Raw genomic sequence first — 288,358 nt, forward strand, 5'->3', positions numbered from 1 at the left:
GGCTGCTGCTGCAAGTCACAGCTGGGCAAGTAACCATCTGTTAATGAGTAATCCTTGGTATTGGCATTGATCTGGCCCATATTTTGCAATGCAATGCCATCTCCTGAGTGGGCTTACTTGGAGCTCCTTGTTGTTGCTATACTGTGCTTTTAATTAGCTCCTGAAGAGAAAGAGGAGGGAAACATCCAGATGATAAATCAGCACTAGTTACAAAGAGCATTGGATCAGCTTCTCTGGAGCTGCCCTTCAGTGCTTGCTGATTACACCAGGGACCATCTCCAAGGGTCAGGCACTCTGTAAACTCTTCTCTCCTGCTGCTTTAGGGAGAGTCTCTCTCTAGGGCATTCCCTTCTACCCACAAATACATTAATGATTAACAGCGATAACAGCTCTGCTTACTTAAAAAAACTAAAATACCCTAAAGTCAAGTAAATCACAGTCCCTTGTGAAAGCTTATTCCTGATTCACCCTCCTGCTTCAGCCCAGCCCAGCCCTGGAAGTTTTCCTCTGCCAGGCAAAACCTTCATGAGAGGAGAGCAGAGATGAGAGTCTGTGCTCCTCTTGCTGTTGTCTTGGCCCTGAGTCTGAGCAGTGGCTGTGCAAGGATGGTGAGTGATTCTTCTCCTTCAGAGAGGTGCTGCAGCTCTGTGATGCCTGGCAGGACCTTGCCTGGGGGTTGGATGAGTGAAGCCACTGAACAGACCCAGGGAAAGAGAGATTCAGAGGGAAAACAAAAGGATTATCCAGATGAAGGCTGACAGCAGTGCTCACTGAGGGGGGACTGAGGGGTAGCTGTGCTGTACCTTTCTCTGTTTAAAGCAATTGCTTATATCCATGCCTTGCTATGGAGGAGGAATGGGAGGGGAGGAAGTACCACAGAAATGGAAATGCTTTAAAAATGTGTCTCAGAAATGTGTTGACACCAGCAGGTACTTGCAGTAGTGTGGAGGGAGAGTGCTGCTCTGCCAGGCATTGCTGCTGTCTGCCAGCTGAACAGGCCAGCTCAGGTGGCTATCTGCTTCTTTTCAGTATTCTCCTTGTTTCCATGCCAAACCCTCAGTGTTTTTGCATCATGTATCTTGTGTCTTTTTTTGGGGGTATGTCTGCCAAGCACATCAAGCACTCTGCTGAGCAGGCTGTGATGGTTTGAGTTTGCTAGTTTCTTAAACCCCATCACAGCCTGGCATCTACCATGGACTAGCAGGACAGTTAGTCCCCTGCTGCCTTTGGTCAGCATTGTGGCCTTAAGATCAGCCTTATTTCTCTAGCTGGGTTACAACTAGCTCAGATACACTTAGATGATATTATAATCCTAACTATTCCAGAGACTTACTAAAGTATGTCCTCAGATATCACATGTGGGAGCAGAGAGGAATGCTCATGTTCTAGGTAAAGATCATCCCTGGCTGCAGCCCTTGCTTGGTGGTGGCAGAGTCTGTTTAGAGAGTAAAAACTGTTCTTTCCTCAGAACTGTTCAAGCCCTCTCTATATATTTTAGCAATAGCTTTTTCTTAACCCCCACTTTTTATCTTCCCTGTCCATTTCTATATTCATGATGTGCGTTTCTTTGACTGCTTTGTGATTTTTTTTTTTTTTTTTTTTTTTTTTGCTACAGTTCAATCGACAACACCTTTGGTGGCAGCAGTATTTTATGTGTATTATCCTTTTTTTATTATTTCCTGTGGCTTAAAATCAGCTCAGCCTAGTGCTCTTTGCCTTGCTGATTGGCAAACCCAAATACAGTTAGAAGCTGCTTTTGTAACTAATGCCCTTGGGGACACAGCTAAGTAGCAGGAAAAGGCAAAAGTTGGGATATTATTTGTAACTGTGAACTGGCCCCAGAATGCATGTGTGCTTCCCACTGAGAGAAATAGGAGATGTGTCCCTTGGCAGCAGAAAGATAAAGTGGAGCAGAGATTTGGCCTTTGTTGTGTTGTGCTGGGTTTTTCTGGTTTAGCTGGCACTTTCAAGAGTTAACATGTTATCTACCCTCTTTCACCAGACTGTGCCCCACCAAAAATCACAAGCAAATAAGATTTTTCTCAGAATCATTGGCAGAAACACAATTTCAGGGCACCCTGGAAAGTAGCTTTTTACCTGTAGTAAGGTTCCTAGAGTGAATTTGTGTCTCCAATCCACATTCTCTTTTTCTCTTTATAGCACCACAAATCTGGGGCAGGAAGAGGCTCAAATCATGGGTTCACTGGCCCACAAGGTACTGAGTCAAATCCAACAGAAATGCTCTGCCTGTCTGTGTCCTTGCTGTGCAAGTCAGTAGGAAACCTGTGTTTGTTTCAACATGAATAAGGATTATAGAATGGTTATGCCAATATTAATCTCTGTTTAAAGGGGAATTTGAGATTAGTTCAGGAATCTCAGGTAATTTTCCTTCAGGTGCAGATTAATGGGAAGGTGCTGATGGGATTTAGTTTGCCTGAGCTGGCACAGCTTTGTATTATTTCACAAGGTTACTGGAGATGTGAAACAACCTTTAATCAGATCTTCAGCTGCCCTGTAACTTTCAAGCACATGTACTTTTTGTATGCACAGGTTTTGTATGCACAGTTTCTACCCTGGCCCTCTGTCTCTGTGGGAGAAGGGTTTGAGTTGCATGCAGCTTTCTGGGTTGCATTAGTTCTGGTGGCAACAATGATCAGACATGCTGGCTGTGAGAGAGTGTTGCGGTTTCCATTTTTAAAGCTTTTATCATCCTGTGCTTTTATTGTTAAATGTTAAATTTGTTGAGCCATTAATAGTGGCTCTATAGGTTGTAACAGCCTTTGGGATGCAATGTATCTTCTGAATGGGGAGATATTTTCACAGCTCTCCTGCCTGCTTATGCTGGGAGGTATCAGACAAAGTTGATATTGAAATATTTGCCTAATTAGTTCAGAGAATGGAAACTGGGATTGACAAGGGGATGGCAGAGGGGATGGCAGTGGCTGTTTCACACTGATAGAGGAGGAGGCAGTTAGGGCTGATGGAGTGACATAATTCCAGCTGGTGAAGAAGGGGTTGGACCACAGGGATAGGTTGGACCACAGGGATAGGTTATTTTTTCTGTAATGCCAATAAGTGACCTCAGCAGCTCTTTGAGATGTCTGGGCTCATGAGAGTTAGCAGATATTGTGAGGGTGTGCAGGAGCCCCAGCCATCATGGGAGGGGTAAGCCCAGGACAAGGAGCAGAGGTACATTGTGTGTGAGAAATGGAAATGTGCTGTGCTGCCACTGTGATTGAGTGCCCCATTGCTCTCTTACAGCAGTGGTTGGCTTCCCATTCAGACCTTGGGATTTCTTTTAAGATTACTCTTAGTTTAATGGTTAAATAAGCTCTGACAGTTTTTCATTGTCTTTTTTGTCTTCAGCCTCTCTCATTCTCAAGACTCATCTTGCAGGATTTTTTCTAATAGACTCCCACTAGCCTTCCTTAAACTCCCACCATCCTTCCTTAGACTGCCATCACTGATATGGCAGATATAAAACTTGCCCTTTTTACACTTGTCCCATCAGTTTCTCCCCACTTGTAAGGAATTTGCTTATCCCAAAGGGAAGGTGTTATAATCAACATTCTCTCTCTACCCCCAAGCTTTAAAACTTTCTTCCTCCTGACTGTTTCTATTTCAGTTTGTACTGTCTGGTTCCTTAATTATTTTGAAGAGATATTACAATGTGATATAGAGCCTGAAAGGATACAACTTCAGAAATTATTTTAATATGCAATTACAATACTACATAATTAGAAATGATAATTGCAATTAATGAATATAATTGGCATTTGCTGTACCAGAAATGGCAGTATATTCTGAACTGAAATGATCGGAGATTTTTGTTCCACTGCAGAGTCCATTAATCTTTGTTGATTCAGTCATTATTTAGCATTTTAAACTTCTTCTTATGCACTAGACATTGCAGAGACACAAAGTCCAGAGTACAGCTGAAAAACTTGCAGATATCTATCTTCATAATTTCATATAATAGTATGTACTATAATTTGTGGGTTGGTTTTCAGCTGCATTATGAGTATTTTATATTTGTATTTCAGTGGTAACAGAGGATGGGCATGTATGCAAATTTCCTTTCCGGTTTGGTGGAAGGCTTTATCACAGGTGTTTATCAAATTCATTTTCCAGAAAGAAATGGTAAGTTGACATTGCTCATAAATGAAAACAGCATTCAAATGAAATGTCATCCTTTTAGTGCTTTAATCTTGCTTTTGGAATAATTAGCATGAGCTGATGTTGTGCCCAAGGAGACTGGTGCAGTTCTGCTGCTGGCACTCAGGCCCTGGGGTCAGACATGTCCAGGGGAAGGGAGCCCTGGCTCTGGGTTTCCACAGCCACAGGAGGCTCAGGAACTGCAGAAATTCAGGAACTGAAGAAATGTTTCCTTGCTGCCCTTCCCATTGGAACTGCAATTTGCATGAGTGACAGCTTGTACAGAAAAAGCAGGGATGATGGAATGACCTGGCAGAAACTGCTGAGGGAGGAGAGACACAGACACCTGCAAGAGAGGACACTTGGTGAAGGGATTTGTGCAGGCTGAGACTGCAGCAGAGACCATCTGATTTCTGGGGAAAGCTGTTTTCTCCCCACCCCCATGTCTCTAATTTCTATCCAGATTGGCACCAGAACCCTTTGGACAGTGCAGTACTAAGAAGAGAGGTATTACTCCTGTTTGTTGGTTAATGATTTATTCCACTAGTGTGTTTGAGGCCAGATCTCCTTCTTTTGGGCAAAGGTTACTCTTTTACTTTTGCAGAAGTTTTTAGAAGTATTTGTGATCGTTTTTGGGGTAGGGGAAGTCAGGTGGGATCTCTACTGAATTAAAGCCCTGAATAAAAATCATAAACTTTGCAGACAAACTCATATGATAGGCATAGATTAACTGGAGTCAAAGGCAGCAATGCAGAGAATATATGGGTACCAATAATGTGAAAATTATGCCCAGATGAGCCATGTGAAAGGCAAACACTTGCCTATTTTCAGAGCAGAGATAATATTTTACAGTTTATTTTACTTGCCCAGGCAGGCCAGAACTCTCATTTTTTATGCTGGACTGTCTAATTTTTTCATTATCTGTTGGTGTCTTTCTGATGACAACATCTGTTTCAAGTGTAAGTGCTGGTCTAATGTAAACAAAATAACACAAACCTGCTCACACAAATGGACACCAAGCTTCAGGCAAGGAAACCACTTCAAAATTTCCTCAATATCCACCAATACAGCCCAGCCATTAAAAGCCCCCAGGAAACAAGAATTTCAGACTATCTTAACTAAAGAAAGGGAGTTGGAATAATTTACCAGTTTGACTCCTATCTTTGATGAACTGTAGCCACAAAGAGTTTGACCTCAGTACCCACTTAATTTCATGCAATGCTTAAGAGGGATCCTGTTAATACATGACACTGTGTATTTGTTTTTAGCCAGAGAAATGGAAAAACCTGGGAATGGATGGGGTCCAAGGCTGAGCACACTTTAGAGTTGACCTTGAACCACTTGCTCCTTCGCTTCCGACTTTTTAAAAGCCATTTACAAGCAGGGAGACAAAGAGGAGGACAGCTGGAGTTATTTGAATTTGACAGACCATTTCACCCTATGGGTGACCTTCTGACCACTGTTTACTCATCACTCATAAGCTAAAAGCAACTTAATGTGTGACTTCAGGCACAGAGATGCCGGGAAAAGAGCCCTGAAGAGCAGTTGGGAAACCTGCTCTGTGCATTTTTTGTGTGACTTGGCAGGAACCCAGGCTGGGCTTACACTGAATATCTGATCCCAGGGCCTGGCAGGCAGCAGGAGAGGGCAAGGCTTGTGCCCTGCCTGCTCCTGCAAGCTGCTGGTAAGGGGTGATGGGAGGCTGGGTCCAAACTGCTGCTGAATTCCAGGAAACCCAACCAGGAGAGCACTGACTCACTTCAGTCCATGCCCTCCGTCCTCAAGTCATACTTTGGGTCAGGACTACAGGGAGGACTTCACAGTGCAGACTCAAATTTGCTTTAGATTTATGTTTTCTAAAACTATATATGACACAGATACTGTATTTTAACATAAATATGTTCCTAGCCTTAGAAAGCTGTCCCTACTTTGAGAGCAACAAACAAGTTGTATCTTTATAAATAATTATTGAAAATACAGGAAAGAAGACAAAATGATTGCACTATTTAAATAACAGACTACCTTTAGCAGCATCCTGTATTTCTTTCCACCTTAATTATAATGTGTTTTCACAGATAAATTTCCTTTTAGTGGCCTATTACCAAGTCTTACATTATATCTTGCTAAAGATGCAGTGTAAATTTTCCTTTTGTGCTGAGGAGAAAAAATAAAATCTGGAATTGCTACTGAATTTCATTGGTACCTCCAGAAAGACAGAGCAGTGTAGGGAGAGACAAAATGTGAGTGCAGTGAACACTCATGGGAGCAAAAGGAAGGAGGTGGTTGGAAGTGGACCAAGCTGTGGCTGCAGGAAGCTGCCAGCCCCTGTGCCTGTGTCCCAGGCTGGCATGGGCTCCTCAGGCTCTGCTCAAGGGGAATGGCAGGAGCAGACCTTGCCTGAGATTTTGGCTATAAAGTGGAAGGTGTTGACTCATACCCTGCAGGAGCCTTATCCTGTGCTTGGGTTCTGGATGTGCAAGGGTGAGCTTAGGTCTGTGTAGGAAGGACATGATTTTACCATCTTCCCTGGAAACAAGAAGATGGCTTTTGATATGCTGGCCACAGACTGGGAACAGTGCAGAGGGCAGCTTTTTGGCCAGCTGGATTACGAGGTGGGGAGTTTATGACAGTCCTGGAAAGGAGAAGCACCTGTGGGCTGAGCTGGGAGATGTTAAGCATCAGGTTCTGAATTTCCCTGCAGCTGGAAGTGGTTGGTCTGGTGTTGTCAGGCAAAGTCTGGCCATGTCTCATGGTCAGGACAACATCGAAAAAGTTCTCAGGTAATCTCTAAGTCTCAAACATAGTGAGAACACCAGGTGTGATGGCAAAGCTCTTTCCTTACACCTGTGTCTCTGGCCTGGGGCTTTGTTTGTTCTCCAAAACATCCTATTGTTACAGCTGCCTATGCCCCTGGTGGGAAAACAGCCTGCTTTCCATTTATCATGGCAGTTGGGCCTCACCTGTGACACACTCTTTTATTTTTCATTCTCATGTTATTTACCATGTTTGGATTTAAGATGTTATTTAAATCAATCCCGTGGACTTTTATGTTAGTTCAATTAGTTAGTTAGTTCAGTATCTCTGTCTTCATATCTTCACTTTCATGTTAACAATTTTATATAACAAGCTGATGCAAAAATATTTGCTATCCCATCAATTTTGAGTGTGGGCACATTTGCTAATAGCATAATGAAGTAATAAGGTCATTGGGTTGGTTTTGCTGCTGGAGGTAACATTCCACAGGACTGAAATGTCACCATATTTTTGGTAAGACTCCAATCAGGCAAACATTTTTAAAAGAAAAGGAGGGAGACAAGTGAAATAGCTTTGAGGATGAGCTGAGATTCTCACAGGGTGAGATCTATGGTAAAAGACATTAAAGGATTGTGTCACTGGGCAAAAGCTTGGCACCAAGGAGGCAGCTTGGCAGCACAAGGGGACACCAGCCCTGTTGTATTCACTGCAAGGCAATAGGGAAGGACTGGCTGTGGAGAGCATAGAGAGGGAGGACCACTGGTTTGTGGAGACCTGGTAGAAGAAACCTCTGTCAGGGTCCCTGATAATAAAAAAATCCACTTTTAAGATGAAAAAAGTTGAGATTCCTATTTGCTTAGAACTTGGCTGCTGCTGGACAGTGACACAAGCAGGGCTGAGGACACTTTAAACTCATTCCTCATCTTCCTTCTCATGCATACTAGACCACCCTTTAAAGAAAGCACAATCCACTTCCCACCAAAGGATCTTTGAGGAATTTCCATCAACTCCCAGCAGTTGCATCAGCCTTAATTCCTGTGAGTGAACAGCCTCTCTAAGTATGTGCCATGTTAATGTGGACCAGACTGCCAAGGACCTCTCTTAGTGCATCTTATATAATTGAGGTCACAAAACTTAATATATATGGCCTATTCAGATTCTCCATAGGGATTATGCATTTTAAATACCACATAGCATTTAATTAAGAAGGAAAATAGGACAGTTAAAATGTAGACATGAGCCACAATAAAATTTCAGTCTTTGAAATTTCAGTCTTTTCAAATTTCAGAATTTGATCACAGAAGGAATGATAAAACCATGCATAATGAAAACAGATCATCAGGCACACTGAATTAACTCCAGTGTCTTCTCATGTCATGGAGCTGGCATCAATTATTCTGCATTATAACTGGCTAGGGAGGATGTTTTAGTGGATGGTGCACTGGGACAGGACATGGACCTCCAAGGTTCAGCCTCAGTTCAGCTCACTGTGTGTCCTTGGGGAAGCCTCCAATGTACTCCTGCAGAAGAGGAACAGCAGCTCAGTGCTCCTGGGAGTGCTCTGAGCCTGACAAAACACACTGAGATAACAGACCACCAGGGAGGGTGTGCAGGACTCAGTCCTCTGCTCTGAAAAAAGGAGAGGTTTTATCTGTGCCTTTGGAAATCACCACAATGAGTTATTTCCTCATTTCATCTTGCAAGTTCCAGAATAAGAAAGTTTTAAAGGAACTGAGTCTGAAAGCAGTGAAATATGTTAGTCACTGAAAGGGAAAAGTCCCTTTGTGGACATTCTCCTGCTTCCACAGATTATTACAGTAACTGTCAGGCATCAAAAATGGGCTGGGTCCTGTTCTGCTTGTTTTGTAATAAGTAAAGAAGAAATAATTTATTTGCTTTGGTTTTGTTTTTTATTTCTGTCTTTCATTTTCTAATCCCAGAAAGAGAAAGAATAGAATGTTGGGTTTTTCTGAAGCATTCATTGAAATCCCAGGTCATGCGTTTTCATCTTATTTTCAATCTGTTTTTAATTTGAGAGAAGAGGAGCAGAACAACTTTAACCAAAGAAAGCATATTTTTCCTCTGCTCTTAAGAGAATTTGAATGAAACTGATGCTAATTAAAAAGAAAAAAAAAAAAAACAAGCATGAATTTCCAGTTTTAGTGCAAACATCCAGCTTGTTAAAGATCCACTAAGCTGCACCTTTGGTTTTTCCAGGTGTTCAACAACACATAACTTTGACCGGGACAGGAGATGGGGACACTGTAAACTGCAGCCCAGAGATCACTCAGGTAAGGAAAGCCACTGCTGACTTGTTCCACATCCCTGGCTCCTACTTTGCTACCCACAGCAAGGAGGGACAGTGCAGCTTTCATTTGTGTATTTATTTTGAAGCAAGCCTTCACATCAGCTGTTTCCATAATCCCTCTGTGACTCTGCACAACCATAGCATTAATCTCTGAATATCACACAGTCTTTAATTCACTCTCTCTTGACTCACTCGAAGCCATGGAGAGAAATTATGGTAATGCCAGCATGGAAATCCAAACTCCTGCTGGAGCCAAACACAAAGGTGATCATCTTCTCCTCCCTCATGGCTTGGATGTGCCCTTTAGCTTTCCCCTCATTTACACAGCTGCATCTTCTGTCTGTTTGCCCAGTTCATTTTTTAGAAGGCACAGAAACATTTGACACCCTGTAAAACACACAGGCATCACTTCCAGCTTTCCTTTCTTGAGATCTCATGGCAAAGAGCAGATCTCAAACCCAGACTTCCTTGAGCTTTGGGCTGTGTCAGAGCAGACAAGAGGCCAGACATGTTCATTGCAGGAATCCTGAGGGATAATGAAAGGATTACTTAGCTGAGCAGCTCTGTGGCTTCATGTGGTCACCACAGTGCTACAATTACCTCATTGTGAAAGTCTGTCTGAAAGGGGAACTCAAGGTCTGGGGAAAGTCACCTTAATATATAAAAGTCACTTTAATTGACACACTGGGTGAAAGTTCACCTGGGAATATGCATCAGCAGTCCCTCAGTCACTGGCTTTTGCTTATCTCTGTATCCCTGGCTCCATGCTTCATGAGCTTCATGCTGGGGAATTCCATTTTATAAGGAATATATATAAATTCTCATTTCATACAGCCACAGACCAGCTTGAAAAACCAGGCATTGCACTGGTTGAACTTGATGCCCCTGAGGCCTTTTTTGGATCTGTGTCTGAATGTGATCATGTTCCTCTTTTTGCCATCTCACTCTTTTCAAATGAGACACATCTTATTTAGTCTGCAGGATATGACCAAAGCCTTAGATATTCACTTCCCTCTTTCAAAGGAAGGGCTTTTTTCACCAGCCCCTTGCAGGGAGCTCTCCACAGTGTCAGGAGTGTTATTGCCAAGCTGATTGCAATCTGCCAGGGCACTTAAAAACCCAAGTTAGCTGCATCACACTGACAGTCTAAAATGAAGCAGTGCACAGCATCACCTTTTTAAATGCAGCTACTTTAAATTATTTTCCAGCCTGGCTTTAAACAGATTAACAGTAGATCAGAGGCCAGTGACCTAGCCCCAAAACAAGCAGCAATGTGTGCAACTTTGTAATGCAAGTGTGCCAGACATGAACATAGACTCTATGGGCAGCTCAGGCTTACAAGAGTCAGGTTATGAGGGCTGAATTTATTCATCAGTGGCTTCCCAGAGCTTAAAATGTTGGCAGCTGTGACCTGTGACTGCTTTAATCCTCCAGCGAAACACTCACTGTGATGGTGACAGCTCAATGACTCAAGGGGACTCTTCCAGGAGCTGAAAGAGCTGTCCAAGCCTAGTGTTACACATCTGGGGGTGCCTTGTGCCATATCTGTCCCCCTGTCTGCCCATCACCACTATCCTGACAGACATCTGGCTGCCTGCAGGCCTTTCTGGGCTTCCTGGCTCATTATTGCCTGTTACCCACAACAGTGTTGGATAGGGTGGGGTGGAACAAGAAAGCTGCCCTGTCTGCCTGCCAGGGTATCTCTAACACCAGTGAGGGCTTTTCCTGGCTACTGGTTTTCCTCCAGAAAAAAAAAAAAAAAAGGAAAAGAAAAAAAAAAAAAAAAGAAAAAAAAAAAAAAAAAAAAAAAAAAAAATTAAAAAAAAAAGAAGAAAGGAAGAAAAAAGGAAAAAGAGAGTTATACATGTGAGAGAGGAAAGGAAAGAGAAAAAGGATAGGGTAGCTGGGAGAGATCATTGCTGGCTGTTGCAAAATAAAATATAACCCCTTTATTTCTAGAAGCATTTAGAATTTGAAAAAATTAAATAAAAGGGTTTTGTCTGTTATTTTATTTTTAAATGTAAGTCAGCTTTATTTTTAAGCAGCAAGCACTGAATTTGTACTTGGGAAATGTTTCACAGATCATTAACCATAGCTTAAAGAGAACAGGCTTATGACAAGGGTGAAAGGAAAAGCAATATAATGGATGAAGGGAATTTGAAGCAAAAGAAGGAAAGTTTGCCTGCTGTGGATGAAATAAGTAATCAAACTGGACAGTGCTGATCTTTAAATGTGGGCCAGCTGGGCTGTGCATTCACAGCTCACATATATGTACAAATATCCATAAATGTGAAATGCCCCTTGAGGTGGGACTTCAGATTTTGGGCAGTCTCATAGGACTACTTCCCTGAATGTCTAGAAATCTTGGACAAATGGCCAAAACCCCAGAGAGAGCCAACCATGGGGGAGAAATTTGCCAGACAGTATTTTTAAGCTCTCTCTGGACTGATGGACAGAAGGAGTGGAGTAGTTTGGGCTGGGCAGGCAGGAGGCTGAGGCATCATCCCAGGAGGAGCTCTGAGGAAGGTGGGTGGCAATAACAGAAAGTTTTTGATGGGAAATGTGGGCAGAAAGGTGAGACAAGGCTGCTGCTCAATGAGCAGAGGCTCAGAGAGGTGAAGCTGAAGTCAAGATGAGAGCTAGCAGGCATGGAGTGTTTTACCCATGAGGGGGCTTTAGACACTGCTTTAGGCTTGGCACTGCCCAGTTAGTGGATAGTGAATAGTGGGCAGGATTCCCCACTGGGAATTGAGACTGTCCATCTGCTGATGAACAGAAGTTGTTCCTGGACTCCAGGAAAGATGTGGAGCAGCACAGAACATGCCTGGAAGGTCAGACTGGAGTGGTGGGTGGAATGCAGCTAGGGACAGATTGAGAAAGAAATGAATGAGTGGAAGTGCTTTTTGCAGATTTAACAAGTACAAAAAATTTCATGAGCACTTGTTAAAGCAGAAGATGGCATGGAGATCAAGTCATGGTTTGGATCTAGTGGGAATAGGAAATACATGATTTTCCTTTGAGGAAACATCGTGGCACTAGAAGTTTCATAACTATCAACAGCAGGAAGAGTAGGAATGTCACTGACTTTACTTGCTTTCCCTTGATGTTATCCTGGATTGAAACTACTGGTGAATACACCCAGACCTGCTATCTGATAGGAATTACATCACTGTCTTCTGAAGTAAATATTTTGATCCCTGCAGGGGAGCCTCAGATTTACAATGCTGTAGCAACCTTCAGGCTGCACCCTTTGTGCTTCACTTCAGCCCTGTTTGTGTGCCTGTGCCTCTACATGTCCCATCCCATGCTCAGGACACACTGCCTGGCTGAAGAAGCACCTGGACTGAGTAACCCTGGAGATGACCCAGCAGAGCTTGAGTAGCATTAAAAGGAAGATTTGAATGCAACAAGCTACTGAGCCAGCTCTGGAGCAGATGTAAGCATGCTGTTGGTTAACTTCAGGGAGATACATCCCTCAGCACTGCCTGAAATCTGCAACACTCCTGACCAGCAAGGCTCTTACTACTTCTACATTTCACATTCCCAAGTAAAGCTTCTATTGCAGGAGCTGTCCTGTCACCTACTTCCTCTCTCACCACATTTTCCCATCATTCTGAAAATTCCCTAGTAAATGGAGATATGCTAGGCTGGTCCAGTTTTCATCTTTCTTGGCATGATTTACTTGGATGTGCTTTATTATTTGCTTTATTATTTTCCCCTGATCCACCTGTCCATTAGCTTCAGACATAACCCAAAATCCCACTGCAAGTTCTTCTGTCGAGGGCTGTCCTTTGTGCAGTTTGAAGGAGATGCATGATCCCATGGATGTTGCAAAGGCTGCAGGGCAGGAAGCCAGGCAGGGGCAGCTCTGCAGCCTTCCTCCCTCCCCAGTGAAAAGGCACAGCTCCATCTTGTGGGCACCTGTCCCATCTTCTTCCTCACCACAGTGTCAGCTCTGCTGACTTCAGGTGTGCCTGGACCTACCTCCTTCACACAACTTAGTCTGGGTGGGTGAAGGTTCAGCTCAGTGATTTACCATATGTTTTTTAAAAGCTGGATAAATATGCTTCCAGGTGTTTTACAGCTGGAAACAAACCCACTGTCAATTGGTTGGACAAACTTTGTTTTACATTAATAGGTGGTATTAAACCCCCTGAGCATAGACCCAAAATGGCACATGGAGCCAAAAGGACAAAGAATGACTTATACCACACTTATTAACAACTCCTTATGTGCCTCTCTAGACTACTGTGCAGACAACCCCTGCCAAAATGGAGGGACCTGTTCTGTCACTCACAACCATAGGATGTACCACTGTACCTGTCCTGAGGAGTTCACAGGAGAGGACTGTCAGCTCAGTAAGTATCTTCTACCATGAGTGTTACAACATGAAATATGAATAGTAAGTAGAGCTCATTAAAGTTTGCTCAATGAAAAGGTAGTGCTGTTGTGATGGGACAGACCACTGCAGCATGAATGTTTGTGTGGGAGGATTTCCAAATGGTTGTGACAGACAATCCATTCCTGACAGGACAACTGAAAATAGCTTGACTGTACAATTATAAATCCAAGTATGTTCTGACCATGGGAAACACAAAAAGCCTCTTTCCCTTCCTTTGCTGTTTTAAAGATTCAAATAACCCTTACATGTTTGGAAATTACTAATATCTAGTAGGCAATACACAGAGACATGAAAAAGCAGCACAATTTCATGTGATGCCTTATCCCTTCTGTACATGCACATACTGGGTACTGTGATGCTCTCCTGCTCACAGGGCTTCAGGAGAAAACCATCTCTGTCCTGAGGTTCCTGGAGATTCCTGGAGCTGCTGCTCTACTAGCTCAGTGCCTCCACACCATGGAGGCTTGAGAAGCACTGTCAACAAACATGCATCTGCTCAACAGGAAAAAGGGGATGAACAGGGAATGATAACAGAGATTGTGGTGCTATTTCTTGCAAGAAATAACATCTGAAAGCTTCTCTTGTTTGTTTCAGAGAAATGTTTTGACAACAGCCTCTATGAATTCTTTGATGTGGGTGTGAGCTGGTCAAGAGTCCAACAAGGAGCAGTGGAGCAGTGCCTGTGTGTGAACAGCCAGATCGAGTGTAGGCGTGTGGAACACAAAAGTAAGGCACTATTTGTACCACAGCTGTAGCTCTGCATGGAATGGGATAAAGGACAGTGAGGGTATCAAAGCCTGAGTGGTGTTACACACCCAATGCAGTTCATATTCCCTCTCTAAAAGACAATATTTTACCTTTCCTTTCTGAGAGTGTGGTTATACTGACCCAGGAAATTCCTTCAGTGTGTTTATCCTTATTTGAGGAAGCAAATGTATGCATTAGCATGAGTTTTAGGGATACACCTCAGTGTTTTCTTCAAGAGACATGTAAGAATATACAACAGGTTATATAGTAGAAGTGGTAAATTTTTTTCTCCAAAACTATGACCTACTTCACAGGCACCCTCTACACACCAATAATCATTTCATATTGCTGCTTTGCCTCTGTGTTTCTTTCCAAGCCCATCCCACTCTTAAACTGCCAGCATGTAAATTTTATCCACCTCCAAGATCCCATAAAGTCTGCCTTGGCCTCAGAGTCTCCATGATTTTTGGCCCATTTCTGGCAGGGGTGATGCTTACATTATAAAGCCTCCTCCTTGCTTAGGGGCTGCCAGGAACCCAACACCCTGGCCAGCCAGCACAGGACATATCCTGTGCCCACTTTGGGTTGTCACCCATCTGAAGAAGCCAGCACAGCATTTTTGATTTGGAGGAGAGATGTTGGGAGGCAAACCATGTGCCTCACCTCTATCTGTGCTCTAGTATGGCTGTTCCATTGCTCAGTCTGGCTAACTTTGACCCTGCCCACAAGTAAGATACAGTACAAATAAGTTACATAAAAGCCCTTTGAAATATGTAAGTGCTCTTATTCCCACCTTATGTAACTGGAAAATAAAGTATGGAGAGTCAGTGGCTTTCTAGGACATTTTGATTCCATGTGAGAGTTGGGAAATTTGATAGGACTTAATACCTCCCAATCACAGATCTTGAATATTTAACTGAGCTAGATATGTTATTATAGATACATAATTAGATATGTTGTATCTATATATATGTTATATCTATATAGATAGAATAGATATGTTATTACAAATTCTAATAGAGCTCAGTGGCAGGCCTGGAATTGGCAGAACCCTCAGTAGAGAAAGAAGTATTAATGCCATCACCACTAGTAATAATAATCACCACCCCCATTTTACCTATTGTTCACTGATAGTATCTTTCAATAACTGACATTATCCAATAGCAGTGAAAACAATGAGCCAGACCTTAGTGGGCAGAAATCAGTTGAGTTTCCTTTTCTTTCATGTATCACAAGTGTAGGTCTGAGACAAGCAAAAAAGAAAAACTTCCCCCAAATGCATATTCATAGAGGAGATGCATTAGAGTAAGTTAAAATGGACTGATTCTCTTGAATAATTTGTACCTTTGGTTTGATCTTTGGTTGTGTTTTCTTGTAGGTTGTGTTCATGATCCTTGCATGAACGGTGGAGAGTGCAAGATGGTTACCTCCACTGGGAAAACAGTATGTGATTGCAAAGAAAATTTTGCAGGGAAGTATTGCAATATTGGTAAGTATAACAACCTACAGGCAGACAGAATTAGGAGTTTTCATCTGGATGTAAGGCTGGGGGTTTGGCTCTGTTGTGTTCTGCATTTGAGGACATTTTTTCTTAACAACTGAAGAGTCACACAGAACAAGGTTTTAATGTATTTCTCCAGTGTAAAACATAACAAACACGTCACCACTGGGAATCTGGTTCTAAAAATATTTTTTTCATGCCCTTTACTTTATAGAAGATCAAACATAGAAATTTTAATCAAATTACACATGTCTATGAAATAAGTGTATGCTCCCATTCTGCAGAATTAGTCACAGAGTTGTACTCTAGAGCTACTGCCTCCCTACAAATCCACATATCCCCCCATAAAACAGGATTTAGCTCTGACAAAATCTAGCAGCTATTCTTTGGTGCAATAAATGACTATGGGACAAAGAAAATGCTCACCCTTTGGGTTACCTTACACTTTAAGGTAACAGCACATTTAGCCCAGTACAGGTTACATAAACCTTCTTCCTTTCTCCAGTGGGTCAGAGCAGACAAATCTGCTTTTTGGTATCTATGTGTTAGTCCTGTTTTGCATTTAAATGCTACATAATTTTGATACAACTTTCCTTCAGGAGACTTAACGTTTATCCCAGCAGGGGTTAAATCTGCTTGCAAAGCTTGCTTGGATGCTATATCTGCAAGTGATGCCAGTGGCTGCTTTTTAAATTAATGTGCATTTTAGGCATAAATTTTAGGAGACCTTCAGTCCCACCATGCTGTGACCCCATCAATTCACTGGCTGTGTCTTTCTGAGCCATGAATCCTGTGGCTCATTAAAACTGAGGATGTGACTCCCAGTAGCTCTGCTGGGCACTTTCTTAACCTGAATGGGCAGTGGGGTAAAAACACCTGTTAATGGACAGTGCATGGGCTGGTCCTGAATGTTCACTCACCAGGCACCTGATGAACCATGCAAAATGTGTTTGTGACCCTTTAAAGTCCTTCATAAGGGTTGCTATTTCAGCTCAGTTCTTTAGTTGCCCTGGGGAGATTGTCCCAGGCTTTGGGAATGCTGCTGCAGGGATCTGGGTGAGGGGCCGCACAGCACACGTGTGACCTGGACCTGGGGCAGGGCTGCATTCTGCTCTTTGTCACATTAAACTGCTTTTCCAATTCCTGTTTTGTTATCAGCTTCCCCTGCCTCAAGCAGCAATGGTGCACAGAGACATCCACCCAGCAGGGCCTGACCATAAATATCATAAATATCAGTGTTAAAGCTGTCATACCAGTTCCTACCTGACTAGCTTAGAACAAGAAATAAGCAGGTACTCTTTGATTACTTGAAAATAATAAATCAAACATTTGGTTTGCTAAACAAGTGGCTTTGGATGCTTACAATCCATCTGTGTTCAGTTGCCTAACACCCCTACACAGAACAGGAACTGAAGGATTGTGTTTATGTGTCATGGCCCTGCAGAGAGTCTTAAAAAAGAAAAAACTTTTTGTTAAGATTTAGTCACTCTAAATTAATGCAAATAAATGAGTCTTCAGGTCTATAGATTTGGTAGTATCACCATAGTAGGGAAATGGTATTCTGGTGAAAGTGCTACAGGCTTGTATTCTCTCAGCACTCAGAAATTACTTTAAATATTTTTTTATTAATTTTTTTCTTTGATCCTTCATTTTGATGCAGTGACAGAAATGGCTTTTTTCTTTGGTTCTTTTTTACTTTACAGTTTCCCTTGTCTAACAGGACACACTTGTGAAGTTACCCTTTAGGTGGAATAGCTGGTGGCTGTAATGCTTGATTCAGAAGAAGTGTTACAGTATTTCCTCTCCACAGTGTACTTTATTCTGAATTATCAGATAAAGAGGCAACCTTAAAGCCAAGGTGTGATGCAAAAATGTCTTCTTATATTTTGTTGGTTTTTAAGCAAAAATCAATCAATTTAATAAACAGGAAGCAAAGACTCTTGTTGGGCTGTAATGTGTTTGAGGTATCTCTGATGTCCTCTGCCCTTGATTTACACAAAGAATAACCAGCCTTCATATGTGCCTAATGGAAAACCAGTGAATTTATCTTAACACATTAAACTCAACAAGTACCAATAAATGAAGTACCATCCTTCATCCATCAGATCACAAGCCTAAATACTATTGTGATTCAAGCACTGACACAGTAGACTGAGGACCAAAACCAACAGGAAAGTACTGAGACAGTTCTCTTGGTTGTGGACTTACTCAGCAGCTGCTTGGACTGTCATATGGGTCAGACCTTTACCTGTTTTCCATGAATTTGTCTAAACTCTTTAGTACTCCTTTATGCTTTTCCCTTTCACAGCATTCCATGTCAAGAAGTTCCAGAATTTAAATAGATGTGATGAAAAGAAGTATTTTCTATTGTTAGCAAAGAAAAAATCTACTGCCTGGTAATTTTATTCTTCCCCTTTGAACAGTGAGTAACAAATCATAACTTTTGTGATTTTAAAGATACCTATTTATCTGTTCATTACTTTTTGGACTACAGTGTCCCTGTCAGTACTCAAAACTCATCTTTGATCTTAAAATTCTCATGCAAGGAATCATTATGCATGTGTGTGTGTGTATATATATTTCTAGCCCATTATCATAAATGACCATATAACTACTGGAAAATTATGAGCTGACTTCAAGAAAAAAAAGAGGTGATGAAAGTAACAGAGGAGATATCCATAACAAAGGAGAATGATATACAAAAGACAGTTTCTAATATAGATTTCTATTCTTTGTGCTAATACATTATTTTCTTCTTAAAGAGGAAATTTTCAGTACTAAAGAAAGAACTGCCATTTAAACAGTGTTCTGAGACAGTTTATGTGCATAGGATTTCAGTGAAGTTTAATTTTGAAGGAAATTAGATACATCACCAACAAATCTTGCCCCAAACAGATGCAGTTTAAAAGTGTTCAAGGACCCGTGTTTAATTAAGTTAAATTTGCAATAACTGCACTTAAATATGCACCTATATTCAGAAATAAGGATTTTGAGCTGCATTCTTTGGAAACAGCTCTTGCTGAGACAGCTCTGAATCCAGGCTCGAAGGGATGATTCAGAATCAATTGTCCAACCATGAATAGCAATGGTTGTCTCATTGAAAGTTACCAAATCCAACCACTTTAGCACTGGTAAATGTGGGCAAGAAGTGAAACCTTAGAAAGAGTGGAATATTTTATGTCTAGCCCAAGTTGGCATCGGGAACAGAGAACAAATTTATTTGGTAGATAATCAACTTGAGAAATATCTAGCTTCACTGGACACTAAAACTGATGATAAACAGTTATAAATATGTAATTGTAAAATTACTTTGACATTTTATGTTTCTTTGAACAGATAGGAGCCTTGGTGGAGATGTTGGATGAATAAAAAGTGATACACAGCTAAAGACAGAGAAGGAGTTATCTGTTCATTATAATATGCATTTATGGAGAAGTTAGAGGGGGTTAAAGGTAAAGGGAGGAGATGTAGGGTTTTTTTTTTCAGGGGGATAGTGCCTTTAAGTTTCTGTAGTTGAAACCCCACCATTGCATTCACACTTTTTGCTTTACTTGGTAATATGTGAATGGAAATGAATATATATTTTACCATACTTCCATGTAAAATCACTTTCTTTTTCTTGCCACTGCTTTGTTATCATTGGTTGAATGTCAGTTGTTAGTCAATTTGGGGTACTTATTGGTATTATAAATTTATTTTTTATTTATTCTTTCTTTATATTCTGATATATTAGTGGGGTATCTCTATTCAGTTTACTTAGTCAGCAAGTCTTTTCCTGAAGCATTTGCTCACTGTGCTTGTGGGTTGCACTAGGTTTGATCATACTGGGAGTACTGCACAAAGGATTATACATTTCGAGTTTTCTTTGGATTAAGTTTTAGGTAGCCATAATGATTTTGATAATATTTTGGTCATGACAAAATGTGAAGTTGGTGAAGGTATTTTGGAAAACTGCTTTGTAGTGTTTGGGGTATTTTCCTCATTAGGCTATGGATAATGGAATTAGAGGGGTACCATAGCTTTAAAGAAAACATGAGTTGGAATGCTAATTGTGGAAGGCTTCTGGTTATGTAAGGAGATGTGGTGTATGCCACAAGTAGGTTGAGAATTTTCAAAAAAGGAAGATGATCAAATAGCTGAATATATAATAACACACTGGAGAAAAAAAAAACTTCTTGGCCACATCTTTGGGGTTAAACTGGGGGAGTTTGAGGTAACAGAATTAGCAAAAATGACAGCAAACCCACCTATTTTGTGGTTCTTTTACTGAAATAGTGTGTTGGCAGTTTTCTACTAAAAAAGCTACTTTAGTAAAGGAAATTCAGCTCTGGAGGCAGGAAGGAAAGTTTTAAATATATTTTTTTTTCTCAAGAAGATAGAAGATAATAAAAGTTCAGTTTCTGGTTTATATTTACCCTGTACTAGAATGCTTTTGGATTAGTGTTTAATTTTTTGCTTTCTAGAAATGCAGGGGGAAATAGGGTGAAATATAATAATAAAGTCAGTTGGCTGACAATGATAAATGGGTGTTTAACCAGTCAGTCCATCCCTCACTGAACTTGGACAAATAGGTCTGGAAGTGAGACTTGAAAAGGATTTTTAAGTGGGGTTGAGAAGATGGTTTTTGCTTGCATATATGAAGCACTGGGCTTAGTAATCAAACTAGGCTGAAAAAGAATAAAGTCATAATTTCTCCATAGTTGTGGAAAAATAGATGGAACAGATGATAAAAAAAGCAGCATTATGTATTAATATGGCTTGGAGAGGTGATTATGTTATTGGCACTGGACAAGATTTATAGGTCACCATGGAATTTGAATGAGGGGAAGGCATGGGTTAATAATGCAAGGATAATGAAGAGAAAGCCTAGAGCACCACTGCAGAAATAGTAATGGTGGGTTGGATTTATATCAGATTTTGAATTATTAACAGGATAAAAACTATGCCCAGCAGGCTGTTGCCTGCAATGGCCAATGGTAGGTTTTGGAAGATGAAGAGATGGGTGATCATGGCATTGCCCACTGACCCCCACCTGTGATTCATGGCACTGAGACAGTGCCCCTCTAGGGCATGGTGAACAGGAGACCAGACACAGCTGTGGCTTTGCAGAACAACCATTCTGAGGTAGGAGATGTGAGCAATGATAGACAGGCTCTTCTTCTCTCCCAGCCTTCTTTATAATTTTAGGGCTATAATAAAGCTTTTGGCTAATATAGAGGAAAACAGAAATGAAGAAGGAAGAAATGTTAGCATGGAGGTTATGGATTGCTAATCTGTGTTTGACACCTTGGCAAATGTGGGCTAAAGAGGAGAGCTAATGAGCTGTGCTGGTACCAGCATGGCACACAGCAAGGACTGCCTCTGTAAGGATTGAGAGATAAGGCAGAGAACAAAGAGGAGGAAAAAAATTCTCAGGTCAGAGATAGGAGTAGGTTCAAGATCCACAGAGGAATTCCTTATTTTTACATAGACATACATTTTCCAGATGCTGGTGGGCACTAAGCTTTCTGTGTTTTGCTCTGTATTCCAAGAGTGTTGCCTTTTTAGATGACAAGTCTTTGTTGTGATCCTAGTATAAAATAATATGATTAATATTAGAAGCTGCTAATATGAAGCAGCTGTTTAGTCCTTACTCTTGTGAGAGTGCCTGACTTGGCTGCAGTGTTACTGGGCGCTGGTTAATTGAAAGCCATTAGGGTGTTTCTAATCCTATTTTTGATTTCTTTGAGATATGACAGTGGTTTCAGTCCATTATGTTTTATGGAGGGGTCATCTCTTGAAGAGCAAGGGGACTGGCATCTCTTAATCCTTGCAATCTGTTGTCCTGTGTAATTGTCATTTAGGAAGGTGGTTGAAGAGAAGATGTGGGAGATGTGTTGCAGCTCATCCTTGGATTACTGTATTGCCTTTTTCTCCCATCTCCTGCTTTCTGCTCTCAGCCCACTCTGGATGCTCTGGGGGCTCAAGAGACCCCCACCTCTCATTACAGTCTCTCTGCAGAGCAGCTGCTCACCTGCCATCATTCACTGCTACACAGTCTGTTTCTTTTCCTGCCCAGGGAGTTGTTTTGGCTCATACTCTAAGCACATCAGGCCCTACAGGTATATCCAAAAGAATGAAATCTTTCACTATAAATCAGGCACTCAGATATTCTTGAAAATCCTGTGTGGCAGTCTGTGCAACTGTCAAAGTAGTATAGAGCTGATATTGGCTTCTTGTTGCCAGAATTTCTTTCCCCTAGTTCTTGACAGCCTATTTCCTAAATACATTGCTCCTATTAGCTTTATATACCTACCTACTGGATTGCACTTATGACTCTGTAAATCATAATTATTGTACTAGAATTGAAGGTAATAAATAGAAAAATGAAATGGAAAAAGAGCCAGTCCTTCCTCTTATCTAGGATATTACTTTCCTTAGCTATAAGAAAATACTGCAGAGTTTATAGATTTCTGGTTTTAAACTTTTATATTAAAGAATTCAACTTATTCAGAAGGTGTAGCTTTGCACATTAGTTTTTATAACAGAAATAAATCTCTTTAATTTTACCTCAAATGATCTAAGCATTGGCAAGTGTTAAGTATGAAATTGGCAACTTTGAAGAAGAAACGTATTAAAAAATAAGTCTAGTTTCAGTAAATGCAGTGTGCCATCCTCATGTCAGGATGCAACTTAAAGAGACTTTTTTGTGCATGCAATTCACTTTTTTCCCACAGACTTAAATCCATCCTTGTTTTACATAGTAATTTTCTGTTAGATTTATTGATTACAAAAAGATGCCAATTTTTCCACCTTTCTGCCTAGCTTTTAGCTCAGACAGATCATTTGTGTCATATTCAGGCTGCAGTTTCCGTGGGGATTCATTTCAGTGTTGGGTGCTGTCAGTCCTAAGAGGTTTTACTGCTATTCAATAAACCAAAAAGTGGCAAAATTATTTGAATCAATTTTTGAATCAATTATTGGTTATATATATGTGCCATCTGCTGCTCATGACCCCAGACAGAAATATTGAAGTCTAGGTAAATATTATAACAGCATGATTGAATTCTATTGAAATATGGATACATAGGTCCCCTTATATTTCACTTGTGGTATGTGTTCATTAATTTTTAAACTCTGAAAGCCACAGTGGGTGCTGTTAGTCCTCACATTCACAGACAGGCAGGAAAATGTGCAGGAATTTGTTTCAAGCCAGGAACAGTCCAGTCCTAGTGCTGCTGCCATGCAATCCTTTGCCCCATGTCATCAAACTTCACATTCTCATAATTGAAAAGTGAAAAAAATGACAACTGATTTCTTCAGTGGAGCCTGGTGCCCACTCAGGCACCTTCCTAGACATTTACAGAGATTTTCAGTGGCATAAGGACACACTGGAAGATCAGTCAAATCTTCCTTTGGAAGCAGTACTAGTTCATGTGGATATCTTTCAAAGTTCTCTTCATGGTGTTTGTTTCATTTAGCACAGAAATATTTGCCTCATTTCTTTCAGAACAGCTGGCAGGGTGTGTGTGTCTGTGTGTGTTGTGTTTCAGTGCATAATTTGATGAAATGAGGTGCCTGTAAGAGCAATCTCCATGAATACTAGAGACTCCTTTCTCTCACACGTTTTTTGCCAGCTCAGAGTAGTGCAGCAGGGGAAGTGCAGCTGCCTGAAATCAAAGATTTTCACTCCTTTCATCTCTGAGAGCATCCCACAGCTACCCAGGAAAGGAGATCAGGGAATTCTGAATGAAGAAAAGACAAACCCTTCTGCAGGCATCCAGTGAGTCTGAACTCATGCAGAAAATAAATTTGGCTTATACCCTTGTAAAGGATGGCTTGAAAAGCATCCTGTAATGCTGAGGCCATGTAAGCAAGGCATTTATGCAGAGTCATAAAATGTAATTGTTCATTGCTGTTCATCTCGAGGAAACAGCAAGAAGCTGAGTCAGGAAGGGTTTAAGTTGGATATGTGCTTTCCCTCTTTTCCCCTCTCTGTTCCTACCATCAGTTTATATAGAGCAATACAGAAAATTAACCTAATATTGTATTTTATAAAATCATTACATGTTGGTTAGGGATAAATCAAAGAATTGCTGAATGAGTTACTTTAAACCATTCTGTCCCAGAATGAGATCCATTGGTAGAAAAACATATTTTTATAGATAGAATGAAACAGCTTCTGTGTATGTGGAAGAAGAATCCATTCAAAGCTCAAAAATATCAGGAAAATTGATGGTGAGGTGTTTTGGAGAAAAGAAAATGTGAAAGATTCATTGTTTTTTGCAGAGAGACTTTCAAAAGAAACTCCCAAAAATGTTCTGGTATGTAACTACAGGACTTGAAAGAAGATTAGGAGAAAAAATTTCACAAAAAATTTGTGAAATTTAACTTCCTGCTTTCAGGAAGTTAGCAGTTAGAACTGGTTAGATAACTGCTTTTTCAGGCTGCTGTTATTTTAAAGACTCAAAACTGTTTTATTGGAAAAGGCAAAGATTTGTTGTGACTTGCTTAAAAAATATAAAATCTTAACACATGTGGAATGTTTTACATGAGCTATTGAAATACCTTGGATTAAAAAAAAATACATCAAGAAATATTTTCTAATTTTAAATTCAAATAATATTTTTTTCTGGAAGAAGTGAACAGGGGTAATAATGGCATAGGACTGCAGAGTAAGTTGAATCTGCATTTGCATCAAAACTTTCATAATCTGAAAGTTTAGGTAATTTCTACTCTTAGCAGTGATTGGAAGTAGTACAGGGAAGTAAATCAACAAAAAACCACATACTACATCCTCCATGACTTTCTTCCACATAAGAAAATAAATAAGTTTCAGAGTTATGAGACGTTGTGGAAGCTGTGTGGATTTGGGACTGAGAAATTCCCAGACAGAGCAATCCATTAAGCACTGCTGAAAGCAGACCACCTACACACTGTTTCTGACAAAGAGGGAAAAAGAGTTTTTCAGTGCTGTAACAGTTCAAAAAAAGAGAATTAGAGGCAAAAGATCTATATGACTGCAATAATTGCAGATATATTTTTTTAAACTGTTTTTCCTGAATTGTAGGGGATGAAATGTATAAAGCTTTGCAGATACTTCTCATGGCCTTAGTGGGTACCATGGGGCTGCTGCCAACCAGTCAGATAAAGATTTTTGGACTGGAGCACAGACCAATGGAAAGCTATTAATGAAACAACTGATTCACCTCAGAAGCCTCTCCACAAGACAGCAGATTAACTCAAGTTATGCCTGTGTCCAAAATACTCCATATAAGACTAACAAGAAACAAAAAACTTCTTGAGAGATATTGCTGTTCCCCTCAACAAGTGCAAGATGTAATCTAAACTTCTTAGCTACAGAAGGAGAACGTGAAGGATGATTTAGAAAGTAGCCAAATTCTTCCAGTTAAAATATGCTGGCAGCTTTAGCAATGACTGGCAGACCTGAGGAAACAGAGATACGTTGGATTTTAAGGCTGACAAGAATAAGCACAACTTGTAAACACCATCTGCAAGATGTCCAAACCATTGGTATTGCAGAATATGGCCCTGAGACTGTACTGAAATACAATCTCTTGTTTCATTCTCATAAAAGTAGTCACTCTATATTGTTTCTGAATACAATAAATACAGTACAAGTGAACACAGCACCTGGCATATATGAAAAAAAATTAGCATACAGCATGATTGTGGTATTTTCATGACACTGTTTCAGGCCAACAAAGCAGTATAACTTGCAATTTGCTCAGTAAATAAATGGCAGGTTTGCCAAGACATGGTTACTCTTGCTAACAAAATAAATGACAGACAAACTATTTTCTGGGAGGCTCTAGATTATGGTTGTTAAAATATGAATTTGATTTAATGTTATATTCATAGTCATTGAATAAAGAGATTTTGATTAAAGTTGAGGGTGGGGGAAAATGGGGTCTCAGCATGTCAGAAGTGTCTGCCAGGCCAAGCTAGAAAGTGAGTTTAGGTAAGTGTTTGTATGCTAACTAATGTTCTTCCACCAAACTTCTTGACCTTCATCTCCCAAATTTATGCCATATGTTTGCTTGTGGTTTTGGGGTCTGTCACTACACTGATGACTTGGCAGGGTAATTAACAGCAGCAGTTCAGAACTGTGGTTCACTATTTCAGTCCTGGTTGCATGCCCTGGTTCATGTGTCACCTTATTCTGTCAAAATAAAGAGATCTTTGGCAATAGCTGTCTGCACTGCGTGGTGTGATGGATTATCCTCAGAGGGTGTTTTTTAACAGTTGGTCAATGATGTTATATCTTTCAGTATGTCTATAAGTTTAGAAGAAGATTCCACCAGTCTTTTGACATGTCAAGGACATGTCACGTTGACATGGCTGGGTCAAGAAACCCTCTGAGGCTTGGTCACAATTAATCCTCTTTGTGCATTAGATGGTTTTGTGTTTCCTTTGGGATACTCTTAGCTGTGTTTTGAGGTGTAGGCTTTCTGCTCAGTGTAGCTATTCGTATATAAATGCATCCCCATATGTTTTTCAGCCATAATGCTGGTATGTGCTGTTGATAGATCTTGGCAGCTGAGTATATAGGTCACAGAATATGTGTCAGACCTATCTGAAGAAATAGCCCATATGCAGGTGACAAAGACGTGGGTTTCAATTAAGAAAATTCAACCTCCTAGTTAGAATTTTGCAAAATTGATGTGTCTGCAACATGTAGCTACGTATTTGTAATATACATGAGTACAATATATATATGTATATATATGTGGGTACGTATGAGGCCATTAAAAGAAGTGTTTTCAAAAATCAGGCCTTTGAAACACTTGCAGGGTAGGATTATTTTCAGATATTTTCAATATTTTCATTATCTCTGTTTGAGCTGGTTGCCTTAAGCACCCTATATTTTCAATGGAGATTCAGTCAATATGAGCAGGAGTGGATGGGTTCCACCTCATCTTAAAAAAGTTACCTCAGACAGGCTGGATCAATTTGGTACTAGAAATCTCTGTTTCTCTTAATTAACTAAAAAGGGAGCCTCCAGAGATGAGCTCAGTTGTGTCTAAAATTAGAGCAGAGGAATCCCAGCCATATTGCTGACTTTGCTGCAGATTGCTGACTGAAATCTTCCATACACAGTACAAATTTTAGGTCTAATTTTCTGCCATTCTGTCTCTTGCTCCTGTGTAAAATGAGGTCAACTCACTATGATTTAAGCAGAGGTTTTAACTTCTCGTGTTCCTTTTTTCTTTATAAAAAAGCCCTTGTTTGGTGCATTCAGGTCCTGTGCAAGGTGAAAGGCACAGGGTTGGTTCCTCTGGCTCTCATTTGGGACCTCAGCTGTGCAGTGAGTATTTAACCTGCCACCAGCCTTGATTCCTGACCAGTCTCTTCCTCTGCCAGTCCCAAGCCAAAGGTGCTACATTGGCAATGGCACAGATTACAGAGGTACAGCCAAGACAACCATTTCTGGACACAGCTGCTTGCCCTGGAATTCAGACCTGCTTTACCAAGAGCTTCATGTTGACAGCATTGGGAAAGCAGTGCAGCTTGGCCTGGGGCCATTCTCTTACTGCAGGTGAGGAAACTTCTTGTTTGTCCTGTATTTGCACATCAATAGATGCATGTGTTGTGGAAATAAGAAGGGCCAGGGATCTCAAAGCAGATTTTACCCCTGTCTCAGAAAAACTAGACTGACTTTAGTAATCACTCAGCTTGACAAGAGTGAAAAAAAGGTCTGATAGATGATAGGCTCAATCAATAGCTGGGTCTGCTGGAAGAAGCTCAGACACAAAATAATTTTGGAAATTCCAGGTCCTTTTTTTACCTTGGGTAATGTTTTTTTTTTCAAATGAGACCATCATGCAAAACCTTTTGAATAGTTCATTAATGCTTATCCAAAAGGAAAAATCAAAGGAGTAGCTAAATTGAAATGGCTAAATTTAATTTCTTATTCTTTGCTTGTGAAAGACATACCATAAAGAAATATTTTCAAAAGAGAAAAGTTACTTGAAAATGAAAAATCAAAGCACTATATTTAAATGAGGTTGAAATGGGATGTCAAATTTATTTTTTGGGTTTCTTACAAAGGAAAACTATTGCCAAAGAAGATTTCCTAGCATTTCAATTTTGATTGCACCATATAGTGATAAACTACATTTCTGAAGTTTTCTATTAAGTTATAATGAAAATACTTTGTGCTATGTAGGTTTGTTTAGCCTTCTCCTCAGTCACCCTATGTTTGCCCTGTTTCTGAGGTCTCCATGAACTCAGTGGACATCCACAAATAAAGGAAATGCTTCTATTTAGAGAGAAAATGTCTCATCATGGAGATGAGCAAATGCTAAACCTGCCAAAATGTAGATGATTCTCTATAAATTACTGGTTGATGCCTAAGATTTTCTTTGTTTGCTTGATTGCTTATTTGTGTGTGTGCTTTTTTTTTTTTTTTTTTTTTAATAGAACTTAGACAGTAGCTCAGGAAAATCAGAATGTAGTAATTTGTTTGGTAATAAAAAGCATGCACAAAGGCTGACAGTAGCTTTTCTGTATCTAACACAAACTAACAATAAACAATTCCTACCCCCTCCTTTAAACCCTTGATTTCCAGGGCTTGGTCCTCATGCAAACACTTCAGTATTTGATTTAAGGTGTACCAGTACAGTGTGGCAATTTATCTGGCACATAGTTTGTGCTTTGATAAAACTGGAGCCCTTTGATTTACATCATTTATGCCCAACATTCACTTTCAGATTTGAAATGCAGAGAACAAAATGGTGTAGGAGCTGATGTGTTCGTGTTCTGTAGAGCTGAGAAAAAAAGCTTTTCACTCTTTTGTCAGCTTGTTACAATTTCTGGGGATATCTCTGCTGTACTATATAATCCTGCAGATATCTTCTTCTTCCAATAGTCTAATTTAGAAACATTGTTGGCGGAAGATGACTCAATCTGTGTTGCTTCTTCAGTTCTGAGAATTTGAAAGTGCTCTAATCTTTCTCTGAAGAGCAGTCAGATTGAAAAAGAAAAAAAATAATCGAAGAACCTTACAATAACAGATAGTGCTTGTGATAAATCCAACTGAAATTGGAATTACTGCTTATCTGGAGCTCTGAATTACCTTGTCTATTTTTCTTGGTCTAATAAAGATCTTCCTGGGTCTTCAAAGTCTCCCTATATTCTTGGAGGTGTAAACTGGGAAGATTTCTGGTTACTTACAATGCACTGATAAAGACAGGCTGTACCATAGACAAACCCTAATGGAATCATCCCAAAATCTGTTTAACACCAAAGTAACAAAAGGCTAAACAATTTCCATGGGTCCTTTTTTTTTTTAAACCTTTTTGAGGAATACAATATTTTCTTGAAATAGTCTTTCATTTCCTTAGACTCTCCAGGGAATATGAACCTGAGATTTGCAAATTTATTTTTGCTAGCTATTCTTGTTATGGATTTTCTATTACTCTACCTGTATTGGAATCTCCTCACCTAAAAAAATAACCTAAAACAGGAATCTCTGCCATGGGATTTAGATCTGAAAATAGCTGAGCTGATACCTGTGAAAGCACTTCAGTGGGCTGTAGTTAAAGGCTGTGAACCTGCTCATGCATCCAAATACTTGTAGGCAAGTTTTACAGGTGTTCAGTCACATCTGTATTTCAGATCCTAGAGAACCTTAGTCTTGGTTAGTTTTAAGATGAAGAATTGCATGGAAAAGCTGCTCATCTTTGTAGGTGAGCACTTTGTCAGCACTTTGTCAGATGGCTGAAAATCTGAGAGTCCTGTCAGTCCTCTGCATGGTGCAAGAGGAAAAAGCAGAAAAACTTTGGAAAGCTTGGAACAACACTGTGGTTAATGTATGCAATTGCCTCTTCCCCTGAATTAATTAGAAATCCAGATGGTGATGATAAGCCCTGGTGTTACATCATGAAGGAAAACAGTTTGTCTTGGGCGTATTGCGACATTCCAACTTGTGGTATGTAAAGGCTTTCTTAAAATCCATGTTATGAATGAATGTATGAATGAATGTTTATAGATACTACAAGGTTTCACTGTATAATTTTGAATGCTCTGCTGTTCCCAGGAGTATTGAATATTTTACTGTTTCCAGTAAACAATGGGCTTCTTTTACATTTTTTTTGGAGTTGTGATGCAATCTGTGATTCTTGTCCTGAAATAGCAGCAGTGTCATTCCACTGTTTTGGTCACAATCATGCCAATATCCCCAGATTTTCTGCTGTAATGTGCAAGGTGCCAGAAATGACTGATGCTTTGGTAAAAATTGTCATCACCCTGGGAGTTACAGGTCCAGAAAAGGGGGTGGGCCTCTGTGAGCAATGAGAGCTCTACATCCTGAAGATGTATGAGACATGGTGTTTAATACCAAAAACATAAAGATTCTGGTGATCTGATGCCATATCCCTTTTTATCTCAGCAAGCAGGGAAAGGAGGCCACTAGTTCCAGACAAAGTAGATAATTCTGCAACTACCAAAAGACCCTGTGGAAGAAGACATAAAAAAAGAAGTTTTGTGAGACCTAGGATTGTTGGGGGATCTTCATCTCTGCCTGGATCTCACCCCTGGACAGCAGCTATATATATTGGAGACAGTTTCTGTGGTGGAAGCCTGGTTCAGACCTGCTGGGTTGTGTCAGCAGCACACTGCTTTGCTAACAGGTAAACTCACCCCTTACTGTGACAGCGGGTCCTCACAACAAACCTAAACTGAAAGAAGAAAGAAGATGAGATTATAAAAGACCATTGTGCCAAAAGGAATTTCTGGCAATTTGAATACTCCTCATGACCTAAAAAATGGCTTGGACTACTATAATCTCATATACCCTTATCTTGCTCCTTAAGGAGTCTCAAAGAATCTAGACCCCCTGACTAAAGGAATAAAATAGGGTGAAGCTGCACATAGTGTGGGGCACCAACTGTGTAGGAACCTGCAGGGGAATAGTAGTATCAATCTTCTTGGTTACCTCTCTGAATGTTTATGCCTGTTTTGAGATATAGCAGGGATGACTATGCTCACTGCTGTGTTTTGTTCAGAAAGGCTGAGACAGCCAAGCAATGATTTATTGGAGACAGTAAATTACTGTTGGTTGACACAAATAGAGTGGGCTGAGCTTTACAAAAAGCCACATGCAAGAACTATACTGTCAAACTTCTGAAGGGTTTCTTGAGGGATTTTTTTTTCTCTCGTGGGACACTGGAGAAAATATTGATTTTAGGATGCTCTTGCTTCATTCTAAATACTTAATTTTCTACACATATTCAACACTTTCCCTGATTTCATTGTGATCACATTGAAGGGAAAAATATTACATCATTTGATACCCATTGTTCCTTTGCATAGTAAAGAAGCCAAGAGAAACAGAAAACCTTTTGCCAGAATATAGACACTGATATCTCGTAGAGCTAATAATACCACTGTGAATGCAGTACTGAAGCATTTGGAGCTCAAGCCACAATGCATTTGTTTTTCAAATGTTGTGAAATAGCTACTAACTTTGGCAGCTGTTCAGGACATTTCCACCCACTTCCAGCTGGTCGTTTGGTATGTACAGATTTTCCATAATTACTGCATTGTAATTTGCACTCTTCTGTTTGTTTAGTACCTCTGGTAGTCACAATTCCAACTGTTTTCCACTAGGAGACAATAGATACCTGTGCAGCTCAATTATTTTTTTTTTTCTTTTCTGCAACACCTCGTTTTATTTCTTTTCCTGAATGAACCATCTGTAAGTCACAGTAAAACCATTCAGAGCTTCTAAATACTGCTCCAGAAAGAGAACTTCCACTGTTCTACAGGCCCAAAATTTGATTTTCAAGGAGGTTGATTTATTATTGCAAAAATACTGAGAAAATCATGGCTTTACATGTTAATTGAAGAACATTCTCTTGTCTTCTTGTATTCCAGAATATACTTTACCCTTTCCTTTGTTAACCTTAAGCAGAGTTATAGCAGGGTTGCTGCTGTCTCTCTGCATTGCAATTGCCCAGAATCTCTTTCCTCATTGTTGTGTACTCAGTACTGGGGAAGGTTCTGTGGTGTTTTCTTACCCAATGGGCAGAGAAATGAAACCAGGGAAACTGCAGTGATGCAGAACACTCTGCACCTGTGCATGATGTGTGACACCAGATATTTTCTTCTCCTGCCATGGATAACAAAACATAGGATTGCTCCAGTGTTGAAGACACTTGCTGACTAAATTAATTGCAGACTTATGAAAATTGAATTGATTTTATAACAAGAGTGAAATGTGAATTCTGTTGCTTTCAAAGCTAGAGAATATATTGCCTTTCCTAAACACTTGCTGACTAAATTAATTGTAGACTTATGCAAATTGAATTGGTTTTAGAACAAGAGTGAAATGTGAATTCTGTTGCTCTCAAAGCTAGAGAATATATTGCCTTTCCTAAACACCTCCTGATTATTCCCAAATGTCCCTTACTTTCCAGTTAGTGTACTCATTAGTTTTCTTTCCTAGGACACTGGATATCAGAGGATGGTGGTCTTCTTAAAGTAAAAAACTGGTGGTTGGAAATAAGAACTGGTGATATCTTTCAGTAGAAGCTTACCAGATGTTCCTGAATTGTCAATATGCCACCACCTTTAAATCTTGGCCCATGCCTGTAATTTTTTTCAGGAGACTAGTTTTCTGGAGAAATGAGATATCCACCACTGACTCATCTTTTGATCCTTCACTTCTTTCTGAGAGTTTTGTAATCCTTGGCAAAGTCGAGTTTAAGTTGAGTCAGTTAAATTTCTAGAAGAGGTGTTTCCACTCCCCCAAAGATGCTTGTTAGCCAAACAGCAGCTGGGCAGCAGTGCCTGTGCTGGCCTTTTCCCTCCTTCAAGAAACAGCAGCCTTAAATTAGGCTAATCAGGACCCACAGGGTCTCACTGTAACATTTCCCTTGCCCTCTGTAGGCAGGAATCCTGGGAAACAGATAAAGGCATTATGAGAGGGTAAACAATGGACACGGTGGGAGGCTGAGGTTATAATAGTTCATAGGATATCCAGCCACTAGAAAATCAGCTGCATTTGTCCTGCTAATCACAGAACTGCCTGTCTCTCTTTTTGTATTACAGTCCACTAAAATCCACTATTAAAGTAGTTCTGGGTCAACAAATATTTAATAAAACGACTGATGTAACACAGACATTTGAAATAGAGAAATACATCTTGCATCCTCAGTATTCCGTGTTCAATCCTATTGATCATGATATTGGTGAGTATTTTTGTTCAGACAGTTTTATTTTCCATTTACTTGGCCTAGTTTCAAGTTTAGATGGTCCGTTAAAAAATGCCTTTAGTGTGGAAAAAATCATAGATACTAGGAGAGGCTTTTGAATGCAGAGGTTCTTAATTCTACCAGAGTTATAACAGCATCTGAAAGCTAGACAAATTCAGATGAAAAATAAATTGCAAATTTTAAATAATTATGATAATTAGCCTTTGGAGCAATTTACCAAGATGTGTGGCAGATTCATCATCACTTCAAGTCTTTGTGAGATTAGGCATTTTTTCAACTGAACCAGAAACTGTAGGCTTGATGCAGGAATTGCTTGGTAAAATTCTATTGTCTGTATTGTATAAAGGATCTGACTAGATGAATGTAATAACCCCATCTGCTCTGAAAATCTGTGGTACTAAGAACCATTTTTTACACCGAGATAGATTTAAAAATCATCTGTCTTATCAGTCAGAAGTTAAATGCCCTTCTGATTGACCTTATAATGTTAGTCAGAATCACAATGGAGCAGTAACTTATTTCTTATTTTCTGATCTGTTCTTGGAAAAGTTTTCACGTCACCCCAGGGCATCAAGCTGTGTGAGCACTTTGTCTGTGAGACTATTTAATAGCCTGACACTGGGAATATTTCAGGTCAGGCATGTACTGCCTTTTTTTGCTCCCAAATGGTGAGTATTTTCTACTCTATAGCAAAGAGCATTCAAGTTCTGTGTTGGTGGGAGCTCTGTCACAAGGAGACAAACTAGATTTGAGACATTACTCTGTTCTGAAATATTCTGGTGAAAACCACCCATGACACTTAGAGATCTCATAGCTTATTTTAATTACTCTGAAATTAGGGAGGGATGCCTCACCAGTTTGCTATGTCCAAATATAGGGAGAGCTGAATATGGGGTGCCTAAGACAAGCCCAATTGCAAAAATAAATGAGAAGGCAGAAAGTGTCTTTCAGTGGGAAGATGCAGGTGTTTGTTCTGTCCAGTGAACAGAAATCAGTGATTTCTACTGATGCCACAGAAGAGTTATGCCCTGCTGAAAAGACTTTTCTACAGGAAACAACTATCATATGAGTGTTTGCTAGGAAATTTGAGGGATTCGGGAGCAGGCAGAGTTAGTGGGGAAGAGGAGCAAGGTGAGGAAGAGCAAGCTGCTGAGTGTGGGAGCAAGGTTTGTGTGGGCTTCTCAGGCTGTGAGACACTGCTCCTATGTTCCACTGAGGCCAAAAACTGTAACTAGTAGAGAAATAAGTGAGGTCCCTTGCTTTCCACACAGCTGTGCTCACTAAACTTTGAGCTTCCCAAAGGGCTGATGAGAAGGTTTAATAGGTGTGTCCACATTACCTCAGCTCTGTTCTCTTTGAGTGGTGTGGTCAAACATGCTGCCCTTATTCCACCCAGTACAAAGCCCCAACAAAAGCAATTTTCTACAGGGGAACTAATTTTTCAAATCTTCCAGTATCAATCTCATGATGCTATGAGATTTATACTGCTTGTATTTACATTGCTTCCAGCCCCATGACTGGTTAGCAAAGATTGTGTAGGTTATGTAATACTTTGTAGCTTCAAGAAGCTTAGTTTTGAAATGTCAGGAGGTTTTATTCCTTAATTTAAAGATCTTGAATTTTGCTGAACTCAGTGATAACAGGACACAAAAATCATCAGCACTTGGAGTAATTAATTTTTAATGGAATTTGAATTAGGCCAGTGGCCAGGCTTTCAGAAGCAGTGAGTATTTGCACATCCCACTTATTTCAGCTGAAAGTTGGGGATATGTCACTGTTATTTAACTATAAGGTGGGAGGAGACACATGTATTTTCTATCTTCCTCCTTCTCTACAAAGGCAGTGAAGCAAAATCTACTCAGTGAGCATAGCATAAAATAAATATTCCCACAAGGGGAGTAGCTGAATGTTTCAGCCTTCAATTTGCTGTGAAATCAGGTGCTGTTGAGATGAGTCTGTCTGTCTTTGATTGAAATATCTTAATTAAGAGAGGCTTAGGGGATAATTAAATTTGTATCTGAGACCCATTACTGCCAATCCCATTAAAGAAAGGGAACAGTCACTTTCTTCCTCCTGTGTTTTCTGTTCTGCAGCTTTGATTAAGCTGAAGAAGAATGGCCAACGTTGTGCTGTCAAATCCCAGTTTGTTCAGCCCATCTGCCTGCCTGAAAGTAACACTGCTTTCTCTGGCCAGGTGAAATGTCAGATTTCTGGATGGGGACACAAGCATGAGAGTGAGTAAAATGAGAGCTGATCTCTGTAGAAAAAAAAATAATTATGGAAATAAAAACATAACGCTCAGGATTATGTCATACAACTGAGAGTTTGGTAAAATGTTTTGCAAGGGACTTGTGGTGGGATTCTTTTCATCTATCTTTGGAATTTACAACATTTACATCTGAAATAGTCATCCTGAACTTCCTTTTCAGGCATTGGAATTTGGAGTGTTGTTCCCTTGACCAAAAGTTTGCACCAATTTCAGGATGGAATGAGCTATGAGCTAGCTAGATCTCAGTGGACTGGGAGGGGAGAAAGTAGCTCATTGGAGTGCCAACACCTGAAATTTTAGTAAAGTAAATCCTTACCCTGATTCCTCCAGATAGATATTTTTAACTCCACCATCAAGAAACTTTGAAAATGTCAATAGAAGGCAGACAGACTTTGGGCTAAGAAATGCTTACACCCAGCTTGAGAAAGATGGAAAAAATCACCCCATCCTTTCCAGGGAGGAATTTCAGGATTAGGAGGCTGGACCATGCTGCTTCAATGCTGAGATAGCAAAAACCTGTGTAGGTAGATGAGAAGGATTGAGGAGCTGGCTACTACATTTTGGTAAAAGATATAGTATGAGCAAATATCCCAGTCCACATGTGTAATCTAAAAGAAGTAATGGAGCCTTTGAAAAATGGATTATTTATTATCACATCTGGAAAGAAGTGAGAACAGGAGTCCTGGGGTATTGTTCCTGAGTCTCTAGAAAATGAGAGAAGCCAAAGTGGATTAATGGCTGGAGATTGCAATACTGTTATTTTAGGGAGTCTGACTGGAGGGTCAGAAATTGATCACTATAAGAATTAATTTATTTTATAGATATCCATAACATGAATATTACTGAGAGGCATTAAATATGTTTATTATGTGTTAAATGTGTTGTATTGTGCCTTGTGTTTTCCTGTTATGCTCTTGACATTCTATAAAAATTACTTACTTTTCCTCTCTGGGAATTTTTTTAAGATATATCTGGTTATTCAGATGTCCTGCAAGAAACACTAGTTCCACTTATTCCAGAGGAGAAGTGCAGAAGTCCTGAAATTTATGGAAAAGAACTCACAGAAAACATGTTCTGTGCTGGCTACTTCGATAGCAAATCTGATGCTTGTCAGGTAATGCTGGGTGTGGCCTCTAGACAGGTGTTGGAAATGTATTTTGGTCAGAAAAGTTGCAATTCTTACATTTGATTTCACAGTGGTCCTAAAGAAAAGAAATGTTCCTAAAGAAAATAACCTTATGTGGCTGCTTCCACCTTCATTTTTAATCATGTTCAATGTCAATTAAGCTCTACAGAAGGGTTCCAGGGTATTATACTCCTCCTACCTTCTCATAAGGCAGTGGCTGTGCACTGGAGGGTGTGCTGCTCTAGCTGCAGGTAGTGGCCATGGATTTCTGCCCAGCTGGCAGGGATGTGTTGGTGGGAAAACCAGCATGAACCTGTGTGGGGACAAATCCCAGAGCTGCTGCCTCTTGCCTGAGGGAAAATAAGGACACCTGGGTAGGAGGTGAGGAGCAGTGGCGAGGCTTGGAGGAGGGATCTGAGGTTTCTGCAGTGGATGTCACTGAATGGTGTAGAATGTCAGTCAGTTGGAAACTGTGTTATGTAACTCAGTCTTTCATGGAATGACCTCGTGCTCTTACTGCTTTCAGTTATGTCACACCTCGGCTCTGAATAAGGATGCAGAATTGTTGTGGTGATAGCTGAGACTTCTTAAAATGAAGGATCAGATTATTCCTTACATAAAACTTCAGATTTCATCTACAGTTCATTTTGAGGGAGGAGAGTTTTGCTCTATTAACATAAATTTGTGAAAAGGCAGCACATAGCTATTAGCTGGAAATACATGGAGGAAAGAATAACATGTATAATGTGTGCTGGAAGGCCCATAGAGGTCAAAAAAATATCCAAAGAAAGGTGTCAGGAGTGAAATGGCAGCAGCCAGCAGTGGCTCAGGGTTCACACGAGCCAGAGAAGGGGAAACTACCCTGCCTGCCCAGCATTATAGCTGATTCCCTCTCCCTGTCCTGGAACTCAGGAATGAGGAGGAGAAAAGAAAGTGGAGGGAAGGAGAAAGGAAAAGTGCACAAAGAAAAGTGATCTGGAGAGAATTTAGAGTCACAGATGTCGCTGAAGAACAGTGCTTGTGACATGAAATCATTATTAGTGAATCAATAATTCATTTTTCCCTATTGTCAGATTTGTAGTGGGGTCTGAGGAGAAATAATGTAGACCTCTTATTGTAACAACAGATGTAGCTGATCTCTGGGTTTTCTTAATGCACACTTAGGATATGAAACTGTAAACCATCTGTTATAAAAATATTCCAAGACCAAGAAACTTCAAACAATGTGTTTTCCTTGATTATTTTTAAAAGATTTTCCTGGAAACTTTTTTTTTTTTTTCATTTAATCAGTGCACTGATGCCAAAATTGCAATCAGTTAGACTAATTGTGAAAAATACACAAACAAGCAAGACTTCATCTGATGTCCCTTAGTTAATAGAGAAATCTTCAGTATGAAGGCAACACAATTTTCCTATGTATTTTGCTCTCAAGGAATTTTCTTTTGAGATAGGAAAAATGTATTTCTTCTTGGTCTCAAATAACTAGAGTGATGGCTGCTTTCACCAGTACCATTTACTAAGTCACATTTTTAATTCCTAACATTTAAAGTTCTCTAGAAAGTCAATCTAAGAGTAACAACAACAACAACAACAACAATAATAATAATAATAATAATAATAATAATAATAATAATAATAATAATAATAATAATAATAATAATGATAATAACCCCTTTTCTGAATGTTTTCAAGATTTAAAATAAGTAGAAATGTTCAAAATTAACCCCTGCTGTAGTATAGTTCGGGCTGCTTTTCAGTTTATGATTTAATGACAAGGTAAGTACTCAGAAGCAAATTCAAACACATGCAAAACCCCATATGCCACATAAAATTACAGCATCCCACAGTCATAAAGTGTGGCTGTATGCAAATCTTTCTTTGAAAACTCTCACATTCTCTGAAAGCTGCAATAAACTGCATTGAAAAACTCTCCAAATGCAGTCATGTAACCCCTCCATGCAGTGCTGATATGACAGTGCCAATTCTCAAAGGCTTGTTGATTTCCATTGAAAACTATCTAAATTAACCCTGCTTTTCAGTAGGTGTCTGAATGTAAACATTTCATATTTTTAAAAAATCTGATGTTTTGATACTTTTGTTTAATGGGTAATTTTAAAAAATCCATCATTATATTTGAGTGTGACTAAAACCTCTTTTTTTTTAATTTTTTTTTTTTTTAATTTTTTTTTAGTTAAAATCTCATGTGCCAAGATTCCTATTTCACGATTTCCCCAAACTGATCTCCTGACTGCTTTCTATCAAATTAGATAACCTTTGGTTACTTTTAATGCAGGGAGATTCTGGTGGACCTCTGGCTTGTGAGGAAGATGACATCTCTTACCTCTATGGAATTATCAGCTGGGGAGATGGCTGTGGCAGAGTCAACAAACCTGGAGTATACACAAAAGTGACAAACTATGTAAAGTGGATTAATGAGAAAATAGCCCCCCGAAAAACTAGTTGAACAGTTAAGTAAAGTAACTTCTAAAGCAGGACTCAGGAGTCTTTTGGTTTGATTAAAGTGGCATAAATATTTTATTATAAGCTGGTATGAAAACTGTCATGGTAATTCTTAGCAGTTCCAGGCCAGAGCACCAAAAGCAGGCCTGCTCCATCTGATGTCAGCAGCCTTGATCTAACAATGTGGGGCTGTGGATTGCTCAACATGACTGCCTTTATTTGTCCTAATAAAAAATCCCAAGCATATCCCAAAAATCTACAACTCTCTGTTTAGTGGGTTACAAAAAAACTGATTTGATGTGTTTTGCAGTTTCTGGTGGAGCTGTCATCCCCAAAACCAACCTGCAACAATATTGTCCTTGTGTTCCCAGATGAAATAAAAAAAAAAAAAATAAACAGGAGAATCAAATTTAAATTCCCTCTCCCAGAGAAATGATCTCTTGAAGCTCAGGGCAAGAGACACCAAGAGAACAATAGCTAACTGCAACAACAGTTCTGGGGAAAGAAACCAGAGGGTTTAGGTTTTGTTTCAACCAAACACGTAAGCATATTTTTATATAAACAAATTCCTCTGTTCCACTGACGTAAAATCAGGAACGTGCCTCAGAGCTCTGCTGAATCTGGTGTGCAATTTTCCAGCAAGGTTAAGCAACACCTCCTGAGAGCCCAAAGTCTTTCACTGAAAAATGTTGGAAGTTGGAGCAGCTGATTTAGGTTGATGTAGCCAGGACCTTTTGCAGACTGTGATCTGATCCTTGCCCTGAGGATAGCAATGGAAATACTTCACCTTGATGATAAATCCCTAAACGTTTCTTTGACAGTGTTTTGAAGATGTCTTAGGTTTTGTACTAACAAGTTGTTCAACTATTTAGATAATTCAGAAAGGAGGTTTCTTGTAACAGATTTTTCAACTGGATGGCTGGGGTGCAGCTTGACATTTTCCTTAGGGATATGGTGATACCATAAACCATAGGCTTTATTGTCATGGACTATGGAATTCTTATGGGAACAATCAAAGCAATTATTAAAACATAAAGCTGTTTAGAGGCAGTAGACTCAGCTGTATTAGCAAAAACAGGTAAAAATGATTCAACAGAAAAAGTCTGACAGAGAATGGAGAATTAGTTTTTTTTCCTGTTACAGGGATCCTTTAGCCATGTCAGATGTGTACATTTAAGTGTTAATGTGAAATGTATTTCTCCCCTGGCAGTGAACATTTATGAACTCTCTTAAGTTTTTCAGGAAAAGTTGTTTTTTAAAGTAATAGAATTTTAAAGTGGTGCCTAGATATTCAGATGTGTGTTTTGTTTTACAGTACTTGCAGTGTCCTCATGGGTGTTTTAGTAGTGGTGAATGTTAACTGCAGTTAAAAGAGATTTTTAAAGGAAAAATAACCAAAACCTGCATCTGTGTAAGCACAAACATACAACAATGCTAATCTAGATAAATGATGCAAACTGTTCAATAAAAAACATTTACCCTCTGTTTCTTGAAATTAGTCTGTTATGTATAAAGTTATAGTAAGACCTTTGAAGTCCTCTGTAGATTGTTCAGGTTGAGAACTGGTAGAAAGATGAAATAACACTTTGTGCTGGAAGGCATCTGAAAATCTCTTTGTCAGGCTCAATTTCAGCTGGTGGTGCTCCCAGTTTAACACATTTCCAGTAGGCAGATGTAAGCACCTGGATGTGTTTTTCAGCTATTGATACTGTGAATCCAAATATTAAAGCCTTTAGTTTGTTTTTCTGAGGTACTAAATATCACCCTGAAAAACTGATATCCACCTCTGGGATCTTGATTTCAACCCAAGCTGAAGAGTCTACAGCTCTGCCTCCCTGGCCATTTGCAGAATGAGTCTGCTTAATGCCCTCAAATGAATGTGACAGCAGAACTAACTGTACCTGCTGCTGAGACAGGTACTGCATCAAGGAACTATTTGCTTTTCTTTGGAAGGGATTCATCAGGAACAGGTTTCCACTCAAAGATGAAGCCATTCTGAATGTCTGTGTCTGTACTGTGACTTCAGTTTCACATTGAAATGAATATCTATCCTGCAGTTTTGTTCTCTTGGTCTTCTCTTGCAGTAAAGAAAGTGGCTGTTTGATAGGAAAGGTGTTAGACTGGTGGTTCTGACAATTTGTGTAGAGTTTTTTTTAGCTGTAGTGTTTTCAAGATCTATGCTGCTTGTATCAATACGCAGCAACACTAGTACAAACAATAACACATTTTAAAAATATATATTGAGTGGTCTGTCTTCTGCCCTCAAAGGTCTAAATGACAAATCTCCAGCTCATACTAAATTTAAATACTTTGAATGCATTAAAAACAATTTGTGGCTTTCAAAGCAGCCTGTTTATCCACTGTGACTGCATTGACTTGATGGATATAAATGAAAATCATTTGAGCATCAGCAGTGAGGTGAGTAGCACTGCATTACAAGCACAGAGTAGGGGTGGCAAGATGTCCAGGTAATATGGGATGTCCTGACCTCTCACATCTGACATCAGTCACACTCCTATGGGCCACTCCAGCACCTGCCTCCTGCCTTTCTGTTGAGCATTACCCCATGGAAACTAATTCTCCATAATTTTCACCCCCTTTAAGTGATTATTGCTTTGGTTAAAATGAAAACCAAAGTCAAATGTACTAGTGAAATTTTATCTGATATTTTTCCCAATGCTATATTGAAAATGAATTGGAATGCAAAGCCGGTTGAACAAACACTTCCCTAATTCATTATGAAACACACTTAAAGGATGGTTTTATTAAATTGTATGTTATTCCATGCAAACTGACTGATTTAAAAGGAAGAAATAAATGAAAACATCTAAAAACCCCCCTTCTATTATGCTGCTGAAAGAAAAATGTATTGTAGTGCTGTTTAAAAAAAGCTGAAGAACTAATTACCATCAAATAAGATGCAGCACGAGTATTTTTGGAATAATGGACTCTAATTAGTCCACTGCTCGTGGAAATAAATCCGAGGACATCATTAACACATCTTATTCTATTAATTGTAAGCTGTTTCGGGTTTGGTGTAAGGGTTGTTATCTCGTGACAGTTGCATTGCAAAGAGGAAAAAAAAAAAAGTGAGAAGATTATTTTTATCTGGGGTAGTTGGCAGTGTCTTCTGGGAGACAAGGAGAGCTGTAATTACACTTTGGAAAAGTGGCAATGGGGCATTATAAGCAAGGTGCGGGACGGGGGCGTTTCGGCCGGCCAGAGGCGGGCCCCGTTCCGCAGCGAATCCGCTGCGGGCTTTGCGGCCGCCCGGGCGCGGGGCAGCCCCTGCGGTCAGCGGCAAAGTCCGGAGCCGGATCGCTGCGGGGGTCGCGCCCGGAGCGGGTCCGCGGCGCTGCAGGTGGCTCGGCCCGTGCGTCGCGCTCTGAAAACCTGTGGAAAAAATAATAATTAAAAAAAAAATAAATCAAAGACCCCCAACCAGAAATAAAACACGTGAATCACAGAGCCGGTCCGCAAACCCCCTTTCCCCTGCGCAGGCCGGGGGCCGGGCAGTGCCGCGCTGGCCGCCCGCCCGCCCGCGCGGGGCCCTCACGGAGCTATTTTGGAAGTGACCCCTCGGGCGGCCGGAGCGCGGGGCGGGCGCAGCGAGCCGGCGCAGCTGTCCGGAATCATGACTGAAGATGACGGATTCCGTGGTGGTGGAGGGTCACGTCAAGTTGAGAGACGGAAAAAAGGTCCCCGCTCCCGGCGCCCCTTCGGCCCGCGGGGGTCCCCGACCGCCGCCCCCTGCCCGGCGGGGACAGAGCCCGCTCTCCCCTGCCCGGCCCCGGCTAACCCTGTCCCTTTGCTCTCGTTGCAGTGGAAGAGCAGGTGGCTGGTGCTGCGCAAGCCCTCGCCGGTGGCAGGTAAGAGGGCCCGGCGGTGGGGACGGGCCCGGTGCTCGCCCGGCTCCCGCAGAGCGCCCGCGGAGCCTGGGCCGGCCTCGGGCGGGCGGCTGCGCTCGCTGAACACAACGGGAAAAGTCACTTTCCGAGGCACAGCCATTGCATTTACTGCCCGTTCAACATGCACTTTTTTTTTCCCCCCCTAATTTTTTCATGGGGGAGGGTGGGTGGTAACTTATTTCTTCAGGGTGATTGCTGGTGTGGAAAAGAAAAAAAAAAAGCTGACATTGTAAGCTCCGTAGTTATTTTTGATCAGTGTTTTGACAGAAAATATCACTTCGATTTAAAAATAAAATGACATTTTGAATTAAGGAAGGAAAAAAAAAATAGGATCGTTTCCATGCTTCTGAGGGGGAAATTGAAAACGTTACACAGAGCTGATGTTTTAATGCTGCAGAGGGAAAAGTAAGCTTCAGGTTTCCCCATCTGTTCCCAGCAGGGAAAACATTTGGGCCCAAAGGTACATCTTTCCAGGGCTAAATGTTGCCTACACTTATAAAATGTGAATCTGCATTATAGCAGCATTTCTTGGCTCTTGCTAGAAAGACCGAAGGCTTCTTAGTAATTCTTTGTTACCCGAGTTGCTACAGTAATATTTTAGTGTTTTAAATACCTGTATCTCATCTAGATATGTGAAACCTCCCTTTCGGGCATCTGTTGGTTGTAGAGCGAGTGAATATGGGCCTGAGTTTCTAACGTGAGCAAGCCAGCTTTGAAGGGGGTAGATGACTGACAGTGTAGTTTATTCCTCAAAAATGCTGTTTTTACTCTAGCTAAATTAGCCAGGTTTACTAAAAAAGCCCTTGGTGATTTGCTTTTCTTGGTGTGTACACCATCACCATTCTTCAGACACACAACTGTATTGCAGAATGTTTAAATACTGCGGTTGCAGCTGTTTTTGCTAACAGGTGCACGAAGACAATTGGGGATCCATGCAAAGCCCTGCATTAGTTAGCAGACAGTTCAGTCTTTCAGTCATTTTTCATCTCTGTGGATGGAGATTTTGTCAGTCCCTTGCCCAGCTGAGAGCTGCAGGGCACCTCAGTGTGCCTGGGAGCATCACCCCCAGTATTTATAAAATTTGTCTCTTGTGGTTTGTAGTTCAGCTTGAGCTGTGGATGTTGCAGCTTTGATATTGACATTAATTTCATCTACATCTGAGTGCTGTGTAATAGGAAAGGAATGTGGGGAAAAGTGGGCTGCTTTTGTAATAAATGCAAAAGGTGGAAGAGGTCACTCCCCTTTTCTTCGGGTTTGCTTGTGAAATGCTTGCTTTCCCTATGGGGCTGTGGCACTTGAACTGATTTCTTCCATTGCATAGTTGCTGTGTAATAAACACCTCTAGGAAGGGGTCAATAACAACTGGTGACATAAGCAAACACTAGAAAAGAAATAAAAGAAGGTGTGGCACATAATGATTTTTAGCAATGGCTGCTGTGTAGTATTTACTGGGAAACCTGAGCTGACAGGAACAATCTCACAGTGCAGTTTGCTTGCCATTTAGTGGTTGGGTAATCTGTGAGCTACTGTAAGAATTTCATTTGTGGTTCAGTATGTTCTAATGAAAATACAGACAACAATAGCCTCTCGGTCTTTAGAGTCTGTAATGTGAACAGCTATCCTAGCATAGTTCCTATTGCTCAGAATTAATGAGTCAGGCCCCACCAGATTCAGGAGAGGATCTGAAATGCCATTGGACTTTGAATAAATAGGGAAGATTTATTACTGGCCTCCTTATTTCTGAGCCTGCAGATTACCCTTGAAACACACCTGCAGTGTTTGCATCCTGAAAACAAGGATTATACCTGGGGGTGGGTTGGGAAAAGAAATTGGAGTTTTACACTGACTTGATAGAGCTGATCCTGCAGTTGTCTATAGCTCCTTTGTATTGCAGCAGAGTGCTGAGAAGTTTGTTATGGGCTGTGCTCTGCATCATCATCTCTGACAGTTTTGCTCCTTTTAGACTGTTTGCTCATGCTGGTGTACAAGGATAAATCTGAACGAGCAAAAGGGCATAAGGAGAGGAGCAGCATGACCTTAGAAGACATCTGTGGCTTGGATCCTGGGCTCTCCTATGAGGGCCTGAATCACACACTCGCTATCATCTGTCTCTCCCAAGTTGTGATGCTGGGATTTGACAACAAGGAAACAATGTACGCGTGGGATGTACGAATACGCTACAGTCTGGGGGAAGGTAACCTTTGTCTTCTCGCCCTTTTATTTTTCCCCCTCCCCCACAGGGTAAAAAGCCAAGAGAAGTGAAGCTAAAATGCAGATAAAACAGTACAGTTCAGGACAAGATTGCCACTCATTTGAGAGTGGAGAAACTGTTTTCCCCCTTAGATGTTAAAGCAGGTGTCCCTTACAATAGGTTTTGACTGCAGTACCACCCAGTACTGATGGATAGCTATGACAGATCTTAACTTGGAGTTTTGATTTTGACACTGATGGCATGTAGCTTTGAAATAAAGTGATCAAACTTATATTTCTGGTCCTACAACTGACTCAGGGATTCTGGCAAAAGGACTCAGAGGGAGCCTGAATTAAGAGATGCAAAGTCCTGAGTAGAACTTTGCCAGTTCGTGCCCAGTTTGCTGAGCAGCCTACTGGATGTTGCATTGGTAATTCTCATTGCTGCTAGTGAGCTATTTCAGAAAGAGACTTTTTGCAACAGAGTCATCAGACACTTTTTTTCCAGCTAGCATCACCTTTCTCCGTACTCTTATTTTCTTGGTTAGCAGCTCTAAAGTGCACCATGGTGAACAAAGAGTGATGATGTTGGTAATCCATAGTATCTGTCTTATGTTTGTTTAGTCATAACTAGGAAAGGAGGGTAGGTGTGTGGGAGACACACATTAGCAATCTTTATCATTTGTTACATATGCTCTGCCATCTGTTGGGTTTGTGGGCTTGTTCCTTTGCAGTACATATGTAGAAAGATGATCTGGGAATTTTACAGTAAAAATATGCAGAACGATCAGAAGTGAGATGTATGGATGTACCTCTCAGGACTATCAAACATGAAGCCTTGCATAACATGAAGGGTTAGAGGGGTTGCTGAACAATACAAGCATGAATAGCTGGAGTGGTTGATGCACTTTGATGATACAGCTCTCAAGTCTTCCAGTGCTACTTTTTCTTTTTAAACTAGGTTTGGGATCTACATATAGCATAGACTTATCCTAAAAGCTGAGGGAGTATTTGAATATGACAGATCAGGTCTGTTTTTTATGATCTTGCACTGATGTAGTGCTGGAGTAATCTCAATCTGGGTGTGAGGGTTATAGCTGGCATTGGAGGACATGCAAAAGCAGAGGAGAGTTTTTTTTCAAGGAAAGCTGTAAATGAGGTAGAAATAGAGCCTACTGGTTTATGGCATGTGCAGGCTTGGAGTAGAGATGAAGTGGGAGACATTGTGTGTGTGAAAGTGAATGAATGCAAAAGTAAAAAACAAGTGTAATTGTATTACACTTTATTTTATTACACTTTAATTTTAATAATTTGTATAAAGTTAATTGCAAGAAAGCTTAGGAGCAAGAGAATAAACCAAAGCATTGATTTTTATTTTTTTTCTTCAGAATTTTATCTTTCAGTGTATTTGTGATTAGGAGAACAAAGTCAAAATGAGTCTAGTTTGAGTAAACAGAAATAGAAAAGAGAGAAGATATAGATGAAGAAAGGATGGTGACTGGTGTTTTTTCTTAAAGTGTAGTAAGGGTGCCTTTGTGTGCCTTGAAAATAAGGTGGCTGGATGATAAAAATAGGTTAGGGAAGATGACCTCAGAGTCTGGGAAGCAAAAAAAAAAAAGTGAAAGGAGCTGACACTGTTCTTGAATGAGGACCACAGAATGGAGGCGTTCACACTGGAGTTCCCTGTGTTTTCTCTCAGTTTTTAGTAGATGAGATGGATGTGATTCCTGGAATGTGCTTGGGCTCACAACTCATTTTGAGAAGTTAGCATACTGCAGGTCAGTGAAATAACTGTGCATAGCTGTGAAAAGGAAAAGATGGGCTGGAGACAGTGATGGATTTAAGTAGTGCCTTTTTTTTGGGGATGTACTCACCTCTGTCTTCACAAATCTTTTATAGAGTAGGGAAAGTCAATATCTGGGGAGAATTTTGAAAGAAAAATTCTAATTTACCAAGAAAGTAGTGTATAGAAAAAATTTCATTTTCAAATATGCTTTTCATTTTACTTTTGATTTGTTCAGATTTTGACAGTGGTCTAGAATTTGGGCTGGAGCTCTGTTTTTAGCAGCTGTTGTAACTGATTGTGTGAAGAGTGGGTTTCATTCCACAGTTATGAAGCAGAAGGAATCCTGATGCTGCTTCTCCCATGGTTTAATTGCCAGCAAAATACTGGGCAGAGGCAACTGAGCAGAGGAGTGCAAGTGACATTAAAGATTCCTTTCTGAGCGTTATTGGTCACAATGGTTTTGCTGTCTTTTTCAGAGCTTACGTTTAAGCAGGTTGCGTAACAACTGTGTGCCCAAAAGGGGACATGATGTGACTATTGATTTGCTCCCTAGCAGTGCCACTGGCAGAGCTGTAAGCAGAGCTGTGGTTAGATCTATCTCTGTCTCCTTGCACATTTCACTGGAATGACTTTGTGGCTAATTCTGCTGGAGCCTTAGGGAACTTAGCAAATGCATGTCATAGATGAGGAGTTGGCTTACAGCTCAGATCGTGACTAAGAATACAGCAAGTGGTTAGATGAGAAGCAGGACTCAGACCCAGATGAAATTCATGGTGCTTGAAGAAGCATGGGCAAGAAACAGAGAAGAGTGGATGTAAGAACTGAGAGTACCTGGAAGTTACCCTGTAGATTTCATAGGCAGAGAGCTTTTGATGCATAACCTAAAACTAAATCTATGTGCCTCTTGATAAAACACCACCTAAAACATCCTCCTGGAAATAGGAGAGTCTTGATGCTTCTCTCAACCAAGACAAGCATTTTTAAAAATTTTATTTTATTTTGGTGTGGGTTTTTTGTTTTTGTTAGTTGGTTTTGGGTTTTTTTGTGTATCTAATCACAATATGAAAGAAACTAGAGCAATAGTGGAGGTCCAAATAATTGTGTGAGAATTATATGCTTGCTCACTTAAATTGCTCCCTTTGAAACACTGAGAGTTGAGCCCTTGCAGTGGTCCCAATAATTTATTATTCAGAATGCAGTAGCCCTGGAAGAGAAAATGGGAGAGCACCTAGAACAACTACTTTAGCTAAGGATATTGCAATAAAGATGATACTGGAATTGGGATTTTAACCTGGATTTTGTAAATGTGAATGAGATAGGCGTTTCTTTTTCTTTCTTCACCCTTTCAAAATTCAGGATATAAAATGTGAAAAATTAACTGACATCCAAAAGTTTTTGTTACTTATAAATCACTTAGTTTCTTAGTTATTTTAAATGTCTTGGCATCTACCATCACCAACTCATGAAAGAGTTGCAAAGGTGGTAAAATCCTTCTTTTTCTGTTAGGGAGGAAGTGAAGCAGTTTATTAAAGGGTGCAGATGAGTCAGTGATAGAGAGAGAGATTTGTTTAGTTCTTTGAGCACTATTTTTTTTTTTTTTTTGTGCATGCATATGAGAAAGGAAAGACAGGTTAGAGGAGGAGACAGAAAGCAACCCATGTAATGATGCAAGGGTGGAAGAGGTAAGTGAAGTTTGGGCTGGATGATTGACTAATGTGAGACGGGGATTAGCCTGGAAGATTTAGCATAAATTAATGTAACATTGCAACTTTAATAATTTTTAGCATTAGGCCAAGATATGGTGGAATTTTTCCAATCCTAAACTGGCATAATAAGGAGTAATGGTTTTATAGGTACTTATATGTGGCTGTCTAGGCTCCACGTAGATCTTTATGCCAGAGTCTCATGGTGTGGGCAGGGTTTGGCCAAGTACCACAGCTGAACAGAAGAACTTACATAACACTTGTATATTCTGTAGTAATTTTCTTTCCTTATTTAATAGTTCATAGATTTCAAGTCTTTGTAGCCCCTGGCACAAAACTAGAGAGTGGGCCTGCTACCCTGCATTTCTGCAATGACATCCTTGTCCTTGTGAAAGACCTTCCTCCCAGTGTCATGGGGCAGTGGAAGCTCTCGGATCTGCGTCGCTACGGAGCCGTCCCAAACGGATTCATCTTCGAAGGGGGTACCAGGTGCGGCTTCTGTAAGTACAATTGGAGCCTGTCTTCTAAATGCTGCTTGATGCCTTTTGCAGAAATGTAAATGCACTCTCATTCCAAGTGGAGACTGCAGAACCAGCTGTGCTATTTTATCAAACAGGCAGTTTCTTATCAGAGGGTCTGTTCTGAGTAAATTTCTGCAGGCTTCAGCTCTGCTGTTCAGGAGACATGTGACTGTGTGCAGTCCTGGCTGAAAATTGCCTTGTGGCTCTCCAGAAGATGTTTAGTCAAAAGCTGCTATTGAACACAAAGTAAAAATAAGGTAATCAAATTTTCTGGCTTGTGTTGTGCAAGAGATAAGGTAAAGTGGCTTAATGTTCAGATTATTAAATTATGATTAGTTATTTTGTTGTTTGCTGAGGGTAAGGTGATGTGGAGCTTTGAGGTTACAGGCAGAATCAATGTTTTCACTGTATAAATGCTAATTTCTAAATCACACAGAGGACCTTTTGCTCATAAAATTTAGAACAACTCTTGTCCCTTCCCTGTTAGCAGTTTTGTAATCATGGGATGGAGCCATGTGATTTATGGGGTCAAAATAAAAGCAAGCAAGCTGAAGCTAGTTTCTATAGCCTAGTAGCTAAGCTATGCCTTTATATGGAGGTAAATCTCTTGTTCCATTGGCCAATTTAGGAATTCTCAAATTCTCGCTTCAGATAAAATGTCTGCAAGATCTGAAAAGGATAGTTGATTAATGCACAGATATAATACCATAACATTAAGTTTGTATTAATAAGGTTTTGATTTCATAAGCAGAGCTTGAAGCCATGCTGAATTGATGATACGAGAGTGCAGGTGGGTGTGCAGATTGCCAGTTTGGATGTGAAGTTTTTCAACTTGCATACTTTTTTCAATAAACAAACTGAAAAATTAGAAGATTTCAAAATTGATCCAAATATATTAGTCCTAGGACTTGCATACTGTTGCTCTGCATGTAAATTCTGGTTGCTGTATTCTGTGAAGTGGAAACCCAAGTTCCTGACCTCTCTCTGACCATATAGGAGGGTGTGGCCAGGTAGGGATTGGTCTCTTCTCCCAGGCAACAAGGGACATGATGAGAGGAAGTGGCCTCAGGCTGTGCCAGAGGAGGTTTAGGTTGGGCTTTGAGATGAATTTCTACACAGGAAGGGTTGTCAAGCATTAAAATGAGATGCCTGGGAAGGTGGTGAAATCAGCATCCCTGAAGGTGTTTAAGAAATGACTGGACATGGCACTTAGATGACAAAGTGGTGCCCAGTCAAAGGTTGGACTCAATCATGTCTGGATCTTTTCCAACCTTGATGATTCTGTGAAATGAGGAACTGTAGGTGATGGAACCTGAATTATCCATGGCAGTTTTTCCTTTTTTTTATTTCTCCTTTTAGCTTACACTAGTTTCTGGTAAGAAACAGGAGGTCATCAGCTCTCCCATGTGCATGGTTTTAAAAAGATGGAATTATTACTTTTTAAAGAACAGATTAGAAAAGTGCTTTGGAAAGGGTCCACTACCTTGTGGTTTGTTCTTAAGAAATATGTGTGTTGATAGCTGTGACCTGTCAGTTACCATCAAAGGATATTTTTGCCTTTCCCCTGCATGTGTACATTCAAAGAGAAGAACAGAATAGTCAATTTGGTGCAGAATAGCCTGCCACAGTTGGAAACTCTACGAATTCATGCTGATCTTGTTAAAGGAGTTGTTGCCCTTAACTAAGCAGTCAAACATATCCACAAGCATAACAACATTTAAATATATGTTTAGTCTAAACACTTGATTTAATATTGCCACTATAAGAAAAGGCTTTTTGAAAATAGAACCTAAAGAAAAATATAACTGGTTATTCTTGATGGAAGTGTGTTGGTAAGGAGAAAGACCATCTTTCTGCAGAGGTCTTTTACCTCAGTCCTCTGGCATTCTTGAGGCAAACAAATACTGTTCAAGAAAAAAATTGGTATGTTATTACAGAAGTTGTTTTAATTCCTAAACAAAAGCACTCTCCATTACCCTATGATGTAAGTGTAATGTAATATTATGCACTCTATTATTAATATTACTTTCCTACAGGTTAAACCATATCTTTGCTCACATTTGTACTGTGAAGCTCTGAATGCAGAGGATTAGTGAATTGAAGGTTTAAATATCACTGTAATCAATACCTAATTAAAAGGAACCAAAAATCTTGTGGTTCAATTGCCTCTCCTCTCCCTAATAAAACACATAAAGCCCCAAACAGAAGCAGAGCTTTTTGAGTTTATCTGTGGTAGAACTGAGGTCTGAATGAATATTAATTTGTTTTAGCTTTATATTTCTCGTTTCCTCACAGAAGTTTTTATAAATATAAAATACTTCATTATGTTCCATTACTAAGTACAGGATTATTTAAACTCCAGAGGCTTTGGTAGAGGGAAAGCATCTGAGAAAATGCTGAGATTTCAAGAATTAAATCTAGGTGCATTTTTGAACATGGTTCACACAAGTTTATTCATAAATAGGAAGAAGAGCATTTACATTCTGAACTCCTATTGCCTTAACATCACAATTGTACTGCTAGAGATTAAACATTTTTCTTTCTACTTCTAAAAGGTGCAAATAAGTTATTTTCTGGGCCAAAATTTTGTTCTCTCTGTAGCTGAAACTTAGTCATATACCATTTGAAAAAAATTCAGGTGTCTTGGCCTAGCTGTCAATTGAGAGGTTTACATGGAGGAGCAGGTTGGAAAAAAGGAGCCTGTCATTTTCCCAAGTTCCCAGTTCAATTAGTGTGCACCAGTTAAAATTACCAGTTGCCAGGAAAATCTTCACTTGGAGATCAGTGTGAAAAAATTCAAGTAGGGTAATAAAAGGGCACATTAACACTGTGAGAATTCAGGCTCTCCAATGTTCAAGTGCTTCAGGATTAGCTGCCAGAGCCTGGTTTAGAGCTGCCTCATATTTTCTGACAGCATCTCCTTGAAGAAAGGGACTTGTAAGACCCTTAGTGCCTTTTGAAAGAACAAATGCCAATTGCAGGATAAGCAGGAATATTTCTGTGATTGATTTGGTGTTTTGATAAAATTTGGTACTTTCTTCCTTCTTTCCTTTCTTGTTTCCCCTTCTGCATTTTTTCGAAATTTAGAAGTAGTAGGGGTGGTTAAACTGGTGCAAGATCTGGAATTTTTTGAAGAATCTTGGGTTGCATAGATTAAAATTTGTGTTTGTGTGGAGATATTCTGTGCTAAATCCTACTTAGGCCTACTGCAGACAACCAAAATTATCTCTATTTACCTATTTTTAGTTGTCATGGCCATATCTGATTTGGCAACAATAGGAATACTCTCTGCCATTTTCCCCAGAGAGAAGAGCAGTGTGAGACACCCTCTAAAGGGAGCTGCTCAAGGCCAGGGTTGGGATGTACAAGCTGATTGCCATGGAGTGAGCTGCTATGGTTCCTACCTGTCCTGCTGCTAAAAAGGCTTCAGGCTCTAGTGTTGTCTGACATCTGTTAGGAGTAGTAATTAATGGGAAAGAACTGACTCTTCCTCCCTGCTTTCACACACACTAAAGAGATTGAAGTACTTTTTGGCTATTGTCCATTTTAAAAGTGTGTTTGCCCATGGGTTTGCTTTTTTAATATGATGAGTTAAAATCAACATTAACAAGATTAAGAAGTACATGGAAGTTTTATGAAATTGGCAACTTGTCCTGAATGTTTGAGGGACTGTACAGTGCTTTATTGCTGACTGTCACAGAGGGCTGGCTGAGTGTTTCAGTCTTGTGCAAGTGGTTGGAAGGTGCTTTTCACCAAGTCTCGTAGCCCATGGAGAGAGCTGAGTGAGCCCTTCAGTCTGGTGAACAGCTGCATGGTATTACAGTGATGCATACCACACATTCTTTGGCTTCTAAATGCCTGTGCCCCAAACCTGCTCCAACACATGACTGAGATCTGTAATTTCCAATAGTGAATTTCTCAGTTTTCTCAAGAAAGTAGAAAAGACATGTAATCACTTGCTTTTATGTATCCTTTAGTTAAGCCCTACCTACTCATCCATCTCACTTATGTTTTTTGGAAGGACCCCCAGACTTCTTCCTCCCTTTGCCATCTAGTTCTACCTACCAAAGCTAGAAAGAAAATGTTTCCTGTGAGAGTCAGACAGCAATTAAGGTGCTCATATGAATAATAGAATCCACAAAGAAATTATTGTATTTTTATGTTTGATTTGTATGCACATGGACATACACTCGTTGCACTGGTTATATAAAGGTCATTGTATTTGGTTTTAGGATTTCCAAATGGCTGGCAGTTATTTGCAGAAAAAGTCCTTTGAGTTAAGCAGACAGCTCATGTGCACACATTTGCTTTCTTTGTTTCCATTAAAATCAAAGGCTTGTAGAGCCTCTTAAGAGTTTAATTAACTCTTGAAAAAGGTTAGAGAAGAGCAAAGTGGTCCAGATGTACTCTTTATGTGCAGAAATATTTGAGGAATCATTCTTTTTTTTTAATTTTTTTTTCTTCCCTGAGTGGTGACAGGAGGTGTAGGATTCTCCTGAATTATCAAGCCACATTGTATATCATTGTGCTTTAGAACCTGAATGCCCTCTGCTATGTTGTGTCTATATCCTGCCTTGCTTGCTTATGGTGCATGGAATGCAAAGGTCATGTTCCAGTAGACTCTCTGTGCTCTGCTCAGGACAAAAAAGTCAGCTCAAAGAAAAAGCTGAATTTCAAATAATTCCTGAATACATTGCACTCAGAATTTTTTTATCCTAATACAATGTTCTCTGACTTTGGCATCTCCTGGGGAGGAGAAATGGGGCAAGATAACATGTGAGTCACCAGCAGAAACCTTCATATCTGTCAGGCTGTGTGATTAGTGTTGCAGTCTCCTAGATGGCCTCTGATCCTGAAGCCAGGGTGTGTTCAAGTTTCTTTGGCTGAAGAATTCTTGATAGGTAAGATCTGAAGAGATGTAAATGTGGTGGAGTGACAAATCAAGTTATGAAGATGCCTCTAACAATGTTGTCTTGACTAGATTTAGGCAGAACTGGCAGAGACCTAGATGTGACATAAATTGAGAATGACAAAAGAGTGTCCACCAGAATATGTTTTTCCTAGAGAGGTTAGTTTATAGCTTGCTGGTTATACCTAATTTGCTCAAATAGGTATTGTGGTTTGTGGTCCACTCTCTATTATCCTTTTTGTTTGAATCCCACAGCCCTTTGTCAAGTTGTCAAAAGTCTATCTATTGCTAAAGTGAAATGTGAGTATCCTGTTGGATATGACAGGGTATATGGTTGGAAAGTGATGGGGATGCAGTAATTCTGGTCAAGATCATCTCTGCTTCTTTGAGTAAAATTGGAAAAAATTCATATGCAACTCAGAATTGGGTAGAGACACACAGAAGTCAAGCACATGTCCAGATTAAGGGCCTGAGTCACAAGGAAAGTAATGTGCAAAATCTTGCTGCAGGTCTAAGATTTGATAGTGAAGTTTTCCAGTATGCTTGGCTCTGGTGAAGTGGCAGCACTTCTTCAAGGTCTATATACTAATTTAATTTCCCATTTGTCTGGTATTGAAGTTTTATTTCCCTGAAATTGCTCATTACTGGGGTGGCCTTTTGTCTGGTGTTTTAAGATAATATTTTTTTTTTTCTCTGATGCGATTTATATTTGGACTGACCATTTATAAAATGTTCTGTGGAGCCCTTCTAGTCTTTCATGTTCATATAGCCATGTGTCATGGAGCTCATAACTTGTTTGTTTATTTAGTGATTCTCATTCTAACTTTGCTTGGGGCTATTCTTAATGAATGGAAAGCAAATATCAGAACAGAGTAAAGGGTAAAGATCTGATGACAACCTGTGGAGTTGTGTTACATTCTGTTAATAACAGATGCATAGGACTTAGTCTAGGAAAAATTCATACTATAATCCTGCAATATAACCAAATTCTAATTTTTGGTGTATAAAAAGCTCCTCTTGCTTAAAACTGGTTAAAAGTAGAATTAACTTGGTTCATTCTTTTGAAGATGCTTTAAGTATCCCTGATACTTCCTGCATAGTTAAGTTTGATCTACATGATTTTATGGGTAAATAAGAATAAAAGACCTGGACAGCTGTTGGGAAGGTGTCTGTTTTGACATTCAGAGGGGATTGGAACTAGATGATCCTTAAGGTCCCTTCCAACCCAAGCTGTTCTGTGATTCTAGGATACTGTTCTAACTGCCTGAATGTCCTAAAACTGTCATAAATTATTAGACAGCTATTCAATGAATTCACATAGAAAGAATTTATATGTATGTTTGTGGTATAGAGTGTGTGTGGACCTGAATTTTTTATTTCTTTTCCCAAGAGAATATCTTGTTGACTTCTTTTCATGGCTTGCACTTAAAACTCTTTTGATTGCTACATTATAGATAGCTGCAGTTAAATATATTTCTAGTGTTTCCAGGTGAAAACCATGCATATTTATGTTGTGCTTTCTTGCAGGGGCTGGTGTTTTTTTCCTCTCTTGTGCTGAAGGGGAGCAGATCAGCTTCCTGTTCGACTGCATCGTCCGCGGCATCTCCCCGACCAAAGGCCCTTTTGGTTTGCGTCCAGTGCTCCCAGGTTAATGCAGGAAGTATAGAGTAACCAAGTGAAGTAGGAACTTGTCATGTCTCACACCGAACAGCTCACAGACACTGAGGGAGTGCAGAGTGCAAAGTGGTTTTCATTCTGAAATGTCAGCATCCAGATTTATAAGCTGGATGTACCCAGTTTCCCCCTGCTGCTCTGGCTCATTCATATTTCTGGTCATATTGCTAACTCCAGCCCTCTCTTATTTAACAGTACTAAAAGATGGCAATTTGAATTGAAATGAACCCTAACTTTTAGTTTTAAACTTGCACATTTAACTTGGATCCATATCTGCATTGCTATTTTGGGAGTTTAATGGAAAACTAACATCTGGAGCATTTTGAGCATATCCAAACCACAATGTTCTAAGTCTTGTCAGCCTTAGAAAACTTTGTCAGGCCTCCACATAACATTTAAGTTTTTCAACTTGAGCTTTTTTCCTGATGTGTGAGGATTAAATTCCTTTTTCTATTTCTTGGTAAATGTTGCATGTACTGCAGTGTTCAAAGAGGAATTTGGATGGCATCATAATAAAGCCTATTGCCTTTTGATTTCAGCAGATGAAATACAGTGTTGAGTCAGAATGACTCTGTCAAACAGAAAAAAGTGTAGAAATGAGATGACAGAAAATTGTCAGTGATTTGGTTGTGGAATACAGTAGGAATAGGTTGCAAGAGTGGTGAAGGATGAGCTGGGATTTGTGGAGTACTTAGAGTTTCTGTGTAAGTGTAAGGCAGTTAATAAGTGTTCAGTGGGGTTTTATTGCTGTTATAAGATTAGAGATAATTGCAGGAAGGAAATGTGATGGAAAAGATTAGATCTTTAGATTGTTACATCATTAGAATATATGAAGCCTGTGAAAATAAATTATTAAAAAAATTGGTTATTACTTAAAAATCAGTAAATGCCATAAACACAAGGCTCAGTTCATGTTGTCTTTCTCATGTTTATAAGGCAGAAATAAATTAAATAATCAAGCAGAATAGCAGACAAAAAAGTATTTTTTGTTTGCATTCAATTCACTAGAGTGGTTAAAAAAAAGAAGCAAACAGAAAAACCCCAACAACAGAAACACAAAAATCAGTGTTTATACTTAAAGTTTTGCTATTGAACACATTTTTCTGTCTATCTATAACTATGTGTGTGTGTATATGTGTATATATATATATGTATATATATATATATGTATGTATATATATATACACACACCCCTAAATCTTTCATGTATCAAAAATTTCTGTCCAGAAAAATTAAGCCTACAAACAACTGTTCTATTTCCCTTTTCTAAAAAAAAAAATAAAAAAATTAAATTTTAATTTTAGCATAATCTTCGAAGATTTGTTTTTCAGAAGCATGTGGGAGTAAATCTGCTTTCACATGTTAGTTATCCCTTCTGGTGTTTGTGCCTCATAGCACAATCTCTTCCCTCCTTCAGGAGCTCTGGCCTCACCAAGGTACATGAAGGGATGTGGAAAGTCCTGGGGAGTATTTGGTGGTTTTTGTAAGAGAAGATCTTTTTCCTGAGGTCTTTTCATTTCTCTTCTGTGCTTGATGTACTTGCCATTAAAATCTCATCCACTTGATTTCATCTTGTTTGCCTGGACAGGAGAAGTGTTTTGTCAAGAATTGTGCTCATGTAATTGCAGATTCCTCTGCCTTTATTTATTCAAGCTACCTTGAGCCCTCTAACTTCCATTCTTGTGTATCTTACCTTGTCTCTTCCAGTTTGTTGTCCCTTCCCATGTACATGTTCCTTGGGAAAAAAAATCTCCTTTATTTATTGTCCCATGCAGAAGCTTGTACAGATGTTTAAGGCACACACACATGTACAGTTCTAGTGATTAATCCATAAACTAATTTTCCCTATCAAGTATGTTGTTACACAGAATGTACAGTATTGCTTGAAAAGGTCAAGTCTGCCAGCTGTACACCATGTGTCAAGTATTGAAATTCACTCAACCTTTGAAAGCATCAGCTTGTAAACAGATTAATTATCTGTACATTTCAGGTAGCTAGATCAAAACTTCCAGACTGAGGATTCTACCACGAAACCTCTTGTCTAATTCATATTTACTGCAGTGCAGAATGCTACACAGTCTCAATTGTACTTTATGTATGGAATATTCTGCTTTTGTGCAATTTAAAAGCTTTTAGAGAAACTTTCTCTTCACAGCTTGCTACTTGAATTTGGCATCTTGTTTTTGCCTGTACCTTTCCAACTTAAACATGAAATATCCTTCAAGCACTGTGGTATTTTCAAGCAAGGAAAAGACAAAGGACAGATGTACAGAGGAAGAATGTAATGTGGTACAAACAGTTAGTGACAGTGTTGGACACCAATGCCCACAGCACAGATATAATCTATAGATGTTATGCAGCCAATGCAGTCTGTCTTTGTAGAAAAGATGAATGAATGAATGAACCATTTGATTCATGTACAAATAGCTCAACAATATGGTTAAAAGGGGTGCTGAAATATTTATGCATATATTTTAGAATGAAATTAATAGGAGATGGTAAAGAGTGGTTTGAAGAGGACTGAAAAATTACCAGTTTTCTTACTTGCCATAGTGATTCTTAAAGAAATGTAAAATAGCCAGTATCCAAATGGAATTAGTAAAATGGATATGAAAGGAATGCTTGCTCAAGGACAATATTCACATCTTCTCTTCAGGATTGTAATTTTAAAAACTATACCTTATTTCCTTAAAATCTTGATGTTCTTATCACATGCATATATGATTGCTGTACATATTTTATGATGCCATCTATAAAATATTCAATGAAAATGCAGTGCAGTGGGACTCATGAACTTGATTTACCCTTGCAAGGTATCACAATCTGGTCTAATCTCTCAGTAGACCAGCTCTGAGCAGTAGATCAGGCCAGAGAACTCTGAGATCCCTTCCAACCTGAATTATTCTGTGATGTTTTGGAAACGAATCAAATTACTATTCTCACAATAAAAAAATAGTTTCATTATGTGTACATCCAAATTAAATTGGAAAAGGAAAAGAACATTATGGTTACTTGTTGTACTTCTTTTGGGAGTCCATTAATTTTTCAAAATTGTACCAAAATAGTCTTTTTGATTTCTCTATTAGCGGATTGGAGGTTTTGATTTGTTGAAAGCTGCATTATCAGGTCTCATAGAACTCCCCCAAAGACATAGAAGACAGGCATGTGAAGGTCATTAGGTAGAGGTATCTAGATAATTTTAGGAAGTGTAACATTTTAAGTGAAGGACTCATTTGAATGATGGCTTTGGATGGCTTGTTTTCCCCAGCTACTAGCTGGAAGAGAACTGCTGGAACTGGCTACTAGCAAGATCTCTTTTTTTTTTTCCCCTTGCAGAGATATTTAGAAAACAGTCCAGAGCATTTTACATTCTGTCTTGACAAAAGTCTAGATATGGACTTAGTAATGAACCACTGATTGCATGGTTTGTAATCTATACTGAATTGCATGCTTATTATTTGAGAAATTATCAAGTGTGTGTTGAACTCCTTTTTTACACTGGAAAGATTTGGGTTGAATGCCAAACCTGAACACAACAAAGGCCCAAGAGCTCATCAGTGATATCTTTGGTCAGTGGGCAGACCAGTACTGTCTGTATCTGATTATGTGACAGTCTAGTCCTGCAGTCTGGAAAGACCCCAGGTGTAATGCTGATAGTCTGGATGCTCTCTTTTAATTTTGGAAGCTTTTTCAGGCTGCTTTGTGACTGACTGGAGAGTGTACAGTGCTGCTGAGGATCCATCTGATGCTCTTTCTTTTTGTTGAAGCTTGATACATCTTTGGCCATTGCCAGACAGCTCTGTGGCTGCCTTCTGCAGTATCTGTACCAAGTGGATCCTCCTCAAAGTTTTAGGACATCTTTTCATTCCTCCAGACATCTTACAAGGTGTGGAGATGTTAGCAAGAAGGTGAGGGTGCAGGCCTGATTTACAAATGTGCCTAGAATTACACAGGAAGAAAGTAAAGAGAGATTTTCAGCCTTACTCAATTTAACAAAGTGATTAACCGATGGTGCATTTTAAAGGTGCATATAATCAATTAGGTAGCTGCTGACTGAACTGGATACAATACATTTTTTCCTGACAGGTGCTTATTGAACAACTCTGGAGCTTTGAATTACTGTGACACTTTAGTCCTATGTTACCAAAGTATTCAAAATCTCCCACGATGAGCAGCTGATGTGGCTTTAATGAATACCCACCAACGTAATGTAAAAATAAAATCTCCAGCAGAGGCATTTTTAGTCCAGCTAAATTGGATGTAATCCTTCCCCTTTGCCCAAAAGCAGTGTTTAAGGAGATTTCAATGACTGCCTCACCTAAGAGGTTATTTTCCTCATAGCAAGGGATCTATGTTTGATTGGAAAATGATAAAAATTTTCTTCTGAGAGAATCACAGGACAGGATACATTTGTTAAGTGTTTGGGAAATGAAGGTACTAATTGTTCTTGGAGCTGCTCTCGGATGTTATGTGGGCAGAAGCTGTTGGAACTTCCTTGGACAGCTGCCTTCTGTCCCCTGAGTTACTGATGTGGTAAATTGTCACACAGTTATTTAGAGGTTGTGTGTTGGGCATGCAAAAGGCAGAGGATGATGCCAACAAACCAAACTTGGTAGCATTGTGGCCTAAGAAATTATTAAGAATAGGGTTATTACAACAGGACTCGTAGGAGGTCATATGTTAGGCACTTCAGAAGTGGCTGCCAGTGACTTCAGTCCATAGTTTGATCCTGGAGGAAAACTTCTTGATTAGAACCAAAAATACTGATACAAGAATCTGTTACTTCTGGGGAATAGTATTCATAGTATAGTATTCATAGAAGTCTGCTATAGTATTCATAGTATAGTATTCATAGAAGTCTGACTTATTAGCAGAGAGATTAAAGGTGAAACAAAGACTTGGGTAAGGCTGATAGATAATTACCTAAAACTTAGATTCTATATGTGTTTGTCAGGTTTTGAAGTTACTTCTCTAACTATTTCCTAGAACTTGCTGAGGAAGGCTCTGCTCAATCTTGCACAAAAACTGAGAGGTCAGAGCACATAACTATTTTATAGACACATTTTATCCATAAGCAATCCTTAATGGGAAGGTTAACCAAAAAATTACCAGTTCTGTTGGACAGACAGTGTGCCTAGAGATTTATGGTCTTGGGTGAAACCTGGTGTGTTCTGTAGCTGTGCAGTTGACAGGGAATTTGGCTTCTGGAAGCATTTGAACATGTGAAGTGCAGACTTTCTGACTTCCCTCCTATCTCATCTTGTATTTTGTTATAAGCCAATTTGACAAGATCAGTTGTTTGACCAGTTTTTTATAATTTTTAAAAAATTACATATTTTGCTGTCTGTAAGAGGGACATAATTTATTAATAATGTTCTGAAAATCTGCATTTGTCAAATAGTCATATTCTGAGGAAAGTGAAAGGACCTTTCCTACTGACAGTTCCTTAGTGTGGGAAGGGTTAGTGTCTGTTTTCATCTTGGTTTGACCAATTGCTGATCTGTTATGACAACTTTATGTTCAAAGTGTTTGTAGAACATTTTTCTTGGACCTTTTTTGGACATAAGGCATTTAACTAGATATAGCAGAGTAACTGGAGCAGAGGGCATTAAAAATAGGCAGCAGTTTGTAACGCTGTATGCTACTGAGCAGATCCTTGCATGGACCTGTCTGGGTTGCACCATAGGTGCTGGTGGCCAAATGTTGTGTCTTCCTTTGGCAGAGGGCCAAATGGAAGCACTGGGGCTTGCTTTGAGTAAGCAGTTGCACAGGTTTGAACTAGTCAATGCCCAATGTAAGCTGTCTTGCAGTGTGAATAGGAATGGACACCTAACAAAATAATCCACATCAGGCAGTCCTGTTTTCTGTTCTAAGTTTAAAGTGTATCAAACACTGAGCTGGGAGGCACAGAGGTCACAGACCCTGTTTGTTATGGGCAGTGTTGCCTTGTCCATGTTAGAAGACCCTTGGCTTCCAGTGTATGTTGTTACAGATGGATTGTGTATGTCTTGGTTTTTTTGCTCTTCTTACCCAGATTGCAGACTGCCAAAGATGGAAACCTCCTCGACATGGGAAAAAAGTTAGAAAGTTCATCACTGTCATTTCTGTTCCTTCCTAGGACAGGTCAGAAATAGAATATGGTTAGGGAGGAGAGATAGGGCAGTTTGTTTCTCAGGGCAGTTGATAGTGTAGGGAGCTCCCATGGAGCTTCAGCTGACCTGACAGTACTCCTTCCCCTGATTGTGAGCTTGCTTTGACTGCTGTGTTGGCAAAATCAGAACCAAGTCTTTTAAAACTAAAAGACCTGGGGTGAAAATGAAACTTTTCTTTTGTCTTTCAAACTGGTTTTTGTCTTACTAACTCAATCACAACAATGTGTAGCCTTTTTCATCCTTTTTTTTCCCTCCCTTTTATTAAAAGATTCAGTGTTTTTGTGGTATGCTTCTTCTGGACAGTTGATCAGATATACAAGAGCAGCAGTTGTGAGGAAGCTAATCTGTTTTCACTGTCATTAATTATTTTCCCTGTGTATTAATAAGAATTACTGAAGTTTCTGATGATGATGAAGTTTATATCCTCTGCAGCTGCTGAACCTGACACACCCATCAGTGCTATTTGAAGGAATCCATAAGGTTTCTCTTTGGATAATGGATATGATTACTTCCAACATCTGGTTTTGTTGTTGTGCCTGCTGGAAACTAACCTGTTTACTGATGAGACTTTTCCACATTCTGTTTAACTTTTGGTCTTTCTGCTTTTTTTTTTTTTTTTGGAATATAATGAGCCACCTTCAGAGAAATAACCTCAGCTGAAATGGCAAACTCCCTAAAATGTATGGGGAAAATCCATAACAGTACATTTCAGAAGTGGGTCCTCTAGACTTGCTGGATGCTAATTATTTCTGTAGCTATTGATTTTGGTGCTGGGCTCTTCAGTGTTTTGTCCCTCCTGGTAACTATTACAGACATTGGGTATAATCTCTGAAAATCTTTAACACTTTTAATTTTTACTTACTATGTAGCACATGTCCAGTATGTACATGAAGTCAGATTGTCCCATACATTTTTCCAATCAGCATTTCAAGCATAAAAATATCTTTTTTCCTTTCCTTACTTTTTATTTATTTTCTATGTTGCCACCTTTATTTATTTCTTTATCTTCTCTTTCCTTTTTAAGATCCAAGTACAAACCCAGCCTATTCAGAGGAAAGATTGGCTCATGAAGCTTTGCAGTTAGAAAAGCGCTTGAGCTTGCTGTCCCATACGAGTCGCCAGGGTAGTGGAGGTAAGAAATACCTTTAATGAAATAAAAATACATTATGTTCCTTCCTGCCCAGGTTTTAAAAGCTATATGGCCTGTGTTATAACATATGGAGCTTACAAGAAAAATAATAGAGAAATGGTCAAGACATTAGATTTGTTATTTTTTTTGTGAGGCAGTTCTTTAACTGTCTGAAGTCCTTTGATGTAGATTGGAGGTTTTCAATTCAGCAGCCCGAGTTTTGAATCAAACACTATTAACCCAGGAGGACCATTTAGGATGATGAGTCCTACAGAATTTTTGCATGTAAAACTTTAAAAACTGTCTGCATCAAATCTGATATCTACTCAAGTACTTTAGTCAGTGCAGCCTGTGTAGATGGACTCACTTGTAGTGTTCACACATCATGATTAAAGCAGATTTTTGCAGTAAAACATAGGACTCCTGTGCTTTCCTCTGCTATCTGTACATGCTTTTCTGGGGTTGTTGGTGCATCAAAGTAGATTTAGTGTCTAGCACTGGGTTTGTAAATGGGCCTGTGCCCTGAACTGCTATTTGACCAATTTAATAGCTGAAGTTAGATCATCCAAACATGTGCTTTGCTCTTGATTCTAAAGCCTACAAGACTAAAAAATGTCCTTGTGAAGATCCTCAGGAGCTTACTTATGTGCTTTTATACATATCCATGGCTGCTTTGGCCTAGACACTGCTGGGTAATGTGGTTTGTGACTGAATTGCAGTGAGGCCTCCTGAGGTTTTTCTTAATTAGCACATAAATACTAGACTTAACTGAATGGATAGAAAACAAATGAGACTTGATAGATAAGCATGCCTGGTTTTTTGGGTTTTTTTCCATTCAGTCCCTCTGGTCAGTAATCATTGCCCAACCTCATAAACAGCTACTGCCTTTGTTTTCACATTGGTTTTATTAAGAAACCAAAAAATAACATTGTGGACTCTGTGTATGCAAGGAAGTGGTTTTGTATTTGTTTGTGTGATGTTTGAGTTTTCTCCTTGTGCCCTTTCATGCCAATGTTTACCTTTTTTTAATTCATATTCTGTCTTTGATGGCAGTAATTAGCTTTTAAAATGCCTTCTTGCAACTATAATTGAGGAAAACAATTTGCAGTATAGGTATAAATGAATGACAAGATATTTTTGTATATGGATATGTAAAAATCTTTATTAACAGTAGTATTCTTATTTTTATTTGTACAGTGATGTATGGTTTTATTTTGATACAGCAACCCCATTGACTGTATGAAAGTAAAATATGCTTGAAAAGGGGAGAACTTGGTGCACAAACTTAAAAAATTTAGCCTTGAATGCATTATGTTTCACAGTGTGGTAGGGTTCTGGCAAGGTAACTTACCATTGTATTTCATTTTTCCCGTGGGGTTATGAGTTATTGCATGAATTCTGGCTTTCTGACAGCAGTTCCACTTACAAAAAGCAGATGGAATCTCAGGGCAAGTATGTCCTATTTGTACATACTTGCCATGCTTGAGTCTGTTGGTTGTGTTTTAAGCATAGGTTGATGTGTTTCCTTCTTTCCTAGGAGATGATAGGAGTATTTCAAGCTCATCTTCAGATACCAGCCACTCAGATGTCAGTGTTGGGAGCAGGTTGACAGTGTGGCCTGAGCAATCTTCAGCCAGCACCTCTCAGGAGAGCCATGGCCTGGCAGCTGCAAAGGGCATTCACCTGGCAGAAGACAAGACCCTTCCAGAAGGGGCACGTGGCACCACTAAACCCCCTCCGAAGCCCCTCCGATCCAGACAGCTGCAGGAAATAGGTCGTCAGAGTTCTTCTGACAGTGGCATAGCTACTGGCAGTCACTCTTCCTACTCTGGGAGCTTCTCTTCCTATGCTGGCAGCTTAGACATTTGCCACGGTGATGAGTTTGGATCCTTGCTGAGCTTGCCATTGAACTTTCCTTCAGATCAGAGTCTATGTACTTGTCCTCACAGTGAGTCCCAGAGAGGTGTGGGATCAGAGTATCAGGTTCCCAGCTCTCTCAGACACGTTTATGATATACCCAGGAGTGTGTTACAGGCAGCTTCTAAAGAAGTGCAGCTGAAGAGTGCAGATTCCATGCTACCCAAGGACCAGGCTATGCCTGCTCAAGGTGCCAGTGACCCAAAACTGCTACTACCACACTTGGAGGCACAGAGGGGACCTGAGCACAGCCAGCACAGAGGGAGGCCTTCATCCTTACTCACAGAAAGCAGCAAGGACTCAAGTGATGAGACATATCTGGATTTTGTTTCAAGGTGGTCAGACACCAAACCACAAGGACAGGTGTCAGACTCCAAAAGTAGCGAGCTGTCACCACCTGGTGGGGCCTCAGCTGACCCCTGTGACACATGTAGCCCCCACCTTGGGATGACAAGAGCTCTTTTTTCATCTTGTCCAATCTGTGGTGGACTAAAGGTAAATACCTAACACTGAGCGGATGCTAACGAACCTTAGTTAATATAGCATGATTAATTTCAAGTTATATAAGTTGTAGGTCGTAAGTAATATTGTTTCCTTTATACTCTGAGCAGGTAATAACTTTTACTGTTGTTTGTACTGAAATGGAGAGGCTTAGCACATGGTTTCCTGAAAATCTGTGCATAGTCAAGAAAACACTGAACAATATAGACCACATTGATTACTTTTAAATTGGCCAGTTTTGACTTTGAGTACACGTAAGTGACAGAGAAGCTTTTCAGGCACTGGATTTGTCATATAATGGCAAGCAAGCATGAAAGACACTGACCTGTCTTGCTGCTGGTATTTACAAAGAAAGGAGGAAAGTCGAATAATATGTGTTGGTCATAAGGAGATTTGAGTGCATACTTTTATTTTATTGATATTTTTCTTTTCTTCGTCACTGTAGTTTGAACATTAGACCCATTTCTCACTGGAGACATGATGGTCAAGTCAGCATGCAGTCCAGTACTGTGGCAAATGACAGGTGCTTTAGAGCAGGTACACAAAAACTCACTAGCAGTCTACAAACAGGGCAGTTTATTTGCAGGAAAATTTATTTTTGATCACCAGTCACATAAAGATTTAATACCTAAACTAGAGAGATTTGCTTGTCTTTCCAAACATATTTGCCAGTATCTGTTACTAAGACTTTGATATTATAAATTATTTTTGGATCTGCTGCATTCTTGTCATTTTATGGCAGTAGGCTTTATACATTAATTATACATTGCAGGAAAATGTATCTGATTTTATCTGTGCTGGAAAAGAAGTTTTTTCTTTTTCTTTTTTTTTTTTTTCTTTTTGTGAATGTGCTTGCTAAACTAAAAGGTGGTAAAACTGCTTGTATTAGTGAGCTGTTGAAAGGCTGGGAAGGTTAGAGGGAGTGCTTAATTTAGGGAATGTGTGAAGCAAGGATTCAGCAAGAGAGACTTCTGCATGAGGAATTAAACACTGACATTGAAGTGTGTGCATTTAATTAAATGTGAGATTACATAAACCACTGCTATGAAAAGGGCTTGTATGCAGAGTAGGTGATGAAAGAAAAATTAAAAGACTCTAAATTTGAGGGATTGTTTACTTCTCATGAGATGTTTCATGCATTTGCATCGAGTGCCTTCACATATTTGCAAACTGGAAAGCTCTGACTGTCTGGGACACTTGCACAGCCTGGTCCCAGCACCTTGGATGTTACTGTGTCCTGTGCCTGCTGCACTTGGCAGGTAGGGAGGCACCTGTGGGACAAGTTTTCTAAGGCTGTGGTCAGTGGGATCAGTGACCTCCCAAGGCCATCCTTGCCAGCCACCTGCACCTCACAAGCCCAGTTCTGGAAGCATGGCTGCAGGCAGTGCAGTGCACAACCATGTGTCTGCTGCTGGCTTCCTGTGGATGCTCCCTGTAGTTAGGGAGAATTTGGGAAAAGTGACCAAGACTGATTTCTGAAAGGGCTCTGCTTTGGGTTTAGAAAGCTCAAAGGTGGCTTTGTTATAGGCAGGGAGGAAAGAAATATTTCAGGTACAATTAGCTCACATGGTCTAAATGTTTCTGGGTGATCTGTATTAGTTTAGATGTTAATTTATCTGATCTTACCCTGAGTATCTGTGGAAGATGGGAAGCTGAAAGTGAGTATTCCATTGGATGTCTTCACAATCAGTAAAAGCTAAATTGAGTCACCACAATTGTCTGTTGACTCCAATGGCATAAATACCCACATCTTTTATTGCAAAGTGCTGTCAGGGTTAGCAGTGTTTCTAGCTGCCCTAATAAGATAAATTGGCAAGAATTTCAGATATTGTCTGTATTTTAAAAAAATTCAGATAAACACTGGTGCAACCTTTGTACTAACTTTTGTTTTAGCATGAGATATGTACCTCTGCTATTTTTTCCTTAAGAACCCATTTATAAGCAGTCACGAAAGAAGTCTCATTAAATTGAATGATTCATGGGTTTGTTTCCTTTACTTTTGAAAGGAAAAAATAACCCTTTGATGCACTCTCTTGAACTGTCAATGGTGAGTTATTTTAGCAGTATTTAATGGACACTGGAGTTTCTCCTGATAAGTACAGTGAAAGCACAAATCCATAGGCTGTAACTAAAAAATAATTATTACTCCTACTTTGAACAGAATATATTTAAGTTAGGGCTGAGAGCAGCTGATTTATGGATTGATGAAAATACCAGGTTTTCATGTTTATCAAAATTTGTGTTCAAAAAGCTTTAATAGGCCGGTGTTTGGAGTTCCTTTGCAATTTTGAGTTAAGCTGTTCATTAAATTGTGTTAATGGCTTTTAAATGCCTACTATTTAAAATGACCTGAGTAGAGGAAGGTCTGCAGCAGTAATTAAGGCTATAAGCATTTCTTTGTTTTGTGCTCTGTATATAAACTTTGGCAAATGGAGGTTAGGTTAGGGCATGTTGTGTGCGCATGTTGAGTTCAGCATGGGAAGAGTTGGAGAGAGGTTGCAGGATGAAGATGTGGAGGGCATGATGGGGGTCCTGATGGGACTGACTTGTTAAGAACCACCTGCTTCTCTAATGACAAGGATGAGGATGAAAACAGGGAGAACAAACCCTGGGAAAGTGCCAAGGCTCAAACACAAAACAGGGCGAGGAAGCTTTTCTGTCACTCTGCATGAAAACTAGAACCAGCATGAAAAGAGTTACTAAATATTGCTTCTATGATTTGTATATTGTATTTCTTATTAGACACTGGGACTAAGAAGCAAGCATGCAGGGTGATGTGCTTTCTGTTGTATGTAATTGTGCTGTGCTCAAGATGTCCTTTACAGATTTCCAAGGTGTGCCTTTGCTATGTAATTTGACCTAGTTGATTTCAGTGCTGTAGATGATTGCAGAGGTGAATTCATTGTCTATTGTAAGTATAATTTAAGCTCAGAATTGATTGTTACAATTTCTGAGTAAGCTGTAGAGATTTATTATTAGACTTATTACGTTTTTAACTACTTAACTAATACTAATTTGATGAATAAAATTTTCTTGTATGCTTGTTGCTCTGTAACTTCCTTTGATGCTATAGTTTGAGAAATGTCAACTTTTTTATAGGGTGTTCCTTTTTTTTTTTTTTTTACACCACCATTGTTTGTAAATTTTCTTAGAAGTCTGAAAAATAAAATTATTTTCCAACTGGTTTTGTCCTTTTCCATCTGACAAGTTACGGGTTTTGTTTTGCTTTGCTTTTTGTCCTCTGACCTTCTTCTTCTTGCAAGTTGAATTAATATGGAGTGTTTATGGCTGTCTCTTCATGCTGCTTAGTATTATACTCAAATCACAGTTGACAGCTCCAAATGTGCCTATTAGTAGGAATTACATTTATATATGTCTAGTTCATGCTAAACTCATATTTATGTCAGTGGGAGTTCTTATTTATGTAGAAATATAGTCATGAGTATTGCTTTTGTAGCTAACTGGCCATGATAGAGGGGAAAAGAAGTTGTCACTTTGTGTGTGGCTGTTGTCATCAGTCTCCATTGGTATTCAGCCACCTATTTAAGTTGATGATTTTAATAAAATACCGAGGCCTCACTGGGGACAGCATGGTCACAAATTAGGAGCTGATCTACCCAAATTATCTGTGAGATGCTTGTATAATTCCTGCTACCACAGTGACTCTATGCCTCAAACTTTGAATCTCCCAGCATATCTGTAGTAAGTGGAAATACAGAAATGATGAGGTCTTGATGGATAAAAGAAGTTTTGTCAGGCAGAAGGATCCACAGCACTGAGGGGCTGAGATCCCTTCCCTGCACAATGCAGGGAGGGCTGCCACCTGCCTTGGGGCATGTGTTTCTCAGGTTAAGTGAGGAGTTGGTTTGGCTAGATGGTAGGGTATTTAACTCTTTTATACTGTTCTGTAGAAACAGCTTTATTCTGCATGACAACTCCACAGGAAGAAAGGTGTATGCCTTCCTGTCATCTTTGAGCAGGCTCTTTCCTGCTGTGTCTGATTGTGCAGCACCACATCCCCCTTTCAGAGCTGGTTCACACCTGCAGCCTTGGGTGAGTGCAGAGTCTCTGTGTTCTAGAGACACTGTGAATATCTGTGTATCCCTTGTGCATTGTAGACCAGGGAGAGAGACTTAGCCTAGGAAGAAGCACAGCTGGTGTGACTTCAGGCAGAAAAGGGGCTTGAGCTCTAGAGCATCCTACACTGAGGTCTCTTGTGTCTTGCCTGGACTAATTTCACCAGGGTCAGGAGCAGCCTGTCACTGGGTTGGGAATATAGCCTTAGTCTTCCAAATTCTGCACAAACCCCTTAACTTTAGAGTTAGCTGGTGTTTCTCCTTTCATTGTAGATGCTGCTTTTGAAAGTGGTGAGAGAGAAGGCCTGCAAGGTGTTAACTTGCATAGTGAAATCTGAGAAATGACAGCTGCATGACTACATGGTCATATCTGTGCAACTGAGAATGTTTTAATTTTTTTTGGCTTTTAATCAAGTACTTTCCTAATGTAGTACTAAAACAGTTACTAAAGAAATCACAATGTACTGTTATCTACAACCTTAATTTAGCTTTTTTTTTTTTTTCTTTTTTTGTTGGGAGTCATTACCTCTCCCCAGGAGACTGAAAACCTTATGTGTTTATCTTGTACTGTGTTTATTTCCATGCTTTCTCTGAGAGTGTAGGAACATGATTATTTGTAATTGCACATCTTTTACATCTCTTTTCAAAGATTTTTTTACAGTATTGATGTGTGGTGCTGTAACATTTTATGCTTCCTCCCACCTTTAAAAAAGCTACAAGCTGTCTAAATTCTCAGCTGAGAAGGATGCATTTTTCATCTTCTACAGCATTGTTTCTGCTTGTGTTTCTGCCCTAATCTCAGAGCTCTGGGCCATTGGGCAGCACACTGTTAGAACTGTAACAGGAACAGTTTGCACCTCAGAGGAACCTGGAAGTCAGTTGTTATTATTGACCTGAATGATGTGTTTGTGAGGTTTCTGTATCTGGGTCTTGCTGACTTTTTGCATGAATTAGAAAACTTGCTTTTGTGCTCTTTTCTTTCAAGATTAAATTCCAATTGTTTTTCTGTGAGTCCTGACTGTGATACATGAACCAGCAGTGATGTGCTGATGTGATCTTCCAGCACATGTCACCACTGAATGAGGTGTCTGCACTGGACAATGATTTGGCCATCTGGCATTTTACTTAAATTACCATTATTGTAAAATACTCTGAAGGCTCTGAAATTTTTACAATAAAGTAATGTTACTCTTCAGATTTTCAGAGATTCAAAAACATCTTAAAGCCCACCAGTTGTCCCACAGCATCTTTCTGAAATAGAAGAAACCCATGATCATTTTTGCTCTTGACAATGAAATGCAGTGATTTTAGTAGCTGGTTATGCTGACAAAATCAGCCAGTGCAGATCAAAGATGAGCAAAAGTATGTTCTCCAGTTGAAGCTGACAGAGAAAAGGGACAGAAAACAGGTGGATATAGTGTCAGGCTTAGAGCTACATTTGTTTTGTTTTCCTCTTTGTAGTTTTGACCAGGAGCCTAAGTCTATTGCAGAGATATCTCCAGCCTCTTGATCTCATCCAGGTCTACGTATGCACTGTGTAGAGATATTGCTTAATGTCAGCTTGCAGGAAAGGAAGAATTTTTTTTCCTCCCAGTTCCCCAGTTAACTTGTACAGTATGGCAATGCTTCTTGGCAGCAGGTTTCACTCCCAAGTGCTCAAGAAGAGACCCAGCTTCCTTTTCCATTGCTGTTGCTGGTAAGAGCTCTTCTAAGTGATCTGACTCTTCCAAAGGTGTGCATGGAGGAGGTCAAGGGGTAAGAATTTGGATTTGAGTTGTCACAGTACACCACATGAGACATGCCAGCCCTACCAGGGCAGTGCAGATCTGACTTGCTTTCAGCACTGTAGGAGGTTACCTTTTATTTAAAAACTGTACTCAAGGTACTCTCCATCTATCATGAAAGAATCCTCACAGCTTTGGTGCAAAGAATAAGGGTTTTAATCTAAATTTGGAAGAATAAGTGTTGGCAGTTCTAGGGATCTGGCACTAAGGGGAGCAGACAGCCTGTGGTCTGTAATGGGAAAAGAGACGCCTGCCACAGGAACACTGGTAAGTGAAATGGCAACAAGGGCAGGAGAAGAGAGCATCTTTCCTTGCAAGAGGGAATGCAGACAATGTAACTGAATTAATTCTTCTGTACCAGACACAAGTGTTGCTGGGTTGCTGGATTGCTTTTCTGTCAGAGAGCTTTGGAGATACTGACAAACCACAGTATTGATCTTCTATCCCCATCACAATGAATGAACGGGAAAATTGGCTTCCTCCCCTAAATAAAATCAAGCTGGATAATAGCTTTTATTAATACTAATACCAATGCCTACTTCTTCCTCTGTTGGGAGCAGTAGGTTTTCTGAAGAGAAGAAAGAAATGCTTTGAAGGAGGAATCTTTGACAATAAAAGCTGGAAAAATTATTCCCTTTGGAATGTAGGGTTTGTGGGGTTTCTGGTTTTGATCCAGCTGTAAAGGAGACTCTTCAGATTGCTTGGAAAATGGCCAAAATGAGAAAATTTAAGACTTTTTTTCCCCCTCATTCTTCCTCCACCCCTTAAATAGAAATCCATTTATTTCTGGAAAAATTCAAAAATTCCACAGTATCCTGCAAAGTGTTAGCACACAATTTCTATCTTGATTTTCTAAAAAGAAAAAAAATTCACCTTCAGAGGAAGGAAGTATAAAAAGATGTAAGGAAAGCATGGAGCTGAACTCAGGGGAAGAGAATAACTTCAGTAGCAGCCCTGGATTAAGATTCTTAAGTTTGATTCCCATATGGTTTATTTCCTTCTGGAAGATCATAAACAAAGTTACTTTCAAAAATCCTCAATTCCTCGACTTGGATTTCTGAAAAATGTTTGTAGTGTCTGCCAACGTTCTATTTTTAAGGTTTTACATTAAAAAGACTATGTAGGAAATATTTTGTTTTGATTAACAGTCAGTGATATCAAAGTAATTGCATGGCTCAGAAGGAATTGGTGAGTGTCAGTAGGATAGCAATCATTTAGATGGGATGTCTGGAGGGCTGACAGCAGCTCACTGTGAGTAGATGAGAGGACTGAAAATAGATGCTCTGTAGGGGTGTGACCTTTCCAACCAACCTTTTTTGACAGAGCCACTTAAAACTGGAAGTATGCAAATTAGAAGGGTGAAATGTGTTCCAATAACATTAGAGAAACCGTGCTTAATCTTCTTGTCCACAACTCACAACAAGACAGAGGAATGGAATTAGTTTTGATAATTCAGGATTCCCAATATACCTATTACTTCAAGATATCCATGGAAATATTTTCAGTCTGGCCGATAATATGTCAGCATGAATTGTAATTATTTGTAATCAGATTATATTTGAAGGTATTAGTTGTGATGTGCTGTAGGTAAATCCTTACTGTTTTTCGTTCAACCCTATTCCAAGTTGCATTACTTTAGTAATAAAGAACAAATAATTTTTCCAGCTATTATATTTGTGAAATGTAATAATATGGTAACAACATCTTCAAATGAGTAATGCAATTTTGGCATTTGTAAGCATGAAAATATGTGGCAACAAATCTGCTGAATAGAAAATGGTTTATTACCTGCTCCACTGAACCTGCTCCATAGTTTCATTATACTGAAACCAATTTGAGGAATGGATCACTAAAATATATTTATATGTTCAGAACCTGAATGAATGCTTCCCATAGGCAAAGGAGGTAGTAAATGTGATACAAAAATTCTTAATGGTTTTCAGGATGAACTGTTTTTAAAGTTCCTTGGGATTTTATGTATTGCTTTATTATACAGAATTCTGAATGCTCTGCTGAAATGCCAGAGAACTTGTCTAGAGGAGAGAGAATTTTTTAGAAGCCCATAAGGAAGATAAGACTGTCAAATTTACCTCTCCTGAAGTTGTACAGTTCTGACTAAATTGTGCCTCTGAGTTCAACAGAAGTCTTGCATAGACTTCAGCTCCTTTCCTCTGACACTCCTCAAAGCAAGGCCACTGAAATCAGTTAAAATGTTCACTTCATTAGAGATTGGGGCTGCATGCAAGTTAAAATAAGTAAGATGGATCTTTGATATTTAAAACAGGCAGATTTCAAACCCTGTCCCATAGTAGAAGAGTGGAATTGTCTGTTCTCAGGGAATACAGAAACAATCCATACTGAAATCTGGTGTTCTTGCTCTGCCTGGCTCAGTGTGGAATGCATTTGTCAAACCTGGCCACCATGCTATAAAGCTGCTTGTCTGTAGTAGACAGGCTCCTGGCAGGAGCAAATGATGCTCCTGTGGTGGCAAAGTCTCACTTTATAAAGAGAGGTAAGAAGCTTGAGATCTGGACTAATGCAGGGATTTTCTGTTTGAGTTTTCTTGTGGCCAGCTTACCTCACTCTGTCTGTGATATCTGTATTTGCTTCCCAAGGCTGTTTGATGAGAGGATGTTTCTACCGGACGTTGGATCTTGAAAATTCTGTCCAATTGCTAAAGATGATGTTAAACACAATGATGTCCACATAGCAATGAGAGAGACAAAGTTTGTTTGCCTTTCAAGAGAACTGTGGATAGAAAAGGAAATCATTAGTGAGAGTTGCTAAAGGAAAAAATCAACCTGCCAGGATGAAGCAGCTGCTCCACAATTTTTGTTTTAACATCGTGGCAAGTCTATCGCTAATTTTTATAACTTCAACAAATAGTTGAAAGCAGTTTTCTGTTTAATGAAAGATCAAAAAGCAGTGGCACTGAATAAGTTACTTCAAGAGAATTTTTTTTTGTGTGTGTGAAATTGAGATTGAAGAATGGTGTCTTTCAAGAACGGCAGTTACCGGTAAAAAAGTTATGAATGTGAGAGCCCTTACACTCAGTTGATTCAGAAAATCTGAGACTGAAGAGATGGCAGTTGAAGATCAGTTCCTTCTAAGAATGGGATTGGCCTGAGGGCTGAGCAATTTTTTAGCATTTAGAAAGGAGCAAGGTATCAAGAACGTGCCTGAACTTCAAGCCAAATTGTAACAACAGAGGGAAGAAAAAACAATATGAGTCTTATATTTTCTTAATGTATCCTTTTCTAAAATCTTTATGGAGAGACACATTGCACAAAATCTAACTTGGCAAATTTTTTTGGGTGCAATGACTTCCCTTCCCCCTCCCATTTTCTCTATTAGATCAAAAGCCATGCCCAAACAAGAATTAGGTAAAACTGAGCTCTTCCCCCATAAGATGTGAGAGCAGATGACTGCAGGGACCTTCTGGAGCAGTGTTTTTGGTAGCCAATTGACCCAATTGGGTTCCCTTGGTTATGGCTAAACTTAGTTGTAAAATGTAGGAACTCTGGATAAGAGCCAGGGTGGCACAGTGAAACCTCAGTTATTTCACCTGACCAAGTAATTATTTTTTAAAGTGTGAAAAAACCTTGTTACCAGTTGCACTCAAACTTCTGTTCCATTCCTAAATGACACTGCTCCCTTCCATTCTGGCCATCCCTGCTACTGAAACAACATTTTGTGCCTTGAAAAACTATCTTACTTCAGCTGGTAATTCAACCTGTGAGTGTAGCACAGAAGTGTAAGGAAAAATGTTATGTGGAGCTACTGTTGTTTTCCTGTCCCCTCTGGTTCATCTCTAGGGACATTTGATGCATGAATATAACAACACAAAATTTGTGTGTATGTGTGTGTCAAAGTTAGACTGAACTTCCTCGGGGGGGAAGAGGACAAGGTCAAAATATGATAAATGAAAGCCAGGATGGGGTGAGTGAATACAAGTCATATAGAGGGCTGCTAGGCTGCAGTAAAATGCCTTTACTGCAAGCTCTGCTTGTATGTTTTCCTTGGAGTTATCTTTTGTCTTTCCACATTTTTTTCGCCCCAAGAACAGGGTAGATGAAAGAAAGCAGAACTTGGGACTTTCTCTGCAGAAGTTCAACCCCACACAAGTCCTGAAAGTAGATGGAAAAGGGCTTTAAAGTTGACTTTGCACTCTCAAGTCTTGTCACATGAGGATATTGGGCTATTCACAGGATAAAGTGCAGCAGCCAGCTGTCAGTCAACTAAAATGAGTGTTTCAACAGCTGGGAATCAGTGGGACACGAACTCTGGCTGTGTTCCCTCTCCCCCAGCCACATCCTCTGCAGTAGTCTGGATTCTGTGGAATCCTCTGCTAATTCAATGCTGATTGGAAGCAATTTTGGATGTACTAGAAATTTGAGCCTGGAAAATATTAAGGAAATATAAACCTTTTCCAGATCTGGCTTATTAGAAGGACAGAGAAGTGCTAAGTGGGCTATATCAGGGCTAGTAACTGTACACTTGAATCCCCTGTAGCACAAGGAAAACATTTCCAGATGAAGTTTGCCAATTCATCTCATTCCTGGAGACACAAAGTCAAGCAGAACACACGTGCTATAGAGATAACTACTATAGGAGGCTCTGGAAAAACAAACCTAGAGATATAATTGTGCCTAATAATTTATTGCACTGCTCTCTGATATAGAAGAAGCCTGGGAGCAGCCCCATGCATAGTTAAGTATCTGTATCTTTTGAAGCTGTGCAGCTTAATTATAGCTTCATTACTTTTGACAAACCGTAATTTCAGTGATGGGCCAGGGATAAAGAAAAACACTTGTCTTAATTTTACTATTTTGAGCTTTTCCTCCCTTATTTGTCCTTCTTCTTCCATCCATTTCTGTCTACTGATGATCACTGATTATCTTGTTAATTTTTTTCTTGAAGAAGTTGACTAACTATAGCCCTAAATGTGAGGTTGAAAAAGGAGGAAAATGAATGTGAAGATCATATTGCAAGGCTTTCATTTTTATTCTTCATAGGCCCATAATTAAGCCCACTCTAGTTCTCTCTCTGGGGAACAGGATGCACAGGTTATAACAAGGATTCTTTTCTCTGTGTCTTTATGTGGAATGGGCTGGAAGGAAGGAATCAAGTAACTAGTCTAATGTAAATTGGCATAGCTCCATCAGCTACAAGATAGGCACAAGTGTATTTTTAGTTCCAGCAGAAGCTAAACTCACTCTGTGGAACAACAATCTTTGGGGAAGTAGAGGAAGAAAAAGACTTTTCTCAGGGCTTTCCCCAGATGAATGTTTCAAAATGGTAATTAAAGCTTAACATAAACTTTCTCCATCTCTAAGAACCCACAGGGACAGGTTTGTCTCTAAGATCTGAGATTTCACTTTTCCAGCTTTTCAAATGTTTTCATTTGAGTCCTTCTCTATTTACTGTCAGTCACCACAACTGTGGAGTTGTAGTTGAATTCTTTATTTGCAAAAAAGGAATCCCTTTTCTTCATGAATAGCTGACTTGGATTTTAAATCTTCTTGTAAGCAGAAAACTTGGGTAAAGGGGATACTTCATGCACTTTTGTGTATTGTTCATTTTCCATAAATTGCTGCTTTGCTAACCACAGAAGTAAGGCCACCTTAATCCCTTTGTGAGCACTTGAGTCCAAAGGTCCATATGTTAATGATGGTCATTCTGGTTTATTTTCAGCCTCTCCAAGCTTCCTGCTCCACAGAACTTTTGTACTGACTTTGACTATTTTGAAATGGGCTAATGCTCTGACTCAGAACTCTGTGGTTTCTATTGGACTGTGCTGTTCTGAGAAAATGTACAACAGTATTTCCCATTGGCCAGGTTTTCACGGGTATTTCTGCAGTACTGAGATGCTCAGTGGGGCACAGTCAATCTTGTGAACTTTAAAATGCAAAGGGAGTGGATCATGTGAGATGTTGCATCCTATCTGTGAGCCCCATGCCTCTCCTGTTTGTGTTATGTGCTGAGCAAGAAGAATGAGCTGAGAACCACACACTGATTATTTGCACAGTGGTCAAATCTGCTGTTTTTCATGCTTGTTTGGGCCCATCTGAGTCTCACTTGCTGGAGTCTCTGCCTTACGTGGTTTCCTTGGGTGCAGAATGAGTGGAAATTAACAGATCTGAACAGATCTGAACAAGGAAGTTCACACTATCAAATGTGGGGAAACTGAGTGTATTCTAAATTACAAATGTTCTTGCAGAAGTGTAATGCTACCCCCTGTTGGAATTTGGGATATATGAAACATAAACCAGAATACATGGAATTGAAGCCTCTGACTTTGTGTACATTACTTTGTTTCCATTGCACTTGACAAGACTTTAAACTGCCAGTTGCTCTAAAAAAAGTGGTTTTTAAACATATATAGGAAAGCTATTTTTCCTTCCAGTTATCAACACTGAGTTAAATTTAAAATATTCTTTCATGGTAAAATACAACTGCAGGCACAGATGTGTGTCATTTTACTGTCTTTCTATAAGAACACAAATGTATAACCTATTAATGCCAAATTTTATTGTTCACAAACATCTCTTCCTAAAGGCCCTGCAACTTCTAAAAAAGAGATGCAGCCTCTCTTTGCATGGTTAAAGCTACAGTGTTTACTGTGATTCAGCTGCAAGCTGAGGAAGAGCACTCATGTTTCCCTGTGGAAATGGAACTGGCTAAGGCAGTGCTGTGGGTGCACTGCTGGACATTAGGCAGACTGGAAAAGTGTGTTTGGTCTCTTGTGCATGAGCAATGCAGCAGGAGTTCCTGCCTGTGCCTTAGGAAAGAGGCTTAAGAGGAGCTGAGCTGAGCAAGGCTCTGGGAAGGGGAGAAGGGAATGTAATGTTTCTATGAAAGCATCTCTGAAAAGCTGACAACACTGTTTTGAATTGGAAAATCTGCTGTGTGTCTTAATGCTTAAATTAAGATTGTTCCTTTTCATAAAACTGCAGAACATCATCTGCTACTGTAAATCAGGACAGCTCAGCTGAGGAGTTGGGGGAATAATGTAGATGTTTCTAATTACCTGGAAGAATTAATTGTCTTTAATTTGGCCCTAAGAATACGTGACATACTGAACTTCAGATTATATGGGGGTATTTGTCTTCATTCTTAGATCTCACAGTTGGAGAAAAAGCATTTATCATTTCTGAGCTGAGTGTGGTTTATTTTAATGGCAATTGTGTAAGGAATCTTTAATGCCCTGAATGGCAGAATGATTATTATGAGATACCTGGTGAGAGATAAGGCAGTGAAGGCTGATGTTAATACATTGTATCAATATATAATAATATGTAATACCTAGCATCAATTCACAGGAGTATTTGTTCAGGGCTCTGTGCACTGAAATCAGGAGATGCTGTGACCCCACTGTTAAGTTTGAGGAATATATCCTGTGACATTTGCATATGGTGTTTTTATTTTTCATGTATAATAATTTTTAGTTCCTTTCTTCTAACACCTCCACCATTCTGGCTATGCTTATCAAACACATTGGATTAAAATTGGTTTCAGAGGCAATTTGCTATGTCTTGTGCAGCCCTTTCCTCTGGCTGGTGGAATTGTTCAGCCTAGTCCTGGCTCCTGCTGTGAAAAGTCCTCCTGTATCATGAACCAGGAGTGAAGTGTTCTCTGACTGTACTTCAGTGTCTTTGTCCTATGAGGAGTCTTCAGGATCTTAGATGAGCTCATCTCTTCAGCAGTATTCATGGTCATTAGTGTCCATCTGTCCATTTGAGTTTCTTATACAGCTCTCCCTAGAGGGTTTGCTACTGCAGCCTCTTTCTGCAGATTGTCACTATATTTATCCCTACAAAATCTCTATGAAATAATAAAGTGCTTCTACTGTATAGAAACCAGTGCTTCTGAATTTTACCTATGGTTAAAGAGGAGAGACCCTCAAATTCACAGAAATATTAAATAATTTTGTTTGATCTGGAGCCATCATACCAATCTTTGAGTAACCATAAGAAGCTGAAACCTTATTAAATTAGTAAGAAATGGTAAGACAAAGCCAAACCCTGAGTTTCACAGAGGTGGCAGAGTGTCTTTATTTTATTTATGTGTTATAACTTGTAGTTTTGGCCATCTCTGTAATCACCAGCTGTCTAGCTGATTCTGGTGTCAGGACAGTTTAGGAGGTTTTGGTGTTGTGTGCCTTCAGACTTTGCTATTGACTCACAGTGAGTGCTACTGCTTTGGGCCAGCTGTACATTATCCTGACTTATATTTTTGTCTAGCCAGTATGCAAGCTTGTCTTGCAGCAATGCCTGGAGACAGACACAAACATCACTGATGTGTTTACACCAGGTATTTTATATGCCTTGGATGGTATTGCACAGCTGCTTCCTCTAGAATTCTCTCTGAATACTTCTGTGCATAATGAGACGTGTGTGATGTCAAAAGGATGTTGTTTAGGTTGAAAAGTTAAGCTCCTCACTGTTCAGGAATTGACAGATTTACCATTGCTCATGCCATCCTGATTGTACCCACACATGTGTCTCTGTCGTGCAGTGAGTGAGACAGCTGCCCCATGGAAAAATTGGTATGTGACCAGGTAATTGCATTACAGTCCAGTTCAGCACACTCCTAGTGTGGCTGTCCAGTGTGTAGTAATTCTAGGTCTGCTTTTGAAAAGCAAAAGGCAAGAACAAATCATGTGCCTTGTTGCTGTGTCAGTTTTCCCCTGGGCTCATATATTATCAGTAGCAGGGATTGAAATTTGACCCTTCAGTGTTGAAACTGAGATTCCACCATCTGAATTTCTGCTGCCTGGCAGATGGATCCAGGCTTTTGTGGTAGGGAACTCAGGCCAGCTTTTCTTTCTCTCCCATGAGTGAACACCTTCAGAGTATGCTGTAGGCAAGTTGTGTCGTTTTTGGAGGTAATGATGTTAATGGTTGTGTTCTGTGTTGTGTGACAAGTGGCTCCTGGCTGCAGGCAGGAGACCCTCTCAACAGAAGCACATAAGAACCACAACTGCAGTAAAAACCACGAGAGAGAGAGAAGATAGCAACACAAATCTGGACTAGAATTAAACAATACTTTCGGTTGTTTCTCACCTCTTGTTTTTTAAACAGGACCTGTAACTTGAGTGGAGCTTGATTATCCCACAGGGGTATATTTTAAGGGGTATATTTTATTGTGGCACAGCCCATGGCTTGCCAGTGCCACTGAATTGACAGATTCATGCCTCATAAAATAGCTGATGTTTGGGCTTGGCTGAGCAAGTGGAGATGTTTCTGAACTGACTTCAGCAATCTTTTCTGTAGGGAGGCTTGTGACAGATGAAGCTGAGTAATCAGGCGATTGTGAAATTGGAGACCTGCACCTGAAACATGCTATGGGCAGGAGTTTGTTTTATTTGGAGTTGTTAGAAAGGATCATAGAGTTTAAAAATTCTGTGTCTTTTGTTCTGACCCTGATCAGCTGCTGGGTGAAACAGTCCATCAAGGCAGATGACCTTTAAAGGTTTTCCATGTCTGTATTTATTGACCTTTCCTGGGAACTTTGTTTTTCCTTGTGGCAGCCTAAGCATTCAAGCTTTTAAACTTTAATGTGATTTAGAATAATAAACTAAGTCATAGTCTTTAATCCTTACAAGAAAAATACTATAACTGTCAGTTTCATTAGAGACTGATTCCTTTTTGCTGAAATACCTGAGTTATGCAGAATGTTGGATATACTTTTTCTCTTCCATTTTATAAAAAAGCACTTTCAACTTTGTGACATTGATTTCAAAATCTTCATTCAGTACCTCTCATCGAGTCTTTTGCTCCTTTGTGAAGTTTCTGATAGTTCAAATTTGTTGTAATAAACTGTATTATGTGACTGTAATCTGCTGCCTCCCTGTCCACACAAACTATGTGAAGCAGCCAGAGGGTTGTGATGACATGTCACAGCTACTCACAGCAGGCAGGAGGGTGTTTGTTCCATGTTGGAGAAGTCTGCTTTGCAGTTCCTGCTTTTCAGAGACTCAGGGATTTTGAGTCATGATTTTCATAGTTTTCTCTTAATAAACTGGGTATTTTGAATAGCCTTGTTACTACATAATAGCTTTAAAGTAAGGGAAGGGAAAGGAGAAAAAGCAATCTAGATCATCTTCTCTGTGAAAATTAAGCATTTGACCAATGCTGCAATCAAGCTTCTGTTTAAAAGTGCATTTTTGGTATGTGCAGAATAAAAATCTCACAATGCAAATATTTGCTTCTATTACTGTCAAGTACAAAGTCCTGTTTCATAACAAGAAGAATTTGGGAGCCTCTCAATGTTGAGCCTTTCTTCTTCCAGTCTGAGGACTCAGACTGGGACAAAACATATATATATATATATATATGTAACTGTTTGAATTAAAGCAATAGAGACCTAAAAAGCATAGAATATTTTGTGCTGGAAGGGACATTTAAAGGTCACCTAGTTTGATCCCTCTGCAGTGAACAGGGGCCCTTTCCACTAGGTCAGGTTCCTCAGAGCCCCACTCCTAATCTTGAGTTTTCAAGGATGGGGCATCCACAACTTCTCTGGGTGACCTGTGCCAGTGTTTCACCACCCTCTTAGTAAAAAATTTATTCCTTACATCCAGCCTAAATCTATCCTCTTTTATTTTGAAACCACTACCCTTTGTCCTATCACAACACAGTGTGCTGAAAAGTCTGACCCCATCTTGTTTATAATGCCCTGTAACTACTGAAGGGATGAAGGGATGTCCAAGGTGTCCTGGAGCCTTCTCTTTTCCAGGCTGCACAACCCCAACTCTCTCAGCCTTTCCTCAAAGGAGAGGTGCTCCATGGGGCCCTCCTATCATTTTCTGTCCATTCTTTGGACCTGCTCCAAGAGTTTCATCTTTCCTGTGCTGAGAACTCTAACTCTCAGTAGGCACAGAATAATGGAGCTATAAAAAGCTGCCAAACTTAGATGAGCTGAAAGAAAAGCTTTATTTCTAAAGATACACAAAGGGAATTACATAAGCTGTGGCTGATGAGGTGTGTCTGAAATGTTGACACAGATATCAGGTGACTGGCATTTCACTCCTCTTGCCAGTGATGATGGAGCCCTGATCAGAATTCAAACCTACAGAAGCTAGTCTGCTTTTTCTTGGAAGTGTTTTAGGAGACAAAATAGGAAACAAAAATATTTTGGCTCTGAGAAAATGCTTGGTTAATATTGATCAGCTATCCATCATAGCCAATAATGGGAAGAATTATTTTTAAGGCAGTACTTTCCTTTTTTTTTTTTGTTTCATCCACCTAACCTCCAAGCTTCTGGCTCCTTTTTATGTCATGGAGGTGATCTTGCAAATCTGTTCTGGTGCTTTTTCTCACTATGAATCTGACAAAACTTCTTCTATAGCCAGGAAATTGCAGTACAGTATCTTTGCTGTCTGCTGTGGAGGTTATATTAGATGATCTGGACTTTTTGGGTTGATCTTGGGCCCAAAGACTAAAACCCCCATAAGCAGCCCCAGAGCAGGATTAGATATGTAATCATTGAAAAGTTGTACAGAGATGGGTAGGCCTTATCCTATTCATATTGGACAGTATTTTTAGCTGCTGATTTTGATTTTTTTTTTTTAATGCAAACTGGTGTGATCAATCACACATTTCATGAAATTTAAAGTGAGTGAAAGTTTGAATATAATAAAATGAAACTTTAAAAGAAAAAAACCCAAAAAATGAGAGGAAGGCAAAGATATTCCAAATATACACAGAAGGGGGAAAAGAAAATCCCATTTTGATTGTGAAAAGGATTATGTGCCATGGTGGTTATTTGTACACATAGAAATAAATGCCAGGCTTAAGTTCTGTTTAGCTCTTTAGGGCAGCAGAGCTAATCTATGAGTAATGACCCAGCATATCAAACCAGTGGGTTCTCCTAACATCTATCATTGAACTCTACCCAAGATATTTGGAAGCAGAACATAAAAAATGAATGTCATGTGATAGCAGCTAGATCACTAGCAGAGCTAAAATAGCCCTGGCCCTGCACTGATGGTGTGTGATACAGGAATGGTGCAGCTCTGCTCACTGTGGTGCTGAGCTGTGGGGTGGCTGCAGCCCAGAGCTGTGCATCACAGAGCCCAGCACTCAGCCCCTGGGCCACTGAGAAGAGATTCTGTTTCTATATGGATCTTTAACTTGTGTTTATGGTGATACTATGAGGCAGGCTGTAGGTAATCATGTTGGTTTTGCAGGCTTAACAAAAGCATATGATTGGAGTGAGGTCACTTACCCCTTTTCTCCTCTGATGTAATCATTGGGTGGGTTGAGATCTGCATTACACTCTGCTTTTTAAACCATGCACTTACATTTGTACATGATGCCATCATAATTTTAAAAGGCAAAAACATGTTTTGCTGTGTTTTGTAGAATTATAGAAGGCAGTTTTTATCTCTCTTGTTCTTTCTGCTGAGTTGCCTTTGCAGTTGCCACTGTGAGAAGTCTCTGCCTTACAGAGGATTGCAGCAGGAGGCCTCAGAGTCACAGAAATAATAGAATATGATGTACTGAAAGGGGAAATAAAGACAATCTTAAAGACTGAAAAAAATAACTTAAAACACTGCTTTTATTTTTTAATCTCAGGCTCATTTCTTTATCTAATTAATGCTGATTCTTGTAGTTATTTATCTTTCCTATAATTTCAATGATACTTTTACTGTGTCCCACATTTGATGTAATTTCACACATCAAACTTCTGTTGGCAATTTTGCATCTTTGTCAAATATAATCTAATATTTTCTGAAATGTTGTGGGATGTTTTTCTCTCTTTCAAAAAAGAAATCTTGGCCACATTTCTGATTTCCTGCCCTCCCTTCTACTTCTATATACTTCCTATATTTAATCAATTTTCTACTTTTTCATAAAAACTTGTTATACTTTTTCAATTTCCGTAAAAATTTTCATTCTAAAATTTTCTGTTTTCTTTAGGGAACAGCAGTATTACAGTCTGGAGTCTTACCAGCTATATCAGGTAAGAGCCATTTAGTTATTTGCTTTATTTAGCAACAATGTTTATTTCTCAAACTGTGATAAAAGAAACAGAAGATTTATGGAAGCAGAACTAAAAACTATATTGAAGGGTGTCCTGTTTGTGATTGTTTTTGCTGCTGAAATTCACAACTGACAGTTATGAAATACATTGTGATCTGTAATAACCTTGCTTGAAAAGATTATTATATTTGTTTTTCCCTTTCTTTTATTAATATGAAGAGGTTCAAAGTTGTCTGATTCTTTGAAAAGCTGTTTAATACCTTTTCTACCTACATGTTCAAAGAACACCAATATTTTTTTCCTTTTAGGCTGTATTAGCACCAAAGGCAAACTTGATTTATGTGTTCAGTGTGTATAGCCAGTTTCCTAAATAACACAAAATCACTGGAATTAATCTTCACCAGAAGCAAGTGGGAGATGCTTCTATCATGTCAGTGAAACTATTGATTGACCAACACAATCACTAATGAGAGGACACTGAGTGTCTGGCCTGTAAAGATAATTTAGGCAAAGGCACTGACCATCCTTGCATTGTAAACCTTTCCATCTGTAGAATGTGTTGGTCCCCTGAGTTCCCTAATGCAGCCAAACTGGTCTGACACCTTTGAATTATCATTTTACTTCAAAGAAAACATTTCATTAGCATTTAGTCTTGTTTGGTTTCTCTCCATCTTAGACCTTGGAGAGATCTGTGCAAAGAATTTGGTTAGTATCTGAAATGCCCTTCCATTCCTTAGTTTACCTGATAATTCATCAGATCCATTAAATTTCATTGGATACCCACCTCTGATAGACATGCAACAGCTCTTTGTGCTTGGGTTTCTTTACTGCTTTAAAACCCCTTGGCAAATACATAAAGCAGTGTAACTGGTGGATACTTGTGTGAACAAATCCAGTGAAATACTCAGGATCAGGAGGTGTCTCTGGAGAAGGTTCAAAGTAACTCACTTCCTTTGTCTGTCTCAGCAGGAGAAAATCCAGAAGCATTTAGCAGATCTTGTTACTAGTTATTCCACTCAAGTCAGTGGAATTACTCTTGATTTACAGAGGTGTAAGTAGAAGCCCAAATTGGATCATTAATTTTATCTTTCCCTCTGGTACTCAAGTGTCTAGTCCTCCACTCAAACCAAGGAAACCAGAACACCTATGATTAAACTGTGTGTGAATACAGGGAAACTTCTGCTGCATGTGGTGGGCAGAATGTTATTTCTGTACTAATTTCGGTGTCAAGTTAATTTTGGATGCAAACAACATCTGACAAAAAACTTAATCTCAGCCTATTCATGCATATGAGGGAGTAAACTGTTTTGATAAAATCTATCACGAAGCAAATTGGAACTGCAGAAGTACAGGACAGATTTTTATGTCAACAGAAAGAGAATGTACAAGACTAAAGAAGTTTGAGCAGGTGCCTTTTATTATCTGCTACACTGGGAAAATATAGTTTATGAAAAAACTCTTACAGGAATTAATATAAATGCTTAAGGCAAACACAGCATCTAAAACCAGTGACTGAAACCTGCTTTGTGGGGTTTCACCTCTCAAATGCTCCAATATACCAGTACAATTTTATTCTTCAAAACAAAAACTATTTTTGTAGTATGCAAATATGGAATACAAAAGGAGCTAAAGTTTTCTGTGTCTCAAATAAAACTTGCATTTTTATTGTCCTTAGATATTTATTTTTTTTATTATTATTTCATATTGACATTTTGTCTTAAATATGTGTGGAATTTTAAGTATAATTGAACTTGGCGTTGCAAAGCTTTCAAAATAATTCTGTAGCATTTGAATATTTAATCTAAGGTATTAACTGAAGGTCCCAGGGTGCTGAGCAGTCATTCTGTTCTGTTGGGCTAAAGGAGCTGCATTAGAACTTGTCTGTGGTTTTCTATTATGAGAGATTATTGTCCATTGTTGAGAATAAAATAAACTCACACTAATTTGAGGTAACTACTTTCAAAACCTGCATTGATACCTCTGCTATCATGGATGGCTGTACAATGACCCAATACTCAGATATAAAATTTCATTTGTAGCATTTCACTTACTCACAAACACATTTCATTTTTATCATATTTTTATTCAAATGCACTGTAGAATGCAAATCCATTCCTTCCTGGGCTACAGGTACTCACATGCTCTATGCAATGTTTTTGCTCTTGAATGTGTCAGTTCTGTAGCAAGACATGGAATTAAACAGTCCAGGGTCAATTTTTTTGTGTATTTTTCAGTTTATTGGTAGAGAATGTGTATTCTCTTTCTTCTTTTAATTAGATATGCTGAGCAACAGACTCACAACTTTAGAAAATTGTGTTTCATTCTAATGGCAAACAGAAAAGTGTTCTAAATATGGCAACAATTCTAAGTTATATTACTAGATGGAATAAAACAAGTTGGGGTGAATCATTTAACTCTGGTTTAAATAATTTGGTTGCCTTTGTTATAAATAACTTTGTAAATATTGATTAGAAAGAGAGACTGAATTAGATTACTTGAGTTTGTAGGTGGAAAATGTTCCCACTGTTATCATAGCTTTGTACTACAGATGAAGGTGAGGGATTCTCTGGAGTTGTATTGTGTGAATGTGTGCTCTTAAGCATAACAGGCTGCATTTATAGTATGATGGACCTCAAAATACCATGACAGATACAGGTTCAGGATATAGGATAGAGGCTCAAAAATGTGATTCAGATTTCCTGAGACTGCTGGGTTCTGGAGACACCTCAGGTCAGTACATTTTGTGTGAGCAGTTCTCATGCACAGAGGCTCTCACGACTGCTAAAGAAATCCTGTATCTGGATCTGCTGGTTGCAGTTTCAGAGATCTGCATGCAGGTGTTTATCTCTGGAGCTGCTTAGGTGCTCTGAGTTAAGGGATTGTGAGTAAGATCCCCATTCAGTGTTAAGAGGTGAAACAAGGGACTGCACATTCCTTCACAGAATGGTGAGCTGAAGAGCTTGTCATTATCTTCATTATCCTTCTGGTGCTATAAACCAAAGTATTGTAGGAAAAATAGGACTGAAGCAGTTATCTAGTGAGAGTCTCTGTCCTGAGGTTTGGATGTTCTGTCTGACAGATGTTTGTTATTTCTGCAGTGAGAATCCTTAATCCACCTTGAATAATCCAAAATCCTCTGCTATTCTTACATTTACTATGTATCTCCTAGCAGTTGTGCTGTTTCTCATTGTAATTTAGGCCTCTTATTTAAATTTTGTTCTCCTTTCTATTCCACTGCAGTACACTAGATAAGGAACCCTCAGCTCTTACTCACTAGGGTGAATGGTTTCCTTCAAAATATTTGTATTTTCTCAGTTGAGTAGAAGTCTGTCACAGCAATCTTCTTTTATGAATGATGTTTAAACCATGAGGCTGTTTTGTGGAGGGAAAATGCCACTATTTTTGTCCATAGGGAAATGCCACTATTTCTGTCCTTAGCTGCCAGCCCCTTCCAAATGAGCTGTGCAGACTGAATCCCAAGACTCCTATTTAGAGAAGGAAGGCTGGGAGCTGGAATAGTTTGCAAAAGTGCTTGGGGACCCTGCAGTCCCTGGAGAAGGAATTTCATGCCAGCTCTGTGCACCAGATTTCAGAAACTTTCATCCTTTCCCAATTCTTCTGTTTGCCTGGGCATTCCCATGAGCCAGGCTCAGCCCTGAGGATTTCAACACTCAAATTTAACTTTCCTGGAGGGAGGTCTGATCTCCCTGTAGCCCTGTGCCACGGGCTCTGGCTTTGCAACAGCCAATATTTGAAAGGGCAAGTAACAAATATGCTCCAGGGAAGCAATGAACTTTCAATATTGCTTTTTGACTTGTAAATTCTCTCTCTTCTTTTCCATTTCCCCCCTTATTCCATAGGAGCAAATTCATCAGCATTGCAACAGACAGTCTTGCTCTCTGACAGCCTCTGCTTGCAATACCAAACCTACACAATGCTGGATGGGAAATGTTCTGAGGGGATGAATTAAAGAATAAACATAAAACAGTGCTGTGGATTGGAATTCAGCTAAAATACCACCTGAATGATGATTATAAACACTGTATCTCTATTAAATTTTTCTTAGGTAGACAGGGACTCAAGGCAGGCAGACAGGAAAAAATAAAATTAAGTGTATAACAGGTGCTGAAAACAGTCAGCTGTCTGACAGATTAGCTTTTCTGATGGAAAACTATGTGCTTTTTTGTGTATTTTTAAAACATTTTTATTGCATATCTATGCAGCATGCTACTTTTATTCCAAGCTTAGGAGTCAGCTTTTAAGAAATTAATTCAGAACAATGAGAAAGAAGAACCCGGGTCATACTGTGGTGGTTATTATTGCTTAGGCTGAAAACAATTCACAATTCTCACTTTTTTTCAGGATTTGTCTCTGATATTTTTATTGAGCCAGTAAAGGATTGTGTGTTAAACAGTGTGCACCACAGATATGTCATGTCATACCTTCCAGGGCTAAACACTGCAATAGAAAAGCATCATTCTAATGAGAAACTGATTAATGAAACCCTATCATAATATGGCATGCTCTTCCTTGGTCCTGCTTTATTCCACAGCTCCACTCAAAGTAATTCTTTAAGGGAAGAAATAGAGGAGCTCAGAAAAAGTAAACTGATTAAAATACATATTACATTTACAAGCTAAATGTTGGCCTTGGTGACTGTCTGAAGTAAGAGGGGCTTTTTCCCAGGGGGGAAAATAAACTGTGGGGAAACCATAGCAGGGAATGATCCCAATGCTGCTGCTTCATCCTCTGGGCTGAGCAGACCCAGCAGATTCCTGTTCTCTGTACTGGGGGTGGCACAGGGTGGTGAGTCCATACCACAGTAACCCTCTAGTCCTGCCCTTTATTTATTTGTGATTTGCTTCCCCATGCTTTCTCTGACTCTGGGGAAATTACATATCCCAGTCTTATATAACACCAAGGTGAGGACCTTATTTGCACATGTAGTGATTATTTCAAATTTTTAAAATTTTGCCCTGGCTAGTGTAGATTCTGAGCTTCTTATGTATCAAGTTTTTTGAATGAAATGTATATAAAGCATCTTTGAAGGTTTATTTTTTTAAAAAAGACCCTGAATTTCCTGGCACAGGAAAATGGTAATAATTCTAGCTTAATGCTTTTACATTTTTAAGTTTAGGAGACTGGGCTGGAATGGCTCACAGCATGGGAAGATGAATAATAGCAAGATGTAGTTAGATCCTCTGGTGTTTTTTGCACAGACTAAATAGACATCTTTGAGGAGCAGTATTTGAACAGGGAGCTTGAATGCATTTCTAATTTTGAGAGATTCTACAACTTTTAAAGTTGTCTGTTAGAGAGACAGGAGGCATTTCTGAATGTGGAGAAATCTGTAGAGCAAGTAAGCATTTTTAAGTATCCCCTTCAGCTTTTGTGTCCTGCAGATAATGCCATTTGTACAGCAGAAAATAGATGAAATTACTTTGAAAATCGAAGAGAACAAACAGGGAAGTTTTGTAGGGCAAATATAGAGCAGCAGGAAGTCTCCTATTACATTTACATGAAACAAGCTCCTGGTGTACTTGCAGTGTTTCTCCTGTCAATCAGGAGCTTTAGCCTTTGGATGCTCCTTTGAGCAGGTATCTGTTTTCAGAGGAGGAGGTGGGAATGTTGCTTGGGTGAGTGGGTCAAAGTTCCTCATAATAAAGCTAGTTTTAATTCAACAAGAAGCAGGGTTTTAGCACAGAATGTGCTGTTTTCTTCTGTCCTGACTCAGTGTCAGGAGATTTAACAGAGTTGAGGAGTTTGTGACCTGCCTCTGGGAGGCAGAGTAGAGGCTGGGCAGGGACAAGTGATCACTTGGTGAATGCAGAGCTGTGTGTGCCTGCTCACTGGTCATGCAATGATAGGACAGAAGATTTGAAAATGGAAACTGTCTGAGCTCAGTTTGTAGTTTATGTTCCCTCTTCCCTCTGTTTAGTTTTTTTTTTTTTTTTTTCATGGCTTTTTCTTGTAAACTTCCTTATTTTTTGAAGCATGGGCATAAAGCAATATCTGTAAAGTTAGAAAAATATTTCAAATAGTTGTTTTCACTGAACTACAATAAACTTTCGAGTCTAATCAAATGTTGGAATTCAAAATACCCTGTGGATTATTTTAATTTTGTCACATTTTGAATACCTTCTTCCTCTTACATATTGAGGAAAGTAAAACAGAAGTAACTCTCTTGATAAGATGCCCAGTTCTGACTAAGATTTGAGCAAGTGAGCCACACAGAACTGTATGGCAGGGGAAACTGAAAAAAAATTGTTCATAGCAATCCCTTGTAAAGAATAATTGAAGGGAGTGTCTGTCTCCTGCTGGATACTTTATTTGCTCAGAAATTTATCTTCCTAACTTGCTTTTTCCATTCCTCCAAGTATTATCCTAGAATTCATGAATAAGAAACAAACCAGTTTATACAGTAGCTGAAAAGAAGGAGGAAGAAAATATCTGGGTTGATCTCTGTTGACATGTGTTTATATGATGCAGCTCAAAGCTTCAAAAAAATTCCCTGAGAGATTTCACTATGTAAATATTTTTTAGTTGCCAGATTTGAAAATGAGGAAAATGCAACAAGTCAAATCCTGAAATATCAACATGATTCTTTTAAATGAGCTCTGAATGGGAAAATTTAAACTTGACCGTAAATGGATTGGAATATTTTATTGTTTTAAATCTCCTTTCCTGTCCTGGGTGTTCTTCACAAATCCTAAAAATGTTGCTTAAAAATCCACAATGCCTCTGGAATAGTTTCTGCTGAATTGCAATAAGTTTTTGAGAGAGTAAAAAACCCAACCTCATACAAGTTTTGTGATGAAGCTGGAATTTGCATAAGGCTGTAATCTTTCTTTAAAGTAAGGTGAGGCTTTTGGCTTCATAAAACACATTATGATGATTTAATGCAGAGTGGGATGCATTTATGTAAGAAAAAGGAAGATGAGTTACAGTGAAAATAGAAATAAATCAGCTAGCCTGAGGCTGTCCTATTTTTGCATTGATTTTTATCAGCAGTCACGTTAAAAACAAAATTCCAAATAACATTTTTAGTTGTTAAGTCCTCACCAGAGTTTTACAATCTGTAAAGGTCCTACAGTCTGATCTCATTTGTTAAAATACAGATTCTCAGTATGGCATATTTTAACATTGAATTTTGTAGCCTTGAATTACCCTATATGTGCTTTCATGTACATAAAGACAACAAACTAAAGGCTTTAGTTCAGTTGTGCTCTTTTGAAATATTTTTTTATTATTGTTTTAATTCATTGTCTTAATTAAGTGAAATAATGAGTGTTTTTTTTAGATTTATTTATAAAAGTGTGGGATTAATTTTACAAACTTGGAAACTCTTAGATTTAGAATTATACTTTATACAGGAGAAAAAAAAAAAAAGGACTTGCCATTTTCTTTAGTTTTCCAGGCCATGCAGTTTGCTTAGATATTTCAGAATATTTATCTTACAGAATTTCTTCGTGTTGCATAAGAGCTATGGTAATTTTTGGATGCTATTTTAAAAATAATTTGCAGAGCAGTGTCTCACCTGCTCAGAGACTATTCATCAGCTTGGAAGAGTGTTAATTTTCAGTGTGATCCCCAGCAGCACATGGCAGAGCTGCCCTGTCACCAGTGGCAGGGTTACTCATCCCCACAGCCTCCCACCCAATTCCTCCTCAGTTCCATCTTCTGCACAAGAAGTTCCCTGACAATTACTCATGCCAGGGAGTGAATGCACTCAGCTCTGCTGGGGTGTCCACAGTGACAGCAGCAGAGATCCAGGGCTGGAGGGGGATGTGGCCCTGTGGTCACCCAGCAGAGTGATGCTGCTGAGTTTGCTGGGTAAGGAGGAGTGTGTGTGCATTCATGCACAATTCAGGGTGCCACCCTGCAGATTCTGAGCTGAGGGCTCCTGTTTCCTCAGGTTTCCCCTGTACAGCTTCCTGCTGGCCAGAATCAGGCTGGGGAAGGGAGGCTGGCTGTGTGTCCATGGTACAGCTTTCCTGGCTGCAGCACTGGGAGGTGTTTCCCAATGTGATTCAGTCCCCATGGACCAGATCCCTTGTGTTCCCTTGCCCCTGGCTGGTGTATCCCTGTCTAAACTTGGATGGTGAACTGCTGAAGTGTGGCAGTTTGCATTCACTTAGAGAGGTTTTGGATCCACTCTGACCAGATTTTAATGAACACCTGAAACTTTTTGTTGCAGAAGCATCTCCCATCTCAGTTCTCATTGCCATTTTACTTCTTAGCTGAAGACAGCTTTCCCTGTGAGGAAGGTACACTCACCACAAACAGGGAGGGACAGCATCCTTAGGCTTTATGGAAGGCATCCTCTCTCTGAAGAAAAAAAGCAACAAAATTAGATTTTGATGCCACAAACTCAGGATAAAGAATTTAGCAAAATTTTTTTTAAATTGCATAAATGAAGAACGATTACTTATAATTCTTTGCAGGATTTTTGTTTTTTTTGGTTTTTTTTTTTCCCCTTGATGTTTCAGAAAGATCTACTAAAAATGAAACAGGTATTTAGATTTAATGTGAATCTCTGTCTTTGTAAACAGGTGGTGCTTCTGTCATGGCAGCTTCTGGGTCTTTGAAAGTGCACAGAGGGCACAGTCTCCAAGCTGGTAGGTAAAAGTAATTATGAAGTATGTGTGTGCATGTAAATTGAAACTAATTTAAACTTAAATTATTTTAAACTTCAGAAAATATCAAAGGTAATGCATGATTTGATTCCCTGCTGTAAGGATTACCTATTTCTTTGGGTTTTTTGCTTTGAGGAGTTCTTGTCAGAAAAGCATTGACAGATGGGATAAGTTTAGAAGAGACAGTGACAGATGAGATAAGTGACAGAGTATAAGCAGTAATCTTATTCACAGCAGTAAAATGCTGCCATCACTTTAACAAAGGGCACCCACCAAAAAAAATTCACCTCAGGCCTTGAGAAATCCTAAGCCTAACAATGATATGCTGGGAAAAAACTCCCACCACATTTAAATATACTTCTTTATGGTAATGGAGGAAAAAAACACTGCCAGCAGATTGAATTATGTGTGTTTGTCATTCAAAATTAGTTGCAATATGTTCATTCTATGGACACAGCATTTTTGCTGGCCTGGTTTTAACTGGGGTGGAGTCTGAGATTATGAAGAAATGTGGGCATTTCTCCTCAGCTTCATGCTCAGGAAAGACTGATGATGTGCAGCCTGGCCTCTTTGTAAAGATAGTGATTTGCACTGGGAAAGCAAAGCTGTCTTTGTAAGCGCTAGCTTAAGCATTTTTGATGGTTTTTCAGAAATCAAGGAGTTACCCATCATGCTGGAGGTGGAATTTCAACAAAAGCCTTCCAGATGCTCCCAGGATCACCCACACATTGCTCCCTGATTGATGCATGCAGGGCAGCTCTGCTCCCACACTGCTGCTGGCTTCAGTGGCCTTCAGGCTGAATAGCTGTACAAGTGTCCTAAATTTTAGTTCCTTGGTGTTATGTTCATGAAGAAATGTTGACACCTCTGTTAGAGAAAAGCCAGCTCTAGACACTGTTTATGTTTTCTGAGATTATTCTGTATGATTTAGTTTAAAAGGTTGCAAGTCAAAACCAGAAAAGCATAGGCTTTAATGATATTGTACAAATTCCTAAATCCAAAGCCATTAAGTCTTCCTGTGTTCTAGGTCCTAAAGGTGGGTATGAGATGCTAACACTTCCTTCAGAACCTGGAACTCCAACTAGTTCTGAGGAACTTGGTGAGTACAGATTTTTGTGTCAGAGGTCAATAACAGTTTCTTTTTAATTTTCCTTTTTTTAAATTTGAGATTTGAGATTTCTTTGAGATGTCTTCTAAGTGTCATTTTTGAAGTGTTGCCCTTTGCACATGTCAGCTTTACATGCGTGCTAACACATTTTTCTTTGGGCTGTATTTATAGTGCTGATTTTCTTTCTGTGTGATTTATCATTCATTTCTGAGAACAGTGCCTATATTGGGTAGAAAATATTAATAACTAAAACTTGCTGAAAGACTGCAACACCAGTTTCAAATATAACTTTCTTCTTCCCTCCCCAATTATAGTCTTTTCCTTTCTTTTCCCCTCAGTTGAGACCATTGAATTTTCACTCTTCTCCCATTACTTGCTTGAGTATCTTTTTGGTTTCCTACAGTTTCCCCCTTTCTCTTCAAGCAATCATGATATTCTACCCATTCTTTCAGAATCTTGTAGCCATGTATTGGGGTCTGGTTTTCTCTCAAATGTTCCCTTCCCAGTGTTCTCAAATCCTGGCCCTCTGACCCCTCTTGAAGCACCTCCTGTCCCTGCACCCACAAGGGGCTGCTGAAAGGGCTGTCCATGTGCACCACACTTTCATTAATAGGAACATTTCACTGTTTTGTGCTTTTTACACAAACTCATCTCTTCAAAAAAAAAAAAAAATAAAAGCCAGTTTTCAGTGCCTAATAAGGTTTTTTATTCCCTGTTTGTTTGGGATTTTTTTAAAGGGAAAATGAAAACCAAGTATTCCTATGTTTGCAAAGAAAGCACAGTTTCTATTGAGACAGCACTGACTGAACAGAAGGCTTTTCCTTTCCTTCCATTCCAGTTTGCCCAACTGTTTTGTTTTTTTTATTCTTCTACTTCCTCCTTTGAGAAGAATATTCAACTGTTGCCGGCTTTTGGGTTTTTTCCCCTGTGTGTTTCTTTTGCTTTTCTTGCACAAACCTCTACCAATTCTCCATGTGTAGTTTTTCAACTCTCAGGAAAGTCACCTGGCTTCTTTGCAACAGGTATGATGTCCATCTTCCTTAAACCTGTTAACTGTTCAGTTCTAAAACTAGTTTTTGCTAGTTTTCATGCTAGCTAACTTTGAGGATTGTCTCAGTCTGGGGTTTCTCCTTTGCCCCTTGCCCAGAGGGACACGAAGTTGGTTCAAACCCTGGTTTTTTCTGAAACAACTGAAGAGAGATTGCTGGAGACAGTTTTCTCTTTTTCCAAGGATTGTTTATTATTTCTTATCTCAGGCACTTTTTGCCTGGCCAGCAGGGTCTGCTCAGCCTGGCATCCATGGTGGAATCTGCCTGGTGAAGGCAGGGCTTATCTTATATAGTTTGTACTACGTATAACATGTTTACAAAATTTTCCCAATACAATACAATTTTATTAAATGGTTCAGCCCTGACCCCATCCAATCCAAGAGTGCCAACGTGTCACCCAACAAGGATGACATGGAGAAGAAGGAGGAAAAGGTGTCCACCCCCTAAATTCTCCATCTTGGCCATGTGTCCCTTTTCATAAACATTCCCAAAAGTCTATTTATCTAAGTTCTAAAAGTCTAATTTATACTTTACTAATTTTGGTAGCTTGTTTCCATTCTCCTTGTGCTGACAACTTCCCCCAGGGGTTAGAATTCAGCACCTGTGACACCAGGGTCTCACTCAGAGGTCTTTGAGACCCTTGCCAGGGGGGTTTTGAGACCCCCAAGGAGGCCAGGGGTACGCCCTGGGCTCCCACAGAGGATGCTTCACTTAACACTTCTGTTACATCACGTTAGCAGCATACTGAAAGGCTTCAAAAATCATCTTTTCCTTCATGACTATTCGTGACTCTGTTCTTAATATTGTCACTTGCTTGCAACTTCTGCAGGTTTTCAATGCTGTGATTTTTCTGAGTCACTTCTTGCTCAATCAGGCCAAATTCCTTTGCAATACTTTGGACACAATAATTGAAAACAATTTTTGAGAATGATGTTTGATGACAATATAAAAAATTCTTTCTGCGTTTGGTTCTGAATTAATTTTGTCATTTTGTTTCTGACATCTTGCTCTGCAACCACAACTTGAAGTCTGACTGATAGAAAAATATTTCTATACTTTTTGGATTTTCCATGTTTTTTTAAAGAAAATCTGTGAGGAAATTGACCAAATTTCCAGTCTTTTCAGTTTTTGGACTGTATAGTAGACTCCTTTGATTTAAACAGCTTAAGCCTGGGGAGATTCCATTACCCTGAAATATACCTATACTGTTGCCTAACATTGTATAAGTTTTCTCTGCTATTATACTAATGTGATAATTTATAATTATTTATATTATTATAATAATATAATATTTCCAAGAAGATGAAAAAGTTTCCCTTAATGGTTATTCACTGTTGCTGTTCTCTGGATATAAGAAGTCATTTTTCCCTATGCTCTAAAATGCCTTGATATCCTACTGCCTCTCCATTCACATCTCCATAGTGTCTACATGGGCAGAAAGGTAAAGCAGCAGCTTGGACAAAAACAGATTTGATATGAGTTCTTTGTGGGAACTAGGAAGGGTTTAAGAGGAGAACTTCATGAAAAAGGAGAACCTCACAGTGGTATTGTTTTCCCTCTGCACTCCTCTGTCTCAAACTGACTTAGAAGTAGAAAGTCTTTAAGGCTAAGGACTCCAGCTGGACTGAGCTGGCAGACAAGATTAAAATAATTGAAAGCAGGGCTAGATAAGGTCTTAAGAATTAAACCAGTAGACCAACAAAGTTGCTTTTAAGTAAAAATTGCTTCATAGGAACTGTTCCCTACTAGGTGTTAGTCTGTCTCTTTTTAGAAATTTCTAGAAAGCTCTGTGGGATTTGCTCTAAAGTTCTTGTCATCTTTACTATTTAGAAGGATTTTCCCACTATTATTTTTCTGCAATGAAAGTCCTTTAATACTTTGTTGTCTTTACTCAGCATCATTCCTATCTTTTTCAGTCCTGCACAGGGAAGCTGTCCATGTCTCCTCAAGTTTGCTCTCCCTTTGCTTGGAACATTTCTTCAGTCCCTGTTTTTGGGACATGCTTTAAGAACCTCTACTAATTTTGCTTTCTGTCTTGCAGATGATATAGTAGTTCACAACTTCCTAGAACAAAGTACTTCATATGAAGCTTTACTATCCTAATGTAGAGCAGGAAGCCTTGTGAGCTAGTGATGCTGAAACTATCTGCAGAGTGTTTGCCTTCTGCCACAGCACAGCAAGATCCCTGTCTGTGTTCTGTGGCCTTCTGCATAGATCCTGACTTGATATTTATTTATTTATTTTCAGGATATTTCAAGTAGAAGCAGTATTTTTCTCATATCCCATTTACCACTGAGGAATGTCTAGTTTGGCAAGCAGAGTTACTGCTGCTCAGTGTTTGCTCTCAGTGTGTCTGTGTGAGCTGGATCATTGCAAACAGTGCCTGTTGTAACCTGTTGCTTATTTCAGAAGGGGCAGTGGGTTATTCAGCTGATGTCCCCACACCAGATCGACCTCACAGTGAGACAGCCACCTATGTTAATATTCCTGTCAGCCCTACTTCCAAAAAACAGCTCCACTACATGGAACTGGAGCTTCAAGAATCTAGCACAAGCATAAGAGGTAAGGAAGCCTATGATACTTTTAAACAGCAAAGAAAATGCACAATGCATGGGGTGTGTGGGATCCTGGTTTCATACAGGGAGCAGATGAGGGAGTTGGGGGTGTTCAGCCCCAGGCTCAGGGGGAACTTTATCACTGTTACAACTCCCTGAAAGGAGGATGTGGCTACACGGGGGTCTCAGTGACAGGAGAGGACATGGCCTCAAGCTGCCCAAGGGGAGGTTCAGGTTGGACATCAGGAAGAATTTTCTCACTGACAGGATGGTCAGGCATTGGAACAGGCTTCCAGGGAAGTGATGGAGTCATCATTCCTGGAACTGTTCAAGGAATGACTGATATGGCACTCAGTGCTGTGGCTTGGCTGATGGTGCTTGGTCAAAGCTTGAACTCCATGATTTGGAGGTCTTTTCCAACCTTAATGATTTCATGATCTGCCTAAAGCTTTCTGCTAACAGAGGAGTTGAACCCTGTTATGTTTCTGAGACAGATTTTTTAATTGGCATCTCTTCTTGGAAAAGATTTTTGAGTAATGAAGTTCTATAACATGTTGCATCCCTTTGACAGATGATTGTATGTGCACTCCTTCTAAAGTGAACATTTCAAACTCTAGAGTTTAAAAGACAGTAATTTGCTTGTGTTCTCAAGATTTTCAATGCATATTAAGACTACACTTAGCTCATTTTTCTTTCTTGGCTTCAGAAACAGGGCTGTGGGTGTGGGTGTACAGGGCTTGCTCCTGAAGACACTGGCTCTGCAGCCATGCAGAAAATGATTAGAACAGAACACAGTGTTCTTCTATCTGCTCTCCATGAGGGCATGTGAAAGTGCTGCAGACATAATGGAAATGATTTCATTTTTTATTTTTTTGTTTGTTGGTTTTTGGGTTTTTTTTAAATGATTTTGTTTGGATTGGATATTTTACTTCTAATGCTTACCTTGGGCAATTAGCACATAAAGATGCAATAGATCTGCCATGTATTGTGATTTAGAGATGCAGTCCTTGCTACAGCAAGCCCCTCATCAGAATCTTGCATTTAATTGCTTGCATTTGATATTGATGGGTTTTTCATGTATACTTCTAAGCTATAAAGATTTTAATTTTTATATTTCTAATTTCAGCAATTTCATTAACTTTGAAATGCTAGCACTTTTCCTGTTGCTTTTTTAATGTTTTTATGGTTTTCATCATGTAATTCTAAGCTTCTCCCAGGCCTTAATGTAGTTCTTTCTACAACATCATATTAAAAAGTAAAAGCAATATTTTCTCCTGATTTAAAGACATTGAACCAAGGCATTAAAAATGAAGAGTTAAATGCTATAAATTTTCCTAAATGTCAACTACCCTTCCAGTCTCAAACTACGTAACTTTAAAGGTGCCTGTAATGGCCATAAATATTTTATTTTTTTCATATTTAAGTTTTCCTAGCCTTAGAGAAGTATTTTACTGCTTAACAGACTAAGCAGTTTCTGCCTCCCCCACTGCCAAGAGAAATGAGCTGAAGTATCATTCTGCGTGAGGCTGAAGGTGCTTGTTCTGGTAAACATTCACAAGGTGCATAATCCAGACAAAGAACAGTGCCAGCTGCCACAAGTGTTTTCTGTTCAAATACCACGTGTTCTTTTCCTGATTCATAGCCTGGTGAGGAAGCCTCCCAGAAGTGGGAGAGCCAAGGCCAACTTTGCCACTGACTGGTGTTGGATCCCAGAAATCTCGAATTTTTGAGCTTTCTGTGCTTTCTGGCACTGACCCCCTGGACAACACTGCTTTTGACCTGAGGCCTTGGAGAAGGCTTCCAAATTTAAGTGATAAAGTCAGAAATGCAAGTGAATCATTTGCTTGTTTGAGGAAATCCAGACAACTAGAATATGAAGATAACAAACCTTTCAAGGTGGTTTTCCCCTTGCTCCCTTTATACAGCTTTCTCTAAGACAAACATAACCCAGGATATCTGTGGAGAAAGTTGTGAGGTTAAGACCCTTGGGTGCTGTAGGCACCAACTTTGTTTGGTTAAATTAACGAAGCAGCTAATAGTTGCTAAAAGGTTATTTATTGCAGGAGCACATCAGTCTCAAAAGGCAAGCAGAAAACTGATGGCAAAAGGCAATTGGCAAAAAGCACTAACTCTCCCCAGTACAAACTCTCTATATAGAATCTTCCCAACAAGCTAAGACACCAACTCAGACCACCACTCCTTAACCTGTTAGAATTCTAGTTTCTTAACACTCCAGGTTACATATAGACTACCATATGACCTATATTGTTCTATCTGGAAAATGTAAGCAATATTCTTACTGTAGCTCTATTATGTCTAAGTACTTCCACAGTTACAGTTCTGGAGCCTCTACTGAAAACATCAGCATGTTTTTCAACCTTCACTAGAACTCCACTTCTACTTTGGTATCTAAACCTTTTACTTACTAAAAGCATTAGAGCTCATACTAAAACTTACTGACGTACTTATCCTAAAACTTAAACTTACACCTCTACCTTATTTGTGAGTGGCTTAGTGTACTTCAATCCATCCCCATAATTCAATCCCTGCCCTCTGATTTCTCTCTTAAGAATCCCCCAACTCCCTGGCTCCACAGCCAGGCTGTGTGGTTTGACAGGGCTGTGTGTGCTGTTGCAGGGGGTGGCTCGTCCCGCTATGCCCAGATTGACATTGCGGCCACCGAGACGGCGCACAAGGTGGGCACGCAGCACGCCCAGGGCCGCCAGCAGCGCCTGCAGCAGCTGGAGCAGAGGAGGAGAGGAGCCCAGCAGTGACTGCCAGGAGAGAGCTGTGCTCACCCCAAACCCACACCCACTCACCTTCCAAAAGATTCACGCTCATCGTAAAGAAACCGCTCGCGCAAAACTCTGCCAGGGCTCCTTGCGGTTCTGCCAGATTCATTCCGATGTCTTGATTCCTACTTGGAAAGCTGGTACCATGAGGGGTGTGTTTGGTCTTTCCTTTTGTTTGAATTTGGTTGTAAAGTCCAGATTTTTTGTCATGTGCTATGACGGATGTAAGTTAACTTTTTCTATAATTCTAAAATTGTGGCGAACCTGGAACCAATTTCAGTGTTTATTACATGGTGTTCTTTGGAAATAAAGAACTTGAATGTGTGTAGATAAGGGAATGTGAGAGTGTATGGTAAGTGTACACATATGTTTGCATATGTCTGTATGTAAGCACACATTACTGATAAAATATATGTATATATATGAATGTATAAAATACATAAAACATCTATTAATATATTAATGACTCTTACAAAAGCAAGAAAATTCTGCTCTTTTTGCAGGTACAGGTTTTTTTCAATTTATGTGCTTATTTATGGACATACTCAACTCTACCTATGGATAATTCAGTTTTATACCTCACCAAGTCCTGCATATTTGGCTAAAGTTGCTCAGATGTAAAAGCTGTAGTGTCAGGGATACACATGTGCATGCAAACAAGAAAGTTATTTAATTATTCTATAAACCACAGTAATGTGAAGGGGCATTTGGGTGCTTCTGTTCTGAAAAAGCCTAGGTCAAACCATGACTTTTTTAGTTGCTGGGTACCTGTAATTCTTAGCTATTTTCCTGAAGTTGAACATATGTATGACTTTGAAAATCAGGTCTCAGTTTTTTCACACAGCATATTTTAAAACCAAAGTATTTGGTTTTAACTCAATTTTCAAAATTGAGTCCTTTATGTCACAAAAACTATTCCAAATATAAAGCCAGAATCCACCTTAAATCTAAAGCTTTATTGAATAATTCTCTGCTGTCCCTAAGTAGCATAAAACCATTTCTGTGTAAGATGATGTCTCTGGAATTGATGCCCACAGAATTGAGGCATGACAGGATTTCATCTTGTAAAATAGACTTAACCACAATCTGCCATCTCTTGCTTTTGTACGGTGAGATTTTATGATTCAAAACTTAGTTTCCCATATTATTTTGTCTATGTAATTCTTCTGTTCTTTTTCTTGTCCTCATATAAAATGTTATTTAAATAAACTATTGTATAAAATGTATGTCAGGGACACTAGACTAACAAAGGAATGTACTTATGAAGAAAACAATTTTTTTTTTTTTTCTGATAACATATCAGCTTTGGATTCCACAAGCTACTGGGAGTGATATCTTGATATCTTGAGTTGTATGATTTTTCAATTGTGTCCTTTTAAGTACCAATATTACAGCCAAATTCTGTTTTCTAGATATGCATTATAATTTATGTTGGTAGGTGGAGGTTTTGTGCCAGTGAGGGTTTCACTAGGTGGCTTAAAATGAGAGGTGGGGTTTTGTTTTTGAGGCAGACTTTAACCTATAAATTTATTTGAATGTAGCCTCAATAGTAATGTAAAATATCTGAAGTCTCTCAAATAAAAAAAAGTCTTTGAGAGTTGACAATTCCCATTCTAATCTGTTGTGTGTTCAGATGTATTTTCTGTTGATCCACTCACTTAGTATATTTCTGAAGGGAGAAGAGATATTGTAAATGAGATTCTAAGCTGAAAAGATTTTTCTTCAACATATGGACAGTGGTGATCTGCTTTTTAAATTCCAGTACATCTGGAATGGCCTGGGCTTCCTGGGGCCAGGTTTGTCTGACTGCTCTTCAGTCAAGGATCCTCCACTGGAGGATTTGCAAGGTGAAATCTCTTGGTTTGTGACTATTCAATACTTAGGATGAGCACAGCTTGACTGATGCACGGAAATGCAGTGTTTTCCATGACAATATATAATGAAACTGCAATATTTCTATTGCAAAAATCTGTTTACCAGGAAAATATATTACCCAAGGTCTCTACAAAGCTGCACTTCTGAATGTTGCTTGCATTAAATGTGGGACTTGTAGCATGGGTAAGGATTTGACACAATAGGAAAGGTTATCAGATTGCTGCTGACCTCACAGAGGAATCACAATTTTAAAAAGTGTATTTTTCAGGTTGAGCAGGGCTGTGAATCTGCATGCACGTGGTTCTCTGTGCACATGTATTTGTGTATGTCATAGTAATTTCTGTTTCTTTTAAATTATTTTTACTTCACTTGAATAGGACAAATCAAACAGGTGACTTTCACTTAGTTTTTAAATTCACTTTATATTCTCATGCATTAAGTTATGTTAGGAGCTGAAGCAGGAGGCCAAGCCAATCTGTTGCATCTGTTAAAAGCTGGTTGGTTGTTGTTTTGCAGGTTGTAGGTCCCTGTCAAGTTACAGGCTTGACATTTCTGTTGAAGAAACTAGGGCTTTCCCATTTGAACAAGTGGACCTCACAGAAATGGAAACCTTTATTTCTAAATGAATAAAATCATGTGCCTTCAACTTCCACTGGTGAGCTGGGGGCCATGGAAATTAAACCATAGTCCTGTGAGCAGGCTTGTGCTTGTTCACACACCTTGCATAAAACGTGTGTGAGTGATCTGAAATACAGTTTGTGAGTCCAGATTCAGAGCTCTAAAAAAAAAAAAAAAAAAAAAAAAAGTATCTCCCACACTTTTGGAAACAAATGCAACTTGTAACTTCTGATGATAATAAGAAGGATTTGCTCATTTTTAATTTAGCATTCCATCAGAGTTAGATCTCCTCCTGTTTTTACCAGGAGCACAAAGTGTTAATTACCAGAAGAACAAAACAGTGTGATGTGGTACCTCTGTAAGGTGCTCTTGAAGAGCTTTAACACAGCAGAAGTGCTCTTGGTGACAATAAAAAGTTGTCAGCAAGTGCAGTGTTGGGCATAAGCATTGGTGTGCTGTGTATGTGCCTCTTCCTGACAGATCTACTGCCAAATGTAACTGCTGCCTCAGTGGCGCTTATGGCACTGTTCATAAGCTGCTATGGAACAGTTTTATATGCAAATATTTGGGTGATGGAATCTTCTCCAAGGTAACATGCTGCAGGATGCAGGGCTGGAGTTTGGAGGGATTTAATTTCCCAACAAGGCAAATTGTTGTCTGGGTTTTAATAGCACTCCGGCACCTAATTGTGGAAAATGCCAGTAGGTGTCTTTAGGCATGTAAATGTTTGTGAAAATCTGCCCTGAGAGATGTTTTTAGCAAACAGCTTGGAAAAAAATCCTCATTTTTCTTCTCTGCTGTAAATAAAACAGTGTTAATTAGTGTAGCTTGGAAAACTATATTTGAATTTGAATTAGGAGTGATTACATTTTTTGTGAGATGCTGAAACATGCAGCCCTTGGTTTCTCTTCTAGTTTGTCTGGAATAAGATATATGCTAAAATAACCATGGGAGGAAGACACAGTATTTTATGAGTTACTGTTAAAATTATGGGCTGTTTTTAAGATGACAATGCTGTTACATTTTTATGTCACCTTTTCTTTGGGAAGGTCTTGAGCTCTCAGTTGACCAATCACACAAACAATATTCTCCTCTCCCTCTCCCTCTCCCTCTCCCTCTCCCTCTCCCTCTCCCTCTCCCTCTCCCTCTCCCTCTCCCTCTCCTCTCTCCATTCTGTTCCATCCCATGCTATCCCACCCCAAAGATGACAGGATTCAGAGTAGCCTCACTGTGAGTGATATCAGTTGGTTATTGATAAATCAGTTATCAATTTTCTCTGATGGGTTGGGATATAAGTGACAGGAAAATACATGTAATCTTTGCCTGGATTCTTATATGAGGAATAGCTTTGTAAGATAGTGAGCAGCTTTAGGAAAGTACAGCTGACGTGAACTTTGAATTTTGCAAAAACTTGAGGGTGAGTGAACTTCAGAACTTACATACTTTCAAACGTTTGCCTGCATCAGAGCATCTAGAAATAATTGAAATTTATTATCCCAGTGTGTACACAGAGGCGTATGTAACATCACCATTTTACTGAAATAATACATGTCAACTTATTTGAGGAATATGCAGTGGGGAGGGTGGATCAGAAAGCAGATTTAGCATGACAGTAATTTTTCTCTACATTACATGGCTGTGAAATCCTTAAAAAGAAAAATAAATAAATAAAAAAGCCCTAGCATCTGCTATTGTATAAGTTAAATTTTACTCATCTGTGGGTTGAGCTGGCAATTTATGGATAGTCCATATACAGAAAATAGAGATGATTAGATGTTCAGAAAGGAAGCTGGTCTTTAGATACTGGAGTTTTATTATGTAATGAATCACTGAGGTTTATCTTCCCCCATGTCTCTGCCACATTTGGAGCATGTACCCCATGGCCTGCCTTTGTCCTTTTGCTGCCAACAGCCAGCAGTACTGCACACAAACTGGAGCACAGGAAAGTGTCTTCCTGGGAATTTGATGCAGTAGGTAGGTGTCAGCAGAGAGCCAGAAAGCAGCAGCTGCCCTTTGCCAGCACTGGCAGAAGGGCACACCAGATGTGTGTGTGTAAAGAGCAGGAAGTGCTGTGAAGCAGAAGAGCACCGTGAGCTGAGAGGAGAGTGCCCCTAATTCTGTGTTCAGCTGCACTGGTGTCATCTGCAGTGGCTGGGGGTTTGGAGAGATGGATCAGGTCTGCTGAAAGCCCAGGACTTGATCTTGGATTTGCTGTCTCTGTGCTTTCTATGATGAATGCATGATAGTAGTGACCATAGGGGAGTGGGAATGCCTTTCCTGCAGTGACAGCCCCAGGTGTGCTGTTTGGAGCTCTGAAGTCACTCTTCAGCTTGTCTTCCTCTGGCCAAGCTCTCCTTTACAGTGGCAGCATTTAACAAGCTTAGACACTCTCACTGTTGTTGCTCTGGCTGGGGAATTGCCAAGGTGCAAGTTACAGCCTGCAGCTGGCCACATCTGCAGTGTGGACTGTGATGGGAACCCTGTCCCTCTGTCCATCTGGGCCTTGCCCTGAGCACTGCAGGAAGAGACAGAAAACTGAGCAGAAAACCTGCTGGCCCAGCAGCAACACTCCCAAACTAACTGCACCCTGCTCTGTCTGCTGCAAGAGGTCAGACCTGAACAGGGTGAGTTGCTCTGTTCCTAGGCTGGAAGGAACTGATGAAAATTCATGTTTTGCTCATGTGGCCAAACAGGGTCACTCCTGTTCCTTCTCTAATCCCAGACATACTGTGGCAGCACTTTGATTTGGAATTCCGACTATTTGGTTACATTGGCTGTTTTGTTCTTCAAGAATTCTAGTACAGCTGTTTGTACATATGGCATTAAAATGAGAAGGAAAACAATTTCTAAGAATACCTCTAGAAAATTGTATTCTTGTCCTGAATTCATAATCATAAATAAAAACTTTGTTTTGCAGTTCTGCAAAAAATGAGGGTCAGTTTGTGCAAGGCCTGAAACAAGATTGGTGGCAAGAGTTTAGTGACACCAGTAAACTGAGGCTAATGCAAACATTGTTCAAGACATAACCATCCCAAATGTAAATATGAGACCCAGAACATAGATCTGAAATGACTGGACAATGGGCTCCTTCCCCACTGAAGGACCATTTAGTTAATTGTTTTGGTTCAGACGTTTTTTCTAATTTGAATTCTGAGGTTGGACTAATGGATCCAATGCCAGACATCGTAAATTTGTAAATATGTGAGTTTCCAATTTTCAGTGTGTTTATTCTTAAAATAGTGTAGCTCCCTTCTCTTTTTAAAGGGCCTGGAAAATTACAACTGTAGAACATTAAACAGTGTTTTATTTTAGTAGGAGGCTTTTTTCTAAGTGATTAAACACCCAGTTTTGCCTATAGAAATTGGAAGGTTTAAGTTATGATATTATTGAGGGGCAATCTTTGAGACTGATATGGTTAGTTTTATAAAAATGGACAGCTTTTGTGATAAATTAATGCATCAGTGAAGGAACCAAGTTCACATATTAAGCATTAATATCTGTGTACTGTTTCTGATTTAGGAGGGTGCTCTTTTGTTGAGTGGTGGGATAATATACTTGAACATTTGGATATGAAAGTGCTTTAAGGGCTATTGATAAAAACAACTGGGTTGCAATTGTTGCTGTATCAAATACAGCTCAACTTGAAATATTTAATGTGGAGGGAAAACTTATGAATTTATTTTGGCTCTACTGGTCAGATTTTATGAATGCTTCCATTTTATACTTATAGATACTAGTAAAAGAAATCCATGCAGTTTTTTTTTTTTTTTCCTGTAGATTAATATCCTGCTTCCCAATAGGTGCTAGGTGAATGGACTGAAATACATGTTAACTGTATGATGTATTTGGAAATGTTGGTTCTGGTATTTAGAAGCCCTTTGTTAGATAACATAATGCATACAGAAAATGCAAGCACACAGCTCTCCATTACAAAGGTAGGACTGTTTGTATTGAAAACAGTAATCTATTCTATTTATTGACTTAAATTACTTTATTTCTTCTATTGTCATTAAATGCAGTGGAATGAAAAAATATATTTAAAATATATTTTAGAACTTCCTGTGTATTACTTACTGTTAAATGCTCAGTTGTTGAGGCAGCACGTTCTAAGCTAAGGTGGTTTCTCTGTCTCTTGCTTTTTACCTTAATTTGCATTAACCTTGGCTTGAAGAACTCCACAGGGAGAGCTGGACACTCAGCAAGCAGGAGCCCAGCCAAGGATCCTGCTCCCACCAGCTCCTGAGCACAGGCATCCCTACCTGCAGAAACAGGATCTGAAAAGGCAGATGGCACTACACCTGACAAAATATAAATGATCTCTACCTGGTGAATATAAATACTCCTGCTACTGCCAGATCTATCATTCATCAGGATCCCATGGGAGGGGAGAGGGGAAATTTTTGCAGCAATAAATCTGCTACAGTGCTGTTCCTTATCTGTCTTGGTAGAATGATACCATCTTAGCTGCTGTACCAACACGTAGGATGTGCTTTTCTTAAAGAAAGACTTGGTTATTTTTGTTGCACTGAATGCCTTATGTATTTATTTCCCTCACCTTCCACCCCCCTTTATAATAAATAAAAGTCACTGACTTAAAGTCACTACATGAAGTTACTGACAGGTTTACTTACATTGAGGCTCTTTCCAGGGCAGAATTTGACTGACTATAAAATATGAAATGTTCTGATTTATTTTCCTAAGAAATGCAGTTCTTTTCTCCTCTTCTTTTGCTCATGTTTTTGTGTTTCAAATTGTTACTCAGAGTAGTTTAAAAACTTGTTAATTGGAAAAATTACAAAAGGATCAGATAGAACACCTATTAAGGAACAGAAGATTCAACCACAGTATAAAAGTGTTAGTTCTTTCTTTTTCAGATGCCTCTTCCATGCAACCTATAAACTCCATTATTAACCATCACAGGGTAAAGGAGTGTAAGTATATCTCATTTATACCTTTTTTATTGGCTTTTGAATTAAATTTCTATTTACAGAAACACAGGAGTGGAGACTGAAGTTATTTTTTAACCTTTAATATCTCAAACACTATCCACTCTTGTTATTTTGACTATATGAACAGTCTTTGGAGGATTAAAACTGCAACAATGAACTGAATTGTACATACATTGATGCATGTGAGGTGCAGACCACAGAAACTAGAATGGAATCAGACTTTACACCTCCCTAGTCTGTCCCAAGTCTTAAAAAGCAGGGAAAGCCCTGAGGAGCCTTGACAGGAGCAGAGACTATTGCTCATGTTTTCCCTTATGCTGTTGCTCAGCCACAGACAATTTCAGGGGGAAGTTGGGTCCAGGGGCAGCAACAGCCTTTTAATTTTTGTTCTGCTCTAGGTTTGTGTGCCCACTCTTTGGGCCCTATGACTCATTAACAGCTCTGTTCAGTAACTGAAGTGAGGTGACTGTGCTGACCCCAGCTCCAACCTTTGCCTCTGATGAGCTGTGACTGCTTGCCAGTTTTAAATTACTGTGACATGTAAGTATTTTGTCAGCCTCTTGTACTTTGCAGCAGTTGCCAAGCATTCTCTCTGCTTGAGCCCACCTGGCCTTTGAGCCCAATTACTGCCATGGTGCAGCAGGTAAAGTCACAGCACAGCCAGTGTCTGGTTCAGCCATCACCTCTTTAAAGCCTCTGCTGAAGCACCTCTGCACTTGTTCAGTAACTGATCAGACCCTGGTTATTCATTCCATGAATCCAGCACCTTCTGCTTCTTCAGAAATTCTTGGATAAGCATTTTCTACTTCAGCTACACACTGAAGAAGAAACCCAGCTTTGTGCTGTGCCCTCTTGTGTGGAGCTCACAGCTGCTGTGCCTGCCCTCAGTGCAGGCTGAGATATTATTGCTTTCCTGTGGGCAGCACATCTCCCTCAGCAGCAGCATCTGAACGTGCTCCATGAACCTGCTCCATTCTCTACAACCAGCCAGGAGTGCTCAGCAGCAGAGGCTCAGTGCTTTGTGCAGCTCCTCTCCTCTGCTGATGCATTTACTGCATGTGTCCAAATTCTTCACCCAGGGGCCAGTTATGTGGGACCCTCCACACCCAGGCTACAGGCACCAATCTGACCTGTGGCTCACAGACTTAGTTCTCACCCTGCCAATGGGGAAACTGAAGGACATAGTGACATTGAAGGACATGGCCTTCTAATATAATATAGATTACACTTCTGCTCTGCATTCACAGGGAATTGATGAAGACAGACTCATAAGATAATACAGCTACTGCTCTGATACAGAAGCTCAACAAGCCCTTAAAATCATAGACTGGGGAAGAAATAGTCTGTAGCACTTGAAAAAAAAAAAAAAAAAAACAAAGCAATTTTCTCATAAATAGCATGTAGTTATTTTTGGATTTACTTGTTTTATCTTGCCAACCAAAGGTATACCATAAACTACATGAACAGAACTGTCTCTAAGGAGACTGTTAATATTAGTGATGACATGTTATTGTGATGGACAGTGATTCTCTGGAATATAAATAACTCTTAGTTTACACTAAATTCAAAAAGTAAAAAAAGATTCCATCTTCAAAGAAAATCTCAAAGTAAGACTGCTACCACAGTTTTGGTTCAGATCACTTGCATATGAAGATACAGTTTTTTAGTAAAGAATCATGTTACTTCTAACCCATGATGACCCAGGCCTATTCTGCCTGAATGGGTCTCTTCAGTATTTCTCATGGAACAGGCAGGGAGAGCAAGGCTTAGGCACAGCTGCCTGATCCAGCAACCTCAGCACTGCCATCTGTGAGGGACAGAGCTCCTCAACCAGGCAGCTGTAATCCTTCACCCACACTGGACCTTGATCTTGGCCTTGTTCCTGGAACAGTTTAATTTGAAACTTTCATTTGAAATAAAGGGTCAGCATTGTTACTATGGACAATTTCCACCCTGGTGTCTGATGTCTGCCAAAGTTCCGACCAGAAAAGTCTGTTCTTGAAAGGGGAGGTGATAATAATCTTTACTGGAGATTGTACTGGAATATGGCTCAGAGATAAATTGCTTCAGAAATCCTTCTGTCTATCCAGAAGACAAAAACACATTCTTGTGCTCCTCTCTTAAAAACTAATTTGTGAATGAACATTACAGGAATTAGCAACATGCTCAAAAAACAGGTCTGGTTACTTCTCATTATATGAAAGGGAAGGTGAAAAAAACACAAAACCTCAGCAGTACCTTGTTTTGATTTTTTTAATGACCAAGTGTAGCAAAACCAAAGCAACCATGAACAAGATAATTGTACACACATGTGTTAGTCAATAACTAAACTGTGCAAATTGACCTCAGTACTTGTTCCCCCTTACTCTTCCTCCCCCTCTCACATGAGATTCACATAGAGTGCAGCAGTGCAGCTCTGAGCCACTGCTCAAAGTCTGTAAAAATACTTTTGTTACCTTAAGTAGGAAATGTAACAGGCCAAGCATTGAAATAAAGACTCTTCTGGCCTCTGTTTAACTTTCCTGTACCTCAGTGTTTGCTTTCATTGATCAGAATACCTTACCTGATTATAAGATTAATAATTTTTTACTAGCAGGAATCCTTTGAGAGTTCACATATTTTTTCCTTTTGACAAAACTGATTATTTCAAAGGCTGTGCTTGATTCAGATGTAAGATTTATATGATCCAAGATGTGCAATCTAAATATTGAATCTAATCATTTAATTTTGTAGTGCAAAAACAAAATTGGTAATTAAGTAGACAAAAAAAAAATTCTTACAGGACACATCTGTTCAATCCTTACTATTTCAGAAGGACTCCTTGGTAAGTCCTGTTCAAAAATCCACATTAACTGCTTTGTGTTAATAGACTGATCCCATGAAACAGAACAAATTTTTATAGTTCATTGTGTTGAAGACCTTGAGAGATTCTGCTGGATAAGTCTTGCAAGTGCTTCTTTACCTACCAGGAGAACAAAACACACAAAACAAATTTCAGAACGGCAATAAATTATCAATATAGTAATATATTCAGATTTGCTATGAGAATTTGTAACAACAGAAAGAGTAGAAAGCAGGAAGATTTCAGGCCTTTTAGAATTAGGTCTATAAAAAACAACTCTGTGTATGCTGTACTAAACATGGAGAACAGATGTGCCTTAACTCCCCTTCTGGAAGTCATTCAGCTTGCATGAAAAATCAGCACTGGATTATCTTCTTCCCCTCTGCTACTGAGTTAAACTTTCAACATCTATGTAACACTGGATTTATACAGACCTTATATCCTAGTTCTTTTGTCTTTTCTTGCAGCATGGCATATTTCTCTTTGTTTCTGTTCAGATGATCCTTGTCTCCAGTTCCCTCTACGTGCTTCAGTTTCTCATGTGAAATCTCTAATTGTTTCTGGTAATGATGGTGCTTTTCAATTTTTGCTTCAAAATGTTTCAGTTCCTCCTAAGATAACAAACACACACAGCTTCAGAGGAGTTTCCTTCCAAGCCTTCCTTTCTCTTGCCAAGACACTCCTAATGATACTTCACTAAGTCAGGCACAGAAAGCTTTTTCAGCTCCCTATTTCTCAAGAATGTTTGGACAATCCATTACCTCCAGACTAATGATTTTGAAAGCAAGTGCTGAAAACGACCCACTGCAGAGTCCTCAAAAGGAGACTGTGAGTGGCTGTGAGATGAGACCAATGAACACCAAGTAAAAATTTAGGCATAAGAACAGTAGACTGAGGGAAAAGAGACATTTTAAAAGTCTATTTTAAAAATCTGATTAACAGGCACAGTCAGATAAAGAAGAAATCAAATCTTTTCTCTATACAACTTGAATAAAAGTGGTACGAACTGCACAGGAATGAATTTTTATATTATTTCCTTAAAAAAACACTATCACAGTAGTTTTGTGTCAGCTCAACACAGCTCCAACATGGGAAGTTAACAGTACAAGAGATGGGCATGAGAGGGAAATTGCTGGGTATGCAGATTACAGTGCTTCCCAAGGACATTAAGACATTTGGTAGGAGGGGCAAATTTGATGCACTGGCAACAAAGAGCAGGACCTGATCTTTCAAAGATTAAAAATATGCAACACTTGTTTTGAGAGGATTCAGAATTTTCATTCTGTTTATTATAACAGAACTAGCATATGATTACATATCTATATATTTGAAGTATTAAAAAGGCAGCATGACTTTTTTTTATCGTGTCTGGAGGGTAATACAGAAGTGGCTGCAATCACAGTAACATTGAGTTTTTCTTTACATGGCAAAATGACTTTCTGCCAGAGAAGTCACTGGAATTCTACTTACTCGAAAAGATTCAAGTTCTTTCTCAGTGAAATTAGCTGATTTGGCCATGTCCCACAAATCAATCACTCTTGGTTCTTCAAATTCTAAACAAACACATATAATGAAATGAAAATCTGGACACAATGCTTTTAATGCCCAATGAAGAAATGCTTTCTCACATACATAGAGATATTAAGAACAGAGACATTAAGCACTGCATTTCTAATAGATCTATATAGAAGAAAAGGGCGAAGTATCCAAGTACAGGATAAAACTAGACACTAGTACTAGGTAAAATAAGTACGTTTTTGAAAGAAAAAAAAACCCAAACCCAAGGAACTGGATAAAGGCATTGCTTGCCCTATATGTTGTCTCATTTACTTGCCCTCCTTGGGCAATATCTCTTCTCATGGGAAGACAGAACTATCCTCTTAGCACACTGGCTGTATCCTTCCATCAGGCTTCCAGGGTTTGGTTCTGAATAGGACTGGCTGGCTGCATCTCTTCAGGCACTGTGGTACACAACACTCTGTGATACTGTGACTATACCCTTTTACTTGGCCATTGATTTTAATGTTTTTAAAACAAAATGAATCCCAAATAAGCACAAACCCCACTGTATCATACCACTGGTTGTGTCATATCCCTGGTGACTGACTTTCCGCAAACGCTCAAACCCCTGATTGATGCTTCTTAACTTCTCCTTGAGCTCTCTGTGTTTGTTGTGCAAGATTTCCTCTTTCACCAGGTTCTCCTCAGATGGATTGATAACATTTTTGTGGATATCTGCTGAAGAACAGTAAGTGTTATTGACTGTGGGCCAAATCTTGATAGGTCAAAAACTGCAGAAATCCCCTAAATCTGAAGTAAACAAAAGATGCCAAGTGCTTAGGATTTGAGTGCAAACAAAGCATCAAAACCAGACTTTTAAGAAGTAATTCTTTTGCAGGTCAGAATTCAGATCAATGTCCCTTGGTGCTCTGGAGGATGGTGTTACAGAAATGCCTTATAACCCCTACTAGCCACCTGATTATAGTAGGGAAAGGCTCTTATTTTCCCAGGTTAGCAATATCCCAAGAAAATGGGATAAGGATGTTTAATGAGTTCTTCCCTGGATATTTCACGAACCAAGACATCTGATGGTGAAGTGATTTTCAGCAGCTTCCAGACTGGACTATGTAAAGCAAACATCAAACTGTCAGCTTTAGAATTCCTCAGGTCTACAATTTTAGCTCAGATTAGTACAGCAAGCTGGGTTCAGATCCTTGATGCTCTAATAAACTTGAGGCTTGGTGCCTAAGATATTGAGTATCTCCTCTTGGGCTCCCTGCTGGTGAGATAAAACATGCATGTTCTGCAGACTTCAGAACCCCATTTTGAAGCACTGGATTTATGCTTGCTGCCAATTTCCTGTAAACTACAATGGCCATCATTGTTAATCTGATGGCATCTTCCCTGCATGAAATGCAGGCAGAATCAGAAAACTGAAATGGCAACATTTTCATTAGCTGGCAAGAATTTTGGCACTAAAACTCTAAACCAAACCCAGGAAGTATCTGAAAATGCCAGCATCTGCAAGTGCTTCTGACAGAAATGTTAAGAACTTCAAAGAAATTTGCAAGTGATGGAAACAATGGGCAGAGAAACAAAACATCAGAGAAATGTTCAGGCACCTTCTGTTCTGCTCACAGTCTCCAGCAGAATATTGTATTCACGAATCTTTTCTTTGTGATGCTTAAATTCTCGCCAAAGCTTATCCAACTCCTCATCAGAGAACTTCCCAGAGGTCTTGGCCTGAAAGAAACATGAGCTCATTATGCTTTCCAGGCCAAGTGCTTTCAAGTGCCCTCAACTGCCAAAATGTCCTCCCACTTCTCAGCACATTTAGAAAATTATTAGAGTGCAGCTTTTCTTCAGATCTTCTTTTAAAATTCTCTTAATATTTGTATGTGGTCAGGATTTAGATATTGATGGGTAAGATGCCTTTAATTATGACAAAAGAAGTTTGCTTCTGACTTATAAAGCTGGACTTGCTATGGACTATCCAGTGAAAGGTGTCTTGGCATTTCTATTCCATGGGAAACAACTCAATAAGAAATAAGGGCCATGGAGCTCCACAGACAACTGTAAGGGAACATTTGCATGAGGGATGCAGCCTGATATTAACCACAGTCTTTACTTCACCTGGCATATGAAGATTTTATCACTGCACTTGCTCTCTGTTAAGGAAGCACTGCTCACACAGCTGAGGCACTATCCACAAATCTGGTGGTATACTTGCTGCAATGCCTAATCAGAAGTGAGTTTTTGAAACCTATTCAGACCCCTTTTCTTTTTGCTTAGGGAACATTTCTCCTATTGCACTTTACTTTTCCCCAAAGCACAGGACATCATGTTCTTTGCCAGAGCTGTATCTAGTTACAGTAACATTTTAAAATCCAGCAAATCTTTTTTTTCTGCTTTACTACCTCTACACTAGACTCATGGGAGAATTCTTTAGATTTACCTGACCAGTTGCTTCTTAAAATTTGAATTATTTAATTTCTGAAGACTATGACTTTGCCAGTTTTAACTTGACAGTACATCTTCCATTTTTTATGCATGAATGCAAATCCTGGAAATCTTCAGTTGAATACCAGTTTGAGAATGTCCTTATTTAAAACCCTTCTCCACAAAACATTCTGCTTTTTGACAGTCTACAAAATGGTTCTATTTTAAATGCATCTTTTTAAAAACATCCATAAACAACAATAAGGAAACTGGGAAAAACACCACAGATGTATTACCACACAGTGTGACAATCACACTAAGGGAAGTCATAAGTTCAGGGAAGTGTGAGGAAATACTCTGTTTGACATCAGGAGACCCAAGCTCCACCCTTCAGACTAAAGTGGGTGTTTTATTTGCCCAAGACAACCTCCACAGCTGGATGGTCTGAATGCAGGGCACAAAGATGTGAGCTACAAAGCAAGGCAGCTTGGTCAGTACTTAACAAAACAGAAGTAAAGCTATTTCCAAGTCTGAATGCTCAGAGGTAAGAGTTCAGTGAAGAAACACTGATTTCCTACACTCCAGTTCCTGGAAGTCGTACTCACCTTGCTCCATAATTTTTCCAGTCTTGGATCATCTAGTGTGTCACTTTCTGTGCCATCTTTAATATAGTTGGTATCAAGTAGTTGAGAGTCCTTCTTCCCATTCATTCCATATTTAGTCATAATGACTGCAAGGGAATAGAAGATACAGAAACATGAGAACCAACTATGGATGTATGGAAGGTGAGAGATGGGTTGCCTCTGTGACTTGCAGAACTGGACTTTGCAGCTCATGGAAGAAAAGTTAACAGCTCAAGACACAGTGGTCTCAGGTTCAATGACCTCTTCTGAAATTATTGGGAGCAAAGGACTCTGTTAGGCTCCTGCAGCTCCCTCATGACCTCCAAAGAACTTCTTGTGTGCTCAGTATCCAGAAGGACAACCTGTTATTTAATAGTTTAAACACCAGTGTCTAATGCAAAGTTAAACCCATTCTTTCCAAGACCTTACCATTTAAGTTACGTCTGAGCTTGGCTTCCTTCTCTCCATCTTCATCCAGCCCTTCAGCCTTCAGTTTTTTCCAGCTTAGCTCATCCTTTTCTTGTATTTTTAGATCACTGTGCAACTCTGCCAGTTTCACAGCAGAGAGATGGAGCTAACAAAAACAGAGAAAGGTTTGCAATTAGTTATGTGAAGTCCCCTTTTGCTACAGAGTTACCTCAGGAACCAACATGGCACAGCAACTCTTCTCCAGCAACATGCCATTGCCATCACATGTGCTTTCTTGTGGACCATATTCCAACCATATAGTTATAGTGAATTGAAAAACTTTATTGGTTAGTACAGTCTTTCAGTCTGCCAGGTCACTGAGGATGGCCTTGAAGGTCAAAGAGCCACTTCATCAGCAATTTTTACTGTGATCAAAATGAAAAAAAATTCTCAGATAGTTTCTTAACATGGTTTATGTGCATTAAGACATATAAAACCTAGAGGTATTCCTAGCTGACAAACTAGAAAAAAAGGCAAGACACTGAGGCTGAATATAGGAAAAAACCCCCAAACACTCATTTAAATGAATGCTAGGTCAGCTTGAAATTTTGTGAGCTACAGAGAAAACAGGAACAATGACTAATAGGTGGTTGGCTAAGCAGCACTGCTGAGAGTTGATCCTGAACTTACAGATTTTAGACACCTTAGTTATTCAGTTTAAAACAAAGAAATGTAACAAAGCATCTTAATACTTCAGAACTACTTTTGTCTGTGTCTACAGATGTGCACATCAACAAACACAAGGTGAGGTGAGGAGAAGCCCAGAGAAGAGAGGTGATAAAACCCCTCCAGTGCACAACCACTCTGTGCCCAGCTCCTGGGAGCTCAGATCCAGCCTGAAACCTCCTGGGTTCATCAGTCCTAGGACAAGCCCATCTATTGGAGGATTTTTTTAATCAGTAAAACCAGCTTAGAGATTATAAAAATTCTCATTTTCAGTGAGGAAGTAGCATGTTCAATAAACACAGACTCAGAACTCAGTATTGTTTTTAAACATCAGAATGACACTGAAAAGATTCAGCCATTCCTTTGTGTGTCAGTAGGTTACTTTAAGTAACTAGGAAAAGTGTCATTACTTTGAATTAATGCACTTCCTATTGACAGGAATTCAGGAAGCTATCCACATTATTACTTATGCTTCCATCATAGGCTGTCCTATTATCTTATCTTGTGTCACTGCATATCATTATTTTGATTTTTAAACTACTTTTTTCTCTGCATTTTGCACTTGGCTTACTGAAATTACTAAAATCTAGAGTAGTTACAATCACAGGTAAACATAATACTTACAGAACACACTAAAACTCCTGATCCCTCTAATACTAAAGCAAAGGAATGTCCCTGTTGTCTTCTTTACCATCTACTTCTGGGGAACTGTTTTACAGAAACAAAGCACTTAGAAGGAGCCACTTTATTTATGGTTCTTAATATGTGCTAAAGTAAAAGAAAAAGCTTAATCATGTACAGGGATGCCTCACCTCCAATTCAATAGGCTATTCAGGATGCAAAAGATCCAAAATGAATATCAACTATGTTTCTTTGCCTGAAAGAACTGAACCTTTGCCAGTCATGACCCTAATTCCCATGGTCCACGATATTCAGGGGATATGTGCAGTGCATTCGTCTCCTCCTGTTGGAGCCGTTCTTTTCAGTTCTAAGTAAATATTTCCGCTGTAATGAAATAATTTGATTGCATTGTCACTTTAATCAAATATTTTTGTAGTCCACAGTGAGAGAAACTCAACTATCACTGTCAAAATCAAGGCTTTCATCTGGGAATGGTGACACCCATTTGCCGGTCCTCTTGCATTTGTCTACACGGCTTGATGTGAATGTAGCGACACAACCAGCAGGATGGGGGTTCCCCCTTCTCCTGCAGTGAATTTCTGCTGTGTGCAGAGCAGGAACCGAGAGCAGCACGGCTGAAACATTCCACCAGCGAGCTCTGCAGCCAGCCGCACATTCTCCTGGCACCAGAGAGGCTTCCCTCTCTCTCCCGCTTCCTGGGCATGTGGGTTAGCTGCTGTATTTAAACGCGGAGAGCTGTGTTTAATTAAACACCTCGCAGGACGCGGGCACACATCCCTGCCCGGGAGAAGGGTCAGCTGCTCGCTGCCGGCGGCGGGGACAGCCATGTCCCAGAACACAACAAAAACACCGAGCCGGGGCCGGACAGCCTCGGCCGCTCCTCACACACAGCTCCCCGCTCCTCCCCATCTCCCTGACGGGCAATGCGTGCCTGAAGCGGCCGGGCCCGACCTCGCAGCCCCCGCCGAGCCCCGCCATCGCTCCGCGCCGCCCCACTCACCCGCTGCGCCTTCTCCCAGACCTGGTTCAGCCTCACCACACGGAACTCCCCGGCCTCCCGCCGCTTGCCGCCGCCGGCCGCCAGCCCCTCGTTGGCCTCCCGGGAGTACTTGCTGGCCTGGCCGGCGGCGGCCAGGAGCAGCGCGGCGGCGAGGGCCGGCAGCGCCCGCACAGCCGCCATGTCGCGCCGCGAGGGGAACTACAACTCCCGAGATGCCGTGCGGGCCGCGCGCCCCCGCCGGCGCTGGAGGGGCGGAGGGCGCCGGGGAGGGTCGGAAATCCAGAGTCTGGTTTGGGATCTGGGGAGCTGGGCAGGGGTCGTTTCGAGCTGTTCTCGTCGTGGCATTCTCCTCGGTGCTTGCTTCACAAAATATGCTGAACGTGGCACGTTTGATGAGTAGTTTTCCCCTCAAAACTCGGCTGTGCGAGAACAAGGGGCCTTAGTGGGTTCCACTGCTTTCATCAAAGTTTTCAGATATTAACACAATGTGCAAGAGTACATAGAAAAAGAAAAGCAGCTCGGGGAGGACGGAAGGCAGGAATGGGGAGCGGTTCCCCCGTGCTCCCTTGGCGGGGGCAGAGAGGGGCAGAGAGGGACACCTGTACCGGGATGGCGGTGAGGGCAGCGGGGCTGTGAGGAATGGAGGTTGGGTTGTTATTGAGGGATGAGGTGTGGAATGGCTTTGGGATCATGGTGAGGGCAGCGGGGCTGTGAGGAATGGAGGTTGGGTTGTTATTGAGGGATGAGGTGTGGAATGGCTTTGGGATCATGGTGAGGGCAGCGGGGCTGTGAGGAATGGAGGTTGGGTTGTTATTGAGGGATGAGGTGTGGAATGGCTTTGGGATCATGGTGAGGGCAGCGGGGCTGTGAGGAATGGAGGTTGGGTTGTTATTGAGGGATGAGGTGTGGAATGGCTTTGGGATCATGGTTAGGGCAGCGGGGCTGTGAGGAATGGAGGTTGGGTTGTTATTGAGGGATGAGGTGTGGAATGGCTTTGGGATCATGGTTAGGGCAGCAGGGGTGTGAGGAATGGAGGTTGGGTTGTTATTGAGGGATGAGGTGTGGAATGGCTTTGGGATCATGGTTAGGGCAGCAGGGGTGTGAGGAATGGAGGTTGGGTTGTTATTGGGGGATGAGGTGTGGAATGGCTTTGGGATCATGGTGAGGGCAGCGGGGCTGTGAGGAATGGAGGTTGGGTTGTTATTGGGGGATGAGGTGTGGAATGGCTTTGGGATCGTGGTGAGGGCAGCAGGGGTGTGAGGAATGCAGGGACACTGAGGTTGGGTTGTTATTGGGGGTCAGGTGTGGGAATGGCTTTGGGATCATGATTAGGGCAGCAGGGGTGTGAGGAATGGAGGTTGGGTTGTTATTGGGGGTCAGGTGTGGGAATGGCTTTGGGATCATGATTAGGGCAGCAGGGGTGTGAGGAATGGAGGTTGGGTTGTTATTGAGGGTCAGGTGTGGGAATGGCTTTGGGATCATGGTGAGGGCAGCAGGGGTGTGAGGAATGCAGGGACGCTGAGGTTGGGTTGTTATTGAGGGTCAGGTGTGGGAATGGCTCTGTACTCAGTGCTGTGTGCTCTGAGTGCAGCTCTTGTGTAAAAGGGTTAACTACACCACTCAATTAGTGGCTTGTCTTCATTTTCTTCTGTCTTCATTCACAGTCAGGATTAAAACCACAAAGGAGATGAATTTTCTCGTGTTTGGACTTGGTTGTTTATTAAATCTTATCTAAAGTACAGAAAGTTCTGCAATGCTTCAAGCTACCAGCTAGAAGTGAGCAAAATGGAGGCAAATATAGCCAGTTACAAGGTCTCTTAAAGCTAAACATTGCAATAAAAAACTAACACCTATATTATTTATACTTTTGACCCAGTAACAAAAGTCCTGTGACCCACAGTGCAGCACTAACTATCCAACCAAAACCTACTACCTGAAAGCATGAAGAAGAAGGAAGAAGACAGAAAGAGAAAACACCCAAACTCCTCCATCTTGTCCCATAGCTGTTACTGTATTCTAAAACTTTCAGATTCAAAACCCTTCACCATGTGAAATCACACACTGCTGTTCCAACTATACACCTGTGACTCTAACTCCATCACTCAAATTTGGAAGTCTTCTCCAAGGCTTCAAGTTGAAAGCAGTGTTCTTCTAGGGATCAGGGTCAGAAAGCACAGAAAGCTCAAAACTCCCAGATTTCTGGGTTCTAACACTCCTGGGCAGGAGAGACAGTCCTGATGGTTCCAACCTCGTATCTCAGCGTGTTCTCCTCAAGGAACCAGCCAAAGAGTGGTCAACAGGCAGTTTTGGGAGGGGATTAAGTCAAGCTGTGTTAGGAAAAAAACTCCATGATGCTGTGAAAATACACAGTATTTAATCCAGGGTTGGTGTATATATAAGAACAAACAGGTTGCCTAAACTATAAAGAGATTTGTGAAAACAGTACCCCAGGGAGGATTTTTAGTGGACTGTTACTTTTGCCGTGTAAAAAAAGTCTTGTGTTTTCTCTTTCACATTTTTCTTAAGTCAGAGGTTTTCAGTGTTATTAACCTAGAAGCTGTTGCTATAAGGCAGAATTGCAGAAGTGGGCAAAAGCATTGCACTGTGCATTGCATTGAAGAGTAGTTGAAGTGAGCTTTGAAGTACACATTGAAGTACAGCAAGCTGGAAAGAAGCCCATCAGTTTTAGGATTTAGAGCTTCTTTTAATCTCATTATTTCAGTGTATATATGTATTCCTGAGTCATTTTGGAATAGGTGGTTTTATCTTGTCTGTAATTTGAAATACTGATTGAGTTTTCAGTCTCTCTGCAAATAAATTCAACTTCTGTGCTCTATAAACTCTAACAGACTCCCAGTCTTCTTCTAGTATTGTGTACTTGTGCACAGCTTTATGCATTTCTTTGCCTGAGTTTTTGAGCTATACTAAACATTTTTAGAAATAGAGAGGGGCTGCAGCACCATTAGTTTGCTTAGGTTGGCTTGTTGGATGCCATTCTCCTGTGCCCTTACTTCTGTGACCTCAAGTGCCCAGTTTTTGGGATAGTTCTGTGTGTCCTGGCCAAGCAGAAGTGGTGCAGGGCAGAGCATGGCCTGGGGGCAGAGCTGGTGTCACCTGCAGAGGTGTCCCACTCGTGTCCCCAGTGCTGGGCAGGGATGTGGTGTCAGATGTGGTGTCAGATGTGGTGTCAGTGGTGAGGACAGTGCTGCCTGCTTCTCTGGCACTGTGGCACAGTGTGTGTGTGGGGACAGCAGCACCCAGGAGCACTGGGACCTCAGCTCCACCACTGCAGAGGGCTGTAAGGTCAGAGGGGAGTAGGAATGGGGATGTCAGGTAGTCAAAGACTGCCCCAATCCTCTAGTCTTGGGGGAAAATATGTCAAAGAGCTGGTCCCAGATGCCCAGCAGGGCTGCCTGGCCCAGGGGGTTTCTTACTGGGATCCATATATGCTGTTTGGGGAGGGCCCCAAGAAATGGTTGAGATGTGTCACGTCACAGGTGTGTCTGGGTGTGCAGGAGCTGAGTCCAGGCTGGGGAGAGAAGTGCAGTGGGAGCTGTGGAACCACTCTGCACAGTGGGTAGCAGTGAAACCATGGGGAAGGCAGGAGGGTCCCCATGGGTCCTTTCTGTCACATTGGGGCTCCAGCAGGGACTTCAGAGACACCCAAAGGGTTTGACAAGCCAAACAGTTTATTCAAGCATTTAGGCAAGCAAAATTTAGTAAAACAAGTGTATGGCAATTGTAACAAATTTTCCCTTTGAAGAAGGATGCAGCTGAAGCACTCTTATTGCATGTCTCGTGCTGGGGGCTGAGCCCACTGCCCGGGTGCAGAAGCAGGGAAGAGTCAGTTCTCCAGAAGCTCCAAGTCCTGCAGGTATTTCTGCACCCAGGGAGCCTTGGGGTCTGCACACACCTCTCTCCCCTTCCTGGTGACCAGGCTGTTGGGGAAAAAACAATGTTGAGGCACTCAGCCAGGTCATCAGGGTGCCTGCTCTAGGTCCTGCTGGTAGCACCCTGGTTGTCCCTGTCTGTTGCTGTTGAGGTGGGCATGACAGACACATTGCATTTCAGTAGGGCTAATATCCTGTTTATTACAACACCTAATACTCTCTACAAAATTTACACTTTACTCATTGGTTACAATAAATCAACATAATTCACTGATGTAAAACCATCACCACCTCTGTTTTACACAAAACTTTTCTAAAAATACTTTTCCCAGCTGCAGCTTTTCTTTCCTGCTTATCTCCTTCTCGGTCTCCAGGCCAACGGCCTTGACAAGATTCCTTTCAGAAATAACCCTCATTCATTAACCCTCTCTGGCTCACAGGCCAGCTGTAAGCCTCTCCACACCTGTCCATTCCCTTCCCATCCTTGGCACCCTTGGGCGCTGCCCTGGCTGGTGCTCCCTGGACCCTGGCAATGCTGGGTACTTACATCACGGCTTGCACTGAGCAGCTGCTGCTGCTCCTGTAGGCAGAGTGGATCATGCTGGGTGGAATGGGGCGTGAAATGTATGCCAAGCAGCAGGAGATGGGTATGGTTCCTGTGTGGGCAGAGAGATGGGCTCAGTGAGACCCCACACTGTGGCAGAGGCTCTGCCTGTGGCTCCCAGGGGATTTGCCATCACCCGTGCTGTGTCCTATAGGAACACCCCATGAAAACCTCAATTTCTGAGGCTTAGTCCCTGCACTGGTGATGGCCATCTGCTCCCAGCCTTCTCCAGGGCCATGAAGGTCTAATCAGTGGGGATGGGGCTCTCTGCTGGGGAAGGAAAGCCTACCTTTCTGGGAAAGTACAGCACTCCTGGAGACTCTGCGATCAGCCTCAGCCTGGGAGCAGATGGCCACGAGGAGCAGGACAGCCAGGGAGGCTGCAAGGACCCTCATGATGCTGGGAGGGCTGAGGGAGCCACGAGCCAGGCTGGAGCTGGGCTCTCTGTAGGGCTCTCCCCTGCACAGTAGCCCCTGCTCTTGCTGATCTCCTTTTATACCCCCACTACTGGGTGGGCACAGGCTTTCAAGAAAGTAAATGAGTGTATCATTCCAGGAAAATTATGTAAGGCAAAGAAGCTGCATAAAGGGAAGTGCCAGCCACAGGGCTGAGATTTTTAGATTCAAGAGAGAGCAAGTCCTATGAGGAGCAACTGAAGGAGCTGGGTTTGTTTGATGGTAGAAGAGGAGGCCCCTCTGAGGGAGAACCTTACTACTCTCTGCAACTTCTTGAAAGGAGGGCTGTAGTGAGGTGGAGGTTGCTCTCTTCTCCCAGGTAACAAGTGACAGTTGAACCAGGGCATGCTATGGAAACTTCTTCTTTGAAAGCTGTTGTCAAGCACTGGAAGAAGCTGTCTGGGGAAATGGTGGAGTCACCATCCCTAAAGATATTTAAAAGACATGTAAATGTGGTGCTTGGGAACATAGAGTAGTGGTGCACTTTGTAATGCTGGGATAATGACTTGATGGTCTTGTTTGAGTTCAACTTGATGGTTGGACTTGGTGATCTTAAAGGTCTTTTCCAATATGAATGATCCTACAGTTTGTTTCTGTGAACTTCATGGTGCTGCAGGGGCTGAGGGAACACAAGCAAGGCTGGAGTTGGAGTGGCTGCAGGGTTTTCCTCTGCGCAATGCTCAGTCCCTGCTGCTGCTTCTCTCCTATTCACCCAGAGTTTCAAGGAGAGAAAATGAGTGCATCATGACAGGGGAGTTATGCCAGAATTTCCCAGTTTTGATGAGCTGGAGAGATCAAGGAAAGCACAGAAGGGGAAGCACAGATCTGCAACTTTCAGATTCCATTTGACTGTCTGGTGGGAATGGCCAGAGCCCAGGCCCCCGTGACACGAACCCTGCTACTGCTGCCATGACCTGTTGGCTGAGAGCCAGGCTGGGACATGAAGTTTACTGACCAGAGCTCTGAGGAAAACCAGAACAAGGCCAGATGCAGGAAAAGAAGGAGGAAGTAGCAAATTTTGTAGCTTGCTTTCTGAGTGTACGCTGTTGAGGTCTGTAGGAATTGATTATATCCTACCTTTGTCAAGCAAGAATTTTGCTGTAGGGTTTGTCCAAGGTGCAGCCCCTGAGAGAATGGCACAGAGGCTGGTGTAAGTGCCACTCTGCCCTGGGGAGCCTGGTTACCCCTTGCCCAGCACTGCTAGTGGGCTGCCTGGTTAGTGAGAGCCACTAGCCACAGGAACTACTGATAAAATAATGTACCCTCTCAGAATACCTAATTTCTGCTGAAATGAGCCTTTTTGAGTAAATGAGGGTCTGGTGGGTGGTTTACAGCTGGCTACAGCATTGCTGGGGGTTGTTGGCCTGTGCACTGCCAGAGATGGTGTATGAACACCCCAGCCTCACCTTCTGTGCCAACTGTGCCAGCTCCTGCTGGTTACCAGGGGAAAGTTATAGAATCCCTCTTCATTGGTCCCTGTCTGGCTCAGCTTGCTGGCCTGGTACTGCAGGAGGGGGAAAGAGGGATGTGCCAGGTTGGAGGTGTGGGGCTAGGGGCCATGGAGTGTCAGCTCTGGGCACTCTCCAATCCATTCCTGTGGACACTGAGCCTGTCCTGCTGGCACAGTGACCTTGCTGTCAGCTCACTGGCACAGCCTGAACAGTGCTGGGAGACAGCACCAGTGTCAACCCCAGAACCCTGCCAGGGGGGTTAATACCAAGAACTGGAGGAGGGAGAAGCCAGAGAACCTTCACACAGTTCTGGGGCCTCTGCTTGCACAGCTGAGCACCAGCTAAAATCTGCTCTGGCAGGTGCTCAGAGGGATGTTCTGCACTCACCTTTCTCCTTGGGGACCTGAAGATTCATTTTTGTGGCAGAGAGGTGCCCAGGAGTATCCCACTGTGTGATGTGGCCAGCAATGTGTATCCTATCCCCATCTGTTGAAGCCAGGTTGGGCAGTGATTCCTTATCTTCGTGGCACATACCATCTGCTAATGGGCCATCTTTAAAACAAGATGGGGCAATCATCTTTCTCTTTTCCACAGCCCATCCTCCCTCCAAGAAGATATCAGCTGCTGCTGGGCCATTAAGTCCCACTGAATGACTGATAAAATTACATCATCCCCCTGGGAGATGTTCCGGCCAAGAGGAGGAGCCAAGCCTTTCCTACCTAGATAAAAAACTGGGATTTTGGACAGCAAGTTACTTTCTTTCCGCTGGATTCCAGAGGAAAGCTGGACCTTTCCACACCATCCCTGGACCTTCAGAGGAAAGCTGCACTTTCTGCAGGAGCACTGCTTCAACTGAACCACATCTGCCACTGCAGGGTGACTGTAGCCACGATTTAATGGGACTGCTACAACACCCTGACTGACAGGATGTCAGGTTGTATTTTGACTCTGTCAGTGTTTTTGGGATTGTTCTTTGTAATACTGTATTTATATTTTAATTTTCCTAGTAAAGAACTGTTATTCCTAATTCCCATATCTTTGCCCGAGAGCCCCTTAATTTCAAAATTATAATAATTTGGAGGGAGGGGATTTACATTCTCCATTTCAAAGAGAAGCTTCTGCCTTTATTGGCAGACACCTGTACTTCAAACCAGGACACACTGCCAGCTCTCCACGATGACTTTGGGGTCTCATCAATGGACATGGGACTGTCTTCTGGGAAAGGGGGGCATACTTGCCTTGTGGGAGACTCAGCAATGCTGGGATCACATAGATGGGCCTCAGATGGGGAAACTGTAAGAAAATAAGAGCATATTGGGGAAATGGAAAGAAAATTAGTGCATCATAACAAGGACATTGTCAGGGGCACCCAGATTTGCTGAGCTGGTGAAGGCAAGGAAACCACAGAAGGGGAAGCACCAGCCACTGTGTTGTGACTTTCAGATTCCATTGGATCCCTGGCATGGACTGGCCTGAACCTAAACCTGTAAAGAGCCAGGCTGGCACAGGCAGCTCCATAACGAGAGCCCTGAGGAAAATTAGGGCAAGACTGGCAAAAGGGAAAAAAAGGAGGGACTAGCAATTTTATCACTACACTCCCTGATTGAGAGTCCCTCTCCAGCTCTCTTGCAGGGCCTCTCTGGGCACTGGAAGCTGCTCTAAGGTTTCCCAAAGCTTTTTCTTCTCTAGGCTGAACAAACTGAACTCACTCAGCAGTGAGCTACAGCCTGGTCTTGTGGAGAGCCACAAAGGTACCTTAACAATGTGTGCAATCCTACTGACTCTACTTGTACCTGCAGGGATTTTTTTAATATTTTGGATTAGGTATTAATATTTTGAAGGCTTTTTGGCCCTGTACGGATCCAGGTTAATTCTTGACAAACTCTCCTGGGTTAATGTTAGGAATTGATAGCACAGGAGCTTTACAAATCAAGATGGCTTTGGAGATGCCTGGTAGTCTTTACTTGGTGACACAGAACATTCTCTGTTCCTGGCATCCATCTCTCAGTATGGTTTTGTAAACTGGGAGGGAACCTATTTCTTCTTTTAGTAATAAGAGAGAAGGCATTTTTGTGGATCTTATACATTGATTTTTTTTTTTTTTTGAGAGAGATACGTAGTTCCTTGTACTCTAATTCACCTTAAATTAAAGAGAATTTATTTAGATGTGCTGTAAGTTTTCCAGGATGTATCTGCACTAATGGAGCTGAGCTGTCTCACTGAAGACACAATCCTGTTTGCCAAGGGATTAAGCCTGTTCTTTCACTGTATGCTGTGCTGTAAATCTCAGACCAAGGTTAGAATTAGCTTTAGACATCAATTTTGACTACTTCAGCAGGGCTAAAAGGACCTGGATTCCTCTGATATTCCCTTAAGGCATCTGCAATAGCTCACTGGGATGGAAAGTCACAGTTGTCTTAAAAGCACTTTACACACCCATCCCTCAGTGGCCCAGAGGCTGACAGCTGTACCTGAGACTTTGCCTTCCCTGGGAAAACCCCATTTTCAGCTCACAGAAGAGCAGGCTGCATCACAGCTCCTGTCTCCACGATTCTCTACATGGGTCACAGTCACTTTCTGCAAACCCAGAGAACGTGTCCTTTCCAGCATCAGAAGTTTTGTGTCTGCTTTGTTCCAGGTCTGAGCGGTAGAAAAACTACTCTGTTGTAGTGTCAATGAGACATTTTTTTGTGCATTTAAATTAAGTTAATCTATGTAACTGTTTTCTTTTTCTGAAATGGCTTCTTTATTTTTCTTGGATTTAATTCTGTGCATTCAAGCAGAAAGTTAAACACTGTCAGACTGAAGTAAATGAATTGCATAATATGCTGAAAAGATGAACTGGGGAAATGCTTGTTTTTACATTCCCTTCTTACCTATGTCTTTAATGTGAATTACTGGAACATCAAAGAGAACTAACCAGTTTGGAATTTATTTTAAAAGATGTACTCTCATAAAGTGGATAATTTCCTCTATGCACCTAATTTTAGTGGAAGAAAAAAGCAAGTGTAGGCATTATGTTATTACAAAACATCCCTCTGGATCAGTTAATTTACAGAAGTTATAACAGCTTACTGTTGCTGTTTTCTTTCTGAAATTACTTCCTCAGCTAAATTGTTTAGGGCTGATGCTGAAGATAAGTGTATGAAAACCAACTTATCAATCTGCCCTTTCAGAAATGATCTTTGCAGCTGATTAGAGTGAACCATGACTAGTTTTGAGAAGAAACAAAGAACTCAGTGGAATTCCTGGCACTTTGTTTTAGTGCTCCTGACAGCAGCTTTAGATGACTTTTGGCTTCAGGAGTAAATCCATCTTTCCTTTCTATCCAGTTCTAAGCACATACTTTTTCAATTAGTTAGAGTTTAGGTACTAAATACCATCAAGATTTGAAATGAGAGATGGTTTCTAAAAAACTCGTAATCCCAGAAAGCATCTCTGGCACTAATGTTTTATAATCCATGAACTATACTATTGTGAGACTTCTTGCATTTTTAATATAAGTATATAGGTAATTTTTGAATAGAATTTGGGCTTTAGATTATTAGTATAAAAAAAATGCATGTAAAATAAACAAACAAATTGCTAACAGGTATCTCACCTGCTTGTAAAATGCTGCTCCTCTCTGAGATGAAGCCCATCAGTGGAATTCATGGTTGAGTCTAGTTCAATTAAAAAAATGCAAGAGCTGTTCAGTAGAACAGAACATGAAATAACAAAAAGTATTCTGAAGAGTGCCAAGTGTCATCTTCTTAAAAACCATATACATAAGTGTTGTATTTTTTTCTCATCGTCCTATTATAGATAATTGCTTGTAACTCCATTCCTCCTGAATCATCCTTTCTGGAATTTGACAGTGCAGTATAGAAACAAACCTGGCAGATGTGCTCCTTTACATCAGTTTTCTGTCCTTTTTGTCAGGAATTTAGTTAAGGGCTCCTTCCAAGTATGGTTGCAGTTTCACTTGATCCCCATTTCTCCTCAGAAATGTAGGACAGCAACGCCAGTGGCTTCTGCAGTGCTGGTTTTCACGGTGAGCTGTGACAGTAGCAGGACTCCAGCAGGTCTACCTGTGTGTCCTGCTGCCCTGAATAATTTCTGCCTTTTGCTTTTTTGCCTTGCTAACTTTCATCTTCTTCCTCTTCCTGTCTCCCTTAGGTCATGCTATCCCTTGTTTACATACCTTCATGAGCTCCCTTCTTTTTTTCCCTTTTGTGTTGACATCATGGCTTTCTAAGTTTGTATTCATAATTGGTACATTATTTTTCTCCCATTCCTTTTCCATTGTGTATATAGTTTCAAACTTTACCAAATACCTGTACCTTTCAAAATTCCTGGCTCTCTTTTCCTAGATGTGCAAGGAAGAGTTGCATGTTGCAGTTTGCATTATTCAGGTGTAGCACAGCATCTTTTTTTAATATCTGTTGAGATATAGAGAAGCATCCCTATTTTCTGGCATCAGAATATTTGTTATCAGAACTCGTGAAGACAAACAGCAATATTTTTCAAGTTATTGTTATATGGGGAATTTAATGTCTGGTGAGCAACCTTCAGCAGTGGCTTGGCATTTTAGAGTATTGCAAGCTCTGGCATTAACTCCTGAGAATGTTAAAAGGAGTAGTTTGCATTCTCATTACATTTCATTGTCATTACTGTTCCTGAATTTTCAGCTATTTAGGCAGAAGAAGGGTCATGGGAACTGTAGCAAATGGAGCAGATAAGCAGATGGATTCTTCCAGTCCAGCTGAAATAATCACTCTTCCTATTGGAGGTTCAAAGAGAGTATTTTAGAGCTAGGAAAAAATCTACATCCTTTGCTATGTCTGAGATCTTGGTGCTTCCTAGTGGGCATCACAGAGAATTCCTCAAGGAGAGAGACTGCAGTTGGGTTAGGAGGACTTCACCAACCAAACACTGATTTCAGGGTATTTAGTTATCCTTATTGGCTATGAGGCATTCAGATGTGCAAAGCCTGAGCAGCAGTGGCTGAACATCTGGTCAAGAGGAATGAACCCAAAAGGACAATAATTGTAGAGGGAGATGAGGTCACAGCATTCTCATGAATGGGAGCAATTCAGAAGAAGAGATTTTGTTCCTTGCCTGAAATACACACTGTCCAGGTAGAGATCTACTGCAGGGAGAGCTGGTAGGGTTTTACAACACAGCAAGGAGCACTGAGCTTACAAAGAGAAGAGAAATGGGGAGTGTGTGCTGTGGGAGGGATGATGAACTGGCTTTCTTTGCCATAGCCTGGGTCAGAAAGTAAGAGGAAGGAAAGCCTGCACTGGTTGGTGGCATCCTGTTATCCTCCCTTTTTCAGTTGGATTCTGTTGCTTCTGCAGGATGGGCTATCATAAGAAAAGAAATCAGGGTAATTGCCAAGAAAATTGTTTTCTGGGGATAAGTGGTTAAATGAAAAGAATGATTCTGGAGAGTGTTACATGTGGCATAACTAATATTGAGCTTTACAGATGATAAATCCAGCAGCCAAAAGTAAAAATAAACGGGAATATGAGCCACTTACTAATTTTTATTTGTTTTTCTAGATAGTATCCAAAATAAAAACCGATTAGAAAAGATGAAAAATTAAACTGAATAATCAAAAATTTAATGCACTTAGGAGTGAGTAGCAAAGTCCAAATGTGGCTGTTCATTGCCATAGGGTTAGGAAGAAGGTACACAAAAGGAAATGGATGATGTCTCCGTGGTTCCTAGAAGAAATCTGAGTACTTCTTCACCTGTCCTACAGTGCACATCCTTGCTGCAAGACTGCAATGGAGCTTAAGCTGGACAAATGCTGTTATTTTTTGTACCTCCATCCAGAAGACAGTTGCTCTGCCCAATTAAGCCAAATGCTAGCAAGGCTGTGACTCTTAACATTGATTACACAGAATTCATGAGCAAGTGAGCTGTGCACACTGTCATCTTGTGGATAAAATATTTTCAAATATTCTCCTTCCTTCCAGACTACAGTTCTATATGCTTGGTCTGTACAAAATGTTCTTGGAAGGGAAGCATAGGTAAAAAACCTTTTCAGATATTTCCAAGAGATTGAGAATTATTCCTTATCCTGCCCTCCCTGCCTCTATGTACTCAGCTGGGTATGAAGTCCTCATTTTTATCACCTTCTACAGACTCTTCTGGAACCTAATGCTAAACAGATGCTGTTTCTCTTGAAATGATCATTAAAATTAATTGTTCATAAATTAGGCAGCAAGTAAAAATTTGCTGTCAGTAATTACCTGAAGGTAAGTGGGTAAGAGGTTTTTTTTTTTTATTTTAACCAGAACACAATTGTATTTTTGAGTGGGCATTGTTAGCTGCAATCAGAGCATTGAAAAACTGTGGCTGTGTCTAAGGAACTTTGTTGTGGCCCAGGATTCCTACTTGTTCCCTGGTTTGGGCTGTTTGTTTTCCAGAAACGACCTGCAGCATTTTTGCACATTTTGAGCACAGTTGTATTCCCAAACTTTCTCTGGCTATATGGATTATTTGTGACTGGTTTCTTTAATTTGAATGGAGCAACACAAAAATGCAGTGTAGAAGATACTGGAACATATGTATAAATTGAAATCAGACTCGATTAAAAACACAGATATTGTGAAAAGAAAAGGTTCTTGTACTGCATAGCTGGCCATCACAAAAGGAAAGTGGAGCTGCTTATCCTTATTTATTCAGCCTTTGACAGCTGGGCAGAAAAGCTGAGTCATATTAACTGATTGCTGGCAGGTAAAATAGATTGGGCCAAGCCCATTCCATGAAATATGCGAAATGAGATTAAACTCTACAGAAACTATATCTTGGTTTTCAACACTTTGACATAATGGTGAAGAATTTAGACTGTTTTAAGCTATATTTGCCCTGTCATTTATGTAAATCCTTTATTGCAACAGTGTTTTCTCAGGTGTGTGACTGATCAATATTCAAGTTTTTATTATCTCCACGTATTTAATGCAAGAAAAAGTTGTAATTTTATTGTTTAAGCTATACTTTTGTTGGCTAAGTTATGGGGATTTCAGAGAGAACTTTGTGTATTCAAGGGTGGGATGATGCCATCTGCTTTGCATGTCAATTCTGTAGCCTGGGGACTGGGGTGTTGCTGTGGGGAGCTGTGTGTCAGTCCCGTTGTAGTCTCTGTTACTCCTCTGTCTGTCTGCAACTCTTACATTGTGTTTGCTAAGTCACTCAGGACCTGTTCTGAAAGACTTTTAAATCAGAGAAAATAATTTTTTTACGTGAATTTGGGGGCAGTTTATGCTTGCTCCCAGTGGAGAAATCGATTGTCGCTTAGTCTGAAAATGGGCACATTCTACTTTTGGATTATTAAAAAGGCAGTAAATATAAGATAGAAGTAAATATAAGGTAAAAGAATGTGCACAAAAAGAAATGGTGTCACTATCAAATATCATCAGTGAAGATGAATATGAATGATAATAATTTTTGATGTGAAGAGCATCATCAGGAGAAATGTAAGGAGCCAGAGGGACTGGGTTGATGTCTGCTGCTTACTTTTCTGTTCAGCTTCTATGCCTTGACATTCCAAAACCAGCATCTAGGTTTTGGAGAGGCTGAGTCTCCCAGTTGTCAGTTCCTTTCAGAAAGGTGGGTAGCAGGCTGTGCACGAGAAAGAAAGAAACAAATAATTAAATACAGAGAAACCCTCATAAGATTCCCTTCTTTGGAGCAGTCTTTGGCCACAGGAGGGCAATACTGTTCTGTAATAAATTTGGCAAGCTTTATTCCCTGAAAGTCTGGTTTGTCAGCAGGTAGCTGGGGGAAATGGGATTGATCAGAGTTAACAAAATCATCAAAGTTGTATTGATCAGGAAGTGCTTTTATGCCTTTAGCTATGTTTGCAGGGGCTGAGCAGTTGGTTCTCCCAATCCTCCTTTCTAGAAAAGCAAATTGCAGCACAGAATTTAAGAGCTGTGGTGACATGTGATGCTCCTGCATCCCTGGTTCAGGTTGGTGCTGGTTTGTGCTGTCCCCCCTTCCACCATCTCAGCTGGAGCTCAGAACCAGGAGCTGGCAATGCAACAGTGACTGTGGCAGCCCCATGGTGCTGGTGGAGGGCTCTTTGTCCCTTGTCTCTCAGCTGTTTCAGACTGAAGTAAGGAGAATTTAAACTGATAAGGGTGAGAATCTCAGGGTGTGTGGCTCCCACTAACACTGATAGGAGTATTCAGCTGGAAAAGGTGGATTTTATTTTTCTTTTTTCCTTCAGAAACTTTTTTCCCCAGAGACTAGGGGCATGTTCTTCTTTACTAGAATCCAGGCACAGGAGCAGGAGTCCTAACTTATTAGGCTATTGATTTATGCCCTTGCTCTTTGTTGATTTATGCTCTTGCTCTTAGCTGGTCAGATAAATCTCATTAGTTAGAAGATTCTCCAGAGAAGTGAGTGTTTTGGATTTTAATTCCCCAAAGGAGATGATTGAGTTGAGTGTGCATTTTGTGGCTCTTAGAAGAATAGGAGATATCATTGCTTGGTCTTATGAGAGAAAATTAAAACTCCACCTTGTTCTTTATGAAGATTAATCTGCTAGGAGTGCTTTGAGACCAGTGGATTTAAGTTTTAAAGGGAGATAAATACTTGGTTTGCAAAGACAAAGAGTTTAGTTTGAGGATGGTGATTGGCAGAGTCAGACATGTGAGTACATCTGAAGTACTTAATACATCACCTAACATACTCCAAGTACTTAAACAAGAATATGAAAGTAGTTTGTGCAGTCTGGGTATCTCTTTATTTTGGTGACAGCTGTACTCCCCAGACAGGAGGAAGAGAAGAACAGGGAGCTTACTAAGGGCCAGCTCTGTCATCACTGTTACTAGTATGACAGGAACAGTCTTCAAGAAAAATTAAAGTAATATTAAAAGTTAAAAAGGCATATTTATGGAGGATAGATTGCTAGGTTTTAAGCTAACCTTTTAGGTCAACTGGAAATCAAAATGCTTCAGAGAATTAATGCTATTGAGCTGCTGCCCTTTTAGCTTCTATTTCTGAATAAAGACTCAAAGAAGTCCCCTTCTAAAAGACAATTTTTCTGAGAGATGTTTTTCAGTTTGTAGTTTGCACACTGCCTCTGGTGGATCGGTGAATGCTAAAACTCTGTCTATAGCTTTTCTTTAGAAGGTGCTGAACTTCCACTGAATGTGTCAAAGGGAAGAAAGAGCATTTATGTCTGGTTTGTCTTAAATGTCAATTTATTTATGTTATGATTTATGTTTCCAAGTGTGTTTTAAGTAATAATAATCAACAACAAAATATTTTGTTTTGCAGGAATAAATTTTAAGGCTTTTATTTTTAAATTTGTCTGAGGTGAACTGGAACAAATCTGACACTTTCAAGTTGATTGACTTGGCAAAGAGGCCCAGGAACCCAAGGAAAATGGCAAGTCCTTTGCAGGGCCTGTGGCCCAAACTGGCAGTTAGCATCTTCCAAATACTGAGCAATTTTGGGAACTGATATCCTCAAGTGCTCTCAAAAAGAGAGGAATTCTTTCAGGTGAATGACAGCCAATGTCTTTTTGTCAAAGGGTGGGCAATGATAATACAAACCACAATGTGATGAAGTTTTTCAGTTTTTTCTAAGTTTTTTTTTCTAGGGGAATGTACATTCTGCAATTAGGCACTTAGGTAAGATTAACTTTGTTTCATTTTACCTATCACTTAATTTGTGTGTACAGTGAAGATAAAACAAGTAGAGCCAGTAACCCAAGTCTGTTGTGTACTTTTCAATGTAATCCCTTTGTTACTTCAGTCCATAGTCACTTTTTCTGCTCAAAGCACTACTTTAAAAATCAAAATTACTGACTTTACTGTCTTAAGTATTGAAGAAGAGTTGGAGTAGTGCTTTTGGCAGTCTTTGGGTTTTTGAACACTTAAAACATGTGCAAATGGTCATGGCAAAGTTCATTCTAATGTTGCTTCCACCTGAAATTTTTTCCTGCTCTCTACCACACATGTAGTGTATTCCTAGGTAGAGTTGCACATATTTTCTGTCACTTTAGGAGAGATCATGAGTAGTCAAATGTCAACTGAATGTCAGAGAAATGGCTCTTATAATGAAATCTATTAAGGTGTCCAATAGCCCCTGCAGAAGAGAAGATAATCTTGCTTTGTGACCTTTATGACAAATCAAACAAAACAATAAAACACACAGAAAGCAAGACCCTTGCTGGGACTGAAGTAGATGGCCAAGTGTTGGTAGAATTTTTTGGCTTTATTGTTATTTATATTTTTCTGTTGCTTTTTCAATAATTTACAATGATTATTACTTCAACTGTTTATTTTTGTCACACTTCTAAATGTTAGTAGGCAAAACCAACTTTTTCATTCTTTTGATCTTTTTTTTTTGTTATGATCAACCTATTTTTTATGACTAGTCATGGATATATTTACTGTTTCTTTATTTGCTGATTTAGAAGATAGAAGACACCATGAGGGTTGTCTCATCTGACCTCCTGTATAAGCCAGACCAGGATACTGAACTCCATAATCCCAGCATAGATTCTTATTCAGACAAGAAACACAGCTTTTAAAATGACATTACATTTTGTTCCAAGACTTCCAGTGACAAAAACTCTCTATATCAACTAGCAGGTCTTTGAAATCCCTAATTACCTTTGCTTATGAATTGTATCTTCTGTCTATCCTGGATGTAATTAGTGTCAGGTGGCTGCTGTGGCACCTGGATACATCTGTTTTTTGCTCATGAGAGAATACTTGAGAAGAATGACAAAGAATAACTTGTCTTGTTCCTCCTGGGCTCTAATATCTTTGGCAGTCCAGCTGAATAATGCACAAATATTTTTTGTTTAAACTCAGAGAACTATCCACACCAGAGTTTTAAAGGTCTGTATTTTGAAGGTAGGTGAGACAGGAGAATTTGCATTCACAAAGGCTAACTTTATCCAAAAGACTGAATGTTCCTCTCTCAGCAACAAAACAGAATTGTATCTCCAAATGCCTAAATTAGAATATTTGAAGTTAGGCTTATGATTATCCAGGACCCAGGAAGATGATCTGTAAATATTCCATAGTGTCTACAATATATTCTTCTAAGAGGTTAAATTTTGTTCCTTTTTTCTTTTTTAGTCTTTTGGCTACCTGTGGGAGACTGAATGAAGTGTATTTCCAAAAAGACTGGATTGACTTTCACTGAAGAACCTGTCAATAAATAAAAAATTACTTACACCTGAAATAAAGATAGTTTTCTTACCTCTGCCAGACAAATAGTTAGCTGAAGAGTGATAGGTGCCTGTTTAGGCTTTTAGATGAGATAATAGTTCTATTCATGTAAGTAAAGGACATTTAAAGTCTCTAGTAATCAATCACATCAACTTAAATCACCTCTGACCTCAGTCTGCAGAGATGCTCTCTACCATTTGTTTAGGTTATTGTGCTTAGTGAATAGTTTTATATTTTTTCAGAGTTTTTTTGTTTGGTTTTGTTTTATGCTTTCATCTCATTTGGTGATGAGCAAGCACACTGTGTGAGTTTGTTTCTGAGCTCTAGAAATATGGTAGTGCTTTGTCACTTTACACTTACACAAGGCCACAGTGACATTCAAGCTGGAGGAAAGTATTATTCCTAAACATTGGGGCACATGAGTCACGGATATTTATTGTTAAAAAGAACAGTACACTTTAATGACCCAGCTGTTCAACACAACCCATCAACTTAAGAGGCCAGAGAGGTTTTCAGCAGCATGGCCAGCACGTGCTGGAGGGGAATGATTTTTTTCTTTTTTTCTCTGAGCTTTCCCAGAACTGCTGGTATATTCTAGTAAAAGCCTCTTATGACTTCTATTCAGTTATGAAATCTCATGTAGCAGCTAAAAGTTCCTGAGCAGTGCAGCTTTGGCTGTCTAATGGCTTGCTACTGATCCAGTTCTCCTTTTGGATCATGCACAGAACTATACTGGCTGACAACTGCTGTCATCACAGCTAACAAAAAGAATCCCTGTAACCCAAATTAGAGGAAAATTATGCTGATGGTAAAATCTTTTTGGCTGTTTTACAGATTTTCAGGGATGCAATGAGAATCTTAAAACAATAGATATTTCAAACAGAGTTGGAATTAAGGAGAAATAAATGAATTGACCTCTTAAAAGATGCATATTCTGTTCCCAGCCCTGGAAGTAATCTGCTTGTTACCTTTACAAAGACTTTTTCATAATTTTACTCTTGCATTCTGTTGGTTAAAAGGGTGAAGCCTTTTGGGATTGGAGCCCTCTCAATGTTCTCTTGTTTGATCACACCCACTCTTCTCCTTTTGTGGTTTCTATGTTCTAGTAAGCAAATGCTAGCAGGAAGCTCCAAGGCTGTAGAGACACACCAGTCTCTTTTGCAACTGATTTTTTTTTTAGGTGTTATTATCATCACAAGACTTGGCCAATGCATCCAAAGCCGTGTTGCAGGCTGATCCTTGGTGACATACTGCAATAAGAGGTGCTTATTTCTATTTGTTTGTTAGCTATTCCAGGGGAAAAAATAACCCGCAAAGCTGCTTAAGTTTATAAACCTATTATGTGGTATTCCAAAAGGTCAAGTTGCTGTTCTTTTAAAATACAATTTAATTGGAAATGGACAGTAGCCTGGATCTTCTTGAGGAGTAATGAAGTAGACTATTGATATGCACCATGTGTTCCTGATTAAACTCAGAAGGCTGGGAATGTTCAGCCAATTATGCAATTTGTGAGACATTGCCCAATTAGTTTAGGACCATGCAGAAGCAGGTACACAGAAAGATACTTTGTGTGTTCCCTGTAAGCAAAAACCTCAAACTACAAAGTGCTGAATTGTGTACAGGCTAATAAAGGCAATTAATTATTTGAACTCTCTTGTTGCATTTTATTTATCTCCTAGAAAGACTTGTGTATAATGGAAATTTACAGTATAGCATAGTAATTTACAGTTAAATGTAGCAGCAAGGAAACACAGATATTAATACAAAGAGCAAGAATCAAGGATACAATTTAACATCTGGAAGAGTCCTATTATTTTTGTAATGAATGTAGCAGTTTCTGCCTGCCTCATTTTATGAACCTACCTAAGAACAGGGGTTTGTATTCTTCTCAAATTCTCTAGTTAAAAGAATAGTATTTAAAGAAGTACAGGTGTGGTATTCATGATTAATGAAATTTTGGATCATCTTAAGCAGGAAAATATTCACTGTGGAGGATGTTTAAACCACAAAAATATAACTCCATGTATTTCAAGTTTCAGCTTTGTCTTTATGGTTTGTCAGTTTTACAGTCCCCTATAAAGTACAAAAGTATAAAGTATAAAGTACTCATCTGGTCATGTAATATTTTGCAAGAATGTGCCTGAGCATGCATCTATCAAAAACACAGAAAAATCTCTCAGTGTGTTTAAAACATCAGAATTATCTTTTTTAATAAATGCTTTTTTATTATAGAAAAAGGGAATGTTTAATTATCTCTAGCCTTGGAGTCACACAGGGGATGTTCAGCAGATTTGTGCAATTTGTTAGAGCAGCAGTTGTTTCTTAACTGAAGGAAATATTGACACTGGCAAGTAAAGATGGGATAGCAAGGAATTCAGTCTCCCCCATGGAAAAGAAACACCACATTGCAGAAGCTTTAACTGGAAATTAAAGCTTTGTGTAGTTTGCTTAGCTGGTTATAAAATGTGCTTCAGAGCCCCAGAGTGTCTGAAAACCAGGTTGATTTAATAATGGACTCAGGGGCTTTATTCACATGAGCAAGAGAATTAAAGTTCAGCTCCTTTGTTGTGGGCTAATCATTAATCCCAAGGACCAGGGGCTGCAGGGAGAGGACTCAGGGGGATGAAGGGTGTTTGGTGCCTGTCCACTGTGTTTGTGCTGAGCAAGGAAGCAACAGGAACAAAAAAAAAAACCCAATCATGAATCCTTCAGGGAGTTTATCAGGTCAGAATTAAGGAGTTTGTTTCTTTGGCCAGCCAAGAAGTTTTGGTGGAAATTGATTCCTGTAAGGAGTGCAGCAGTTGCACAGGGGAATCTGACACACCTGTGGGATATTTGTGTTGCTACTAGGGGCAAGCAAACATTTGCCTATGTCCCAGTCCTGTCTCTAAAGAAATGTTAAGCTCCTCTGAAGAAAATTTAAGCAAACAGCATGTTAAAGGTACCTTCATAGAGGAGTGGGTAAGCACAACAAATTCAGTATAATTTAGGTGGATACTCTGGCAGACCAGTGGGTTAACAGAGGTTCCATCCTTCTGTGGCTGGGTTTATCTTCACTAAAAACTACCTGGTAACCCCAGTCTCTGCTTTGGGTAGTCACTTTTGCAACTTTGAAGGGTGTCTGGTTGCTTAGAAAGTACTCAGGTATTAACTTGGCTCTTTATTTTTGGTATTTTCTGGGCTGTAAAAGCTGATACTGACCCTTTCTGTCCACCCTTTTCACTTACAAAATCAAGATATACATTAAACTATTCCTTTAACTGGTTCCTCTCTATCAGATATCAGAATATACTTTACAAAACCCTTTTTCTTAGCTTTGTACCATTTACAACTAAAAATAATTAAAATAAATCCCCCAGCATCATATAATTTATAGTAGCTTTGAGGTCCTTATACAAGCACTAGAAGTCAGAAGTGCAAATATCAGATTACATAACAGAAAGTTTAGGCATTCTCCTACTCTCTCTGCTGTATTTTGTTTCCACGCCCACATGGGAAGAAAAGAGGAGCCCCAGGCAGGGCTGGAACTTTCAATATTTAGGAGAAAGCAGCATGCAAAGCAGGTAGACACACAGAATCCACATAGGCACAGCAGTGTAATGTTGATATATGACACACATTTCTCAGTCTGCTGTTACTGTTTCCCTGGAATGCACTGAAACATTGAAGTGCCCTCTTCCAAGTAAAGAACAAATCATAATTTCCTAAATGCTTCACACAGCCAAATGCTTCACAAATCTATCCATTCCATCAGGAATAAGCACCAGCACTCACCTCTTGGTGGCAATTTTGTGTGACTGATACACTGATTTTGTAGATCTTCTTGTGTTTTAACATAGTGACCATATCTTCTGCAAAATGAGAGATGTTTTTCCAGGACTGGAGAACACCTTAGGTCCTTTGGTAGCAAGTGCTACATAAAGTTTTTCCTAAAAAAAGATTTTATGAGGTCTTTCTGCCTTGAAGATTTTCTGTGTGAGGTCTTTGAAAAGCTCTGCTCTCCTTTTGGCCATCTCTTTTTTTTTTTTTTTGTGATGACAGTAAGAGCATAATCTTTTTTGAAATGTCAACTCTTCTTTCTTCTTGGACAGAAAAATTACTAGTAGTGCTGCAGTTTACTAGGAAAGATATGATATCATCTGTCTTATTTCCAAAGAAAATAAGTAAAAAAAAGATATGAACTGTGACTATGAATGCTGAAGTTACCATTTTCTGTTACAAAACTAATCAAAACATTAATAATTGAGTGTGTGTAAGGCTTACTGCTTCAGAGCATAGATTTATTAAATTATATCAATAATAATTACTAGAATATTAAAACCTGATTTTACTCCCACAAGTACCTGCCAAGTACATATCCTAGCTAGTTTCAGATTGTCAGTTTATTTTTATATTGTTTGCAGCTCAGAAATTTTGCAAATTTTTCTAACTGCCCACGAAATTGTACTTGGTGAACTGAAATTTGTATTTGGTGTGAAGTTTGTATTTTGCTTGTTTCCTCAAAGTCTCACTGTTCTCACATCTGATGCACTCATATATTCTCTCTAAATTTTATGTCACCAGGAAATTTCATTGACATAATTTTATTTTGGTTGATGTAATTGTTAAAAATATTAGCCAACATCAGCTCCAAGACTGATTCTTTAAAACTCTAAAAAGTAGAATCCTGCCATCCCTGTCAACACTCCAATTCCTTATTTATCTTGGAAAATTTGTGTTGATTTCTAAATCTCACTTTTAAGGCAGTATTAAAAGTTTTATACCATATTCAGTGCTTTACTGAAAAATAAGATCTATTTTCTATCTTATTGCAAAATTCCTGGGTCTTAGCTCTCACCCCCACATCATCTTTATTCTTTAAAAGACACCTGCCATTTGCCAAGTGCTTTATGCTTTACTTTGATTGTAGTAATAAGCTGAAAAAGTGCATCTGTGATTATTTACCAAACCTAAAATGTAATTCAAAGGGGAAACTGCAACTTTCTCTTCTAGAAACTCTAAGTTCAATCTACCATATAATCATGTATTTAGGGTTGTGATAAAAGATGCATAGTGCCTATGAGTCACACTTATTTTTTTATGTCAGACCCAAAATTATAGCTCTCTTTTGATAATTTGCACTCCAGAGTCTTGCCACCAGAGGAAAAAAGGTGAAGAGCATCTGAGAATTAAATACCATGTGGAGAACATGACAATTCACCTTTTCTGCATTGGCATTAGAACTCAATTACAATCAGAAAAACTTTCAATCTAAATTGCAATTGCAGCTTTTATGGCCACATTTGAAGGTTCATGTCTTGTAAGTAGTTTCATAGAATTATTTGCATCTGTTTATATTCAGCTTGCTAATAGTACATCCCTAAGCAAGAGCCCCAGCAGAGATGATGTGCCATGCTTTTGAAATCTCCAGGTCTTCACTAGCTCTGAATTTTTTTCTCCTTCAGTTTTCAGATATGATATTGTCCCACAGCTGTGCACCCCGATAGCCAAAGTCTGCTTTTTACTTCAGCTCTGACTGGAAAAATCTGAAGCTGTAGTTCTAATGAATTGTTGTAGCAAATGGTGCAGTTTATCTGGTGAGGCAGGTCACCAGATATGCATATTCAGTCTATAAGAAACCTGCATTATTTATCTTTGGACAAAAGGATAGTGTTCTGTAGCAATAAAGACTTTACACTGATACCAGACTCCACCTACATCAATATCTTATAGTTTAATTTTTTGTGATGAGAGTTGGTTAGAATACACTATTTACTTTGAGCTACTTGGCCAATTATAAGTGTTTCAGATTTGGATTTGGGGTTTTAACACAAATTGGGTACAGAAGGAAATTACTTTTATTTGAGAAAAGCTAAATTCCTTTCTCTATAGTAGCAGAAACGGAGAGAAAGTACAAGCAGGCTCAGGTAGAATTTACAATAAAAAACAAGAATAGTGAGCATTGCAGGTTGGTTTCATGTAGATAAAACCAGATTTTTCAGCCTAACATACAAAGGAAAAGCTAATTTTTGTTTGCATGTATTATATAATGAATTGTAGCTGATTTTGCACAGCCAATTTGAGAATTCTTCTCTCTGAAATTTGAGGGGAGAAGTCCAGGCCTGAATGTTTCACTGTTTCCACTGTGCTCTTGTTTTTGTCTGCTTGTTGGCTTGCACAGCAACATCAAGGGAGAGCCATCCTGCTTGCATGAAGGGCATTGTTTTCCTGTTAAACTCATTTTACACCAGTATCAGTGAACTATAAACCAAGCCTGACCATTGTCTTTTCCTCATCTTCAAAACTGGCCTAATCCTGAGTTATTTTCATAAGGGTTGATGAGTAATAACTCATGAGCACTTACGTAGCACTTCTGGATCTTCACAAAGAATGCCTAAAAGAAGGTTACCCTCTAAGCTGCATTTAAATTCCCTCTGTAGTTTAAAAATCTCAAAGCTTTCTATAAATATTATCAGTTAAGTGCTCAGAGCATGGGGGAATATAGTCTGTTTTTCTGAAGACTATTTCAAGGGAGAGCTCATGTACCCAGCAGTTTATTCTCTCCAAGCAGGGAAGATACTGAGATCTAAATCCTAACTGTACTTCCCATCCCATAGTGTTTGTCCCACATGCTTTCACTGCAGGTGTGCTTAGTTGTCCCTCTCATCAATTTTAAATTCATAAGGAATACATTTGCTTAGCTGCTTCTTTCAACAAACATCTCCAAAAAGATTAGTATCACCAAGATCACCCTAAATGACTCCCAGCTGATGAGCGCAAACATAATATGATTTGGAAGCTTCAATTTTAAGATTGCTTTAATACCTCCAAGCTGATCACAGCTTTTCACAACTACTTGTATGCCAATTATACATCCAAGTGCTGTCCTATTTCTTCTCCCACCTGTTTATGAGAATGCCTCTTTACAGCAATCTTTTTTTTATACAAAAGTATCCTGTTTCAGCACCCTTATTTCAAAGTGAATGCTGCCAGGGGAAATGCACCAGTGCAAATACTTAGATTGTTATGGAAATGCTGGAATAAGGAATTTGACTGAAAGGCATCAAACAATTCTGCTTACTGAGAATTATTTTTTTTAATCTCCTTGCACACCATGTATTCTCTTAAATTTACATCAGAGTGGGCTGTTTATTAAATGGCATGACCTCAGAGTGGTCAGCACACCAACGTAATTTTTCTCTGTGTGCCATGGAATTTGGGGATTTTTAAGATCTGAATGGTGGCAGCAGCAGCAGTTTTGAGAGAAGGGTGGTTTCTTAATCAAGCACAGCATATCCAACCAAAAACTCCCTTTTCTCTAAGCACATAACTTGCCTGAATTTAGTGGGAAGGGACAGAAAACACACTGGTGTAATGAAAATGTATAGGGAGGCTTTCTTCAAGAAGAAAGAAATGCCATAAAGACAGCTTTGAGAATGAGATATTGATAAGGATTTCACTGTGTTGAAAATGAGATGTGTAAATGTATTGCTTTTCCTTTGATGCTTCAAAAATACAGTTTTCAACCTCTTGACTGGGATGTACCTGAAATCATTCTGCTTCTTGTCAGACCTCTGTCAGATGTTCTTTAAAAAGGCTATTTGGCAGATGTATGAAACAACCTATAAAAAAGGCCCTAAAGGTTTCAGGATAGTGTCTGATAGCTGTGTGAGCTACTGACCAAATGGACAATTGCAAACATTTTGTGGCACATTTTGCTCTCTGCTATTGTATCACCTCTGTCTTTCCATGTCTGAAACAATACCCCTGAGGAAGGACTTGGGGATGTGTGCCACTATCTCCTGTTCTGGCAAAGAAGTTTCAACAGCATGGCTAAATCCACTCCCATAAAGGGTTTCAGAGAAAAAAATGTGTGGCAAAAATAGGTTGCTGACACTTTATATGCATTGAGTTTATAGGCATTAAGTTTACAAAAATATTAGGCATGCCCATTGACCTGTTATGAGCAATTGCCTTTCTGGTAATTCATCCATTCTACCATTCATTACATTCTGCCCCAGCCAAATTACCAGCATTTCAATGTGCCAAAACAATGAGCCAAAAATCAGCTGAGGCAGTAGTTTACAACTGACAGAAAAGGGGCCTATTAAATTCAGAAGAGCTTTGGAAACCAACCTATGCAAGTCTGAGTACATTTCAATTTCAGAGAAGCAACAAGCATTACAATTTTTTTATTGCTATTTAACCAGTCAATAAATGAGGTCTCTGGAATATTTGAACTCTTCATAAGGCTTTAGACTGTACTGCCTTGTAGATACCCAGCTTTACTGAAGAGCAATGTAAAACCAAATGTATTCATGATTTATGCTAAACACTTTGTCCTCTGGAGAATATTTAAAGATTGCAAAAGAGAGAACTCAGAATGTTGGCACATTAGATCACTGTAGCTCTATTGCATCGAGTTTAAGGATTTTTTTATGGTTGAAATGTTAAATATAATTTTCAGTAATATGCTTTAATGCATGTACATTGTTTTATGGTTGCTTTTAACCAATTTAAAAATTGCAGAGTGCTTATGTCTGTCCATTAATTATGCAAATGTGATAGTTTAAAATAATGTAATTTATTTCTTCTAATTTGGTACCACAAAGACAAAAATTGTTGCTATGTAGAAGGGAAAAGTCAAATGAGTGAGGCTCAAACTCAACAAGAGACATTTCATGACATAATGCTGTCAAGTAATATAGTTGTCAATTCTGACAAGCTGGGTTAAAAAACCTAGAAAATCTCTGTTCAGTACACAGTTCTTCACCCCTGACAATAGTTATTAATATAAATATGTTTGTTCTTTCTTCTAGGCTTTTGAGACTGACTTATGCTTGCTGGTTTTACCATCTTGAGGCTTAGTCAATAATTTCTTAGTGAACATTTCTATACTGTTAATGTATTTAATTATCAGATATTTGTTATTTCCTTATCCTAAAGGGATGTCTTACAACAGTACATTTCTTCTCTGGGATGAGTGTATAGATTTTGGATTCTACTGGATTACACAATGCTTTTAGAGGACATATGCAATTTAGAGCAGTTAAAAAGTTCCTACTCTTTTGGCACATGTTCCTAAATTAAGAGCAGGCATATATTTTGACTCTCATATCTCAGTCCTTTAGTTCTTCTGCCTGTGTAACAAGCAAAGAGAAGAGCATGCCTGTGCAAGTGGCAAAACCATTTATTATCATGAGACCTCTGTACTTCTGGTCATGTGTGCTGGGTTCTGGCACTAGAGGTGGATAAAAAGGATTTTTTCCTGTGATGTGACTCTATCCTCTCAATAATGCTCTAGGTCCACAGCACAGAATTTCTCCCTTCCCATTAATTTTGCCTTTCAGAAGGCAGCAGGAGTGCCAGGGGCTCTGTTCTGAAGGTCACTGCTGCTCTGCAGAACCTTGTGCTTATTCCACACCTCTGCCCCACAGCCCAGACTGAGCCAGGGCTCCCCTGTCCTGCAGGGAAACTACAGTCCCAGACTGGAGGCTGCAGGTGTGGATGGAATTCCATTTAGATATGAGGATCATTGCTGCATTTTCTGTGAGAATGTGTTTGCTTTTTACTGAAACAAATGAGCACAACTCAATAGAGCAATTTATGAAGTGTTTGATGGAGTGATCACTGGCAATTGTAAGAGAATGCAGTTTTTCTAAAGCACCTTGTGTCAGTCATGACTGAAACCAGAGAATGTTTTCAGCCTGCCTTATGCAGAAATTAGAAGTTGATTTCCCTAAGGTCCTTTCTGGTCTTTCAGAGGAGGAACACCTTTTTCTTGTCATTAAATAAAAGCCATTTCTGCATCAAAAATGAACTAATTGTTTATAGTTAATTGTTTTGGCTTAGTGTCTAATAAAATTCTGCCACTTCCAAAGTTAATACTGATTTTTCACTTGTAACATTTTGTAACAATATGGAACAACATCATCCAGGATTATTATTTATCTTTTTTTTTCTCTATCCTGCAAACATCCTTATGTGTTGGTGACTTCATTAACCATATTTTGAATATTTTTAATCACTTTGATAAAGACAACATTAATTTGTAGGTAATGCCAAAATTTTAAAATCAGAATGAATGGCATTGAGTGAAATGCTTTGCAGGAATCTGAACATATTATGTCAACACAATTACATTTATGAGGGAGATTAAAATCTTGTCAGGGACTCTGCCTTCTGTTAGATTCACAACTTCCAGCTTTAGTGAAGGGGAAAAAAATCAGGATAGCTTTTCACTTTAGTGGTTGAAGTGAGCTGAAGGATTAACCTGTCTTTCCCAAAAAGCAGGCATTCTTCTGCATAACTATATCCATGGCATGTTCATTTTCAGGAGCACAGACCTTTTTTATGCTGCTTCAGTAACTGACAGATGAACTGGAAGGCAGGTTTCATTTCACATACTTTAATTGTATCACAGCTCTTGGACCATCCAGCTTGCTTGCTGAAGCAGTGAAACATTGCAGATTTTCATTAATACCTGTCAGAAGTTTTAATTTACCAAAAAAAAAAAAAAAAGTACTGATTCAGAAACAGACTGCTGGATCCTCACAGTTTTAGAACATGCACTTGTCCAAAATCTTCTGAAAGCTGATGGAAGTGGTTTTGCTTCAGAGGTAATAAATTTTCTGCATCTGTGAGCAATTTCTGCTTTGATAAAGGGAAACAGTGCAATACATAACGATTGTGCTCAGGCAATGTTCTAGAGTAGCACTTTGGCTTTTTCAAGTTGTCAGAGCTTGATTGACTTCAGTGGCATTGTTCCAGTTTGCACAGTCTGAATATTTGACTCTGCTCTGGCTGCACTTTTTTTTCTGCCTTTCTCATCCGAACTTCTCATCCCAAAGATCTACCTCACCCCTGAAACTGCAGGTGTTCAAATGCAGGTGCTGCAATTCCCAACTGTTTTTTTCCTTGCACTGTATCCCAATCTCTGAAGGGAGATGCTCTGCTGTGTTTGCCTTATGGCAATGTCTAAAATTTACAGCTATTTTTTTTTTACTCATCATTATCACATAAGCAAACAGATATCCAGGTTGAGTGTCTTCATTTGTCTGGGATAGTCAAAACAGAAATAATTGTTTTTTCCTGTCCTTGTGCTGACAAGTGCTTGGAAGGTACAGAGGTTTCCAGTCCCTGTTTTGTTAGCATTCAGCATGATCTGTGTATTTTCCATTTGGCACCACATCACGTCACACACCCACAAAGGCACAGATATCCTTTCTGTCTGCTTCCCCACACCACAGAAGCTACTGATCAATAAAAAAGAAGGCTACCTTCTCTTCTTAAGGGAATTTAAGCTCTAGAGTTCAAGCAGAATGAGAAAAGTGACAGAAACACCTCTACAAAACAGTCACCACAATTCCCTTCTGACTCAGAAGATAAGGGGTGTAAAACATTTTCTTCCTTAGCCCCAAACACCACAAATGATGAAATATTCCTGTGTTTCCATCTCACAGGTAAAATGAGTTGCCTATTTAGACATTATTAGTGAAAAAATGGTTAATTCCTGTGTAGCTGAAGGTAAAGTCTGGTTTAGGCAGCTGTCAAAGCAAGAGAGAAGTCCAGCATGTGAAGACTCTGAGTACCTGCCTGTTATTTGTTTCTAGTAAGAGTTGAAGAAGTTCAGCCCTTCTGAAAACCAGATGATGTTCACAGGTGGCCTAAACCCTTCTCTTCAGCATGGAAATTTGAATGTTTCTGTCATATTTCCTCTCTGGAAAGATGATGAGTTCAGAAAAACCTGCTTACTCAACCCCACTGCATCCACTGCCCTAAGCTGAGATGAAAAACACAGCTGCAACATTTCCTAGCAGACACTTGAGCTTTCTTTAAAGAATCCTCAGTAGTGTCAAGCCTAGTTTTCCTGAAAGTCTTTTCAGATTTTTAATTATCCTGGGTAATTAAACATTTTCTTCTTTGCAGCAATTTGTGCTCATTAGTCTCTATCCTACCCTTAGTGGACATGAATAATGGTTTGCTGCCTTCATTTTTGTTCCAGTCTTTGACAAGCTGGAAGACCATTAGGTTTTCTTGCTCTTGTCTTCTCTATGCAGCCAGCACAGTCCTTTCATGTTTTCTGTTTCATACATTGCATACAACACTCCTCTCTGGCATTTTTAATGGCATATTTGCCTATATGGTGGAAGTAGGCAAACAAAGCCAAGTACATGGGATTACTAGGGGAAATCTTGTCTTTTGATGTTATCAGCATATTAAAACCCACAGCCAAAGCAAACTTTGTCCTTGATGCCTTTCCACCAGATTGCTGCTGTGGATTTTTTTCATGTCGTCTCTACAAGGACATGACCCTCACAAAGTGTGCAGAAGTAGTAATTTATTCATGGTAGTAAAAGTGACACCTGTCTAGGTCTGAATGATCAGTCAACAGAATGCCAGATAGGGTTATGGGTAGATGAATTGATGAATGTAGGAAAAAGTTTTGTGAACTTCCCCTGGTGGGTCCCAAATTGGTGTCACCACCTCGTGGGAAGGTCAGGGTTTGGCATGGGGAGGTTCAGGGAAAGCAAACAGGGATCAGAAACATGAAACAGCTTCCATACAAGGAAGAGTTTGTGACTGTGAATCTTCTGGCTGGAAGAGACCCTTGGGGTGAGAGCCACAAAATAACAGCAAGCTTGGAGAAAAGATGGGGACTTTATATAAATTAAGAAGTAGGAGCATTGAATGGAAACAATGTGAACCAGTGCAGACAGGAGGAAGCAGTACATTGCATGTTTGATTCTAGGCTTGTGAACAACCTTGTCCAGGACATTGTGGCTGCTGCATTCAAGGAAGTTTGTCATGGACTCAGAGAGAGACTGGACAATTTCATGGAAAAGGGCTTAGAGTAACTAAACAGGCAGAAAAGACCAATGCAGCCCAGGAATGTCCTGAAGAGGACAATGCTAGATGACAGAAAATCAGGATAAAAAATTCTTGCACTGAAATTTGGTGATCATGTTTTCTGGAGAATATTAGGTGACATGAATCTTATTGGTCACCCAACACCACCTTGATTCCTAAAGTCTGAGCAGTGCACTGAATTTTTGCCAGGTGCAACCAATATTTCTTCTCCCAAGGAGATAAAAGTGAAATTCTGGGCTTGTAAAAAACAACAACTTTCTTACTCACATCAGCAGATAAGCACTTAATTCCAGGTACTACATCTAGACTGTCATGGAAGCAAGCACTGGAACTGAAGGACCTTCCATGATGTTGGTATTTCTGAGAAAATAGTGCAAAATTCAAGGTGCAGCATAACATTAACTATCCCAAATGCACAGAACAAATATTCCAGATGGCAACTGTCAGCGACAAACTTAACCAGAGAAATATTTTGACTTATTATATTTAAACTTCGAGATGTTATGTTTTCTTGCAATAGCTCAAAAATGTTATTTTAGAAACAATATTTTTCTGAAACTATTATTACTGTGGCCATTACAAGGTAAAACTGTCTCATCCCTGTTTTGAATTAGAGCAGTTGAGAGACTCACAAGATTCTACTCAAAAATGGAAGTGTCAGGTCAGAAAATGGGTTTGATTCTAGAAAATATTTTTGTAGGGTCAGCACTGCTGCCCTGTTAATGGCTTTATTGTAGGAGATAGATAAGGTGCTATGTCTGTGTTATGACAGATAAGGAGAAACTTAATTGGAAGTTTAACTTTTTACTGATCTAAAAGTGTTTTCTCTGCGCCTGAGGTGTGACAACCTCATATGTTTGTTCTGATTGTGACACTGCAGTTTCAGCTCTGATCCCCTGCAGAGATGCAACCAAGGTTTTCTCTCTGAGAAAGATGCAAAATGTTTGTACAAGCCAATGGCACAAACACTGCCTCTCCTCTCCCCTGTGTGTGCTTTTAGGGACCAGATACTGTGAGGTGTCACAAATGGTGTGAAATACAAGGAAGTGCTGGATCACTTAACAGCAATTCTGCTGCTTTATAAGATCTCTAAAGCTTTATGGAATCATAATGAGATTGCATCAGTTCCCAGAAGGGGCTTGGACACCAAAAGAAAATGTGTGAGTGTTTTAGTGCCTAGAATAGGATTTCAATTTTCCAGTTAATCCTCTCTCTACAAGAACCATAAAACCATGATTTATATAGTTAGATATATAAAGTGAAAACATGTACAGAGATATGTGAAGTAAGCTGCTGTTCTTATTTATTGCTTGTTCTATAACAGTGCTCAGTAATCCAGTTCAGAGCAGTCTGATGTATGAGAAACACTGCATACACAAGTATCAGGGAAGTTCCCTAGTTGAAAAAGTAAGTTTTTTATATCTATAAATCTATATTTTGCATCTATAAATTTATAAACTTAAAATTAGATGGAAACATCACTTAAAAAAATTCATTTGTTTCCAGCTGAACAGTTTTGAAAGGAATGGAAATACTACTAAAAAGGAAAAGCCAACTTTAAATGGTTTAGAAACGTTTTTCTGATGAGACTTCTGAATTCTACTTCCCACTGTAGACAGCTTACATTTGGTATGGCTTTCATTTCCTCACAGAGGTGCTCATTCCAGGATTTTAGTTTTTGACAAGTGACCAAGTGCAACGTTAGCTTGGATGAACATCACTCAAATTAATATGAATCCACACATGTGAAAGTGTACAAACCTGAATACTATTATGTAATCTTCTGAAGCCAAAACACTCTTTTGTTGATGTCAGAGAGAGGTGAATCAGAGTCCAATGAGGCACACTCACATATGCTTTCAATAAAGGTGTGCTTTGTGTATAAGCTTGAAGAAGTGGGGTGTTGCATGGTTCTGTGGGTGCTGAGAAATCCAGAAGATCCCTCTTTCCTGTGGTTTATGCACAGAGGTGACACAGACTGACATTCCTGGGGCTTTTCTTCCAGGTGCTTCTGAACACTTGGGTCAATGTGCTTAACATGCCTGGTGTGGTCACACCCTTAGCAAGAAAGGATTTTGCTGCAGTGGTGCGTCAGCATTTTAGGGAGGAGCAAGGGCCCATCAGCCTCAGTCAGGAAATAAGTTAGAGCCAGTTTTGTGGGAATGGGACAGAAAAGAGCATGTCACACTGCACAGTACAGGAATTGTGATGAAGGGAGCAGCTGCTGTCTCCTTAGGGAACCTCTCAGTAATGATCCTCAGAAATCACCTTTCCCATACCTACAGGGTGGCTGGAGCAGCTCCCCAGGGCAGTGCTCACTGCACCCAGCCTGAGTTCAGGGAGCATTTGGACAATGCTCTCAGGCTCATGTCTGACTCTGGGGTGTCCTGAGCAGGGGCAGGGGTTGAACTTTGATGACTCTTGTGGGTCCTGTCTAACTCAGGATATCCCATGATTTTATAGTTCTAACTCACCTTGTCCCTGCACAGTATATTGATTCACAACAGCTGACTGTGAAAGGACACAAAAGTTCAGACTTCTCATTTATCCAGAAGGCTAAAGCCTTAATTAGCATGAGCAGTGCTCCAGTTGTAGGTAGCTCTTCAATCTTGCAGAGAAAAGTATAGCAAGATCCAGGCTGAAACCAGAGGATTTCAAGCAAGAAAGAAAGTATATTTTTTATTTGTTTATCTTTGTTTCTTTTAAGCAGTGAACAAACTGAGTCCTAGAACAATTATTTAAGTAAAAGTATTTCTTTAGCATTAAAATTGTTGGCTTTGATACTTAGGTCAGGTAGCTAAACAGATTAAGTCACCATTGTCTTCTTGGATTTAATTCTAGGTGGTTTTTGTACTATAAAATATATTACAGTAAAATTAAAATCTGTCTCAATGTCATGCCAGTTCTTAATTCCTCTTATTTAGTTTTGCCAGCACATTCTCCTGCCTCAGCTATTTGTTTTTTGATATTAATTTTGAAATGTACATACAGCTGCCAAGTGGAGATACTGGTAAGCATGCTCTGGGGTTTGGATAAATAAGATAGAAGTTCTTTTTGAGTAAATACACACTTGAGAGGGTGAGTGGCTTTAATTAGAAAACTGTGCATCAAAGGACATTTGGAGAGATAATACTAGGTATATCATCAGGGTATACATCTAGGTATATCATGCTGTAGATATATTCTAGTATTTAATCTGAAGGCTCTGAAATGAGCTCCTTTCAGACCAGTGATGCTGGAAAAGATGACTAATAGTCTGGCAGTTTCTAAATTATCCTTTTTTAAAATTCTTTTGCAATCCAATGTTTTTCTACCCAACACTCACCTAGATTAGATTTTTGTCCAATTGAAATGCACACACAAGTGTCCCATTATCTATAAGTAAATTGCTAATATTGCAGGAAAACATCTTTGAGTGCAATGCATTTTTCTGTTTCATGGCTGTGAAGAAGTGCACATACTTTACTCTGCTTTAGCATGGCAGCGTCTCACAGCCTGACATCCCCAGAAAGGAGTGCTGAGACTCACAGGATTCCTACTTCTCCAAAGTTATTTATCCAAACTGACACGTAGGCTTTAAAAGAAGAGCTGGGTGAGTTTAAATGTGTGAGCTTCATATAATTCCCTTTTGACAAGAGGCACAAAGCTCTTGTTATGCAGATGTGGTGTCTGTGCCTGTGATGTACTGTGAATCTCGTGCTGCTGTTCCTTCCTACTCCAGTCCCACGTTCAGAGAAGCTGATAAATGTGGGAATAGCAATCTGCAGGTGGGATCTCTAATGACTATCAAGGTGGGGGTAAGCAGTTGAAAACATGCTCAGGGTGTAAAGTCATGGCTGCTGAGCTTAGGCCACATTTGTACTCAGCAACAGGCAGCTAATTGAAAATAATAGCAAGGACACATATTTTGTCCAGTGCTTTTTAGGTGCAAAGCACTTCACAAAGGGGATTAGGAAAGCTGTAACAGGAACTGCAGCCACTCTTTGCCTCGGTGACTTGTCACACCCAGGGAAACCACTAATGGTGCAACTCTACTCTGTGAGCTACTCCTGTTCCTGTGAGGTCACTCCCTGCGGAAAGTGGCTGCATTTAATTGAATGAACATTTGGGTAGGAGAAGAATGAGGTATGAAGGATAAGAGAACTGAAATAGTTAATGGCAACTGGTCAATGTAGATTTCCAAGGGCAGCCTTGCTGAGCAGAACCATTTGTGTAGTGGTTTGAGCACATGCCACATGTAGGTATCATGGAAAAGTTATGCAGGTGGTGGGAGAGGTGTTAATCTGCTGTTAATCTGTTCAAAGTGGAGGCAAGATTGGGGTATTTCTGAGCGGGGTGGTGGGGTGGGGGGGGGGGTGCTTGTTCCTGAGCACAATAATGTTAACTTTAACTATGACAATAAATGTTAACTGTTTGTTGTTAGCAACAGGTAATAGGTGCCAGGATACTGGGGAAATTCAGATGTGTTTGGAGTGGAGGTGGTTCATAATTGACCAGATCTTGCTGGGAAGAGGGTGTATCAGCTTTAGGAAAGCCTCCACTCCTTTCTGGACAAGTCAGGACATCTAATCAGTTATTTTGATCTGGTGTCCTTTGATGTCCTGACAAGTAATTGCAGGCATGGAGTTAACATCCCACTAGAGATCATTTCAGCCCAGAGATAGAAAAGCAGCTGCCAATGAATAATGCACAGGCAGGTGCAATGTGCACCTCCAAAACAGTGATCCCTTCCCTTCCCTTCCCTTCCCTTCCCCTTCCCCTTCCCTTCCCTTCCTTCCCTTCCCTTCCCTTCCCTTCCCTTCCCTTCCCTTCCCTTCCCTTCCTTCCCTTCCCTTCCCTTCCTTCCCTTCCCTTCCCTTTCCCTTCCCCTTCCCTTCCCTTCCCTTCCCTTCCCTTCCCTTCCCTTCCCTTTCCCTTCCCTCCCCTTCCCTTCCCTTCCCTTCCCTTTCCCTTCCCTTCCCTTCCCTTCCCTTCCCTTCCCTTCCCTTCCCTTCCCTTCCCTTCCCTTCCCTTCCCTTCCCTTCCCTTCCCTTCCCTTCCCTTCCCTTTCCCCCCCTCAAATGTCAAGAGTTTCGACTCCTAACAGTGCAGGTACTTAAAATAGTCACATTCCATGCTGTGGGACCTTTTCACCAGGAGAAAGCTTTCACCAAAGTGACAGAGAAAACATTTCAGAAGCTAAATTTTTCCTGGTTGGCTTTTTATTATAATTATTTTTCTGCTTTTATTTTGCAAATGGTACTCCCCACTGCTTTTCTCCTAGATAAAACATTGCAGGATTAAAATATATTTGCATACATGCTCTGTGATACCTTTTTATTCCTGTTTTAGTTGACATAAGATTTCTTTTGCACTGTCATTCAGTGTTTCTAGCAGTCTCAGAGGTAGTGCAGAGTCACTGACTCTTCATGTCTTTTCTGAGACTTCCAACGATGATAAAATTTCATTATATGTGAAGCATATTTTTTTTAGTAGTTTTTGCTTCCAGATGTTAAATTACTCTCCCATTTCATATTTTTATCTACATTATTTGAACAGGGTACCCTTCCTTTGGTCCTGGTGTGCAAAGCAATGTCAGTCAGCAGTGCCTGTGCCATAGGCTGGGGAGGAAGGGCAGTGAACAATGCTCAGCATCCTTCCCTGTGGTCTGGAAAATCCTCTTCCAACACAATTGCACTGTGTCAATCCTCAGAGAGAGGGAGTCTCCACACACCTCACTGTCAAGTTTCTTTTCAGGTGCCTTCACTGTTGTACAAATTTTCTACAAAGCAATAACTTGTTTTATAAGAGAGGATCAGAGGGAGCCAGGGAAGAGGGAGGAACTGTCTAGGACTTTATTCCTCTTCTGCAGAATAGGAAGCTGCTGCTGTGAGTGCTTAAGTCAATGAAGCATTGAATTTGCCATCTCCCTGGGCTTGGATCATTAGCTGCAGTGTTATTATAGGTGTGCAGGTTAATCTAGGCCTGTTCCAATTCTCTGGGCAATTGAAACATGGGAGAAAAGCCCCAGCCACCAACAACTTCTTCCTTGAGCAGTTACTTTCCTTTGGGCACCAGGGGCTGTTTTCTCTGGAGCATTTTCTTGTCCTGTTACTAAGAACACAAATATTCTCAGAAAGGACAGACTTTACACAGCAGAGATTTTGGAAAGTGTTGAGCAGAACTTGATAACATGTAAAATTTGGTACTTTTTATTTATTTTATTTTATTTTTAAAATAAACTTGCTACTGGGCATGATTGATTTTATTTCTTTTTAATGTTTGTTTGCATCCAGAATTAAAATGATGGCTGGGGAGCTTGGATGTGATGATAAAGCTGAGTCATCTGAAGTAGGATCACAGTTTAGGGAAAAAGATCTGCAGAGAAGAGGAAAGCTGCAAAAACAACAACAAAGAGTGTATGTATATAAGGCATAATTTCTGGGGAAGGAGGGGTAGGTACAGCAAACAATAAAGCAGAATTCTTTCCTAATTACAGTAGAAAAGTGCTGTAGTCCTGGTTCTTCACAGCTGTAAATAGGTTTTGTTCCAAGAGGTAAACAAAAGCCTCTTGAAGCCTGTATTTGGTTAGCAATAGAAACATATTCCAAGAAAGTCTAGCTTGAAATTCACTTCAAATAAGATGTTTCATTAATAGGCTTGTTATGTTCAACATGGCCATGGCTTGTCATTTGCATGGGAGATATTGTACATTATGATCTAAATATATAGTGAATGAGGCTGGCTGTCTTTTTTATCATAAGAATTAGTGAAATAAAAATAATCTTGAAATACAGAAATCAGGAACTTGAAGCAATAGAGCTAAATCTGCTGCTACCTGATTGTTGGAACTAATCACTAGTGGAACAAAATAGCATTTGTTTTTCACAGGTCAGTTCTGAAACAATTAGTTAACATAAGCATAAAATGGTATCAAGTATAGAAAGTCATATAACTTAGATGACAAATATATTTCCCAGCAGGAAAACTGACAAATGTAACAGGGAGATCATCAGGGCTATCAGAAGAGGATTGGGAGATTCTAGCACTGATAACTTAGGATATTTTACATACTATAGCAAAAAACTTGTTAGGTGATGTCATTAGATTATGATATTTACACAAAATTCAGTTCAAAACTGTTTATAGCAGCTGTATTTTTCTCTTATTTATGTTGATACAATCTAGGACAAGAGTTGGCACAGAATGTCTCAAGCAATTCTTTTAATGAAACCTCATGATCTTGTCTTTGGGTTTTTTCCAGCATTGATTTGGAATCCTCTCTATGTTCATCTAACATGGACACTCATCTTCTTCATGAGCCTTGTGTTCTTGTGTTCCAATTAATTATTTCCAGGACTCCATTAAGTTATGATGCTGCCAGTGAGATTTTAAGACACTAAAATAATACAGTGGCTGGTGAGTGGCACTGAAGCATTTACCATGTATCTAAGATATATTATTTCTATATACAACTGTTCCACAAACTGTGGGCCCCTGGAAATATGTAATAGTGCATGTGTGCCTTTTGCTGTGGAGGATAACTACTTTGCAAATGCAAACATAGATCAAAACTTCATCCCTCAATTACACAGTAGGATGAGAGTGGAAATGTTAACCTGCTTTTTCTTACCAGCTGAGAAAATTGCTTTTTGCATTTGGGAACATATTTCCCACAAATGCTATCCCTGCTCTGGAAGGCAGAGATGCATCTGCTGACTGTGTGTTACCACAGGAGTTTTGAAGTTCTACAGTCAGTGGAGGAACATGTGGCACTCAAAGTGACCTTCAACCACCATGTGGGCTGGTTGGAGAAAAACAATGAAATACCAGATTCCAGGATCTCTTAACTTTCTTATTAATCTGTATTTTTTAAATCTTCTCTTTTCACAAGGGAATTTTATGACACATATATTTTTTAAGTTCATAATCACAATGTGATGAATTATTTTTCTGCTTCAGCAAGAAGATCTTAAGTTGGAAATGCTGACCTGATGGGCCAGAGGTGTCAGTATCAACATGTAAACTTGCTCTTGCCATGGAAATTTAATGTGAGTCATATTGGACAAAATAAAATCTAGAGACTTAAAGCTCTTCATTGGCCAGGTCAAATCATTACATAAAGAAGGGAAATAAGCCATAGTAAGCAGGAACTCATTTTCTGGTTATGGATTGAATGTGAACATATCATTGGCCTTGATTTCAATACCAGATGGTTTGTTGGGTATTTCACTCTCCCCAGAGGCAGCTTGTAGGTTGTTTCTGACTTTCTTACTGCATGTTTGAGATTATCTACAATATCTCAATCTTTTTCTCCCCTGTTCCTAATTAAAAGAAATACAATTTTTAACATAAAAGTTTAGTTCCTCTAGAGCCTGCAAAAGCATAAACTCAAAGTTCCCTTTTTTTCAGTACTGGCTTCTTTTCTCAGTGCTAGTGCTTCTTTTCTCAGAATTGCTAGAATATTTGGGGCAGATAAATACAGAAACAGGCATCCAGAAAAATTTCATTTAGTGCCTCATGGCAAGGCTGCTAAAGGAAATGGCAGTCTTTTATATCCACCTTGATCAGGAACTTATTTCTGTAGCATTCATTTAGCTCTGCAATTTCTATTTCAGATTAATAAACAGGTCCAGAGGGACAGAATCCCACAGCTCCCATAAAACATCTCATTCAGCTGTTTCTAGAAGTTGCTGCATAGCATTTGCTTTCAGCTTTGTTGTTGAATTTGAGGTATTTTAAAATGTCATTACCTTCTGTAGCACTAAGAATTTTGCAGTAAGCAAAATGTCAGTAGATATATGAATTCCCTCACATTCTTGCTTTCATGCCACTGATGTAGGTGAGTTTGCTCTTTATGAGTGAACCATATTTTTTCTTTCAATTAGCAAAATTTTTGCCCGTTAAAGCATGTAACCTCTAAACTTATTTTCATGTGGCTCACTGCCTCTCTTATCTGCTAGTTAATATGATTAAGCAATTCTTTGTTGATGAAATGTGGCCACAGCATTTCCTTCTGCCATTTCAGAGAAGTGCCCATAAATTAATTTATAATTTATATCATAGCCTACAAACTTATTTCTTGCCAACAAACAAAACCTTACAATCCTTCCTGGGCTTTGGAAAATAATCTGTGGTGAACAACTGTGTGGCAACACCTTTGCTTTGGTTTGTCCATCCCATATGTAGGTTTTCATATTAAGCTACTCTCAGCTCTATTTGCAGAAGCCTTAAGGATTTTTTCACAGAGGCTTTTCTTATCCATATTAATTTTTTTGCAAAGGATTGTCATGTGCTTGCCCTCCCAGTAGTTTTCTCAGCTGTGTTCCTAACATGGTGTTTAATTCATCACTTGCACTCAGTTGCTGGTGATTTAAGTAATTTAAACCTCTTCTAATTAAGTGATTCCCAGGGAAGATTCATGAATACCCCTCACCTATTTATTCCTGAAGCCCACTGGAGTTAGGACTGCTGGCAGACAGAAGCTGCCATCTCTTCTAATGACCCTGTTGGTTCCACCCATCTGTACCAGAGGTGTTTGTCTCTCCCATTCCTCATCTAGCACTTCAGCTCTATTTTGCTGCAACTGTGACCAGCTTTCCCTTTTTCATTGAGAACCTAGAGAAGAGAAATCCCAAAACAACACCACAGCTACCAGGTGTAAGATGATTTACTGCAAATATTAATCAATTGGATAGTGTCATATTCATTCCAGTTCAGAAACAAACTTATTTATATTAAACATAACAGCTTTCATTCATTTTCCAATCAATTCAGATTATTCTACAGTTGTCTTAATGCATTAGTCCCTGCTAAGCTGAAGATATGCACCCGTTAAATAATGTAGAAAAAATTCTGAATTGAATCAAATAAATAATAGACAAACAAAGAGCCATAATGGAACAGAATAGTTTCAATTAACATTTATTTTGTTCAGGCAAAAATGTGTTAATAACACAAGGGGGCAGGGAAGTTAAAGTGTTGGTTTAGGAAGGCGGGGTCAGTGGGATCCCCAAGGGCTGCTCCTGCCGTCATTCCTGTTCCCAGCAGGAGCAGAGCTTAGTCCAGAAAATCCCCAGAAGTTTTCACTCACCAGGCCCATAATCCTTCTCAAAGTGCCCTTTTTTAAGGGCTCCAGTTTCTGTCCTACCTGTTTCCTGTCTTTCAGGATACTTGGATAAACCCAGCCTTGCATCAGCTGTGCAACACCTTGGTTGTGCCAAGATTGGGAATTGGTTGCCCCATCCTGTAGCCATGGGAGCTGCAGGGGGCACCTGACAGGTCAGAGGGGTGTCAGGTTTGCAGAGAGGCAGCCCTAGTTTCCAGCAAGTCTCTTTTTGAGAAGAAGTGCAGGTGAGCAAGCTGCAGCTCTGGTTTTTGTGTGGCCTGGTACCAGCTTATGTAGAATTTCCAGTCAAGGTTTCAGAGCTCTGCAGATGCACAGCATATGGTACAAGGACATTGTCATTTGTATTGTATTTTATCACACCCCTCTACAATACTCTATTATTTAATCAAAATACTTCTATTTTACAGTGGAAGGTATGTTAGATACACTTTTTCTCTTTTTCCTTTGTGATATTTCACTCTGGCTTTAAAATTCATGGCATGAAACCAGAAGGCAAAACAAAACTCATGGGCAATGCAATCCCAGTAAAAAAGACACAGCTCTCTTCTTAGGAAATACCTCTTAAAGAGCTACTTTGGCCATATGGAGAAGTTTTGTTTCTCCCTAAGCACAGAAATAACAAGGCACAATTGTTAACTGGAATGACAAATTATTTCTATTTAGTGTTAGAGATTCTGCATTGACAGTATCTCCCATTAATGGCTGTGCCATTAAAATGGAGCAGGAAATAAGGAAACCAAAGTGATAAAGGAAAGTAATGCTCATTATGGAGGTCCCAAATGTTTTGTAGAACCAAGCATTAATCCACTTGACTTCAGGGAGCACAGCATTGCATTGGCCAGGGGAAAGGCTGCTGTGCACTTGATTATCAACTTTATAAAGAGATCTGTGACCTTTTAAAATTACTACAAAATTGCAGCAGATTAGCAAAATGCCTTATGACTTAGAGTGGAAAAGAATTTTAAATATTTTATGTTCCCTGAATAACAACAGAAAGAACATATTTATTTCATGTTGTAGTAGACTTTAACTTTGTTTTCTAGAAGCAGCCTGCATCCAAGAAGCTATTCTTTTAATGGAATTCTTGAGTGAAAACCTATAACAGTTATTAAAGCTTTATGAGAATGGCCAAACAGAACATTCCTGAATTCCTTTCTATTTGTCTTCATTCAAAGATGATATTGTAGCAATAATAGATGTAAGGCAATAATGGATATAAGCCCAGTAGAAATATTCATAAAACAAAAGAGATCATAAATCTAATAATGGTGAGGAAAATATGAATCTGATTTTGACTTTTTTGATATTGCTGGACAAAAATCAGGAGTGTCTCCTTAGCTACCAGAAGAGTCACCTATGAGGAAGTGAGAGAAAAAACAGTCCTTGTGCCTTGTAGGAGGAATAAAAACCTGTAAAATATTGCATGTGTTAGTTCAAATGTGAACAGAATAATAAATTATACTGCAAAACGGGGAAAGGTGTTAAGATGAGCACATTTTATAAGCAAGAACTAAACAATATTTGAAGTATCTGAGAAGGCTTCACAAACTGGGGATGTTTTACCAAGTAATCTCTGGCTCATTCCTGCTTCCTCTACTTGTCACTGTGATGGGTAGAGAAATATTGCTCTTTTAAATGAACATTTCAAAATTAGTCTTTATTTGACTGAACTGAAAAACTCATTTGTGAAACAAGAGGGAATCTTCATGGCTGATACAAACAAATTAGATGTTTTCTGAAGAGGTGTTACACAACACCAACAGAGTGCATGCCTGACAGCTGAGGAGAGGGACAGCACAAACAGGGTCCTGGCCTCTTGGCCATGCTGAATATTTTAAAATATGATGGTGTGTCACCAACCAAAGATTTTCTTTGTTGTTTTGTAATTCTAATGAACAGCTTTAGTGATTGGTTAAATCACTTGAGCCTTTTCAATCAGATCACAGCAGCTGTTTAATTTACAACACAGTTAGGATCATCCTCTAAACCTGTGGGCTTTTGAGCAAAATAATCAAGAGAGAATGATTTCTCTCTTTCAGATTCCATTCAGTAAGTGTTGTTGTCAGGCTTTGGATTAGTAATGTGCATTTAAGTAAAGCAGTTGATAGGGTTGGATATGTAAGAATATCTATCTGTCTCTGACAGGGCACAAGGCTTCTTCTCTCAAGACATTAATCCCAAAATGAGCAGTGCAGCTTGGCAGGTGCACTGTGTTTTGGCAAGGCAGTGACATTAATGATTAACTGCTTTGGGTCATTGCTGTGGTGTGCCCATTCACAGACAGTCCTGTGAGGTGTAGGAGAGGCCAGATGAAACTTGTTTTACATTGTGTCCTTCAAACAATTAATTGGTGGATAAAGATCTTATTTGTTTATTTCAATTGCAGTCACTCTAGGATTGTACCACCCACAGGTGTAATCCCTGTTGATGTACTGGGCTGGAGAGCTGAACAAGTGCAAAAATCTCTTGTGTAACCATCAGCTGGGGAAGTGCTAGAAATGTATGACTCAGCTTGAGGAGTTACCAGTTCCTGAGATCTGCCCTTGTGTCTGAAACCCTCAGGAGAGCAAACTGTTGCTGCTTATGCCACAAACTGGCTGCTTATTTGAAGGTGAAGAAGTGAGATTTGCATTTCCAAATTGTCTGGAAACCCACAGCATCAGGAGTGCTGAGAGGATAATATGGGATTTGGGCCCAACCTAGACCCATGGTTTGATATTTTGTAATGTAGAAGTGAGTTTCAAAGCTTACATTTTATATCTATTGGATTACATGTAGGAATGTACACTTTTTAATGATTGAATTGCCAGAACAATTGGTGTGCTGAGGTATTGCTCCATATGTAGAAATTGGTGATTAATATGCTGATGTACATTTGTATTTATGAAGACAGAAAGGTCTGAAGTGAAAATTGTGTTCAAATGAGGACTACAAAAGATGATACAGTTCTAATTTCCTCTAAGTCAAGGAGGCCTTCCCTCTGATAAGCAACAGAGTATTATTTCCCTAACCCTGGTGTTCACCTTACTTGTGTTGTAGACAGTGCACCATGAACAAATAACTAAATAATCTCTTTGGCATCGTCTTCCAGGAATAAAACCCTCTGGAAACTCTGAAATGCAGGTACATAACCCACCATGTATAGGCACAGTATTTTGGTATTGTTTTTTGGAATTACTGTTCAGAAATATTAACCTACTTTTTGCAAAATAGGGCAGTAACATTCTTCACTGAAGGATCATTCCTGATGGTCATGTGTGACATTTACAGAAAAAATTATGGTAGGCAGCAGTGATGTTGCTAAATATCTGATATACAATAACACAAAACTGCCATCTACAAGTAATCCCTGTAATTTCCTATAATTTCTTTTTCTGGGAGATTCAGATATTCTGTCTAAATGCACTCAGTTCAATTTTTAAATTAAAGTGATATCACTGATTTCAGACCTGGCAAACAAAAAGTAAACACCAATTTAATGATGTGATCTCCTTCCTTCTTGTGTCCATGGAGATGTAACAGTTTAATTTTTTTCTGGTCTTTAGGTCTAATATAATCTGAGCACAGCTGCATTTCCTCCTTCAGAAGGAATTTTACTACCCTGTAACACATGAGCACCCTGGCAACCTTCCTAAACCTGTGTGGAGATGGATGTGGAAGCTATTTTGTTTCAAGATAACCTTTCCCCTATGTTGCTGTAAATCTTGAAAATTATGAACCTTTCATAGGCAGTGCCTTAGCAGAGACTCTAGCTGTGCTTTTATAATCAGTGTTTTCAGTTTCGACTAATATGAAAGAAATCTGTTTTTCTTTGTCAATTCTTTATTTAAAAATATACAATTAAAAAAATTATTCCTGCAACACATGCTGTGTTCCCCAATCTTATTCCACTTTTGCTGCCCCATTCAATTGCAAAGGGTCAGAGATATCCCAAAACTCTACAAATTACAACTTCAGTGCTTTCACTGTCAGTTTTTGAGGAGATTTGTAATTGATTTATTCTTTTATTAAGTCAATAATCCTGAAACATGAAGAAGTTTTATAAACATGGAGTATACACAGAAAATAGCCTTTACTGTCTGACAGATATCTATATAGGAAATTACTGGCTTGATTTGAATAAAGATATGAAAAGAATTTCAAGATTGCAAAGAAAAGCATAGAAATATAGGACATTCCAGAATTCCAACAACACATAAGAGTAATTTGCCCAATGTATGCACACTTTTTGTCATACTGTTCTATTGCTGTACTCATATTTTTTTTCCCTTTAAGACATCTGTCACCTTCAGCATCTTTTTTGCAACCTCTTATCATCTTCATCTCACCCTGAGAAGGCTCCAGCTTCCACACTTAGGGGATGTATTGGTCAAGAGGTTTGCTGCTGGCTTTTGATGTGATTGTTGGGTGACTCAGAATTAGAGATGTCCCTCCCTTTTTGGGGTGCTGTCATTCAGAAATACCCAGTTCTGAAAGGCTGAACATTTTTCCTTTCAGGTTTTTTCTTTCCTTTCCAAGTAGCTCCTGGTGCAGGCTTTTTGCTGCCATGGGTGGTGTGGTGGAGGATGAGAGCTCTGTTTTTTTTCCAGCCCAGCAGCCTGTGGGGGGCTGCCTGGGGAGTGTCATTGCTCTGACAGAGCCCCAGGATGAGTGGGTGCATGGGCACCTCCAGTGGGGAGGGCAGAAAGGCAGCTAGCCCAGTGATGCTCAGCTTCTCTCCAATAACCTGGATTTTAGCAAGCTCCCTTTGTTTACATCCCTGCTAACCGGGCATTCAGTTCTGAAGTGGCAAAGGCTTGTCTGATAATTTAAAATAATATATTCTAGGGGACAGTGCACTGCCAGGGCTCTGTGCCTCCGGTGACTTCTCAGTTCTCATTTTCTGTTGATATTAAACCAAGACATTTCAGATCCTCTGTGGCATTTCAAGTGAGTTTTGGTTTGGGAAATCAGACTGTAGAGGAAAAACATCTATCATGATCGTTATACAAAGTTCACATTCTGCTTGGAGCAATTTTTGGAAAAATATTTGACAGTGTGTTAGGGTATGTTAGTCTGAAAGGATCTCTTGAAATAATTTCTAATTCCTCTATATCTAAACTAATTGATTCACCCTTAACACCATTCAAATTGAGGAACTTCTGATGCTGCTGTGAGATGCTGGATCATTAATACTACCCTGGCACAGCAGAGTAGCAGTGTGTTCATTGCCTGAATTGGTGGTTTCACTTGTGTTTCCAGGTTAATATCTTTTTCTGTAGAGTTATTACAGAGCCAAGCTAGCTGAATTTTAACCTGCAATCCTTTGGTCCCAGAGATAATAGGTGGGAAATAAGGCAGCCTCCACTGTAATGTGGGATACCAGGTTTGCAAGCCAGGAGAAAGAAGGGCTCATTTCTCAGGTACTGCTATAATCTTATTTAGCATTTGATTGGGGTGTAGAATAAAAGAAACCTCAAGATAAAATATTCCTTTTCTAAGTTGCTTGGAATGGAAACGTGTATGATGGAAAAATGATGGGAACAGAAGGGTGAGCACAGAAAATAACTTTACTCCTGACCACTCAAGGAGAATAGACCGATATTATTGCTTTTTGATTTCTCAAGAGAAATCAAAGATCCTGGTCATTTCATGCCATATCCTTGGAGGCTAATGGCTGATGTACTTCAGAGCAAAATGCACTATGGCTCTATAACTGAAGAAAATCATTGGTTGTGAACACAACAAATTTTAAATTATTTATTTATAGTTCTAATGGAGCCAGAGCCATATTAATTTGTGTGTGAAATACATTCAGTTAAAACCTGAGCTGTGGGAGAACTAAACTGTTTTCAGTTTACAACTGTAAATAGTTGAGGCTGTTAGGTATAGAGGAAAATATTCAAATATCTGAATACAACATCTAAGTGAATTTGGAGTTAACTTTGGCTTTGTTTCAAAATAGCTCTTTTCTATTAAAAATGAACCTAAATTAAATGTAGAGCTCTACATCCATACTCTTGTCATCTTTTGACTGAACAAAACAATCTAAGCTTCCCCCCTACTTTGCTGCAGCTAGACATAAAAGCATAATTCTTTTTCAAGAGTGAAGCCACTTTTTCTCACAGTGCTGTAGCCATTATTCAATCATCTTTCAATCAGCCTAAGTGGCCATACTCACTATATCTCCCTGGTTTGTTTGCATCTAAAATATGTCAATATCTCTTTCTAATAAAGTGAAATATGACTATTGTAGCAGTGTATTCACATTCCAGATTTACTTTCAATGAAACTAAGTAATTATCTTTAAAGCACCTATAAATTAGAAAATACATGTTCAGAACTGTATTAATAAGTGGATTCATAATTGCAGGTAAGCTGTCATGCTGACATAACCCCAAGTCCCTGCAGAGTTACTGTGAGGTCAAAAGACACCTGACACAGAGGAGCTGAGTGGCAGTTCCTTTAAATCTGCTCCCACTGTGGGAACTGATGACCTTTCTGGGACTAGGAGGTAAATATGGAATGAGTTCATGCCCTGTGGTCTTGCTCTGAATATAATTGTGTTCAAGCTGCAAACAAGCCAAGATGTGAATGACAGTGAGGGACAAAAGGATTGGGGTGTGCATGAGGAACCAAACATCAATAGATACCTCAAGTGTGTTTTCACCTTGGCAGAGTGTGTGATTGGAATTAGCATTCAACTCCTTTGTGGCTCTGGAACTGTTAAGTGTAATTTGGCACAAGCTTGAATAGATAGGCTTCTGCAAGCCTGAGGTATGGATAGCATCTCCTGAAACAAGGAGCTGTTATCCTGCTACTGAAACTGTTCTGTGGATAACAGTGATGGGAGGGCAGGCACAAATCCAAGAGCAGAACGTTTCTGTTCCTGATCTGGACAGCTGTCTGCCGCTGGTGACCCAGGGATGGGTTAAAATTGAGATGGAAGGCAAGCATCTTAATTTTCCATCTCGTGGAAGAGGCAATGGTGTGTTACCTGGGGAGGAAGTCCTGACTGTATAGTACAGGAGGAGCAAATGCCCAGTTCAGGAATTTATCATCTTGCAAGTCTTATGGTTATTACAGGGAAGATCAACTAGTTCCAACCCTAGATAATTCATATGGATATGGAAGAAGTACACTTTCCCTATCATGGGAATAAATAATTTATAGAATCTTTTTTGCTGCCCTGAGAGGCAGCTGGCTTGGAATAATCAAAATTTGACTCAATGTTAAGGAAATATAAATTCAGACCTGTTGGTAGTCAAGGAAAATACACATATAGTGAAATTCTTCAAGTCATTTTGGTAGAACTTGGTAACCAGACTGTGTAAATAAAGAAAAGCCTGTCTCCCATCCAGCTAGATCAGTTCAAATTAGTAGTTACCTGTGCAACTGTGTGTGTCTCCATCTGGGCATTTCCCCATCTTTCCTTCTTTCCTGTGCTGTTCTTTGGATCCTGAAGGCCCTGCTGTAACAGCCTATTTCAGTGTCAGGTCATCAGGGTCTTAGTGTAGAAGTGTCCCAGCTTTATTCTGTTACAGTTGCAACATTTTCTGTTCTGGCCAATTTTTTTTTTCATCCTTCTTTCTTCTTTTCATTCACACTGCAGTTAGAATTTTCTTGGACTAGAGGTACAGTCACTAATAACCTGTCCTTATGAGGATGTCCTTGCTCCATTATTTTCTACTGTCTGTTAGCTCATTTGTGCTGGAGCCATCTCAGTAATCTTGCAGTCAAGGTGCCCACAAGCCTCTGCAGCCACTTCAATGTTAAGGGCAGACTGCCTTCAGCACTTTCATTTCACTTCTTCAAAATAATTTCTGTTTGTATTTGTTCATTATGAGGCTGGCAGGGGACTGCACCTTCGAAGTAATAAAAGTATTGCACTGGTGTGCACTGCTCAGAGAGTCCCAGAATCCCAGGAGAGGACCAAAACGGTGCTGCAATGAAGGTAAACAGCAGCCACTGCTCTTCCTTTATCCTGCCATGCCACCACAGAAGGATGCCAGATTGGCCAAGTATGATTCCCCCTAGCTGACTACTCCCAAAGACCTTCCTTTCCTTTACATGCTTGATGACCTCCAGAATGTTATCTTCCATCACCTTTCTAGGCATGGAGCTGAGACTGACTGCTCATTAGTTTTCCTGTGTTATCCTTCTTGCCCATTTTGAAGATGGGTGTAACATTTGCTTTCATCCAGTCAAAAGGTGCCTCTTTTCTGATACCAGATCCCTGGGGTCAACAGAAGCAAGTAGGTTATTGCATCCAGCTGGTATTTCTGTGCATCTGGAGCCAGGGTGATCCATAACTACATCCAGGCAAAAATCCCCAAACATTTTTCCACTACATATGACTGGATCCTGTCATCCAGTCTGTGCTATTTTCAAATTCAGTCTTGCCTTACAGGATACTCACCCCAAACTCCCCTTGCTCTTCCTTCATGGACAACCTTTAAAAGCACAGACATTTAAATGCTGACTCTCTTTATCTTGCCCAATAGGGCCAGTTGCCTTAGGGAATTGTTAGTGGAGTGGATGACAGGGGGAAGGGATATGGAAAAACACTTCTACTCCAAGAGTAGGAAACGTGCAACTCCTGTTTAACTGTGATCCAGGGATTTGGGGAGTGCTAGAACACAGTAAGGTGAGGCTGTGGTCCCCCTTTTTCATGCAAAATGATGCAGGCCTGGTTAAACTTTGTATTAAAGCATTCTGGGGAGTACATTTATCATCAACATCCCTTGACAAAAAAGGGTAAATTACAAATTTGTGGTACCTTGATGCTTGAGTTTCCTAGCAACAGTGGTTCCTCTGAAGATGACCCCTGTCATTTCAGAGTGCCTGAACCTGGACATTTTAGATAGCCTTCTGTGGATGTAATGAACCTTAAATAAGCCTTTCCCTTATGAAAGCCTCATTTCCCAGTAAGCAGATTTTATTTCCAAATCTCATGATAGCTTAATGATAAAATATTGTAATAGTTCTACTTATTGTGAATAGTGTCACAAAGCAGCTAAGTGGTTTCTTATTCATAAATGCACCTGAATTGATGTTTAATAACTAACTGTTTTTTAAAACTTATCTTTCAGGTTGAGAAAAGCAGCTCTTGTTTACTGAATTAAGAGTTTAGGGCTTTACACCCAGTATCTATTATTATTTGTATACCTGAAATCCTATTGCATGACTGCTAAGTAATTTACTTAACTTTTATATTTCTAAATTTCAAATTTCATTCCAGATTTTTCTCCCACCCGTTTTTAAAACTCAGGCTTTTTCTTTCCTCTGTGAAATAGAAAATTTTAATGAAAAGACCTCTAAGGGCTTTAAAACTAACTGGAGGCTTCAGAGAGGTGGATATGAATTGTGCACTGAGTGGGGCACAGCTGTGTCATGAGAGACATTCAGAGGTCTCTCCTGGCTGCAGTGCTGTTTGGTGATTTTATTAATGGACTGAATGATGGTATGGAAGTGATGCTTGCTCACTCTGCACATTCTCTGGGTGAATGAGCATCTGGATAATTGAGTATTTAAGCTGATCTTGATGTATGAAGGAACAGGATGCAATCTGATGAGGATGCAGCCTTGCACACACTCAGGAATGGTCATTATCACCATCCATGGAGGTATTTAAAAAGTGTGTAGATGTGTCAAATAGGGACATGGTTTAGTGGAGGACTTGGCAGTGCTGGATTTGGCTAGTGGTTGGATTTGATATCTTAATGTCATTTTCCAAACAATTCGATTTTACAGAAATATATTAAGAAAAACAGATGCAGATAAACTGGTCAATGTTCTGAGTTATTCAGGTTTCAGATACATATATCATGAGATATAGAAGCCTATATTTAGCATTTGACAAGATGTAGATTTATTTTCCCATGTATGAAATTAGAGGTGCAGCTGGGTCCAGAGGCTGATAACCTGCATAATGAAGCTAGTGTGCTTATTTATGGTATATGCAGTCTGCACTGCAGTTATTGGTTGCATTTTATTGACTGCATGTATTGACAAAAATGAATAGAGGGATCCTCTTCCCCATACCTTTTCAATGGATTCCCATTTTTTCCCCTCAACTTTTATTAGTGTGCTGGACAGGGCTTAAATGAATTTCTGGATTGGTATCAGGATGTTAAAAGATGAGAGTGAAGTAGAAAAAGGATGGGGAGGTTTGTATCCATGTGGTACAGGTTCATGGTTGCAAGAATACAACATTGTCACCTGGGAAATGGAAGTGATTGAATAGAAAAGGGCTTAAATAATACACATTTCTAACCAGCTGCTGTCAAAGCATTTAAAGCAGTTCAGTTTGGTCTATTGGAGGATATCAGAAGAACCCTGAGAATTGGTGCACTGATTTTTCGAACACATCTGAAATTAAACAGCAACATTAATATTAACATTAAAATTAAAAAATGCTGGGTGAGCAGTGCACACTCCTGCTTTAGCAAAAAGCAAAATCCATGGACAATGCAGCACATTTCTCTTTCCCTGATGACATTCCCCCATCCACTGAAGCAGCAGGTTCCTCTGTATTCTCATCAGAGCTCTTTGCACACATCAGTGGCAATGCCAAAGCACCAAGCAGCAAATTAATAGAAACATTTTCATTCTGATAAATGCAAAGAAGTCGATCAGTTACCTTCTATTGTAATTAAATAGCCATTGTAACATTTGTCTCACCAAGGGAAAGATGTCAGGCTTGGTAGGGAAATACATGATATTTTGAAGCATCTGATAGTGTATTAAGTTGTTAAACAACAGTATTCTATAGAGTACAAGAGACATAAAAGATGTTTAAGTGCTACAGGATAAATCCATCTGAAACATGAAGACAGAGATAAAAACACTATCATGTACAGGTTATACAAGACAAGAAAAATTAATATAAAGGTACATGTCTGGTCCATACTCCTTCCTCTTTGTACCATCTCTTGCCTGTGGAAATTATATAAAACAAGTAAATCAGTCTTAAAACCTCAGTTTCTTGAGTGGTGTAAGTAAAATGCCATTGATAAACATTTTTGCACTCGTATTTGAAATACGACAACTAAGTTGAAGTTTAATATGAAGTTACAGAAATAATAATAATGAAGTTACAGAAATATGGGATCTCTTAAGAAATCAGATGGGAAGGAACTTTCCCTTCCTGATATGGCTATATCAGGATGTTCAGGAATTTATCCTGACTTTGGAAAGCCTGCATGGGACAGGGACTGGCTCTCTGGGCAACCTGTCTCTTTTTGACTGCCCTCCTGGTGAAAAGCTTTCTCCAGTCTGAACCTCTGTGCTCTCAGTGTATGCCTGGGTCAGGGCTCTGGGGCCACTCTTAGTCCTCAATGCCCATGACTGGTCTCACCTGGGACCTCAGCCACGCTCCTGTCCTTGGCTCTGGGACCCTCACTGCTGAAGGCTCAAAGAAAAATCCAACTCGAATTTTTTCCCAGGCTGTTGGCTTCCTCAGCTGCAGTTCAGATCTTCCCAGGCTGGGGATTTTCTCAGAGATAAACAAGAAAGGAAGAATGAATAGCGTAGTTGACCACAGAGCTGTGTGATGTTTTGCACAAAACCTGTTTTCAGGAGGTGTTGCCTTCTTGGACCAATGAGCCCTTTCTATTCTGTATTGCACAGTTTATCCTATATAAGTGTGGTGGCCTTTCAGTAAACCTCTTCTCCTGCTGCCTTGCTGGAATCCTGTGTGTGTTGCTGTATTCACTGTTCCTAGTCTGCCAGTGGCACACTGAGGCTTTGTCACTTTGGGCAGTGTGGTGCCCTTGCCCCCAGCCCTGGCTCTGTCTCTGCTGCTGTCTGAAGCTGCCACTTCTGGGGGCTGCAGTTCCCCAGCCCAGTCTCACAGGGTGCCCCCAGCCCAGAGCCAGCATGGCAGTCCTCTGCCAAACCCACTGCAGTCCATCTTTGTTAGGAAAATCTCATCTAACAGAGAGATCTGTCCTCTGTAACAGGCCAAAGTCTGAAGCTTGGCCTGAGTTCTGCTAACCTCATGTCCATCCTGCTGTCTCCTGTTTCAGTGTCTTTACTTCCATTTCCTGATGGTGTTTTTACTGATACAACTGGACTTTAGCCTGAGAATGCTTTATTTTCAAAACATCAGTCTAACTATTTAGTGGTAACACACATTTGGCAATTAGAGCTGAACAATGAAATAACAAGGGAGTTTCTTAATAAAATTGTCTAGAACATCTGTAATGGAAACAAAATAACTAAATAAACTTCTAAGTAATAAGTTGTTTTTTAATATTAATGTAATCATATAACATTTCATTGCTTCATAATTTTTGTTAATACAATTTTATGTATCAATGATTATTTAAATCTGATTTTCTTACCTTTTGTTAGTTAGATTCCTCAATGAATCCCAGGGACAAATATAAGCTCAAAAGAAAATGAATGTAGCTAATAAGCTAAAATACATCTATAACCCTTTGAACTAAAGCAAATAAAGGAGATATGACTGGACAAGTCTTCAAAATCATGACAGAGTTATTATGTAATAGTTATTATTGCTGCCTTTATTTAAAATAAGTTTTACTTTCTTCTTGAGTGGAAATTTTGAACCAGCTAATAAGTTGGAAGTTGCAGCAGAAAGGACCTGTAGGTAGTGGTGGAACACACAAGTAAAGGCTTCCACATCTGGAATCACCTTTGCAAACTTTCTTTTTTTTTGGAAGAGTATTGAATGTCTGTGCATGGTTTGCAGGCAGAACCTCTGCTTAAAATCAGCCCATGCATTCAAAAAAACTAGGCAGAACAGCAAGACAATTGAGAAAAAATACAAGTTCTTTCTATTAAAGGATCATTCCTCCAGTGAAACTTGATGGCTTTACATTTCTGGCCTGATTGTTGTAAAAGTTTAAATATTGTTCCCTTTGGGAGCATCTGGTCTCAGTACACAGGTGGGAGGCTGTGACCCAGTAACTTTTGCTTCTCATCCCTTGCTGCTATTCCTCCTCTTGCTATGTGACTGGGCAAAACAATAACTCAGCCAGATATCTTATTCTCTGTCTTGCTTGGAAATATTAAAGTCTTTCAGGAGATGCTGAGAGCCCATGGAATTGCAAAACTCCTCTCTTGAATCCCTGTTTGGGAGCTGCATAAAGCAAAGGCAGTTCTCCAGCCTCTGCTTCTTGTTATGCTTAAATCCCTCTGGAAGTAAGCTGTCTTGTGTTCTTCATGAACAGCACTTATGTTTTCATGCAAGATTTTTCACAGGGATTTCTATAGCATCTTTATCTCCAGACAGTGCATAGGCATTGCCTAATCCCAGGTGTGTTTATGGTTAATATCTAAATTAAACTGTGAGCAGCTAGAACAGCTCAGGATAATCTGCATCTCATAATAAATGAATATTTGGATTTCCTGCCAAAAGACTGTGGCTCAGATGAAGCAGCCCCAATAGAAGAAGTAAATAAGTTAGGAACTTAATTACTGCCTTGCAGGATATGTATTCAGAAGTTTCTGTGCATAGCAAAACAAGTTCAGGGGATTGCAGTAATTTCCCTTGCCACTTTATTTGATTGTGTGGTGATGGAGAGGGAATAAGGTAACTTAATTTGCATTAAAATTATGATGATTCCTGTTTTTCAAAACCAAATATTCACTGAGAATAGGAATAAGAATAAAACAGCCCATTTAGGTGTTTTATTCACAGTCTTATTTTGCATCAGTGATAAATTACAGTGATTTTATATTCCCTCAATGGTATATCAAAATGTCTTGTAATAAGCAGATGTTAAAGAAACACTCCTAAAAATATTGTATGGTCCATTTTTGCAGTGGAATTTGTCAAGAGTTGTATGACCAGAAAAACCTTAGGGTGAGGAGAACTGGGGCTCCTGCTAGAAATCTGTTTGGGAAATGAAGCATTTACAGTCACATGCTCACAAAAGTGATTAAGTCAGAGGGCAAAGGTGGTTCCAGAGCAGATTATAAATCATGAGGTTTTAAAGCAGATCACCTCTGAGATTTTCCTGATTTGTTTTTATGATTTGGAAACCCTTAGGCTGTACATATTTCCTCTTATCTTCTTAAGCCACAGAAACTTGGAAACTTAGTTTTTGTTCCCCAGATGAAAGCTGAGACTATTATGTACAGACATGAGTTAGGAGCTTGGACTCCAAGAAAGAACACCAAATGAATAGCAAAGCCATTGCTGAGAGTTTAAAACCCAGCTTTCTTTCTTGTTTTGATTTTTCTTTTCCACATAACTGAAGTACAGGTTCAGATGGCATAGACTGGATGAATCTGAATAAATGAAGGTTTGGCTGAGCACTTACTGATGATGAAATGAATCTAACACTGAGGGCTCTCCATCAGACACTTAAAATCCCAGATTCCTGGACAATTTGTGTCTTTTGAAAGCAGCTGTTCTGGTTCTAAGATTAATAACACCTCTTTTCCCTTTTTCTGATTTACAGATGTTTCAGGAAACATTTCAGCAAGTTTTGTGTGCTGTCATATTTTCTTTGAGATGCTGTTGGACTGATTTCTTCTGTGAGGCTCTGTATGTGTGGAGAAACACTGCAGGAGACACAGGGACATCATCTTGGACAAGCAGCTGCAAGAAAAGCCTTTCTAGTCCAAATTAATAAAATTTACATGGATTGAGAATAGAATTCCTGCTTCTCAGTGCATCCCCAGCCTGCACACCCTCACCAAGCAGCCCTTGTGGAAACAGGGACTGCTCTGTGAAATGAGATTGAGTTACAACACTCTTTTGGATTAATCCCAGTATGAGAACCCCAGGAAGAGAAGGATTTTGAATATTTTTCCTCATCCCAACTTTTTTTTTTCACCTTTTTTCTTTTTTCCCCTCTGATTTTCAATATGCAGAACAATATGCATTTTAAAAACTACTGAATTTTTTCCCTAACTTACTTCTCCAGATACTAAAATTGCAACAGGCCTGATGGCTCCTGCAGTTACCCACCAAGAGTTTCAGTTTCAAAGAGAAGTAGACATTAAATCATGGCAGAAAAAGAGAGAAAACAGTAAAAACTCCTCTGGTGTACAGGGTTTGAAGTTTAAATCAGACTTTGTGTAGGTGAGATCTGAGTTGGCAAAGCTGAGGAATGGGCTTTTCAGAGAACACTTTCTACTCAAGGAATCTGCTTGGCTTCCTGAGCAGCTCATTTTACATTTCTTTTTCAACTTGCCTTTTTTAGCTAATTGTGTTGTGATTAGAAACAACCTCTTCTTCCCCAAGTGTAGCTGTTGGTGTTCTTGGCAAAAAAATGATTCACGATTTTTTCTGGACTTCTTGGGCATTACTGTAAAAATACAAATACTCATACATTCCTACATTATCTTATTAGAACTTCTTGCAAATGTTTTCCCTCTTATAAACAAATAAAAGTGTTAATCTACACTCTTTTTTTATGTTTTTTATTTTTTTCGGAGGTGACAAGACTGTTACACTAGAAAATACATTTTTACTTCCAAATTTTGATTTGGTTTATTTTTGGTTTTTATGTATATACCATTGTAATCTGGAGTTACTACTGTAAGGAATATTTGATTTATGTTGCCAAATGAGTGCAGAACATGGCTTTCCAAATGTTGTAAGAATTTATAAAATTCTTGGAATAAAAAACAAGATTATAGATGACATTTTGAATCAGACTGCCTTTAGTGTGCCTCCATGTGTGAAAAAATGGAAGCCTTACTGACAAGCAGAGAACAATGAGCTGTAATAAAGAAATATTGAAACGTGGAAGAGCAGGAAGTGAAACAGAAAGGGGAAAATTAACTGGGGCATAATGTGGATGAAAAAAGAGAGTTCACTGAAGAGAACACCTGAATCAATGACTTAAAAATGCAAAATTCTAATTGAGATAATGAATAGGATTCAGAAAACTTTCTGCAGGTAGTGTGTCAGCTTCAGGGGAAATTTTAGAGCAGAGAAGAAAAGGAGGTGGAGACAGTGTCCCAGATGTAAATAAATCCATTAACTTTTAGAAGTACATCACACTTGGGGGAAAGACAAAATCTAAGTGTAAAGTGGGACTGATATTCCTTTATCAAGGTGGGCTGAGGGAGAATTTATTTCCTTACAGTTCTGTATCAGCCCAGACATCTGGGACATGGCTTCCAAATTTAGAAGAATATTTTAAGGCAGCTAAATCTGTATTTAGGGATCTGAATAAATGGGTTATCTCAAGGGCTTAGCCCCAGCATTCTCCTTTCTCAGACAACTAGCAGGTGTATGTGCTTACCTGTGGACAGAGACAAAACTGGTGACCAAACCTTGTCATGCTGAAATATCTGGATTACATGTGCAGATAATCATCAGTCTTACTAGGCTAAATGCTATCTCTTTAGTTCCTATTGATAAGACTTGTGCTACTCAACATTTGGCTTAGACCACTGCAGTTTTCTAATACAGAAAGAAACCTTTCAGTGACTACACCTCATGTTTCAACTATTGCTGTATAATTCCTTCTTTTCTAGTATAACTGTATGGTAAAAAAATAGATGGAAAAAAAGGTTTGTTCCTTTTATTTATCCATGTCTTCACATTACTACTTGATAATAAAAATGAAATTTAGAAAAAAAATAGCAGGAACAATTTGGTTCACAAAATTTTGGTAAACTGTAATATTCTTGAAGAAGGAAATAAGATAACAGGAGGGCTTTCAGATTTGGAGAGCAGGCATGTGCAGAAACAGAGAAGTAGAAAGTGCTCACCTGGAGCTACAATGTCCAGCTCTGAGATGCACAGTAAACTTTTTCTTATCTAATTATGTTTTTCTTATGCAAGATTTTTCCCATTATCTGAAGAAAGCTTTGTGCATTGTAAGGTGCAAATACAAAGTCTTGCCAGGGCTTTTTTTGCCAGGAGGGAGCTGGTTCAGCTGCCTCCAGGGAGCTGGCAGGCTGCAGCCCACACTCGATCTGGACATAACTAAAGTGATATTCAACAGCATGATGGAAACCATCCCACTGGTAAATGACTGCAGGGGAGCCCCAGGAAAGCCAGTTCTTCACCTGGGAACCTGCTGGGGTCCCACTTGCTCTGGGTTCGCCAGCCCACCCCTAAATAATTGCAGTGAAATATGCTGAGGACCTGCAGTGCTACAGACACACTCAGAGACCTCACGACCTTCTGCTGTGGTGCAGTGCTGGAGCTGTGCTTTCCACTCAGCAGGTTGTTTACTTAGAAATATACTGCTAAATAAGCCTTGAGTTCTCTCAGGTTATTTATTTATGTCATTGTAGCTGCAGATGAAATAGCCTAGAAAACAAAATTCAGGTGAGAGGCGGATGAATTGATGTTTTAAGTTGGGTGTTTGGTTAGATTACAGTCATTGCTTTCATCCTTTGAAATTTTGTCTTAATGAACATGGTAACCTCTTAGTGTCAGGCAACCTTTGAGAGGTGCAAACTCTTAAACTATAGCTTTAAACGATGTTTTCTTTCCATGGGAATTTCAAGAAACCTGTCAACATAAATGCATATAAATCTGCCAAACATGCACAGCACTTTCTGAGAAAATATTTTTTATGACAAACTCTGCATGAGGGTAATGGATTGCAACAGCCATTTCTTTCTTCCTTTTTTTTTTAGAAGTGAGATAATTTTTCAAGCACTTTTCAGGACCAATGGTCAGCACTCCATCTGTCCATTTTACACAGGTGAGAAAACTTAATATCATAACACAAAGCATAATACAACTATAGGTATCTGTTGCCCCTTCTGAAAAATCAAAACTCACTCCCCATGGCTTGCAGGATTCTCCACTGCTGAAATAAAATTTAAAAAATGAATTTAAGCTTTCCTTTCATTAACAGAATTGCAATGAACTGCTCCCCATCAGGCACAAACTTCCATTATTTGGGAGCATAATGGTGGAGGAATGCATTCTGTGTTTTTGCACTGTAAGACCCTGTCATCTCCTCAGCAGCAGGACAGGGGAGCAGGGTGATACTAACACAGACCCAGCAGTTGCCAGTGACAAAAAAAGCTTTTTTTGAGCTCTGCTGCACATTAAGAGCAACTTCTCTAGACTGCATGTGGGGAAGACTTGCCAGAGCAAGGGCACATGTAGTGAGAGCTGCAAAATCAGTGAGTAAAATAATCCTAGGGAAAGGGCTCTTGAAAGTACTGAAATAGTGCATCTTCCTTCTTCTTTATACTTTTTAAAAGATATTTTCTCTTTTCCTCTCTTCAGGAATATGCTGTAATGATATTAATGAGCTCTTGATTTCCCTGATTCAGGAATCTCATTGTAGGGTAAAGTAATAGCATGAAAGCCTAAAAATTAAGAAACTGACTTGTTTCAATTATGCAATTGCATGGGGAGCTTGAGAGTGTGCAGCATAAGCACTCAGACTCTGCATTAAAGAGGAGGGCAGCTGGAGTTCTCTAAGGGCTGACAAAGGGATGCACAACTCACCTGTGGTGATTGTTGAGGAGCATGTACAGCTTGGGTTATATCTGACTTTGCAGCTCTGTGACTTGGGTTGATTCAACTCCATGGTTCAATTTGCCTGACTTGAAACTTCTTAAAAACTGCATCCCTGAAGTGCTTACACTTCACCCTTAAGGAATTCATCACTATGGCAAGTGAGTGGTGGCATGTGCAGGAAGGTGATTCCTCACTGATGAACACTTGCTACAGTGTTCACATAAGAAGCTGATTAAGTTACAAGAATTTATTGCTTGTTTTTGTTGCACTGAAGAAGATTAATAATGAAACACTACCAAGGGCTGTGTGCTTGCCAGGGCACATCCTTCAGAACCCTGAATTTACCACATGAGCAGTGTGGCAGTGAGTTGGGCTGTAGAGCTGGGAAAGCCTCAATCAGCCTCATCTTTGAGTGAGACTGGAAAGCAAACTCTTGAAGGGGCACCTGCAGTCAGTGCCTGAGCAGCTCTTTGGAGAGCCAGGGAAGATCAGAGTCCTCAGAGCTTCTGGTGAGCCAGTGGTCCTGGGGTGAAGATGGATTTGATAGGGCAGAGCAGTGGGTGAGAATGTGCACCACATCACATGCAAATGATGCTTTTATGACTTCCTGGCTCTTCTCACTCTTCAACAAGGGTAATAACCAGTCTTTGCTCTATTTCAATAAAACTTGGTGAAAGAGATGGGTCAGATGGTGCCAGCTGAGTGCTTTCTTTGGTGTCACAAAAAAATGGAGATTATTCAGAGACAATGCAGCTTTGCTGCAAGGTTTTATTTTCATTTCAACATTTTTGTGTACAAAATTAGGCTAACCTTCACATTTTTATTTCTTCACACACAGTCCAGTGCTATTTAGAAAGCTGAGTGCTTTTCAAGTGGTCCTAGCACCAACTAATTTTTTTCTTTCTTTCTATGTATTTCTCTTCAGAACTGACAAATGTCATTTTGCCATGCCCTGACAATCACATTGAGAAGTTACTTAGCACCTGCCATGCTTTCCAGCTAACTGCAAGATTAGAGCTAATAGCAATACCTAAAAACCATGCAGACTGCTATGATGATTAGTTGTTGATTTATGTTTGGTACAGAACATGAAGTGGGAAATTACTGCCATCTTCATGAGCAAGGTCTTGCCTGTGCTTTTAGAAGCTCACAGCTCACTTCTGTTGGCTTGTAAAATAAAAAAATTGTCTTAAAACAAAGCATGGACACATAACAGGACTGTAACAGGAACACAACTTCAGTAGAAGGATTAAAAAGTCTCTCCTGTCAGAGTGTCTTTAGTCCAACAGAACCATGTGCTTTTTTTTTGCTCCAGGTATCTTTTGTATCAGCACAAAAAAACCCCTTTTAATAAAGTAAAGGAAGAAAAACCCAGACAGATTGAAAATACTCTGATTGCTGTTTCTTGACAACAGTATGTTTTGACAAACTGCACTGGCTCAAAATAAATTGAAATTGTGGTAAGTTAAGCATGATCTCCTGGGCAATGTCATAGAACATACCTGGGCTTTCTATATGGGGTAAAGAGCAGTGAAATATCTGTAGTGAATAGATGATGTGTTTTTGAGGATTTTTCTCTCAGAAGAGTGTAGCTCTGCTTTGAAAATTAGCAGTAAGGATGTTATGGGCTGATGTTTGGACTGGCTCCTCTCCTTGCTTCCCCCGTGCAGCTGCCGGTCCCTCCCTCGGATGGTTTTATCTAGGCTGGTGTTTTCCGGCTCTCGCTCTCTTGCTGCGCTTCGGTTGTGGGCTGTGTCTTGCTCTCTGCCGTCTGCTCAGCTGTGACCCCCTCCCCTGGCTGCTTTGGCCGGTTTTTTTTTTCCCCTTTTCCCCCAGCTGTTTTGTCTGTGCCCCCGTGTTGGCTTGTCTTGGGTTTGCTTTTGCTTGTCTTGGGCTCGCTTTAGCTTGTCTTGGGCTTGCTTTGGGCCTGCTCCCGGCTGCCCCTCCCCCTCTCTCCCTTCTCCCTGCTCCAGGGTTTTGCACCGACTCCGGAGGACAAGGATCTGGACTTCGGGGGCCGCTGCTGGAGGTCGGCTTGGGAGGCTCTGCCGCTCTCCCCGGCGAGGACCGGCTGGGTTCGTCTCATCTGGGTTTGGGTTGGGGGAGTGTTTCTTTTGTATTTTTGTTAATAAAAAGTTTTTTCCATTTTCACCACAAGAACAATTCTTTCTGAGCTCATTGAAGGAAGGAATTGTAAAAAAGAAAAAGGGGGGGGGGGGGCCCTTTGGAGCTCTTTTTTCCCCCAAATTTGTCCTAAACTTGGACATACTTTTTGGTGCCCCGTGTGAGGAGGAACTCACGACCTTCAGATTATCAGCACCAGAAAAAAGTGGAAAAAACTTTTATCTAATACTATGTTGGTTTCAGCTGTCGGCATGGCTAAGTTTCTTAAATCCATAATATCTTTTGTTGTGGGGACCTGTTTGTATGTCGGTTCGTTAGGTTTCTTTGATGTTTTGATGCCTTTGTGGTCAATGGGTCTGTTTACTCATTCGGAGATAGCTCCGGTGTTGTCTTTGATGCGTAGTTTTTGTATGAAAGGAATATTGACGAAAATGCTCATCGGGCTAGGCTTGGTTGCAATGGCTTACAGGAGATTTATGAGAATGTTGGAATCTGCTTCAGGGATGTATAAATCATGGTTTGTGTTATTTATTAGAGGAGAAGCAGGCAAAGAAGATTTCCTGCCTTTATTTCCTTTCCTCTCCTCTGAATCGGTTACATCTTTATTAGAAAACATTCAGATCTCCCTGATCTCCTTGAGTATTAAGGAAATCATCTTTATGGTAATTAATTTAGTAAGTCTTTGTTGCACCATTTACAGTCTATATAGAATGAAGGCTGAGATTTCTAAAGGGGCTGGGAAGACTCCTGATTTAGGAGTCAAGCTCGGCAGGAGGAATCTTGAGTGGAATGGCAAATGGGAGAAAATGGGCCAGATTTTAAAGGAATTTTCTGACCCCATAATCTGGGAATTCCCAACTGAAAAGATTCAGGATCCAATCGAGGTTGCAAGCTACTTAAAAGGGAAGTGCCAGGATGGTTCTAAAGAGAAAAGGATTATTACAGTGAGCTGGGCCCTAGCACATGCATATCGCACCCTGCTAGGCACTATAGAGCAGGAGACAGAGGAGAGGGAACAGGGAGATAAATTGTCTCCTATCCCAGTTACGCAGGTTGTTGCCAACACCCTAGGCCGAAACCCAGCAACTAAACTGGAGAATAAGCCCCAACCAATGGCTGTGGCTACCAGTACAAGAAGTGGGAAACGCACCAAGAAGACCGATCGGCCGGTGGAGGATGATGATGATGATGATGCTGGAGAGGGACCCTCGACACCTCCTGATGTAAAATTAGGAGTCAAGACAACTGGTGGGAGAGCAGAGACCAATAATGAGTCTTTTTCCCTGAAGGATCTTCGTGGATTAAGAAAAGATTACACCCGGAGACCTGATGAATCTATTATCAGCTGGCTGGTTCGTCTCTGGGATGTGGCAGGTGAGGCCACAGTTTTGGATGGCTCTGAGGCGAGACATTTGGGGTCTCTGTCTCATGATCCTGTTATCGACCAGGGCGTGATGAGAGGGGCTAACCCTCAAAGTCTCTGGGAACGGGTCCTGGATAGTGTGGCACAAAGATATCTGTGTGCAGATGACCTATATGTGCAGCAGACCCGATGGAAAACCATAGAGCAGGGGGTCCAACGCCTCAGGGAAATGGCAGTAGCAGAAATTATTTTTTCGGATGATGTAACAACTAGAAATCCAGACCTGGTACCATGCACACCGGTGATGTGGAGAAAGCTCGTGCGGCTTGGGCCACCTGAATATGCGTCTGCCCTAGCAATAATGAAGAGAGATGAGGTGTATGAGACAGTACTCGATATGGCAAAGAAGCTTCGTGCATATGCGGATGCAGTACATGGCCCGACTCATGCTAGGATTGCAGCTGTGGAAACACGCTTGCAAAACTTAGAAGATAAAATAGAGAAAAATCATCGGAGACTCAGGGAGGAGATTAAGGAGGACCTCCTCCAAATTTCAGCTGTACAGATTAGAAACCCTGATATCCAACGCAGACGTTACCCCAGTTGGGAGAGAGGGTACACTCCCCGAGCTGAGTTGTGGTTCTTCTTGCGAGATTCTGGAGAGAACATGAGAAGATGGGATGGGAAGCCTACGGCTGTTCTGGCACAACGAGTGCGGGATTTGAAGGAAGAAAAAATTTCCAAAAAGAAAGCCGCTCCTGTTTCTCGCAGCCAAAGTGCCGAATGTGATACTGATAATGACATGTCTGACCCTCTTGAGGGAACTTCTAAGATGTATGCCTCAGAAAAGAAGGAGCAACAGGCTTAGAGGGGCCCTGCCTCTAGCCAGGGGGAGGCAAGGGAGAACCGTGTTTTTTGGACCGTGTGGATTCGATGGCCTGGCACTTCGAAACCACGGAAATATAAAGCTTTAGTGGACACAGGTGCACAGTGTACGATACTTCCATCAAGACACATGGGAGCAGAATCTGTTTCAATTGCTGGTGTGACAGGTGGATCGCAGGACTTCACCCTGGTGGAAGCGGAAGTAAGTTTAACTGGAAAGGATTGGAAGAAACATTTTATTGCGACTGGTCCAGAGGCCCCATGTATTTTGGGCATAGATTACCTTCGGAGTGGATATTTTAAGGACCCAAAGGGACTAAGATGGGCATTTGGAATTGCAACTGTGATGGCAGAGCGCATCCGGCAATTGAACACCTTGCCTGGACTATCTGAGAATCCAATTACAGTAGGACTTCTGCAGGGAGAAGAACAACAAGTACCAATTGCCACTTCAATAGTGCACCGTCGGCAGTACAGAACAACGCGAGATGCTGTGATTCCTATTCATAAGATGATCCGAGAGCTGGAGAGCCAAGGGGTGGTCAGTAAAACCCACTCACCCTTTAACAGCCCCATTTGGCCTGTGCGTAAATCTGATGGGGAATGGAGACTGACTGTGGACTATCGGGCATTGAATGAAGTGACTCCACCGCTGAGCGCTGCTGTGCCGGACATGCTGGAACTCCAGTACGAGCTGGAGTCCAAGGCAGCAAGGTGGTATGCCACCATTGACATTGCAAATGCATTTTTCTCCATTCCTTTGGCAGCAGAATGCAGGCCTCAATTTGCTTGCACCTGGAGGGGCGTGCAGTACACCTGGAACCGACTACCCCAGGGGTGGAAGCACAGTCCTACCATCTGTCATGGACTGATCCAGGCTGCACTGGAAAAGGGTGAAGCTCCGGAACATCTACAATATATTGATGATATCATCGTATGGGGAAACACAGCAGCGGAAGTGTTTGAGAAAGGAGAAAAAATTATTCAAATTCTCCTGGAAGCCGGCTTCGCCATCAAGAAGAGTAAAGTTAAAGGACCTGCTCGAGAGATTCAGTTCCTGGGAGTGAAATGGCAAGATGGACGGCGTCAGATTCCTACTGATGTTATTAACAAGATTACAGCTATGTCCCCACCTACTAACAAAAAGGAGACACAAGCTTTTCTAGGTGCCATCGGTTTTTGGAGAATGCACATTCCTGAGTACAGCCAGATTGTGAGCCCTCTTTACCTTATTACCCGCAAGAAGAATGATTTCCACTGGGGCCCTGAACAGCAGCAAGCCTTTGCTCAGATTAAACAGGAGATTGCCCATGCAGTAGCCCTTGGCCCAGTCAGGAGGGGACCAGATGTGAAGAATGTACTTTACTCAGCAGCTGGGAGCCATGGTTTGTCTTGGAGCCTGTGGCAGAAGGTGCCTGGTGAGACCCAAGGCCGACCCCTGGGATTCTGGAGCAGAAGCTACAGAGGGTCCGAAGCCAACTACACTCCCACAGAGAAGGAAATCTTGGCTGCCTATGAAGGAGTTCAAGCTGCCTCAGAGGTGATTGGCACAGAAGCACAACTTCTCCTGGCACCCCGACTGCCAGTGCTGGGGTGGATGTTCAAAGGAAAGGTTCCCTCTACTCACCATGCCACTGACGCCACATGGAGCAAGTGGATTGCCCTCATCACGCAGCGCGCCCGTATTGGTAACCCAAATCGCCCTGGGATTTTAGAGATAATTACAAACTGGCCAGAAGGTGAAGATTTTGGTCTCTCTGATGAAGAGGAGCAGAAGCAAGTGACCCGGGCTGAAGAAGCTCCACCGTACAACCAGCTGCCAGCAGATGAAACACGCTACGCCCTTTTCACCGACGGTTCCTGCCGCATTGTGGGGATGAACCGGAAGTGGAAAGCTGCCGTATGGAGCCCCACACGACAGGTTGCACAAGCTACCGAAGGAGAAGGTGGATCGAGTCAACTTGCTGAACTCAAAGCTGTTCAGCTGGCCTTGGACATTGCTGAGAGAGAGAAATGGCCAAAGCTCTACCTTTACACTGATTCATGGATGGTAGCCAATGCTCTGTGGGGTTGGCTGGAAAGGTGGAAAAAGGCTGACTGGCAACGCAGAGGAAAACCAATCTGGGCTGCTGATGAGTGGAAAGACATTGCCACTCGGGTGGAGAAGCTCCCCGTGAAAGTCCGTCATGTGGATGCCCATGTTCCCAAGAGTCGGGCTAATGAAGAACACAGGCACAACAAGCAGGTAGATCAGGCTGCACAGATAGAGGTCTCAAAGATAGACTTAGATTGGGAACATAAGGGAGAGTTGTTCCTGGCTCGATGGGCCCATGATGCCTCAGGCCATCAGGGTAGGGATGCCACCTATAAGTGGGCACGAGACCGAGGGGTGGATATTACCATGGACAGCATTACCCAAGTCATTCATGACTGTGACACTTGTGCTGCCATCAAGCAAGCCAAGCGGGTAAAACCCCTCTGGTATGGTGGACGGTGGTCCAAATACAAGTATGGAGAGGCCTGGCAGATTGATTACATCACACTGCCTCAGACCCGCCAGGGAAAACGTTATGTGCTGACCATGGTGGAAGCCACCACTGGATGGTTAGAGACTTACCCTGTGTCCCATGCTACTGCCCGCAACACCATCCTGGGCCTGGAAAAGCAGGTCCTTTGGAGGCATGGTACCCCTGAGAGAATTGAGTCAGACAATGGGACGCATTTTAAAAATAAGCTTGTTGACACCTGGGCTAGGGAACATGGTATTGAGTGGGTGTACCATATCCCTTACCATGCACCAGCTGCAGGTAAAGTGGAGAGGTACAATGGATTGTTGAAGACCACATTAAAGGCATTGGGTGGGGGATCTTTAAAAAACTGGGAGCAGCACCTGGCAAAAGCCACTTGGTTAGTCAACACTCGAGGTTCCACCAACCGAGCAGGTCCCGCCCAGTCTGAAGGCCTTAATGTGATAGATGGAGATAAAGTCCCAGTGGCCCATGTTAGAGGGTTGCTAGGAAAGACAGTATGGATTCATCCTGCCTCGAGTACAGGCAAACCCATTCGTGGGATTGCCTTTGCTCAAGGACCAGGATGTACTTGGTGGATAATGCAGAAGGATGGAACAACCTGCTGTGTACCTCAGGGAGATCTGACTATAGGATGAATTATAGACAAATGTTATTGTTGAGTGTTGCCACCATTGTATACTAGATTCTATGAATAGAAAGAAATGTGTAAGTATTGAAGGTTTAAGCAAGTCAGGAAATTTTCATATCGTGTTTAGTGAGTGTGTATCCCAATCGTGTGTCAATGATCACGATGTGGGATAAGGGGTGGAATGTTATGGGCTGATGTTTGGACTGGCTCCTCTCCTTGCTTCCCCCGTGCAGCTGCCGGTCCCTCCCTCGGATGGTTTTATCTAGGCTGGTGTTTTCCGGCTCTCGCTCTCTTGCTGCGCTTCGGTTGTGGGCTGTGTCTTGCTCTCTGCCGTCTGCTCAGCTGTGACCCCCTCCCCTGGCTGCTTTGGCCGGTTTTTTTTTTCCCCTTTTCCCCCAGCTGTTTTGTCTGTGCCCCCGTGTTGGCTTGTCTTGGGTTTGCTTTTGCTTGTCTTGGGCTCGCTTTAGCTTGTCTTGGGCTTGCTTTGGGCCTGCTCCCGGCTGCCCCTCCCCCTCTCTCCCTTCTCCCTGCTCCAGGGTTTTGCACCGACTCCGGAGGACAAGGATCTGGACTTCGGGGGCCGCTGCTGGAGGTCGGCTTGGGAGGCTCTGCCGCTCTCCCCGGCGAGGACCGGCTGGGTTCGTCTCATCTGGGTTTGGGTTGGGGGAGTGTTTCTTTTGTATTTTTGTTAATAAAAAGTTTTTTCCATTTTCACCACAAGAACAATTCTTTCTGAGCTCATTGAAGGAAGGAATTGTAAAAAAGAAAAAGGGGGGGGGGGCCCTTTGGAGCTCTTTTTTCCCCCAAATTTGTCCTAAACTTGGACAAAGGAGAAGAAAACACTGGATTTTATAGTCTTTCCCATCTTTTTCTGCTCACACCTCTCCTGCTGGGAAGCCTCACTGCAGCCAGGGAACTGGCTACAGACAGTAGACTGTAGTAGACTACAGAAGGTGGGGAAATTGCTAACAGACTGCTGAAGATGGGGAAAGTGTTTTGGTTCTAGAGATCACCTTTAACACAGGCTGCATCCTGGGGAGCCAAAGGAGTGGGACCTGCCCCCTTCCACCCATACCTGTGCTCCAGTATGTGTTCAGGGCAGCCCCTGTCCCTCTCTGGTTCCTGCAGCTGTGCAGGAGGGAGGCTGCAGTGCTGGGCTTGCTCCAGAGCAGGCTGAGTGTCAGAGCTGGTACTCAGAGCAGGAGCCCCTGCCTCACACCTGCACAGACAGATCAGTGCCTTGAGCTGTGCTGACCCCACATCACCCAGCCTGCTCCCCTCTCTGCTGGAAAACACCCACAGAGCCCACGAGAGGAGCCACTCAACAGGCAGCAGATTAGCTGGGGAGGGAACTCAAATATCTGCTGGGTGTGGATGTCACTCCCCACCCAGGTCACCCCCATATTCACATCTTTCTGTTCCCTGGCCCCACCAAGGGTAGGCAGCAGGTTTTCTTGTAAAATACTCATTAAAGGAAGAACATTTCATGTATTTCACCAGTATGACAGTCAAGTGGGAAGTTAGTTATTTTTCTGTGCCACATACTGCAAAGAGATTAAAGTCGGTTGTCTTGCTGGAAGGTGTTACCATATAAATCACACAGGTATTGTTACTAAGGAAAAATTAACACTGAAGGAGCTTTACTATCCATCCAGCATGACATCCAGACTGGAGGGAAAGGATGAGACATGCACTTCCCATTAACCACAGCAGTTACAGATCTACAAAGTTTTAACTGATTTCAGCATTAAGGAAATGAAATCTAGTGTTGCTATGGGAGACAACAGATAAAACCAAAGTATTTGAATGTAAAGTGAGCACAGAGTTGAAAAAGGTTGATGTGGAGTGATCAAAGGGAATCCTTTATCCTTCACAGAAGATGGAAAGAAGAAATGCAGCTGAGGAAAAAGCTCTTTCAGTCACAATAAAAAGAGTGAAAGAGACATTTCTATACACTGCTTTCTTTATGCAAATTGCAGAACTCATACATTTTCAGAAGTCTTGGTAGGAGTGGGATATATACACAAATGAACAGAACTAGAGAGAAAGCATCATAAAAATCAAAGAAAAAGCAAAGAATCTTCATCCCAGCAACTTTGGCCTTACCAATATTTTAAGAACTTGTTTTAATTCCTTATTTCTCTCACGTGTTTCATATCTGACGGCAAAAAGTTTAGCAGACTGGATTTGACTCAGCTCATTGGGCAATTCATCTACATATCCAGCTTTCCTTTCTTGAAGAGTAAAATGTTACCTCACTGTGAATAAATGCAATCCCCTTTTGTATCAGAGAATTGCACCTGAAAATCCATGCAATTTGCTGATTTTTGGCTATGAAGTGGTAGCTTCCTCTCCACATTTTGGGATCTTAGTGAAAGAAAAACTCTGTTCACAAAGGAATTCCATCCACTTGAATTTTTCAACAAATAAATTATCTGCTACTTCTGGCATGCATTAAAAATTGTGAAGTGCCTTTCTCCCTAAACACATGAAAGTATTGGTTTGCTAAAAATAACATTTGGCAGTTTGATGACAACAGCCTTTAAAGTAGAGGCATTTGAACTGCAGCTGTCTTCTATCTTTAAGGCAGTAACAGTGAACTTTGTCATTCTTACAAAGAAATATGACCAAGATGCCTTGTACTGGTACATTTGATTTTTCCTAATTGCAGTTTTCTCTGAATCTCTTTCCTACACAGTGTCAGCTTCACATCTCTTGGATCTTCATTCTGACAATTTTAGTTATATTCTATTTTCTCCTTCATTTACTCTTTTCACAAAGGAGACTAATCACTTCTTCACACTGATGAGTTCACTAAAGTCTCATTTCTAAGCTTTTTCCTAGTCACCTATGTTCTTTCTCCAAGTTTTTTCTACTGGCCCTATGACTTTTGACTTTCACAGCACAGTTTCCTGCATTTGATTGTTTTACATGAACATTTAATTGCTTCTCATTCCTGCAGACATTACTTGCCTGACATTTTATAACAAGACTTAATCAGGACATTTACACTCATTTTTCAGTTGAAACCAAAAGTGGCTGTGGGAGGAGACCCATTTCATGAATTTTTATAGATAAACATCTAAAAAGTTTTAAAAGTATTGGAATTTTATTAGCATTTTGAAAAGATTTCTATTTTACAGCTGAAACCCGCTTGAAAAATATTAAAATACTTATTTACATTAATTTTAAGGTACCACCATGGGATGTAGAGGGACCCTAAAGAAAAGTGGTTGTTTTGAGACATATGAAGATATTGAGCAGTTGTGAAAGGCTGCTGGGATGAGAGGAGGTAAAAGACAGAACACTTTGGGCTCTGTAAGGCTATACCAAATATTTTCCACCAAAACCCCCTGAGTAGCAGCTGTTGTCAATCAGGTTTTGGCTTACACACCCTCCTTACATCCTATTTTGGCACACAAACTTCCATTTGCAGAGTGATGTGGCAGAAGGGGGAACACCTTTTCTGATAAAGATGTTTGTCGGACAGGCTCTGGTCTTCTCTCTGCTTAGAATTTTCCTTTTTTTTTTTTTGGTTTTTTTTTTTTTCCGTTTTTTTGTTTTGCAAAGCTTTTATTTCACAAGTGCTCTCCACATTTCTTGGTGCTCCTGAGATGTTTGCCATCTAATTGTTTGTGACACATCTTGGCTGCTCTGGGAGTAGTTTACAGGTGCCCTGCTGAGGAGAGCTCAGCAAAGCATGATTCAGAAAAGAATTTAGAAATGTGGCTTATTATTCAACACACCAAAGAGCAATACAGGAGGACCAATCCATTGGTGTAAAAAACCTAAAGCCTGTGGTGGAGCTGCTCTTACAATTGGACAAAGTTTTCCGTGCTAAGCTGGGCTAAGACCCAAGAGCATTTTCAGTACCAGAGGGTCATCACAGCAGCACAAGCCACACCAGCCTGCCTCAGAGCTGGCAGCAAATGCTCACTCAGATTGGGGCTCAGTTCAGCTCAATTTGCTGTCAATAAAAGGCGTAGGCAGTGTAGATACATATCTGTATTTGTTTTTGAATCTGCAGCTTGCTAACAAATACCACATCAGAGTGATTATATTTACATTCCAGCACAAATCATTCAAAGGAACATGATCAGACAGTGAAACTACCAACTGAGAGTTCATGTTTTCTTAATGATGGAGGTTTGAAAATACAGACAGGCTGGAAGCTCTGTTTAGAAAACTATTGAGTAAGTGCAAAACTGACAGAGTGAATTTAGTTGATTTAATCCAGATGTTCGCATTTTAAGTAAGGGAGAAGACACATCAATGAAAATTTATAAGGGTAGTGAGAACATGCATAATGAGACACTGGAGAGAAGAATGTAAACCAGAAGTGTCAGTGAGGATTAGGAGTATGAGTGTTTTGCTCCATTAGTATGTATTAGTGCAGCCAGCCATGTTTGAATTTCAATTTGACATAATTTGGAAATGCATTCTATTGTAACACTTTGTTAAATTGTGTGCTGGGGATTTCAAGAGAATTAAAAGGAATCAGGCACTCTGGTGCCACCAAAATTCAGTGAGCCAGTTGTGGTCCTTCACAAGCTGTGGTGGTTGCACATTTTTATCAAAAACTAATGGCTTCAGCATGGGTCATACCCATTCCACTAGGGCTGTACCTGATTTTGTTTTTTCTGAAACAGCAGCCAAAAAAAAGGATTGGGCAAACTATTGCCCTTACCTTTCCTCACTGTGAAACCAGTTATTAAATTCCAGTGTATGCCAGTGTTGCAGCTTTGCCTGTGTGACCACAAACACTTATTATGTTGCCAGCTCTCCCTACAGCACCGACAGTATCACCACTACATCAATGTCAAATTCAGATTTTGACTGGAATTCAGGGATTGTGATTTACACTGTCATCACTTGAGATGATGTATTTCTTCACTGGGTCACTATTTCTGGTAGGACCAAACAAAATTCAGATGCTTTCAAGTTCCTTGCAGCATCTCAATCCTGTTTCATGACTTTATTTCAATATGAAAGTACCACTTACCAGAATGCACTGTTTATCATATATTGAGTATTTTTCAGCTTTCTCACTTGGTACACTTAGCCTTGAGCAGACTTAAAAAAATATAGAAAGATGTCTCTATATTGTGGAAGCCCAGGGCGTACCCCTGGCCTCCTTGGGGGTCTCAAAATCCCCCTGGCAAGGGTCTCAAAGATCTCTGAGTGAGACCCTGGTGTCACAGGTGCTGAATTCTAACCCCTGGGGGAAGTTGTCAGCACAAAGAGAATGGAAACAAGCTACCAAAATTAGTAAAGTATAAATTAGACTTTTAGAACTTAGATAAATAGACTTTTGGGAATGTTTATGAAAAGGGACACATGGCCAAGATGGAGAATTTGGGGGTGGACACCTTTTCCTCCTTCTTCTTCATGTCATCCATGCTGGGTGACACGTTGGCACTCTTGGATTGGATGAGGTCAGGGCTGGACCATTTAATAAAATTGTATTATATTGGGAAAATTTTGTAAACATGTAATACGTAGTACAAACTATATAAGATAAGCCCTGCCTTCACCAGGCAGATTCCACCATGGATGCCAGGCTGAGCAGACCCTGCTGGCCAGGCAAAAAGTGCCTGAGATAAGAAATAATAAACAATCCCTGGAACAAGAAAAAACCGTCTCCAGCAATCTCTCTTCAGCTGCTTCAGAAAAAACCAGGGTTTGAACCACCTTTATGTCCCTCTGGGGTGATCTCGGGGCAAAAAAAAAAAATCCAGACTTGGACACCTGGCGTCCCTGGGTGGGCAGTGACACTATATTATCTTTCAGTAAAGCTTTCTTTTGCTTTTTATCCATATAAAGTATGGCAATGGCCAATGCCATGACAGGGATACAGTCTAGTTAATTTTGAGCTATGAACAGATCTCTCTTTTACTTTTTTCTATTTCCAGTCTGTGCCTTTTGTATTCTTAGTTGCCTGATTGACCAGTAATAAAAAGGAAGTTTTTCCCACCTGTAACATGTTACAGCCTGTCTGTTGATTAAACCTACAGTGTTGGCAAAAAACAATGCAGATTTGAGGAGTGGGTGGGTAACCAAGAAAATCTGAGAACTTAAACAATTATTAACATAGAAACATGAGAAAGAAAAATTTTGAAGAAAATTGGATATAAGCTTATGAAGCTGAAATGGTTTTTGGTGTCTTTAAGCAAAACATGGCATTTAACATTGATCCCACATTTTAAAATAAGTATTTTTTTAGGAAATAGATATGAAAAATTAAAAAGAGCAAAGTCCCCAGGTGCCCCCTTCCCTACTCCACTGTAGGGAGTCCTTCATGCTCCTGAGTGCTGGGCCCTTGTGAAGGTTTACCCAAGGTTTCAACCAGATCTGGTTTGGATTGAAGCAGCCCTTGAGTTTGTTTGCCTCTGTGATCTCTCTCAGCTACTTAAAAACCACCTGAAAGAGAGAAACACACCTTCATCTCAGTACCAGCCTGCTTCCTTGCAAAGGCTTTGAGGAGAATGATTGGGGGAGGAGGGAATTTGTCTCTTTTGAACACCAGCTGAGGATTTTGCCTATACCTTCCTTCTGCTTCAGCAAGAGAAATTCATCATGTGTCAAATAAATGAGTAATTTTTTCCTGATAACTATGAGAAAATTATACTCTCTCTTCTTTATGTTTGATAATGAGAAAATTATACTCTTCTGTATGTCTGGAATGTGTAACATGCTCTGCAGAACATGCTTACAACAGTGCACCTGTTAGAGTATGTTGTAGTTTAAATCATTACTTCTGAGTTTCTTATTTGACTTCCCATCATTAATTCCACTATGAAAGCCAATTTGATGTTGAACATGAAGAACAGCTGCTGAAGTTCATATTCTGGAGAGACTCTCATTAATTTAAATGGAGTGGCAGGAGGTGACCCTGAGTTAGTAAGGACACTTGGCTTTGTGTGTGCAATGAAAACATGGTTTGAGTGCACTAATAACATCTGCCTTAGATAAAAAACATATGAGCAATTGCCTGGAGAAGCACTGAGCCACTCACCTGGAAAACACGGTGTTTAAAGCACATTTCCACACCCATATATGTCTTTTTTAGAACAAAGAATTAGAGACATTCAGTCCCCAAGAACTAGAGCAATGATTTCAGGTTTTCATTTTACTGAGACAGGCTGTGAAGATGATTGAGCTAAAGTAATTTTTTTACATCTCTTGTCACAATTTTCATGACAAAATGCAACTTCTAGACCTACTTTAGTTCTAACTAGCAATTTTCGGGTTGTTTACTCTTTTAACACTTGACACTTCTAAGTACATCAAAGGAAAGTGCAGTTATTCTACTCTACAGCCAGATCTTGTCATTATTCTTCAGGAAGTCGACATATTTCTGGAAAAGAAAGCTTGTGAACCACTCAATATTGCAATGAAATGTTGCTAATTTTATGTCAGCGTGGCAGAGGCTGGTCATGGTTAGCCAGCAATTAAAAAGAGAGGTTGGTAATTATAGTCAGAGAAGGCCATGATATTAAAGAATTTTCAAAGGCATTTGCCTTTCAGTTTGCATGCCCAATTTGCCTACAGCACTATCAAAATTCTTCCCTATTATAGTCTTAGATCTGTTTGCTTATACATTATATGAATGATATCAGGGAAATATGATTTCAGAGATCATAAATTTGTAAGTACTTCCCTATTTGCAGACAGTGCTTTATTGTGTCTGGCATCATTGGTATTTATAAAGGGGATACTTCTGATTGTTATTTTTACTCTCTGATGAGGAATAAAAGGGCCTAATATACCATACTTCATATAACATCACTATGAAATGTGAATTGCAATTTTACTATTTTTTTTTAAGTCAGTACTACATGTATTTTGCAACTGTGAGCACACAGTGACTTTTATTCTACTCTCTGTGTATCTGTTTTTTAAGTATACAGATGGTCATGCTGCATTAGACCTGTAATGATGTCTGTTTCCAATTTTGACAGGAGGGAAAAGCAAGTAAATGGGCATTAGTATGGAAGAAGATATAATAAAAAAACTACCACAGCCTCTTTTCTTTGGCCATTGTGTTTGGAGTATACTTGGTATTTTTAGAGAGAAGTATATACAACGTTTGCTAATGGTTCCAGCACCTGTTTTGATGGCTAATTTTTTCTCACCATTGTTTAGCATTAAGTGGGCGGCTGAGAAATAAAAAAACTGCAAGATAAAAACAAAATTATGCTCAAAATTTTCAGAGCCTTTTGTGAATAGGAATGTTCCTTCTGCTTTGTAGATGAAGTATGTACATGAATGCAAATTTGTGGATTGAACATTCTCTCCTCCCAAACCTGTGCTGATGTCTCATTTAGGGGATGTTTTCTCTAACTATGTCTTCCTGCTGGGTCAGAGTGACCTTACACAGTGCTTGATTGAAAAGGGAAGAAAAGAAGTTCAAATTCTTAATGGTGGCAAGGTTTTGAACATGCTTTCTATGCCAGCAAGGTGCACTGCCCAGCATGCTGGTTTGGTGGGAGAACAGGTAAAAAATGATGTTTCTTTCTTTGTTATTCGCCAGTATCTTCATCCCAGACAAGTGAAAACTGTTCTGTCAAAACAGGTATTTGAAAACATATTTTGTCTTCCAACCAGCAGCTATTCTCTGATTAAAAAAAATGTTTTTTTTTCTGAAAAATGCCACACCAGGTTTTACTTTTGGTCTTGTTGAGATCTTGGGACAATTGGTTCTTTGAATTTGAGTAAATGCATTGCTGCATGTTATAGTTGAATGTTCTTTAGCTCTTGTTTTGTCAGGAGACATAAATGGGATTTCATTCATTGATTGCTGTTAATTACCTTTTTCATTACTGAAACAAAACATACAGTTTTCATAAATTTTTGTACTATGTTTTATTGCTCTATCTTCAGTTGTTATCTGGAGTCAAACTAGGTCATTCTTTGAAGCTTCTTTTAAAGGAGCCTAGAATTGGCCTCTTTTTGATGCTTCAGCAGAGATTTCAAGCGAATGCTGTCAAACCACTTGATTTTGATGTTGGCTCCAGGTCCCAGGTGTATACTCTGTATCCTTTGTAACTTCTTGTCCTTCAGTTTCTGAGTTTAAAGTGCCCAAGACAGAACAATAAGTGACATTAGTCCTTTTAGGCTCAATGACAGACTAATCATAAAGCACTCATGACTGGAGGAGAAAGAGGATGCAGATCAAAGCTCAGTGCTGAGATTCACAGAAGTATTTGGGTGTGTAGGAACAAATCCACCAAGGGACCAGGATATATCATTGCCACTGAAGCCAGGGGTCATGAGCCACTGGATCCTCAGATCCCTTGCTCAGGTCTTGCTCCCTGGCCCAGGGGGTGCTGACATGTCTGTCAGCTGCTGCTCAAAATGCCCTTGGTTCAGTAGCTGAGGGTCTGGGAGCCTGACTTGCCCAGGAGGTTTTCAAAGCAGACTTGCAGACATTCAAGTCTCAGCTGAGGTCAGGTTGGACTCACCCTGGTGCCAGGACTTGAAGCCCTGGGATTTCCTCTGACCTCTGGGTTGGGTTCTGTCCCTAGCACAGCCCAGCTGCATATCACAGGTTTGAGGAAAATCCTGTGTAAAGTCACATCTGGTTTAAGGCACTCAGATAGATCAGCTCTTGTGAAACAGCCCTGATGTGAGAATCCTGCCAGAGCTGGGCTCCTGTAGCAGAGGGGAGGGAGGGCACTGCCTGCTCACCTGCACAAGTGCAGGATGCAAACAGCTCCCATTCAGCACCATATCAAGTTTAAACTCCTCTGCATGCATAAATAATTTTTCCTTCTCCCTCACCTCATCTGTCTAATCCCATTAGTTACTCCAGCCCTCACAGCCTTTATTCCTGGCATTTCCTGTAGCTGCAATACTCCACCTGCTGTGGACCTACATTTTTAAATTCAGGCTCCAAGTGTCACATGCATATATCAGATGTCCCAATGCAGTCAACAAGCTAAACCCTCTAAGTGTGGGATTCTGGTGAACACCAGGGAAAAAGCAGGATTGGATTTTCTCAAGCTGCTCAAGGAAAACATGAGAGAAAGAATTATAACAGTGATTAAGCACGTGCTGGAAGCGTGACAGATGTGATGTTTTCATGAAAGCAAGTTTACCAGGGGTGTCACCTTTCTTGCATCAAAAAAATCACTTCTATCCTTAGCTCCACAATCTACTCTATATAAGTGTGGTTTGTTTCTTTAATAATGAGCTTTTTGCTTCTCTTCAGCATGAAGGAAGTATTGTTGCTACATCGTTTTTGCTACTCTCCTATCCTGAGAGCAATATCTAATGATGCAAATTTTCACAGCATCATTGCTGGCAAAAAAACTATGACAGTCTGTATCATCTGAAGGCTGTAACTCTAGAAGACCTGCTCTTAGGCATCTGTGCATTAGGAACTCTGTCATGAGAATTCAGCATTCTTTGAACTGTCCCTGCACTATCATTCATTAACTCAGAACTACTCATTGAGTGCCATTTGGATAATGGGCCTAAAAGCTGATATTTATGCTCTATTGTGTATTCCAGTTATACTCATCATTAAAGAAAGCTCAGCCTTGCTGGGTACACAATTTATTTTCCCATCCCCTGTCATTTTAGGTTTGTCACTTCAAAGACCTCTTTGAACCTGGATTTCTGTTAGCTAATGACACAGAACCTCTCTGCATACAGCTTGGCAAGAATAAAGCATATTAACAAGTAGACAGGCTAGAACAGGTTTGTTCCCAGCAGGAGATTTGTTTGCATGTTCTGCTTTCAGTGGTATAGAAAGGTTTCCCTCCTTTCTCAGGGATGATGCTGTTGTTACTTTCTCCAATTCATATTTCTGTCAAGTGAGGGTATCACACAGATGGCACCCAGTCTGACACAACCATGGTAAAACTACCAAATTATCTGGAAGAACAAGTCCTTCAGTGCCCATGTGTGTGTGCAGTCACAGAAGTATTGTTTTAGTGGAAAAACTTACAGCACTTTAATACATTTTTTGTTTTAAAGTATTTATGAATACTTGTGCACTGGGTAGATTTAATAAAATCATGTCTGAAAATTTATAACAGTAATGGTCAAGTTAATTTAATTTTAAAATTCATGAAGTCCTTTTGCTGAGCTGCTCTTTTTCTTTCTCAAGTAAGCTGTTGCAGTTTCTGAGTTATTTATTCAGATATGATTACTGGCACATCAAACCAGAAGCAGCAGCCTTGCTTTTTCCTGTTACAGCTTTATGAGGACCAGTTTGTTAGGCATGTAGACCTTTGGGAAGGCAGAAAAACTGTTCTGCATCTTGGCTGCTTTTCCTCTCACCTTGAGATGCAGTGGGGGACAAGCTGCAAAGGATCCAGCAGAAATGTGCTATGGTAGTTATCATCCGGCAGTCTGGCTGCAGGGGCCAGCAGGGCAGGGAAAGGAAAAATTATCTTCAGAAAATATGGGCAGAAAGTGTCTTGCCAATGCGGTAAGACAGGTGTAAAACCACATTGAAAAGAGAATCCCTGGCATGTGTAAATCAGATGTGAAGTGCCCATCAGCCAGGATGTAGCTAATGTAGGGGACAAGTGCAGTCATAACTCTGGAAAGGGGAAAGAAGAAACACATCCCATATGTAAAGCCAATGATTTGCTGTTAGTTTAATTAAAGCCTTAATAGTTTCATCCAGAAGTGTTTATAATCAAATTTTAATTACTACAGAAGAAAGAAAAAAAAAAAAAAAAAAAAAAAAAGAAAATGGAAATTAATACTTCCATGGAGAAAAAGCCTCAGTAGTAATAATACAGTTAAAATTGTGGTACACACACTTCCTTGCAGGTCCTCTTTTCTCTGCTATTTCACTCACTGATCCCAAGGCTGGTGGCTTCATCCTGCTGCATATGTAGGGAAAGATGAATTATCAGCACATTGAGAAGATGATGAGAGAACATGAAAACATCAAGTTAATGGGTTTCTTCATTTTTGTTCTCAGATCCACTTGGAGTAATTTTTATTACAGCTTTTGCTTATGCAAAGTGCCTATTATTTTATTTTATTTTATTTTATTTTATTTTATTTTATTTTATTTTATTTTATTTTATTTTATTTTATTTTATTTTATTTTATTTTATTTTATTTTATTTTATTTTATTTTATTTTATTTTATTTTATTTCCCCCTAAATCCACTGTCAATAACACCCAGTTGACTATACTCGGGTGTTCTTCCTGAAGAGAAATTAATTTCTAATTTTTAACATCTTCCTTGAGAACGTTGGTATCTGTGATAATTGTATTTGTTAGTCACTCATACATTTGCTTCTCATCCTCTCAAGTATACTTCTCGTGGTGTCTCTTCCATCAAGGGTATGATTAAATTTACATTTCTTTGTCTAGAGGGGAAAGTGCAGTACATGACCTCTCTTCTAAGCTAAATTGTTTTCAAATTCCCAAACAGCATTATTTGGGTATATTCAGGTATGAAGAAATTAAAGCTTCCTACATCATTCACTGATTAAGGACACTTCAGAATACTGACACAGAAAAACAGACATCAGAGCTCAAATCCAAATCCTGTGGGAGAATGCTCTTTCCAATCTTGTGCTGTTTTCCAGATCCTTATTACATTTCTGAAAGTCAAACACTCACAGTTACTGTGAAGCCTTAAAGTAGAGCCCTAGAGAATTTCATATCACATGGTACAAAATGCTCTGAAGTTGTAAAGTAGAACTTGAGGTGCCCAAAAGTCTGATTTTTTCATATCTAGTCATTCCAAGGAGAAATTGTTGCTTCCCAGACATGATGTCACCAGAATTTTCGGAATTTCCACACGAGGTAAATTTGTAATAATATGGGGGGCATTAAAATCCTTTAAAAAAACCCCCAAAACCAAAGAAAACCAAAATCCCAATGCCAAGAAAAAAATTCTATGGCTTTACTGCACATGGAATGATGAAAAAGACCATTTTACTCCATGAATTTAACATCCTGAAGGTGAAATTGTGTCACAAAAATATTTCCATCAGGCTGTGACAACATTGTTCATCCATTGCTTTCAATAAACTATTCTTCCATGTCTCTTGATGTGGTTGCTTTGCTCCCCAAAAGGCAAGGATGTATTTAATATATGTTGCCCATTTTGCTGTTCATACTTACAGGCATTCTATTATCTTGTTGATTTACTCAGTGGTTTTTCCAGTAACACGGTGTGACCTGAGGAAGAGGGAAAGAGGAACTTTGAGGAATTGGGCTGCAGATAGAGATGTTTTGGAATAAATTATAGTTATTTAGGGCCTAATCCAGTATAAGACTGTTTGACAACAGTAAAAGAAGCCCAAATTGTGATAGTTGTGTGCTGGCTGAAGCCATTGCTGTTTGGGGTTATAAAAATGTCTTGGAAGAAAAAGACAATAAGATGCTGTTATATTGCTGTTTTTCTCTGTTCTAGTGAGTGAACATGTTTTGCCATTTGTATTCACTTAACAGGGACAGACAGAGACAGAAAAAAAGCAATTTAAGTGAGGAAATAATCACTATGACTCAGAGCACGTACAGCAGTATGGAACTTCAGTGGGAGCACAAAGGCACAGACTGTTGAAGGAGTCAAAGCAGACAGGGCAAGGGCTCACCTGCAAACTGGAGATTTGTTGGTAGTTCAGAAACCAGGAGCATTGCTCCTGTGACAACATCAGAACTCTGTGTTGTAATTAATGAGACCCTTTCCATCAGGGAACTGGATGTATGGGTCTTAGGAGAGGCACAGTTAATGCACAGAATTGTGTTTTGTTTCTTAGATGGTTTTCTTTGTTTGCTTGTTTTTTTGGGGTTTTCTTTTTTTTTTTTTTCCTAGTAATGCTGGAACCAATGGCCCTGGTTTGCACAGAGATTGGAGAAAATTAGAAAACACACATGAGATTTTAGGCTTGTTTCCTATCATTTAGACCTCTATCTTCCAATTGAGCACATGAAGTAAAAATGTAACTAAAGGCATCCCACAAAGAAATACTGTGAAAGCATTTTAGAATTTTCTTAGGAAGGTGTTGCCATTTCTGTTCTACCAGGATGAGGAATTTTCCTGTGCCAGGGGCATGCAAGACTTGTGGCTCCCACACTGTGTTGCTTTCTTGCTGTGCCAGTTTGATGCTCCACCTCCAAGAAAACCCTGCCCTCCACACTGCACAGCCACTGGGTTGCAGATTCTGCCAGTGAAAGATGAATTTTCACCATGGGAGCCAGGTGTTGCCTTGATCTCCACAACTCCCTGTGATCTTCTGTCCCCACCTGGCATTTTGTTTTAAAAACACACTGCTCTTCAACCTCCTATTTCTTTCTCAGACATTGATGGATGACCTGTCAAAAGTCTCAGAGGCTAGAAAAGGAAAAGAGAAAATCCCTTTCAGCCACAATGCAGTTGGGCAGGACATGCATTCCTTTGCTCTACATACAATAGGAGATAACACAATCTTCTGAGAGATGGGAAACTTGACCTCAAGTTAGCACTATCTTTGGTTTGGACAGGGATTTGAAACAATTTTGACACTGAGCAAGCCAGAAGTGTGCTTTAGTGGGGCTTTCCCAGTGTGTTCTGAAGAAGTCTCATTATAAATGATGGGAATGGCCTCTAGCAGAGGGGTAGGATCCTGCTATCCCTAGAGAAACAAGCTTACCAAAATAATACAGTCTTATTCCTCCTCCATGAATCTGAAGATTATAAAATTAAGAAGATGCTGATTGTTGCATTTGTGGAGAGTCTGAAAACTGCAGCCTGGCATCTTGTGGCTTTACTTCTCTGACTGTTTCCTCTGAACATTGCTGCAATTATATCTAATTTAGGAGGAATATCTCAAGAAGAGCACAGAGGTAAGACATCTGTCTTCAGACAAGGCTTATTACTGTTATTGTTCTTGCCATGTGTTTGTTATGAATTGACAGAAGAATTAAGCAGCAAAAATTAACTGACTGAATCATTTTACAGAGGAGGATGTCAGAGGATGCATCTTCTCAGCAGCATTGTAGCACACTTTGCTTAGTACAGACTAAGCACTGATTGCCAACAGGTTGAAAAAGTCCCTTTTTTTGTGATGTTTTTATACTAAAGTGAAGATGAAAAACAGAAGTCAAGACTGCAAGAAATGCTGATTTATTCAGATCCAGACAAGCTGTCAAGGTGGAATTCTTCTTGCCTTCTATGCTAGAAATGATTGGAAATCCTCTTCAAGCACTTAATGAAAAAAAAGCACTGGACTGCAAAGAGAGACCAAGAGGGGATGAGAAATCCTACATGGATAAGCTTCCTCTTAAGTGGTGATCACTGGAATCCAAGTTAGGGGTAAATTTACACACCTTTGGCTGGTTCTGTAGCAATTCTTCCCCCACATTGATCAGGCTTCTCCCATAACCTCCCCACCCTCTGCCCTGACTCTCCTCAGTCTCTGTGGGTGGTGCCTGTTCTTGTTTGACACCTTCCCATTTCTTCCACTGCTCTGTTTATGCTTTTCTTAAACAAAACAATTCAGCTCAACCCTACCAGTTTTTATCTCATCTTCTGCCCTAGTTTACCCAGGATGTAATTTTCCAGGAGATATAATGTAATATTCCAGGAGATACTGGCTTGCCAAGCATTAGGGACGATTACCATTGTCTTGTTTATTTCTTTCTCTGCTGTTGTCAAGTCTTTCAGGATTTTCAATTTGGCTCCAGGTATCTATCTGAGGTATCTATTTTGTTACCCTTCACCTATTATAGGTGTGTATTTTCAGTCTGAGCCTTTTGATCTGTCTCATACATTCAGTTCTTAATTAAACACTCAGTATTGCTGTATTTCACACTTCAGATCTCTATTTAAGACAGTTTCTATACTAAGAAGACCCATATTCTTTATTTTTCTTATGTAAAACAGGAATTTTAAATTGCTCCCCTTTTGGATTATATTTGTTCAGCTTCAATAATATCTATGTGTCATGAAAATACAAAGACTTTGATAATCAAATATTTTTTAATTATTTTCCTCTTACTCTAGCACATACAGCCTTTCTTTCATTTCACCCTTCACCCAGAGGTGCGTCTATTCATTATGATGATAATGTCATACAACACAGTATCTAAATTATCTCCACAATGCAACTCATCCAGAAAAAAAAAAAAAGTTATCGAGTTTATTATGCCATTTCTGCTGCATGGAATGGATTGTGACATATGTTTGACTTTTTCACAGCCCAGGTTTGTAACCCTTTATGGCCTCAGCCAAAAGATATTGTAACCAAGAGGTTTGTTTGCACTGAATTCAAATAGAACTGCTTTACCAGGCATTTAAAATTTTCCATCATTCACTGCTATTTTAAATCTTCTATCTTTGCATGAATACAAGAGGCTGTTATGTTGCCAGCATTCTTGATGCTCTGGTAATATCAGAGATAAAGCAATTAAAATATTTTTTCTGGGTGGGTGAATATATTTGTCTTCATTAAATCTTCATTTCAAAGCATAACCCGGAGGGAGTTTGTAAATTAACCCAGATATGAGCTTTTATAAAGCAAACACAGGTATACTCTTTGAATAAAAATTACATTTCAGTGAATTTGTTTCCACTTTCAAGGAGAGAAAACATATTATTGAAAGGCCAAATGAGAGGCCAGTCACACCAGGGTAGTTTGCTTTGGCAGTATCAAACAACACTCAGCCTTACTCTCCCATGCTGAGTAACTCTACTGACATCCTACTTGATTTTTAGTGTAACAAATCTGGGTAATATTTTTTCCATGAGGAAATGAACTGAGCTATAGACAGTGTGATGCTTTGGCTACAGAAAATTTACCTCTAAGGAGATTTTGTAAATGTTTTACTCACTGCAAAACATCTGTTTCTATGTTATATCAGAATGCCCCAAAGTTGTTTTGTGTTTTTTCTGTGTTGTTTCAATCTATTCTCTAAAGACCCATATTTAAAGAACTTTGATACCATATCTATTATGCTTTCACATCTAAGCATGTTTTCTTCTTGATCACAGCTGGGCTATTACATCCTTTGAAGCAAAATTCACTTCACAGCATTTCAGCCAAATGCTTTGCCTTTGAGCACATTTGCTGCACAGCTAACTTGCACAAATTAGATATTTTTGAGGCTCAGTTGATATAAGAAAAATAAAGAAAAATTCCAAAACTAGTTGATAAAGGTTTTCAGTGTTTTGTGCTCTGAATTCTCTGAGTAGGTGACTTGTCAGATTAAAATAATAACAGCTTACAAAACCCTTCACAGCTCTAAGTCTGTGAAAGACAATTTTCCCTGATATTTATGAGTGTAAGCCTAGAGATAGATAAATATAAAAACCTGAATTCCCAAGTGCTCCTTTCCCCCTCTGCTATTCCTAGCAGTTCCTCCTTGCCTGTAGCTCAATGTTTCTTCAGGCTCTTTTAATCAACTGACTGAATACTTTTACTTTGCCTTCAGTGCAAATACTGAATGTGCTGATCTCTGGCTCCTAAAGAGCCTTGTGACTACTGAGCCAAGAATTCAAAGATTGTGTTCTATGTCACACTACAAAGCAGAAGAAACTGTTCCTTCACTGAAACTCAAGAATATCATCTGTCTCATGAAAATTACTTTTTCCTATGTGTGTCCTATATAATGAAAAATATTGTCATTCTTGTTCTGTTCAGGCAGGCACTTAACTAATGCTGAAATATTTCCATATCTTTAGTCCTGTCATATGCTAGAAAGTTGAGAAGAGGGCAACACTGTTATTCCATCTAGGTTTTAAAAAAACCTGTTAAATGCAGTGGATGTGTTTTGTAAAAAACAGAGCAACATAACAACAATCAAAACCAAACCAACCCCCTCATCCAAAACCCGCAAGAAACCCCCAAAAACCAAACCAAAAAAAGAACTGTTCAATATCTTTATTTCATAAAACACTTTGCTCTTTAGTGGTTACATCAATCAGAGGTTGTGTTTTAGTGTGTAACACGGCCTTTGATTAGAGATGTTCTGTTTCTGTACATCAATAGAAATAATTATTTCCTACCTAGAAAGAATTACTTGGAATAAATGTTTTCTGGTTTTCCAAACATACCAAGCATCTGGTGTGCACAGGTCACTGGTGGCTGTGGATGTACCCATTAACACACAGGAGGGACAGCCCACGGCCCCAAAACCAGCCTCACCTTCTTCATCTGCAGCTGCAAAGGGATGAGGGCTGCAAGAACATCTGTCCCTGTGTGCAAAGAGCAAATCCTGCTTGCTCTCAGTGGGATACGAGCATCTCATGCTCAAAACCTGCTTAACCTGGGTCAGGGTGTGCAGAGGAAAAGCCCCAAGATTTTTCATGTTTTGTGAATCAAGAGAGAAGTGTTCACACTGAGCCAGTGAGATAAAGATTTGTGGTGGGTGTGTGAGGCTGGAGCCATGTCCAGTGCCTTCTGCAAGGGATCCTTGCAGCCTGGCTGTTCACATAGAGCAGTGCCTTCCCTCAGCCCCCTGCAGCCAACATAAACCTCATTAACAATTTCAGCCTTAGGTAATGAAAACTGTAAATCTGTGATACTCCCCTGCCCAAAAAGGAGCTGCACTGGCTGAACAAAATTAATCAGCTCACTGCACTGAGAAATAGTTTAATCCTCCTGCAGTGGGGAAGGAGGGGGGAATGTACAAATATCTTCAGGGAGCAGGGCTGGCTTGTAGCTCATCATTGAAAAAGAATGGCTTTTAAAGGAATTTAATTTTCCAACTGTTGTAAGGAAAAACACCCAACACACTTATTTAACACTTTGTTTAATATTGCTTCTTCTGTCAGCCAGAAAACCAATCTGCTGTCTACAGACAGATTCTCTGCAGCTGCTGATTCTCACAAAGCCCTGTACCTGCTCAGAGGCAAGAGCAGCTGTGCCACATCTGCCACGTGCAGCAGAGGAGCCCAGGGCAGCAGGGCTCAGCAGTGTGGGCTCTCACTGCCAGAGTGCAGGGCCAGAGTGCCCAGCTGTGATTCTGAGAAAGCCTCACACACCAGAGGGCACAGGCAGTGGCAGAAAATAATTTGTACTTACAGGTTTATAAAGTAAATCATTATGCGGAAGGTCTATTTTTGATCTACCTACATGATCATTATTGGCTGTGGTCTGTCATAACCCCACCCAGATGGCAGAGAAATGAAATTCAGTGAATTCAGAACTGGTCTACAGGCACTTGCCTGCTAAATGTACATTTCTCTATGAACCTGCATATCAATCACTTGTGCATTCTGAAGAGAGCACAGTACAGATGTAATTTTAAGAGATTACTTGTGAATGAGCTGGCAATTATTCTGAACTTAAGAAAGTTTCCTGGTTTTACTCTTTACCAGTGCTCTTTGCATTGATGAGAGTGAAAGAACCTTAATGGCTTGCAAACATTATGAATAAAATGAACAATAAACAGGCTGAGGAAGTTGTGAAGCTCACTTTCAAAACTATACTAAAATTTTCAGTATAACACAGGAAACCTACAGGGCTCTCAAAAGTTGTTGTGATAAACTATATCTAAGATTGAAAAAGGAGATTCACTTTTTAAATTTTTGAGTTCTCAAGTCATAAAAATTATGAAAAAGATATCTACTTGAGAAACAAGGAACAGGAATTTGCAAGGGAAACCACTGTTTCATTTAATGGAAATAATTTCCAACAAGGCACAGTGAGGAGAAAAAATTTTCACTAAGATCTCTGAACCAAATTGCATTTAAATTGTACTTAGGCTGAGTTATTGCTGGTGACATACACTGAAGTTATACATCAAACTAGTAACTCAAATATTTATTGGTGATTCAAATATCAGTGATAATAATACTGTCTATTTAATCTATCAGCTATTTAGTCTACTTAGTTTTATATTCTGTCCTCTTAATACTCAGTGTGTAATAGCAAGTTATAATATTTTTAAAGGGTTCATATAAGAAAAATGCCTTTTGAATTGGGTTATTTAAGAATTACAACAGCAAATGACAAGTTATTCCAGAGAAATAATTTGAACTCATCTCAATGTAAATTAATTTTCAGGAAATGTGAAATGAATTTTCAGGTAATGTCATACAGTACTTCACCAGTGTAAGGTAGTGCAAGATTAATGATAAGGAATTAATAAAAAGTTGAGAGGAGTAGGAAGTAAAATTGTCACCATTTTTTCGCTTCCCATAGGATAGAGTGGATTTAAAAAAATATATTCTTTTTATTGAATATTTATTTTATCTTTCACTTCATGGATCAAACCTTTTCAGTACCTGTTTTTGAGGTGGGGCTGGGAGTGTTTTCAGTGCCCTGCTCTTACAGCAAACCTCAGGCTGGGGCTGGCCAGCAAAGTCATTTGCATTTAGTCCAAATACATTTGTTCAGAACAAGTTCAAGGATGACTCCAGGCTGACTCTCCCAAGTTTTATTCCCATGAAGGAGGATATCTTGAATTTTTTTTTTCCTGCATCTAGCAGACACTACAGCAAGAGTGATTTTGTAATTGGAGGGTTTGGACTTTCCAGATCTCCAGACTCCAACAGTAGCCCCAAAACAATGCATATGGTGTATGGAGATCTCTCTCTTTCTCTCTTTCTCCCTGTCTTACTGGATTTTATTTTTTTTTTTTTTTCAAATCATTGTGACCTTTATCTTTTCTATAAACTTCTCCAAACCTAGGAAGGGATGATGTTATATTAATTAAACATTATATTTTGCTGATTCAGCCAAACTTGAGTCTTTTTTCCTAGTTGGGGCCAAGATCCTTCTAGCACAATTCACATCCATTTTTGGCTTTAAACTTGTGGTTGTCCTGACAGCCCCACTCTGTATGAATGGTCTTCTACATCTATATCCACATTTCCTGAGCTAGAAAGCAAGGTAACTTAGACAATGTGGATGTACAAGTTTGACAAAGCATAGCTTATAAAGAATGACATATTTGTTGAGAAAAAAACACAGTGGTGGGGATTCAGAATTTCAGGAAGGCTGTGTTTGGTCCAAAATCAATCTCTCTTTTTGTTCTGATGCATCAGGGAAACCTTGCAGATGTGTATTGGAATTTAAAATATGAGTGGAGGAAAAGCAGAGACTATTGGGGTTTGGGATAATTTTGCTGCTGTGATGTTCATCACCTCACATCCCTTACTTTGTCCTTGGCCAAAGTCATCAGAGTATTGAGGATCTAGGCAATAAATTGAAAAACATAAATGCACTGAAAAACAGTTCAACTCCACAGAGCTAAAAAAGACAAGGATTTCTTTTTATGCCCCAAACACATATTTCTGAGTCACTCCTGTCTGAAATTTTCATATTTAGACATCTCTCTTCCCCCTTGGTTTTCTTTATCCAGTGTTAGTTATACCTGCTGGCAAGGAAAACGAAAGATTGTTTCTTGTTTTCTTGGTACTAAAAAACTGTTCTTTGGAGGATTCTACCTCACAGTGTTTTTCACCAATTTCAGTGTCAGAAGTCATTTTACCATCTGTAGCAGCATAGCTGGGATATCTATACTTGACTTTACCAAACAGCTCATGCTCCTTTTGTAACTGTAACAGACTCTTACTACAAGGGAATTTTAAAATTCCATGGCTTTTTCAGCTTTTTTATATGACAAAAAACATAGAGTCCTTCTTATCACTTAAAGAACATGAAATACAAGGACATTCATATCTTCTTTAGGGTATGCAGTCTACTTATACAAGAAGCACTAGTTTTTATTACATTTATACATTTTTCCCATCATTTTTTAAAATTTTTTTCCTTCTCTTATAAAGTTTTAAACTGTATGATGTTTCAAACCAAGGCATCACTGTAGATTTTGATCTGACCTCTCCCCTTGTTGTTGTTTGTTTTTTATGACTTCAGAGCAAAAATAAATGAAAGAGAAAGAAAACTTCTGGTTTCCAAGAAAGCTATACACTTGGAACCATTTTCCTACCAGTGTAGATGATGGAGATTAAATATTTTTATTTACTAGTAGCAACTGTTAAAATGAGTGTAGCCTCCAGAGAGCAATCAGTAACAATGCAACTTGCTGGACACCTAAAAGTTTTTTAAGCTGAAATGCAGAAGGATTGTGTTTAGGATCTTCTCTCAAGACTACATCCAGCTCTGACATGTATGAATGTTAGTCTCCACTTTACCAGAGCTTCTTGCTTCCATCTTCATGGTGCAGCTGCAGACTCTGCCTTCCAGAGGTGTGCAATGAGGTGCTCTGTGATCCTCAGGCCAAAAAGTTGTGGGAAATCATGTTTATTGTCATCCTACTCAGTTATAGAGGTGAGATGCAGTTACCTTAGAGCTCAAAGCTGGGGAAATGAGGGACACTGGACACCAAAGGATAATGGTGAGGTATGGAAATGAGACTACTGACAGAAAAACATATAATAAGAATAAGAAACACTAGCTCTGACATTGGTTTGACAGAAATGGGGAAAGTAGCAGGTTAGTAAGTACACAGAGCATAAATCAATAACTATTTCTTGCCTCTGTCTGATGTATTAGAGAGTATATTGGAAGGTATTTATTTTTCTTCTCAATTTTTACTGGAATTTAAAGAAGCTACAATTAAAACAAATAATTTAAAAAAATCTGAACTTGAATGCAGGAGTTTTTAAACTGTCACCCAAGGAATTATCTTCAATAAGATAATTAATAACTGTAAGGAAGTTTCAGAAGATTGCCAATATTTTTTTTGATCAATATTGAAAAATTATGTACAGGAGGCTGTGAAAATTTCAGGCCTAAGAAACAGCCTAACAGCCTATATAAATTAAATAATAAAATGGCTGATACATAACTCAATTAGTAAAGAATTATTAGGTAAAGAACTGAACAGCCATCAACACTGGTCTGTGGGAAACAGGACTGATAACTGCAATGAGATACAGTGAATTCCTCATGATTTCTGCCTTCTCAGTCTGACTGGGAAATCAAAGACAGAGCTTAACATTGTGTCTGTAGTGTTACTTCCACTGCAAAAAAAATCAGCAAATGCTGCTGTGATTCTACTTCTGAAACCCTTGAGAAGCAAAGGGAGGTCATAATCATCTCCTTTAGCCTTTAGAATATGCATTGGTGCTAAAAACAGCTTAGTGTGAAGACTATGTGCCATAATTCTGTTTTCAGAGCAGGAGGAGAATAAAAAACACTCAGAGAAAACCATTGAAAGAAACCTCACCAAAACAAGAGAAGAAAATTATTCGTTTGTTACTGATATGACAGATCAGCCTCTGAATCTGGGATTTTTTTGCTGATAGCAATGCATATAATCAATTGTGATGTACAAACAGCCTGGAAAAAATGGATCAAATGCATCTCTAATTTGCACTGGAGAAAGAAAGAAAGAGCTCTATCCTAACCACTGAGCTACAGGTAACCTCAGTACTGTTAATATCAGAAAATCTTATAAGCAAAAATGGGTGGAGACTTCCTCATTGGAGGTGGAATTTTCTTTGACAGATTCACCAAAATCATGCTAAAACTTTTGTCTTTGGTGTGTAGCAATCAGTTTCAGTGTTTATTTAAGTGTTTTACTGTTTGTAACCAATCTCCTAGAAAAGAAATTCAATATAGAGCATGTGTATTTCTTTCAGGTACTTTTCTTTAAGTGGCTGTTTGGTTGAAACATTTTTAGTAGAGTCTGTTCAATTTATGAAGAAACAAAATGTAAAATGCAAATGAAAAATTCACTAGTCCTGACTTTTTCCAAACTTATCAGCTGATGCTGCATAGTGTTTATTAGAGTAGGTAAAATTAGCAAAATTCAATGATTTCAGATCTAATTCATAAATAAAAGCCAAATAAAATATTTCCCTAAATATATGTATGTGCAGCAATTTATTTTGTATATATTAAAAAGGTTAAATCTTGATTTTCTTTTTCAAAAGTTTATTCAAAGGGAGGAAATAATAGACAATGCTGAAGTAGGTTAAAGAGATTATCAGAGCTGTGAAAAAGAGAAATTAAAGCCAGTTGAATAAAAGACTGAGAGAGATAATATAAGAAATATTATGATAGAATAGAATAGAATAGAATAGAATAGAATAGAATAGAATAGAATAGAATAGAATAGAATAGAATAGAATAGAATAGAATAGAATAGAATACAAAGGCCAAGTCACAGTTTGGGCTTTTCTCAAGTTGGCAAATATTTGGCCAAAAAAAATCAGCTCAGAGAAGGAAACCATTAATTTGCCAATATATCTGCTAGCTGGTTCTTCAAGCCCTTGGAGGAGCAAGGGTAGTTGGAAATTTTGACCTAGTGCTATATAATGTACCAAAATGTTTTTCCACAGCCATTAAAAGTGACTTGAGAGCTCTCTGTCTCTTGCTGCTCCTTTGCTTGGACAAGTAAACCAGGTCCAGGCAGTGGCTTGCTTTCTATGTGGTTTGTTTTTCTATATCTGTAGTGATCTTGATCTTGCTGTATCCTAAATCTAGGACTCAGATTTTGTACCTCCTAGGTACAAAAAAAGCTTGTTCTCCTGCCTCATGCTCACCTGGTTAGACTGCAGGGTTGAAGTTCCAGCCTCTCCTTCCTTCTTGCAATCTAAAACATCTGCTGACACAACAAACCAAAGCAGCAGAGCTCAGGAGCCAGGAGAAAAATTGCATTTGTTAAGCCTGGGATAAGATTTTCTGATTAATGGAATTACAAGTGGGATAGATGTGAGACAGTTGTTGTTATTAAATAATTCTGCGTTTTTGCTCAGGAAAATGAACTGCATGCAGCACTGAGCTCTAGGGACTGCCTGACCATAGGGGATGAAAGATCAGTGGTGAGGTTTGCACTTGTTTGGTAGGCAGCCAACACCAGAATTGTTTTAACTGGACCTGTCCATAAAATCTAAATTGTCTAACAAGAAGATTTTTCTGAGGCCCTTAGGTATAAAGGAAACAGAAGAAAAATCCTACAAGTCAAATTTAATCAATTTATGATTTTTTTTGTTGTTTCTTCATTTTCATACTGTTCACAGAAGATCTGATTCCTTCCTCCAGACCAGACTTTGCCTTTGTGGTTGTTCTTTCATCACATAAATACACAAATACCTCACAATAATACACAAATACACTCTTCCACATATAGCAGCAGTTCCTGTAGGTTGTCTCCTGTCAATACAGACCAATAGGGGCTGTTAGAGGAAAACAGAGATTTTCAAGTGTCATGCAGGTTCCAGGCTCAGAATTTCCCACTTACCTGTTCCTTCCTCCTGCTGTTGTTGAGCTCCTTGTAGTCTCCAGGAAAGGTATGACAGCATTTTAATAGAGACTTTGAAAGAAATAAATTAGCAAGAGGACTATGACTGGCATTTCTATGCTGAAATGCCATGAGCTCTAACCTCCCACTGGCAAAAAATTCAGCTGAAGTAAATTTTGATTTTTTTTTAAAAATAGCTTAGAAATCTTGTTTACATTTCCAATGTAAACTAACTGATGATCAATTTAGGCTCATGTGTTTTCACCATAATTATCTTTAAAATTACATGATTTTTTTTTTCTCATCTCTTCTTTACTTCACTGATGTATTTATAGCAATATAGCATTTTAGCCCTTTCAGCTGTGATTTATAAGGTTAAAAAAAATCTGTTGATTTCTCTCAGAAAATAGCTTCTTACTCTGAACCTATTAATATCTATTTCTCTGCCTTATACTGATTCCAGTTCATCTCTTTTCAGGATTACATATGGTGCAACAAAGGATGTTTAATTAGTGCCTTGTAAAATGGCATTAATAACTCCTTGTCTCTATGGAAAATACTTTCCCTGATAAGGAATTACAATCATCTTTTCCATGTCTGCATCACATTGATGGTTTGTAGTCATATGATTGATACACCTACTTCCTTCTCATTGTCACTCACAGACTGGAAGCCTTGTCTGTGGCAAGAAAGTGCTTGTTTCTGTTCCTATGGACATGGCCATAGGATTTTTAGAATTACATACCTTTTCAAGGTCATACAGTGCAGTACATGTGCTTCTGTACATTAATCCATTTCTATACCATGTTAACTATACTTCCCATCTTGTGCCCTTAGTAAATGACAAAGATTATTGGTTTTTTGTGGTGCAGAAAATGCAATTTTTTAAAAAAAGTAGGCTTCATTCCTCCAAGAGAAGAAATATCTTGAAAGCTAAACCTATCTGAAATATAAAATGGGACACATCTCTTTACATGCCAAGTTTAGTAATAAAGACTAACTTCTACTATAGTTTTGAACTATAAATCTTTAAAATTTAATTTCAACGGTTTGTAGTTCATGAAAAACAGTGTCATAAAAAGTTGTTGGAAGGGTGACTTCAACAGGTGCTTGATATTAATTACAGCTTCATTAGCTGTATGGATAATGAAGAACCTTATCTATTTTAAGGTTACTTAAATCTCAGTTGTGAATGACAACATTAGATTACCAGACATCAATCTAGACTTTTTCTATATGGTGAAAAAATTAAATCAAATTAACACAACTAATTATTTCTAATGAGAATTGAGACCTAGATAACTCCATGCTGCATAATTGGGTGTTTTATTTGTTTAAGTAGGTTGAGCTAGGAGGAGGGGATAACCCTGTAATGCTGTACTTCACATAGCTCAGTACTGGGTTTTATGTCTACAGTAGTTTTGATAATGACATACTGTTTTTAGCTCTGTGATAAAATATTTTCTACAATTTTCATTGAATTATGCAGTAAAAACCACTAAACCTCCTTTGCATTGGTATATTTCAAAGAGTGATTTTAGAAAGCTTGTATTGAGAACAAATACTTCAGTGAGGGTTTCTGGCTGTCTTTGGAAAACTCTTTTGCTTGCTGAGACACTTTTCTCCTTGTTTTTCCTTCCTAGGGTTACTTTTGTTCATTTTCCTTGAGTGAAACGAGGTTTTACCAGGCATTGTCTGTCAACCCATGCCTAGAACAGAGCCAGGATGGGATGCAGAGCAGATGTGCTGCAGCTGGAGCAGTAGTGCTGCAAGAGCTGATGCAAACCTGTGTGGTTTTATTGGGTTATCCTGGCCCAGCTCCCTGCATCTGGAACTTTCTCTTCCCTGCACTGAGGGTGGGCTGCCTGCAGGTTCTTCAGGAAACTGGATCAGAGCCATCTGTGCCAAACCCTTCACCATCTGCCACCAAGTCATCACCCTGGCTGCTTGCTGCCAGGCCTGGACTTGCTCATTTGTCTCAATTAGCTGCACATATTGATTGGATTTGCTCTGTTCTGTAGGGGAAGATGTTCTGTGGGTTGTTGGTAGGAGCTTTGTTTCCTGTGGTGAGAGTCTTGTTAATGTTGCAAGAGCTGATGAGGAGATGTCTGATGGAGATGAGATTAGTGACACATTAATACCATGAAAAATTACTATATAATTTTTAATATTTAGGAGGAAGACACCACAATTCTGACAATGCAGGTAGATGTAAAAAGAACAAACCCCAAAGACCCAAATGATAAATGTGAAAAATATCTTAAAAACTTTTTTTTTTTTTTTTTTGTTTTTTTTTTTTTTGTTTTTTTTTGTTCTGGGAAAAGCACATTCTTCTCTAGAACTTTTCCATAGTTTTAATGACTGTGTTTGAATTTTTGCTCTTGTGCCTTTAATAGTGACCTCTGGTTTTATAGAAGTAATCATGCACAATGAAGAAAGGGAGCACAATAACACACATTTCCCCTACTTTGTGGGCAAGGACATAATGCTTCCAAAACAAGCTGCTGCTGTGAGTGCATGTGCAGGTTCCTGGGGTGGTAATTTCATGAGGGTTCAGGGGTGGAGGAGCAAGAGTGGCAGACAAAGGCAGCCCTGTGGCCACTGAGCTGCCCCATCACATCCCACAGTGTGAGGGGTGAGGTTAAAACTTTGCCATGGGCTGCAGAGGCATTTAGCAGTAGGAGAGAAAGAGATGAACTCTCACATCCCAGGTGTATCCTCTGGCCACTGCAGCCTTTTCTGCCTGCTCCTGCCTCTTATCCTCTGATAAGGTTAGGTCCTGTTTTCCTTACATGTCTTGTCCTAGTCTATTCTCCTTAAATTTTTCTTGTCCCAGTCTTTTTCCCAGTCACTCTTTGTATCCCCACAAATGGGAATTCTGTCTAAGTACTGTCTGTTCCTGCTCTTCATTCAAAATTACAGGCACTATTGCAGTTATCAGAAATATCTTGTATGAGCAATCTTCCCTTTTTCTAGACACAGAGTTCATCTTTTGCCAGGCTCACTAGATGTAGAGAAGACCAAACTAGACACTTCAATCATCTCTGGAGGCTGAAATTTGGTGCAAGAGCCTCATTCTCAACACTGAGTTGTCAATAAAGTTTCACACTGGATTAATAATTGCTTGCTTCACAAAGCAAAAAGACAGAATTCCTCCTTTGATCTCGTGAGGAAGATAGACCTGGGTATAAAGAAGAGTTAGCTTGGGAAAAGTATAAAATATTTTAGGCATGTCCCACAGATGAGATTTGGATGACATTTAGAAGTCTCTGCTGTTGAGATTAATTGGCCAATGTCCTGGAAGATTGTCTCTAGCACCTTTGTTTTCAGTCCAGTTGTACTACAAAATAAATTTGAGTAACCTGCACTGCAGCAAGCAACTCCTCCTTGAATTAGCCATTAGTATTGAATAGAGAAATGAACTTTGCAGGAAGGCCCTGAGCCTTTGTATATGTTTAATGACATCCTAATACCTGTCAGCTGCTTAATTTCCAAAGGAAGGAGTGCTCTCCCAGCTCTCAGACTCAGAATCATCATTCTGCACGCTGTGCTCCAAACAAAGGCACTCTGCTTGTCACACTCTGACATCTAATGAGAATGATTGCCCTCCTACCAAAGGAGAAGAATTGCTAAGCAGCACCAAGGCAGCAATTACAGAAATGAAAGCAGACATTTCCCTGCTGGTGCAGTGAGAAGTGGCAGTGGGTTTGTACGGAATGCGACCCAACCCTGGGCAGGTGAGGTGCAGGCTGATCGTCCTGTATTTGCTGGAAACTTCCTGGAGGATTTATGTTTTATCTCTTCTACACCCAATCTTCTTCTGACCTGGTTTTGAAGTTCCTTAATTTCTGGCACCTGCAGGTGGGACAGTGTGGATTTTGCTGTGTTGACAGTAAGGGAAGGTGTCTGTTGTGACAGTGGGACAGGCTGACCTGACAGACAGTGGAAAAGGCTTTCAAAGACTTAGCTCAGCTAGTCTTGTGCCCTGGACAGACACTGCCTTAACTGAAGCGTTAGAGGAGCTGAACTCAAAGAAATAATTGGTGAAAAAAGACCAATAAATATAATTACTGCTGTAAGATGATATAGATTTTCATCTGAAATGGCCAGAGCCTGCCCTGGCCCAAGGTTCAGCCTGTTCTGCTGTCTGGTGTTCATACCCTGAGCTGGTGCAGCTGGGCCTTGTTATTTCTGGCTCAATTTGACTGAGGAAATTGTCCAGGACCTGTGCATGAACATACCTATAAATGTGAAAAAGAGAGACCAAAATGGAAATGCTAAAACAGTAAAAATTAGTGGCTTAAGGATCCAAAGGGAAAAATATCACTCGAGAAGGTGTAGAAACTTAAGGAAGAGATGCAGCAGATATGAATTCAGTGGAATGTAGATGAGCAATAAAAGCTGCAATGGAGTGTGATCATCCTCTCTGCCTGACCAACAGTGATTCACGGGGGATTCGTCAGGATGGGAAGTCTGGTAAAGCTCAGCCTCATAACACCTCCCTTCTAGATACTTGTTCTGCTTATGAGGCAGGAAATAACTGCTTTTCACTCCAAAGTTGAGTTCATTTTTCCTGAAGAATATATTTATATAGAAAAAATATAAATTCTCCCCTACATGTGACTCATGGCTGTTTAACAACAGGAGTTTTAGCAGAATCTGGACTAAAAAGAAATGCAAATATTTTCTATAGACTGCAGAATTATGAAACCTGGACTTTTTATTTTTACTTTCTGTTGGAAATTTTAGGGTGCAAGGATACAAATATAATTTAGCCTGAAGTCAGAACAATATCCAGCCTTTTGTGCAGCTTAGAATTTAGGTGACACTTTAGGTGACAAAGGTGACACTTTGCTGCTCACAGCACATGGGCAGGCCTGGCATCCCCAGAGAAAGGTGCTTCATCCACACATCACAGGGATTTAGCTTTGTCCAACTGGTGCAGGGTGTGATATGTCTGATAACAGAGGTCAGTCCTTGTTCTGACACTGATAATATCCATATCCCTCTCTAATCCTAAGAAACATGCTCTAATGCCTCTGTGGGGCTTGGTTTTGATTTTTTTTTTTTTTTTCTGAAATCTCTTTTGTAATTCCATTTCTTTTTTTGGCAGTTTTTAGAGGAAGGGAGCAAAGGAAGGGAATCATGATGACCAGTTTAGCAGTTTTACAAATAAATGGAAACTCCAGTATCAGAGTTATGCTTTACTGTTTAAAATAGAATGTGAGACAGTGAGAGCAGATTTGAAATTTGTAATTTTCCTGGAGATGGAAATAAATAACTGTATCCATGGTGCATAACTTCTACTAAGAAACTGATGTTTCAACCACAAAAAATGTAATAAAGTGTGCTAGCAAAAGGATATGCCATGTCACATCTAACTAATTCACATACTACAACAGCAATGCTGATGATACATCATTTCCACACCCCATTTATGTGGATGTTGGCATACTTAGGAGTATATAGATGTGCTTGAACAAGGCAGTGATTTTTCTTAATTCAAGTTTTTTTCACCCAAATTTTGAGTGTTAAGAAGTAGAGAAAATGTAAGTTTGTTTTTTCTTGTCTGCAAGGAAGGATAAAACAGAGATGCAGGCTTGTAGAGAGTACAACATTAATGGGAATATTGTCCTCAGAGAGGCTCCTTCACTAGGATGGTCAGAAGAAGACTAAAAAAATAAAATAAAAAAATAAAAAGCCCTAAAGCCTAGTTGAAAGTTCAGTAACCTAGTTCCAGACATAACAAAAATATAGCAGAATATTGCTTGCATTTCTAGATTAAACAGATAGATCCATTTATGTGAGTAGATAGAACTACATGCCTAAATTATGTGTAAGGACTGGCACTACTTTCTTACTTTAGAATTGAGCTCTGATAGGTGTAGGAAGAATATCTTAGAATTTAGAAGTTTGAAGTGTTTTTAGCTGAGATTGGATAATTTATGAATAAAATCTCCTGTATTGAGAGGAGGAGGAGGAGAAGAAGAAGAAGACGAAGAAGAAGAAGAAGAAGAAGAAGAAGAAGAAGAAGAAGAAGAAGAAGAAGAAGAAGAAGAAGAAGAAGAAGAAGAAGAAGAGGAAGAGGAGGAGGAAGAAGAAGAAGAAAAGGAAAAAAAGGAAGAAAAGGAAGAAGAGGAAGAAGAGGAAGAAGAAGAAGAGGAAGAGGAACAAGAGGGAGAGGAAGAGGAAGAAGTGGAAATTCCATGGAGCTGCTGTTGCTACTGCTGCTTCTCGGGACTCTGTTCCAGGAAGTTTTTAACATGGATTTTAATACTCTGAACTCTTTGCCTTCCAGACTGATGTATTCATGCAATAAACAACTTCACAGCAACCAGAAACTGCTCTTGTCTCTTTGAAGACCCAGCCCCTTGATTCTGTGTTTTTATTCTCTGTCCTTTTTCTTTGGTTCACCAGATGTTGAGATGGTTACCTTGGGCTCCCCAACTCTTAAAACAACAGGGTGTTGAAATACAATGGAGCTGCTGGCACTATTTTAATCCAAATACATGCTATTAATAAACACCTAAGTACTAGCCAATGACAAAGATTCCAGCTTTGTGCTAGTCATATTTTCACTACTGTCTGTCGAGTATTCTGTTAACTGCAAAGGCAATGATCCTCTTCAGGGCAGCCTTGTCACTTGTACAGAAATACAGGAGAAAAAACTCATGCAACTTTGAACAGTTTTTTTCCTATCAATTAGTTAACTCTTAGGAAGTCATACCTGCTAAGGAGATATTAATAGCAGTGATCAAAGAGAGAGATCACAAATGTCAAAATTTCCAGCTGAAGACATAATTACCCTAAAAAGCCTTTTATGTAACTTTTTGCAGCATCTGCTGGAATTTATGAATCACAAAAGAGAAAGTAATCATCCTGAGAAAGAAATTAAAATGCATAGGTCTTCCTATTTTTATGTAAACAGAAGATTTGTTATGTTTGGCTTAAATAGAGTTTATTATTTTTTAAATTAAGTAGTCTGTAAAATTGGTGGAACTAAAGTGTTCAGGGGACAAACATGCAGCTTCTCAGAAAGAAGTGATGACCAACTAATGGCTTGCCTACAAGCAAGTTGCCATGGAAACAAGATCACCTTCCTTCTAAATGGATGGTGTTGAATATTCAATATTTGTAAGATATTCTTGATACTACTAGTAAAAAAGTTTGAATTTCAGAAGGGACCTTTATCTGGATGCTGATTTTTTTCCAATATGCCCCCTATTCAACCTTTAACTCACATCTATAGGTATATTAACTCACATCTGAAGTATATTCTCAAGAACAGCATACTGTCTTGATCTGAAAAATGTGTGCCTGCTATCTTGTCTGAATTTAAGCCGGGTCTGAGTTTAGCCAGTGGTTCTTGCTGTGCATTTGTCTCTTAGATTAGATATCCCCCAATATCTTATCTGCTGTGGTCAAGAAACCTTCCAAACTTCTCTTTCTTAAACCTTATCTTCTGCAGTAAGGTGTTTAATCTTTTAATAATTTCTATGGATTGCTTCCAATCTTGAATAGATATGGGCTAGATGTGGAGATTAAGAAATAAGTCATTCCCCTGGCTTTGTGTCTGCAAGCTGAAAGAGGGGAAACCCCAAAGTCAGCTGGGTTCCATGTTGCAGTTCCCCCACAGAAGAGCAGTGGCTGGTTATGTGACAAATGCAGTAAGAAATGATGTAGGATTTGGGCCCATTTCAGCTGAATGTGCTTTCAGAGGAGCTGCAATTACAATTGTGCTTTGAAGGTGCTCAGTGAGTCCTCATCACTCCAGCTCCTGACAACAGCACCATGCTCAGTCTCCTCATGCTCCTCTTCCTCCCACCATGGGACCCAAATCTGCAGCTGAGCCTCAGCTACCACAGTTTATGGCTAAAAGGGAGGCTGCACCAAGCAATTAGATTTGTGATCAGTTTGCCTGTAGCTCCTCTAAAAGACTCTGTGACCTGGATTTCCCCTCTGTGTCTGCTGTCCCAGCTTCAGAATCTCAGTATTACAGTGTGCATTAGTATTTGTCCCAAGTGTTTAATATGTCTAAAGCTAATATAGCAAATATGTGCAATAATAGAAAATTTATCTACAAGAAAAGATTTTAAAATTCAAGGATTTCAATGTTTTAGGCAAGATGTCTTCAGTGTTGGATATTTCTTTCTTTTTAGAAAGAAAGAAGCATTATAAAATATTTGAGGCTTATAGAATTTTTCAGTTTTACATTCTGAGAAAAATGTGAAGATAAAATTACAGATTTCACCTCCCACTTTTTTTTTTTTTTTTTAATTTACATCCAATTAAAAATGTGTTGTTTATAGAATTTTCAGTATTGGTTTCAGTTCTGTTGAATTTAATACCATAGCCCCATTTTTGCTCATCCAGTCATAGAGACCAAACTGGGCTGGATTGCAGCCAAAATATGTCCATTTTTTAAGCAATTTTTATGGCTTGAGAAACAATCATACACTTTAATTGAACTGCAATTTCCTAATTTAATCAGAACAAGCAATACAAAAAACAACAACAACAACAAAAACCAACAAGAAATTACCACCACACATAACAGGAAAATTGCCATGTTAACACAGAGTAACTGTTCTGAAACTGTATTTAACAAATTGATTTCTTCTCTTCCATGGCAGCTCACAAGGCACCCAAGAAAGCTCTAGATTATGTTCTACCCTCTCTACCCTCCATGCTTTTCCTTGCTTAACAAGGGCAGGGAAGAAAAATTAGCAATGGGGTGTTTTGGAAGAATGTCCATCTACTCATCTTTCCAAGCACAAGGAAATGGCAGCAGCATCTTTTTCACCAGGAAGGGTGAAGTTTTCCACAGGACTACACTCATATGCTTGCCATTAACTCTTGGAAATGAATTCTCACTGGCTTGGGAGAAAAGAACAAATTAATATGTTGCTATATCCCTTTCTGTCTTGCAAGCTCTTGTTTACTTTCACACAGCTTTTCTTGCTGCATTAGGGGAAAAAAATATGCATTTCACTCCTTTCTTCAAATATGAGATTTTTCCAGAGCCTACAAAGAGCTGTGAGGATATCAGCACACTAGCTAATTAAGTTTATTTTGCATTCTTAACATTTAGCTATGCATAGGGGAGCTATACAGGGAATTTGAAGAATCAGGTATTTTGGAGGAGATTAGGCCTTAAGAACATCAGAAATTAAAAGCTTTAAGTCTTTTTGCAAGCATGCACATCTCAAGGATATTGTGAGGAGCTATGTCCTCAGAGGTGGCTCTATCCTCATATCCCCTGGATGCTGCTGCCTAACTGGAGAAATCTAAATCTTTAACTCTACATCACTTAATGAACAGCACTCATGGAGCTTAGAAGGGAATTTGAATTTCAGCAATTATAGCTATTATTATTATTTTATGTTCACATGCCTTCTCAGGCAGGGATCTTGCTTTTTAGCTTGAAGTTTTCCTCAGTCCCATTATAAAGTGAAATACCAAACCCACTTAAATAATCATTCACTAATTTAAGGTGTTCTGTTCTCCTGTATCTACAGTCATTGGAAAAGAGGCTGGCAAAAGACAAAAAAGAAAATAAAGTTGCACATGCTATAAGAGGGGAATCCATCCCATCCCTGCAGCAAATCACAGCATGTCAGACCATCAGGCTCAGCTGCTGTTTCTGTGGAATTATGCTGTTTAAATTTGCCCTCACCTTCAAATGGTGTTCAAACAAGTCAGTCCTGTGTGACCCAGAGCAGGTTAGTGGCTGCTCATCTCTGCCAGTGTAAGTAATTGCCATTCTTCAGCAAATCCAAATTGCTCTCCATGCTCAGGCCCTTTGCTGTGCAATATGGACTCATTTTCTGCAATGCAAGGATATAATCCTCCAAGCTGGCAGCAGTGTGATTGCTCTGTTAATTATGTACAATCAGTCCTACTGTCAATCTACCATAAAAATACAGACCTCTGTGTGCTCCAGAGTGGTGTAATTCAAGGGAGTGAAAATTACTTGCTCTATACAAAGTGTGAATGCATGTATCATAGAAAGTAGCTAAATAAATATGTGTATGTAATGGTATGCAAACTCTTATAAGGGTATGTATACACACTCACATAGAAATAATTTCTGTTTATCTAGAAGTAATGTGACAAAAACTGCAGCAAATCATACCCTGCAGATTTAAAATTCATTCATTTTGCTGTGCTGCACGGTATCTCAATTAACTGTAGATTCAGAGGTAATTCATTCTTCTATTTACAATGTCATCAGAGAGAGACATCTCTCAGAGCCATCTCATTGCCTAATAAATTCTATTGCTCTTAACTATGAGCATTGACTGGTCTGGACAATCTGTAAAATTAATATTTCTTTTGTGGTTGCCCTAAGAGATGAAGGAATTATTTAGGAAACCAATAAAAGAATAATTTTTCTGACATTGTCAAGCAAATAATAATTAAAATGCTGATGTTTAATCTGTCTGAAATTGAAGAAAAAGCTAAAATCTCAGAAATAGTTTTCAAACAGATATCCGAATGAAAAATTAATTGATCTTGTGAAAACACAGGAATTTAATGCTTAAAAATCTCTTAATTATATGCTTTGATTCAATTTAATTTTAAAATATTGTTTTAAAGAAGAGATTAATTTAGAAAACTTGAATAGTGTACTTGCAAAATATTAAAATTTGTTGGAACAGATTATAGACTACAAGTATTTTCTGCTTTAAAAACAGATCAGTTGGCAGTGGAAAGAGATATTTTCCTTCAGTTACTATTTTTTTTTTAGAAAGGCCTTCCTGAAAAAAGAAAAAAATCTTGGCTCACCATCTGAGTCTCCTCTGGATTCAGCACCAATATATAACTTGTAATCTGTGCCCCAAACCTGCTCCTCTGTCTTCAGTGTGGAGGACTCTTCTTTTGTTCTGCTTTATTTTAGAACATGTAGAGGAGGAAGAAATCATGCTGGCTGTACCAATACCTTTGGGACAGAGAGGAAATGACACAGGGGTAAGCTGAGATCAGCTCCATGTTTTTCCACATTTTCCATATCTTGACACAAACCATGGGAGAGAGTGGAGCTGTGTGTCTGATGCTGTGCCCAGGGCAGAGAGGAGGGTGAGCTTTGTGGGGTCACAGGAAAGCACCAGGAATCTCTTGTAGAAAGCACCAGGCTGTGGAACAGGAATCTCTTGTAGAAAATACCTGCCTGTGGAGCAGGAATCTCTTCTGTCTGAGTCCCTGGAATCTGCTCATCCTCCCTCCCAGCCCGTGGAGCATCAGGTCAGCAGTGCTTCAGCCTCTGTGCTCTCCTCCCAGCTCCATAAATACTTCCTGCATTTAAGCTGTTCTTCTGCTTACTGTCATAACAAATAATTATAGGAATTTATAATGTTTTTCTTTAGCCCTTGGGCTGTGATTTCCTATGCATCTGTGGTATAACTCAGTGGTTAACAAAGGCTGTGCACTGTGCTCCCGGGTAAGGCTCAGTCATCACCACTTATTGCTCACATCCCACAGCTAAGTGAGGAGGAATCTTCTGATTCTCAGAGAGATGAACTTCCATTATAACTCTGATGCCCTAATGCAACACTTCATCTAGCAGCCAGCACTTAGCAAGCACCCTGGGGACAGCCAAGGGAGGGCTGGGGAAAGCAGATGTGAAGGATTTCACATTCTGTGTCATCACTGTCAGGCTGTTTATCACAATTTTTGCATGAAAATCTTGTTTGGCAGCAATCCTGCCCCTCCTCCAAACTGGCAATAGTTTCATGAGTAAACAGATGAGACAAGATAATTTAGAATATCACTTTTAATGCTAATTCTTTTATTAAGGTCTCAACTCTGGGAAAATCTTAATGTACAAGGTGAGTTGAGGTGCATGTGTTGTATTCCTCACAATAAAAGAAATATGCGGACAGACTTTTTATCAGGACTTTTGCACTGGAACAAGGCATAGTGGTTTTAAACTAAAAGATGGCTCATTTTTTATTAGATATAGGGAAGAATTTCTTTCCAATGAGCATGAGGAAGCACTGAAACAGGTTGCCCAGTGAGGTGACTGTGGCCCCATCCCCGTGAACTTTCATGGTCAGGTTGGATGGGGCTCTGAGCAACCTGATCTAGACAGGGGGTTGGGTTATATTATTTCTGAAGGTCCTTTGCAACCCAAACTCTTCTATGAGTCTATGAGAAACCCCCTCATGCTGGTCACACTCTGCTCAGTAGCAGGAATGTGCCTGTGGTAAAGCTCCAGGTGAAGCTGAATGTACAAACTTTGAGCAGCAGGCAGGATGAAGCAGCCCAGCCTCAGATTTGTTTAGAAATGTGTGAGCTGCCTGGCTGAAGGACAACAAAAGCAGGAAAAGAGCTTTGGGGAGGAAAAGGTGCAAGCAACATCAGGATTCAAAATTGTGCAAGGCTGAGAAGAATGATCCATCATTGCTAAAACAACAGTCCTTGTACTTTTATTTTCAGTTGTTATGGTCAAGAACCAGCTCCTGGGCAGAGCTTGAAGGCAACTTCTTTGGGTTCTAGGATGTCCTGGAGTTTAAGTCTGAAACCAACATATCCAAAGCATATAACATTTTGAAAAACCAGTGGTGCAAACAGACATACATTTAAAAAATTGTTATTTTAATGCTGCAAGAGCTTGGTTAGTTTCTCTTGGTTTCTACTTTCTTCCCAGTAGCAGGTACAATGCTGTGTTTTGGGTTCACTGTGAGAATAATGTTGATAACTCTCTGAGGTTTTGATTGTTATTAAGCAGTGCTTATTCTAAGGTAAGGAATTTTCATCTTTCCATCCTCTGACAGGGAGGAGATGCACAAGAATCTATAATGGGACATGGCCAGGGCATGAACATCACTTGTTCTTCTTGGGGTTAGTTCCTCTTTCTTTGTTGTTTTTCTTTTCATTACATTATTATAATTTTTATTTTATTTTATTGCAATTCTGTTATTAAACTTCTCTTGTCTCAACCCATGGGTTTTGCCTTTTTTTCTGATTCTCCTCCCCAACTCACCAAGCTGGAACAAGCAGCTATATGGTACTTCATTATTGGTTGAAGTTAAAACACAACTCTAGAATCTGGAGAAATGAAAGGAGCTGCTGTATGTCCATATGTTATTTCCCATTTAGCAGTTGGAGTTCTTTTCATATTGTCATAAAAGTATTGTCATTTCTTTTCTATGTTTATACATTCCTCTTATAATTCCTCACTCAAATGTTTGAACACACCTCAAATAGTTTCTCAGTTATATTTTATTTGCTTTCTGTGCCCATGCCTTTCCCTGAATGACTCCTTATTAAAGTTGTGGACTGAGCTCCACATGGAGTAAAAGGCCTGATTTCTTCCTAACATCCACTTATTACTCATCTGAGGTGTGATGAATGGCTGAGAGGACAATTATATCTGACCATGGCCAAATGGCCAGAAAGGCAATGTACCATGCTCTGGGATTTGATTACTGAGCTGAAAGGGCAAAAGATGATGTCCTCCAAATTTAATATAAAAAGAAATAGAAAACCACAAGGAAAACTTCCCCAAAAAACACTAACAAAACAAACAATAAAGGCCCCAGACTTTCCCTTCCTGACTTTCTAGTAAGATGAGAACTGAGCAAGGAAACATAAAACTGACCCTACAAAAGAAACTTGTAAAAATAACTTATCTGGCAGTATTTGCACAGGACTCTTTCACAGCTGAGTACAATACACCTAGAGTAAAATAGTAATTTCCTCCTCCTCTGGCCAGCCCCAGGTCTTCCCTCTGCTCTCCCAGCTGCCATTGTGAACTTTCAGATCAGAACATTTATTTATCCCAAACAGAAGTGACATCCCTAACCAGTGAGCTCAAACTCTGTCATTACTCCCACTTCCAATTGCCCAGTTTATGTTTCAGAGGTGATTTATGGTCCTTGCCTGCCTGGCTGCCTGAATGCCCCAAGCAATTTATTCCATAATGCCCTCTTGTAAAGAAATTACACCTGAATTGCTCACAGGTTAGTTCTTCCATGGCACTCCATGCTCTGGTACTTTTCTCTCATTCTCCATTTCAAACAACTCAAAGGCAAACTGTGATATGGGATTTTGATTATAATGTTCAGACTTAGTATAGTTAAACTGGAGAGGGAGGAAAAGCACACTGCAAGTCTCTTTTGGGATATTAAATGAATTTCAGCTGTGCAATATTACTGTGAAACCCACATAAGTCCAAAGGATTGCTTGGGGTTTAAACAGTGTAAAGAGCTGAATTTGACAACCTGTCTCAAGCTAAGAGAAAAGGGAGTTAAAGTGCTGCTTTCCTCAGAGAACCTTACAGATGCACTGCTTATGGCTGTCTCTGTTTGGGGGAAGCTAAATCACTAATAATTCTGCTTTGGTTTGTTCATCCTAGTTGTATTTTCTCAAACAAATGTAGTATCCAGGGTTACATTTTATTCTTGTTCCTTTGCTATTAATTAATTCCATGTAACTCATGCACTGTGATTGGCACTTTAACATTTAATAGGATGTGGATCTTGAAGAGGTTGACTGAAGTGCAATTCAATAAAGCAAATGTGAGTTTCACACCCATCAAGTTAGAAAGACTGGGAAGCTGCTTCTGTGGTGGAACTCTGTTATGGCCCTTTAAAAAGCAGATGGAAACCCATATTCTCTTCAGAACATAGTCTGCCACTTTCATTTTTACCTGTATATTTTAGTTTGTATGACTCAGACATAATTCAAATGGAAGTACAACTAACCCAGCTGAAAAAGGGATATGCAAAGGAGAAGACCTTGATAATATTATCCTTAGTTTCATCTTATTCCATAGGTGGTATAAATGAGTGTTAATGGTATTGTTAATGGTATTCAAAACTAAATAAAAGAAAATTAGGATGTCTCATAAAAATTCAGAATGAAAAGAGTTACTGTTCAAGACATAAAGCATGAAAATAAGTTAATCTCTACAGAAAATAATTTTTAAAAAAATCCTGAAAAATGAGTGTTGTCAATTACAGAAATATCTTACTCTTGCAGATATTCACTGCTGTTCAGTTGCATAATTATTTTCTTCCCAATAATATCTCTGGACTGGTGTTTTTACAATATTGTAAGGCTTGCTGCAAAATCAACCCTAAAGGAAAATGCAGAGCTGGGGGCAGATCTGAGAAATCAGACACAGAATAGGAAATGCCAGGGAAGTAAACATAGGGCAGGTTTCTCTTTCCTGATCTGGGAAATTGTGCACAGCAATACTGATACCCTGAGAACCAAGAAGTCCAGACAGGGCTGGAAATCTGCTCTTCACCAGGACAAACAAGGAATAAGCTTAGCTTATTCCTGGTGTCTGCCTCATTCCAAGCCTCTTTCCATCAAAACTCAGACTGGAGCTGTGAAACCCTTGTGTGGCATCCTGGAGGATGTGAGGGGTGGCAAAGTGCCCATGCACACAGAGGCAGCTGGGCTGCCATGGAATCCATCTTATAAAAATGAATCAAGGCACAGGAATTGGGGAAATCGGGGATTTACTAAATCCTCCTGGTCTGAGGTAAAACCTGAGAGATGCAGGTGCATCCTAAAGGACAATCCACCCAGGAAAAGATGGGCACACACCTGTGTACCTGCAGGACTCAGACAAAAGCCTCTGCACTGCAAATACAAGTGTGGAATTTAGAATAAATATTTTCATTAAAAAATTATTCGGCTCTGGCTGAATTAAAAGTTTTCAAAGTATCAGCATGTGTGATTTCTAAACCAAATAACTTGTGGAACCTCATTAACTTGCAACACATGTGCCAGGTGCCTCAGTGCAAGGCAGGTAGCAGCAGACAGGTTCTCTCTTTGTGCTGGATAGTCTGGAGGAAACAGAGGTCTCCAGGAACATCAGAAAGATCTTTAAAGAGAAAAAGTGTAAAAAAAAATCACAGGGAAGAAATTTTTCAAGAAAGCTTTTAAGGAACAAGTGACTCTGAATTGCTATAAAATCATAATATATAGGCTCTTATGTGGTGTCTTCTGTGTTTCCTTGGATTTGGAAAGGATTTCTGCATTTTGCTGAAATATAGCTGAAATACACTAAGCCAGCACTAACAATGTGCATTCAGACCATTGGAAAAATAATAATAATATAAAAAAAATACAGAGGAAGTAAGGGCCAGGAAGGATCCAGAGTGGAGGCACAGTGCAACCACCATGTCATAGTTAAAAGAGCACTCCTGGACTTTATTCTGAGCTCCTTTCCTCCACATTTCCAGGCAGGTTGGAAAGCCACTGTGGCAGACACAGTTTCCAAGAGAGGAACAGGCAGTTTTGAAAGCCCCACTGCCTCTTGCTTTGTCTGCACAAAGAAAAGCCTGCACACATTTACTTTCCTTTCACTGCTGTGATACAGATTAAACATCCTTTGGGTTAAGTTTATGAACCTGTTGGAGGCTGCTCCTGGACCACATGCACACCCATCTTTCCTGACCCCTGCTTGCCTGTTTGCTTCTTTGGCCATCTAAAAAAAGCCCATCTAAAGTTTCTTTTCTCTTCTTGTACAAAGTTTACTTCCTCCTTTTCAGAGCTTCATTGCTATGATGCCTTTCATTTTCCCTGATGCCTTTTAAAATTTTATGTTTTTTACCTGTACCTCTCCATTTTGTCAGGAAGAAGACAACTTCTCATAACTCCATCATTTCCTTCAGAGAGATAAAAAAAATAATTTGTTCTTTAGGTGTCTGTCAGGCTCTTCAGCACACTAATTGCTGTTTGTCAAAAGCAATCATTAGAATGCACAGTGACTGCAGAGAAATATCTGTAATGGCCTGAGATAAAAGTGTTCCCTCTTTCTCTACTGCTGCCCCTGAGCAGGTGGGTACTGCCTTCAGTTCAGTGAAAGACAGTGTTTTTCTCAAAAGCTGCTTTAGTGCCCAGCTGGCTGCACGAGTTTCTTGACTATTAATTACACCAGCCCCATGTAAGGGGAAGCTAAAATGGTCTAAGTTCACAGACTGGCCACTCTCCTATCACTTCTTCCTAGTATATTAATTCTTTCAATCTTCTCCTCAGCCTTGCTAATGGAATTAGCTTGAATTCCCTATACTTATTCAGTAATTTTACAATTTTTTTCTGAGTTGGGTGAAGCTGATCTGTGTTTTCATGGGAAAATTGCCTTTTGTGGTGGTAGCCACTGGATTAATAATGGCATAAGCAGCTGAGAGAATTTGACATCAGCTTGGGTGTGTGTAGTTCAATATGTCTGGTTAGAGGTTATACACACACTGGCTATTCAAGAATATGCAGTCTTCCTAATAAGTTTTTCTTTTTTGTACACAAAATTGTACACAAAAAGTGCATAAATAGTAAATCCCTACCATATCATCAACATACAGAGCTATTGCATTAAGCATGTTTTCTGTGAGTAGAGAATCCCACCATCAACTCAAACTGAGTTTTAAGAGATTTCTAGTTTGGACAAATATATTGTAGAGAAATGTATCATAGGCCTAAACTTATGAAACCTTTGTGGTTCCCTCACAAAAAGTGTTTGGTTTTCAGAGAAATATTGAGTTTAATTTTGTTTTCACTAAAAATTGCCACCTCTCCATCATGTTGCCTTCCACAAGGTCAATTACTTACAACATAGGCATCAGTGGCATGATCAAAGGTCTCACATGCCACTTTTGACTCTCAGCATCATCTCTATTATGTCAGTTTATTTGGTTTAACTGCTCTGAACTTAAAATGCAACACTATTGATGATGAGGTACAAGAAAAAAATTCAGATTTTCTTTGAAATATTTATTTTCTCTCAGGTTTCCTGGTAAAGGAAAACGTAGGAAAATTTGTCATCATTTTTTACTCTGTAGTCCAGGTCTAAGCAAACTCAGCCTCACAGATTGCCTGTGCCCAAGTGTGGAAAGCCTTTAAGAGACCTCTAAATATTACATTAAGACTGACAGAGATAGAATTGACCCTCATTGTAGTAATTTAATTCCCAGATCATGAAAAAGGTGACACTTTTTTACACATGTATTACAGGGTTTTGAGGGCAAGGACTGTCCTGAAGGGCAGGTAGATTAATTTGACCCTCAGAAAGAAATATTTGTGAGATGTCAGTTTTGATTCATTTTGTCTCCTACCAAGACTGGCAATTCTGACAATGCAGTGCCTGGGAGTGAGGTGCTGGGTTTGCTCTGACAGCACTGCCTGATTGTCCCTGCTGCTGCTGCTAACTTCTTCCCTACTCTGCTCCTTCTTGAGACACCTTAATCTGCATGCAGGATTTGTTGAAGTCACTCGAGTTTGTGTTTGCTGGACTCAGGTCTGAGCTCAACCCAAGAAAGGGAACTACTGTATTTATTTATGTCCCCAGATATCCCAGCTGGAATCATCCTCATTTCTGTGCAGAGTATTGAAGACACAATGCTGGCAGCTGTGCTCTAAGTGAAGAAAGAGGGGGGAAAGCAGAAGGTAGAGGAGGAGATTGGAAGTTATGGTGTAAGCTTTAGAAATCTATTATGATGCTGCCACAATTATAAGGACCTTTGCCTAGACTGCTCAACAGTGGATAACAAAAGGCTGAGAAAAATCAGGGAATCAATAAGGCATTCAGAGCTCTTTCCTGCTACTGGAGTGTTTCACATTTGCTCTGTGTATGTCTCTACTTCACAGTATTTCAGTAAAGCAGGAAAATGGCCAGTCTTAAAGTTGAGCAATGCAACTTACCCTTCAGGCATTGCACACTGCTGCCTCAGAGATTTAGTACATGCCTAGACAGGGATCAACTTTTAAAGTAAAAATTACAATACTGTATTAAAGAGAGTTATTACTATGTATGCTAATGGGCATAAGGATCAGTATCCCTCTCTTCTCTGAACTTCTCTGAACAGTTTCAGGATTTGACACTGCTGTCTTTACAGAGACAGGGAAAATGCAGTTTGTTAGTGTGTGTGAATAGTATCCTCTAGGCTTTTATGTCATTATCTGAGCAATTTACATGTCAAAGAACAGCCCCCCTCTGCCCTCCCAACTCCTAAACCTAGAGATATCCTTTCAAATGCATAAAGGTTTAATGTCAAAGGTGTTCTGTGAGCTCCTCATCTTTGAAAATCCTAGTTAGGACAATTTTTATAGTGAATCAAATAATTAGATAAAAGTGCTTCATACCTTTTAGTGTGGAGCAAGATTGAGGTGGTAAAGGAAGGAAAAGTGAGGTAAGAGTCTTGAATTCAAATTAATGTTAGTAGAATGTCCATGCACATATATAAAATAAGGATATTTTTGAATTGATGAAAGCAGATGCTGAGCAGCCAGTAAACCATCAGCTGTTTCCTTTCTGAATTCATCTTTATCTTGTGGCTTCTTCTAAATATTCAAGAAACACAGTATCATACTTTTCAAACCACACTAGAAGTCCTGGTGAGCATAATCAGAGTATGCCTCAGTATCAAAGATAAGCAGTCTTCACAAGAGGATACATCTTTGACTTTGTAAAGGAAAGGAGTTGGAGGAAAGGAATTGGAGAATATGAATTGACCCTTCTACAGGTGTCCCACCCTTTTGTTTGCTGTGAAATTGCACTGTGTATGCAGACACACACCTGGATGGCTGACCTGTCTTTCCTTGCTCATACTGAGGGGAATCCTCTTCTCCTGTACCTTGCTCAGCAGGGAAATAGCCTGCTCTGCTTTGGCAAGAACAGTCTCTTTTGGGGTGACACCTACGAAGTGACACCTTTCCAGCCCTTCTTTCATAACAAACTAATGCACAGTCTGTCTGTGGATTCCTGTGCTGATAGGAAAAGAAAAAATACTTTGAAAATAAGTAGAGAGAAAGAATTCCCACTTTACTTCAACTGACAGACTTCACAAGGTCTCAGTTCTATTTCCAGGGAGGCTGAACAGATGGAGGTTGTCTCCCCCAGCATGTGGCTGCTAAGACAATCTCTAGCTGAGGGTTCCTGGACTCCCAGAGCTGCTGCAGAGGTGGGGCAGGAGGGGATGTGCATTTTTCTCTCCTGCCATCTGCAAGCAGCAAGGCTTTATCTTCCCTCACTCAGCCAGAAGGTTCCTGTGTGACTGAACCAGGGGGGATTTTTACTTGGCAGGTAGTCTCAGCAGGAAAGTTCTCAGAGAAGCAGCAAGCCCTCCTGTAAGCAGTGACAACAGGGAGAGTTAAGGGATATGCACTTGGTTAGAAACAGCTAGCACAGGGAGAGAGTCACCAAGAGAAAGGAACACAGATGTGATTGCATCAGTGAATCTGGCCCAGATTTCTGCTCAAGGTTTGGAGCAGGCCTTTTCTGCATCTTTTATGTACCATGTTACCTGCATTGACACTGCACTATTATTTGCATTAACAAAACAAGGGCCTTCCCAGGAAACACAAAAAGAGGTTTTGTTTTGGATGAGCTGCTCATATGTGCCTTATATACACAAATATTTGTGTGAGCCCTGGGTGAGATCTACAACTGTAACTGTGTGATTTAAACTTTTCTAGGAGGTGGGGAAGCACCAGAGGAATTAGACAGAGAATATGATTTAAAAGGCAGAGAATAAGAGGAAATAAGATGCTCTGTTTTATTGTTCATTTTTAAGCTGGGAATAGGCACTGAAACACTGGGAAACTTATATGTTCTATACTGCTGGACTTGAATTCACAAATAGAGATACTAAAAACTGGTACCTTTACTGACAAATGTATCCAAAATGTATCCAAATACATCAAGGAAAGAGTTAATCAGAAATGGACCATGGGAGTGAGATATTATTTGTAGTGATGTAGTTATTATGTGACTTGCTGTCAAATTTAGACAGATCAAAACTCTAAACTCATGCTAGAGCCAAGCGTTTTTCCCTTGCCTTCAGTCAAATTCATTTTTAACCATAAAATGAATATTCCAAATAACTCTGGTGTGTCAGCAGTTGAAAGCTTCTGTGGCATGATGGAGACTTTCAGTGAAATATAAGCATTTCTCAATTACAATGTTTCTGTAAGTGCTTAGGCTAGGAATGGTCCAGCAGCCTCTGAGTGTTTATGGCCTTCAGTGGATTAAATGAATGGATTTTAATGTGAATATCTGTTCTGACTTGTGAAAACTGAAGAATTTACAGAGGTGTATATTGAGATATAACAGTACCAGCCTTGTGCATTGCAAATATTATACACTTCACTGAAGAACACCAAAGAGCTGAATGTTATAGATTTTCTCTCCTATTTTTTTTTACAATGTGTCACATAATACTGAAGGACTGTTTTCCTATTACCTAGTTTTTCACAGTCTTGTTCATTTTGGGAGGAGTTTGAAAGGGTTTAGTTGGTGGGGCAATCTGAAATCTACATCATCTCCCAGGATGATACTACAAGAACTCATAATGGCTCATGAAATGCTCACAGATTATGGTTTTCAATGCTACAGAAACAACTGCAAGGGGAAAACACACAGAAAAGGAATGTTGCTTTGAAGGGAGAAGAAAAAAATGAGCCCTCCCTTTTGCTGAAGCATTTATATATTCTGCATTAAATGAGGTGGGTATGCAAAGGAGGAAGGGAATTTATCATCATTTAAATAAATTGTGCCTTATAGAATGGATGCACAGACAGAATAAAGTTCAGGCAGCAGAATAAGTAAGGTGCCAGAGAAAACATGGGGAAAGTCCTTTATTTTCACAGCAATGTTGTTGCATAATGTCCTGGGGTGACTTTATGATCCTTCTATGCCCAATTGTCTGTTCTGTTTATGCTGAGCAATATACCTGGAGTAATAAATAAAAGAGTGCAATTGTTTTCTAACCTTAATTAAAAACTTAATTTTATATCTAGTAAAAAAACTGTTTTTATAACAAAAGGAGTCATTGGGACAGGAATGCCTTGGTTGACTAAACTGTTGCCTTCAGCAATTGCACTGATTCACTCCCCTTCTCTTAACCTCAGATTTTAGTTGGGATGGAGCTGGCACTCTGTTGCCAGTGAAATTTCTATAACTACACACACATTTTTTTCCTCTCAGTTCCCACCTTTATCAACAGTTTAGGCTTTAGCTAGATTTACTTGGTATCACCAGTTGCAAAGAGAGAAGAGAAACCAGGTACATTTTATTTGACAATAGTTTTAAGTATAATTTCAGACAAAAGCTGTCTCAGACACAACATTTCTGTTCACTCAGTTTCCCTCCAAATTTTCCTTTTTATTTACTATATTTCTGATGTCCCCCACGCTGATATAGCTGGAGGAAAGGTCATAATTACAAGGATATTGTTCTGAAGATTGACTAGAACTTTTAGGCTAGGATAAAAATTCACAAAGAATCTGGCAAAGCAATGAGAGCAAAGAAAGTCTATAGGCAGTATGAAATTATTTTGGTTTGTAAACACAAAAATTAGCTGTGAGAAGTTGCAAGAGAATCTAATGAGGCTGAAAGATCTGTAATACACTTGCAGATGAAATTCACTGTTGATTTGTGCAAAGTAATGGGAGAAAGGGGGAGAAGAGAGGGAATCAACCCTAACTAAACCAAAGAAAATTGTCTGTAAGTTACTTATTACCATTCAGGAAATATATCTTGGCATTTTTGTGGGTAGTTCAAAAAAGTGTCAACTCAATGTTCAGCAGTGGTCAAAAACACAGATGGTGTATTAAGCAATTAGTGGGAGGACACCAGTGGAATAATCATAAAGTATCCCAATGTCACTCCAAATTCACTGTGTATTCACATTTTGTGTATCTTTGGTTTTATCTAAAAAAGGTTGAAAATTATAAAAACCACCAGAGTTGCTAAAGAGAGGTTGAACAGTAAGAGATATATAAAACCATAAACAATACAGAAAGTGAGGAAGGACCTGTGCTATTTCTCACAGGATGAGACCTGTAGGGCAGCAATTGAAATGATCACACAAGGTTTATAGAAGATACAAGAAAGAAAATTGTTACCCAGCAGAAGAACATTGCTACCACATCATATGGACCTTGAAAGCTAAAAAGCCACAAAGATTATATGCATGAAAAAAAGAAGAATCATTAAAAATAAAGATGCAAATAGAAACTTTGGTTTAGGAAGTCTGTGAATTGTGTTTTGCCAGAAGGTGGGAGTATGCAGTGGGGAAAACTTCACAGTGCTATTCCCTGTTCATTTCTTGTTTTCTCTAAACCTCTGCTGTTGGTTCCTGTCAGAAACCTGTAACAGGGCAAGAGATTTTTTCTGATTATCCTCTGATTTTGAAAGAGACAAAAACTATGAGGCAATTTCAATTAACATTTTTGAGTGATTTGGCTTCCTGCTCATCTAGGACCCTGGAGATGCTCCTTGCTGTTGTTTCCTCCTTGCTCAGGGGGAAGGAGACTCAGAGAACAGGAGAGGAGGTCAGTGGCCCCCTCTGAGCTCAATGCCTGTTCTAGAGATGACTGTGTGGCTTAAATAAAACAGAAGCAAATGGTGTTACTGGGGTCCAGACATCCTTCAGATTAAAGTGAGGATGCTCTGCTGCTGCAGGCCAGGGGATGAGTTAGAAATGCACCACCAGAAGCAGGGACCTGAATACTGCAGCAGGGTGGGGGCAGAGGTACATTGGGAACCAGCTCAGGGTGGAGGAATCTGTGATTGCTGCAGTCACTTTTCATAATTTCCTTTGGAAAAGGTGAGCTCTTACACAGGAATGTTTTCAGGTGCAGAACAACTGTGAATATTATTTTCTGGTTAAGAGTGGGACAGAGCTGCTAATGGGCTAAGATGGGGCATGAGAGTGGATTATATACAGCACTGCTTTGCCCAGAGAATATCAAAATTTCTGTCTTCAAGGCCAGTGAGAAAAACAGAATTATTAAAACATTAAAAAGATGAGGAAAGTGTAAGGATTTCCTGAGAGAGAAGTAGGATGTCATGAGGATGAGTGTCTCATAGGATGTTCCCCATGGGGGAATAATAAACCTGAAATTCCTACTCATGTTAATTTAAAAATATGTGTTAAAACTGGCATCATAATTTCTTTGCATGGAAAATATCAAAAAGGTATTCAAGGATAAACTTACAGATAAATAGCACTAAAGAAGAAAAAAAAAAATCAGTAATTTTATTTAAGAACTTAAACCCAAAGGTAGTCCTGTCACTTTGAGTTTTACTGATATTATCTACATTTGTTTTGCAATTAATGAAAATATTTTCTGTTTCATTTATGAATTTTTATAATTGAAGATTAGTTTACCAGACTCAGCCAGATGCACTTAGTGCTTAGTTCATAAAAAAAAAAGCTGAAATAATTGCTAAGACATTAAGAGATTTTACTGAGCTTATTTGTTTACTATGAAGTACTGGAACAGCAACACAGATGTTGGAACAAATAGTTCCTATTACAGCTCTGCCTCTTCTCACATTGAATTTCAACTCATCATTGAATAGATTAGCTCAGCATTTAAAGTTTTTTGAAACAACATCTCAGTTCTTTGAATACTAAGAATTCATAATCTCTAGACATCAGCAGATTAATGACCCACTAATTAATCAAAAGACCCATTGCTGCTTTATCAATATTCCTCATCAAAGAAGTATTTCCATTAAGAGGAACCCTAAAGGCTGATTTGAATATTTGTTCCCTTGAAGAAATGGCACTAACTCTGCTTGCTTTGCTCTGGACTAATTCTATTCAGACACAAATTATCACCAGTTGTAAATCCCTGGGAGTTAAACCTCAAAGAGTGAAATAGAATAAACTGATTCAATCATATTTACATGAAAGATCAAAGACATCCTCTTCAGAATGGAGCCCACTGAGCTTTTATGACCAATGGGGAACTTGGTTTGTCAAACTTCTTTCAATTTTGGCAATTTTTCATGTAAATGGTAAATGCATATTTTTTGCAAGTCTGTTTTGTTTGTTTGTATTTTTTCTTTAAAATCCCCTCAGGGAGAGCAGGATCTCCAGCTGCAGAGTTCTGCAGCCAGTAGCAATGCAACCTCCACCATTTAACACTGCACACAGACTTTACAGCATTCCTGATTTTTCAACTGTAATAACCTCCAAAGGAGGAGAAGCTTAGGCACCACCTATTTATTCATTCATTTCACTGCTGATGCTGCCAGAGGTATTTATTTTCATTGGCATTTGCTAATTGTTTCCAGTCTGTTCATGTGTCCACTTGCAACCATGGCAGGACCATCAAACCCCATGTAGCCACAGACAGGGAAAATTTGGTGAGCATTGAGAGTTACAGACTTAAAAATTGCATTCAAATATGGTGAGAGAAATGTGATGAAAGAAACACCATTTTCAGAGGTGGCCAGTGACAGTGAAGATAAACAGAAGTGAGTTTGTGTTAAGCAAAAAAAATTGGTGTACTTTTCATTACTTTGTTAAGATTTAGACTTAAAGCCAAACAAGGATTTCTTAGACCTATATATGGAGACAAAATCACTAAAAGCATGCTACCAAAATAGGTAGATAATTATCACATAGTGATTTCTGAAAATGATCACCATTTAACTAATCAAGCAATATTTTAGATATCACAATGGACGTCAGCACTGTTGCTGGTAATTTCTTTCACAGAGTGGAATAATTGTCACTAAGAGCAGAGGAGGTGCTTCCTTAATCCAAGAGAATATAATGTTAAAGCAGCATAATTATATGGGGGTTGTTATATATAGGGTAAAAGAATGATTAAGAAAGATGCTCTGTACTGAACAAAAGTGATTAAGAAAGTAATAAAGCCCTAATGTACTGTACTGTTTCAAAGGAGATTTAATTCCAGGTTTATGATTTGTCTCATTTGTGCTCACTTTGGAGAGCCAAGAGAGTCCCATTATTTTCCTGTAGTCACCTAGTACACAACTCATACTGTGAGGTGTAGTGCAGCACCATAATTGTGCTGAATTATTTGAAAAGGGTGATTATTCAATATCTGCTTTCTAGCATTGAAAGCTACAGGGATCAGCCTCTCCAGTGATGATTCCTCCTCTGCCAGCAGGTACAAGAGCCAGGAATGTGCCAGTGTCCAGGGCTCAGGCTGGCAGAGCCTCAGAGCAGGTCAGGGCACTGAGGATGTTTGATCCCCTCCAGGAGGGAGGATTGCAGTGCCTTTGCTCTCTCTGCTTTACTTTTCAGGAATGTGGTATTGGTGTCACAAACTGAGCTGAAGTTCTGAAGAGTAATTGTCACAGCGTATCTCATTTTGTGTGAAAATTACTCTTCTTGTTTTTCAGTTCCCCCTTTTCTGGGTCTGCATGACTAGATCAAATATAACTTTAAGGGCAATGTACATAATTCATCAAAGCAAAAAATGTTTTAATATTAATTTCATATATTATATTTTATGTATAATAATAAAGAATGTGAGCATTTCAGTTGATCTTTACATGTCAAAACTCTGTTTTCAGAGTTAATCCACTGGAAGAAGACAATGCCATTAAATTTAGATTTCTGTACATCTCTCTGCTTTAATATGTTGGCATTTCACTGTGTCTCACTTCAGTAATCCCTTAATCAAGGCATATAAAGTGATTTTAATAATTTGTATAAAACCATCTTGGTATCCATGGCACCATTTCTCTGCTCTTTTCCAGAATCCTTCCAACTGCTTTTTGTTTCAGGTGATGTAGTTCCACAGGTCTGCCCTGTATTTTATGTGCTGCTGCACTGGAGAACTGCTAGCATCCAATTTCATGATGTTTAACTTGTGTGTGGATGCTAAAATTGTATCTTCTGCTCTCATCTCAAGCTGGAAATTCAGAGCACTTCACCTGTGAGCATGAGGAATATCGAGCAGTTTTATCTTTCCTGTTGGTTATTCTCCCACCATATGCATGAGATGTTAATCAATTTAATCTCATTTCATAATCTTCCATCTACATTTCTGACTTTAATAGGTTGTCCTGCATTATTTAGCTGGTGCTTGCAATACTGGGTTGATTCTCAAGCATGATTTTATGTCTTTTCCAATATTTTCACCTGACATAGAACTGATGAGAAGCTGAAACTTTCATGTTCTTGGCTGTAAGTATTTTGCAAATACTCTGACAGAACAGGTAAAAATGTTGTCACCTAGCAACTAATAACATTTTTCCCCCATATATAGGTATATTTATATATATGATTTTTTTTTCTTCTGGAATTGACTATATGATTTCCCCCTTTTATTTTCACTTGCATTTTTTGTAAGAAAATGAGAATGTGTTCTTAAGATTTTTAGAAATAAAAATTCACCTGGCTATTAAATTATAGTGCTAAGAAATATCCTGTGGTTATTGCAGTCAATAAATCAACATCTGTATTCTCCTGGTATCTTCAAAAATGATGACTATGAAAAAATTCTAGTAAACATGCATTTTTCCTATGCAAAATGTGGGGCTGTGAGGGAGCTGAGTTCCCCTTCTTTTGCACCAGGGAACAATTTTAGGGGCATAGTATTGTCCAGCACAGGATCAGTATGTTTATTATTGTTCTGGAAACATCAGGGAATAAAAATTAGGTAGAAAAAAAGCTTTCCCAAAACCTTAATTGCTTATATTGTTCTCTGAAAAGATCCAGCAGAATATGCACTATTTTTCTTCGTCATTAAAGTCAAAGAATTTTATGTCAATTCTCAATTACCCAGTTTAGGAGCACAGACAGAAAGAGCAGACACCACCCCAGGGAAAACCTGTCACTCTGCTCCTGCATTCTTGAAGCAGTCAGATTCTTTAAAGGAAGGCACTAGAAATCCTGTCTGGCCAATTTTTAATTAAGCATGTATTTTAAATTTTTTTTTTTCCCCCAGTCCTAAATGATGCACTTCTCTGTATATCTAAATCTTTGTTTTGTTTGTTTGTTTGTTTTTCTCATCTTAAGTAGGCCACTGCTGTCTTTGTTCTAATCCAACTGGTTTTTTGAGTTGTGGTAGTGATCTGCATGGGATTAATCTGATTTTAAAAATAATTTCTTTCAATTCTCCAGGTTAAATACATTTTCAGTTAATTTTTAATAAGTTAGGAGACATGAGTGTCTGCTTTAAAAATTGGAAGCACCTGATTCACCTTTTCACTGTAACCTTTATTGCTTTTCTCTGACAAATGTCCTTTTAATGTCTTCTATAAGGGACCATTTTTTATATATTTTTCACCACTTTTACTGAAACTTTTAATAAATAATAAGTGATTAGAACTGGATACATGATTATGAATGAAGCCATAACAAGGGTTTAAATCAAGCCATAATTAATGAATATGTTATCCATAGGTGTGTGCATATAGGTGTGCATTACCCACATCACCCAAAACCTGTTAATGATGAGGTTCACTGCCTTTTCACAAGGTTGCTTTGTTGTTCTTGAGACCATTTCAGTCTGGACTCATCCTGGGACTTTGCATCATTCCTCTCCATATGGATTACTGGGCATTTTATGTGCATTACATTTGTTATTTTGGGCTGAGGAAGGAGCCCTTCTGTTTTCTTCTTTGATCCACACTGAGCTAAATGACTTTCAGCTGAGGAAAATTTTTCCATTTTTTTTTTCCCTTTATCTTGATCAATAATAAACACATTAGTGAGATTCATTTACTATTAAAATCTTTCTCCTGTTATGGGAAGCAGTGCCTTTTTCCTACTGTTTTTTATAACTTCTAACTGATTTTTAGTCTGTGATAGGAAATTAGAAGATTAGAGATTTCACTTTTTTTTTTTTTTTTTTTTTTTTTTTTTGCTTACAGGATTTTTTTTTTTTTTTGTGTACAGTTTTATTTAAGCCTTTCATTTCCTTCTCTAGCATTTTTTTTTTTCTCTAAAAAGCATTAAGAAAAATCCAAATAGAGCAACAGGGTTGCAGCAGTGAATGTGCTTGAGGTTTTCCTTGCCTTTGGCCTTTTAAAGCTTTTGAAGTCTGGTCTGTGCCAGGTTGCATTATCTGGATATTCCCATGAATTATCCCCAGATCTGACCAGCTCTGCAGGCAGCACAGGAGGTACAGGGCAAGCACAGGAGTTGCAGGGCAGGACTGCAGAGGTCCTGTTGGACAGAGATGCAGATGTTGAATGGAGATGCAGATGTGCTTCTCCCCATATACAGAAGGCAGAGATCTGCAGTATTTGTTTGTAGTCATCAGTAGCTGCAGTTTGTAGGTGCTGCTCTTTGCCAGTCCCACCTGTAGACCCATACTCTACCTTCTGGAAGGAGAGATATTTATCATTATGTTCCTTTCCTAGTATAACTTTCAGAGCCCTAAACAGGTTAAATATCTGTGAACTTTTAAAAGAAATTCAGTATGCAATAAACAGCAGGATATGGCTCATTAGTAAATGTTTGTGAGGCAAAGCAACTCTTTTAGACTCCTTTTTTAGAGAAAATTGTTGCAGAATACAGATGGGTATTAAATCAATTTGATAGACCCTTATATAATCCCTGACTAAACTAGTGCTGTGTGGCTAGGCTTGTTTTCTGATGCCCATCACTGGGCAGTTTAGGCTATTTGTTCAGCTTTACTCCTTCTAATGTGGGTCAAAGTTAGTCCAAAGTCAAACCCTGGCTGCTGTTTCATGTTTGTTTTAGCCCCCCTCTTGTACTGCTGCAGGCTGTAACATCCCCTTTTCACACTTTTTTAGTTCAATCTGCAGCTAGCACAGCTTGTCTCTGTGGCTGAACAGATGTGTTTCAACAGGATGGAGCTCTGCAGAATGATCCTAAAATTCTAGGTTTTGTGTATCTCTTGTCACTGCTGGCTTTTCACTGCACCATCTGCATTGCCATCATGCAGAAGTCAAGGGGGCGTTGGGAACTTGCTGATGCTGCTCTTTCTGGCTGGAGCAGAAACAGAGCTGCCACTTTCTCTGCATTTTGCTGACTTTGTCACCCTTACTCAGAGCAACAATATGGATTTCTGGGACAGTTTTTGGAGCCAGTAGATGTACAGGGGGGAACTGTGTGTGTGCACCCAGGAAAAGGAGGGAACTTGTGCTGATGATTTTAGAATTAAGCAGCAGCTCTAAGTCTGCTCTGCCCCTTCTGATCCCAGTGCTTTCCCTTCTGCAAGGTGGAGTAAGAAACTCCATTTGTGTACACCCATGCTGTGCCCCAGCTGCTTTAGAGGGCAGGATTTTACTTAATTTTTACTTCATATCTCCTAGCTGTTAATAACATAAGCAAACTTTCTCCCCAGCCCAAACAGTCCCTAACAAACCAAAAGTCCAACCACCCTCTCACATCTCTGAAAAAGAAGAGACCAGGACCAATTTCTGAGGCATTGCTTTATAATTCAGCCTCATAAAAGTTTGACCAGAGTTCATGCATTTGCCTTTTGATGTGTTTGCCTCCTTCACACTGTGGGGTGGAAGGATCATGGTCCTGTGAGTGGCACAATCCCTCTGTAATGGGCTGAAATGCTGTTGCTAAGCAGTGATGCTTCCTTTTCCCCTGTCTGCCCTGCTAAAGAAGCATGATGCAGCCTTGCTGTTTTCAGCTGATATTAACAGACTGGGAGAGAGTCCTGCCTGAGCCTCACCTGTTTCTGTGCCAGTTAGCTCAAGCCAAGAGTCCACATCCCTTTTGCTTGCCCATGCTGAGACCTTGTTGGTCCTGTCTTAAAAACTGACAGAAATGAACAGAGTAGCAAATTCTGCTCCATTGTTTCAGATGCTTCAGGTCAACCCCAGAAATGTGTGACTGCAAGACAGTGCAAAATTTAATTTAATGGCTTGGAGACACTCACTGGAGCGTTGTTGCCTTTCCCTGGATTTATCTCATTCCTGTGCACACATCCAAGTACTGAACTTCTGTCTTCTCATTGCTGCCTGAAACCAACAAAACAATCTGTCCTTCAAGATTATGAAGTACCTTTTGGAAGTAAAATAAAAATAAAAAATCACTCAATATCAGTTGTGTATGTTGCTGATCTCCAGAAGAGTTGTGGTACCATAAGAACATGCCAGGTGGAACCTCTGGTAACTCAGGGGAAACAGCATCATGGGCACAGCTGAGGCCAAGGCTCCACATGCAATTTACAAAAAAGCAAATAGACCAAACCTGGTGGTCCTTTTTACGTCATTTCTATAATTTTTGGAGTGGTGTTTGGAGTTGGACTTGGATTCTTGTGCGTCCCTCTCAAGTCAGAATATTCTGTGATGTCTGATTTTGTTGGAGGTGCAGGAGACTACATGCTTCTGCTGCTTTCAGTTTCACATATTCTCTCTCAGTGATAAAAGATGCTTATTGAGGTATTGATTGTCCTGGTACATTTTTACATTAAAAGATAATATACCAAATTAATTCTAAATATACAGAATACAAAATAAATAGTTTGTTTTGACCAGGGTTGTCAAGAAAAGATTAATATTCTTTGTGACATGTTGATTTGTTTGAAACATATAATTGTTTGACAAAATATGTTGTATCAACCTTTGTTTAAAAATTCAGGGTTAGCTCTGATTTAAGATATCTCTTAAATGACTGATATTATAAGAGAATTTCTCCTCTACAAGGAACCCTAGATATTCTGTAGGGTGAGCTATGTTGTTGTGTTGAATAACTCTCAGACATCCCACAGGTGGTATGGAAGACGTTAAGACATTTACATGTTTCATTTACTCTTAATCTAAGTAAAAAATAGAAGTGTTATTTAACATACCTTTTAAATTAAATTCATTTTATAAATTCTGGAATACAGCACAGTTGGAAGTGTCATTTTAGTGTAACTTGTGGACAGCTGAACAGTACAGATTGTGATGAATTGATCCTGCACAGAACTGCCCTTTCCTGAAAAGGAAATAATCTATAAATCTCAGTGAAGATCAAATCCCATTTGGGCTGTCTGGGGATTATATCAGCCTATGGTCATTTGAGCTGAAGAGGATTCTGCAGTGTGACCTGCTTATGATATTATCAACTATCCTGACTCTTGCACAATCTAAAATCCCAGATATAGGAACTGGGAATATATCAGTGTATTTTCATTCCTGTAGAACATCTGAAGAAATAAGTGAAAGTAAACACAGACATTAAATTAACATGATTTTGTTGCTAAGGTAGCAAATTTCAGATCTCTGTGGGAATAGTGCTCCACAAGTAGCACAATTCACAAGTATTAAAGAAATCCTTTTATGCAGTCATTTAGCAACATGAGCATTACAGGGAGTTGAGATGAGTGAGTGGTTTAGCAAGAAATTCATATTCAGCATGAAGACACTGACAGCTCTGTGACAGCTGGAATTTAGAGGGAATCATATTCATGAGCTGAGCTGTGCACTGGGGAGGCACAACAACAGCAGAAGACACAGCTTCTCTCTATTTGTTCCTCTCTTCCATCCTGGTTCTCTCACCTTTTGCCATATCATTCAACCACTTGTCAGGGCTTTATTAAAATCATAAAATGTGCTTAGCACTGAGGAGTTTTAACAAACAAATGGTGCAAATAATTTAATGTGATGCCTTGGCCAGGAGAGTGGACTTGGGAAAGATGTTTTGATATCTGCATGGCAACTGCACAAGGGAAAGTGGCTGATACTTCAGGGTATTGCTTTCTTTAAAAACAGAATTCATATGTCATTCTATGCACTTACTCTAATTGGAGGGAACTCTGCAAAGACTAAATTTCACAGAATTTGGGAGGAAGAAGCAGGAGAAAAAAAATATAGAGATGGTCTTAATGATCCCAACCAAAGCAGAAAATACACATTGTGCCTCTGACCAAGGATGAAGAATAGGCTGGGGATTGTTAATGTGTTTTCTGGAAGTAAACAAGTCCAATGTACCTTGGTCAGGCATATTTTATCTTCTTATTTTTATAGTTTGTGTACAGACATTTAGTGGTTTGTCTCCAGATTCAGGAAGAAGCTCTGTCAGACTGGTGAGGAAGGGGTTGGGGTTGGAAGCAGGATTTCCCATTATATCAGTTTGATGTTGCCATGTTGAAACATCATTTAAACCATCATATTGGGGTCTAAAGACACCCCGAGGTTACATGTACTTATTCACTTCATCTGATTGTGAAAACTTCCAGGATGAAATTACAGCAGCACTATGAAAAATCTTTTTTTTTCACAGATGGGAAATGAGGGATCCTGAAAAGTGGATGGCAACATCTGGGCAATACAAGTCTTCTGAACAGTCTCTGTGTTGCTACACCCCAGGTGATACGTGGTAGAAATACCATCTATTTTTTCACTGAATTATAGTAAATTTCTGACTCCAGATAAAATTATTTCCTGAATCATTGCATTTTACCTGGACATTTTCTTCCATAAAATGACCTGAACATTATCAACTAATGCCATTATTTTCATTATTGCTTCCATAGAAGAATGTCATATGACTTCTACATCTCATTAACAAATGTGGCATTTACAAGGCAGAAGAGGACAGGCAGAAAGGGACATTGTGAACAACAGCATCTGATGAGAAGGATCTCATTTTAATGGTCTCCTTTTTGTTACACTTGTATTATTGTCTGTTACAGCTCAGCAGACATCACTGTTGGGTAAATGCTATAATTCAGCCTGATGTGGCTCTGTCTGTGAATGTTTCTTCCCTGCCATTCTCCTCAGCACAGTAGTTTTTGTTTCTTAGGTTACAATAAAACTCTGGAACTAAAATTGCTCACAAACTTAGCAGCACAGATTTCTTTCTACTTGCTAATTTACAGTCTTGAAATGAAGGTAAGTAGAGCCTAGCATAGATGTGGTGCAACTGTGGAGAATAAATGGAATATGAATAGAAGGTAGGGGCTGGTTTTGATTAGATTTGTACTTCCATAGATCCAGAACATTTCCTCTCTTTTGTCTGGAAGAAGACTAAAATCTTCCTGGTATGGTGTTCTTTAATCAGGTGTTCCAGCCAGGTAATTGGACAATTTCTTGACAGGCACAGTGGCCAGACTTCTTATCTGCATGCTGGGACTATTTCTTAAAACATTCTATTTATCAAAATAAAAAATATGACAAACAAGACCCTAAGGAGGATGAGGACTAGCCAGGCACCTAAAGAGTATAATATCTTTAGATGATATTATGTGGATTACTAGACAAGAATGTTTGGAAAATTGGGAAATTATTTAGAAGACTTTGTCTCCCACTAGTAGCAGACAGTAGAAGACAATAGGAAACTGCTGAAGATAAAATGTCATTCTGCCATTTCCTTATAGGATAACCAGGTTGCCTATGTTGTAAATGTCATTCCTAATTAACTTTGAGTTCTCAGAATGTAAATTATTGTAACATGATTTCACCATGCTATGGTCTACCAAAATCAAGCCCTTTTATACATGAGTATTTAAAAGAGAGGTGGGTACAATATTCTGTGAGGAGAAGCTTTAAGGAAAACACATCTATTTTTTTCTTGTCTTACAGATGCCTATTGAAACACTCATCCCTTCTTAATTTCATCTTTAAATTTATAAATTAGAGCTAATCTCACTTAAAAAAACTCCCTTAACTGGATTTTCACTGTGTGCCAGAAGCAAGGGTCTAGGAACCATCCACATTGAGAGATCAGGTGGGAGGAGTGAGGTTGTCAAAGGTTCTCAAGTCAGCCTTTGTGGGGGAGTTTTAAGACAAATCCTCTGCTTTTGTATGTCTGATTATACCCTGGGATTGTTCAATTCATGTCTATGTACTCTCTCTGGGAAACTACATAAAAATTAGCAGAGATCTCTGTATTACAAGAGTAAACCTATTAGGCTTCTTCTTATTAAATATGACTATCATGTCTAATCCCTCCCAGGAGGTCAAGGATAACAGGGTTCCTTTATTTTAAAGGTCTATTTGTTCAGGCTAGTTGGGTAGAGGAGAGCAGTATCACTTCAAATGGGATTCAGACAAGCACAGCAGGCAAAGCTGTCTTGGTTGCATCTTCTTGTGTTGTTATCAGGCTAGGAGAACAGTGAAAAGGAAATAGCAACAACACTTCCCTCAGCAGAAGAGAAGCAAAAAGCCCTTTATTAAAGAATCAAACTACACTTTTATAGATTTGAGTCTGAGAACAGACTCCATTCCATTGGTGCAAGGAAGGTGACACTCCTGGTGAACTTGTTTTCACAAAAAACATCACATCTCTGACCATCCAGCACGTCCTTAATCACTGTTGTAATTCTTTCTCTCATGTTTTCCTTGAGCAGGTTGAGGAAATCTAAGCCTGTTTTTTCCCTGGTGTTCACCAGAATCCCACATTCTTGTTCTGGGGTGAAGGGTAGGTAAACTGAGGAGGCAAATTGATACCTTCAACAGGATAGAAACATTTTGCTGTTACTCCCTCATTGGTATTTATATCTCTCTCCTACTCAGGGATCTCTCTTCCTCTTTGGACAGGTGAGAGTGTAATACCATGGAAAACACTCACCAGGTCTGGATCAGTAGGTGTGTACTAAGCTTTGGATTTATACTGTGCTTCCTGACTGGATTTGTTTGGATGGTCTGGGAATCAGGGAGCTTTCCTCTGTTAACAATCTGTGTTTAACAGAGATCTCTCTGGTCTGGTGTGCTCAGCACAGCCTGGGCAGCTGCAGTGGTGCTCTGGTCACACCAGCTCCCAGTCCTTCCACCATTCATCAGGATGGAGCACTTACAGGGCACAGAGAGAAGGTGAGCTTCTCATAAACCTGTCAAGACCCGAAAAACTAAGGAATGAAGGGACCAACTCTGAAATTATCGTTTCCAGGGACCTGCAGGATTCAGGGAGTTCATCACATCCACCTTCTTGATTTTAGTTAATATATTGTCATGTCAAATTTGTGTAGCAGAGTTGGCACTGGAGAGAAGGCTTTGGGGTGATCTTACTGAGACCTTCTAGTGCCTGAAGGGAACTTAGTGGAAAGATGGAGAAAGACTATTTTCAAGGAAAGATAGCGACATGACAAGGGGAAATGGGTTTAAATGGAAAGAGACCAGGTTTAAATTAGATATTAGGGTAAAGATCCTTTAAAGGTGGTGAGGCACTGAAACAGGCTGCCCAGGGACATTGTGGATGACCTATCCCTTGAAGTCTTTAAGGTGAGGCTGGATGGAGCTTTGAGCAACTGGGTCCATTTGAAGGTGTTCCTACCCACAGCAGGGAGATTGGAATTAGGTGATCTTCAAGGTCCCCTTCCCACCCAAACTATTTTTTGATTCTGATTCTGTGAAAGCACTCTGGCAACCACTTAGCAGGTTTTTATGAAAGGTAAGGATTGAACTACAGAGAAGATCTACCCAGGGTTTTGATCAGCATTTTAAACACTCTTGTTTTTCAGATGCTGAATCCCTTCTCTAATTATAAGTCATGTGAGAAATCCTTATCTGGGAAGATCATGAAGAGTCTGTCAGCTGTTAGCTGAACCAACCAAAGCAATTCCCTTAAACCTGACCTAAGTCATCAGCAACTTATTTCCACTTGATTCTGTATGTCTGTGTCTTCACAATCCTCTTTTTTCTTGAATTGCCTTATTTTGAATTCGGATTTTCCTTGTTTCATAACCTATCTTGAGTTAAAGAGAATTTCAGATAACTTCCACAGATCTGACATTACCTAAAATCTCAACATAAGAAAATATTAGCAAGGGCTCAAATCCCCAGATTATTGCAAATATTCAAAATATGTGAATCTGTGTAAGTAGCAGGTCCTTAGAGTATTCCAGTGGCTTCTATTAGTCAAAGATTTCTTTGACAGACCATAAAGCAGTAGAAGAAGATGCTATTTCTCATGTTCTCCTTCAGCAGTGGCAGGATATGTTCACCAAAATGTGAATTGCTGATTTTGGGAAGCCTGAGCTGCAACTGAACTTTGCATGGATGACTCTGTCCTGTGCAGTGGCACTTCCACCATGGGTGAATTGTGTCTGGTGGACCCAAAAAATCCTTATCACAGCCATCACTGTCACAGACAGGCTGCATGAATGCAAGCTTCAAAGTATGAAACTCCTGTTTGTTTCTTCTTTGGAGGACAGGGAGTGATTGCCCAGACAAGGGAGGACTTGAGACAGTCTCTCTAGATTTTATGTCTCCTATTAATTATATGGATTTCTGCTGTTGTTTAATATAAAAAAGCAAATTGAGCCATGAAAAGATGTGGAGAGGGGATTTAAAAACTGCACCAGGAAGGAAAATGTTTCCCTTTTCTGTTTGTGCCTGTCTGTCTAACAAATCTCCTTCCCAAGCAACTCCACATAAAGCAAGTTGCACGTACTACCCATGGCTCAGCAAGGCACTTCTGCAGCTGTTGGTATTTAGTAGGCAGCTGCTTGATTTTATAATTTCCAGCAGCCTGCTTCAGAGAGACTCTTTCTGCAGAAAGAGATATGGGAAGTCATTAGCCAGCTTTTATTCTTCGAAGTACAATGCAGAGGACAGAGTTGGCTGGGATTGTAATGATAGCAGTTACATGTATTATAGACCTAGAGTGACATCAGCTCTAAAAGTTATATTATATTATGAAAAGATATTGCATGCTTGATCTCTGGCTTTAAGAAGAAAAAATGAAAAAAAAATTCTTGTGGATTTCTAGATTTTAAAACTACTGCCATGCTTATGACCCCAAAACAGAGGCTGTGTTATCAGCAACAAGTGCTCTTTGATAATTTGTTGTTCACTTGTGTGTTCTTATCTCAAATATGAGATGCTAACTCCAGGCTCTAAATGCAGGGAACTGCCTTGCTTGTGTAGTACCTGCAGGCATGCTTCCACCTCTTCCCTCCTGCATCTTGTAGGGTTGTGTCCCTCAAAACCAGATCCTGTACATCTCAAATCCCTCCTCAGTGTGGATGGTGTGTTGCAGGATTTGTCTTTGTGCAGTCAGAACACACTTTAACACAAGCAGACAACCTGCTGTGCCTTGGGGCACCTCAACTTTTGACAAAAACAACTTCAGAAGATTCCAGGGTTTTGGTCAAAGACTGAACTTGGGTAATCTGGATAAATTTTCAACCCTAGTGGTTCTGTGATTCTATAATTCCATAACTCCACAAGTTTGTGGTCTCTGAAGAAAGGTGCCAGAATCTCTGATGTCAAGTTGGTGATTTGAGGAATTGGAATGCAAGAAGCACATGCAGGTCATACAAAAGGCAACTACAGTCTTAAGAGGAGAGAGAGGAAATGTAAGATTTGGGTAATGATGGGTTGTCACTGCCAGTTTCCTACTCATGCTCTGGTTACAGACTTCCTTCCCCTAAAAAGTCATCTTTAGGGAGAGATGAAAGAAGCAAAACCTATGGTAGAAGCTAAAGGAGTGTCAGGAACACTGACTACCAAAATGTCTTGAGAAAGAATAAATTTTCAAACCCAAAACTCAGTGTGCTAACCCTACCTAAGCAAGGCATTTACTCACAGAGTGGAGAAGCCAGAACTGTCTGAGGTGAAAGAAAGGAGTTACTGGGCAAAATGGGATTGAAGTAAATCAAAGCTTTGGGGGGAACATGTGTAACCCCATGCTCTCAGCTGCCTCCAACTGCTCAGAGAGAAAATTCATGTGAGTTAATGAGCCTTGCACCATCTCCACCCCCATTATATTCAGGGTTGAAAGGACTCAAATAATCTGAGATTAGACACATTTTGCCAATTTTTAAACTCAGCTGATACTACTGTGACTGTTCTAAGAAATAAATAAATTTTATATAATGTCTATGGTGAAAATTGCCAGTCTTACAAGGAGGAAACCATCCTTTGGCACTATGCTAATTAATGCCTTGGAAAGAATAAATGCAAGAAGGAAGCCCCAAATCTAAATATTTCCCTTCGGAACTTGAGTACTCCTACCCTGAATCCTGAGCAGATTTTCTCAAAAGAAAGACTAGAATGTGGAGAAGATTTTTTTTAAAATTTTTCAGTTGATCACTTATTTACATCAGTTGAAATTGAAAATATCTATGGGGATAATTTTAGATGTTTGAAGTTTCATATGCACAATTTTATGTAAGCTTTTTTTTTTTTTTTTTTTTAAGATAACAGATGAAAGAGTAACAGATAGATGCTGCTTAGTGCTTGGATTCTTTAATGTTTTGCTGAAAAATGAATTAGGATGAATGTCCTGTGACAGAAGAGAATTGTGACAGCTTTCTTAGAGGTTTCTTCAATTTATTACCTGTGCATTATAATCTGATGTGGTGGTGTAGAGTAGTACTTTTTACACTGCAATTTTGTAATTTTGCAGAGAAAAGGCTTGAACAAATATCTGATAGATCCTGCATAGTTCAAAGACCACTGCTGGAACTACTCATTGTGGACATAATTGATATTCAATGTAATTATTGATTAATTCTGTTGAACCATCATAATAAAGTGGGAAAAGATTATAAAATATTATGGGAAAGGAACAGTTTGACTGTATGAAAAATGTTTCCAATGCTAAAAACAGCAAGTTATTATTAGAAGCAGAGACAGACTTAAAGAAGATTAACCAAATCAGAACAACAAACACAATATATTATCAAAATTCCAAATTAACAATCACCTTAGAAACAGAAGAATGCCTGGTAGCAGATGAAGAAAGGAGCTAAAGTCTGTGATAAAAAAACCCCCTAACTGTGATATAATCTTATTTACACAGCCACCTGCAGGTGTGTTGCTGTGCAGGGGTCTCGACCTCTGCTCTGTGTGGGACACCTCAGAGGGTCATGCCCTTTGTGCTCATGGGGACTGTCTGGGTGGTCTCTGCCATATTTAAGTGCAAAGTCATCAGGCCCTGCCTTGATGAGGAACATTGGCTACAATTTTCAGTCTAATAGATCATGGCAGATTATAGGGCAGCAGAGGGACAGAGGGAGAAGAGCAAGGATGCAGAATGCAGCTGCTGGGAATATAGGCAGCAGACATCACTGGCAGCTGCTTAATTACATTTTGCCAGTTTTCACTATAAACCCCATCACTTCTGTGTTTTCCAGATGATTGTTAAGGGGCTGAGGGGCTTGAAGGTATTTTTATGAAGAGTTGGAAGAAAGGAGAAGTGGAGGGGACTGAAGGCAGCACACAGGAGCTGCTTGCTGTGGCATGAGCTTGTGCTGTGCCAGGGCTGAGCCACTGTGCCAAGAGCTGCCTGGGCTGTGCCAGGGCTTGCCAACAACGGGGCTCAAGCAGGGTCTGTGGGTGCCCACAAGGAGTGGAGATGGGACACATCAGAAGCATTAAATCTGGGTTGGTTCTCTGAGTAATCAGGAAGGAAAGGCAAGTTGAATGTGAGGCTCTTGATATTTCCATAGTGGGAAGTAGTTCCTGCTGTCCCTGAGCATCCTGCAGCTTGTTTTGTCTCACTGGTGAGAACTTGTGTCATTGTTGGTCAAAAGTTTTAAGGTTGTTCTTTTGAGGCTCTGATTTTGGGGGAGGAAATAGTTCTCAGAAATGTCTGAATTTTCTGTGGCAGTCTATCTCCTGTTAAAATCTATTAGTCTCTGGTTGAGAGATGAGGTTGCTGCTCAGAACACAGAATAGGAGGCATCACCTCACCTTTATAACGTGGCTGTAATAAGCATAAAAAGCTCCTCTCAACTGATAATGTGAATTACAGTTTAAAAAAAACCTTCACTTTTGTAGTTTGCTGTGTTCTCCTCCCTGTTACTGACCACATAACTCTGTGTGGATATAATAGGGGATATAACACCTATGCAGTTTTAGAAGTGATGGTGAATATTAGCTGGATATAATAAAAGCATAAAATCTAAATTACTACAATTTTAATTTCAGAATGTGGAGAGAGACCTTCCTATTACCCTAGTCAAGAAAACTAAACCTACCCTTTATTAGATAATTTGTATTTACATGCTAGCATTTCTTCTCAGAAAGGAGGCAGAGTAAAATGACCTAATCCATTTTACTTGTACAAAAGAAGAGTGCAAAGCACTATAAAGGAAAATTTGGGAAATTGTTTTGTTTTTTAAAGGAACCAACCATAGTTCACAAGAACAGCATGCTTTCCCTAGAAAGCTTGGAAAAACAACAGCATTGTGTAGAAGGAAGCTGTATCATGAATTGAGGGGACTTACTGCATTCACAGACTGAGAACTGACACTTCCTAACCTGAACAGGATCACGCTCTGCAGACTGCACTTTAGAGTAAATAAAAGCAAGGGAAGAGATTGAGTTACTGAGAGAAAGCTGGACTTGTGGAACAGGAAACTCTTGAGGGTGAAAAGAGCTGAGCAGAGCCTACTAAACCCGCTTAGAATGAAACTCAAATAACCTACAGAAACTGTCAGGGCAGCCTGTGATCTGTGTGTGTGTGCCAAATTGGATGAACTGCATGCTGTAAAAGTGAAGCAGAAGGTGTTTAAGCAAATCTGTTAAGGCATAACACACTGGCAGCATCTCATCCCTCAGAGTCATGTGCTTGCCTAGAGCTGCGTGGGACTGGAGCAGCTACCTGGGCAGCATGAGACTCTGAGAGGTGTCAGCAAAGTGAATTGCTGGATCCTGACTCTGAGAAGGGGTTTTTGGAAGCTGTCACAAGCATGAGCTGCCAACAAGACAGCAGGGCATGGCAGCACTGTTTAGGAGTGTCAGCACAAAGTGGTACCTTGTTTTGTGGTGTTTCAGGGTGCAGAGTGATTCTCAGCTGTGCTGCACTCAGATGGAGGTCTCAAAGGAATGTAAAGGATAAAGCCTATGTTTCATGAATTAAAAAAAAATAAAGTCTTGCTAAAGCTTGCTAAATAGGTCTGAGTCTTCTGACAAATATGAGAAACTGTGCCATGACCTCAATTTACTCTTGCATTAACATCAGGGCAAATGAGCCTTACCCAGTAGATGCTAAGGCAAGAGGAGGACTGCAGTTCATATGGCAGCAAGAAACAGTCCTAAAAGACAAGTATCCCACCCAGGGCTAAAGGCAGCTGCCTCCATCTCCCACTTTCTGACTACCTCTGTCACTGCCTTGGTGATGCTGGCAATGAGAGTTCCTGTAAAGAGTCACAACTGGTGCTTTGCCTGTGCAGCACTCACTGCAATCCAGATGACATGGCTGAGTTTTCAGGCACCTCAGTGCATCTCTATCATAACATTCCCACTATGCTGGGTTGTTATTCTCACTCAAGAGCCAACAATATGTACCTCACTCATGGTTATTTATCACATCAGAAGAATTTACCCCTCCAAGTTTAGCTCCATCATCCTTCATAGCCTCTCTGACAGTCAGCCTCCCACCCAGCCTGCCCTGAGCTGACAGGTGTCTCCTCTGGTGCTCATCTTTCAGATAAGTTTGGTAAACTAGACATCAGGATTTTAGGTGGAAGGGTTCAGAGGTCTGCAGGCAGAATTGGCCAGATGGGAAGAACGCTGGTTAATGGTTGAATAGCATATGCTGCAGCCTCAGGGCTTGGCTTACTGATATCTGCTCAGAACAGTTCAATAATCACACCTCCTGGAGAGGGACAGAAATCCTTTCCTCTTTGTAACCTAGGAACTGATGATGATGCTCTTTATCCTGTTAGAAATACCTTCAGTAATACCACTGAGGAGGCCTGGGTTGTTTGCTGCTGCAGAGCTGCTCTTACCCTGTGTCCAGTTGCAGAGCTGTTCCCAAGGTAAGCTGGGATGGAGTCACTCAGCAGGTACCCTTTCCTTTTTTTTAAAAAAAAAAAAGCAGACTTAGCAGGTGAGAGTGTGAAAGCTGGTGTATCTATGTTGCAAGAGAAAATACTAATTCAATTATTAGAATTTGGCCATTTGAAATGGCCTCAGTTTGCACCAGGGATGGTTTAGATTAGGAATTGTTTCTCATGGCAAGGGTGGCCAAACATTGGAACAGGCTGTCCAGGGAGGTGGTGGAGTGACCATCCTTAGAAGTGTTCAAAAAACCTGTGGATATGGCACTTGAGGACATGATTTAATGGTGAACATGATGTTAGGCTGGTGGTTGGATTTATGATCTGAAAGGTCTTTCCCAACTTTAACTATTCTATGATTCTGTGATTGAAGAAAAATGTAGATATGTCAAGAGCCATAAGTAGGGTAAATAACTAGCCTAAGGAAGTACTGGTTTTGAGGATTGTTTCATAATCCCATTCATTTCCTGTTGAAAGGTGAGATTTATGCTGGCTATTTCCCAGTCTTGCAGGTCAAGAGCTTCACCATCCTTACAATCAGAAGTGATTGAATTTTCTTCAAATCTTACCTAGCAGGGACCCAGACAATGCTTGTGCTACAGCACTGCTGCAGTTTTCTTTCCTTCTGAGTTTTCTCACATCTAAACAACCCCAATTCCTTACTGAGGATATTTTTCCCCACACCTTTTCTTTCTTGTTTCTTTCTTATCACTGTCCTCTGGACTGCAGAGGGTTTTCCCCCATCACTTGTTTCAGGCTGAGCAGTGTGACAGATTAATGCCTCTTCTATGCAAGTTAGGGTTCTGATTTTACTTTTCACTGCCGTGTCTGATGTTGCTGACTTGTCATGTATGAACCTGTGAACTCTTAATGCACTTGGAATGATGTGGCTTGACATGACTGTAATAAACTGGCAATCTGACAGAAGCCACATGGTTATCAAAACTGGGGCTTCAAATAATATACGTAGAATCAAAATATAGGAAGGTTTAAAAAATGTCTGCTAAATCTTTTAAAGAAAATTTGAATTAACAACCCATCCTTTCAGCTGGAAGGAAGAACAGAACTGAGAAGACAATGCCTTACTTAATTTACATTGCAGAAAAAATATAATGACTTTTTTTCACTTGAAAAGGCAGAGGTGGATAGAAAAAGTAGATTGAAAAATGCCTGAAGAAGCTTGGGAGTATTTGACACATCTTTCTTTTTAATTTCACTTCACTCTAACATTAATATACTATATTCCTTTGGATAAAGGAACAGATTAAAATGGGGGGTTGCAAAAATGGGTCCTTTTAGAAAACATTCATGCATATGTTTTTTCTGCATATCAAGATCTTAGTTCTGTAAAGGGATACCTACACTGGAGATTGCTTTAGGAATCAGATTTTCTGCTGCAATGATTGAATAGATATCCCAGAGGTGGCTCTTCAAAGTGCTGTTCTGGCTCAGAGCTCTTCAGTTTTTGAACTGAATATCAAGAAGCATTCAGCAGATGGACGGTCAAAGCACAGTTCAAGCAATCAGTGATCAATCTCTTTTCACCCAGATATCACCTATGTAAAGAGCAATAATGAGCCATGAATCACACCTGTGGAGAACACTCCCTCACTCCACAATGGACACAGGTGTAGCACAGGTGAAGAGGGCAGCCTGGCAAAGGTTTATATCAGTTTGGTGATAATACAGCATAATCCAGGGTTATGTTAAGTGTTGTGGCTTCTCAGAACAAAAACATGGATTGGTGCAGGCTAACATGAGGAAAAATCAGACAAAAACTTGGTGGAGCAGCACATGAAGGTTCACAGTGCCAGCTCCTGCCATAGTTCTCTTTCAAAGGGCATAAATCAGGGGAAGGGAAAGGGAAAGGGAAAGGAAAGGAATGTCTATGGTCCCCCACCAGCCCTCACTCAATGTCAGGCCCATGCTGGATTTCTGTAGGAGGTGGGCTGCACATGGTGCATGAGACTGTGTTCAAACCTGTGGTTTGGTATCAGCCATCAATATTTACTTCCCTTTGTGCTTTTGCACCTCTCTACAAATTTCTTAAATTCCTTAAAGCTATTTATAAAGCATGCTTTAGGTGTGAAGTGATTTTGAAACAGCAGAGTGAGAACATAGCACAGAACACGTAATTTGGCTATGGAAAAGCCCAGGATTGATGGAGGAGAATAGAGCAGCATAACTTCTCTTAGGAATTGAGACCTTCTGTAGCATCTCTTTTAACCTCTGAATAAAACAAAGGTAATGCTTTATACCAGTGTGCAGTGAAATACAAACTGTAGCTGCAGAGCTGGTGTTATGTGAAGAAGCTGAGTTCACAATGCTGACTCTAAAAAAGGTGATATTTCACTACGTTCCTGCAAATGTGTCCTGCTTTTAAGCTCCTTGGCTGAAGAATTATCTTTGCTCAAAGATCATCCTTGTTTTTAGTGTGGCCAACCCACATCAGGAAAAAAAAGCATTAAGTGAGAAGCAATAATTGAGATAACATTCAGTTTTGTCTATGATCTCTAAAAATAATATGACTAGGCTATTACAACAGCTATAATGGGGAATTTAGGAGTGATACAGGATAGAATATTTTCTTCTCTGACGCCACAGTTATATAACGAAAAAAGTATCTAATGCACATCAGTTGTCACAACAGTGAAGTGTTTTACACTGTGGAGATAATTTCCTACTCAGTTACTTTTTTGCAGCTGTATTGCAATAAAGGTGAAGTCACTATTATGAGTAAAATGTACAGAGCAGCTAATTATACTGGTCTGAGCCATCCTGCAGCTGTTTTACATTGGTTTCTAGAGTCCAACTAACATTTAAAAAATGTATGCATATCTCATTATTCCAGCAAATCTGTTTTAAAGTCAGCCTTTCTTTTCTGGGCATAGACCACAGCTGGTTTTACAGGGTCTTAGCTCCAAACCCTCCTCATGCCTCCACCCCCAAGCCAAACTTCTTCACCATAACAAAGAAAAGGGCCAATGCAATTCCTGTGTCAAAGATTGCTGGCTCTGTGCCAGGGCTGCCCTGCCAAAAGCCATCCATCCACAGTCCTCACCCTTGCCACTCTTTGTTCCTCATGCACTGAACAGCCCCTTCTCACAGCCTTTTTCTCCCTCTGGCACCATCTATTCTGCCTTCTCATCAGTTACAGATGTGGCTTCTGTGGATAATTTTTATATACCAGCCTTCACTTTATAACCACGTCGTGACACAATCCCACACTTATTTTCATGTGCCAGCATCACTCTGCTCCAGTTGAACATTACCAGATCACATCATGTGCCTACTGAAAAATGCCTAGTCCAGTGAAATATTTGAACATTGCCATGAACAATGTGAATATAAATTTGAATATTGCATTTTAAAATATTTATTATTAGATATTTTTAAAATATAGAGTATATTTTGAATATTATATAATTTAAAATTATATTTAAATAAGTTTATATAAATTCTATATAAAATATAAATTTTACTCCAAGTTTTTGTTGAAGACTCAATTTCAGTACTCTGTCACAGAAAAGAAGTATAAGCTATAACATCATATTGTTTGGATCAAGTAATATAACTAAGATTAAATAAATAAATAAACTCTCCAAAGCACTCTCTCTGGAAAACACACAGTTGAGCTGTTGAACAGCTATTGCCCAGTACTAATTTAAAAAGTTTTAGAGGCTTAAATGGCTTTGCTTATTGTCATCTTAATTGCTTCTCATTCCTCTTTATGCCATGCACATGGAGTTATAACAATGGAATTTTCAAATCAAATGGCATAATTTCTGCCTATGACAAAGCAGATTTTTTGGTAATGCTAGGAAGCAAAGCTGAAAAGTGAAGTAGTTGGAATATCTCAGTCCTCAGGTTCTCCTAAGACAATGCAATAAGAAAATCATAGAGAACTTGAAATACTTTAGGACAGAGCCCGAGAGGAGATATTAAATGCAAATTGCCATTTCTTGACATCAATCTGGAAAGTGCAGTGAGAATTTTTTTGTGCTATTGAAACAGTGATTAGTGACTATTTCATCCCTCCATTTATTGTTTCCCTGTTAATAAAGGGATGATATCAGTACCATAAAACGACAGTTTCCAGCCATAGCAGAAACCCTGAAATGCTGGAATGTCTTAAAAAGCAGGAGGCTGTGGCCTTGTAACAAGTTTCCCTGTCAGTAAGTGTTTTTCCTGAGAGAACCAGCTGTTACTTTTCTGCTGAATAGGTTGACTTGCCAGGTCATTTTTCCTGAAAGCTCCTGAGAGGAAGGAGGAAACTCTCCATCCCCACTGTCCACAGCTATGGGACAAAAATAGAGTTTATTTTTCTCAGGAACTTCTTGGGATTGTTTACAGCAGACATTACGAAAGCTTTTCTAATGATAAGGCTGTGCAAGAGAGGAATAGATTGTGTTGGGAGAATTGGTGTCTTCCCCCTATTGCTGGGAGTTACACAAGGACCTTTCAAAAATTCTGCTTTATTCTTCCTTGGATCAAGTATCAGACATGGATTATTAAGATGTAAATGACAAATAGATCACCATTCAATAATCCTTCTGTTACTGTTATTTTTTATTTATTTTTGTATAGCAATCTCCCCCACTTTCCCCTTTTTTCATCATGAGGATTTGCATCTGCCCTTTTTGTACACAAGCTCCCTAATGTTTACCCATGTAGAAATACCTGTAAGAACACACAAAAAATTCTAACAGTCATGACTCATCAAATTATGAACAGATTTTTAGAAACCCAACCCTTTACTGTGTGATATTAAGGACTCACTTGTGTTTTAAAACCATATCATGATTGTACTGATTGTACTTGGAGCCTTGTAAATCTCTGTATATACCACAGCAGTAGAGTGGGATGATGTGGCTCCCCAAATCCCTCACCCTGAGTGGCAGAAGGGTTTGAAACTATACTGTGAACTGCCTGAGAGAAAGAGCAGAGACCTGAATGTCCCAAAATCTGGTCCTACTTGCCATTCCTGTCTAGCATTGTTCCTTGTCTAAGCAAGAGCAGTTGCCTACCTCTGGTTTGGCTGGGGCAGGTGACCTGACTTTTTCTGGGCATGCCAGAACCAACCCAGCAGGACTTTCCTTCCTGGAATTTTGGTGTTGTTCTCAAATAGCTGTAGATTGTGAGCAGAGACAGTGGCAGCCCACTGGGCATGTTCTGGTGGCACAAAGGTGGCTCAAAAAATGCAATAAAAGGAAAAAAAAAATGTGGAATAATATTTAAGAAAGGATTACTGATTTATTTGTTTGTGAAGATGAATACTTCCTTCTATTTGGACTCTTTTACACGTATATATGGTTGTATATATGCATGTATGTATATACAATATATTAAAAAATATGCATAAGTTCACTCAAAAGCTGAAAAAGAATGTAAAATCCCTGTAAGCAGATTTTTATTTATGAGATTTCTAGTTGTGACAGATTACCATTAGCTCTAGAAAAGGAAATTATGCTTCCATGAAAACACGACTCGATATTAAGGGGACTATTATTAAAGGGACTATTACTGTAATCTTTTCTTTCTTTGTATGCTGGTTATGTGCTTATTCAGGTCTTTCATTCATCAGATCTCTGGCTGGTCAGAAAAAATAGAGAGAATACTTAAGATACAAAACTCAGCATGTATTCAATGAAGAAAGATCCACACATTTTTTTAACATATATTCATTGATATTATCAATGTTGTTGAGCATGCTTTTCAATCCTGTAAAAATGTGTCTGGACAGACAGAAATGTGTATATATATTTATATATGAATATTTACATTGAATGATACTAATGTAAAATATTGAGTTTATTCCAATTCTGTGCTCACAGGAACAAGCAGAACTTACTGTGTGATCTGTTTTCCACAAGCACACCAAACTCATTTTTCACTCTGGATATGTTTTAGCAAGACTCCTTGACTTTGGTAGAAATGTCACTTGATAAATAATATAATTATCTTGTCCACCTCTGTATGCCCCATTTGCAACAGAGCAGATCATTTGTCAGCACATCATTAGCCAGACATCCATGTGTCTGACATGAGTAGAGGAATATACTTTAGAATGTAAATATTAAAAGAGAGGATTTTTTAAATGAGTTCAAATAACACATTAGGCATAGGGCACATGCCTGTTTTAAAATCTGCACAAAGAACAGGGTCATGTCTGTCTCTCTATTAACTGGTGTCGTGAGTCACATTATCTGCTGCAAATAACATATGTTGCCAATATAGTCTGTCTATGTGTCTGCAATGTCATTTCATGAATCGACCTTGAATGGCAGGATGATTGAAAAATATTCACTTTGAAGACAGGAGGAATAATTTTCAGTCTCTGCTGTTTCCTGAAGCTTCTTGATTTGGGGGAAAATTATTTCTGCTGTATATGAAGTCACTACAGTCCCATCCTATCATTCCACTGTCTGGTTGGATAAAATTATTTTCAGTGTCAGGGGGCAGGGGAGAGGGGAAAGAATATGATATGAAAGCAAAAGGAATTGCAAAATAATTTCAATGTTATGACAACACATAATAAATCAACTCTTTATTTTTTGAATCAGTCTTCTTTTATAACCATGTTTTATAACCATGTATAAGTAAGTATACATAAGAAAATTACAGACGTTAAGAAGTCCAAAAGAAGGATACTACTCTTGCAATGGAATTACTGCATAAAACTTTATAAAGGTCTTTGCGGCCTTTTATCACCAATACAGATGCTCAACCTTCTCCTTGAAAAATTTTGGCTTCCATCTGCAACTTGTTCTTTTAAAGGTAAGCAGCAGCAGAAGGAAATACAAGCTATAGCTGAGTCTCAGGGTGGTCACTTTCAATAAATGAAAGTTTTCTTAGAATTTTCTCATTGTGAGATGCAAGGAAACTCCTTAATGGTGCTCTGATTTAATCTCTCATATATTATACATATATTGTGTAGATTTGTGCTCAATGGTAAAGGAGCAAATTTTCTAGACTCAAGGGAGTCTTTTCGTTTGACCTGAATGTGTTTTGTATTTCATGGATTAACTGAGCAAATTGTTTGAATTTCTTCAGTACCTTCCTCATTCTAAAATATCTACTTGGAATTATACAACTGTGGGCTGGATGAGATCTCCAGAGGTGTCCAGTCCAATGATTCATTCCAAAAAAGAGCATTGGTCAGTCCTGGCTTTGTCTTGCTGAGTCTTGGAAACCTTCATGGCTTGACCCTCCAGCACCTCTCAATTCCCTGTCCCAGTGCAGCACCACTGTCCTCCTGGATCTACACCTCCTCTGCTTGAGCCTTCTACTTTTTGGAGTTATCATGAATTGATTAAATATTAGTCCATATGCTGATTTTTCTTTCTCTGATTTTTCTGTGTTTTGTAGTTAGATGAGTAAAATCCTTTGAGGCTCCCTTCAGCATTATTGCTGCTGTGGCCTTGAGTGGATGGCATGGGTAGAGATCTATGGGGCAGGACACCTTGGCTGTTTCCTTTTCAAACACAACATATCCTTGATAACCAGATATCAGATTTCTGACCTCACAGCTATGAACTAAACTATAGAACTTAGGTGCCTGAAGAGAAGAACCTACTAAGTCTTCTCTAATACTATTTTTTTTTTTAATTTGTAGTGATCCAGTGTAAAATACCAGGGTTTTGGTTCTGTAAACTCAGTTTTGCTCCCTCTCAAATTAGTGCTGATACTGGTAGTTACTTTCTGCTTTCCTCCCATCATATATCACAGCATTTCAATAATGTTTGCATATGTGACTTACTGATTGATAAATGTCATGTCACTTTCCATCACAACACAATGAAATTATCCATCCAGTATTATTTATATGCCATTGAAAATTAATATATTCCAGAAAAGATGCAGATGCCTCTGCCTACCTTTGAAATGCAAAAAGGAATTGATAGGCACTTGACTTCAAGTGTTTTTGTTGAGTGTTTTGTCATGTCAATGCAAGCAACCTCCCTTGCTGCTTCTTAAATTTAAGTATTACTTATGCATTTTTGTCAGTTTATATTTGATGGCATTGAAAGAAAATTGTAACTTTTGGTGAAAAGGAACTTCTTCTGAACTGTGTTAAAAAAATCTTCAGACTTCTGTGCTACCTGGAATGAGTACACAGAATTATTGAAGAACAAGTTTCAAATTGCAGACTCTTCATCTGGAATTATCTGTTTATAGGTGCCTAAATCTTGGCTTCTGAACCTGGAATACATTTCCCTCACCAGGCCATGTGTGTGTTCTAGTTCCTGAGTTACCTCTGCCAGTCCTGTTGATATAACTCAGCTCTTTGTCCACTCAAAAACCAGTGAGTGCCAAATTTCTAGATTAATATAGGGAAAGGAATGAGACCATGGAATGATATCCTCTACTCCTTTCAATACCTTTTAACAGTCAAATCTGTATCTGATATGAACTGGAATCCAAATAACAAGAAAATTTGGTTGAACATGAGCAAACCTGTTTAGTTGTGTCCATCCTGTCATCAGTTGAGGCCATAGAAGTTCCTGGACTCTCCTTTCAGCCAGCTGCCAGTGTGAGAAGATTCTTCAGCTGATGCAGGAGTGACAGTAAATCAGATTTGTGCACGGGTGTTAGATTCAAGCTCAGAGCAAAACCCACAGAGAATTGTAAAGGAGGGCATTTAGATCATAAATAGAGTCCTCTAATCTGTCAGGCTTCTTGTGCAAAAGGTTTCTTGTTCTGAATGCAGGAATCACAGCTCAAAATCAGCCCTGGGTGTATAAGACCAGGGCTGTCTGATAGGGATTCAGTGTTTCAGAGGCAGCTGCTAGAAGACAGCTGAGCAATTACTCTGAGACCTGGCAATTACATTGCTCAACTTGGATTAATTACAGTCTCAGAGTTGTGTCCCTCTTCAGCTATTCTGTGGGAATGAGACTTCTTAGAGATCCTTAATGAAACTGGGTGCCCTAAATCAGTTCTCAACTAAAATTGTGTTAACAAGATTCTTTTAATTTTTTAAAATAAATCTGTATATAGCACATTTAATGGTCTCAGGTTTTTTCATGTCTCTTAAAAAAATTATTTGTATGTTACCTCTATGGTATCTTCAAGATGACTCAGGAATTTTAGTTGTAAATAAATCTTCCAAGTGTACAGATTACATTATTAAAATCAGAAACTAAATAGTTACTTCAGACTTTCATTTCAGTGGAAAATATGTTGTTTATTGTTTTGTTTCTCCTCACTATCAAATAATAACAATATCTTGCCAACCACACTTTAGCATAGCCTTAATATCATTTGTTTGATGCAAACTACATTTTGAACAGTCATGTACCCACAGAGAGGCAATATCTTGACACTAATTAAGTTTAATCTGATAGTGCCATTTTCATGGTCACATCTGTATGTATAATATTACCCTGACTTTAAGTCTTACTTCCCACATAGCATAAATTGCACAGCCTCTTCAGGTACATTCTGCAAGAACACAAGCTGACAGGAACTAAAGGAATAAAGGACAGAAGGCCCATCTAGCATACACTTTCAAAAGCTGCTTTTCCTCCTCTCAGCCCTTGTTCCATTGCCCACTCTCTCTACTTATACAATATCAATTGATTTGACTTCACCCTCTTCCATAACACTATTCACAAACTCTGGGTTAAAACCCAGTCTGAGTTGTAGGTTGGTGTTTGGATTTGCTGGCAGCTCAGAAACACAGATACTTCTCAAACTTAAGTGTCTTCTCTCCTGAAATTTCACTGCAGGACGTCGTATTTTGTTTGCTAAAAAACTCTATTTGTCTTTGCAATGCAAAGTGAAGATCAGCAAAGAGACTGAACTGGCAGAATTTCAACTGATGAGGTAGTATTCTGACCAAAAATATCTTGCTGAACTCAAACAGGCAACCTAAATTTGACAAGAAATTGGTCTCTATAGTCTGGAAATGGGACTGTGACAATCATAAGGTGAACCTTTATTAGAGTGACTTAAAGATGACAGTGCACATAAACTGGTGTTAATTGCATTTTGTCTTTAAAAAGAGTTAGAAAATGACAGAAAATAACTAGTGAATTACTATTTTTCCTGGAAATATTTTAAGGCATGGATGAGTTAAGATTATGTTTTTCAATGTTTCTATCCAAACACTTTAATTTCCTAGAGAAATAGCTTCCACACAGCAGAAATCTGCTATAAATAATCACTACAGTAAACAGAGCTTTGAAATTATCAAAATAGGTATTTGGGAACTGTGGAGTCATTTAACACCATTCGTGCTTAGCAAACTCCCTATCCTTCTTTCTTATGCTGAAAATGTCAAAACAAGATATTTCAACACTGTCAAAGAGCTTTTCCCACTGTTTTCAAAACACATTTTTGTCTAAATTGATACCCTGCTTTTTAAAACTGTGGTATAATAGTACTCTAATAGTAAATTGCTTTGAGAAAATTTGATCACCACATTATGGAGGTTTTGAGGAGATTTTTAAGCTGATATCAATAGTTATACTGAACTTAGTTGTTCAGATTGACATTGCAGTGCTGAACCTGTGTAATGAGACCCAGCAGCACTGTGAATTGCACTTCTTAATCACAAAAATAAAATTATTTCAAAGGTGAAACAACCTCTGGCAGAATGACATTCATTAAAACAGGCATTTCAGTGTGAATACTGGTTTGACCTCACAAGGAGAAATGATGAAAAATCTTGCACAAACCTAACTTTGGATGCTTTTTTACCCAGCTTTTACCCAGCTGAACTTTACCCTACTTGAACTGTTTTGATATTGTAGAAACCTCTGTTTTTTCCAATATGTCAGCCCTTTGAGGAATGGCCTTCTTCCTAGTATAATAAATAAATTAATGGCACCTATACTGGGCAAGTGAAGAGATATTTTTCAGGTGTTTTACTTACTCTTCTGTAAATCATGTTTGCAGTCACAGGAATACAGCTCTGAAATAGTGTAGCTGTTTGCTGTTAATAGATAGAAGTTTTAAATTTAACATTCTTTGTTTGTTGTATAAATATTTTTTCAGACTCATTCGTATTTTGGTACGAAGATTTTTTGGAACAGCATATTATTGAAATATCAAATATCAGACACTTCAAAGTCTCAGATACTTGGAGTTCAGAATTCTGGTTATTCATTGGGGCTGGAGGAGTCAGTTCTGATTCTCTGCCTCGTACAGTGATTTACATGTTTACAGCAGGGCCTTATATTTCATCTCAGTTTTATATGTCAGTGTAAGATGAACAGCAAATTCAGTAAATCTTCTAAATGTCTGGGCACTGGGAGCATGCTTACCATCTGGCAATTTTAAATGGATCTTGCATTGTGATTAATAAAAACATTACTGCAGAGGTGTGTTGAAAGGGAAGCAGGAGAAATGCTGGGACAGTTTTCCATGACCAGGCATCCTCATCTCTATGCCATGAAGCTTGTGAGCAACATTCATAAAATCATCTGAATGCCACAATTTTTTCAAAGACTTCCAAAAACTTACAAAACTTACAGTTCCAAAGGCTTTCACCTGACACAGCCTGTGTGCAAGTCTTTATTGTGATGAGCACTTCACCTGGCCTTACCCAGCTGAAAGAAGGGATGGCTGCAGACAGGTCTCAATCCTATTGAGAACTCAGTTATCCTTCAGAAACAGTTTTGCAGGAGGCTCCTTAAGTGGGCACAGTCTGTTCCTCCTCCAGGCTGAGCACAGAGGAATATGGATGGACACTCCTGTGGTTTTTGAAGCTGTGGGAGTGTTGTATTTTGGCTATAGGAGAGCAGTGAATGGATAATGCAACATAGTTCTTCGTGTAATGGAGAAGCAAAAGAAGATTTATTTAAAGAAACACTACAGTTATATATAGGGTAGTTTGTGCAAAACAAAACAGAAAAGACTCACTGGTCCAAGAAGGCAACACCTCTTTGAAAACATGCTTTCTGCCAAACAACACATCTCTCATGTATCCTGCAGGTGTTTAACCATTGCTATAATTTCTTGTCCTTGAGCAGTCTGAGAAACCAAAGGTTTCAAGGCTGCTTTTCCCTGGTTCCCAGCAATATCCAATGACAGTGGGAAGATATTTTTGCATCAATAAACTTCTGGGAAACTGATCGTCACCTGAACTGTAACATTTGCTGCCCGCCATCCATATATGACTTTATTGAAGCACTCTTGATGCATTTTGACTCATGTGGTGACATTGTCTGGCAGCTTTAAGAGCTGGGGTTGCTATTGGCTGCTTTGGGGCTTCTTACGGCACATCATCAAGGACAACCATTTAATAAACTGCTACAATGTTCACAGAAGGTTTTCTTTTTGTCAGTATTTGACTCTCTGCCCAGAGGTGGATTGACATCCTCACCTTTAGAACTACAGTTTTAAGCCTTTGCAAAAGAACTGGAATTTTTTCTCATGCACAACTTGCTGCTGACCTTCTGGTTTTGGGGTTTTTTGGCCTACCTTTTATATCTGAAGACAGAAAGCTTTGCTTGAGCTTGTGTTTGTATTTGAACTTGTGAGCTTGTATTTGACAAGGAATTGGCTTCCCTGCTAATTTCATGCTATACATAACACATCTTTAAAATATTCATTTTCATCAAAAAAGTCCAGATATTTCCATGTGGTAAAACCAACCATCCACCTTTGCTATGATGTTGTACACCATGTCCCTTGTCCCTGAATCATTTGCATTAGGTTACTTTTTGTCAGTCAGCAATAGGCTGGATTTGTCTTTTTGGCATATGCAATTTTAGATGGTTCACTATTTACTCTCTGAGTAGCTGTGACTCGACATCTGAATCCTCCTGACCGAGGCCTAGACCAACCACCTGTATCCTGCATGGTAATGCAATTCTGACATCATGAACATTACATTGTGCTGTAATGACCCTTTTAACAGCACTGTAGATCTTGGCCTGCAGCTGCATCATCTTGTGCTTGCAGATTTGGTTGCCAGCTGGCCCTCAGCAAAAGGTTAGAAATGAGAAACCAGTTCCTCTCATGAAGCCTCCCTAATAGGATGAGTTTATCATTCTGTATGATGAGCTTGGCTGTACCCTTGAGATCCAGTATTCTTTGGTCTCAGCAGGCATTGTACCTCATGACTAGGCACTAGCAATTATTAAAGACAATTATTTGCAATATTATCAGTCAGCTGGAAACAAGTTAGGGGTCCCTGACTCCTGTTGTGAAGAACACATTCACTCCCTAGCTCTGAGCATTTGTGTTCTCAGCTGACAATCCCTTAGCCAACTCCTGTTTCCTCCAACTGCATTTTCCAGATATGAAAATTTGCTTCTGGGTAAATTCATTGATTGTGTTTTGCCTTTCCCAGCATGAAGGCATTTTCCTCATTTGAGGAAGAAAAGACCCCACTTTTGAGATATTTTCATGCTGAAGTGCTGTTCACTGCTAGATCTACATATGAGGTGTATCAGAGTCATAGCCCAAGGCTCAAACAAATACTACAAAGAGAAAGCAGAGTGGGAACTCAAGTTTCTAAGCAGGAATACCTTTTAAATCAGACTATAATAAGTTTTCTCCATTCCCACTGAGACTAGGACAAGAAATAAAAAATTTAATGTATGGATATGATGGTTTAAATTAGACAATTTTCTAATATCTATTACTACAATAGTATTTTTGTGAGACTTGAGGCGTATTTGAGTTGCTGTGCTGAGCCCTTTTCTGCAGTTATTCATGGGAAGACTAAGAACTGACTGTCATGAACAGCACTGAGCCCCTTGATTCAGATGAGATCTTCCTAGAAGCTACTGTGTAGGGAGGGGATGGTGCCTCACCTAGAGGTATTAAAAGTCAACATGAGTCAACAAAGACCAGTTGTAAGAAAACCTTTGTGGAATTAACCCGCAGATGGAGAAGGTGCTGCAGAGTAAGAGGCAGGAAGCATCCCTGGGCACTGTGCTTGGAACCCAACCAAGGTACAGTGGTACAACAGCACATGGTTTAAGTGAAACATACTTTTTATGTTGAAATTGCACAGGTAGTCAGCTCTGAGTGCCTCTGAGTGCTGAAATAAAGAGTTTAGGTGTTTATATTCTGCTTATGTGGCTGGGATGGGTATTGGTTGCCCCAAATGGCTGAGTTTTTCACTGCAACAACCCAATTCATCAATAATTTTCAAAGCATTAGCTGCATTTTTGGTTCTGAACACAACAAAGAAAGAGATTCTCTTTAAAAAATCTTACAGGTTCAGAACAGGTCAAGATAAAAATGTTTTTCTCATTAAGGCACTCTTTCAGTACATTTAGCTTGGAATTATGCATTTTATTCAAATAGAGCTCTGGGAAATAAAACAAAAATATATTTTTGCTTTCAAATTGACACAAAATACTATTTAAACCATAAAATAGATGTGATAGGAAACATTGCTGATGCTTCTTATTTAAACCTGCAAGCACATTAGCAATGTTTGCATTTACTCTCAGAAGTGCACCTGCTGATTTATTCTGCTTGGAAACCACCACTTAAGTTACTCAGTGCTTTTAAATCAAATTATGTCCACCTAGTATAAAATCACTAATCTGTTAACATGATAGTTTCTGTGTCCTCCTGCAGCAGTGACAATTAATAAACTGATTTCTATCTCAGACTAATTTTCAGTAAATTCAAGGAGTGATATTATTGTCTAATCTGTAAAACCTCATGCTAACTGAATGAAAAGATCAAGTCTTTATTGCAAACATGAATTATATATTGAAGCTGAAAATTAAAGCAATTTAGTATTTGGAATATATAAACCACAAGATCCTGGTTGAACTGACTTACATGAACTTTGCCACTTCTCACAGTAAATCTGATAAGTACAGGATCCATCCAAGAGGAGAATATCTTGGTTTTGTAAGGAAAAATATTAAAAAACACATCTGCAATCCTCCAAAGAAAAATATTCAAAGCATTGGAAAGCTTTTAAGAATAAAGAAAGGAACTCATCCATGAGGGATATACAATTGACTAATAAAAGCAAATTTAATGGCAGATCAGAAGAAAGTGAACTTCTTACCAAAAAGAGACCTGATTAGAAACTATTTTGTTATTATACAGATCCTGCTTGCTGAGTATATTTAACCTTGGTACTTGAGTAACACTCACATGGATGATACTATGTCAGCTGGGACCTCTGCACACCACCCAGCCCATAACATTTGCTTCTTTATTGCTCTACCTGTAATTGAGTCTTCAGATATCAGCTCTCCAATATGCAGGGCTATTGATCCCAGCTAGCAGAATAGCCAAACTTAGTGTTGGAGTTATTAAGCATTAACATATCTACAGAGAAATTAAAATCTGATTTCCATTACTGGTTGAATGGAAGCATTTTGGGGCTCCAAGCACCTCTAGTTAAGACCCTCCTTCCTTGTTTGCAGAAGGATGTATAACATAAGCCTATAATTGCATTCAGTAGGCAATCAATAGCAGGGCAATCAATAAGAGGGACAAAGATTCTTCCAGAATGCTAAATGTTTTGTTTGCTAGATGTTCTCATGACTTCTGTTAGTATTGCATGTAGGATAACTTGTACAGCATAAATATTCATGATGGCAATTGATTGGAATAATGTATATCAAAGACCTTAAGTGGATTTTAATATAGATATATAAGCCTCAAATTTGGAGTTGTATTACTAGGATTTGGTAGCAAATTACACAACTGGGGGTGGTCATCAGCTGTGATAGGTTTTTAAGAAGCAGAAATTAAAATATTTCATGTTTGGTGCTCCCTGGTTCAGTGTTCTCTTTTGGAAAGCAAAGATTGGCAAGCTCAGCAAAAGACAAAGCTGTGTTTGCTGCAAAAACTGTGCTAAGGCTCTGCAGCCTTTTTAAGCCCTTAAAAAAATCCTCCCTTTTATTCCTCAAGGAAAGTAAATTATTACAAGTGGGTAAGCAGTATAACAGGATCTGACACGTGTTGAGCAGAGGAGAATAATCTTTTGCTCTTTAAGGTATTAGTGCTATTATTTTGTTCTTTTATGTATTAGTGCTGTTAGTGTATTAAGTCTGCTCTTTAATGTGTTAGTGACAGACACCATCAGTAGAGTTGTAGCTGACCAAAAGATGAAGAGCTCTGTGGATGGAAACATGGGTCATTGCAGATAATGCAGCTGGGACAGGGTATTTAAACTGAGTTGTCAGAATTTGCAGCATTAACATAAATTTATCTTTTTTATTTTTTAAAAAAATTAAATCCTGAATATATCTGAGCAAGCTGTCTGGGCCCTAATCTTTTACTTGCAAAACAATAGAATTTCAGTATCCACAGATGTAAATATTATTTTGAAGTCTGTTTTTAAAACTGTACCTCCTGACTGCCCTGTGGTTACCCCTGTTAATAAACCTAGTATTTGACACTACTAAAACTCGTACCCAGCCATGGCTGTCTGAGAGTTTTGTACAAAACACTGAATACTTGATGGGTTGATACCATGGTGACTCTGAAATATCATTTCTCTCCCACTTCTTCCAGTTGGGGAGACTGAGCTGAAAGAACTTGCCCTGCTTGTAGAAGGTCCAGGATTTAGATCCCAGCTTTATTGTGAAGTATAATTTACATTAAAATCTTGAGCCATTAAACATCAGAAAAATTAGTTATTACTGATATGTGAGATGCAGACATGAAAAATGTTCTATGAAGGGTTATTACAGGAGCTGCAGAAAGTTACTGTGCTGCACAATCTACTAGCAAAATAATTTCATTTCATTTCATTAAATATTTGTGAGGGTTTTATGTATGTAGCCAGTCTAGAGTGAAGTGGATTTCTCTCCTGCTGCATCTTTGTTCTCAGCACAAAACAGTAAAGCAACTCTGTAGCAAAAATACTGGCAATACAATTGTCATTTCCTGTTATATATCAGAACCTAATTCTTTTCAGCCTCTTGAAAAGGAGTCACTAAGGATATGTTCCAAAAGTGTGGAACATTATGTAAACATGTTGGAGCTTGCTTTGACTCTCGCATTGTTCTCTCATATGTCTCCTTAACCAATGGATGGCCCCACAATTTTCTAATGCAGGCCAGCCTGAGGAGTGCCAAATTACCCAGGTGCTTCCATCTGCTCCCTGTGGCATGTTCAACATGTGCAGGCATTCATCCAACCTCACCATCTTCACTTTTCACTGGTAACACCTCAAAAAGCTGCCCAAGTTCAGCAGCAGAGGGTACAGCAGTGACTCCCAATTTAACCCAAGGTTATGAGATGCAAACAGCAGTATGCATAAGTAAACATGCGCCAAAAGTTCACAAACTCTACAATGCCACTAATTAAAGGTTATTGTTCTGAATAAATGGATGGTTGTCAAAAATAAGTTTCAAGCTGACTATATAAGGGTTCCCAATCATGGACCTGTTCAGTCAGTCATTTAGAAAAGTGCTGTACATTATGGTTTTCATTGTTTCTTATGACACATCAGAATAGTCCAAATTTTCAGGATTGCTTCTGATGACAATTTTAGTAGTGTATATCTGGAACAAGGTTCATTTTACTCAGAATTGGTGCTGTCATCATGCTTTCAATCATGAAACTGAGATAAGCCCCATTTAATCAACAAATACATTTAGTTATATCCTTTTTCCTCTTAAAGGAAACAAAAGTGATTCAAGTCAGAGTCAGCATGGTTTCATCCACTTGGCAAAACTCCATCTTATCTCTGCATTGGCAGGTGTATGACTGAATACAAAGCAGAATAATTTAATGGTGCTGACTTATCAGTGCTGCACTGACACCAGAGAAAAATCTCCTGCCCCTACAGTTTGCAGTCAGAAGTTACTGAAATTCTTGCCTTACACTTGAAACAAGACTATTAGCTTGCCTCTTCCTTTTCTCCTGCAATCTGGAATTAAGTCTGTTACTACTTTATCCCTAAACTCAGGAGGACATACAGAAAAGTGACACTTGCTCCCTCATTGCATCCCTTTTATTAATCTTACTTTCTTCTCTGTTTATATTTTGTATGTGTTACTAAATCAACAGCATTAAGCATAATTCTTGCACTAACACAATCTTTCACTCAGCACAGGTCAGAGCTTCACACCAACCATCCACAAACAGATTAAACAAGCAGTGCAGTCAGTTGGAAGCTGCTAACCCACAATACTTTGGCAATTAAGATTAATCTAAGATACACAAATAAAAATGCTTTATTAGAGGAAAGGAGGCTGAGGGGAGACCTTATCACTATCTGAAAGAAGATTGTAGCTGCCAAGTGGGGCCAGGCTCTTTTTCCAAGCAACAAGTGATAGAATGAGAGGAAATGGCCTCAAGTTGAGTCAGTAGGGGTTTAAACTGGATATTAGGAAATATTTCCTCACAGGAAGTTGTGTAATGAAGTGGTGGAGTCACCAACTCTGGAAATTTTAAAAAAATATTTGGTTATGGCTCTTGAGGCCGTGGTTTAGTGGTGAATATGGTCATAGTGCTTAAGTTGATGTTTGGATTTGATGATCCTGAGAGAGGCCTTTCCCAGCCTGAATGATTTGAGCATTCTGTGATTCCCATCAGTAAAAAAAGCAAACATCCACTTTTCTGCAGGGATTTCTTATTTTCCAAACTTTGCAAAATGCTTTTTGCTTTAATTTTTCAAGCTACCTCTTTGGATATGCTGTCTAAAACAGGATAAAATTCCATTGCTGATTCTCTTCCACTTCTTATGCAGATTCTTCCTCAAGACCAAGCATACCCCATTAACTTGAACTCACTTTGTGACCCAATATCACCTCCTCAAGCTCTTTTCCAACCAAGAAGCAGCCCAAGTTTTTTCTCCAAGCTCCTGGATTTCTGTTTCTTGGACAAATGCTCATCACAATTAATTATTTTAGATTTTAAACCGTTTTCTCAAATTATCATATTTACATTAAATATAAGCTCTATCTTCCACATGTTCACAGCAGTCCTATTTAAGAAAAATATGAACTTACATCTGTATTTCATCATCCAGCTTCTTAACAGAAACATTAACATGAAGTGGGTGCAAATATCCACCAAATGGGACAGGAAAAAAAAAAAAAGAAAAAAAGATTTGGCCTTATTTTTTTTGCTGAACCTGCTTATTCCTTTAATTGTTTACCAAACAGTAATGAGCCCTAAAGCTCGCTGATGTTGCTGTTTTGTCACCAAGGGCTCCACGTGTGTCTGGACCTACCAGGTGTGTTTTCTCTCCAGTGACCTAAATTCAGCTAATGCACCTGTCAACAGATGCAGGTACTTTTGGAGATTGCTGCTTTTACTTCCACCCTGCAGAGCACCTTCTACCTCAGCTGTGTTTGTAGCTGTCCCAGTTGGCCTCTGGAAACCTGTAACCACTCTCCACAAGCCTGGTCTGTTTGCATTCTTAGATCAATCTGACTTGGGCAATACTGGAGTGCTCCTGGGAGATTTTAACCACTTTTTTTTTGCATGATCCCCTGAAATAGGTCTGCTCAAAAACTGGAGAGAAAAAATTTTGCTGCTGAGAAATGTCATTTAGCAAATTCAGAAAAGACAGCTTTTGCAACTGAAAAGCTTCATATGAGTGTTTTGATTAAATTCTGTATAAAAGACAATAGAAAGGATTCTTTCCAGCTCATTTCATTCTTTGGCAAAATATCTATTTCCTATTTTGTTCCTTCAAGTTATCATTTTAACTTCCATTTTCTGTGGTTTTAGTTTATTGAAACAAAGTTTTTTGCTAGTTGTGAATCACTCTTTCTCTCTGCGTTTTAATTTTAAGCTTTTTGCATTTTTTTTCTCCTAAAATTAAGAACAAATACCATTTGAAGTCTTAAAATTTCCAATGGGATACAAATTTCTGCTTCCAATCCCTCTTACTGCAACCACTGATTAGTTCCATATTTCCTTTTGTATGCCCAGAACACTCCAAGCATCTTGGTTTCTTCTCCATGAATAAAACTTTATCAGTGAGATCATCTCAGATCATCAGCAGAGGAGACACAATTCCAGAGATAAAAAGCCATTCCTTTACTGACACATCTTGGGCTGAAAATGGAGGAATAATACAATTTGCAGATATGGCATTGCTTTATAGAGATACTGGACTAATATCATTGATATTTTACTGAGCTAGACAACAAGGTCCAAAGTGATCTCAGTTACTGTGGGGGCTGTAGATGTGATTGTATTTTGGCTCTGTGATAACAGGACAAATAGACAGGAACTCTAAGAACTAATCCTAGTGCAACAACACTGATGTTTAGGAACAAAACAACCTCTGTTTCTTACTCATTCTTTGTTAATAATAGTTCTCTTCTCACCCAATGACATCTAATTAAAGAGGAGTAAGATTAGTGATTATAAAATAACTGCTTCAAAAGTCCCTCTCTTCTTTTAATTTTTTTTCCCTACTTATTGTGCTGTAACTACAGTGCTGATGATGGAAGTGGGAATTAATATACCCCTTTTCCCACATCTTTTACATGCCTGCAGTGCAGATGCTCAAAGTAATAAAAGAAAAAAATACAGAGAAAATCAGGTATTTTAACCAAATTGCCACAGGCAATGCTGAAAGTGTCCATTTCTTTTCTGGCTGTATAAGGGCTGCCAGAACTCCAACCAAGTTGTAAAAAACTCCCTTTGGAGACAGGAATCCACCCTCAATACAGAAAAATGAGTGGTAGCTGGTGAAAACACCAAGTCTGACACATAACCCTGAGCCCTGTCTCGCCTTGTATGACACACTAAACACAGCCAGATCCCAGATCAGCACAGCCCTGGAGCAGCCTTGTCCCCCAGGTCCCTTCAGGTGCCATGCAGTGATGGCTGTCCCATTGCTGCATGTGTGGGCTGTGTCCTCCTGCCCAGCCCTGGGGATGTTTCTGCCACAAACTGAGTGAGAGTCCTCCCCTTCTGTGTGGGCAAGGTGAAGACCAAGATGTCACTAAGTGACAAATACCAGCCAGCTCTGGAATGGACAGGGGTCAAAGCTGGATTTTGGAGCAGAAGGAAAGCTGCATGACATGGGATGGCTTTGAGGTAATTGTGGTGTCTGTGCAGGGTGAGCATGCCCTGAGAGCAGAAAACTGTTCTGAAAATGCTGTGCCAAGCACCTTTGATCTCTGAAAGAAGAAATACATCAAAACTGACAGAGTACCTCAAATTTATCCTAACAGGGCTAGTTTTACTCTGAAATAAGAATTGTTATGAAGATTGCCACAAATACTTCACTGAGCTAATGACTGAGGCCAACGATTTCTGTCTCAGTTTCTGCTACAGAGAGAGTTTTTGCTTGAATCTATGTTGGCATTTTTATTTACTCTGCCATGCTCTTCCTGTAGGGAACAATAAAAACATCTTTATTGTTTTAAAATTTTAGTTGTCTTTGAAATAGCTGGTGATATTATCATCCAAATGCAGGCACTTCTGTTTCTCTGAGGTTTTTATGGGAACAGTAATCAGAGATAAAGCTATTAAGCTGCCAGCCAGGGATCATTTGATGGCATATTTGTGAGTAAGTATGATTATGAATGTTACAAATAATTCCTTCTGAATTATTTGTCAGATTTGTGCTGCTGTGTAATGTATAGAGGGAAGGATACTGCTGGCAGCTGTCTGTTATCATAAATTAATTTAGCATGACACATAAAAGAGGCATTGACCTGACAAGGGAACAGAGTTGTTAATTCATGGCCTTTCTCTGCACAATTGCTCATGCTGTAGCTTTGATGGGAAGAGCTGTGTAGTGATTTCTTCAAAGGTGAAGGTAACACACTAAGGGGTGAACTTGCAGGTGCTTGCCCTTCCTTTGGCCCTGCAAACTGAAGTGTGGTGGTGTGGTGGGCAGCATCCAACTTCTCTGCAAAGAGGGAGAAATATTCCTGGCAGGACAGCTGTGACATGGGGATTGGGTTAAATTAGAAAGACTTTAATCCTAATCTTGGAAAGCTTTTATGGGTCTACATTAGGGCAGCCAAGAGGTCAAGCCAAGGGTTGTGAGTATATGACATGGACAATGTCACAAGAGTGTAAATACAGATGGCTATGGTTAATGACAGGAACTACATACCCAGGGTGGCAAAATCCATGTCCTTTCATATTATTTTAAGTTGAAGTCAGAGGCAAAACACTCAGTAGGAATCACAATTTCTTATTTTTACTCTCCCTTTCTCAAGAAAATTCCAAATCTTGCAGAGGCTCTACTAATGCTCCTGTTTTTCCTTCCTGTCCCTCCTTTGGCTGCAGCACAACATTGCTGAAGTGCCCCTCTGGGAAGCACCTGAGCTTTGGTACTTCAGACACAGCCAGAAAAGTCCTGGCCAGGAGATCAGCCAACCTCAGGGATGAGCTGGAAAACTTCAGTAGATACCAGAAACCCATGAAAATAAAGGGAGGAGGGGAAAAGGAGGTTCTGCAACAGCAGGAGCTGGAAAAGTGAAGAGCAGCAGCTCCAAGTGCACAGATGAGCCCCTGTCAGACTCCCTCTGGCCAGGTGAGGAGGTGGCAGGGGGTGATGTGCCAGGACCTTCCTCCTGGGCAGCCTGCCTCCCATTTCTGCTCCCTGCCATCTCCATCTGACTCCCACCACAGGGTTACATGAATTTCTGCCTTGGCACCTATGGCCAGAAATGCTGGTGCATGGATTATCCTGCTGGGTTGCCTTTGGTTTATGTTCTTAGTTTAATGGGTGGTCATCCCTGACAGATTCCTTCAGATTACCATATTTTGCCATATTTAGAGACTTTTTTGCTGCCCATCTATTTGAAGAGATTGAATGGTGTTCTAATTCCTTGGAAACAGTCTCACCACTTGTGGAAAGAAATCTTGCTTCAAGCAGCTTCATGCTGGAATCAATCCATTAAAAAAAAAAAAAAATCGAGGCTTCTGAGGTCTCTCTTGGGAGGCAAGGATTGTAGATTTCAGCCTTTTGAGCTTTGGAGGCAGAAAATTAACTTAGATGATGTACATCCTGAGAGTTATTGAAAGTCATCTGATGACTATGACTCCTCCTCCAGCAGTTTAAGGATACTCTTGACTGTTTTTATTAAAAGGCTCAAAAAATAAGAAAAAAATAATAAAGAAGAGCAGATTTATTTCAGGTTAAAAAAACTTTTTTCACTGTCAAAAGGGAACAGTCTCAATTTTGGACAGGAAAAACCAAATTGGATTTTGACCCCTATTGATAAATGATCAAGGCATGTTTCCTAATTTTGCATTCTCTTGATTGCTGTTCTCTCTGATGGTATTTCAGCTGTCTTTTAACTTTGAACTTTAAGGATATAAAATTCTGCTTTTCTCTCTACAGACATTGCCTCCTACTCCTTGTTTAATCTTAAGTGCTACTTTTATTTTTCTCTCTACACCCACACCCAAGAATAATTTCCCTATGTGCAAATGTGGTGGGTTTTTTAAATTTTTTTTTCCACCTAGCTGAAACTTTCAATAAAGAAAGACAGCATAACTTGTCTCTTTAGTATGAAATTAATTTCATTGTCTTGAATGATTCTTTTGGTGAAAAATGTGATGAAAAGGTTTAGTTCTCTCCTTCACACATTATCACAGTGTCTTCACTGCTGCTCATTCCATAAATGCTAAGTAACAGAAGTTCAGCATGCCTGTTCCATATGCTTAGACTTCTGCCTTGAAATGCAGCTGAGAACATGTTCTTAATCTCCAGTGACCATCTGTGATTCTGCAAAGACTTATTTGCACTTATTTTACTTCATGCTTCTCCAATGGTCCAATTAATTCAGGCAGAGTCTTTGCAGGACTTGGACCCATGAGGTTGGTTTCTTGGAGTGCTATTTTGGGGGTGATCTTATGACATCCAGTAATAACTTTACCACTAAGAATAGGACTCATGTGAACTAGGTGCTGTTCAAACTCAAGGTGACCCCTGCCTGATTTCCACATTTACATCTAATCAGAGATTAAATATAGCAAATGTGGAAAATAGAAAGGAGGAGGAGGGATGAAGGAGTGGAAGCCTTGCAGAGATCTAGTATTGCATCGAAGCCTGAATCACCAAGGTACTTCTTAATGATGGTTTTTTAAAGGCCAGTTAATTATGAACCCAGTTTCCATTTAATCCTTTTTCTTTTCTATGGGTTTATTCTACGTATTTTTCCCACTTCCACACCAATAATCCCTAATTACCCATTACCAAAGAGTCATTACAGAAATAAATGTTCGAAGACATACTTTATCTACAGAAGATTTCATGAGTTCCTGTTACATTCCAGCACATAAATGACAGTCTCATTGAAAAACTCTTCTGAATAGACCTAGATAAAAAAATATTTGTAAAAGCCTTTCTACACTTTCCAGATGAATGTAAAGACATAGAGCAAACAGAGAAATATTACGTCTTCAATTCTTCATATTCCTTCTACAAATTCTGACAGTTGCCAAAAAGTGAAGACAAGATAATGACAGAGAAATCAAAATGTAAATGTTTAATAATGAACATATTGTGTGTGGAGTACAACATGCTACTTCAGGCAGAAAATGAATTCCTTCTTGAAAATTTTTACTTACACTAATACATATATTCTTATATATCCCTATCAGACTACCTCCAAAGAAGTTTGCAATATTTCTTTCAGAACATTGGAAGTCTTTGCAGAGCCTAAAATACAGGTCATTTACCCCAAGTTTCAGAAATGAAAGGAAGCCCATAGCTAAAACAACTGGATATACAAAAAAATTCTTGTTGTCTCTTGTTCTGAATAGCAAATTGACTTAAACAAAGTAAATTTACTGTTTTCCTATCACAGAAGGTTCCTTTTAATGAATTTTGCTCAATACACAACACTAACTTTGCTAAACTTTCCCCATTATGACTGTTAAAATGTGTCATTTATTTAGATAGAATCAAACAAAGTCTTAATTAGCTGAAAAGTCTAAACAAGACAGAATGCAATAGATCTCACTTATTTTTACAATAATAGATTGGCTCAATTAACTCAGAAATTGCCCTACAAATGTGTAGTAACAGCTGTACTAAGAACACAAGAGAACAAGTGTAGGGAGATTTAACAGGTTTTAATTAAGCAGCCTGATGATGGTATAAAAAGCTTTCTGGCACAAGAAGCTTTCATAGTATCTGACAAAGAAGCAACAAACTCAATGCTAACCAAAAGTTAAAGACAACTGCTCATATTTAATTTAACTATTGTAATACAGTAGATGACAAGAGAGAAAAAAGAAGTAATTAGCTCTTTTGGAGCTGGCAGATAAGGAGGTGACAGGCTCAGTGGTGGGGGAACAGCAAGAGAAGTAATTTGCACAGGAGGAGCAGAATGATCAAGCAGGACAGACAAGGAGCAATACTATAGTGGTTTATAAAACTGGTGTGTTCTGACTTTAAAAAAAAATAAAAAATCTTCTTCCAGTCCAAGTTATACTGATCTGGACACACATTATAAGTTTTAACAAACTTTTGTAGAATTCATGCCAGTTTCGCTATTTCATTACTATGAAATAGTTTTGACTGTGAATTTTGCTAAGTTAATATTGATATAGAAGGATGGTAGAATGGTGTTGACATTGTAATTAAATTTCTGATGGAAATCAAGGCTTTTGATTCAGTTGTGTGAGGAGTGGCTGAGGTCAGTTGGTGTGCTCAGCCTGGAGAAGAGGAGACTGAGCAGAGACCTCAGTGCAGCTAAAACTTCCTCATGAGGATGCTCTGCAGTGGACTGGCAATGAGATTTACATTAGGATAATCAGTTCTAGGAAAAACTGTTTTATTTCATTGTAACAAGTATAATTTTTGCAGCACGTGCTTCTCAGCTTGTGAAGTTGCTCCCTTCACTTGGCTCTCATTTAGTTTCCAAACCAGGGGTTTTATGGTCTCTTTTGTCCAGAAGGTGAAGTTACTCTAAACTGATTTTTGAGTTGCCATGAGCAGCTTGCAAAAGCTGCACTCCCCACACTTGCATCCTGAGCAGTATTCAGTCTCTTAAGATGCCTAAAAGTTGAGGAGGATTTCAGTCTTTTCATCTCACAATGCCAAATGCTCATGATTTTTGGTAGTCACTAGTTTCTACTCTGATCCCAACAAACTTAAAGTTTATATTTTTTCTTGTCTGTGTCTAAAATACATATATGTTTATATATTTCTCTTTTTATTTAGTGAATAGGGTCACATGTAGCTCTTTGTAATACAATTTAATGTAAGAGACTTTATTATCAGATTCCATTTTCTTGGCAAAACAGATATAAATAGCTACAAAATGCCTTGTCCTTTGTATGTCTAAAACTGCCATTATTGTATGGGATTGATCTCATATAGATTGATCAATATAGATTGATCTATGTTTATTGGAATAAATATATATAAATTTGAAAGAGTTAAAATAGCCTTATTAAATCATTACAAGAAATTTAAAGGTAAGAGATCTTGTAATTTTTTTAGCTAGTGTCAGCTGTCAAAGTTAATACTTTATTCAGAAGAAAAAAATTATAGACTCAAGACAGGATGAGTAAGATTGGCTGATGCATTTCTTTTGCCATGCAAGACCACTTTTGACAAGCATAAAGAAATTATATATATCTGAACCATCTACTAAGAATAGAAGTAACTGATCTGAAGAATGGACAGATGCATAGAAAAGAGAGCATGAAAGTATTTCATAACTGATATTAATTTAGTGTCCCTTCCTAGCACTCTACCTTACTCCCTATGGATAAACAGAAACTCAGATAAGTGCCAAATCCCTCCATGGGAATTTTCTTTGAAACACCAGCACTTACAGGTTGTGTTGTGTTTTGAAGCAGGAGCTTTGCTATCCCATCTGGACCTAATGCAGTAGTCTGAAATTATTTTTCTTGCTCTCTGGAATGGAAATGAAACTGTAAGCAATTCCAAGCTGTGAAAAGAGGTTTCTCATAAACTGTTCAGTTCATATATTTTAAAACCCTCTCTTGATCAAACCATAATAGCAACTTTACTGCATGTGAGAAATTTGCATTGCAAATGCATAGAACTGTAAGGCTGGGAGCCAGACCTCCTACCCTGCCCTATTCCTCCTCACCACACATTTGGCTTGTTCTTTAGATCTAATGAAATGTGCAAAATGGGCATGACACTTCTGCCCTTCGTTGATCTCCAGATTTTCATAAGCTTGAAAGGTCTCCAGGGCAGGAATGGTTTTTAAGCAGCCTCTAAACTTTTTTCTGAATATATATAATTAGGTTTGCAAAGTTTCTTGTGTTTTAAAGTCAGACCAGAATTTGTAAGCTGATCTCCATTCAACTTTTACAAAATATTTCAGGTTTTGCATAGAGGAAAGCATAGAAACCCCATGAGATCAAAATGAAATAAAGTATTAAAAGCTACTAAAAATTGATTAAAATTAAACTTTGCCTCTACTGTGATCAATAGCTGCTGTCTATTTATCAGTGAGTTGGCTCAGCATGTGCATGCAGTTTGTATGCCCATTTAAAGATATTTCATAGAAGCTGTTGGACAGTTTAAGCAGTGATTTCCATGTTTGCTCCATTCCTGGCTAGTTCTCATCCTCTGGCTCTAGGTTGTGGCCTTGCTTTCCTCTGTTTCCCACCTTGTTTTGACCATACCAACCACCACCTTGCAGAGAGCAAAGTGTTTATGATAACCTGAAAAACTTTTTAATGTGGGCTCTGACCCCCACAGCTTCCCCCAGGGCTGAGTGGGCATTGGGTTTGTCTCCGTGAGAAGGTTCAGAGGGATTTTGGATCCTCTCTTGCTCAGTCTGGCTGTCCTTGTGGTGGCTCTGGGGGCTGTGCTGGTGTGTTAGTGCCTCACCTGAGCCAACCAGCACAGTACAGTGGTGGCATGAAATGTTTCTCTGTGCATGGTCTGGGCTGGCTGTGCATGGCCCTGGTTATGCCCACACAGCTTGTAGAACCAAACAGGGGAATTCCAGAGTCTGTTTTCATCTGTGCATGTAACATTTGCCACCTAAAGGAGATAATCTATAAATGTCTTCAGATCTTGAGTTTCACTTTTTAGAGCTGTTATATTGGTCCCCTTTCTGAAGGCTAATCTTTGGCAAAGGAAACTTACTGCTTTCTGATGAAGTGGGAGGCAGTTTCCTTCAAATCATAACTTTAGCCTAATTGCTTCTGAAAAATGACACAATGTGTTGTTATATCTTGCAAGATATTAAATGATGTGGAAAATCCATTAGAGGTCCTGCTGAGATGTGGATAACATCCGAGGACCAAGTAAGCAGTTCTGTGTTTGCTAATTTCCAAACTTTGAGGCATAAGCCTTAAAAGCATTTGCATGTGTGGTATATCAGATAACATTACATTTTTATAAACAAATAAAGCAGGCTGAAACATTTGGGCCAAAGAGTAATTCAAAACAAAATGAAAATTCTTCCCTGTTCCTTCATCTGTTGTCTGTATTGGGGTAATTTAAACTTGCAGACAAAGAGGTTATTGTGTATGCACAGGCAGTATAAAATCAAACTGAGGGTACAAAGGAAAAAATCTTCAATATGTGAGTTTCCACCTGTTTTCTTCCCTTCTGGTAGAAGATGGTTTCTGGCAAGCACTAAGCTCCAGATCTGAGGGAAATGTCTGCTTTTAACTGAGAAAGCTTTTAACTTGCAGAAACAGCTATACATGAATGACTTAAAATGACAACAAAAACAAGAAAATAACTTTGCATTGACAAACTTGCCTGGCTTCATCAAAGATTTCTTAGAGTATCTGGAGGCAAAATGTGCTTCTCAGAACCAAGGCAAGACCAAGCAGCATCTCATTTGAGTGCTGTGACAGTTTTGGGCTGGTTCCTGTGATCTTGCAAAGCTGGTGCAGCACCAGCTGAAAGAGGATCTCTGTACCCACGGAGCAAAGCTCCTGCAGATGTGAAAGCATGATTGAAAATTCAGGGTTGGGGACTGAGCTGCTACTGATGACTGGGGTACTGGGGTATCTTCTGCACTTCTCTTTTCCCCATTCTTTGTACTTCTATTTTTTTTGGAAAGGAGATGAGCCAAGGGCATTGGCCAGGATAAAGACCGGGTAGTCTAAACCTTTGCTTTTTAAGTTCCTTTTTTGCTTGTTTGTTTGAGGTATTTTTTCCTTTTTATTCTTTTCCCCACTGCACTTTGTCTCCTGCTTTCCATGGCAATTGTTTCATATGCATACACCAAAACATCCCTCAAATGGTGCCTTGGGAATCCCTGCTAGATGGGAGTACAAAAAACCAAAAAGTTCTGGAGGGAGAAAGGAGGGAAGTAATGCTCTGGAGGAAAATCTCAAAGTATAAAACATGCATTTAAAATTTTTGAAGGATCAATGAAGAAAGGAGTAAATTGGAATTAAGATGCTGAAAAAACTTCAAATTATTTTTCACAAAGAAAGGGATAAGATTAAGAAACACAAACTAAATGTGTAATTTTACAGCAGTTCTGTCCTATCTGTGTCCTCAGCACTTGCTAATTTTGTCCCTGATCCAGCAAGTAAAGACATAATGGGAAGATGTTATGAGAAAAGTCACTATTAAGATGTCAACCATCAGTTTGGAGCTGTCTCCAGCTTTTTTTCCCATTGTTAATCCTCACAGAAAGGCTGATCATAGCCTCTGCAGGTTATAGACTCAAAAGAAAGTGAATTAGCCTCTCAATTCTGAGGGTTGCCCAGGAAGAAGTTTCATTAGAATAGGGAAACACTGATAAAAAGTGTCACTGCACAGGCACAATGAACTTCTGAGTAGGTCTCAGCTTGTTTTGAAGCAGTAGAAATTTATCTGACTGCCTCAGCCTTGAGCACTGCATATTAATTTCCTCAATTAGTTTTCTTTCCTGCAGTAATGCTGCACATGGAGTCATCACACACCCGGTACCAGGCAGCTCTTTGAGAAACTGCTCTGTAAGCAATAATTCTTAGTGGTGAAAACACTTGCAGGATCCAATTTCAAAAGAAAATAAATTTGTTTTGTTTACAAACCCCCTGTTTATCTTTCCATTATGCATGTTAGTGTAATAATTTTTACTCAAATAGTTCTTAACTTCCAAATGAGAGATCCCCTTAGGCAACAAAGTATTGTACTATGTCCTCTCTTTTATCTTTGTCTTTGGTGATAGAGAAAAACTCAGGCTATATTCAAAATTCTTAATTTTTCATTATATGACATTTTGAACAATTTGTTCAGACACAGGGAGTTTGTCTTGCTTCTGGCAGGACAACACACCCCAAGGGAATTAATGGGAAATATGCCTAGGAAGAATCAGAGATCTCTTGTTTCAGGCTTGGGGCCCCAAAACTGTAAATATCTTTTAGGGTGGTCACAGATAGGAATTCTGAGGTGAATGCTGAACTGGTGTGACAATCAGGCTTCTGCTGCCAAAACCTGCCAATTTCGTGTTTGTTTTCTGTTCCAATCTTATGATTTTTAGTTCTTCTGCAGTTGTGCTTTAAAACATTTTTCAGAATACAATTTCTACTCAGTATAAAATAATAGTACTAATTTTGAAAATGATAAAAAACAAATACCAATCTCCCATGCCAGAGAATGCAGTTACTGAAACTGACAAGAAAAAAAGAATAAGTGAATATATAATCATAGTATTTTCAGTTTGTATTCCTTTTTCCAGGCACAAGTGGGATCACTAGCTCAGTGTATGACCTTCATGCCCATTAAAATTTAATGAAAAACAGGATGCTCGGTTATTTCTAAAATTCTAGCTGCTTTGCTGCTTGCTTTCTGTCTGTCTCTCTCTTTTTTTTTTTTTTTTTTTTTTTTCTTTTTGTTTTTTTCTTTTTGTTTTGTTTTGTTCTCTGGGTCTTGTGAAGTTGTTACCTCCTGGCAACTTCGTGCCTGGCTGCTGTGATCAGCTGTGATCAGCACTGTGATGTTTCCAGATTATTCTGATCACAAAGGCAAGAGGAGCCCACGGGAAGATGTGGGGCACAGGGATGAGGAGCAGGGTCTGGTCTTGAGAGAGAAAGGACCAAAGAATTTAAAAGAGGTTGTCCCTGTTGCTCTTCTGAATAATGGAAAAAAGCAAAGCCTGCCAGCTGTGACAGGCTGCCTGCTGGGAGGCAGGAGCTGAGGGAGACAGACACAGAGGGAGACCATGTAAAAGCACCATGTACAAGCAGCAACATGTCACAGGGTGTGACTGGTAATGGCATGTCAGGCTGGGATGCCTTTTCACCAGGACAGTTCTAACGGGGCTGGCTAACTGGTAAATGAAGGTGCTAATTGCTTTTCCAAGAGCCAGCTGGGGAGCCACAGAGCAGCAAATGTGGCATTGTGGATGCTTCACAGGTCTCCCACCAGAAGACATTGTGTGTACTTGTCACTCCATGAGGGTTGCATGTGCCAAATTCTCCCTTGAGTGGATACTTCTCAAATTTCAGTAGGAATGTTTGGCACCTTCATCCCCGGGTTTTATGGCAGGTTGGGTGATGCCTGACATCAGCTTTCTGGGTTGACAGAGCAGTCTGGGCTGTGGTTTAATCCTGGTTCCACCCCACCTTTAACTCCATCAAAACCACTGCCCAGCTGAGAACACACAATTTTAAGATAAAGACACAGACTTTAGGAAAGGCAAAGAATCCCTTAGTGATATTTCCTGTTTGGAGAGGAGAAGCTGTCACATGGATCATGATCAATTAGCCATGAAGAGAAACATTTCAAGCCCTGAGATAACAGCAGTGTTCTGAACTGGTTCAACACTGCTCTGTATTTAATGACAGTGAATTTATTCTGCACAACTTTCTCCAGAGATTATAAAACAGATGTTCAGCCATAAATATCAGAAACAAACATCCTCAGAAATGAACAAAACAAGTACAATTCTTGAAGGGATAGATAAAAATAATATAGACTCCATCAAATATGTGCATTGTTTCTGCAGCTTCTTTGTTTCTGGCATTTCAATGGCTGCAGTGACTAGCAAGCAGAGTGGCAGAAGGCAGCAGCCACATCATGCTTCTGTCTTGGTGTCATGGATAATAAAGCAGTGTTTGACACTGGGAAACTCAGCCTGAGTGAAAAACCTCTCCCTGCATTACCCTTCTCTTCCTTGCGTTTTTGTTTCTGAGGATTTAGAACATATCTCAATAGCATTTACATGTCAAGCTTCTTTAAAGAAGTACTTTTTCCTTCTTAAGGCAGAAAATTATTTTGAATATTTGCATATAGGGCTTTCTGCTATAGCTGTTTGGTAGACATGTTTTTAATCTTTCTTGATGTAAAAAGTGCTTTTGGCATTTTTTCAGTGTTACTGTATCATTCTATAAAGATTACACTTTAGAATGGGCTCTCTCCTTCTTAGTTTCTGAGAAGCTGATTACTTCTTCCACCCAACCACATCAGAACCAAAATGCTCCATGAAATTCTATGATGTTGTGTTCCCCGAGAAAAGCCTTAGCTGTTTGTATACAGTGAAAAAAAAAGCAACATAAACAAACTTATTTTACCTTCCTAATTGCTATGGAACCTAACACCATTCAGACTTGGTATTTCTCTGCTTCTATGAAAGGTTTTCTCCATCAACAGATCTGTTTTATTATCAAACTGCAGGGAGGTCCATAAAAATGGAGCAAGAGACACTAAAAGAACATAATACCATCTTCATGTTGAAGAATTTCTCATTATTACCAGACACACTCAGAAACTCTGTACTTGCAGTAAGATTAGACTGTATTTTGAGCAAAAGGTGTGAGAGGATTTAATGTTTCCCTGAGTGTATATGCCATTCTTCTGAAATAATCTTCATGCAAGTCAGTGGAAAGGGTCTAGTGAACTTTTGCCATGAAAATCCACCCAATACAGAAGGGCCATCAGAAAGAGTCACGATATCACAGGTACTACACAGTAAGGCAGAAAGCACATATGGTACTGAACAAATCAAATTAACCCTGGGTCTGACACCAGGAAAGTCACTGCATCCAATTTTGGAGGTGTTTTCAGTACCATTCCTTCCATACTTGGATACTACTGGGATTTTCTCACTTTTTGAGTGGACTCCAAACCTTATTTGGACACTGCCTGGTTAGTGCTGTCACATTCAAGAACTGTAATCTTAATTTCTTAGATCTTGTAAATTTAAGTGATGCTTTCAGAAAACACATGAAGTGTAAATATTTCCCAAAAATGTTTTTCTTAATTTATGAAAATGATATCATTCTTAAAACCCATATAAGCTTCAGTTGTGTTCACAGCTAAAATCTGTACAGGTGGCACATGCAGTGCTTAAAGTGAGCTAGGATATGCTGGCAGATAGGGATGGGCCTTGAGGGTTCCCAGCATTTTCCAGAGAGGAAGCAGGACAGGAAAGAGTGCAGGAGGATGCCAAACTTTCCATATTAGTCCTTTGGAATGCTTGTACCACCACTTCAGAATTTCAATTTCAACACTAGAAGCACATGCTTGGAGGCTTCACAGACCTTGTAATTCAGTATTGTAGGTAAAATCACACCTTGCAGACATACAAACCCTCCTGTGTGCAAGCCAATATTAACAGCTTTTGCATGGAACACAATTGGTTTACAGGTACAGAAGGAAAGGAAGGCTGTGTACAAAGCCCCTTTGTACCTGTCTAAGGGGGTAAGGGCAGGATGATTCTCACAAGGCTCAATTCTCAGCTCCTACAAGACACAAAATCTTCTCTCCAGGACACTAAGTACAAATCCCAGTTAAAACCAGAGCACAGAGCCCCAGAACAGTGCCCCACACTGGGGTCCATTGAGGTTGCTGTAATGACCCCAAATAAGCTTTTCCTCTTGGCAGCACAAGCAGGAAACTTGTGGGATCTGCAGAAGCCAGGTATGAAGTGTTAAAGGAGGCTCTATCTTCTTCAGAATTCCCAATTAGAATGACAATGTCATTAAAGAAGTAATTTCTCTGAGCCATGCAGAACACCAGCAGACATGAGGAATAGGAATAGGAATAGGAATAGGAATAGGAATAGGAATAGGAATAGGAATAGGAATAGGAATAGGAATAGGAATAGGAATAGGAATAGGAATAGGAATAGGAAACAAAATGAGGAGTAGGCCCTGCCATGTGTCATAAAACAGATGGGACTGAACACCGATGTTGGGTTACCCAAGGCTTGGGTGTCATGTGTCCTTTAGTCTTTCTTCTAGGACATTTATATGAAGCTATAAGATGCAAAAGAATTTTAGCAATATTTGGAATTTAGATTTGGTGCTGCCATGACATGCTTGTATTTCCACAAACTGAATTTTCCCATCTCCCTCTATATGCAGAAATACACTATTGCTCCAGGATCTCTGTCTCCTATGTGTGAACCAGTCCTGGCTGTGGTCAGAGAAGATAAAAGAATCAAAATTTATAGGGAGAAATAATCTAATATTCAGTGGTGTGCTATGAAGAAGTGGGACCTTTCTAGGTCCAGGCTGTGCTTTCCCCAGGAAAATGAGAAATCTAATAGAGTTTGAGGGGATTTGCTAAGAGTTTAAGCTGTGTTCTTGAATGAACAAGGGAATTTGAGAGAAGCAGAGGTCAGTTCTTGTGGAGCAAATGGGAATGCTAGTGAGGGAAGGATTGATGCAGCTGTCAACCTCTAAGAGACAGAAGGGGACAGAAGCACTTACTGCCAGGGAAGCAGCAAGGTATTTTCTCAGTGTGGTTATTGTAGCCACATAAACAAAGTCTTCCCTGAATTAAAACTCCTTTTCAGGAGAGTTCTTAATTTAACTCCTGGTTTTATCTTCTGAGGACCCTAGCTGTTCAATTTAAAAGCAGCTCCTCTGCCTTCTGTCCTACCCTGCATGTTTCTTTGTGTTTTACCTCCACCATCACTGTTTGATGCTTGCTATACATCCTCAACTCCATTAGAGTTTGCTTTCTATTGTTCCCATTCCTGGAGGGAAACACAGGGTTGGTATCACAAACTACAAACAGCTTCTGATATCCAATATCCAATATCCAATATCCAATATATAATATCCAATATCCAATATATAATATCCAATATACAATATACAATATCCTCTCTACTGTTGCTGCCCAGCTTGGCAGGATTGAAGGTAGCACAAGAGTGCTTGCCTTGGCTGTTTTTACACTTGAATTTGTAATGAAAACAGGCCGTGGGCAACAAAACACCTGCATGGGCCAACCCTTTCTATTCCCTGAAGGAACCTGTGACCACATCCCCCCATCCACTGGGATGCACGTTCTACAGTTCCTTCAAGCTGGGGCACCATTTTCCTCCAGAGCTCCTAAGGTTAAGACTGCTCTATAGAGAAGTCAGTCTTCTGACTCTTTATCAGATTGGGTCACTATTTATTTTCATATGCTTTTTCATCCTGTTGCTGGGATATTACTATTTCAGTTTTTAGGTCTCTGAGAAGCATTCTCATGGAGGCAGTCATAATAAAAGGAAAGTGTGAAAATTGGACTCTCTTGTCTTGCTCTTCAATGATCTGCACAACATTTTCAGAGACAGATTTGCTGTCATCTCTGAAAATCTTTTAAGTGTTGTCAATTAGTGACCTCAATTCCCCTCCTTGAAAAGAATCTTCCCTTTCAGGAGGTAACTGAGCTGTGTCTCAGTTACTTTTATTTTCAAAGCTTTCAAGACACCTTTTAGAATATCTTTTCTTACTCTATTTACTTTAAAGGAATCCTAGAGGATTTGCCTCTTTCCCAGGAGGCTGCTGTAAGGTTCTGATGAAGAATTTTAAATGCTATTATTTTTGATATGGCAGCATTTGAGTGAAAATCAGTTAAGAAAATGAATTAAATATGTGCTGGTTCATCCAAAGCAATAAGAAATTAAAGATAAGCAAAGGATGAATTAAACTAATAGAACAAATACTTCACTCCAATTCCTTAAATTCAAAGAAAAAAACTACTTTTCAGATCTATCCAAGATCCTATACTGCTAAACAGGGATAAATGCATAAACAAGAACATGGAAATTTTTCCCACATTTTTTCATATCAAATAATAAGGGCTGGGTCATGAATGTGGCTCTTAGATGAAAATAACACATTTTCATGATTCCTAGACCTTAACTGTATACTGCAAATTGGTAACCATGATACTGCTGCTGATGTACACACCTTTTCCTTTGCTTTAAGGGATATATTTTTAATTTAATGATCTAGAATGAGGTGGAAAATAGATATGATTTAAAACTTGAAAATTTATATTGCAATAAATTTAATGGAGGTTTTGAAGGAGCTTGAAGCAGGAGTATGATATAATAAAATACTGATTAATTCCTTGAGGCTTTGCTCCTGTAAAGGAAGTGCCTACAATAAAAGTGTGTCAGAAAAAAAACAAATGCAGCCAGTCTGTACAAATGGAAGAATATCTTGTAAAGATATTGTCTTGTAAATATCTTGTAAAGAAAATAAGTCTTGGTGGTTAATTAAAGATTGTTTAAGGATTTAGTAAAAATCATCAAAGTCTTCTGAGGGTGGGACATGATGAACACACCCAGAGCCTCCTTAGTAGGGCAATTCCAAAATAATTATCAACTAATGCAATAATCCTATAATTGGTTTAAGACAAAGGCTGTGATGAACTGACCATAGCAAGCAATGTTG

The 288,358-nt window shown here is 39.5% G+C and overlaps 4 protein-coding genes across 7 annotated transcripts; 2 read left to right on the forward strand and 2 right to left on the reverse strand.

Annotated features, from left to right (window-relative positions):
* Positions 1-402: 402 nt before the first annotated feature.
* On the forward strand, positions 403-40,016 carry HGFAC (HGF activator). Of its 2 annotated transcripts, none has more exons than XM_079305880.1 (14): positions 403-608; positions 2,161-2,215; positions 4,044-4,140; positions 9,127-9,200; positions 13,462-13,575; positions 14,214-14,345; positions 15,745-15,855; positions 27,232-27,406; positions 29,715-29,800; positions 30,260-30,500; positions 32,923-33,062; positions 35,180-35,320; positions 36,339-36,469; positions 38,775-40,016. In XM_079305880.1, the coding sequence occupies exons 1-14, from the start codon at positions 543-545 to the stop codon at positions 38,943-38,945; spliced, it is 1,734 nt and encodes a 577-aa protein (XP_079162006.1). In that variant the 5' UTR covers positions 403-542; the 3' UTR covers positions 38,946-40,016. The 2 variants fall into 2 exon arrangements, with proteins under 2 accessions (XP_079162006.1, XP_079162005.1); XM_079305879.1 differs by having other exon boundaries at positions 405-608; positions 36,321-36,469.
* A 2,290-nt stretch (positions 40,017-42,306) lies between these two features.
* On the forward strand, positions 42,307-101,935 carry DOK7 (docking protein 7; the record flags this gene model as incomplete). 2 transcript variants are annotated; one of them, XM_079305848.1, is made up of 12 exons in its annotated part: positions 42,307-42,639; positions 42,765-42,810; positions 44,813-45,043; positions 48,828-49,028; positions 55,486-55,605; positions 62,809-62,916; positions 64,451-65,325; positions 84,118-84,160; positions 92,733-92,798; positions 93,844-93,915; positions 97,383-97,535; positions 100,166-101,935. In XM_079305848.1, the coding sequence occupies exons 1-12, from the start codon at positions 42,586-42,588 to the stop codon at positions 100,300-100,302; spliced, it is 2,106 nt and encodes a 701-aa protein (XP_079161974.1). In that variant the 5' UTR covers positions 42,307-42,585. The 2 variants fall into 2 exon arrangements, with proteins under 2 accessions (XP_079161974.1, XP_079161973.1); XM_079305847.1 differs by having other exon boundaries at positions 42,422-42,639; positions 44,798-45,043; positions 100,166-100,302.
* Positions 101,936-109,997: 8,062 nt separating this feature from the next.
* On the reverse strand, positions 109,998-118,306 carry LRPAP1 (LDL receptor related protein associated protein 1). 2 transcript variants are annotated; one of them, XR_013774270.1, is made up of 8 exons: positions 117,943-118,153; positions 115,596-115,740; positions 115,149-115,273; positions 113,727-113,847; positions 112,640-112,839; positions 112,075-112,590; positions 111,039-111,215; positions 109,998-110,724 (listed from the first exon to the last, which is right to left on the reverse strand). XR_013774270.1 is itself a non-coding variant. In XM_079305893.1 (8 exons), exons 1-8 carry the CDS (start codon positions 118,120-118,122, stop codon positions 110,659-110,661), a joined length of 1,056 nt encoding a protein of 351 aa, XP_079162019.1. In that variant the 5' UTR covers positions 118,123-118,306; the 3' UTR covers positions 109,998-110,658. The 2 variants fall into 2 exon arrangements, 1 of the variants encoding a protein (XP_079162019.1); XM_079305893.1 differs by having other exon boundaries at positions 112,075-112,157; positions 112,681-112,839; positions 117,943-118,306.
* A 3,307-nt stretch (positions 118,307-121,613) lies between these two features.
* LOC306802874 (C-C motif chemokine 3-like) lies at positions 121,614-122,930 on the reverse strand. The gene is made up of 3 exons (XM_079307491.1): positions 122,726-122,930; positions 122,380-122,488; positions 121,614-121,880 (listed from the first exon to the last, which is right to left on the reverse strand). The coding sequence occupies exons 1-3, from the start codon at positions 122,829-122,831 to the stop codon at positions 121,787-121,789; spliced, it is 309 nt and encodes a 102-aa protein (XP_079163617.1). The 5' UTR covers positions 122,832-122,930; the 3' UTR covers positions 121,614-121,786.
* Between the last annotated feature and the right edge of the window lie 165,428 nt (positions 122,931-288,358).

The sequence above is a fragment of the Erithacus rubecula genome (genome assembly GCF_903797595.1).
Source record: "Erithacus rubecula genome assembly, chromosome: 5".
In the NCBI taxonomy this organism is placed as follows: Eukaryota; Metazoa; Chordata; class Aves; order Passeriformes; family Muscicapidae; genus Erithacus; species Erithacus rubecula.

Bases quoted from the DNA above. Each gene is read 5' to 3' on its own strand.
- HGFAC (XM_079305879.1), top strand. From the start codon at position 543: ATGAGAGTCTGTGCTCCTCTTGCTGTTGTCTTGGCCCTGAGTCTGAGC. The intron at 2,216-4,043 runs GTACTGAGTCAA...TTTGTATTTCAG, and splicing joins TGGGTTCACTGGCCCACAAG to TGGTAACAGAGGATGGGCAT. The intron at 36,470-38,774 runs GTAATGCTGGGT...CTTTTAATGCAG, and splicing joins GCAAATCTGATGCTTGTCAG to GGAGATTCTGGTGGACCTCT.
- LRPAP1 (XM_079305893.1), bottom strand. From the start codon at position 118,122: ATGGCGGCTGTGCGGGCGCTGCCGGCCCTCGCCGCCGCGCTGCTCCTG. The intron at 113,848-115,148 runs GTGAGTACGACT...TGTTTCTTTCAG, and splicing joins TGGAAAAATTATGGAGCAAG to GCCAAGACCTCTGGGAAGTT. The intron at 110,725-111,038 runs GTCTGTATAAAT...TTCTCCTGGTAG, and splicing joins CAAAAGAACTAGGATATAAG to GTAAAGAAGCACTTGCAAGA.
- LOC306802874 (XM_079307491.1), bottom strand. From the start codon at position 122,831: ATGAGGGTCCTTGCAGCCTCCCTGGCTGTCCTGCTCCTCGTGGCCATC. The intron at 122,489-122,725 runs GTAGGCTTTCCT...CTGCCCACACAG, and splicing joins TGCTGTACTTTCCCAGAAAG to GAACCATACCCATCTCCTGC. The intron at 121,881-122,379 runs GTAAGTACCCAG...TTTCCCCAACAG, and splicing joins TGCTCAGTGCAAGCCGTGAT to CCTGGTCACCAGGAAGGGGA.